Source organism: Cydia fagiglandana, chromosome 19, assembly GCF_963556715.1.
Source record: "Cydia fagiglandana chromosome 19, ilCydFagi1.1, whole genome shotgun sequence".
Lineage (NCBI taxonomy): Eukaryota > Metazoa > Arthropoda > Insecta > Lepidoptera > Tortricidae > Cydia > Cydia fagiglandana.
In genome coordinates, this window is record NC_085950.1 from 7,794,367 (window position 1) to 8,027,380 (window position 233,014).

At 39.2% G+C, this 233,014-nt stretch overlaps 8 protein-coding genes across 9 annotated transcripts; 4 read left to right on the forward strand and 4 right to left on the reverse strand.

Moving 5' to 3' along the window:
- The first annotated feature begins 9,697 nt into the window (after window positions 1–9,697).
- On the forward strand, window positions 9,698–36,998 carry LOC134673784 (exportin-2). Its single transcript, XM_063531811.1, has 19 exons — window positions 9,698–9,889; window positions 13,664–13,809; window positions 14,460–14,652; window positions 16,143–16,288; window positions 16,831–17,034; window positions 17,869–18,036; window positions 19,528–19,657; window positions 20,024–20,187; window positions 22,270–22,459; window positions 23,706–23,806; window positions 24,464–24,650; window positions 28,087–28,243; window positions 29,571–29,662; window positions 30,882–31,099; window positions 32,017–32,114; window positions 32,358–32,525; window positions 33,066–33,228; window positions 35,027–35,171; window positions 36,533–36,998. The coding sequence occupies exons 1-19, from the start codon at window positions 9,805–9,807 to the stop codon at window positions 36,685–36,687; spliced, it is 2,910 nt and encodes a 969-aa protein (XP_063387881.1). The 5' UTR covers window positions 9,698–9,804; the 3' UTR covers window positions 36,688–36,998.
- A 2,825-nt stretch (window positions 36,999–39,823) lies between these two features.
- LOC134673820 (uncharacterized) lies at window positions 39,824–40,835 on the forward strand. The gene has a single exon (XM_063531847.1). The coding sequence runs from the start codon at window positions 40,034–40,036 to the stop codon at window positions 40,787–40,789; it is 756 nt and encodes a 251-aa protein (XP_063387917.1). The 5' UTR covers window positions 39,824–40,033; the 3' UTR covers window positions 40,790–40,835.
- Window positions 40,836–42,070: 1,235 nt separating this feature from the next.
- On the reverse strand, window positions 42,071–43,457 carry LOC134674048 (26S proteasome regulatory subunit 8). The gene has a single exon (XM_063532098.1). The coding sequence runs from the start codon at window positions 43,324–43,326 to the stop codon at window positions 42,118–42,120; it is 1,209 nt and encodes a 402-aa protein (XP_063388168.1). The 5' UTR covers window positions 43,327–43,457; the 3' UTR covers window positions 42,071–42,117.
- Window positions 43,458–46,656: 3,199 nt separating this feature from the next.
- On the reverse strand, window positions 46,657–68,681 carry LOC134674209 (uncharacterized). Its single transcript, XM_063532268.1, has 15 exons — window positions 68,398–68,681; window positions 68,185–68,323; window positions 64,301–64,445; window positions 63,380–63,543; window positions 62,344–62,467; window positions 61,793–61,913; window positions 61,702–61,760; window positions 61,487–61,607; window positions 60,699–60,828; window positions 59,156–59,341; window positions 58,115–58,259; window positions 51,644–51,775; window positions 50,410–50,497; window positions 49,498–49,703; window positions 46,657–46,894 (listed from the first exon to the last, which is right to left on the reverse strand). Exons 1-15 carry the CDS (start codon window positions 68,505–68,507, stop codon window positions 46,662–46,664), a joined length of 2,103 nt encoding a protein of 700 aa, XP_063388338.1. The 5' UTR covers window positions 68,508–68,681; the 3' UTR covers window positions 46,657–46,661.
- A 503-nt stretch (window positions 68,682–69,184) lies between these two features.
- Window positions 69,185–74,604, forward strand: LOC134673828 (dysbindin-like). The gene is made up of 3 exons (XM_063531856.1): window positions 69,185–69,780; window positions 73,300–73,464; window positions 74,409–74,604. Exons 1-3 carry the CDS (start codon window positions 69,276–69,278, stop codon window positions 74,492–74,494), a joined length of 756 nt encoding a protein of 251 aa, XP_063387926.1. The 5' UTR covers window positions 69,185–69,275; the 3' UTR covers window positions 74,495–74,604.
- A 785-nt stretch (window positions 74,605–75,389) lies between these two features.
- On the reverse strand, window positions 75,390–94,534 carry LOC134673821 (serine/arginine repetitive matrix protein 1-like). Of its 2 annotated transcripts, none has more exons than XM_063531849.1 (7): window positions 94,212–94,534; window positions 93,257–93,350; window positions 92,624–92,747; window positions 92,259–92,361; window positions 80,233–80,318; window positions 78,793–79,060; window positions 75,390–76,719 (listed from the first exon to the last, which is right to left on the reverse strand). In XM_063531849.1, exons 1-7 carry the CDS (start codon window positions 94,317–94,319, stop codon window positions 75,718–75,720), a joined length of 1,785 nt encoding a protein of 594 aa, XP_063387919.1. In that variant the 5' UTR covers window positions 94,320–94,534; the 3' UTR covers window positions 75,390–75,717. The 2 variants fall into 2 exon arrangements, with proteins under 2 accessions (XP_063387919.1, XP_063387918.1); XM_063531848.1 differs by having other exon boundaries at window positions 75,390–76,725.
- On the reverse strand, window positions 88,994–91,140 carry LOC134673970 (uncharacterized). Its single transcript, XM_063532013.1, has 2 exons — window positions 89,878–91,140; window positions 88,994–89,795 (listed from the first exon to the last, which is right to left on the reverse strand). The coding sequence occupies exons 1-2, from the start codon at window positions 90,364–90,366 to the stop codon at window positions 89,664–89,666; spliced, it is 621 nt and encodes a 206-aa protein (XP_063388083.1). The 5' UTR covers window positions 90,367–91,140; the 3' UTR covers window positions 88,994–89,663.
- Window positions 94,535–95,311: 777 nt separating the features above from the next.
- Window positions 95,312–224,417, forward strand: LOC134673787 (uncharacterized). Its single transcript, XM_063531814.1, has 21 exons — window positions 95,312–95,745; window positions 200,341–200,461; window positions 201,256–201,376; window positions 201,955–202,112; window positions 203,175–203,358; window positions 205,788–205,875; window positions 206,834–206,962; window positions 210,140–210,211; window positions 210,754–210,909; window positions 211,493–211,628; window positions 212,297–212,407; window positions 213,802–213,897; window positions 214,998–215,081; window positions 215,539–215,664; window positions 216,077–216,221; window positions 217,256–217,392; window positions 220,099–220,198; window positions 220,322–220,440; window positions 222,295–222,520; window positions 223,340–223,487; window positions 223,546–224,417. Exons 2-20 carry the CDS (start codon window positions 200,406–200,408, stop codon window positions 223,466–223,468), a joined length of 2,373 nt encoding a protein of 790 aa, XP_063387884.1. The 5' UTR covers window positions 95,312–95,745; window positions 200,341–200,405; the 3' UTR covers window positions 223,469–223,487; window positions 223,546–224,417.
- Window positions 224,418–233,014: the final 8,597 nt, after the last annotated feature.

A 233,014-nucleotide genomic window follows, 5' to 3' on the forward strand; every position in this document is an offset into this window, starting at 1 on the left:
GTTTCCAAGATATAAGTGAAAAACCGAAAAATGAGACCTTCTTTCCCCCTCTACCCCCCAGCACCGGGGCTACAGTTGTGTTCCTAGCATTTCCCTCTATAACTTCTTATTGCTTGGCCTACTAAGGGAGTTCTACTTTTCGAACATGTATGTTTGGGACTGCTTCTAACTCGACCTAGCAGAGATACTATTTTCTTGCGCATGATTGCCAGAAAACTTCTAGCTTCGCAAAACATGCCAGATGCACTACATCTACGAGGTAAGCCCAACTGCATTCTGAATGCATTGTTATACTGCACTTTTAATGCATTGTAGGCTCGCTTCGTATAGTTAACCCACAGGCCACTCGAGTAAAAGGAATGGCAATATGCTCTAAAGAGCGTTGTACCTTGACATTACTGATATTATTAACATAAAAGGTTTACATTTGCTCCATGTGAAGCTGTTGGAGGAAAGAAAATTATAAAACTCATGAACTTTCCCTTTCAATATTTTACTGACAGGTGAATAGGTTCTAAAAATGTAGTGCAATTTCCTTTACCTTCGTATTTTCACGGATACGTCCGAACGTCTCATATATGCTACTTGTATTTCAGTCAATACAAACAGTACTGAGGCGAGGTTGACTAAAGTAGCTTTTATACCTAACTATTCGTAACTTCCCCTGCAATTGGCGACTCACACGAAGACGTCAGTCGCCCGAGGCGCGCGACGCACGTCCGGCGCCGGCGACTCAGCAGAGACTCATTCTGGCTGCTTGTAAGTATCAGCTCCTGAAATTTGAGAATAATTATATTTAGAATACTTGTTTAAAATGATTTTATCAGTGCAACATGAACTTTAATTCACTTTCATAACTTTCCTGGCTTATTTTATATAGGCCCTACATACATAGATGTCGCTAGAAATAGGTACGTAACTTTTATGAAAACCTAAATGTTAAATGTTTTAAAATTATGCCTGCTTATATGACCTTGTATTATCGACATCGTAGTTTATATAAACTGATATGTCGTTTTTACAAACACTCCCTCAGTGGACTTGTTGTACAAAGTAGCAACAAAAGTCTTTCAAATTCTGAAAGTTTCATTACGGGATTGTACATATGAGTATGACACCAACGAAACGGCCAAGCCTTACTGTTTGACCAAGATGTTGGCTTTATACTGTTAGAGCTTATAAAGTTAGGAATGACAGAGTAAAAGTCTTGGTACCTACTACGGGATCTGATAACTTTTTAGTGTAAAAGCTTTATGCAACTAGTCTTGGCAACACTTTACATTAAATGTTTTGGTGGGTTGTTCTAACCTCAAAAGTAGTAAGGTTGTCTGGAAGAGATCGCTTTTTAGCGATAAGACCGCCTGTTGTTTAACCTCTTCTTCCTGTATTATTTGTATTGTTTTCTGTAATGAGGTGTGCAATAAAGAGTATTTGTATTGTATTGTAGTATACTGTAATTGAGGTAATCTGAAAAAAAAACCGGCCAAGTGCGAGTCGGGCTCGCGTTCCAAGGGTTCCGTATATTACACAATTTTTAACAATCAGTGCCGGATTAAGATATTTTAATATTTGAGCATTTCTAGACCATGGTGCCCCCTCTCCCTAGGGTCATCAAGATTATATTGATTTTTTTTGGTAAATTGAGAGAAGTTCAATGCCGCATTACAGCTGAGAATGGAAATCAGTCACATCATTTTATCACGAAAATTGACAGTGCCGTAGCAGTAATGTTGCAACAGAGTACCTAATACTGCTGCAGTCGCCACCCGAATGTCACCTTTATCATATCTAAGAAAGTGATTGAAACGCGAGCGAAGCGAGCGCGAAAATTCTTCGATATAAAAACGCAATATGATAGACAGTTGTACATTTTTACTTTTAGTATGGAAATCAGTCACATCATTTTATCACGGAAGTTTTAATCATTTTATTTGCGATAAAAAAGGTTATATACAAGTTGTTTCTGTAAAATTATACATTTTTAAGTCCCATCTTTCTTAACTGACTATGCAGCATGCAAATTTTAGTGTAATATATACCTAACTTAACCTACTTAAACTAGTTTAATACAAATTAAATATCAACAGCAATAGAAATAAAAATACACTGTCAATTATGAAATAATAATATATCATGTATCTATCTCAAACAAAACCACTTCAATTAACATAATTTAAAAACTAGATAAAGATCTTGTTAAGGTCGCCGGAAGACGCTGGATGCGGGTCGCTTCCAACCGGCACGTATGGAGGTCCAAGGGGGAGGCCTATGTTCAGCAGTGGACGTCTTATGGCTGAGATGATGATGATGATGAAAAACTAGATTGTTGATTTACAAGGTATTCATTAATAGAATAAAATGTCGAAGACAGCAGCCATTGAAAAAGTGCTCTTTTTAACCGACTTCCATTTCATAGAAAGAGGAGGTTCTGTATTCGGTTGTGGCTATTTTTTTTTTTCTATTTACGTTCACCGATTACTCCGACATCCGTAGTCCGATTTGAGTAATTCTTTTTTTGTTTGATAGGACCTACCTCCGAGTTGGTCCCATTTTAATTTGGTTCTGTTCTGATGATGGGATCCATGAGGAATTGAGGGAACTCCTCAATTTTTAAAGGCACATGCATGGTGATTTGGGTGTTTTCTTAAGCAACTCGAGCATTTTCTCCCGAAAACCACCACTTTGATGAAATAGACCTGATGATGATGATTGTTTTGATGATAATGATGATGATTTTATAAATGAAGTTTGTTCAGCGATTACTTCGGCACCTGTGATCCGATTTGAGTAATTCTTTTTTTGTTTGGAAGGAGTTGCCTCCAAGGTGTTTCCGTATTATTTTTGGTTCTGGTCTGATGATGGAATCCATGAGGAATTGAGGGAACTCCTCAGTTTTTAAAGGCACATGGAAAGTGATTTCGGTGTTTTCTAAAGTAACTTGAGCATTTGCTTCCGAACACCGCCAATTTGATGTAGTGCAAGTGTAGCCTTACCACGAGTTTGACATTGACATATTCGCTAAGTTAGCGACGCTAACGCTTTCGTAACTTACTTTTTATGCATCTCGCTCGCACTAATATGCCAGTACGAGCGAGATGCAAAGAAAGTAGGTAAGTTACACACACGCTAGCGAATAAATCAATGTCAAGCTCTTGGTAAGCTGGTAAGGATAGGTACTGATCGGGGGTTAGGGTTAGGAGTTAAGGGGTCGGGTAATGGTGGTTGAAGGGCTGTTGGTTCAGGGCCGAGGGGTACATGGATCAGGGGTTGATGCGCTGTGAGGTAGAGTGATCGGGGGGGTTGAGGGATTGGGTCAGTGGCGGGGCGGAGGATGGATTTAGTGTAGTGACAGGAATTATAATTTCCCAGACGGACTCGAGAAAATTCCTGATTACATATTGATTAAAGTAGGTCCACGAATTTAGTGTTAATCATGATGTTGTTTTTTATTCATGCGTCGCGCTCTTAAGAACGCGTTAAAACTAAAAATGGAAAAATAAAAACTTTTTACAAAAAAAAGAAAACCGACTTCAAAAAGGATGAAATAAAATATTATCCTTTTTAAGTCTATGCGTTACCAACTGATATGTTTGAAGTCGGTGCCAAGCCAAGTAGTAACAATACCTGTCAAAAATAATCAGCTTTATGACTATAAATCCCATTAGAACTGTACTTAATAACTATTATAAATGTGCAAGTAATTTTGTCTGCCTCTTTGTCGCCTTTTCATGGCTAAACAACTGAACCACTTTAGGTGAAATTTGGCAACAAATCCTTGAATTGTTTTATATTTTGAAATGTAGTCCTCTAAATAAGGGACGGGAAATAACTTCAATCCCAATCCCACGCTTGCGTGCCGACAAACATGGTACGGACTGTGCCAAGAAGGTTTGATCGTGTGTTCTGAGGTGTGTTCTTAGGCACAGTCGACGTCAAAGATATGGTTACACTTTTGCACCTTACTCCTTTGTAATAAGAAGTGTAAACATATAAAAAAAAAAGATAAAAAAAATAAAAGACTTATTCGTGACGATCACAAAACATGTACGAACATGTACAGTTTTTAACGTCGACTGTACCTACAAAAAGTACGTTTATTGTCGTCGTGTAAGGCAATCCAACGTACATCCTTATCGAATCGCACCAAAATCATGGTATGCTTCAAAAGTTGGCTTGGCACCGACTTCAAACATATCAGTTGGTAACGCATAGACTTAAAAAGGATAATATTTTATTTCATCCTTTTTGAAGTCGGTTTTCTTTTTTTTGTAAAAAGTTTTTATAAATTTACTATTAGGCAATTCTCTTATGTTGTTGGGTAACTTATTAAATATATTGACACACATAGCATAACAATTTTTCTTAAAAGTGGCAGTTCTTTGCATTTTATTTATGACCAGCCTGTTAGTGTTCCTAGTATTTCTTAGGAATACTTCGTTGGCTGTTTTAAACAGGTCTATATTTAACTTAACTAAGTTGACAGTACTGCAGCAGTAACGTTGCAACAGAGTAATGTTGCTGCAGTCGTCACCCGAATGTCACCTTTGTCATACCTTAGAAAGTTATTGAAAAGGCGAGCGAAGCGAGCGCGAAAATGTTTCGATATAAAAAACGCAATTTTACTTTTAGTCCGAACCAGGCCCGAATCCTGGCATTTTGGTGCCCCCCCTGAACATGGTGCCCTAAGCACGTGCTTGTTTTGCTTATTGGTTAATCTGGCACTGTTAACAATGTATTTTTTATGTGAAACGTGAGTGAAATCTAAAACTTTAAACTCTCGCGTTTTGTACATATATTTAATTACACAAACGGGTCTACCGCGTTTGGACGCGCGTTTGGTTGGCGTTTGTGGGTTTGTTGGAACGTCAGTCTTTCCGTGACCACAGCTGGTGCAACTCAGCTGAAACGTCGGAATTAAAGGTAAAAACAATGAAATTATATCGCGGTAGGTATTAAATATGCGAGTGAAATCTCTTTAAAAAATCCGTAGGGGTCGGATCTAAAACTGTAATTAAGTCCGACTTACGCTTGACTGTACATTTATAATAGGTTTTCCTGTCATCTATAGGTATAGACCTATTTTATGTTTTTTTTTCAAAATTTTAGACCTAGTAGTTTCGGAGATAAAGGGGGCACGGTCATTTTTTGTCTATTTTCTTGAATAACTTCTAAACTGTTTATTCGAAAATTATAAAAATATATAAATTATAACAATAAGCTCTTTAATTTGATATGTAACATGATATAGTTTGAAAAATTTTTTTTATTAATTTTTTCATTTACCGGAAAAGTGACCCCATGTTTAAAATTAATTTGTTTACGTTACATGTCCATATTTGGGTCACAAACTTACTTATATGTGTTACGGAGAAAATCGGCTGTGACAGACGGACAGACAGACAGACAGACGCACGAGTGATCCTATAAGGGTTCCATTTTTTCCTTTTGAGGTACGGAACCCTAAAAAGGACTATAATTATTAAAATCATTTAAATTAATTAAGGTAAATGTGTGGAAGACTGTCAGATAAGACGACAAGCTCTTTCAATCCTTCAACTCTTGCACTTGTGCATTCTCTATACTTACAGAAGTTTTGTAGAGCAGAATAAGCGAGGCATCCATGTAGATGTAGTGTAGGGACGCTCGGCAGGAAGCAGGTGGGCTGTCGATCACGTGTTGCGTTCATTCAGCCCAATTCCCTAGAGTTGGAGCTGCAGCTAGGTTACTGTCCCGGCGGCATTAAGTGCCACACCATTCTCCTCGAATCTTCTTGTTTTCCTGCAGAACAGAAGAACATCTTTAAGTTCGTTTTCTTTCAGTGTGTCTTTACCGAATGTATTATATCGCGGTGCCGCATACATGAATTACATGATAAGTTCGCCTTTGTACTAATGATGTGTGTTCTTTCATGTTTTATGTTTCTTTTTGTACAAGGACTATACCAAACAAACTTAAGAATATCCACAGATGGCTCAAAAACAAATGAAGGGACCGGATGTGGTGTCTTCTCGGAGGACCTGAACATATACATCTCAAAACCCCTGGGTTACACTGGGAACACAATACGGTATTCCAAGCTGAATGTGTAGGAATAATAGAAGCTTGCAATGCGATAAAAAGACGAGAAGTAAAACAAGAAAATATACTAATACTGTCAGACAGTAAATCAGTACTGCAAGCACTAGGTAGCTACAAACTTACATCGGAACTCATACTTGAATGTCATCGAGGCCTCACTGAAGTGAGCAAAGAAGGCAACAAAGTAACAGTATAATGGATAAAGGGGCATAGTGGATCAAGAGGAAACGATGCAGCGTATGAACTGGCCAGGAAAGGTTCAGAAACCAGCTAGACCAACATCACAAACAGCTTCACAATAAGTACTGGACTAAAATGAACACCTGTAGGCAGACCAAAGAACAAAGCTACAAGCTTACACCAAAATATTACTAAAAACACCCAGACACCAACTACGCAAAATAGTAGGATTAATCACAGAACATAACAGACTAATCCAGCGGTCGGCAACCTTTTAGCAGCCAAGGACCAAATAGTAGTTACCGAAGTTGATGCGGGCCGCACTTTGTTAATATTTATGACTTTATCAGACATTGTCGTTTGTCAATATTACATACAAAATAGCCTAGGAGGCTCGCGGGGTGCAAGTGAGAGGTTCGCGGGCCGCTAGTGAAAGGCTCGCGGGCCGCAAGTGAGAGGTTCGCGGGCCGCTTGTTGCCGACCGCTGCACTAATCAAACACCTACATAATATGGGTAAAACAGACAGCCCCATGTGCAGAGTGTGCATGGAAGAAGAAGAAACAGTAAAGCATATTCTCCTACACTGTAGGTAGAAGGTAGAAGTATACAGGAACCAATACCTAGGGACTCCGTGCACATTGAAGGAGGCAGTTAGCGACCTGAAGACACTGCTAGGTGTCATGGAGGAGCTGGGGTGGCTATAGTTCGTTTTTTTTAGCATTAGAAAGAACTTGGAAGAAGGTAAGCAATCTTGACATGTCTTTTAGTTGAAAAACGCTTTTTAAAAATCAATAACTATTACTTATAAGAATAAGAATAATTTATTTCTAAAAACTGTTACAAACATAGTTACCAGGGGCCCCCACACTAGGTTACACCTGTATCGCGGGGAACCAATTACACTTGTATAACAGAGTTTCGTTATCATGTGCAGGTCATACTATTAATATAATATCACATAATAACATTAAAACTTACATTTAATACTTAAAACTAAAAATTAACAATTAACATAGTCTAAGGTAAAAATTACAGTGAAGTGACACTTTGCAAAATAGCTTCTGTCTCTGTGTAACTCAGTGATTCAAGTAGCTTATAGGTAGTGTTTTTGGCCTCATTTGCAGTGCTATCTTTTAAATCACAGTGCTTGAGAATGGCGTTGTAAGTTGCTGCCTTTATTTAGTCCCCGAAACATTTAGCAAATGCAGATGATACTTTAGGTACCGGTAAATTAAATATGCGCTTTTTAAGGAGCGAATTGTAACAAGTCAAGTGTTTAGATGATTTATGGGTGATCACAACTATTTTATGCAGAAACAGTTGACGAACGGTAAGAAAGCAGAAGAATATAAATGAACATATTTGATTCATAATTGTTACATATTTGCCTGTAACTATCAAGCGGAAACTCTTTGATACCAGCATACTTCCTATACTTACTTACGGCTGCCAAACCTGGGCTCTCACTAAAACACACATTAGAAAGCTAGAAACTTGCCAAAACTCCATGGAAAGAAGTATGCTGGGGAAAAGACTATCGGATAAAATAAGAATAAAATCCATAAAGAAGATCACCAAAACAAAAGATGTCACAAAAACAATAAAAAAGTTAAAATGGAAATGGTCAGGACATACAATTAGAGGCAAAGAAAAATGGTCGAAATCGATAATGAACTGGTTCACAGGCCATAAGAAAAGGAAAAGAGGTAGACCATTTAGAAGATGGGTGGACGACATCAAAGCCACAGCAGGAACCACATGGACGAGAGTTGCCAAGGATAGAGAGGAATGGAGAAGGTTGGAGGAGGCCTTTTGCCAATAAATGGCACACAGACAGAAAAAAAAACGCAAGAACTGTAGAAAATAATGCAATCTACTGTCTGAAATAAAGGATTATTACATTATTACATATTACATATTTGCCGTAACTTATTTTTAGACTGTGTTTTTCAATTAAAAGACATCAAGATTGTTTACCTTATATTTAGTGCTACCTCGTTTTCACGCAAAATAGGCCAATGGTTGTCGACTTGCGGAAAATGCCCAGTATAACTAACTAACTAAGGGGATCCACCAACATAGGTATGTATCCTTTTGTAGTTTTGCTGAACCTATAAACACAATTTTTTTGCTCTTAAGTAGTAGTTTTTGATGGTGTTTGACCCATTGATCAGTGACCCAGTCTCAGTTTTTCTGATAAACAGCTGTCTTAATGGACTCACCGATATGTTTTGCAGAAACCTGCACCTTGTAGCATACACCTTGTTTTCTTAGTCAATCTCAATATAAATAAATATGTTGGAACATTTTTACACAAATTGACCAAGTCCCACAGTAAGCTCAAGAAGGCTTGTGTTGTGGGCACCCAGACAACAATATAATTATTCAATATACAAATATCTGTCTCATCAAACAAATAAATTCCCTAACCAGGATTTGAACCCAGAACCATCAGCTTCACCGGCAGGGTCACTAGGCTAGGCACCCACTAGGCCAGACTGGTAGTCAAATATAACCAAGATATTCTTTTGAACAAACTGCCATGTCACTGCTGGTTTCAATCTGTGCCCTTCATAATCTACATACTTACTGCTGTCTGTCTCTCATGCAGTCTAAAAAAATTAAGTGTGGGGTACACTTTGTGTCGGTCGAAAGTCGAAACCCTCTTGCCTTATCTCCTGATCCACCTTTCAATACTGGTCATCACTCAAGTAATTTTCCAAATTTCTGGGAATACTTCTAGCTCGAGACAGAGGTTAAATATGTGCCATAGCGGCTCCGCCAGCACCATGCTGTACAGTCCATACGCACGAGGGAATACCATGCGGACACGAAGATTTTTTTAGCTTAAGTTGTTGAATTGCGGCACTTACCTCCAACTTCGGCTTCTCCATTAATTAATATTTTTTCAGTACCTCGTACCTCTACTGAGTCTACTGTTTCTTTAAATAGAATTCATTTTATTGTATTTGTAAACCAACAAGTGTCAATACAATACTGTCAATGTCACTGAAAGATGGCACTAGAAAAAACCGATTATTTTTAAATTGTCAAGAGCTAATGTCAGAACGTCCCTACTAATTTTGACAGCTCCCTTAAAAAAAAGAATCTCTCTGGTTTTTGGCTTCCTATTATTGGGTCGTACATTATTGGGTCGGGCTTTCTCGACCTGTACCAATAATGCGCAGCCCAATAATTGAAAGCCAAGGGACTCAAATTATTGGACGCGAATTATGGGGTCGTACATTATTGCCCTGTGAAAAGAGTGGCTTCGTATTATCGCCCCGGACCAATATTGCGCGGACCGAGAATGCTCAACCCAGGAATGTACAGCCCAATAATACGCGTCCACCATGGACGCCTATTATTGGGCTGTACATTCTTGGGTTGAGCATTATTTGGTTGTACATTAGTGGCTCCCGTTGAATGAATCCGTTTATGACAGGAGTGCAGTTTCAGTAAACGTGATTTTAAATTTTATGTTAAAAACAAAAAAAGTATCAAGTGCACAGTGCACCTTAGTTAACGTCTCACATTAAACCAAGATGGAAGTAACCGACGAGAATCTGGCTACCTTAGCAAACTACTTGCATCAAACTCTGAATCCTGACCCTAACGTGCGGCGACCCGGTAAGTAGAAATGTCACTGTTTTACGCGTTATTTCTGCTCTTAATCTAGATTTTTAGCCAAAACTATGACTATAGCCTAACCTACAGGTCATGAACAGTAAAACCAAGGCTAAAACTGGTTGCAGGATGTTGTTTTCTTTTGCAATACAGGCATCTTGTGTTTGTCGTCTTTGTCAAGCAAATTAACCAAACTTATAGTTGTAAAAATCTGTTTTATTCGTATTTACATGTTATTTGTTACATTTCCGTGAAGTAAAATTCATACATGTGATTTCAAATCAAAAACAATGTGAGGCTGGTATAATTATTTTGAGTTTGGCGATAATGACATCATAACATATTATTGTGTAATTATTTACGCTTACAGCATGTGTGGAAACACTGTTTAGACGGAACTAGGTTTAAAATGAGATACATGGATGTTGATCACACATAACATAACCACAGTGTTAAAAGTAATGGTGGTCCGACGGCCTTTGACTTGTACCAAGCTACGAACAATGCAATGCAAGGAATTAGATATATAATATATAGTGTAGTATAAAAGAAACATAGTGCAACTTAATACTTATATTATTATTATGTTACACAGCAATAAAGGCTTATTTTATTTTTATTTATTTTATTACGAACAATGCTATTACAGTGGTGAATGAAAATGAAATGAACTGAGAAATTTTGCAAAATAATTGTAAATTCAATTGTTTTTATCTAGACACGCGGCAGCGTGTCAAGCCAAGTTCAAGCAAAGGAACTGGCTAGCCAGCGCCGAGTGTAATATTACACGAACCACTTGGTGCCACTTTTGACCCTTCTATAACTCAAAACATCTTTGACGTAAACACATAAAACTACGTGTGTTTAATTATATCCATAAGGATATCTAGAAGCCCAAATTTCATGAAGCTAGCTCAAACGGTTATAAAGGTATGAAGGTCAAAAAGTCGTAAATTTTAAGACTGACTTATGACTTATAGTACCTAAACCTAACCTACTTCCAGATGACCTAGAAGGATGAAATTTGGAATCCAGCTTGGTTATTGTGTGTAACCGTAGGAAAAAATCTAAAAATAAAATAAAGTTAAAAAATAGGGGGGGTCCCCATACAAAAAAACCACTTATTATTGGGACTAACATATAAGTACCTAAACCTAACCTACTTCCAGATGACCTAGAAGGATGAAATTTGGAATCCAGCTCGGTTATCGTGTGTAAGCGTAGGAAAAAATCTAAAAATAAAAAAAAGTTAAAAAATAGGGGGGGTCCCCATACAAATAAACCATTTTTTATTGGGACTGACATATAAGTACCTAAACCTAACCTACTTCCAGATGACCTAGAAGGATGAAATTTGGAATCCAGCTTGGTTATTGTGTGTAACCGTAGGAAAAAATCTAAAAATAAAATAAAGTTAAAAAATAGGGGGGGTCCCCATACAAAAAAAACACTTTTTATTGGGACTGACATATAAGTACCTAAACCTAACCTACTTCCAGATGACCTAGAAGGATGAAATTTGGAATCCAGCTCGGTTGTTGTGTGTAACCGTAGGAAAAAATCTAAAAATAAAATAAAGTTTAAAAATAGGGGGGGTCCCCATACAAATAAACCATTTTTTATTGGGACTGACATATAAGTACCTAAACCTAACCTACTTCCAGATGACCTAGAAGGATGAAATTTGGAATCCAGCTTGGTTATTGTGTGTAACCGTAGGAAAAAATCTAAAAATAAAATAAAGTTAAAAAATAGGGGGGGTCCCCATACAAAAAAACCACTTATTATTGGGACTAACATATAAGTACCTAAACCTAACCTACTTCCAGATGACCTAGAAGGATGAAATTTGGAATCCAGCTCGGTTATCGTGTGTAAGCGTAGGAAAAAATCTAAAAATAAAAAAAAGTTAAAAAATAGGGGGGGTCCCCATACAAATAAACCATTTTTTATTGGGACTGACATATAAGTACCTAAACCTAACCTACTTCCAGATGACCTAGAAGGATGAAATTTGGAATCCAGCTTGGTTATTGTGTGTAACCGTAGGAAAAAATCTAAAAATAAAATAAAGTTAAAAAATAGGGGGGGTCCCCATACAAAAAAAACACTTTTTATTGGGACTGACATATAAGTACCTAAACCTAACCTACTTCCAGATGACCTAGAAGGATGAAATTTGGAATCCAGCTCGGTTGTTGTGTGTAACCGTAGGAAAAAATCTAAAAATAAAATAAAGTTTAAAAATAGGGGGGGTCCCCATACAAATAAACCATTTTTTATTGGGACTGACATATAAGTACCTAAACCTAACCTACTTCCAGATGACCTAGAAGGATGAAATTTGGAATCCAGCTCGGTTATCGTGTGTAAGCGTAGGAAAAAATCTAAAAATAAAAAAAAGTTAAAAAATAGGGGGGGTCCCCATACAAATAAACCATTTTTTATTGGGACTGACATATAAGTACCTAAACCTAACCTACTTCCAGATGACCTAGAAGGATGAAATTTGGAATCCAGCTCGGTTATTGTGTGTAAGCGTAGGAAAAAATCTAAAAATAAAAAAAAGTTAAAAAATAGGGGGGGTCCCCATACAAAAAAAATATTTTTTTATTGTAGCGTTGGAACCGTTACAAGCAGATATTTGAAACTACCCCAATATATGTATTATTATATTTGCTATATTAAAATAAAGTTTAGTCAAAAAATAAGTGGTGTCCCCATACAAAAAACTTGTAATACGCTCTAAACAACCGGCCAACGGTGTGTCGTCGGCGGCGCGCGGCACCACATAATTATACAAAGAACAGAAGTAAAAACCATACAGCGGAAACACAAGAAAAAACATTAAATCTCAATACCTGCCTAGTTTTCTTTACAAAAAGTATTGATATCCCACCAAAAACATAAATGTAAAAAAGGAGAGCCAAGTTCAATACAAAAATTATGCTTGGCTGTGGGGCTCGCCGCAAAAAGAATGGAGATCTAAATGAGTGCCACTGCCAAGTTCTATGCAAAATCCAAATATGTATTTATAGGAACAAAATAACATTATAAACAAGTATTAAACTCTATTTCTTTGCTTTATTGGATAACACTAAACACGCTATAACAATTGCTGTTATTAAAAAAAATGTGAGATCTTAAAGTAGGTTAGATTTGGCTTGGCCAGGTTTTATCAGAATTACAATATATATAAAATGATTGATATAATGAAAACTGGCCAAGTCAAATCTAACCTACTTTAAGATCTCACATTTTTTTAAATAACAGCAATTGTTATAGGTATCCAATAAAGCAAAGAAATAGAGTTTAATACTTGTTTATAATGTTATTTTGTTCCTATAAATACATATTTGGATTTTGCATAGAACTTGGCAGTGGCACTCATTTAGATCTCCATTCTTTTTGCGGCGAGCCCCACAGCCAAGCATAATTTTTGTATTGAACTTGGCTCTCCTTTTTTACATTTATGTTTTTGGTGGGATATAAAATTCTTGAATTAGCTACAGAATTTAAAAAGTTAAATCCCATAAAATTGTTGTTGGAATCTTTATTCAGAAGCTTGAGTCCTATTTGCGTTTCGCTTAAAAAAGGTGGTGAGTCTTGAAAAAAAGAGTCTTCAAATTTATACTCAAAAGACTCTTTCCTGCCGCAAACTGCTGTCAAACTTGGGTTTTGTAGAAAGTTACCTTTTTGTATGGCAGTACTATTATTTATTCTGCGGCATAAGTCCTTAACATGGCATGGCATTTAATTAACTTTACTTCTTTCTAGCGGAGAAATTTCTGGAGAGTGTAGAAGTGAACCAGAACTATGCCATCCTGCTGCTACACCTGGTGGACAAGGAAACGGTGGACAGCACCATCCGGGTCGCCGCTGCCATCGCCTTCAAGAACTACATCAAGAGGAACTGGCCTGTGGTATGTTTGAATTGCAAAATGCCTTTGCGAGTATATATTATACTTGAAATTTCTATGAGATTACAATTAAAACAACTTGTTTTGAATAAAATAAAAATTGTTGAAATCAGTTCACATGATAAAGAATTATCCCTGAAAAACCAACATACATATTACCGGCTTTCCATAGTAAATCTGCATTAAACAGACTGTTTTATGGCTAGTGGCTAGTGATGAATATTTATGCTGAGGATCAACTAGCTAATTGTGACAGTTTTCGACTTATAAAATCATTTTTTATTTCAGTTTTTACGCACACAATTGGTTACAAATTTTTTGAAAAAATGTTGTTAAGATGATTGGCATCACCACAAAAAAGAACAATACTGGTTGTCATAAAAAAAAAAGAAAATTAGGATATAATAAAAAGTTCAATATTTTTCTTTGCCTATTGTGCAATAGTGACACCCCTAGATTTTTTATTCAGATTTTAGGTCATATACCGACCTACCATTTGCCAGACTATCAAAATTTTCTGGATAGTACTTCCTGTCAAAAATCAGCAGTATGAATCATCACAAAGAACATTATTTCAAAATTTGGAAACAATCGTTAGAATAAAAACCGAAAAAATTTGACCTTCGCTAACGCTCGGCCAATTAATATTTTAGGAAGAAGACAGCACTGATAAGATTCACGCATCAGACCGAGCCACAATCAAGACCCTGATCGTGTCCCTGATGCTGAAGTCCCCGGAATCCATACAGAGGCAGTTCAGCGATGCCGTCTCCATCATTGGCAAGTGCGACTTCCCGGAGAAGTGGCCCGGGCTCATTCCGGAGATGGTTGAGAAGTTTGCCACAGGTAACATTAGATTATAATACTATAGCCCGTTTTTAGGGTTCCGTACCCAACGGGTAAAACGGGACCCTATTACTAAGACTCTGCTGTCCGTTCGTCCGTCCGTCTGTCCATCCGTCCCTCTGTCACCAGGCTGTATCTCACGAACCGTGATAGCTAGACAGTTGAAATTTTCACAGATGATGTATTTCTGTTGCCGCTATAACAACAAATACTAAAAACAGAATAAAATAAAGATTTAAGTGGGGCTCCCATACAACAAACGTGATTTTTGACTGAAGTTAAGCAACGTCGGGCGGGGTCAGTACTTAGATGAGTAACCGTTTTTTTTTTTGCCTTTTTTTGCATTATGGTACGGAACCCTTCGTGCGCGAGTCCGACTCGCACTTGCCCGGTTTTTATTAAGAATATCTGGGAGACCGAGCTTTGGCTGGAAAACATATACAAACTCAAAAATGTGCATTTTCCCAGAGAGAAGAAAATTTATAACCTCAAAAGTAGTAGTAAACCTAACGATTCCGAATAAATTTGCTATCGGGACGATAAATCGATCTAGCTATAGTTCGTTTTTTTTAGCATTAGAAATAAGGGAAACAATCTTGATGTGTCTTTAATTGAAAAACACATTTTAAAAATAAGTTACGGCAAATATGTAACAATTATGAATCTAATACGATCATTTATATATTGCTTTCATAAGTATGTAATAGTTTTTGATTTTTAAAAAGCGTTTTTCAATTAAAAGGCATGTCAAGATCGCTTACCTTCTTGCAAGTTCTTTCTAATGCTAAAAAAAAACGAACTATAGGTCTTATCTCTGGAAAAACGTCATTTTTGAGTTTTCATATGTTTTCCAAGCAAAGCTCGGTCTCTTCGATATTTAATGGATGACTCCTTACTGACTTAAGTCAGTGGGGAGACACTCCTGACTTCGGTCGAACTCGGCTCCGTTCGGCTCAGCATTGCTTCGAGCAATTATTAGGGCTGGCACCACTTGACTTCCTTGTGCGTGCACGACCACAGATAAGATAATCACTTGAGTTTTGACAACCCTAAATAGTCGAAAGGGATAGTGCCATATATTAGTAAGGGATAGCATGATTCGACCCTAAATCGCTGTCAAACTTCGGGTTTGTAGGAAGTGTCCTTTCCGTACGTTATTACTATTATTTCTTCTGTGCTTAAGTATAATCCCCATTCTACCATCGGACTTTTAGACGCACGGCCGGTTTCCATCCTTACTTGGTAGATATTCCACCAATTCGCACGAAGCGCTTTGCTTCTACTTTCCTTATGCGCACTGCCAAGGAATGGAATTCCTTGCCGGCGTCTATATTTCCGTGTTCTTATAACCCGGCAACCTTCAAATCAAGAGTGAACAGGCACCTTCTGGGCGAGCTCGCTCCATCGTAGGCCACGTCTACGCCTCGGCTAGTCTGTGGCCACGAGTATGCCCGATCATAATAAAAAAAAAAAATTACTTGTGCTTGCAGGCGACTTCCACGTGATAAACGGTATTCTCCGCACGGCGCACTCCCTGTTCCGCCGGTACAGGATCGAGTTCAAGTCCCAGAAGCTGTGGGAGGAAATCAAACATGTGCTGGATAACTTTGCCAAGCCGCTCACTGACTTGTTCGTTGTAAGTATTTACATTATTTAGTAGCTTGTATTTTTGACATTTTGGCCAATAATATGTAAAGTATGTCATTTGAGGACACAGACAAAACATCCTCTAGACTGAGCATAGTCGCGCTACCCCCTCTGCCACGCATACGGTAATTTTACTCCATGTTCGAGTCGAAAGTGTCTTTGTGTGACGTCCGTGTCTTTGAACGGACCAATCATCGGCACGGGACTTCGCTCACCTCGTCCCGCGCACCCCCGCATTTTTGGCATCATCGGTTGCATGAAATAATTGCCCTAAACTCGGTCTAGAGGATTCCTAGTTGAGGATTAAAATGTCTAAATAACAAATGCTACTAGCGCTTCAGTCCTTTATTCCAATTTCCGCCATATGAACTTTTACCAAAAAACTAAACGACTGAAAAATTATAACTATGCGATAATTTCCTGCTTACAAAATTTCACGAGAATCGGTTTAAAAACGCCTGCAAAGGAGAACATTTGTGCCCAAGTTGAAACGGTGGCCTTCGCTAACGCTCGGTTAACTATCTCTTTCAGGCAACCATAGACCTAACGACAAAGCACGCAGACAACCAACAAGCCCTCCGAGTGATCTACGGCTCCCTAGTGCTCATCTGCAAGGTCTTCTACTCCCTCAACTACCAAGACCTGCCGGAGTTCTTCGAAGACAACATGCCTATCTGGATGCCGAATCTGCTGAACCTGCTGCAAGTCAAAGTGCCGTGTTTGGAAGATGACGGTGTAAGTATTTCATATAGACATGTATCCTTGTAATCGTCAGATGCCACTCTGCTGGTGAGTGAGGCAACAACGGCAGCCTCTCAAACGTAGATTTTATTTCTTTCATTTTTATTGCTAACGGGCTGTTCATAAATTACATCATCTATTTTTGACGATTATTGACCCCTCCCCCTAAAATCATCCAAAAATCATGCTTCCATCATCTGATGTCCAGACCCCCATTTTGAAATGACGTAATTTATGAATAGCCCCTAAAGTCATCACCGTAAATACGTAGAAATAAATATTTTCATTACTAATCGTATTTATTTCTACATAATTGGCTGGGTATCATTTCTCAATTAACCAACGGAGCGTTAGCTGACGATCACGAAGCATCATACATCGTTCTTAAGATCTTTACCACTTATCGCATGGAAAGGAGAGATTAAGGTAACTTATACCTGACTATGGGTCTTGTTCATCAATCTTCGGGTCCCTAGTGCTCATCTGCAAGGTCTTCTATTCCCTCAACTACCAAGACCTGCCGGAGTTCTTCGAAGACAACATGCCTATCTGGATGCCGAATCTGCTGAACCTGCTGCAAGTCAAAGTGCCGTGTTTGGAAGATGACGGTGTAAGTATTTCAGGCTAAGCCAATATGTCATGTATCCTTGTAATCGTCAGCTGCCGCTCCGTTGGCGAGTAAGGCAACAATGGCAGCCTCTCAAACGTTGATCTTATTTCTTTTATTTTTATTGTTTAAGTCCTGTGGACCTGCCCGCGTATTTCATATTTCTGTAAAAAAAAAAATATTAAACAACTGTATTCTTAACAAAAAATTATTTCTTCTAGGACGAAGATCGGCCAGGTGTTATGGAAGATCTCCGTTGCGAAGTATGCGAGTGTGCGGCCTTGTACGCTCTGAAATATGAAGAAGAGTTCGCACCGCACGCTCCCGGCTTCGTCACGGCGGTGTGGCACGTTCTGTTAGCTACAGGACCTCAGGCCAAATATGATGCAGTGAGTAGACGATTGTATACCTTATTGCGAAGATATAAGGTCTGTAAGCTCTGAAATACGAAGAAGAGTTCGCACCGCACGCTCCCGGCTTCGTTACGGCGGTGTGGCACGTTCTGTTAGCTACAGGACCTCAGGCCAAATATGATGCGGTGAGTAGACGATTGTATACCTTATTGCGAAGATATAAGGTCTGTACGCTCTGAAATACGAAGAAGAGTTCGCACCGCACGCTCCCGGATTCGTCACGGCGGTGTAGCACGTTCTGTTAGCTACATGACCTCAGGCCAAATATGACGCTGTGAGTAGTCAATTATAGACCTTTTAGTAACGAGTTAAGGTACATTAATCTTCGAATTTACCGCTATAGGGTAAGAAGAGGAATTTGTGTTGTATGCTCCCGGCTTCACTACGGTGGTGTGGCATGTGCTATTGGCTACTGTACCTCAGGCCAAATATGATGCGGTGAGTAGACGATTGTATACCTTATTGCGAGGATATAAGGTCTGTACGCTCTGAAATACGAGGAAGAGTTCGCCCCGCACGCTCCCGGCTTCGTTACGGCGGTGTGGCACGTTCTGTTAGCTACAGGACCTCAGGCCAAATATGACGCTGTGAGTAGACGATTGTATACCTTATTGCGAAGATATAAGGTCTGTACGCTTTGAAATACGAAGAAGAGTTCGCACCGCACGCTCCCGGCTTCGTTACGGCGGTGTGGCACGTTCTGTTAGCTACAGGACCTCAGGCCAAATATGACGCTGTGAGTAGACGATTGTATACCTTATTGCGAAGATATAAGGTCTGTACGCTTTGAAATACGAAGAAGAGTTCGCACCGCACGCTCCCGGCTTCGTTACGGCGGTGTAGCACGTTCTGTTAGCTACATGACCTCAGGCCAAATACGACGCTGTGACTGCTGTGAGTAGTGAACGTGCGAGTGAAGTGACCTTTTAGTAACGAGTTAAGGTACATAGGGTATGAAGAGGAATTTGTGTTGTATGCTCCCGGCTTCATTACGGCGGTGTGGCATGTGCTATTGGCTACAGGACCGCAGGCCAAATATGATGCTGTTATTAGACGATTGTATACCTTATTGCGAAGATATAAGGTCTGTACGCTCTGAAATGAAATATTTCTCAATGAAAGAAATTTTATCTTTATCCTTACCTTTATCTTTAGTGAGTAGGTATAGGTACATAAATTCCGAAAAACTCATTGGTACGAGCCGGGGTTAGAACCCGCGACCTCCAGATTGAAAGTCGCACGCTCTTATCGCTAGGCCATCACGCTCTTCAGCGGCTCACATTATGTTCACATGGAAAATGTTTATAGTTGGTCAAACCAATATGTCAGTCAGTAAGAACCAGGAAAACTATACTCAGCCTTTTCTTTTGGGTGCTAGAACTAGTGTAAGACAAGGATAGTATGATTCTCTCTGTCTATGATTGAAATGAGACAGTCCTTTGACAAACTATAATTTTCTTTTTGCAGCTGGTATCGAACGCCCTCACATTCCTGGCCAAGATAGCAGAGAAGAACAGCTACAAGAGTCTCTTCGAGGACCCGGCGACACTCAGCAGCATCTGCGAGAAGGTGGTCATCCCCAACATGGAGTTCAGAGGTAAGTTTCCTTTACCATTTTAACCGACTTCGAAAATGGAGGTTCTCTGTTCGTTAGAAACCGGTTAAACCTTGAGACCCCATAGTTACCAGTACAATTTGACACTGGGTAAACGGTTTCACCGGTTAAACCCGGGTTAGTGGGATGGTGCAAGTGGCGAATCTTGGTACATTTTACCCACTTCTCAATTTCCGATTGATATGAAAATTTGCATGCAGAGTGACACTTCAATATTATGGTACCTACAGTGAACTATAAAAATACTAAATTTTTCATTATCATGACAATATATATATATATATATATATATATATATACCACCCCCTATCGTCAAAGTAGGCCTTTAAAATTAAATTTTCTGCACAGAATCTGATATGGAGCTCTTCGAAGACAACCCAGAAGAGTATGTAAGAAGGGACATAGAAGGTTCAGACGTGGACACTAGACGTCGAGCCGCGTGCGACCTAGTACGGACGCTGGCTCAGCATTATGAAGAGAAGATGATGAATATCTTCGGACAATACGTGCAGGTAAGAACTCTATACACATAAGAATAAGGGCTAGTTTAGAATATCCCTAAAGAGTGGTTACTAAAACCCAGAAGAGTATGTAAGAAGGGATATAGAAGGTTCAGACGTGGACACTAGACGTCGAGCCGCGTGCGACCTAGTACGGACGCTAGCTCAGCATTATGAAGAGAAGATGATGAATATATTCGGACAATATGTGCAGGTAAGAACTCTATACACATAAGAATAAGGGCTAGTTTAGGATAACCCTAAAGAGTGGTTACTACAACGCAGAAGAGTATGTAAGAAGGGATATAGAAGGTTCAGACGTGGACACTGGACGTCGAGCCGCGTGCGACCTAGTACGGACGCTAGCTCAGCATTATGAGGAAAAGATGATGAATATATTCGGACAATACGTGCAGGTAAGAACTCTATATACATGAGAATAAGGGCTAGTTTAGGATAACTCTGAAGAGTGGTTACTACAACCCAGAAGAGTATGTAAGAAGGGATATAGAAGGTTCAGACGTGGACACTAGACGTCGAGCCGCGTGCGACCTAGTACTGACGCTGGCTCAGCATTATGAAGAGAAGATGATGAATATATTCGGACAATACGTGCAGGTAAGAACTCTATATACATGGGAATAAGGGCTAGTTTGGGATAACCCTAAAGGGTGGTTACTACAACCCAGAAGAGTATGTAAGAAGGGATATAGAAGGTTCAGACGTGGACACCAGACGTCGAGCCGCGTGCGACCTAGTACGGACGCTGGCTCAGCATTATGAAGAGAAGATGATGAATATCTTCGGACAATACGTGCAGGTAAGAACTCTATACACATGAGAATAAGGGCCAGTTTAGGATAACCCTAAAGAGTGGTTACTACAACCCAGAAGAGTATGTAAGAAGGGATATAGAAGGTTCAGACGTGGACACCAGACGTCGAGCCGCGTGCGACCTAGTACGGACGCTGGCTCAGCATTATGAAGAGAAGATGATGAATATATTCGGACAATACGTGCAGGTAAGAACTCTATACACATGAGAATAAGGGCTAGTTTAGAATAACTCTGAAGAGTAAGGCTCAGACATGGACACTAGATGTAGTATCGTGACTGAGCAATGATTTATGTTGTCACTTTCTAATGTATGGAACTATCCCTTTCGGCTAATTAGGGTTGTCAAAATTTAGGTCATCATCTTATCTGTGGTCGTGCACGCAAAGGGACGTCAAGTTTTGCCAACCCTAATAATTGCTCGTAGCAATGCTGAGCCGAACGGAGCCGAGAACGCCCGAACACTAGTGTTCCTCCAGTGGCATTCGGTTAACAGTTTTTTTTTATCTGCGCTGGTCAAAGATTAATCTCTTTTTAGGATAAAGTATGTTTGGAAAGAGAAGAGTCGTAGAATGTCTTGGGCCTCATACATTCCACGACTTTTCCTTTCCGCACAGACTCTAACCTCAAAGACAGACAACTAACACACACACATGGTTTGATGGATGACAGTACAACTATTTATTTGTGAATTATCAGAAAAAAATGTTTTCTCAAAAATGGACGGCAAAGTCGACTTTGCCGTCTAAAAAATAGGTCGCGAAGCGCGTAGTTTATGGTCAGTCAAAAATTAATAACATTGCAGTCTCGATTTTGGGACTGCAATGTTGCATACAAAATCCATTATTTGTCGAGTTCCAAACTTTTTAAAAGTTTAAAATGGCCATATCAAATGAAGGCACAGGCCCATTAAACAGCCAAACAGATGATTAGTACCGCGACTATTTAGGTGTCTCAAATAGGTTGGCGTATTTTCGGCAGAAAAATACACTTCTATTTTATTATTAAAAAAATAAAAAGGCGGCAAGGGTTTTTTTCTGTGAAAATATATACGTAAGAACGTTGCTTTTGTAAAATATTTCTATGATATTTATATTACTTGCACCATTTTTGAGAAAAGTCTATATATGACTCGGCTGGAAGGCTACTTGCAGGCTTCGGATTCAATTAAACGGACTCCTAAGGTCGTCCGTTTAAAACGAATCCTCAGCCTGCAAGTAGCTACTTCCGAGCCTCGACAATAATGTACTATTGTTCCAGCTAATGTTAGCGAAGTACCGCGAGCAGGGCGCCGCCGCGTGGCGCGGCAAGGACGCCGCCATGTACCTGGTGACGTCGCTGGCGTCCCGGGGCTCCACGCAGGCCAGCGGCGTCACGCGCGCCTCGCCGCTCGTCGACCTGGTGCACTTCGCCACCGAGCACGCCGCGCCGGAGCTGGCCAGGCCCGATGGTAATATAAAAACCGCCAAGAGCGAGTCGGACTCGCGCATTAAGGGTTCATTTTAATTCATTTATTTCATGCGAAAAACCATTGATATAAAGGTGTTACAGAGGTTTGGTACATGGTCACCCTGCAAGGTCGTAGCACTGTTTTAAAAACTAGTTAAAGACTAAAAAGTTTATTTATACAAAACAAGATATGTTTAAATTGGTAGTTGTAGTGGAAATATAATAATAATCAATAAATTATTATAGTAAATTAGAATGATAATAATTAAATAGTAAAAATTAGTTAAATGTCAAGTACTTACAGTTAGAATTTGTTAAATTGTCATCAAAATATTCAGTAATGATATAATAACATTTTCCGTTCCGTTCCGTTCCGTACCATTACGCAAAAAACAGCAAAAAAAATCACGTTTGTTGTATGGGAGCCCCGCTTTAATATTTATTTTATTTTGTTTTTAGTATTTGTTGTTATAGCGGCAACAGAAATACATCATCTGTGAAAATTTCAACTGTCTAGCTATCATGGTTCATGAGTTACAGCCTGGTGACAGACAGACAAACAGACGGACGGACAGCGGAGTCTTAGTAATAGGGTCCCGTTTTTACCCTTTGGATATGGGACCCTAAAAACCATTGAAGGTGACATAAACATAAAGTTACCTATCCACTGGAGCGGAGTGACAGTGACACCTATCACAAATACACACAAAACAATTTTATTTTGTTATAGTACGTTTTTTTTAGAAAGAACTTGAAAGAAGGTAAACGATCTTGACATGTCTTTTAATTGAAAAACGCTTTAATAAAATCAGTAAGTATCACTTATGAAAGCAGAAGAATATAAATGATAGTATTAGATTCATAATTGTTACATATGTATTTGCCTTAACATATTTTTAAAATGTGTTTTTCAATTAAAAGACACATCAAGATTGTTTACCTTATTTCTAATGCTATAAAAACGAACTATAGTCTAATGCATTGTTTTTCAACCTTTTTCAAGATGCAATCTGGCATAAAAATAGGTCGCGATCCCCTCTCAAGCATATAAAACAATTACAATGTACAACAATAATTACAATACAGATTGCTAAATCAGAAACCTTCCTTTTTTACCGTAGTCGGATAAACACATACTTAATTAGCGGAAATCAATCAAATTATTTTTTTATTCCTCCGTAAATGCTATGATATGTCATATGACTTTAAGTTAGATTCTCAATTTTTATTTATTTATTTGTTCGCAGTAAACGAATTGCCTGTTCTAAAAGCGGACTCCATCAAATACTTGATGACGTTCCGGTCTCTCCTGCCGAAGGAATTGCTGGTCAACGCCTTCCCTCTACTGGTGAGTCAAGAACTTAGTTGTATTCCCATTGTCCCCGCCAGGCACAGATGGGTACAAGTACAGAATCATCCCCATCTGTCTGTCTCACGTATAGCGGTATAGTTCGTTTTTTAGCATTAGAAAAAACACTAAACTCTCGCGTTTTCTAACGTCGGAATTGAAGGTAAAAACAATGAAATTATATCGCGGTAGACCCGTTTGTGTAATTAAATATGCATGAGAAAGAAGGTAAGCGATCTTGACATGTCTTTTAATTGAAAAACGCATTTTAATAATCAGTAACTATTAGTTATGAAAGCATAATAATATAAATGATCGTATTATAGTTAGTTTTTTTTTAGCATTAGTAAGAACTTGAAAGAAGGTGCGCGATCTTGACATGTCTTTTAATTGAAAAACGCCTTAAAAAAATCAGTAACTATTACTTATGAAATCAGAAGAGTATAAATGATGGTATTAGATTCATAATTGTTACATATTTGCCGTAACTTATTTTTAATATGCGTTTTTAAATTAAAAGACACATCAAGATTTTTTTCCGTTTTTTATAATGCTAAAAAAACGAACTATAACTTCACAAACTCTACACCTTAGTCAAAATATTTTGCTTTGCCGTTATACAAAAAAAAACAACTTCTATGTATATATATTTTACAGATAGAACACATAAAAGCACGCGGCGTCGTATGCACATACTCCGCCTGCTGTATAGAGAAGCTCATCGGAGGTGGAATGATCACAAAACCGGCGTTAGAACCGCACGCCCCTGCGTTACTCACGACGCTGTTCGCAGCGTTAGGCGACCACGCCTCGCCTGAGCATCACAATGAATATGTCATGAAAGGTAATGAATATGTCATGAAAGGTATTGGTGTTGTTATCAGTATACATAGCAGTTTGCACATACTACTGCTGTATAGAGAAGCTTATCGGAGGTGGAATGATCACAAAACCGGCGTTAGAACCGCACGCCCCTGCGTTACTCACGACGCTGTTCGCAGCGTTAGGCGACCAGGCCTCGCCTGAGCATCACAATGAATATGTCATGAAAGGTATTGGTGTTGTTATCAGTATACATAGCAGTTTGCACATACTACTGCTGTATAGAGAAGCTTATCGGAGGTGGAATGATCACAAAACCGGCGTTAGAACCGCACGCCCCTGCGTTACTCACGACGCTGTTCGCAGCGTTAGGCGACCAGGCCTCGCCTGAGCATCACAATGAATATGCCATGAAGGGTGAGCACCAATATTAGTGTCATTATCAGGTTACATGCCAGTTTGCACATACTACTGTATAGAGCTCATCGGAGGTGGAATGATCACAAAACCGGCGTTAGAACCGCACGCCCCTGCGTTACTCACGACGCTGTTCGCAGCGTTAGGCGACCAGGCCTCGCCTGAGCATCACAATGAATATGTCATGAAAGGTATTGGTGTTGTTATCAGTATACATAGCAGTTTGCACATACTACTGCTGTATAGAGAAGCTTATCGGAGGTGGAATGATCACAAAACCGGCGTTAGAACCGCACGCCCCTGCGTTACTCACGACGCTGTTCGCAGCGTTAGGCGACCAGGCCTCGCCTGAGCATCACAATGAATATGTCATGAAAGGTATTGGTGTTGTTATCAGTATACATAGCAGATTGCACATACTACTGCTGTATAGAGCTCACCGGAGGTGGAATGATCACAAAACCGGCGTTAGAACCGCACGCCCCTGCGTTACTCACGACGCTGTTCGCAGCGTTAGGCGACCACGCCTCGCCTGAGCATCACAATGAATATGCCATGAAGGGTGAGCACCAATATTAGTGTCATTATCAGGTTACATGCCAGTTTGCACATACTACTGTATAGAGCTCATCGGAGGTGGAATGATCACAAAACCGGCGTTAGAACCGCACGCCCCTGCGTTACTCACGACGCTGTTCGCAGCGTTAGGCGACCAGGCCTCGCCTGAGCATCACAATGAATATGTCATGAAAGGTATTGGTGTTGTTATCAGTATACATAGCAGTTTGCACATACTACTGCTGTATAGAGAAGCTTATCGGAGGTGGAATGATCACAAAACCGGCGTTAGAACCGCACGCCCCTGCGTTACTCACGACGCTGTTCGCAGCGTTAGGCGACCAGGCCTCGCCTGAGCATCACAATGAATATGTCATGAAAGGTATTGGTGTTGTTATCAGTATACATAGCAGATTGCACATACTACTGCTGTATAGAGCTCACCGGAGGTGGAATGATCACAAAACCGGCGTTAGAACCGCACGCCCCTGCGTTACTCACGACGCTGTTCGCAGCGTTAGGCGACCACGCCTCGCCTGAGCATCACAATGAATATGTCATGAAAGGTATTGGTGTTGTTATCAGTATACATAGCAGTTTGCACATACTACTGCTGTATAGAGAAGCTTATCGGAGGTGGAATGATCACAAAACCGGCGTTAGAACCGCACGCCCCTGCGTTACTCACGACGCTGTTCGCAGCGTTAGGCGACCAGGCCTCGCCTGAGCATCACAATGAATATGTCATGAAAGGTATTGGTGTTGTTATCAGTATACATAGCAGTTTGCACATACTACTGCTGTATAGAGAAGCTTATCGGAGGTGGAATGATCACAAAACCGGCGTTAGAACCGCACGCCCCTGCGTTACTCACGACGCTGTTCGCAGCGTTAGGCGACCAGGCCTCGCCTGAGCATCACAATGAATATGTCATGAAAGGTATTGGTGTTGTTATCAGTATACATAGCAGATTGCACATACTACTGCTGTATAGAGCTCACCGGAGGTGGAATGATCACAAAACCGGCGTTAGAACCGCACGCCCCTGCGTTACTCACGACGCTGTTCGCAGCGTTAGGCGACCAGGCCTCGCCTGAGCATCACAATGAATATGTCATGAAAGGTATTGGTGTTGTTATCAGTATACATAGCAGATTGCACATACTACTGCTGTATAGAGCTCACCGGAGGTGGAATGATCACAAAACCGGCGTTAGAACCGCACGCCCCTGCGTTACTCACGACGCTGTTCGCAGCGTTAGGCGACCAGGCCTCGCCTGAGCATCACAATGAATATGTCATGAAAGGTATTGGTGTTGTTATCAGTATACATAGCAGATTGCACATACTACTGCTGTATAGAGCTCACCGGAGGTGGAATGATCACAAAACCGGCGTTAGAACCGCACGCCCCTGCGTTACTCACGACGCTGTTCGCAGCGTTAGGCGACCACGCCTCGCCTGAGCAACACAATGAATATGTCATGAAAGGTAATGAATATGTCATGAAGGGTAAGCACCAATATTAGTGTCATTATCAGTATACATACCAGTTTGCACATACTACTGCTGTATAGAGCTGATCGGAGGTGGAATAATCACAAAACCGGCGTTAGAACCGCACGCCCCTGCGTTACTCACGACGCTGTTCGCAGCGTTAGACGACCAATTTATAAGCCAACTCATGAAACTTTACCAGACCAAATATCGTTATTTCAGCATTTTCAGAAGTACTAAAATGGAGACAGCATTTGCTGAACGACTTTTACTAAGAAAAGACAATCGCGAAAAAATCTTTCGTTCCATAGGACACATGATTCGGCGAAATGTATGAGACATGCGATTTTTTTTGCGTTTTCGGGGTTGGCCCCATAGTAGGGGTATTCCATGAAATCGTCTACCGTTTGTCCCGTACAAACGCGAATTTTCTGAAGATTTGCAGGTATAAGAGTTTCTTTTTTATGACAAATAGTCAAAAATATGCACAGACAAATAATCGATTGCTTTAAATGCCAAAAACAAAGTCGCAACACAGGAAATAAAATGCGTTTGTACGGGACAGCCCATGGAATGCTCCAGTAAATGTTGTTCAGAATGTCCTACATATTCACTCATCAGAGTATAGTCAGACGTAAAAAAGACCAATCTGTGGGTGAATCAACGTTTTCTTGTCACTAGTTGCCATGGTTACGGTCTCCTGGGTCACTCTTGAAATACTAGTTATTTCGTATTTAAATGAACCAAACTTAAATTTTTTGGTAGTTATAAGGCCTTTCCATAATGAGACATCTAATGCTAAGCACGTTTGTAGAACATGGTACAGCAGCTCTTCTAAGAAAATATGCTACCATTGTCTCCTGGCTGATGGGACAGAATAACAACAAGAAATAGTTGAACGACCCCTGTATACAATTCCGACTAAGAGCATTCACACTTGGTGTTATCTTTTATTATTTATATTTAACAAAACAATATTTTCCAGCGATCCTCCGTACCCTATCGTGCCTGCAAGAGTCCGCGCTACCATTCCTCGGCACGGCGCTGCCGAAACTCGCCCAAATGCTGTCAGTGGTCGCCAAGAACCCTTGCAAGCCTCACTTCAACCACTATCTCTTTGAAACACTGTCATTGGCAGTTTCGTAAGTATATACATACTTTCTGTTCATTAAACTAAGCAAGCATTTGTTAAATTTTGTCGTGTCTTGTTCGTTTTTTAGCATTAGAAAGAACTTGAAAGGGGGTAAGCGATCTTGACATGTATCTTAATTGAAAAACGCTTTTTATAATTCAGTAACTATTACTTATGAAAGCAGAAGAATATAAATAATCGTATTAGATTCATAATTGTTACATATTTGCCGTAACTTATTTTTAAAATGTGTTTTTCAATTAAAAGACACATCAAGATTGTTTACCTTATTTCTAATGAAAATAACTGATTTGCAAGACCGAAGTGATCCCATAAGTGTTCCGTAAACAAAGTTTTGTACGGAACACTAAAAAACGAACTTTAGCTAATGAAATAAATAAGAAAATGTGAATTAACGTTATTTTTGCACTATTAGTCGATGACGCATTTTCCTGAAATACTAGCGCCCCGCCCCGGCTTCGCACGGGTTACACAAAACCATAACAAATTACACACCTAAACATTTCTCAAGAATCACTCTATTGATAGGTGAAAACCGCATGACAATCGGTAGTTTTAGGGTTCCATACCCAAAGGGTAAAACGGGACCCTATTACTAAGACTCCGCTGTCCGTCCGTCTGTCAGCAGGCTATATCTCACGAACCGTGATAGCTAGACAGTTGAAATTTTCACAGATGATGGATTTCTGTTGCCGCTATAACAACAAATACTAAAAAGTACGGAACCCTCGGTGGGCGAGTCCGACTCGCACTTGTCCGGTTTTTTGAGTTTATCGTGAATATACATACACACAAACAGACAGACGCGGCGGGGAACTTTGTTTTATAAGGTGTAGTGATTCCGAGTCCTTTTGTCGTAGAAATGAACTTTTTTGCCAAAAATTGTGAGAAATTCGCGTTATTTATTTTTTATTCTTTTATTTACGTTTATACAGGGTGTTTGGTACATCGTTTGCCAAATTAAAACGGCAGATAGGTTGAGTCATTTGCTATCTTCTCAGGCCTAAAATTTTTTTATTTAGTGCAAAAACTTTTTTTCACTTCTATGACAGTTTTTCGTAAATTTCTAATTTTTACTTGCGTACTAGTAAAAAAAAAACATGGCTAATTTTGTTTTTCTAGGCATGAGAAGACAGCAAATGACTCAAGCTATCTGCCGTTTTAATTTGGCAAAGATGTACGAAACAGCCTGTATAGGACACAGTACATTATTACGTGGAATAAAATTGAAATCTGCATCTCATCTCTCAGCCTTCTATTGTTTTGTGTACAGTTTACACTTGGGTAAGGAATTTTCTATTTTTACCATATTTCAGGCTGGTGACCAAGTCGAATCCTAACGCCATCACCGCGTTCGAAGACGCTCTGTTCCCGATCTTCCAAGAAATCCTGCAGAATGACGTACAAGGTAAAATGTTTGCATGTAATTCAAAGCAAAATTCAGATATTCATTTTGTTTACAACATATTAAATAAAAAATACAATTTAGAAAGAAATGATTTCGTTTCTGCTAGGATTTTTTTGTAGAAAATGTTTGATTTACCAGTCGATTTTCGTTAAAGAAATACATTCGGACACTGGGTTTGAAATTGTTTCGAAATATGACCTCGGTCTCTATAAAATAAGAGTGAATAGGCTATTACTGAACCGGTTAGCGTCATTCTAGGCTCTGTCTTCACTTTCCAATCTTTCCATCAGATGTGACCAAACGGCCAATCGCCAATCAGTTTATAAAAAACTAGAAATATACAAATAATAACAAGTATTGTTTACATGTTTACCTACATTGCGCCCATCAGGGTTTCATATGTCATTTGTGTACCTACCCATATTTTTTCACCACACCAGCTCGGAAAGGCTTACTTTGCACTTCAAAATCGGATAGCAAAGTTGCATTTTATTCACATGTGAGGCAAAGTAATCAAATGCAAATTTCGAGTTGTTTTCTTATGCTTGCTGGTAGAATTGACTTTTAATTGATGATTTTGGATGAAAAATATTTAATAACATTCATTTGGATATGATTTGGTTTGATTTGTTTGAAAAATTTACATTTAATATTTGCTTCGGGTTGGTGTGGTTATTTAGTGTTTCACTCGGGGGCATATTTTGTTTAACCCTTGTGCTTTGAAACCCTCGATTTTGGAATCTTTCGCTTGCTCGGGTATCAATATTAGCACGAGCGGTTAAACAACAACTTTGCCCCCTTATAAAACAAATAACTATTAAGTACTTGTAAAACCTTTAATGTACATGTGAATTGCAATAATTAAATACAATACAAAACGAAACACTAATCGATGTCTATCGCATTAATACGAAAACGTTATAGACAGACAATATCGTTTCGTTTTCTGCAAAAGATTGTCATCTCAGTTAAGCCCCAAGTCCCTTAGCGAGTTCAAAAAGCCGAAACGAAGTTTCTACTTACAAGGAAGGGTTTTCAGTATCCAATTTTCAGTACTTTGAAGGCCATTTTCTCCTAACAGGTTGAGTTTGGGCAGCTAAAAAAAATACGTGTCCGTTATTTTAGACTACTCTATAACATATATCAAAATAAATCAAATCGGAGTCGGACAGTTGGGTACCCTTCCTTTTTAGTACTTACTTAATCGCTTGTTGTACAGAATTCATGCCCTACGTGTTCCAAATGCTGTCCCTCTTGCTGGAGCTACGCGGAGCGATGCCCGTGGCTTCAGGCGACGGGGACGCCTACGGAGCCCTGCTGCCGTGTCTTGTAGCGCCTCCATTGTGGGAGCGAGCGGCCAACGTGCGGCCGCTGGTGCGGCTGCTCTGCGCGTTCGTCACTGCCCGGGCCGAACTTATATTACGAGAGGGGAAACTTGTAAGTACGCAATCACATCTTTCTTTTCACAAACAAGAAGAAGTCAGAAACATGATTGTACGTTTTTACAGCGCATTGAAAATTGTTGTAAATGGTGGTGTTAACGGAATTGGTATAGATAATTCTAACTGAAATGGTAAATTAAGGTTAATATTAACGTAGTTAATGCTAATTAATCGCTCAGGTTTGAATTTTTTTACGCTAATTCCGCTACCACCACTCCGCTGCACCGAAAATGCTATAAAATTTACGATGTCTGGTGACAACTGACTTCAATAACAGATTGTCAACAGTGCTATTAAATTAATATATATTAAATAAAACAATACCTATTTTTTTTAGGGTTCCGTACCCAAAGGGTAAAACGGGACCCTATTACTAAGACTCCGCTGTCCGTCCGTGCGTCCGTCCGTCTATCACCAGGCTGTATCTCGTGATCTGTGATATCTAGAAAGCTGAAATTTTCACAGATGGTGTATTTCTGTTGCCGCTATAACAACAAATAGATAAAAACAGAATAAAATAAAGATTTAAGTGGGGCTCCCATACAACAAACGTGATTTTTGACCGAAGTTAAGCAACGTCGGGCGGGGTCAGTACTTGGACGGGTGACCGTTTTTATAGATAATGGTACGGAACCCTTCGTGTGCGAGTCCGACTCGCACTTGGCCGGTTTTTTTCAAACATAAGAAATGAGACGAGTCCTTATTAACGTTCAACTAACTACAACTATACTTGGTCAAGCAGATCTTGTCAGTAGAAAAAGGCGGCAAATTTGAAAAATGTAGGCTCGATGGGATATCGTCCCATAGAAAATTTGAATTTCGCGCCTTTTTTTACTGACAAGATTTGCTTGACCAGCTATAATTTAATTATAAAATTCTACATTTGTAATGTCCATCACATTTTGTCCACAGAATGCCATGCTGGGTGTGTTCCAGAAGTTAATAGCATCGAAAACGAACGACCACGAAGGCTTCTATTTAATACAGACCATGCTGTTCAAATTCGGAGAGTGAGTGATATTTTGAGTGCCCCATATTCAGAAAATGGATATAAGTTCGACTACGATTTAGATTTTCTTTATTTCATGATATAAACACTACAAATCAAGTAAAACCAAAATATTACTTTTCTAATCCGCGAAAAGATAATGTTATATTATAATATAAAAATAAGTTGTAAAAACACAAAAAAAAAATCTGATTATTAACCCTTTGAGTAGTTTTAATTTTAATATACCTATATATCTTCACAGGTCCACAATGCAGCCATACACGAAGCAGATCATGACACTCCTCTTCCAACGCCTATCGTCATCGAAGACCACTAAATACGTCCGCGGGCTCATCGCTTTCCTTGGCTTTTACGCGGCGCATTTTGGTGCCGACAACCTTATAGATCTAGTAGATTCGGTTCAAAATGGGTAAGGACAATTAATTTAATTAATTTTTCCATATCATTATTTATATCGTTTGAACACCAGAAAAAATAAAAATACTTTTATAAACCTTCCCATTAATTAAAAAATATTTAAGTTGATGAAAAATTTTGAGCGGTTGAAACACTCATAATTTTTGGTGCGAATTCTACAGAACTGATGATCACTGGATGCAACTGACGATTGCTACTTCGTGGCGAGTCAGGCCATCTCTTTCACTCTTGGTTGGTCTTAACAATTTGTTTAAGCGAGTGACGTCACGTGGCGTTTTGACTAATGATGGCGTTGCGTTTCGCTCACTAGCTTTTCGCGGGCAAAATTTTGTACTATTTATTTATTATTTTAAGTAATTAAATGATAACTAATTATATTTATATAACTTGATATTGGACCTAATGTATGTTTTTACGCCAAATAAATATTTTATATTTCTATAATTTAATAACGGAAATGCATTTGTAACATGACATAACGGCAACAAAAAGTGTCGTGGACAGAAGCTAGATTTTTTTTTTTTTTTTGCAGCATGTTCGCGATGTACATGGAGCGCGTACTCATCCCCGACCTGCAGAAGGTGGACGGCGTGCTAGAACGGAAAGCGGCCGCCGTCGGCTGCGTCAAGCTACTCACAGAGGCCAACCATATGAAGCAAGGACGCCTCGCACCGTTATGGCCGCCGCTCATGCAGGTAGGGTTGCCATATGGAAAAATTAAATGTCCTGATAAAAATCCTGACATCACCCTAAAAATCCGGACATTTCTTGTAACAGAGATTTGGCGTAGCTTGAACGACGCCCCGGCGGCGCGCTGCGCTCTGCGGTGTACTGTATCGTGAGGTAGATCCTTTCCCTCCGCCCGCCCCCGCAGCCCCCTCCCCGCGCGCACGACCCGCGCCCGCGCCGCATCGCATTCGTTACGCAGTATATCACGCAAACATTTTTAGGCATCCGTACCCAAAGGGTAAAACGGGACCCTATTACTAAGACTTAGCTGTCCGTCCGTCTGTCACCAGGCTATATCTCACGAACCGTGATAGCTAGACAGTTGAAATTTTCACAGATGATGTATTTCTGTTGCCGCTATAACAACAAATACTAAAAACAGAATAAAATAAAGATTTAAATGGGGCTCCCATACAACAAACGTGATTTTTGACCAAAGTTAAGCAACGTCGGGAGTGGTCAGTACTTGGATGGGTGACCGTTTTTATTTTGGTTTTTTTTTGCATTGTGGTAGGGAACCCTTCGTGCGCGAGTCCGACTCGCACTTGCCCAGTTTTTTTATAAGGTCATTCCTAAAAATCCGGACACTTGCCAAGTCCGGCCGCAATCCGGACAAAGGGTCAAAAATACTGACATGTCCGGACAAATCCGGACGTATGGCAACCTTACATGCAGGTCAGTCACAGCGTGACTGTACGAAAATCTATCCGACCTGCTAGTATGAGTTGCGTTCTCGCGCGCGACTCCATACATCTTGCGCGACTTTAAGTATGGACTCGCGCACGAGAACACAACTCATGCTAGATGGTCTGGAAAACGTCTCCTCTTTAGTGGAATGTGTCATCATCATCATCATCTCAGCCATAAGACGTCCACTGCTGAACATAGGCCTCCCCCTTGGACCTCCATACGTGCCGGTTGGAAGCGACCCGCATCCAGCGTCTTCCGGCGACCTTAACAAGATCGTCTGTCCATCTTGTGGGTGGACGTCCTACGCTGCGCTTGCTAGTCCGTGGTCTCCACTCGAGCACTTTTCGACCCCATCGGCCATCTTGTCTGCGTGCAATGTGGCCTGCCCATTGCCACTTCAGCTTACTAATCCGGTGGGCTATGTGAGCTATGTGTGAGTGGAATGTGTGTTATAAGGCAATGCCTTACTACCTACTGATGATACTGGCATCTTGGGGATTTTGACGACCAGAGGGCTGGCCAATATTTTGCTCAGGGGATCAGCATTGCTACCCAGCGGGGCACAACTGTCACCTTGGTAGCCTACCCAGTGGCCACAACTTAGGCCATATTTTAGTAGTAAAATGTTTTATTTTCCCTAAATTTAGTTGTATGTTGTTGTTATCCTAAGGGCCCCCCCACATCTGGCGTCTTTCGAGCGTCGGCGTCTGTCGGCGTCGGTCCAGCGCTATGGAAAATGACGTCGCTGCGCAGTTGCGTCGACGTCGGCCATAGAATTGTAGACGCCGACGCTCGAAAGACGCCAGATGTGGGGAGGCCCTAAGGCACCCCAGAGGTGTAAAGGGCCTTCACAAGCTCGCGCCACGCCTTCCTACCTTCAGCGACCGCTCTGGCCTCGCTCCAGCTCAACCCGACCGCTCGTAGGTCATTTGTGACGGACCGCTGCCAAGAGTGTACAGGGCGCCCGAGGCTACGGCTTCCGTCCGGCGGTTTCCAACCAAAAGCGATGGTTGCGTTATTAAATTTGGTTATATGAATAAATATAATTCATATTAAATTTCCCATCGGTCACAGGCGCTGATCTCCCTATTCGAGCTACCGACGGACTCCACCTCGCTACCCGACGACCACTTTGTAGAGGTGGACGACACGCCCGGCTACCAGGCGCAGTACTCGCAGCTCACCTGCGCTAAGGGCGCCAACAGCGATCCCCTATCAGGTATTGTCCTTAATTAGACAAAGAGTAATCTGAATAAAACATACATACTTACAACAAAACATAAAACCTTTCTTACAAAATTTCTCTCGTGACGATTTAAAACATACCCTTCGGTCGTGTTTTAATGAATTACTTGCTCGTAAAAGCTGTTATTACCTGTGTAGGTAGTAGGTCTTATGTCGTGCATTTTTGAGTTTTTAAATGATTTCCAAGCAAAGAACGGCCTCGCAGATTGTGTGAAACACGCATAATATCAGGTAGCGCAGTGCAAAACTCGCCTTATCATTTAGTTGGACTACTCTCCACCTTTACATAAACTTATCATTTATCATTTAGTTAGACTACTCTCCACCTTCACTAAATGATAAGGCCAGTTTTGCACTGCGCTACCTGATATTATGCGTGTTTCACACACAGATATTGTACTATTATATCGGGTGTGGCCTGTAATACGAGCAAAAAATTAAACTGTAGGCTGTACTCCTCAATACTGACCAACATTTGTTCAGCAACTTTTAAAAATAACTCGTGGTTTGATTTTTAATACATTTTAAAGTTCATTCTAAGACACAGATTATCTTTAAGGCGTGACAAGCAACGTCAATCACAATGATATGGCGTGGCGATGGCGTCCGTTGAAGATAATATTTATTTTGTATGAAAAATAGGAAGTCTAAATACTTCATTTTTTTTTTCTCAAAAATGGACGGCAAAGTCGACTTTGCCGTCTAAAAACTTGGTCGCGAAGCGCGTAGTTTATGGTCAGACAAAAATTAAAAAGTTAAAAACATTGCAGTCTCGATTTTGGGACTGCAATGTTGCATACAAATTCCATTATTTGTCGAGTTCCAAACTTTTTAAAAGTTGTAATTACCATATCAAATGAAGGCACAGGCCTATTAAACAGCCAAACAGATGAATAGTACCGCGACTATTTAGATGTCTCAAATAGGTTGGCGTATTTTTGGCAGAAAAATACACTTCTATTTTTTTATTTAAAAAAATAAAAAGGCGGCAAGGGTTTTTTTCTGTCAAAATATATATGTAAGAACGTTGCTTTTGTAAAATATTTCTATGATATTTATATTTCTTGCACCATTTTTGAGAAAAGCACTATATATGACTCGGCTGGAAGGCTACTTGCTGGCTTCGGATTCAATTAAACGGACTCCCAAGGTCGTCCGTTTAAAACGAATCCTCAGCCTGCAAGTAGCTACTTCCGAGCCTCGACAATAATGTACTATTAAAGTTGTTTAACAAAAGTGTCACCGTTGGAGGAGTACAATCTATGTTTTAATTATTTGCTCATGTTACAGGCCACACCCTGTATACATAATATATAATAAAGCCATCTGTTCCAGTGATCACGGACCCGCAGCGCTTCCTCGCCGAGAGCCTCGGGGCGCTGTCGCGGGCGTCCCCGGGGCTGCTGCCGGCGCGCGTGGCCGCGCTCGACGAGCCGCACAGGAACGCGCTGCACGGCTACCTGCAGCGGTACAACGTGCAGATATGCTAGATGCATTTACTATTGTACACGTAACTTGACATTAAGTTTCATCTTCCATCTTCCTCACGGTATCCTGGCTCGTGGGATCGTGGGGTCCGCTTGGCAACATAATTATATTAGTTGATTAAAAGCGATCCAACCGGTGTTCCGAAAAATCGCAAATTCGAATCTTGCACTAAGCGGTGAATTTTTGTATTTTTTTATATATATAAAATAAAAACAAGCCCGGTTTCTTAACAAATGAACCATAATGATCTTAGTTTCTTTGCAAGTGCGATAAGTAAGAATGATATGTGTGATAGAAGAATTGCGATGTGATATATGTACAGTGAAACCTGGTTAAGTGGGACCTGGATAAGTGAGAAACCTCTATAGCTGGGACTCATGGTGCGGTCCCGACACTTTAGCACTGAATTACCTCTGTTACTGAGAAAAAACGAACCTCTATAACTGAGATTCGTTATTGTGATTTTATAGTCACATTTACCTCTATAACTGAGACAGAGAGTGTATTTTACCTCTTTTACTGAGACTATATTTATAAGATTACATTTTCCTAATTGTTTTTTGGAATTTTATAGGGAATTGACTTCTATATCTGAGATAACGTCAATCTATGACCTCTCTAACTTGGACTTCATTGAACAATTTCCGTATTCTTACTAACTCTTAGTCAATCCACAAATTCCGCATTTGCCTAATTGTGTCTAAACAACTTCAAGCTTGATTTAGTTAATTTATGTAAGTAGTTAAAACTATCGAAACGAAAGCTGAAATTTTGATAAGTACACGAAAAAATAAATTTTCATTTATTAAATTTCTAATACGCATTGAAGTCCATATCAGATTTAATTTAATTTTGAAATATCTATCCTTTGAAGAATCATTCAAAATTAATTCAAAGAAATATTAAACAGACTAAAAAAATATTTAGGGACAAGGATTATTTTACCTTATTTATTTTTAAAGATAATTACTAAATACCCTATTAACCACCTCTATAACTGAAATATACTCTATTCTCACCTCTATTAATGGGACCCTCTGTAAATGAGACAGAAATTTATTTGTACCTGGCTAACTGGGAGCCTGGGTAAGTGGAAAACCTCTTTAAGTGAGACAAATTTGCTCGCCCATTGAGATCTCACTTATCCAGGTTTCACTGTATATGTAACATAATGAATGAAAATGAAAAGAATAAGAAAAATTCAGTGAATAACGCTGGGCGTTTATGAGCTCATCTAGACGATGCTAGTTTCCTTACATTGCGGGTTTTGGTTGGTCGGTAGAATTGAACGTAACCAACAGTCCGCGATGTATAACTAAAATCGCATGCGAGTTCGCGCAATCTAAATCAGCCCTAACTATTGTAATAACATCTCCGGACTGTTACATTTAAAATTCAGTGTGTATTTATGAAAGTGGCTAAGGCTATGTAAATGTGTAGATAATGTGTGTGTATAAAAGAGATTTTGAATGGTATCAGAGTATGAGTATAAAAATTAAAATAATGATGTCAAAGAAAAAATCACCATTTAATTTTGTAAATTTTTAAATTATCTTTATATAAATATAATGACAGAGTAAATTTGCCCTTTGCCCAGCAGTATGATACAGTGTATGCCACGGAAAGAAAAAAAAATGAAAAAGAAAATCTCCATTGTTTTTTTTTTCTTTGACTACATATACAGGTTGGGCCAAAAATACGACGACAATAAATTTTTAGGAATATTTTTTTACACACGCCTTTTATCATGTCATTAAAAATTAAAACTATAGTCATTCAACTAACGCAAAAAGTATCTTCAAAATATTCTTTTTAACTTTGATACACAGACTTGAACGTTTGTTAAAATTATCAACAAATATCTTGGAGACACATAAAATCTCAAAAATGCGCGTTTACCCTGAAAAAATTAAATGATTGATCTATCGCCCCCGAAAACCCCCACATAACAAATTACATCGAAATCGTTTGAGTCGTTTTCGAGATCCCCAAAATATGTATGTAAAATAACTATACTTATTAAAAATAATTGCTTGTTTAGTTATCAACAATATGTCGTAGTAAAAACGATTGTCAACGTATATTTGGTTCAACCATAAACTCTGATAATATAAAACTTTTGTACTGAGAAGAATAATTGTTAATATTAGGAATTAGTTATTACTTGATGTTTTTGTTTGTGACTTGTGACATGTTATTTAAAAATAAAACTACTTTTCTATTTGAGAAGAGTCGTTTCAAAAAGGGCTTATCTCTCTATGAATACCATACAAAAAGAAGTCCTTTTGTAAAGGCACTCCTCAGTTTCACTCTAAAACATATTCAGCTGTTTAGACGTTTCAATAATTGAATTGTTTTATATGTTATTGTTAATTTAAATGCATGTTCACTATCGGTTACTTTTTGTCCTAGTTTTTATCACTGATTTCAATACAGCACTGATTTTTACAGCGTGTAATCATGTATATTTCATATTAAACATTTTTTATTAATATTTTACATTAATGTACACGCTGTATGATGTTTTCGATGAAGCCATTGAAATAGTGGTCAGGAATGCATATTTTGTACATTTTGCTTTGTGGTGTAATATGTATAATAAATGCTTTTGCGTATTTTTTTTTTATTTCATTTTGTACCTACTCCCGATTTAGATTGTACTTACGTGTCAAGTTATAAAATAAATATCTGGGAGAAAACATATAAAAACTCAAATATGCGCGTTTTTCCAGAGATAAGACCTACCTAAATCCATTTTCCCCCCGAAAACCCCCATATAGCAAATTTCATTGAAATCGTTAGAGCCGTTTCCGAGATCCCCGAAATATATATATATATATAAACAAGAATTGTTCGTTTACAGGTATTACATTAGATAGATACATACTCGTATACTACTCGAGCTTAATTCATTTGCGGGTTCATCAATATTTTCTAGATTATACCTACATTTAGGATACATTTGTAAGACTTCGATGTGGGATAATGATTATCGATTTATCTTGGCTACGCTCCCTCTAAAAGCGTAACAATAGGATTATGCCCCTCCATAGTCAATTTATGCTAAAATCGCTTACTTTAATCACATCCTAATAAAAATATCAACCTATTAAGGGTAGGTAGTTACTAATATCACAAACAACACTTCGCCTTACTAAGAACTACCTACATTAATGATAATGAGCAAACTAGATGCGATAAACACGCTTAACATCAAAACAAAACAACCTTAATCACTCTTATCTCTACTAAAATCTCTCTTAATTAACTTGTGTGAAAAAGACCAAGTGATTATCTAATGACCGTCTACATTTAAAATCAGATCTTTATTTAAACATCAGTCAGTGAATGTCTTTAGCAGACATGACATCATTGATCGATGCTGACGCGATTCTATCAGGAAGCGAGCAGTGGCTCCAACTGGACCAAAAATGGGGGACACCGGTCGATTTGGACACAGAAGATGACGGACCAAGACTCAAAACTGTCTTCAGCACCTTAGACTTGAAGAAATCTACCTTCGACTCATCGTTTCTATTCAAACGGAGGAAACTCGGAAGAAATCCATCTAAAAAGTCCATGGACTACAAGGAATTTCTTCAAGATTTAAACGACGCACCAAGAAATACGCCAGATAAACAGTTTTACTTCGTCAGCGGGCAGATTCTTTCAGCCATTTCCGTCGAAGAGATCTGTGAAGATATAGACGACATTTTCAAGTCAATGGATAAGCTTTGCTCGGCGACTAGCACCGTTAGAATCAACAAAAAACAAAAACCAGGTATGCCTGACATTGTGCAGTGCAGTATATCGACAAACGGTCTCTCATTCGATGATACAGTGGTAAACGCAAGCGAAAAGGAAAAGGCGGATAGTGACGACGTCTCAGGCTATATTGATGAGGTATTTGGACATTTAGATTCATTCAGTGAAAGGTCGTCTAAGGAATCGGTAACAACTTTAGTAAGGAGGTTCACTAGTATGTTAAAGAGTCCGGTCAAGTGTAGTCCGAGGAAGCGAAGGCAGTGCGGTGATAAGTTTAAGGATTTAACTGAGTTTTGGCAAGCTCAGTCTAATGGAGCTGGTACAATGCATGGCTCTTAAGATTTACTTATGTTTTGATTAAAATATTGTTTTATTTAATAAATATTATTTATTTGTTTGGGTATTTTTGTAGGTAAGGGATTCGTAATTAGGAGGTATAAGTACAAGAATGCAGAAGTAAAGATTCCATACACTTGAAGCCCGCACGTGTGCGAAGCCGCGAACGCGAGTGCAAGTCGATTTCGCAGATCTGCGAACGTGACTCTACATTCGCGTTCGCGGTTACGCGCGGGCTTGAGAAAAAAATATATGTTGTTTGGTAGGTAGGTATTTTAATTTTTTCACTGTAAACCTACATTTACATGTTTATATCTAAGTTGTAGATAAATGTTTGTATTGTTAAAACATTTCAGAAATATTAAATTTGATTTTGTAGGTATACAATTGAGATTTGTTTTATGTAGGTACTAGAATACTATAATCCAAGGTATTTTAACTGATTATGTTTTAATTTGTACCTGTGCCTTAAAATAATTTAAACAATGAACCTTAAATTAAAATATTTGATTTGGTAATGTTTTTACGTGTTTTATTGATTAGGTGCCCTAGACGTAATTGATGCGAGTACATACTGAGCTAATATAGGTCAATTCTAAGAGGTAAGTATCAAGCAATATTGCTATCTCATTCCCCCGTATAGCAGCGTCCCGTTGGGTGGTAGTGGTATGCCATCTGAATACAACCCTTAGATAGGGATGTTTCCTGTACTTAAAACTTATTTCAAACCGTGCACGAAATAAAGCACCAGATAATTATTAGTAAAACATAGATAGCAGCTATTTTTAAACACAATTTGTATTTGATAAATCGGATTGAAATATAAAAAGTAGGCGAGTTTACCGTGACGTCACTATATTCGTTTTCATATAAATTCCATATTAGCAAATCGTTTTGACAGTTCTAAAAAAGCTGATTTTACTAGTAACTGTATACTAACCCCCTTATTCATAAACGTTTACTAAAGTTGGCAAGCCGATAATAATCGTTTGTCCCTTTCCATCACACCAATACGTCAAAAAGGGACAAACGATTATTATTGGCTTGTCAACTTTAGTAAACGTTTATGAATAAGGGGGTTAATGCATCATCCTAAAATATTAGTTAGGATGGTATTATTCCACCTGACCAATGTATGTGCATTGCGTCTCACTCTCTCATTAAGCAAAATATGATTACCAGATATCATGAATTTACATAGAAAAAACATTATTTCTAAAGCTCCTTGTTAATTTTTTTTGGGCCACCTGTAGATTAAATAGGATATCATTTAATGAAACAGCATTAATTATAATAAAAGTTTAATTTCTAGCAAGACAAAAATAAGCACATTACTTCCACAATTTCTTAATAGACATATTCTTCTCAGAGTCCTTCTGCATGACTTTAGCCACTGCCATCTCGAAGTCTTCCTGGGTCACATGGACTCGGCGCTCACGGAGCGCGTACATGCCAGCCTCGGTGCACACTCCTTTCACTTCAGCACCCGATGCTCCAGGCATCAGCTCAGCTATCTTGCGAAGATTAATACCTCTTGTCAGATTCATCTTACGGGAGTGGATCTTAAGAATGTCCAAGCGAGCTTCCTCGTTTGGTGGCGGGAACTCAATCTTCCTGTCAATACGTCCAGGTCGGAGCAACGCAGGGTCTAAGATGTCAATTCTATTTGTAGCCATGATGACTTTGATGTTTTTAGTTGCTTCAAATCCGTCAAGCTGGTTTAGCAACTCCAACATAGTACGCTGGACCTCAGAATCACCGCCACTGCCAGACTCTATCCGAGATGAACCAATAGAATCAATTTCATCCATGAAAATAATAGACGGAGCATGCTCTCTAGCCATAACAAACAGTTCTCTCACCATACGGCTTCCTTCTCCAATGAATTTCTGCACCAGCTCAGAACCAGATACACGGATGAATGTACATTCGGTGTGGTGAGCCACGGCACGAGCCAGCAAGGTCTTTCCAGTGCCGGGAGGTCCGTACAAAAGCACACCTTTAGGCTGAGCAATACCTAAGGCATCAAACAGCTCCGGGTGCTTAACGGGCAGCTCAATTACCTCTTTAATCTCCTTAATTTGCTTATCCAGACCTCCCACCATCTCGTAAGTAGAATCGGGAACCTTTTCCACCATCATGAGGGAGACCAGAGGGTCAACTTTGTTGGGTAAGATCTTATGAAGAGTGTAGCTCTCGTTGCGCAGCGCGACGCGGCAATTGGCGGTGACATCATTAATGTCCACATTCTTGTCTAAATCTACCACGAATTTGCCCTCAGGATGGACTTTTACTAGAACTTTCTTCTTGTCCATCGGTTTCACAACTTCACCGACGTACGAACCTTGCTCCTGCAGCAGCTGCAGCTCCTCTCTCAGCATACGCACTTTAGCGTTGAGTTCATTCCTTTGAGCTTGCAAACGCCGTAGATTTTGAGACTTCTCGGCCACGACTAACTGTAACTCTTCGATCTTCGTGATGTAGTATGGGCGGAAACCCTCGCCCTTTGCGGAGTCCACGTCCATTTTCGTGAGCGTCATTTTGTATTTGTTTCACGCGCTCATCAACACAAAGACTTTAGTTAAATCACAAATAACAAGAATGAAAGATCACACGACGAAATACGACAATGCCGACCCCAATATTTTTCAAGTCATGGCACAGATAACACAACACAAGCATACATTTTGACATTAGAAATGTTGCCACTCCAAATTGCAGTATTCTACTCATAGACTTATAATATATAGAGACGGTGTCTCAGCGAGCTGTCACTGTTGCCACTTTTGTTTAGTGTACGATTAACAATGAGGCCCACGTTGCTGTAGCCATGTCGATAAAGTCATATCGATAAACTATCGACATTTCTTGCAATTTTAATTTTACTTCAAAGGCTTAACAATACCTAAAATGACCAAAAACGCTTTTGTTCTTTATTGTGGTTATCAGATCACAATTTTATAGTCACGCTCCAGCAGGGAACTAAGGGAAAGTTCAGATATTTAATTAAAATACATAAATACCTCCTAAAATAGGTGTTCCGCAATAATTGAATTATATTATTATATTATAATATATTCATTATCCATTAGCATTTCAATTATGTTTATGTTTAACGAAGATATTGAAACTTCAATTAATCGCTATTTCGTTCCGCTGTGTAGCGTGTATCGATATATAACATGATTAAAATCGACTTTTAACATCCCTAAAAGAGCACACATATACGCTTTGACGCACATATACACAGCCTGGGCGCATCAAGAAAGGCAACACTTGATTTGAAGTCCACCTTGTCAACAGTATGGTTGTCCTTTTTTGACAAACGGCATTTTTAAAAGAGCGAGTAGAGAGAAATGATACTAGTTGCTGCGCCGTGAAAGAGAACAGAAAACGTTGGGCCCTTGATTCTACTAAAGTTATGTTAAGATATGAAATTGGCGTCAATCTCCAATTTTAGATTTATGGTGATATTAGAGCCCTCTAGAATGAAAAAAGCCCCAGAACGAAATTACTGGCATCACAAATTGGTATTCTTGCGTCCGCACCTCATTTTATCGGTAATATCGGTCATTATCGTCGAGCCAAATTGGTGTTTGCGTCCGAACGTCCTGATTCGATCGGGCAATTTAATCAGATTGGCGGAAAATTGGCTAATCTGGATACGCCTTAAATCAGCTGAATTTAGGCCGACCTCATTCGCACGAGCGCTTTTACAACGCGCCTTAATAAAGCACTTGAATCCGTCCGCACGCTAGAATAAATTCAGGGTGGGGAAGGAACAAGATCAATGTGAGACTGTGACAAGGACAAACAATAATAGCGCTTGCGCTGCTACTCCTACTGAAAGAAACATAAGACTATCCCGTTCTGTCAGTTACCCCCACTACTAATGCCCAATCCAGTTTAATACTAGATTCATGTATATTACACAAAAAAATTGTTTCACTCGGTGGCAATATTTATTTAAGGCATTCACTGCCAGGGGGCGTGGCCTAGGAACAAACTTGTATGACGGTGAACGCACATGTGCGTTGGGGGCAGTGAATGTGTTAAACCCTCGTGCCTTGAAAGGCACACCTCGCAACGCTCGAGTTTCCAATTTTGGAATCTTTCGCTTGCTCTAGTACAGCAACACGAGAGGGTAAACAACTTTGCCCGCTTCAAAAATAAATTATATCATTACTTTAATAAACATAATTCGTGGTAGCTTGAAAAATTTATTCTTCCACTTTTTCTAATCAGAACTCGATACCGAATATGCCCTTAAACAGATCCCACTATTTTTGATACATCCTGTACAGATGATTAGATGTGAATATTGGAATTGTTTATTTTATGCTCAATGAAAACAAAAACAATGATATTTTTTTATCCATTTATTATAAGAATAAACAACATACATATTAGCCCCCATTCGCACAGCGTTTCAACGCGCGTTATAAAAACGCTTGAATCTGTCCACACTCTAAATTCGACTTAACGACCAAGGCTTTAAGTCGAAAATCCAACAACGCTTGATAAAAAGCGCCACCGCTGTCGTGTGAATAAATACACATGTATCCATTTGTGTCACTCCAACGCTTTTTTAACGCGCGTTGTAAAAGCGCCCGTGGGAATGGGGGCTTAAGGTTTCCTTTGTTTGCCACATACAGAATAGATCACAGCTGTCATGCAAAATAAACCCTTATGACAATAAACTTAGAAGCTATTTCAGTTGATACCACAAATATTTGACAGGAAAATGAGGACTAATGGCGCTATTCATTAATACGTTACTGGCCTGAATTAGCTATGAATTATTTGTCTTTATCTGTCATTTTGACTTATGTATATGTAAGACAGGGATAAAACATAATTTAACTAAATCAATGGGGAAGTTTGTATGAAAAAGCGATATCGCGCAGGTTCTGTACTTTCGTCTTAATAGGGAGTATTACTGCAATGTTCTGCCGCCAGAGTGCACCACTATGTTGTTTAGTAATAGTTATTTGTACCACAAGAGATCAAAGTTTGATATTTCTTCGAGTGCTTATTTTGAGTCCCGTGCAAGCGAAAGATTCTATAATAATTTAGAATCTTGAGCGTAGTAAGGGATTCAAAAGCGCACGAGATGTAAATAACTTTGATCTCGTGTAGTACACAAAATTTTTCACCCTAAGTAGTGAGAACATACCGGACAGAGATAATAGAACCCGATTATATCGAACTTGTATTAGACCCCGCATGTTGAAATGACATTTGACTATAAAGGTCACTTAAATGACATTTTATCTCACTCAGTGAGCAAAATGCGATTTTGCTCACTCATTTTGTCTCAATCAGTGAGCAAAATGCGATTTTGCTCACTGAGTGAGACAAAATGACTCAGTGAGCAAAATCGCATTTTGCTCACTGTTTTTAAGAAGCAAAGTACTCTTGTTCGAGCTGCTGAGGTGAAAACTATATAGTAACTTATACATACTAGAGTTAGACTAAGAAAAGTCTGCAGCGATTTTGATAGCCCACGCAGTGCAAGTTTTATTTGCACATCATAATTTCATAGAAGTTTGACGTTTAAAATGACACTTGCACTGCGGGGGCTATCATAATCGCTGCAGACTTTTCTCGGTCTGACTCTACGCCTTAAACAGTTTTTTGACAAGTTTTCACAATGAAATTGCTGCATCATGGCGCTTTGTTTACAGGTGGCCTACCGCGTAAGGCGAAAATCTAAATTTAGTTACCTGCCTCTCTATCGATTGAATAGGCAAGAGTGATAGAGGCAAAAACCGAACTTTCGACTATCGTGTTTCGCGGTAGGCCCTTTGATTGCGTTTGTGACGCCCTCTACGCAGTTTTGCGTGATATTCTCTATTAAACAAACAAACAACGTTCAGAAACTCAACGCCTCCAAATAATAAGCCTCATAAGCTTTATACGGCTTGCCGTCGACCGTCCTCTGCTGCGACATATGGTTCTTGAACTGATTATCCGACCACAGACTAAGGTTCTCTTTCCCCTGCTCCAGGGTCTTGACGGTCTTCTGGAGACTGCGGAGGTTCTCGTCGAGGCGTTTCTTGATCTTGTCTATGATCTGATCTTCTTCGTCAATGTGTTTGTTTATGTCTGGAAGAAGGTGATATTTTGAGTTTTTTGTAAGAATAGCTTCAAAAGTGTACCGTAGAGTTTCGTATCTATGCCTACGCTACCTATTTTCGCCTAGTTTGACATAAGTTGCCATTAACAAAATGTTTCTAATGTAAGCTTTACATAAACCTGCTAAATACAAAGTATTTTTTACGGGTGTCAAGATTCTTCGAACATTCTGCGGCTAACTTCACACAGTTGTCCTTTAGTGAGGTTTTTTCGCAACGTCGACCACACGTTTTTTTAAACCAGTGTTTTAACATCAGTTTTAAACGGTGATACGGACCCGGTAATGGTAAACTTTTGACATGATTATATCCTATAACTATTTCTTTTTCATATGAAACTATTATTTAATGGCCAGCTTACGTTTAGAAGTCACAATTGGATAAAACATTGGTGAGGGCACTTTGCGTCCATCTTGTTGCCAAATTTCGCCTACCCCTTGACAAATTTTTTGTACCACATTCATTGGTGGATGATATTACTTGTTCCCAAATTTAAATATTTTCTTATGTTTGGATATTTTAGTTTACGCTATATGCAAATGCTTATTTCTACTCTTACCGATATTGAATAGGTACCAAATAGGTATTTTTGTGTCTCACTTTGTGTAGATAAGGTTGATTTGATGTCGATTACGATAATAACAACAATTTTGCAACAATAAACAATTTTGTTAAAAATAATTATTTTTTTAACTTATAAACCATTACTCCCCTTTATTTGGCATGTTGGTCAATTTTTGGCAGCCCTAGCTTCATTATAGAAAATGTATGAAAACAACTTCAAACTGTTACCAAACTTCGCCTACTACCCGGTTTTTTAAATATATGCCTAGTCTGGTGTAGTTAAGGTTCATAGCATAATAGCACATTCCAAGGAGATACGACTTAACATGTGTAAGTCACAGAAAAGTAAGTATTAGCGGCAAGGCATGCCATAGGCGAAGATTGGAAAAAATACCCAAACATCGCCTATTGCCTTTGGGGCCATTTATTACCAACTTAACCAATGAAATTCAAAGTTTTAGTGGTGTATACTGATAGTTAGGAATACTAAAAAACGTTTTTTCGCCTTAACGGATTAAAATGCTTTCAAATTTGAGAGATTTTTTGGGAAAAGTGTCAAAACCCAGGCGAAGATACGAAACTCTACGTAGTGTATTTCTACTAACACACCTAATATCTTACTTATTACTAACATAATATGGATGTATTTGTATCCGAAATAAATGCTTTCATTTCATTTTATACAAGCTTTTATTTAGTTTCACCTGACCGTTGTCTGTTTATTGGTCTGTAATAAAATCTTGTAAGTTAAATTTGATCCACTTCCCGTTTTCCGATTGAGCTGAAATTTTGCATACATATGTAAGTTGGGTGACAATACAATATTATGGTACCATCGAGCTGATCTGATGATGGAGACCGGAGGTGGCTATAGGAACTCTGTGATAAAACAACGAAACCTAATTGTGTTTGGGGTTCTTAGAATTGTCTCGATGAGTATTAGTTCCCTGTGGAAAAAAAGTACAGTCGGCGATAAAACTGACGAAATGAAATTTTCGCCAAAAACTTATTGTAAGAATAGCTTCAAAAGTGTAGTCATTGGCTACTAATTTGTTAGTTTTAATTTAGTATTATTTATAGATGTATTTAGTTCATAAGTTATTTATTTGTCTTTCTACTGTCTTTTTCCTATGAAATAAACGTAATATAGTTATTGGTTATCCCTAAATTGAATAAAATGAATTTGACGTTTGTATTTGTAAGGTACACTTACGCCATCCCACTAACGTAATGTGATCGGTACTATAATGGCACAGAATAAAATAATGTAATAGGGTACAGAAGGTACACTCCCTAACAAAACGCGTCTATTACGACAGATATGACCGCAAGGTGGCGCAAGCGCGAGCAGGCGCCCGTTCCGTAGATAGCGGTGCGCGGCAACCACTACTGCTATAGTTAGTTTTTTTACCATTAGAAAGAAGGTAAGCGATCTTGACATGTATTTTAATTGAAAAACGCTTTTTAAAAATCAAAAAGTATTACTTATGAAAGCAGAAGAATATAAATGATCGTATTACATTCATAATTGTTACATATTTGCCGTGACTTATTATTAAAATGTGTTTTTCAATTAAAAGACATGTCAAGATTGTTTACCTTTTTTCTAATGCTAAAAAAAAAAGAACTATAGACACCAAAATTGGTGTGGTCCGCATGTACTTGTAGCGACGCGACGGAATCGCGGAGTGAGCCACGCTTGCCTATTGTGAAATAAGGCATTTGGATTGTGGGTTAGAGTAATATTCCACGTGTCCAATTTGTTTGCCCAATTGTGCATTGCGTCTCACTCTCTCTATAAGCAAAACGTGAGATGCAAATACACATTGGACCAATATATTGGACAGAATTTCAAATTAGGGGGGGGGGGGGTCTGGACATCGGATGATGATAGCATGACGTAGGAGGAAACGGGGTCATTCGATGCATAATTTTAGGGGGGGGGGGGGTGTCAAAAATCGATGACGTAATTTATGGACAGCCCCTAACATGGGTTGTCAGAATACTCACCAACATTGACATTTAAGTCTATCTCACTTTGTCCCACACTCCGTAGCCTAGCTTTAAGACCGACTGCCTTGACGAGGCTCAGTACGTTGTGTGGAAGAGACTGCGACGGGCACGTAAGTCCGCTGGCGATGTCGGCGGTGAGCCAGCGAGCTTGCAGGCGGGATGCGGCGGATCGGAGCGTTTCAAATACCCAGATTTTTTCGCCGCTGTAAAAAAAAACCTTTAAGGCGAGAATGTTTGAGCTGCGCACGCACACGTCACGCAAGCGGTGTGCCGTCTTTCATAAGGATCTGTATATCATAACGCGCACGGGCACGGGCCTTAATATGTATAACAGGGTGTTTGGTACATCGCTTGCCAAATTAAAACGGCAGATAACTTGAGTCATTTGCTATCTTCTCATGCATAGAAAAACAAAAAAGGCCATGGTTTTTTTACTACTACGCAAGTAAAAAATTGAAATTTACGATAAACTGTCATAGAAGTGAAAATTGTTTTTTGTACCAAATTAAAAATTTCTAGGCCTGAGAAGATAGGAAATTACTCAACCTATCTGCCTTTTTAATTTGGCAAACGCTGTACCAAACACCCTGTATATGAAGTGTGAATGTTACAAACTATGACATGCATGCACCTTAGTTTAATATTTCCTGACTAGTCGCACTTGTTAGTAGTATAGGTATTGTGTACAGTCACCATCAGATAAATAGGAGCGGCTAAGGTGCTCACAAATATCTGAACACGCCTCTATTGTCAAGGCGCTAGAGTGCGTGTTCAGATATTTTGAGCACCTCAGCCGCTCCAATATATCTGATGGCGACTGCGCGATGTATATTTTAAATGTAACTATTATCATGAGTGATGAATAAACTATTATCTATCTATCTAAAAATAATTATGCAGTTATGTTACCTTTCTAAAACAAGTTTCCTGTTTTTCTCCAGATTGAATTTCTTCAAGTATATTCTCAGCTCGTCGATGAATCGTGCGTTGCCCAAATCTAATATAAAAGTTAATATAAACATTAATAAACTGATTTAATAACAAATACTTGAATTGAGCATAAAAAAAAACGATTTAGTAGGAAATATTTTACCGTTAATGGAGTACTGAAAAAAAATAGTACATTTCGATGCTAGTGCGGAAGGTATGTCATTACTTACCTTACCTAGAATGACATCTCCGCACGTGTATCGAACGACGTTTGTTAATACTGTTGCGAAAAAATAAGAAAAACATTGTTAATCGTACACTAAACAAAAGTGGTAACAGTGACAGCTCGGTTAGACGTCGTCTTTAAGTATATTGGCTGCGCGTTTGGCAGCTATTCCGTTCCATTCAGTCAACTTATTAAGAACGGAATTTTCAATATTGAATATTAAAAAATAAACGTGTTATAATGATGAAGAGGTAAGTAATTAAATATGAAATATGTAATATTTTTCGTATTCTTACATTAACGGTAGGTTTTTATGCTGATTACGACGTTTAAAGGAAACTAATATTAACACTCATCAATAAGTAGTCGTGAATTGGAACAAGTATAAATTTAAAAAAATTGGAAAAGTAAAAAGCACTAGTTCGAGATAACCAACTTTCCGCACGCTAAACAGCTACGTAAAGTAGCACTTTTTGAGCAACTGTATTAAAAAACAACTTTAACGTTTTAACCACCGTAGCCTGATATATAAGACATACCAAATCGGGCTAATTTCGCCCTCGAACCGATGCAAAATTCTATGGCGGTTAAAAGGTTAATAATGATATAATCGCCAAACTTGACGCAGATGGCGCTGCCATCGTATTCCAGGTTTTAAAATAAGATTTTGCCTAACTTTTTGTTTATGGAGTTTCAAAGCCAAAATGTGTTGTTTCAAGTGATTTTAGTGGATTTGACTATTAGTCAAATCAGTTTCTTTTTATGACCTGTCAAGTGTCAAATCGATTTTGCTACTATGGAATTTATATATTATGAAACACTAGCATGTAACGTCACGATCAAATTACCTACTCTTTATAGTTTTATACGGGGTTTAAATATAAATTGTCTCTAAAAACAACTGCCGTCTACGTGCTTTATTTCATGCATGGTGTAAAATAATTTATTTTAAATACAGTCAAATACCCTATAGCCAAAAAAAAATACCTGATAGGTCATTGAATGAATTATCCGAGACGTCGAATTCCATGCTCAGCTCCATCTTGGCTCGCGAGCGCCGTTTCTCATAGAACTGACGGAGGCTTGCTATGGACTCTGAGGGCAGGTCTAGCTGCAGGCCTGCGGAATAATCCTGTGTAAATGGGTATGGAATATGCCACACGATCTTAAGAGGAATGGGGCGGCCGGTTTTCAATACTACATCCTGATTTTCCTCTCTGGATATAGGGGGTATTACTGCAATGTTCTGCCGCCAGAGTGCAGCACTAAGCTAGCTAGTAAACCATAGAGTAACTTATACACACCGTGCCTTAAACTGTTTTTTGACAAGATTTCACAGACAATAAAATATGACATTGATGCATCAAGGCGGTTTGTTAACAAGGGCCTACCAGGAAACGCGAAAATGGAAATTTAGTTATCTGCCTCTTTATCGCTCGAATGAGAAAGAGTGATAGAGGTTAGATAACGAAATTCCGATTGACTTGTTTCGCGGTAGACCCCCAGATTGTGATGGATAGTGGTAGTGGCGCCCCCTACGCAGAGTTTCGCATAATATTCCCTATTGAAATTATGACCATAGCTATGCCCCTACGTTTGACTTTTTTCGATGGTTACAACTAACCCGGGGTTAAGCGGTTAAACCGTTAAGCTAGTGTCAAATTGTACGTCCCGTTCCGGGTTAGTGGAATGGTGCAAGTGGCCCTATTAAGCATATTGCAAAAAAGATGGCAAAACCTGAAATGTTTACTTGACAGTGACATACGTGACTGACATTTTTGACAGTGACGTATCTGTCGTAGTTTTTAGGGTTCCGTACCCAAAGGGTAAGTAAGTAAGTAAGTAGTAAGTAATATTTTATTTGTGAAACACAGGTTATACAGATGACAGTGAAATGATATAGTACTCTGTGATCTACCATATAGGTGTACAAATATTTAGTCTTATAGCTAACTTATTATCATAACTTATTATTAGATAGCTTAGAACCTATTATATATTTACATTATAGCAAATTAATTTTACATTCGGATACATTGAAATTATGTCACATAAAATAGAATACATTAATAGAAAGGATACTTTTGGTCACGGGCAAAGTTTTTGTCAGATAAAAATTCATTGATGGTATAGTATGTTCCTTTGATGAGCTCTGTCTTTAATATGTTTTTAAACTTTTGGATCTCTAATACTTTGAGGCTTTCAGGTAGTGAATTGTATATTATGGACGCCATGCCTAATATACTTTTCCTTAATAAAGCAGTTTTGCCACTTCTCGTTTGTATTGCATGTCTATATCTGGTATTTCTCACGTTCGGATTCGATCTTAGTGGAAACAGTTCCGGATTAGATTTAACAAAAACTGCCAGTTCGTAAATATATAGGCTTGCAAGTGTCAGTACTTTTAATTCTTTGAAATAAGGTTTGCATGAATCGTCTATTGCTAGGCCACATATGGCGCGAATGCATTTTTTTTGCGCTCTAAATACGAGTAGTTTGTTTGTTGAGTTACCCCAGAATATTATTGCATATCTTAAAATAGATTCGATGTATCCATGATACGCTAGTAAAACAGTATTGCGGTCTGAAGTTTGCGACATTTTTCTAAGAGCAAATACGAAACTGTTTACACGTTTACATAAAGACTCAGTGTGCGGTTTCCAATCGATATGACAGTCTATTTCTAAACCTAAAAATTTTATGACCTTTACATCTTCAATATTTTCATTATTATAATTTATATTAATATTCATTGCATTTGAGAGAGGTTGATAAAACTGCATTATTTTAGTTTTTGTAGTATTGATCTTTAATCTATTATCTTCAAGCCACTGCGCGACAGATGATAGTGCACTATTGATCTCAAACTCATATGTATTAGGATTCGTCATTTCAATTAAGACTGTACAGTCATCCGCAAATAAGACTATTGGATGTTCAACATGATGAGGGAGATCGTTTATATATACTAAAAACAACAACGGCCCTAAGATGCTTCCCTGTGGAACTCCTGACAATATTGGTTTCATCGTGGAGTAGTAAGCCAATTCTTGTTTTGTTATGTTACATATATTTGTTATTTTTGTGCATTGCATTCTATTTGTCAGATATGATTTAAATAAGCTCAAAGCAACACCTCTAACTCCGTACTGCTCCAGTTTATGCAATAGTATATCATGATTGACGAAGTCAAAGGCCTTCGTCATATCCATATATATCGCACAAACTGGGTTTCTTTTATCAATATTAGTAATGATCATGTTAATTAATTTATAGATAGCAGAGGAAGTTGATTTATTTTTCCTAAAACCATTTTGTTCGTTAGCTAAAATGCGTTTGCTTTCCAAGTAATTGTACAATTGTTCGTATATTATTCGTTCTATAATTTTCGAAAATATTGATAACAATGCGATAGGTCTATAGTTTTCTATTTTTTCTTTATCATTTTTTTTAAACAATGGTTTGACTACCGCAATTTTGAGACTGTCCGGGAAGATTCCTGTTTGAAGTATTAGGTTGCAAATGTGAGTAAAAGGTTGCAGTATAATATCAGCGCATTGTTTTACAACATCTGTTGTAATTTCATCATATCCGGTACTGTTTGTATTTTTTAATTGCTTAATTATTTTATATACACCCTGGGGTGTCACCGGACCTAGGAACATGGAATGTAAAGCATTAAAGGAAAGTTTTACTTTATTATTATTGTTGGATTTTACTTGTGTCGTTGTTTGTTCAGTGAAGAAATCATTAAAACAGTCAGCTATATCTACAGGATTTGTTAACAAAGAGTTATTATCTTTGACAATTTTCGTAATGGTTTGCTTGGGACAGTTTTCATTGTGGTTTTTTATGATATTCCACGCAGCTCGACATTTATTATCTGATTTTTTTATGTAATTGTTGTTTTGTGCTTTTTGTGTGAGCTTTATGATTTTTTTTAGTCTGGTAGAATATGATGTTAGTTCGGCTTTGTTCGATTCATTGGGATTTGACCTGTAGCGCCACAGTATTTCACGTTTTTTTTTGCAACAAATTCTAATCCCTTTGGTAACCCAACGCGGTTTTATTCTTTGTGATAATTTTATTAGTTTGAAGGGGAAACATAGTTTGAACAGCAAAATTACGCTGTCAATAAAATTGTTATATGCTTTATTGGGGTCATTGCTCTCATAAACATCGCAAAAACTAAGGCTTGAGAGATTATGTTTGAATTTGTGCATATTTTCTATAGAAAAGTCTCGCTTCTTAATATACCAGTACTTATATTGATAATTGTGCTTGACCGGACATTGTAAGATTATAGCACTATGATCGGATATGCCAAAATCAACTATAACGCTCTTTGAGTCACGAATATTATCAGCAAAATTGTCAATGCAAGCTCCGCTGCATGGTCGGGTTGGATCTTTAATTTTAAGTTTAAGATTGAAGTTTAGTAAAGCATGCTCAAAAGTTGAAGAAAGATAATCGCGTTTTAGCAAATTGATGTTAAAATCACCGCATAGTATAATTTTTTTATTTTTTTTATTGGTTATAATTTTGAGCATTTGTTGCAGCCGATCCATAAAAATATTAAAATCTGAATTTGGAACCCTATATACACAAATTATAATTATATTTAGAGTTGTTAGCTCTATTGCGCAACACTCAAAGCATGTGTCCATGGACAGGTGGTTAATATCTGATATTTCTTTGTATATAGTTCCCCGTTTTACATAAATTGCAGTTCCACCCCTTTTGACCCTTCTCGAATAATTGGAGGCCAAATGAAAATTTTTTAGGTAGAAAAGCTTAGTTTCTTCCTTCAGCATGAAATGTTCCGAAAAACAAGCTACATCAATGGTTATATTGCTATCTTCCAATTGTTCCAAGGAGACCGTGAACGTATCAGATTTGTTAATTAAGCCTGCTATATTTAAATGAAGTATATTGACAAAATTATTGTTATTACAATTATCTAAAAAGCGGAAAATATCATTTTTAGCCACGAAAGGTATGATTTTGTGTACTGTCTGTGTTCGAGTTTTCCGAGTAACGTTCGACGATGGGTGGAGTGCATTGCTGAGGGTGTCCATGTTGTCCAGGCTGCGGAGGTTGACCAGGTTGCGCAGGCAGAACAGGCTGCGGAGGCTGAGCAATCAGCGAGGATTCACGAAAGGACTGGCTTGAACTTGCATCTTTTTGGTTTATAATCGATATTGACCCAGTGTTTGTTAGTGTTTGTGATTGTGATGCATCCTGTGTGTTTGTAGTTGGGGTGGTAGGGGGTTGCGTCTTGTCCTGTTGGGTCGAAAGATCTATTCTTGTGGAAGATTGTTGTGTGGTTTGTGCTTGTTTTGGCGTATTTACTGGTGGGACGTATTGTTTTCCGTCTATAAAAAGTTTATTGTTTCTTATCGCCGCATGTTTTCCTTCTTGGCGCGCTCTCACTAATGTCTCTCTAAGTACTTTTCTTTCTTCCAGGGCCTTTCCATCCAGGTAATGTGACACCGCGAGACCTGTGTTTTTGAAACAGTGAGCGTTTTGTAGTATGTACGTTGCCATCCTTTTATTTAGAAGTTCTATACGAAGCGGTCGACGGTATCCTTTACGACCTATTCGTGAAACCCCTTCGATAAATCCGTTAATGCTTATGTTTAGGATGTCGTAGAATATGTTGTCTAATCTTTGACATAGCTCAGGTTCCTTTTCCGGATGGTATTCATCCAGACCGTATAAAATTATAGATTTTTGGTAGTATTGGTTATCACTATGGCTACGATAAGGGTTTTCCCGGTTTATGGTTTTGATTTGATTTTTTAGCTCATCTAGCTCGGTCTGTAATCTTTGGTTTGCTTGTTGTAAATGTCCTATTTTTGAGTTTGTTATGTCGATTTCTTTTTTTAAAGCTTCCTGTTGTGTTGATATTGTGTTAATGTTCTGCGTAATGTCCTGTCTTAATTCGAACAAAATGTTGTGCGTTTCACTATGTACTATATTTTTCATCTCATCTAGTAGGGCTGCGTTATTTCTTTGTAGCTTTGTATCTAGTAGTTGACTAATTTGGTCCAGTGAGAGTGGCTGGTTAATATTTACAAGTTGGGCTGTGGTGCTGTTTGCGGTGTGCGTGGTGATGTTATAATCTGTCGTGTTAGGTGAGTTTTCGTCCAAATTTAATAGCTCGTCTACTGACATAGTTGTGTCGTTTAAATTTGCCGATATGTGGCTGCGTTTCCCCACTGGTGTGTCATCCCTAATTATCCTGCGCGTAATCAATTGGCAGGGTGGACATATCCAAGAACGCATTAATTCTTGTCCATGTTCTCTATACTCCGCTGAGGTAATATTACCGCACGTATAATGGTAAAAACCCTTGCAGGCCGAACATACTATTAATTCCAAACGGGAGTTTATTTGTAGTTTGCAAGCTAAACAAATCATTTTGTGGTATTTTGAGATGTTAATTGCGAAATCTATTGGTGATGGCCGGCTGTCAACTTGACTTCAATCTTTTAAAGTTTTATGTGAAATTAGAGCTTGACTCACGGTATTTATGGTCCAATTTTGTTCACACTCGCTGTTCAGTTACTGTACGACGTTGTTATCTCCAAGACGCCAGGCCGTGGGGTAAAGGTCGTAAGCGCCGTGCAATTCCTGTCGCTTACGACGTTTGTTTCAAACACTCTGCACTGTGTGAAATAATTGTCATTTTTTGTTTGATATCACTTTAAATTTGTCTTTTGTCATTTATATCTGCACTTTTACTGTATTCCAAGTGCACTGTTCACTAGTATTTAACTTTCCCGAAGATATTAGCGAGAAAGATTACGTAAAACTTCAACTTAAATACTTAAATTCAACAAATATTTACGGAGCAAAATTTAACGATGTTTACTCGCAGACGGCTACCCTCTTCCTCAAAACGGGACCCTATTACTAAGACTCTGCTGTCCGTCCGTCTGTCACAAGGCTGTATCTCACGAACCGTGATAGCTAGACAGTTGAAATTTTCACAAATGATGTATTTCTGTTGCCGCTATAACAACAAATACTAAAAACAGAATAAAATAAAGATTTAAGTGGGGCTCCCATACAACACGTACAACCCATACAACGTGATTTTTGATCGAAGTTAAGCAACGTGGGGAGGGGTCAGTACTTGGATTGGCGACCGTTTTTTTTTGCCTTTTTTTGCATTATGGTACGGAACCCTTCGTGCGCGAGTCCGACTCGCACTTGCCCGGTTTTTTTGGTCTTGAATTCCAGTGGCGAGATTGAGCTCATCATTGAGGCTTAGGCCCACTTGCACCATCCTACTAACCTGGGGTTAAGCGGTTTAACCGTTAACCCAGTGTCATATTGTAATGGTAACCATGGTAACTCCAGGTTTAACCGGTTAACCTTGGGTTAGTGGAATTGTGCAAGTGGCACTTAGTCAGTTTATGTAAAAATGTCTTATAATATCTATTTATTTACCCCTGGCGTGGCTGATATTGGCGTCCGGGGCGTCGTTGCGAAAACCATTAAAAATGGTCGTCAGACACTCTCTCACGTTCTGCATTTTCCTCTCCGTCGAGGCTAGAGACGATGTGACGCTTTTGATTTCCTCTCTCTTGGATTCCTGCAAAATTATTGTCATTAAAAACAACATTACAGATTATACAACGAGCATTATTACTTATGCGTTTGTGGAGCATTCCACGGGCTGTCCCGTACAAATGCATATTATTTTCTGTTTTGCGTCTTTTTTTTTCGGCATTTAAAGCAGGCGATTATTTTTCTGTGCATATTTTTGACCATTTGTCTTAGAAAAGGAAACTCTTATACGTGAAAATCTTCAGAAAATCGCGTTTGTACGGGACAAACGGTAGAAAATTTCATGGAATGCTCCTTGTATGGAATTACCTTTTCTATAGCCTGTATCTTTAGGTATTTAAATAAAAGTAAACAAAATCTATCCTCAAATGGTTCATTAAGTCAACAGATATTTGTTCCTGAGTCATGGATGTTTTCTATGTATTTAAGTATTTGTATATATATCGTTGTGTTGAGTACCCATAAGTTTTCTTGAGCTTACCGTGACGGGACTTAGTCAATTTGTATAAGAATGCTACAACATTTATTTATTTATATTTATTTACGTACAATAGCTTTATCAATCTTATATATCTGGTTGTGCGCAGGCTGCGGCTCAGCCCGGCTGGTGGCAAACAACCCCTCGGCCTCCGTGAAATGTCGCAGCGCGCTCGCACCGAAGCACTAACAGTTCGCATGATTCGCCGGTTAGTCTATTTACCTAATACCACAGAATAAATAATTGCACTAGGTACAGAAGACTCACTTTCTAACAAAACGCGTCTGTTACGATCAGGACAGATATGGCCGCTAGGTGGCGACAGCGCCACGCGCGGCTTATGGCAAACCCCAAAATTGGGGCCGAACGGATGTAATTTTACTTTTAGCTACCTGTAGCAAAGCGACGAAATCGCGGAGTGAGCCACGCCTGGTAATACTTACAATAGCTTTATCAATCTTATATATCTGGTTGTGGGCAGGCTGCGGCTCAGCCCGGCTGGTGGCAAACAACCCCTCGGCCTCCGTGACTTGCCGCAGCGCGTCGCGCAGTGCGAGAACTCGCGCCTCTGTTCGCGCGCGCTCGCACCGAAGAACTAACAGTTCGCAGGATTCGCCTGTTAGTTGGGTCTGTAATATAACAATATAACTGGGGTAGCGATGTACCGTTCTCGAAATTTTCCCGAGAACAGAAGAAATCTATCGAAAATATTCTCGGAAATGTTCTCTGAGAGTTTTACCCTTTCGTCGCAAAAGCGATGAATTTTTTTGTTTAACCGCTTAAGACAAATATCCTGGAAGCTTAAAGGCAAATACTTGGCACCATTCATAGCAATATATAAAATAATACTAATTGATAAAAAAAATCAGGAGAAAAACAACACAAAATTGCCCAAACAATTTATTTGAGGCAAAACGTATAAAAACAAGTAAATATGTTATTCAATTTAAATAAAAACATAGTTTAGAACTTATTTATGCTACAATAAGAGAACGTTCTTGAGAAAGTTGGAAATTTTCCGGAAATTTCTTCAGAAAGGAATTCTCAGAAACGAGAACGTTCTCACCGGCACATCACTAAACTGGGGTAAGGTTTGGGTTAGGTTAGTCGAAGCCATGCGGGTTCACAAGGTCCACAACTACAACAAATTTAGGGGTCCATAGCTGAGTGATTTTTAGGAGTAGAAATAGGCCATTTTATTTAAATTTTCCCCTACACATTTTTTTCAAATTTGGGAAGTTTTATGTTATTTCTACTCAGAATCATGAGCTCTTTTAATCCTAATAGGAGAAAAAAAGTGTCCCAAAACTTCCATACAATTTTAGATCTTTTCATTCCGTGACCGCCATACAAAGTCTATGAAAAATGGTAACGGAATGGAAATAAATTATTAAAAACCCAGAACACTTGTATACGGCGGAATCGTCATTTCATCGGTGTTTGACATCACTACGATAACCGGCAAGGTCACATCACTAGAGGTGGTCGTCCATCTTAGATTGGTTTTGCGCGAGGGCGTCGTGGCATATTATTTTCAGAACTATATTCTAATATTTGTGATTCCCTAATAAATGTTGTTATAAGTGGTGGTTTGGTGTATTTACTCTTACAATTGTTTTCTCCTATTAGGATAGAAAGAGCTCGTGAAGAATCACGAGCACTTTCACGAGCTCAGAAGAGTAGGAATAACATAAAATTTCACAAATATAAAAAAGTGTAGGGGACAACTTTAAATAAAATGTTATATTTTAAACTTTCGCGTTTTGAACACATATTAACTCACATTATAGACGAGTCTAACGCGAATTATATTCAATTACCTTGATTTACCGACGTTTCGACACAGGTTTCACTCACCAAACAGGTTTCAGGTGGTCGTGGTTTATTTTTAAATAAAATGGCCTAAATATGCAATTTGGCATAGGAATCATCCATTGTATTTGTAACCTTGAGCGGTTTTTCTTGTTATTTTTGTTGATAACTTACATTCAATGCGTCAACAGCTTGTGCAAGACGCTGTTGAGCGAATCTCGTCATTTCACGGCACTTGAAGGCTTCTAATGTTAAAGTGCACTGCAGTGCCGCAGTCTCGCTTAGGACCGCTTGAAAACTAGGCCTAGAAAATAACAATTATTTAAACTAACTTATTATTTCAAAACATAATATATCTGTAAAAGAATGGTGCAAAGTTAACTACGAGGTGGATCAAATTAATAAAAGAGCCGGTCAAGTGCAAGTCGGACTCGCGCACGAAGGGTTCCGTACCATTACGCAAAAAACGGCAAATAATCACGTTTGTTGTATGGGAGCCCCACTTAAATATTTTATTTTGTTTATAATATTTGTTGTTATAGTGGCAACAGAAATACATCATTTGTCTAGCTATCATGGTTCATGAGATACAGCCTGGTGACAGGCAGACGGACGGACAGAGCGGAGTCTTAGTAATAAACTACTTTTACTTATTATTTAAGATCACTAATGCGATCTATGCAGTCAAAATGTGATTTTAATTAATTACACGTTTTACAACAGTTACTGCAATCAATTTTAATTTATAAATTGCATTAAATCCTTTACACATATTTCCTATACAAACGTAACCGTTTTAATTTGCCCTTGAGTGTATTACAGATTTGTACTTACATAATTGAATTACACATAGCTTATATTACACACGCGCGTATAGCTCCACCCACAGTGCGTCGCTGCGACACGCCACTAGCTGACTTATGTGCTCCTCTGTAGAGTTCAAAATTGCTTGTTACACATACCGGTTATTGTCCACTGTGGGCTCTCCTCTGCTCAATGCGTTGACAAGAGCTGCTCTACGCGCGTATAGCTCCGCCCACAGTGCGTCGCCGCGACACGCCACTAGCTGACTTATGTGTTCCTCTGTAGAGTTCAAAATTGCTTGTTACACATACCGGTTATTGTCCACTGTGGGCTCTCCTCTGCTCAATGAGTTGACAAGAGCTGCTCTACGCGCGTATAGCTCCGCCCACAGTGCGTCGCTGCGACACACCACTAGCTGACTTATATGCTCCTCTGTAGAGTTCAAAATTGCTTGTCATACATACCGGTTATTGTCCACTGTGGGCTCTCCTCTGCTCAATGAGTTGACAAGAGCTGCTCTACGCGCGTATAGCTCCGCCCACAGTGCGTCGCCGCGACACGCCACTAGCTGACTTATGTGCTCCTCTGTAGAGTTCAAAATTCACTGTAGTATTACATCTCCAATTAAAGTCAAAGGATAACTAACTCTAGCAATCGTCTCAAAACTGAAGGTCAATGTTAAAACACATGTCGTCAAGAATGTCATGGTTAAGTCGCGCTTCAAAGTACAAGTTAAAATGAAATTGCCCATTTATGTCAAATACATTTACATGTAGATGTAGGCGTCAAGACCGCTAAGCTTAAGTGGGACTGGGCCGGACATGTCTGCCGCATGCACCCAGGAAGGTGGGCCAAAATGGTTACTGAGTGGGACCCACGGAATACAGTAGATGGTGCAGGCCGGAGTTTAGGCAGACCGAAAAGGAGATGGCGGGACGACTTGGACGCATTCTTTGCCCAGCAGTGGGACACCAAAGTAGGCTAGGGAAAAAAAATGTCAAATACATGGTGTCACCTTCCAAATCGCCATTGTTGGCTGTGCTTGTGCTGCTATTGCTGATCATGGTGGAGGACGCCACGGTGGCCGCAACGGCGGCTGGCTGACGACGCTGGGACGACAGGCATCTGTCTAGTTTTGGCTGCAACAAATATATTTAGATACTGGATGACCCGGCGACTCCGTACCATACTTGTTAGTATTTTTTGTTAAGCGGCAACAGAAATATATCATCTGTGTAAATTTCAACTGTCTAGGTATCACGAATCAAGAGATACTGTCTGGTGACAGACAGACGGACAGTGGAGTTTTAGTAATAGGGTCCCGTTTTTACCCTTTGGGTTTTTCTTCCTTGTCGTATCTTCATGGCTGAAAGATGTGACAAATGTGGACACTTTTCACCAGTGCTCTCCAAGCTGCTCTGTCTTGGGCCCAGTGAAAGCTAGCCTGCAATGTGGCGTTTGTCTGTGACGTTATTCTGTCCGTCCCACGCGTGGCCAATTGGCCATACGTCCACCCCTACGCTTCCTTGCCATGCGGCCAGTAATAATGAGCTTTTCCAGGCTATTTGACCCTGTCCTGCTCAGACCTTTGGGTATGGAACAGGGATGTTGCGAATATTCGCATCCGCATCCGCATCCTCGGAACATCCGCATCCGCATAAAATCGATGCGGAGCATCCGCATGCTGCGGATGTCGACCAAGTCGGTAACAGAAACGTATTAGGGGCGGCGCCGGCGGCGTAAATGCTAGGTAATTTCGTCATTAATGTATAACGAAATCGTCTAGATCCCGAAAAGTCGGCCAAGTTACTGTTTGTTAAATAAAACGCACCTATATTCTTGTTCAAATACTAAATGTTTCGTTTTTTTAAATAAAAAAAAATGCTAAAAATAGTATATTTGACGTTTTTTAAGTACCAAATCTTGACATCCGCATCCGCATCCGCGGATGTGAGGCTTTAAATATCCGCATCAGCATCTGCGGATGTCAAAAAATCTGCATCCTCAACATCCCTAGTATGGAACCCTAAAAGTGACACAAAATGGCCGACCTGCACATCAGTATGGTCCTGTACAGCGCACATCTCCTCAGCTATAGCGCGTGCCTCAATAAGACTCTGTTTCTTGGTGCGGAGATCCTCTGCAAGGAGTTGGAGGAGCCAGCCTCTTCGCTGCAGGTCTTGGACTCGCTCACGGGCCAGGTTCCGTTGGGATACTGGTGGTAAATTATTCAATGAGTATAAAGTTTATTTTATTTCATTAAGATCAGCTTACATCAAGAAAATGTGACATGTTGTGACTGGGGGGAGGGCGAGTCACAATCTTTTGTGACGTCACTTTAACTTATTTAAATTATTTGATTGGCTGTACAGTTAACATATATTAATAACAAGTTTTTGGAACAATAATCATTTTTATCCATACTAGTACATATTTGGATTTGGGTGGTATTTTAGTAGTGTTGCGGGTGTCCATGAGCGGCGGTAATCGCTTACCGCCAGGTGATCCGTCTGCTCGTTTGCCTCCTATTTCATAAAAAAAAAATACATATTTCTTTTTTCAAAAATAATTTCATAAAATATGAATAATTAGTACAACCTACTTAATTAGAATTGCCGATTTTGTTGAAAACCTGTGGCGTCACACCAGGGGGGGAGGGGTTTGCCAAATGTGACCAAGTGTGACAATGAGGAGGGGAGTGTCAAAAAACCTAGAAATTAGTGTGACGTAATTAATGGATGACCCTTTGCCCATGGTCCTTTAGCCAGAAATACAGCAGCCATAACTCTAAGGCCCCCCCCACATCTAGCGTCTTTCGAGCGTCAGCGTCTGGTCAGCGCTATGGAAAATGACGTCGCTGAGCAGTTGCGTCGACGTTGCGTCGAGCGCGGCCATACAGTTGTAGACGCAGACGCTCGAAAGACGCTAGATGTGGGGGGGCCCTAATAAACCTGTTAACAAAAAATTCTTACTTTTGCTAGACACCTTGTCCATGATCTCAATGAGGTCTCTCTTGGCTTCAGCGACGCGGGCTTCAGCCTCGACCACCTTCTGCCGCACTTCAGTTTGCTGCCGCCACAGTGTCAGCTCTGGCGGCATCAGCACATTTGTGTCATGCTGAAATTGGATAAAATTTATACTAGAAACTTAGGCTAGAACAGCGGTTCTCAAACTTTTTTGGTGATGGAACCCTTTTGGCAAGCGAAATATTTGACGGAACCCCAAATTAAAAATGTACGTTCATCACTGTGGACCAGATATATAAGAGCTGTTTTTTTTCTTTTTTTATTATAGCCTCTTTATTTCCATAACTCTTTTTTTAGTTTCTGTTAAAATATGTTTTTATGCTGTTGTTTCTGTTGTTTTTCCTCCTTTCGTGAGGTATGGATCCCGTTTGGGTAAAGGCCTCCTCCCATTTCTTCCATAAATGTCTGTGTTTGGCATTGTACATCCAGTCTTTTCCTGCAACCTCTACTATGTCATCAGTCCACCGTTTGACTGGTTTGCCAACTTTCCTCTTGGCTGGTAATGGTCCTTTCCATCTTGTTGTTAGTGTTGTCCATCTGTCATCTGTATATCTTGAAATATGTCCTGCCCATTGCCATTTGAGCTTAAGGGCTTGTGTGAGCGCATCTTTGACGTTTGTTTTTATTCTTATAGTGTCGTTTTTAATTTTGTGCATTTTGTTTATTCCCAGTATGCTTCTTTCCATGGCTCGTTGTGTGGTGTTTATTTTTTGTTTGATCTTGTTGGTGTAAGTCCACGTTTGACATCCGTATAATAAACTAGGCAGAAGGCATGTGTCCATTACTATTCTTTTTATCTTCATACTAAATTTTCCTTTCAGAATTTCTTTGAATGACCAAAACTTTCGCCATGTAATATTTTTCCTTCTATCTACCTCTTCCTCGTTATTAGTCCGTGAAAAGGAAATTTGCTTGCCCAGGTATATGTATTTCTTTACATATTCAATTGTATTTCCTTTTACATTGATGGGGGTGTCAAGGCTATTAGTCATTACCTTCGTTTTGCTTCTGTTCATTTGTAAGCCTACTTCATCGCTTTCCTTGTCTAGTGTCTGTAACATATTTTCTAGTTGTTTAGCTCTTTCTGCAAATATGATTATGTCATCTGCAAACCGCAGGTGCGTTAGGCGACATCCATCAATGTTAATACCATATCCAGTCCAGTTTATGTTTTTAAAAATATTTTCTAGTACGGCAATGAAAAGCTTGGGTGACAGAGGGTCGCCTTGCCTTACTCCTCTTTCAATTTTGATATGATCTCCTCTTCTTTCAAGTTTAACTCTGCTTGTGCTATTTGAGTATATGTGTTTGATGATATTTGTGTATTTCTGTTCTACTCCTGACACTTTTAGTGCGTTCCAGATTGAGTTGTGACTGATGCTGTCAAAGGCTTTGCTGTAGTCAACAAAAGCAACATATAGTGGTTTCCTGAATTCATTAAATTTTTCAATTAGTTGTTCCACTACATGTATATGATCGGTTGTGCTAAAGCCTGAGCAGAAGCCTGCCTGTTCTCTTGGTTGTGCGGTGTCGATTTTTATAGCAATTCTTTTCAGTATAATCGATGTGAAGAGCTTGTAGACACTTGTCAGTAGGCTAATGGGTCTGTAATTTCCAATATCTAATGGGTCTCCTTTTTTATATATTAGTACTATATCAGAAGAGCACCATTGTTTTGGTACTATTTCAAATTCTAGTATCATATTAAATAGCTTTTTTAAGTGTTTAAGTAAAATTGGAGCTCCTAGTTTAAGGCAGTCATTTGTTAGCCCATCTAGGCCTGGGCTCTTCTCATTTTTCAGTTTCTTTATGTGAGAGAGTACTTCATCTTCATCAATTGGTTTAACTATGTTGCACCCATTGCTGGTGATATTGTGTTCTTGCTGTAACGGTGTATTTTCTTTCTTGCTGTAGAGTTCTCTATAAAACTTAGTTGCGTGTTCTAATATCTCCTTCCTTGATTTGGTCTCGCCTGAGCTGTTCTCTAATTTTTGTATCCAATTTTTATGTAGAGACATTTCCTTGTAAGCTCTTTTGGTACTTCTGTGTGTATGTATGTTCCTTGTAATTATCTCTTCCCTGTAATTATTGTAGTCCTGTTTTATTGCTTTGTTAGTAATTTTAAACATTTCAGTGAGTTCCTTTTTTTGATCTTTAGTTTTGTTTTTAAGTTGTATTAATTCTGTGCGTTTCTTGATTAGTTGTTTTGTGTGATTGCTAAGTATTGTATGTTGTTTCCTTCTAGTTTCTTCGTTAGTTTGTAAGCTGCGCAATATATTCTCTTCCAGGTAGTTGTAATATGTTTGAACACTTCCCGGCACATTGGTTAATTCATCGCTAAGATTTGTTTTTAAATTTTCTATATATTTTTTAATTTCGTCATCAGTTTTAGGACTTATTATCTGGTTTTTATAATTTTTTCTGTTTTTACTTTTATGACATAGACTGAATGTTGCTCGAAGTAGTCTGTGGTCTGAAGAGAAGTTGACTTTGTTTAAAACTTCCATGTTTTTTACCATATGATGTTTGTTAGTCATAATAAAATCTATCTCATTTTGGATTTTTTGGTTGGGAGATGTCCATGTCCAACGCTTACTGCTTTTTTTCTTGAAGAGTGTATTGATGATTAGTAAGTTGTGTTCGAGAGCATAGTCTATTAGTAGTTGACCCCTCGTATTGCGTTCTCCGTATCCATAATTTCCAAAACATGGGCTTTCTTCTTTCTTAGGCTGTCCAATTTTCGCGTTAAAGTCACCCATTACTATGAGGTTCTCATCCGCTAGACTGTGTGCTTTCTCCAAGTCGTTATAGAATGCTTCAACAACTTCATCTTGTGCTGTATCTGTTGGGGCGTATGTCTGGATAATTGAGATGTTAAAGTCTTCTATTTTCAGTTGTAGCAGGGCAACCCTTTCAGAGATCCCTGTAAAATTATGTATTTTGTGTTTATGTTCCTTCTTAATTAGAAATCCCACGCCATGTAAACCTTTTGTTTCACCAATGTAACACAGAATGTAGTCCTGGTATTCTTCGATTTGGCAGCCATTCCTCTTAACTTCAGATAGTCCTAGCACTCCACGCACCTAGTTTTTTTTCTTATTATTTTTATATATTTTAGAAGATTTTGCTGTCAACTTTAGCCAGTCTTCTCTGAGACCACGGGGACAACACCATCCTCGAAATGTCAGGGGTAAATCTTAAAACTTAAGAGATTAAGTCCCATTGTAGAATTTAATAATAAATTTATACATGTATATTAAATAAGATAAAGGAAAAGTTTTTGAGGAATCTAAAGGTAAACAAAAGGTTGTTGTGCACCAGAATTACACAAAATGGGGTTGGCAACTGTTAAAGGTTTGCATAGATGGCGCCATCGTAGCCTGCCCCTTTTTCTATAAGATTTGTCTTAAAGGGCTGACATCCGGGGCATTAAATTCCATTGCAAAAAAAATTACACAATTCTAAGGATTGACAGGGCAAGCTATGCTTGCGCCATCTGCTAAATACTTCGACCGGCCAAGCCCATTAGACAAAATTGCTGGCCATAATCCACTGGCGATAAGATGGTCAGAATTTTAACTAAAAATCACTTTTGAATGTTAACTGTTGATTGTTAAAGCTTTCCTAGCTTCTAATGAGACTGTTAACACTTCAAGAGTATAACAATACTTAACGAAATTATTGTTATTCAGAGCGCCTACCGCGAACCACGTTCGCCGAGTTGCCTCCTGTCGCACTTGTAAATTCGTACGTAAGTGTGACAGGGATTTATCACGTCGAACGTGGGTCGCGGTAGGTCCTCTGAAAAAATATTGCTAAACTTCACTTACTTCTGTAAATAGATTCTTCTTCTTACACCTCCTCACATCGTCCGCAAAAACTTGCAGTCTCTTCTGTTTTATGATGTCTTTTGATTCTACCTGTTCCATAAGACTGCGCCACACTAAATAGTATGTTCCACGGCACATCCTGCGAACATAATAATCAAATTTAATACCCCAAAACAAGGTTGTAACTTCAAAATCACTTGAGAAGAAACGTACTGCGAAATTTTGTCCACTGTCGGTACTTTTTCAGGGGGACAACCCATTGCCAGCAGCCAGTCCGCAAATTTTGCGGGCACTTCATCACTACTAAGTTTTGTCTCACTCATTATTCTTTAATTCGTGGAAAATTAATTAAAACTCAAATAAATAAAGTAATGCATTCATAACAATACTTGACAGCCCGTCAGCCGTTCGGATTTGAAATTAAATAAAGGGTTGCCCGGAGAAAATATAACTTAGAATTTGGTTTACGAGGATAGCGTCACATATTTATTTGTGAGTTGAATAATAATTTAAAAAATAAATAGCTTATCATAGGTATAATGCTTAGAGGATATAACCAACGGATACGCCACGTCTAAAATTTTCGGTACAAAATAGTCTGCCGTTTTTTGCGGGGGAGGGGCACATCAAATGTATAGGTAAGTACGTCATGTCAGATAAACGTCAGTCCATACATATGGTTGACCATTGGCCGCCTATTTTCGACAGAGGGGAACGCCTATTAATGGCGGCTCCATTGTTAATTACTCCGAGGTATAATGTAATCAATTTAATATCAAATATTATCTTAGGTGCTTATCTTTTTAGCAAATAACCAAGTATGTTTTTCAATAAAATTATATGTAATTTTGCTGTCGCTGGAATATGATTCCTTAACATACTTTATAAACGCTAAATTGAGGTGTTTTTCAGAAAGTTTTTAACGAATACTTGCACCAAGATTTCACTTTTATGAGAAAATCTCACAAACAAGGATTTTATTAACCATACTATAAAAACCCGTTAAAGCTGTCAAAACAAAGCTCTGTTGCATTGCATGTGATGTGGACTGCAAATATTTCAAAACTTGTGTTTTCACTGCTCCCATTGAAATGTTAAGCAATTTGAAAGAGTTTATTTCAGTAGTACAAGATGGATTAACGTCCAACACTAATTTGCGGCAGACATTGCAAGAAGTACAGAAAGTGAAGAATATTTTTAAGGACAAACAAAAGCTGGTGAACGAAAGTCAGGTGAACTGCGGTGCTGGGTCTGTCTTGTTGGACAAGTATCAGTCAGAATGGGTGACGTTACATGAAAATGCTGATATAAATGCTAAAGCAGCAGATGAAGCGGATAAATTGATATTGGAACTGCATGAAACAGCGAAAAAAAAGTTGCAAACTGCAAATGATTTGGCGCAAAACTTGGCCCATTTGCCGATTCTCACGGCTTCCGTGGCACAGTGTATCGACAGTTTGAAGAACTTGGAGGTGTTAATGAAGACTGTGGAGCAGGATCTGGTGGAATTTGAGGATATTGTGGAAAGGAGTAAGATGGAAAGATGGAAATTAGATCATCATTATCATCTCACTTTGTACAAGGAGAAAAAAATGGGTAAATTGACTGTTTATAATTTAAATTCAAAGAATTAGGACCCCGTAAAGTTTTATTCTTCTATTCTTATTAGATATTCAAACTGTATACAGCACATATGCAGTCTTATAAGACTTTTATTGTAACAAAATGAAATAAGTTTCTAATTAGCATGTACCAGTGCAAGTGTAATATAAAGTTACATTAACCTTTTAACCCTTTTGCACCTGGGCAAAAAACGGTGCACTACCCCAGAAACCGGTCGTCTATATCTGCGTACAAAAGAACCCGCTGGGCGGGTTGTCTGGCATCTGAGAAAACATTAGATACGAGTGCCTACCAGGCGGGTTCTCGGTAGTCAAAGTGTTAAGCGCCGTAGAAATTGTCATCGAGCGTGCTCGTGTCACCGGGGGACACGAAGTTATACGATGTCTTGTCTTATATTTATCAGACCGTGGCAAAATTAGCCCAATTTTGTTTGTCTTGTATATCAGACTATGGCTAAAAGGTTAAGGGTACATTCACACTCAGTTGAGTGAGTTCAGAATAAGAAATAATGTGTGAAAAATGTAATGTTTTTATGGCCACCCTTTATCTTCGTCATTAGATCAGCTTGATACCGAATTGCATATTGTCAATGTTACCAAAGAGTGTTTCTTTGATGTTACCAAGAACTAAATTTTAGCCTAATTTGTATTGTGCGTCTAACAAATGATTGTAATTAGATAAAAAGGTATTTAGGTAATCACCAATCTGTAATTACCAATTAGTAGTGAAATATAATCAGTATAATTATGTATTAGTATAAATGTTATTTTATGTTCATACTATGAAATGTTATTTTAGTCTACCGAATAAAAAAATAGACTTTAACCATAGAATAAAATAATAGTACTACTTTACAAAAAGGACGCTTCTACAAAACCGAAATTTGACAGCAATTCAGGGACGAATCATGCTGTCCTTTTCTAATGTATGGCACTATCCCTATTGGTTATTTAGTCAAAATTCAAGTCATGTATATGTTACAGTCAAAAGTGTGAACTGGTCAAAAGAACTTTTAACTGACATAATTTTTAAGAAAAAAAAACCGACTTCCATGGGGGCCGATGAAAGATTATTGCAGATGGTAGGTACAGTCACCTGCCATAATATGTTACTCTTCAAAGGCCTCAAAAATATGTGACACGCTCTTATGGCTCTACAAATAAGATCGTGTCAGATATTTTTGCGGCCTTCGTTGCGTAACATATTATTGCAGGTGACTGTACACTATGTAGAAAAGGAGGTAAAACCACCCACTTTTCTACTAGCATTTCGCTTCTGTATAATGGCTCCTCTACAGGATGGGCCAACGCCGGCCACTCCAAGGGACGCAGCCATGCGGTAGAATGAGATAGCAATATCACTTGCTCCCTCTAACGAATAAATGCGTCCCTTGGAGTGGCCGGCGTTGGCCCATCGTGAAGAGGAGCCATGAGGGTTGTAGTTCTAGCCTAACCTAACCCACTCCTCAGATAGCAGTTCGGTTCTGTGCGGATCGCAGTTCGAACCTAATCAAACCCACTTTTCAAGTAGCATTTCGTTTCTGTAAGGCTCGCAGTTCTAACCTAACCTAATCCTTGTTCGGTTCTGTGAGGATCGCAATTCAAACCTAACCTAACCCACTTAATGGCGCATGCCGTGCGGTGTACGGGGGTTTAAGCGGGAGGGGCTAGTAAGATTGGCATCATCGTACTTTATACCTACATTAATTTTATGGTAGGTAATCGTAGTTGTTTATTTAGTTAAGGTATCATAGTGGTTTTGTGGGTCAAGGTCCGGGTCCGAGTCCGGGTCCGAGTCCGGGTCCGAGACCGGGTCCGAGTCCGGATCCGAGTCCGGGTCCGAGACCGGATCCGAGTCCGGGTCCGAATCCGGATCCGAGTCCAGGTCCGGGTCCGAACCGGATCCGGGTCCGAACCGGATCCGGGTATGAGTTCGAGTCCGGGTCCCAGTCCAAGTCAAAATCGAAATTCGTAATCACCAAACGTGTACCATGCGTCATTGAAGAGTTCTGTTCTGGTCATCATCAGCAGTTCCACTTCATCAAATGCGACAGTTTTTAATGTAAATGCTTGATTTTATGATGAAAATACAAAAAAATCTATACGTATGCCTTTAATATTTGAGGAGTTCCTTCGATTCCTTATGGATCCCATCATCAGAACTCGAGCTTGACAAAAATGTGGTTTAAAAACTTAACTTGCTTAACGAACATAACGAAAAGGAAAAATCGCCAAACGTGAACTATGCGTCGTTTAAGAGTTCTGTTCTGATCATCATCAGCAGTTCCACTTCATCAAATGCAACAGTTTTTAATGAAAATGCTTGATTTTCTGATGTAAATACAAAAATCTCTATACGCATGCCTTTAAGATTTGAGGAGTTCCCTTGATTCCTCATGGGTGCCATCATCAAAACTCGAGCTTGACAAAAATGTGGCTTTAAAACTTAACTTGCTTAACAGATATAACGACGAGGACAAATCGCCAACCGTGAACTAAGCGTCGTTGAAGAGTTCTGTTCTGATCATCATCAGCAGTTCCACTTCATCAAATGCAACAGTTTTTAATGAAAATGCTTGATTTTCTGATGTAAATACAAAAATCTCTATACTCATGCCTTCAAGATTTGAGGAGTTCCCTTAATTCCTCATGGATCCCATCATCAGAACTCGAGCTTGACAAAAATGTGGCTTAAAAACTTAACTTGCTTAACAAACATAACGAAGAGGATAAATCGCCAACCGTGAACTATGCGTCGTTAAAGAGTTCCGTTCTGATCATCATCAGCAGTTCCACTTCATCAAATGTCACTTTTTTGGGTGTATATGCTTGATTTGTTGATAAAAACCCAAAAATCACTATATGTATGCCTTTAAGATTTGAGGAGTTCCCTCGATTCCTCATGGATCCCATCATCAGAACTGGGTTTTGACAAAAACGGGACCAATCTGTATGCATATACATTCAATCAAAAAAAGAATTTTCAAAATCGATCTAGTAATGACGGAGATATGGAGTAACAAACATAAAAAAAAATAAAAAAAATCATACAACCGAATTGATAACCTCCTTCTTAGAGATTTGGAAGTCGGTTAAAAAACAGGCAAAACTGCTTTTGACTGAGCATGTTGGTCAAAAGTAGTTTTACCTGAAAATCATACCTATTTCTGGCAGCAGTTTCGTTTATAGGGCGTAGCAAAAAAAAAATTACCCTAACCTACCTATCTTTGGGAACAGTTTCGTTTTTTGGGCGTAGCAAAAAAAAAAACCCTAACCTACCTATCTCTGTGAGTACAATACAATACAATACTCTTTATGAGTACTTTTGACTGATAGTAACAGTCACAATTACTATTAACCAATGATTTTTAGATAAAACTACTTTTGACCAACATGCTCGGTCAAAAGCAGTTTTACCTGTTTTTGTCGGTTAAAAGTTCTTTTGACCAGTTCACACTTTTGACTGCGACATATATACTATCTGAAATTTCAGCTACCCTGGAAGACACACGGATCAAGCTAGCCAGAGAGAACTCTGTCCACAACCAGGAGCGGGAGAAACAGCAGCTAGCGGAGCTCCAGGCCCGGAGAGACAACAGTGCCTCGGCTTTCCAACAGGATATGGCGAGATATCTGGCCAGCGGCAGTGTGCCATCAGGTTAGACCAGTGGTTCTTAACCTAGGGGTAATTACCCCCGTGGGGGTAAAACTGGTATTTTACGGGGGTAATAAGCTAACCTAATATAACAATACAACAAACGTACACGTTTTAATTTTTATTACCATTGGGAGGAGGGGTAAAATCAGGTTCCCTAGTTAGTCATATAGGGGTGACCGGACTGAAAAGGTTAAGAACCACTGGGTTAGACAATGTTTGATACATGAAAATGTAGCTATAGTCTTAGTTACAAAATGCATGAGGTCCACCAATGTACAGTTAGGGTTACCAGATGTCAGGAATTTTCCTGACATGTCAGAAATTTTGTGCCCGTTTGTCAGGAATGCGGCCGGAATACGAAAATGTCAGGAATTTTAGTAAATTAACAGAGTTTACTAGTAGTTGTACCTAAAAAGGTACATTATTCAAAATTAAACAATGTATCCAGCATACATATATATCGCCTACGGATTAATTATACTATATATTTATTTATTAAGCTTTGTTTCCCGTGTTTTCTCTTGTTTTTTTTTCTCTCTTCAGTAATTTAATTACACAGTCCCTTTTTCTGCCGTGCCAACGCCTCTTTTTCCTAGCGGTCCCTGCCAGTTGGTTACTTGTTTGGTCCACCTTTTGTCATCGTATCTTGCCACATGTCCTGCCCATTTCCTGTCCAAGTCCTGGGCATATACTATATCTTATGATCAGTTAAATACCAGCCAATAATATATGACATTACAAACTGTTTAAGAAGTTGGTTTTTTGCCTTATTTCAAAGGATTAAGGTGAAAAAATGTAAACATATCTTTGGCGTTGACTGCACCTAGTCTGACTCAAATAGCAAGTAAGGCACGTTCGTAAGTTTTCGTGAAAATACACGTGATAGAATGTATGAATGATGATGAATATTTTGACAATAACCTTAAATATTGTTCTCTTTTCAGTGGCAACTAAGCCGCAGGAGGTGACATTGGAGCAAGTGCAGTTAGACGACGACCGGACAGCTTTAGACCAGTTCCTCGAGAGCTGATGTGACAGCGGCAGTCGTAATATGGAACGCGGGTGATATGAAGAGCTTATTTGGTATCGTCTTGGGTCGTCCCATTCGTTTTTCGTCAAGTTCTTAAATTAGTCCTATTCTGCTTTCGTCACTTATTCTACATTCATCACAATCGTCGGTGGCTTTCAATATTAATGAGTGACGAAAGCATAATAGGACTAATTTAAGAACTTGACGAAAAACGAATGGGACGACCCAAGACGATACCGCTTATTTTAATGTACACTTGTAAGTTTTATTCCAAAGTTAATATATTGTTGATACAATGTCGTTTTTCTTAGTGTGTATTATTTAAAGACCGAATGAAGTGAGGCCGAAAGGCCTACTCGGGGCGCAATTTCATTTATCCGGTTAAGAATTTCGTACATTGATTCTATCGAACGCACATATATGTAGTTACTTTTTAGTGTTCCGTACAAAACTTTGTTCATGGAACACTTATTTTATTTTAGCATTAGAATGAAGGTAAGCGATCTTGCCGTCTTCCAATTGGAAAACGCTTTTTAAAAATCAGAAACTACTATTTATGCAGAAGAATATAAATGATCGTATTAGATTCATAATTGTTACATATTTGCTGTGACTTATTTGTAAAACGTGTTTTTCAATTACAAGACACATCAAGATTGTTTACCTTTTTTACTAATGCTAAAAAAAAACGTAAAGTTATATTGCTGTCCCGCCCATCATGCCGGAGGTCAATGCCACTGCGAGCAGGACAGCAACCAAGTCATGCGCGTGCGATAGAGATAGGATAGGTGCGATAGGCGATAGAGGCGGATCAATGTACGGAATTCTTCGCGCTTAGCGTCCTTACTTTAATACCAATTTGTAAAAAGTTTATGATCTGAAATAACAGCCCGAATTTAGAGCAAATCATATAAATTTAATTTTTATATTTTGTTGAATACCTAAAAAGTTTAAGCTTGCACAATTATCGTTTGAAGAACTGAAATTCTTTTTCTTAATATCAATAATAACGTCAAAAATACAAAAAAGTATATACAAAGCATTTATGACTAGTAAAAGCACAAAAGACTAGTCGCCTAGTCGGTACTGTCCGTGAATTGTATAAAAAATCGTGAACTAATAAAAAAAACAAAACAATCACACACAATAACGAGACATCAGAGCTTTATCTCCACAAAAGTGTATAATCAGCTCAGTTCAACATTAAGCGAGTCTAGTCTCTGTCAAGTTTTTCTCATGATGAGATCGCCGCCGCCGTGAGCCGAATGCATTGCTAAATGGTGTTTAATAGGTCCAGCGTCTTTGATAGAACGACTAGAATCATCCATCTCCTCGTCCGAAGAGAAATCCGACACGCACAAAGTCATATGCCTCTTCTTAGGCACCACATGAAGCGTCCAGCGCGAGCTCTTATGACTCTTGGCTTCGCGAGCTTCGTCCGTGTCAGACGCCGCCCTTTGACTATCGTTTTTGACAGTTCTTTTATTAGGTCTGTGGTGATCCTTTTTTTCCCCCCTCGGGGGGGTGTGGAAGTTTTTTAGATTAGTAACACTGGCGGTCTTCGAGTTTAAATCGGGAAAGTTCTGTGAATATATCATGACGCTATCGACTTTTTCTTTGTGAAATTTTGCCGCGCGCTTTGGACTCTCGGGTACAGCTTTCTTTTCGCCGCTACTACAACTAGTATTACTGTTACTGGTACTATACTGTTCCTCTGCTTGTTTCTCCAGTTCATTGAACTTTGTGTCTATGCTTTCGTCGGAGGCTTTATATTGTTCTAGAGCTTCCTTTTCCAGCTCTTCAAATTTATTCTCCCTAATCACGGGTATGATTTTAGGGTTTAACTTCAGCAGTCCCGGAGTGAATTTCTGTAATCTGACACAGTTTTGTAGATTGATAGTCGAGGGTGCGCTCATGCTTAAAACAGTGCTGTACAATCGTTTTTTTCTAAGTCCATCGATAGCCGCAGCGCTCGTAGTCGGCTGTTGGTCCTCGAGGACTTTTTCTTTAATTTCCACTTCGGCTTTAGTCTCTTCGACGTTTTCTTTTTCCTCTTTGACCTCTGGCCGGGCTAGTTTGGGGGTATCTTTTTGTCCGAGGCGGCGGTCCGGGATTCTCCGGTTGGCGGGGGCGTAGCGGCAGACGGTGGTGCCGCGGTAGGGCGCGGCGCGGCACAGCGCGGGCAGGCGGCACGCGCGCTGCAGCGGCGAGGGCGGCGCTTCGAACTGAAACTTTAGAACGTTACAGTTACTACAATTACGGAGTAACAATAGGGAGGTGACAAGATTTGTATAAGTTTCTATGCCTACAAGAACTTTATGTAACATTGGATTTTAAAATACAGTGGTCATTTAATTTTCTAGTCATCACTACACCTTATAAAATAAAGTCCCCCGCCGCGTCTGTCTCTTTGTGTGTTCGTATGTTTGCGATAAACTCGAAACTACTGAACGGATTTTCATGCGGTTTTCACCTATCAACAGAGTGGTTCTTGAAGAAGGTTTGTGTATAATTTGTTAACCCGTGCAAAGCTGAGGCGGGTCGCTAGTTATGATTATAAAATCTAAACCTTATTTAATGTCATCAACGTCACCTCAGGAATCTTGGTATCTGTGTAAAGTTAAAGATACATAAATCTTCTATTAGTACAGTCATTATATCCAAAAAACCGATCCTACCCGTGAATAATTAGTTCTTGGATTTTTTTTTCGTAGGTCCCTCGGGGGGGTCACTGGGAGTGTAAATTCAAAAAGTAGGCTTAATCAGGCTCCTGCGTATATTCGAAAAATGGTTTTTTTCCAAAGAAACGGTTTTTCTTCAATAACTCGGCCATTTTTGATTTTACAGTAAAACCGTAAGGACAAAAACTGTAGGAAATTTGATTCTCTACAAGTTAGTCCAGTCATTATATCCAAAAAACTGACCCTTCCCATGAATAATCAGTTCTTGGATTTTTTTTTCGTACGTCCCTCGGGGGAATCACTGGGAGTGTAAATTCAAAAAGTAGACTGAATCAGGGTCCTGTGTATATTCGAAAAACGGTTTTTCTTGAATAACTCGGTCATTTTTGATTTTACAGTAAAACCGTGAGGACAAAAATTGTTCAGAATTTGATTCTCTACAACTTCGTTTCCCTTCATTTATGCCGTAAAGCGTGGAACATAGGAGATAATGATAATATTTTGAATTTGTCGCGTTTTTCAGGTTTAATTTCTAAAATATCGATTTTGGGGGAAAGAAGGTGGGAACCAAAATTGTTCAGAATTTGATTCTCTACAAGTTTAGTCCTCTTCATTTATGTCGTAAAGTTGAAAATAAACGAGATGTTGAAAATATTTTGAATTTGTCGCTTTTTTCAAATTTTTTTTCCAAACTATCGATCCTAGAAGAAAAATTGTGAGGACCAAACTTGTAGAGAATCAAATTTTCTAAAATTTTAGTCCTCACGGTTTTACTGTAAAATCAAAAATGACCGAGTTATTCAAGAAAAACCGTTTTTGGAATATACACAGGACCCTGATTCAGTCTACTTTTTGAATTTACACTCCCAGTGATTCCCCCGAGGGACGTACAAAAAAAAATCCAAGAACTGATTATTCACGGGAAGGGTCGGTTTTTTGGATATAATGACTGGACTAACTTGTAGAGAATCAAATTTCCTACAGTTTTTGTCCTTACGGTTTAACTGTAAAATCAAAAATGGCCGAGTTATTGAAGAAAAACCGTTTTTTTGGAAAAAAAACATTTTTTGAATATACGCAGGAGCCTGATTAAGCCTACTTTTTGAATTTACACTCCCAGTGACCCCCCCGAGGGACTTACGAAAAAAAAATCCAAGAACTAATTATTCACGGGTCAAAATCTATAATGACTGTACTATATGTGATTCAGTTTAAAATCAATATTTAACTGCACGTATTTAATTTCGGGTCAGAGTCATTTACTGCTCTGCTATGCTCGTAGCTCTCCGTCATTAACCTATAATTTGTCGCGAATTTTCCCGGTATCACAGAATAAATACTAGGTACAGAAGACTCACTCTCTAACAAAACGCGTCTGTTATACGATCAGGACAGATATGGCCGCTAGGTGGCGACAGCGCCACGCGCGGCTTATGGCTAGCCACCAAAATTGGTGTGGAACGGGTGCACTTGTAGCTACCTGAGTGAGCCACGCCTGGTATGAGTCTTTATTGCTCTGCTATTGGTCGTAGCGCTCCGTCATTAAACGATAACATGTCGCGAATTTTCCCGTTATATATCGAAAGTAAGTGGCGACAATAAGTTAGTTTGAAATACCTTGCACTTGGGATCGCACAGAAGCGCCGGCGCCAGACAATACGCCGGCAGCGGCGCCCTGGGCGGCAGGCGCCGCGGCTGCCGCCGGCGCGCGCGCATCTTCCTCGGCGGCGAGGGGGGGCGCGGGCGCGCGGGCGGCGGGGGGGCGGCGGAGGGGGGGCGGGAGGGGGGAGGGGAGGGGCGCGGCGCCCACAGCGCGCGCACGGCCGCGGCCCGCACGCGCGCCGACAGTGCCGCCTCGGCCCCGTCGCAAGGGCCCCAGCGCTCGCTAGCTGCCGATAAACACGTGTAAGTAATTCATGTCATTGGCTCGATCGCTTATTTAGGAACGGCAGGTGGGTACACATGTTACAGGCGAGAATAAGTTTTTGGCAAAAATTTCATTTTTGGTACAAGCTTTTATCGCTGACTGTACTTTTCTTTCCACGGGCAACTAATGCTAATTCTAAATATCCCAAACACAACTAGGTTTCGTTGTTTTATCACAGAGTTCCTATGGCCACCTCCGGTCTCCATCATCAGATCAGCTCGATGACACCATACCTAATATTGCATTGTCACCCGACTTACGTATGTATGCAAAATTTCAGCTCAATCGGAAACCGGAAAGTGGATCAAATTTAACTTACAAGATTTGATTACACACAGACAGACAGACAGACAACGGTCAGGTGAAACTAAATAAAAGCTTGTAAAAATGGAGTAAAATCGTAACATATTGATACCCAAGAGGTTGCACACGGAGCCAGAGGAGACCTCGAACAAAATGAGAAGATGAACTCAAACTCACAGCGGGCCCGAACTGGGGAAGGGTGGCCCATGACCGACCCCAATGGAAAGAGCTGGAGGCCTTTGCCAAGCGGGACACTGAGCTATGAGACATACTCTAACTCAGAATAAAAAGGCTTAATAGATAGGTGGGTACAGTCAGCGCCGCCTCGGCGCACCCGTCGCAAAGGTTGCACACCCGCAACACCAAAGGGTCTGCGGGGTTGCGAGTGCGTTGCCGACCTTTAAGATGAGAGTACGCTCTTTGTTGAAGGTTTGAAGGGGGCTGTGCACAAATCACGCGAGGTGTTTTCGGCTAATTTTTGTGATAGGCTCACAATTTTGAAGTGCAGAGTGAAGATTTATGTTTAACGAAATCGAGAAAAAGTATCTACTCATGTGGTAGGTTTTTTTTTCTTAGTTTCGTTCACTGTAGAAAAATACACGTGAAGTTTTCTTATACCCCCCTCCCCCAACGTGATCTATCGTGATTTTTTCGTGACCCCCCCTCCCCCATCGATAACCTCGCGTGATTTGTGCACAAGCCCAAGGTTGTATCGTAGCGGAAATACCGCGGACTACAGTTCATTATCTGATGATAATGAACTGAAGGGTGATCCCTGCACTATCTCGTACTAGACCGTCTATATAATAAATAAAAAATGTACGCACAAGTCGTCGCTAGGTACGCGGTGGCGGCGGCGCGAGCACGTCCGCTCCGGCGCGTCGTCTAGCAGCTTACGAAACCAGTACTCCACCTGCACAATATTGAAGCTGTTAAGCCACCCCAAGCGTCTCCCGAGCGGCGTCTAGTCAACCTTATTGGCAGCTACTCGACGCCACGTCGGCGCAACTGCGCAGCAACGCCTATATACTCTATCTTTAGATATTTGAATAAAAGTAAACAAAATCTACCTTGAGGGTAGATGAAAACATTAACATGATCAAATAATGCAGGTTAAAATCAGATCGTTCAGTGACAGATCCAGGCGGTTTTGTATTGTATTTGGTTGGTTAACCAATAAATGTTATAACTACCCGAAATTGTACAAATTGTTTGTTTACTTTCTAAAGATATAGCAGTGGTCTCCAAAATAAGGTCACCGGGCCGCTAAATCTCCAGTTTCATACGGCCCGTAAAGAGGAAACGCGGACGCCTAGCTGCAGTCTCAAGTGGAGATTCTTAGGGGACTTACTATTAGGGTATGATTAACTTGACAGCTATAATAACTTAATTAATGTGGTCCAATCCATTCTAACTAATAAAATACAATAAAGGCTTGGCCACATACAGAGCGCGACGCAGCGCCGCGTCCGCGCCGCGTCCACGTCGCGCGACCGCGGCACATGCTAACAGGTTACCGACGTCAAACAGACTGCGTCCCGCCGGTATCACGCCCCGCTTCTGTCGCGCCCCGCGCCGCGCGGCCCCTTGCGTCCGCGCGGCGCGTGCGCAGCGCTGCGCCGAGCGGACGCGGCGGCCCGCCGCGTCGCGCAAGGTCACATCAGTAGGATCGGACGTTAGGCAGCGAGCGGTGCGCCGCGTTCCCGCGCGGCCGCGCCGCGTTCACGCGCGCCTTGAGGGCGTGTTGAGAGCGTGAGGCCGGCGCGATCGGCGCGCGCCCTGTTTGACCAGGCTTCGCGTCGGCATCACGCGGCGCGGACGCGGCGCTGCGTCGCGCTCTGTGTGTGGCCAAGCCTTAATAGTTTTTCGAAAGTTATGTACGAAATATCATTTGATAATATCTACCACTAGCTTTTCGATGAAGGAAAACATCGTGAGGAAACCCGCATACAGATTGGCAAAAAAGAGTAGAAATTAAAAAGTGGCAACACTGTAGTGTCGTCCCTTTCAAACCAATTTATACACCGTGTTTTTATTGAATTCCGTTAACTTCGGGGTATGGTTAAGTACGTTTAAGATAACTAAATGGCATAGTTAATTTTCAAAAAAAAATTTTTTTTTTTAAATTAATATGGAAGGTAGAGATGAGGAAAACAATCTTCATGTATTAAAAAGTGTCCCTCAAAAACATTAAATAGGCCGCGCCGCGGCGCCACTGTGCATCGCGAACCAATTTTTGACGGTCTTTTAGCCTTGTCGGTAGTGACCCCGCTTATGAAGCAGGAGGTCGCGGGTTCGAATCCCGATAAGAGTATTTATTAGCTTTTTATTATTTGTATTTGTAGGTATTTAATACCAATATTTAAATTAATATTGATATACATATGTAAGTTGAAAAAGATAGAGAACAGAAATTGTGATGACCAGCATCACTGGAGGAGGCCTTCACCCTCACAGGAGGGGTTGTTGCAGAATAAATTACAAGAAAAAAATATAATTACTTACTACTTATTACATAACCAAGCATAATAGAACATTGATTTGAGGAATATTAAATATTATTGTAATACTAAACCTAATGTAAATATAAGTTTATAATATTGTGTTTGTTTTACCGGCGAGAAATAAAAGGCTCTTTTTTGTTTTTCGTTTTTAATATTAATATAAAAGTAAAATATAAAAACACAAAACAAAATAAAACACCCGAACACATTTTTATATATGTATAATGTAGTGGCGGATTTGCAGTCTTTGCCGCCCTAGGCCCCAGGCCCTGTAGCCGCCCCTTTCTCAGCACCCATCATATTGACTACATTTTGAGTTATTTCTTGTTAACATCAGCGAATGTTTTGTCACAATTTGCCTGCATCTGACCCTTGATCCAGTCTCTAGGTGTTGGTTGAGACTCTTCGCTATGAGACCGTCCGCTGAGACGACTATCGCAACAATGATCGTCGAGTCAACATCCCACATGGCGGTAATCTCGTATATAAAGTATTACTTACCTAAGTATCACTAGTGAGATTGAGTTGGATATCAAAACCTGAGTGTGCGCGCTGCGCGGTAGTTTTCAGCGAATGCGAGTTCTTAGTTCGGGGCGAACTATTAGTAATTAAGACAATAACTTGGCATTTATCCTATTCATTTTAGTTTTGGTTTTGGCTGCGGCGTAACGTTTATTTTTATATTTTGCCAGAAAGTGGGCTCGCATAACTACGTACATATCGATAACATTTTTTAATATATGTTTGAAATGGTCGACACATCCAACTTTTATCAATGCTCCTTTTAGTCATTCTTGCGTAATTTCACTGATCGTCTCCATATTGGTTAAAGCTTTGCTTATTACTCTTAACATACATTTCTCTATCATTTTGGTCAGATTGAATAGATCGTCACTAGCATAAATTAACCCGCCGTATAAATCCATTTTATCGATTACGTCGTTTCTCACTAACAGTTTTCCCTCATTAGGACTCATTTGTATGAGTTTTAAACAATTATTGCATTTTACGATTTTTCGCAATTTGCGGACGATGTACCCAGCAATGTAAGACTGAACCGCGTCACTGGTTTACAGCCTCGTTGTAATCATGGTCTTCATAACCATGAATCAATGGTTACCAGATCCTTCGCTCCTAGTAAGTTCTTCAGCAAATCCTTGCCGGAAACATTACAACCGGGCGTATTAGGGAAAAACGAGACGCCAATCGGTAAACTTGTGCAAACATTTTGGGATCAGGGTGATCGTTTCCTCCACACGAATATCTCATGACGGAAAAAAAACCGAGACGACTATCGCAACAATGATCGTCGAGTCAACATCCCACGTGGCGGTAATCTCGTATATAAAGTATTAGTAGGTATCACTAGTGAGATTGAGTTGGAAATCAAAACCTGAGTGTGCGCGCTGCGCGGTAGTTTTCAGCGAATACGAGTTCTTAGTTCGGGGCGAACTACTAGTAATTAAGACAATAACTTGGCATTTTTCCTGTTCATTTTAGTTTTGGTTTTGGCTGCGTCGTAACGTTTATTTTCATATTTTGCCAGAAAGTGGGCTCGCATAACTACGTACATATCGATAATTTTTTTTGATACTTGTTTGGAATGGTCGGCACATCCAACTTTTATCAATGTTTCTTTTTGTAATTCTTGCGTAATTTCACTGATCGTCTCCATATTGGTTAAAGCTTTGCTTATTGCTCTTAACACACATTTCTCTATCATTTTGGTCAGATTGAATAGATCGTCACTAGCATAAATTAACCCGCCGTATAAATCCATTTTATCGATTACGTCGTTTCTCATTAACATTTTTCCCTCATTGGGACTCATTTGTATGAGTTTCAAACAATTATTGCATTTTACGATTTTTCGCAATTTGCGGACGATGTACCCAGCAATGTAAGACTGCACCGCGTCACTGGTGACAGCCTCGTTGTAGTCATGGTCTTCATAACCATCAATCAATGGTTCACCATTATCTAGTATATGGTCGAGGCTTTCCAGCCATGCTTGCTTAGCCTCGTTTGAACCAGTTACCATATCCTTTGCTCCTAGTAAGTTCTTCAGCAAATCTTTGCCGGAAACGTTACAACCTTTCGGAGGGCGTATTAGGGAAAAACAAGACGCCAATCGGTAAACTTGTGCAAACATTTTGGGATCAGGGTGATCGTTTCCTCCACACGAATATCTCATGACGGAGAAAAATCTCTGAAAACAAGTCAAAATTATTATTCAATAAAAAATATAGGACCTCGGGTCTCAAACTATCTCCATAATTTTATCTAAATTGGTTCAGCGGTTTAAGCGTGAAGAGGTAACAGACACACTTTTGCATTTATAATAGTACTAATATTTATATGGCTATGTTCGTTTTTTTAGCATTAGAAAGAAGGTAAGCGATAAAAAACGTCCACAGCCCAAAGTTACGCCTCATTTCAAAAGAATTAAACCCAAAAACACCAGGCAGAAATATATTGATGGGTACATTAAGTATATGGACTAGGTAGGAACTGTATCCTAAAAAAATATGTGCCACCTGTCATGCTTAACGGAGCTCTCTTAGACAGAGTACAGAGTTTCAAGTACCTAGGGCATATTGTTACTGCGGACCTCAAGGATGATGTGGATATGGAGCGGGAGCGGAGGGCGTTGTGCGTAAGGGCGAACATGTTGGCTCGCAGGTTTGCTCGTTGTAGTAGTGACGTGAAGATAACGCTTTTCAAAGCGTACTGCACGTCGCTGTACACGTGTGGCCTGTGGGCGGACTACACGCAAAGAGCGTACAACGCGCTCCGCGTCCAGTACAATAACGCATTCAGGGCGGTGTTGGGGCTGCCCCGCTACTGTAGCGCTTCGGGCATGTTCGCGGGGCCCACACGGCCTGTTTCCACGCCATCATGCGCGTGCGCGCAGCTGCGCTGGTGCGGCGCGTGCGGGCCAGCGCCAACACTGTCCTGGCGATGATCGCAGATCGGCTTGACTGTCCTTATATTGTGCACTGTTGCAACAGGCATGTAAGGACAGGTGTAGGTTAGTTTTGTATGTATTGTTGTGTTTTTGTGTATATATTGTATATCATTATTCTTTAATGTGATTTGTAAATTTTTAAATTTTATTGTTAATTTTAGTAAATTATATTTAAATGTAATGCTATTAATGTTGTGTAATCAAAATGTAAATAATGTAAAAATATGAGTACAATTAGCTTGAATTAATGAATTATAATTTATTTTTTATTTTTAAAAAGGCTTTCTGGACTTTCTCCAAAAGTAAGGCAGCATACATGATGCAGATTCCATACAAGCAGATTCATATTCATTGGATTACATAATTAGTAATTATTAATTACCTCCAACGGATCTTGAGATAGGGTTGCTGTCATCAAATACTTGTAATCACATGCAACATTCAGCATATCCAAAATTTCAAGTGTTGCCCGTAAAGTTACTTTTAATCCAGTTAACGTGCTCCTTGACACAGGTATTTTTTTTTCGAGCTTTTCCCAGTCTGCAAGGAATTCTAAAAATTCCTGGATTGCCTGAAAAAAGTATTTCTTCATTAAGTAAACAAGCTTCAAAGCTATACAATGAAATATTAAGAGGAAAGGGGACGGCCGCTTCTCTACACAAAAGTATAGTCAGTAGTAGACATTTACAGATATTAGTAAGGAGCAAAAAATATATTCCATACAAATTTTTAAATGTTCCTAATTTTTATATTAAACTAAAAATTACAGTATAGGCTGTATAGGTGCCAAGGGATATATTCAGGTTGCGAGGCGGCGGCGGTTCCGGCATATTAACATTAACACATAATATTCACTACCAGCAACGCATAATTATATTAATTCTAATTATAATCGGCATAAATTATTCTTCACTATAAGAGGTATCTACTAACAAAAATACATTAAAAGGTTGGCTACTTCTGGTTTAAGGCACCATCCGGCCGGTCTTTCTTTATGACGGTCTTCCCTTAAATGTTATAGTGAGTAGACGGACTTAGCTGATAGACGGTCTTCTCCGCATTGACCTTAATTTTAATCGCCAACTATTTCTTACCTTTCTTCGTCTGCAATTTTCATTCACGTACAGAGCATCTCTTGGTATACGCGAAGACATAGCTTGTATCAAATTGAATACAAGATCAATAAATTTTTGTGTTGCAGTTGAATCCTTCAATTCCTCGCAATAGGGTTGATAGTGAGCCATGGCGACCGAAATTTCGTGACCAAACACCTGTTTTTATAAGATTAATAATATTAGTTTTGATGAGCCGAAAGTCCTACGAAATAAATCCGGACAATCAATGAAAATTATTGATTATATTTATAGGTACATACTTCAGTTGCAAGAGGAACATTCATTACTTGAAAACCTTTCGGTTTCAAATGCGCTGGTGTTAACTTGTAAGCGATTTTTAAGTTAGGCTGACGATAATTCTCTTCCTCTAATACCGCTTCCCAATGTCTTTTTTTCACAGTTCCGTAAGGGGTCTGAAAAAAGAATATTACATTAGTTTGACTTCGTATTATCATTTTATACAAGGCGAAATTGTTATCTCTGACCAAACTCTGAGGGGTGAATATAGGTCATACTTAACAACTTATACTATGGGACCAGCCCCGAAATCGTGAAAAAAAATCTGCTGTCTCATACATATTGCGGTGAATCAGTACAGTCAATGTTTTCTATTAAACAGGCGATTTCTTTTTCGTGATTTCAGGGTTGGCTATAGTAAAAGTTGTTCAGTATGACCTACATATTCACCCCTCAGAGTTTGGTCAGATATAATAATTACACCTTGTATATTTTTAAAATTATCATTACTCATGCATTACTCTTAATTAACCTTGAACTCTTGTAGCTTATCATCCAAAGTAGATGTTCGAAAACATTTCACTAAATGATTAAAATCTGAAATCATCCATAACCGTCGTGAGCAGTCACAAGGGTGTTCACAGCTAACAGTGTCTTCATTTACACCGAATATTTTCCATACTCCTCGGTTCCAAGGTGCACCGTCCATCACGACAGCATCAACACAAATTCCGCTGTTTTCCATTAAAACAATACACTCTAAAACTAGTTTATGTAGCGGTTCGCTTTTGCATGAATTTTTCGATAAAAAGCAACCTAAGGCTTGAACCCATCTACCTCGAAAAGGCACAAACTTGAACACCAAAGCATGGTCCGCTGTTGTATTTTTTAAATTATCTGGAGTGTGTTGCCCCAGGTCAACAAAACCATTAAATTTCATGGTTTGAGAATCAAAATAAACGCCTTCACTTAATTTCATTTCATCCACTAAAATAACTCCTCGTTTCTCCTCCTTCTTCATCGCCTCACATCTTTCTTTTAAACTAAAGAAAGTAGAGGATTGGAATCCATATGCAGAACAGCTGATTTTGCTGAGATACTTATTTAAAGTTTGTACAGAAGGAAGGGGTAAAATATTTCTTTTACGTATAAATTCATACGTATTCCTGCTTTTTATACGTATCAACATGCACTCATAAATCCATTCTAACGTATATCGACGACCTTTTGTATTATTTTTTTTCGCGGCTTCAAAACATGATCTCACGGCATTTTGAAATTCTTCAGGTAGTTTTGAAATAGATGCTTGTACTACGGTATCAGATTTCTTTGCACACTGCGCCTTAGCCAAGGAAATTTTCTCTCTTAATTGGATATTCTGCAATTATATGAACGGTCGATATGAAATTCGTTACTCAAGTAGGTACAATGTATAAAGTTATAAGCCGACAAGATATTGTAGTAATTAAAATGTGGCAACATCGTAGTGTCGTCCCGTTTTCTTAGATTGATTTGAAAGGGACGACACTACGATGTTGCCACTTTTTAATTTCTACAATTTCTTGTTGGTCTATAAGCGGGTGTGCGAATAAAAAACAACAGCTAAGTAAAGTGGTATCCAGACGGGACTGATCAAATCGGTTGATTTTATCAGAAATGAAATTGGCGTCAATCTCTAATTTTAGATTTATGGTGATATTAGAGCCCTCTACATTGAAAAAATCCAGAAATGGTATCCAGACTGGCCTCACAAATTGGTATTCTTGCATCTGCACTTCATTTTATCGGTAATATCGGTCATTATCGGCGGTTGAATTCGGCGAGCCAAATTGGTATTTGCATCCGCACTTCGATCCTGATTCGATCGGGCAATTGAATCAGATTGGCGAAAAATTTACTAATCTGGATACGCCTTAAGGGACTTCGAAATGATTTCGAAAAATATGTATGAAAACTTCTTGCTCAAGTTTCTTTTTGTATTATTTTACGTCTTCAATTATACAAATACAGTATATTATAGCGTCGCCTAGTACCCATAGTACAACTTTTGCTTAGTTTGGGGCTAGGTTGACCTGTGTAAAGGCCAGTACACAATGGGCCAGCGTGGGCCAGTCTGGGGGACGCATTTATGCGTTAGAGGGAGCAAGTGATATTGCTACCTCATTCTACCGCATGGCAGCGTCCCTTGGCCTGGCCGGCGCTGGCCCATTGTGTACAGGGGCCTTTAGATGTTCCCTAATATTTATTTATTTAATATGTTTTTGATAAAAAGCCGTAACAGACTACCGCACCATACCGCGACTTTAGTGCGGTGCGGCGCACGTACCGATAGTCGTAAGGTGGTCGCCGTACGTGCGTTAAGAGCCCCCTCCAGACTATGCGCGTGAATCGCGGGCGAAGCCGCGAACGCGAGTGTGGAGTCCAGAACGCAGACCTGCGAAATCGACTCCACACTCGCGTTCGCGGCTTCGCCCGCGATTCACGCGCATAGTCTGGAGGGGGCTAAGGATGTAGCTATAATTTGGAGCGTGAAAGAGATATTTTAACCGCACCATTAAGGTCGTGGCGCGGTGCGGTAGTCTGTTACGGCTTTAATGCCGGCTACATACGTAACGATAAATCGTTGCGATAAAACTGTGCAGTCCGATTGTCCGATTGTCGATTATCGTAACGATTTGTCATACACACGGTTCGATTTATCTGCACAGTCGGACTGCACAGTTTTATCGCAACGATTTATCGTTACGTATGTAGCCGGCATAAGACTTACCGTCCTCTTGAGACGCTTGCATTTATGTACAAGATTTGAAGCGCGCCGTTTAGCTTCTGCCATTTTTTGTAATAGAGTTGAAGTGGAATTACGGTTCTGCAAACGATTTCGTAATATTCGACAAGATTTACATCTTGGGTACTGTTGATTTCTTTCGTAAGTATCATCACCAATAATCACACCTTTACAAAATCTGAAAATTGATGTAATTATATATTAGATAAATTCGTTTTTATCTTTTATTATTCTCCTGTACCATTGTTTATGTATAAATAGTGCTTTAATCTACAGGTACCTACATAATAAGGGTTCTTAAAATACACATAAAAGTCGAGTTTTAATAGGATAGGTTCAAGAATTAAGACCTATTTAATGTACCGTTACATACAATATTTTTAATGACAAAAATGTTAAATAAAATCAAAGTTATTAGGCTTACGAGTTATCCTTTTATTTTAAATACAACTGTTACATTATGGTATATATATTCATAAGACGACTGCAAACAGTTGTATTATCGCCTACACCCATAGTACAAGCTTTGGGGCTAGGTTCCTCGTATTCGAAATGAAAAGTAGAGTGTTTAACTCGGGTGAATGGCATCATTTTAGCCTCGGACTATACTCTCACTGCGTTCATCCCTTGGTTAACAATCTACCAAAACTTACTTATTGTCGTCAATCTGAGTACCAACGCACAAAGGCCATCTTTCAACCGATTTTAAGTAATCGTAGGTGTTGTCATATGAATTAATTTTCTCCTTTAGTGGCAATTGTTCATTATTGGGAAAAATTACCTGCAATTAAATAGCAATTATGTTTCGTTACAAATTCAAATCATGCCAACCGAATTTTATTGTTACATTAATAAACACTTACAGTGACAGTTAGATCATCGTTTAAACGTATATGATGTTTAATCTTCTGAGTTTTTGGATCCATTCGCATAAATTCCAGCCCATTAGGATTTTCTGCATGTAGCCAAAAAGGCGGCAACAACGAAAATGCCCGAAACTTACTTTTAAAATTCTCTATTGGATTAATTGTTACATTAGTATCCTGATATTGACTAAACAATGGTTCCGCAAAGTCCTGTTGTATCATTTCATAATCCATTAAATTATTAGAATCATTTTGATCTTCTGATAATTCCTGTTGCTCGGCATTGATTTGTTGTTGCTGCTCGTCCTTAGGTTGATTGGGGTATGGTTCGAAAGATTCCTCTATGTGAATAGTATTGGCTTGGAGTTCATGTTCGGGAATGGGAATAAACTGATGCTCAATCGTGGGCACAGCTTCTTCCTTAAGCGTTTTTCTTTGTGTAGGAATATATTTGAGCTCTCCTTTAATAGTTAACTTTTCGTACATATTTATATTTTCTTCTTTAAAATGAAGATGGCAAATATAATCATTTGCTTTTAATGCAATTCCTAACGACTTTTTCCAACTTTCTAACCGTGCCGGAGTCTGAGAATTAATAGAAAAATGAAGAATTGTTGAAGTGAAATTGTGAATTTTATAAGAAAAATATAAAAATCACAATATAATATTTTATTAAATAACTAGCGACCGGCTTCGCACTATAGTTCGTTTTTTTTAGCATTAGAAATTAGGTAAACAATCTTGATGTGTCTTTTAATTGAAAAACACATTTTAAAAATAAGTTACGGCAAATATGTAACAATTATGAATCTAATACGATCATTTATATTCTTCTGCTTTCATCAGTAATAGTTTTTGAATTTTAAAAAGCGTTTTTCAATTAAAAGACATGTCAAAATCGCTTACCTTCTTGCAAGTTCTTTCTAATGCTAAAAAAAACGAACTATAGTCAACAAATTATATACGTAAACCTTCCTCAAGAATCACTCTATTGATACATGAAAATCGAACTGAAACCGTCCTGTAGTTTGTTTATCGCAAAGATACATTCAAACCCACGAACAGACAGTCGCGGCGGGGGACTTTGTTTTATAAGGTGTAGTGAAAATTACATACTTACCGTTGGTTGGAAAAAAGATACGGATTTCGTAACATTTTTCTGTTTTTTCCTCTTACGCCCACTTTGGCAACTGTTTACGATGCAAACTTTTCCCATTTTTACTATAGAAAATATATCCTATAGCGGTGGATTTGCCCTAAAGCCCCACATTCACACTCCTACCTTGTAGGCCGCCTCGTAGTCCACGTCGTTGGGTAGGATTGTGTATGGGGGTTGCGGACTACGAGTCGTCCTACCGTTTAGCCGTTTGTAGGACGGCTCGTAGTCCGCAACCCCCATACACAATCCTACCCAACGAGGCGGACTACGAGGCGGCCTACAAGGTAGGAGTGTGAATGTGGGGCTTAAGGCCTGGTAAGCCCAGGCCCGAGGTGGCTAGATAACAGAGGTGGCAGTCTATATGATGCGTGCTGAGACAGGGGCGGCTAGTTTTACTGCACAAGGAAATCCTAAATTAAATAAATCACTTTATGAAAATTTTTAATAAAATTTCAAAAAACTGACAGCGCACTTCACTCAGTCAATAAGGTCTAAATTCATGTTAGTTCCCGGTGCTACCTACTAGCGCCACCGGAGAGATTTCGAACTATTCTTTATACTGACAGCTGGACACTTTTACAACCGTCTTATCATAAAAGATAGCTCTCCTTTACTTCTACACTCCATATTAAGTTTAAAAAGTAATTAAATGTAGCATATAGCGTTGTTGTAAAACGGGCATTACATTTAACTCAACCAAACAATTGAAATCTGTGACATATCAATGTCATTTCGAACATCGATCGACCGAGATTGTGCTTAAGTTTACTCGCAAATGTATGAACTCATTCTAAACACTAATCAATATGTAAACCGGCCCTAAGGCAAGGGTACACGCTTGTAGAGGCCTTATAGGAAAAAAATAAAATATTGATTATCTCCGAAATTGAGTTAATTAGAATATCGGTGTCTTTGAGAAAGTTACTTGATTTAAGCTCAGGAATACACCCTTGAAATTAACGGAAAACAAAAAAAAACACGGTGTATAAGAAAACGGGACGACACTACAGTGTTGCCACTTTTTAATTTCTACTCTTTTTGCCAAGCTGTACATCTGCGAAGAAATACAAAGGTGTATGTGAATACATAGTTCCGCATTAGGCTAGCGTGGAGTGGAGACTATAACTCAAACCCTCTTGCACATGAGAGGAGACCTGTGCCCAGCAGTGGGACGTACATAGGCTGAATTATTATTAAAATACAGGAAGTAGAACTCAACCTCGGGAAGCATCCAGCATTCTGTGAGGTCGGAGTTTTCGCATCCCTGGCCGTTGTAGCCGCGCCACGGTGACTTCTCGTTGGCATTGGCATATGATTTTTCTCTGCAATACAATTGTATAAAAAATATAATTTACTAAGGTACTTAAATAAAAATGTATAAAGCAGCGTATCGAGTTTGAAAAATACTATAGTTTAACTTTGTTTGCTTTTAAACATGAAGCCCCGCTTTTAAAATTAGGTACCTCGAACAGCGTCAACGTCAAATTTTAGAAGAAAAAAAATCCCGCCTTTGGTGCAGATTTAGACGTACCTAAATGTGTCTAGGAGTTACCTAAAAATAAATCATTATGGACTAAGAAAAACCTTGCTTCGTCGTAATAAAAATTCCCATAGAACTGTGCCAATCTCGATTCAGGTATAACGTCTTTAACACTTTTCCGGCTGCAACCGCCATTTTCTTGACTCTGACTCGACGTCGAACGTTTCTCTGGAATGCAAAGTGTAGATCAGAATAGTTCCTATCGTCGGGATGTTTTTGTTTATATCAATGTAATAGGTACCTTTAAACGAGCAATTCTTGTTTATTCATTTATATATGTATATTTCGGGGATCTCGGAAACGGCTCTAACGATTTCGATGAAATTTGCTATATGGGGGTTTTCGGGGGCGATAAATCGATCTAGCTAGGTCTTATCTCTGGGTAAACGCGCATTTTTGAGTTTTCATATGTTTTCCGAGCAAAGCTCGGTCTCCCAAATATTATCAATAGAGTTAAACCATCAAGATAAGTTGGCAGATATTTGGATAGCATAGACTATATTATGTATAATAATATGCAAGTGTTAAGTAAACGTCATAATCTCATATAAGTTAGAAGTTTTAAAATAACACTTGCACCAGTTTGTGGTATCCAAATATTCAAAATCGGTGCCAACATATCCCGCCGCTGCTCTGCACTGCACCACTCTAGATTTATGTGCTTGGTTTGTACTTGCCTGTTTGTTCACATTGATTGGTAGACTGTGAAGATTGTGAATCTGTAGAGTCCTGCAGCACTTGAGAAACACGACAATGTTGTGCCCAGAGGCGCTGAAATAAAAAAATCATCAGCCTAAAGGCTTCGTCACACAGGCGCGTTTTCCGGGCGGAACGCGAGTGGGGCGCGCCGCGCCGCTTGTACATATAAAACGCTCACTCCCCGCCTGGAAAACCACCTGTGTGACGGAACCTTAACTTATTCTCCTTTTCATCAAACATTTTCTGCCATCTTTCTACTTAAAGGGAAATAAAACACATTTCTCAGTCCTTCTCAACAGAAAGTGTTAGAGAAAAAGGTTGAAGTAATAAAGACTTAAAGGCTCTTGTAGTGGAAAGATCTCCACAGGACCAGTAGTAGGTACTTTGCCCTTATGATTTTTTTTCCTTACGCTCTTGACCAGACCCTATCTCTTTCAATCGGATGTTAAAGTGAATTAAACTACCGCGGCTTACTGCGGCTGGTGCGACTCTCCATCTCCACGTATCATGTCGCGCGACATATGACAAGATATGCTAGATGTGCAAAAAACGTTAGTGGACGGATAGAGACCATATTTTGCGTGATTCCTCATCTTCCTTGGTTGTCCCAGCGTTTTGCCACAGCTCATGGGAGCCTGGGGTCCGCTTGGCAACTAAACTACCATGTTCTGCGTGATTCCTATAGTTTTATTATTAGTGAGTTTAGTGACACCTTTTATTGGATATCTTCGAGAAAAATACCGTGTTTCTCTTATATCTACCAAACAAAAATAGGTAAGAATCCAGCGCAGACAATCAAATCCTGAAAGATGTTCGTCCCTTCCACTACAAAAAAAATCGTTTTGATATAAAACAGCTGTTAAATCAGTTAAATGACATGTGTTTTCAACCGCCATATAACTCAATTTAAGCGTTTAAAGGAGTTATAGGTACCTGATTAGCTATAATAAAGTCATCAGGAGGTTCCGTAGCCCATGTGAGATCCGCACAAAGGGCGATGTGGGCCCACGCAGACGAATACCGATCCACGTCGAAGCTCATTCAATGTGACATCTCATGCAAACAACTATTTAACTCTATAACAAACTAATATAACATACACTAATGGAAAAACTAACGGTAAAATAGGTAATAAAAATGACGACAATTTGAAAGACATTAGTTAAATCTACAATAACAAATTTTCCTCTTTTTTAATTGATACATGATTTTTTCTTCTTTTTAAATCCCTTTTCAAATTTCGTACCAATCATTTATTTTGTCCTCTCGATGGCTAAGCGACGTCCATGAAGGTTTCATTCTCAGCATTCTCTCTGGTTATGAAAACAGCAGTTGTAGTTGTAGATAGGTTCATGTTTCTCCTATGGACATAGCCTGACATAGCCCAACCCAAACATAGCCATATTAAAGGCTATTAAACTTTTATCCGCATAGCAAGGTACTCCGTTTGTATTAAGCTGTGTAATGTATTAAAGTATATGCATACAAACTGTTAACCACAGGACATTATGTAAGGATCATTATTTATTAATAGCTTATATTTTGATCATTCTTACTTTTGGTTATGATTAATTTATAAAAGAGTATCAATTGATTCATACTTGTCACTGGTTCCCGCCATGTTGAATTATTATAAAAGGCGGGTATCTCAATGACAAGTGGCCAGTTCGAGTACGGACAAGTTAGAGTGAAGACGTCTTGAATAATTTATTGTAAATTGATTGTTATTATGTTTGTAACAAATGAATAAAGTTAAAATATTGGTACAAGTAATAGTTTTCATCATCAACCCGGTAATAGTCCAACAACTACTACCAATATTATATACATAATAGCTATTTCTCTTTATCTACTGGCCTCCAGTATCCTTAAAATGTTACGTTTTTATCCTTAAATGGGTAAAATAATTTTTTTCACTGGCAACATTTTTGAGTCAGGGACCTTGATTTGTTGTAGCGGCATCCCCGAGTCCCCGACCGTTAGTTTGTGATTATATGCTCAGTGAGTTTGCGCAGGTGGCGCTCCTAGACGCACGCATGCGTTGCGCTGCGAGCCGTCGGGCATTGACAGAGTCAAATTAACATTAATTTTACAAATATTAATTATAAACCATGAAACAAACTTAAACAAAAACAGTGTGCCCGTGAATTAACAAGGAGTAAAGTGTTCAAGTTCGAAATTAATAAAAATTAAAAAAGTTATACAAAAATCGATTGTAAAAAGCGACTTTTCTTTATTTTCTGGTCGGTTTTCTCGTTGTAAATCGTCTTGGAGGTATCGTGGGTGTTGTAAGTTTTGCAACAAGTGCAGTTGGCTAGTGTCGTGAACAGGTTTTCGGGGACCGTTGGGTTTTTTGTTGTTTATGTACATTTAGGTGTGTTGTTTTGCGAGTGTGTGCGGTGAGCGGTCGCCCGGCGATGCTGCAATCCCGTGCAAGAGGCTCAGGCTAACCTGTCATTTTTGCATGGTAAGTCGCTTGAATGGTAAGCTAGTTTTATTTATAGGTACATATACCTGTACACCGACGCTCGGTAATAGAAAGTGTAGTTGACTTTTTGCGTGTTTTTTAAAATATTTATTTACTCAATAAAAAATACACAGCCATATATTAAACATATTTTTTCGCCAAACTGCTTGACCGTTTGTTGGCGAACAAATTTAATGTTTATGTGTGTAATTAAATTTAAATGTTTATGGACTATGGTACATATTTGCCTACCATAAGAGAACTTACGTTAGCTATCAAAAATCTTTATTAACTTAACAATGGGATACCTAGATGAATTAATGGAGCATAAGTTATAACATCTGCTTCTAGGTACTTATCTAGACTTAATTCGAACATAATTATAGAATATACTATCTATAGTTTGTTTTTTTTAGCATTAGAAATAAGGTAAACAATCTTGACGTGTCTTTTAATTGAAAAACACATTTTAAAAATAAGTTACGGCAAATATGTAACAATTATAAATCTAATACGATCATTTATATTCTTCTGCTTTCATAAGTAATAGTTTTTGATTTATAAAAAGCGTTTTTGAATTAAAAGACATGTCAAGATCGCTTACCTTCTTGCAAGTTTTTTCTAATGCTAAAAAAACGAACTATATCTGACTGTACTAAACGTAGAGCCACTCAGCTGCCGAGATTGTAGACCTATCACCAAACAAACTTCTATGATTTCTTAACTGGTTGGCAGTCCTCAACTGTGCGTTTCTCCAGAAACTTCCTGCCTAGCACAGCTAAACTCTGGAATATACTGTCGCCTGCGGTATTTCCGGACCAATACGACCTCCAAACCTTCAAGAAAAAAGCGTACCTACTCCTATCTTAAAGGCCGGCAACGCATTTATAATCCCTCTGGTGTCCATGGGCGACGGAAATCGCTTACTATCAGGCGATTCGTTTGCTCATTTGCCTCATAAAAAAAAGGGGACACTATCTCTGCAGCTGATTGTACCCATGCAATTTATGTAATTTGTTAGGAGGCAGGTAAATATTTAGATACCTACCTATGGTCCGTACCTTTAGGTATTTAAAAAAATAGTAAACAAAATCTACCCTCAAGTGGCTTAATTTAAGGTTCCGTCACACAGGCGCAGGGTAGATGAAATTAAAAACATTACATTATCAAATAATGTTGGTTAAAGTCAGGTCGTTCAGTGACAGGTCCAGGTTTTGTATTTGGTCGGTTAATCAAGCAATGAAGCAAGGAAAATGTACAAATTGTTTGTTTACTTTTATTTTAGTACCTAAACAGAGTATACATAATGTAGGAATGTAAAATTAAATAATCGCCATATTTCGAACGTATCCAACATACCTATGACAAGCCATTTAAAAAGTTTAGAAGATGTTTGCTTCTGTAGGGTATGTCGTTTGGAACACCTCGCCCGCTTAGTTACTTAAGCTAGTGCCGACTGTACCTAAACCCAAAACCATAGAAGTAGCATCGCAAAACATACGCAAAGCGACAATATTAAAAACACGTTTTAACATTCCTGACAATATACCAAAAACAATACGTAATTCGGTCGGGTTATTTGTTGCCCACCATTGTACGAGGGTGGTCCCAGAAGTGACCGACCTGACACACTTAAAGAGGTTTTTATTTTGAGTAAATACTTTTTTAAAACAGAATACCTCTTTATAAAGTTTAAATTTGAAATTCGAACACATAGCGTCGTTTGTCTTTTGTTTAGTAGCCATCAATAGTGAACGCTGTGAACAAATTTTCCGACATGGAGAAAATTGGCCATCGTTATGTGATACAATACTTTCATTTGAAAGGTTTTAGTCCAACTAGTATTAAAACGGAGCTAGATTCTACTTTGGGGGAGTCTGCTCCATCGTTTACAACAGTAAAATATTGGGTGGCAGAGTTTAAACGAGGAGGTCGCTCTAGTTGTGAAGATGAACATCGATGTGGTCGACCAAATGAAGTGACTACGCCAGAAACTGTAAAAAAAATCCAGAAAATGGTATTAGATGACCGTCGATTGAAAGTACGCGAGCTAGCAGACATGGCAGGTATTTCAAAAAGTGCTGTACATCGCATATTAACTGAAAATTTGGATATGAAAAAGATGTGCGCAAGGTGGGTGCCGCGATTGCTCACAGACGAACAAAAAATACATCGCGAAGATATTTCGACCGAGTGTTTGGCAAAATTTCACAACAATAAAGCGGAGTTTTTGCGGCGTTATATTACTATGGATGAAACGTGGGTGCATTATTTCACACCAGAGACGAAAGAACAGTCGAAGCAATGGACTCGAAGAGGAGAACCGGCCCCAAAGAAGGCTAAAACAGTTCCATCAGCAGGAAAGGTCATGGCCTCCGTTTTTTGGGATTGCCGTGGGATAATCTTCATAGATTATCTTCAGAAAGGAAAGACTATCAATGGCGAGTATTATGCCAACCTTTTGCATCAATTGAGTGAAAAAATCTGTCAAAAACGACCACATCTGGCGAAAAAAAAAATTTTGTTTCACCAAGACAATGCACCAGTACACACGTGTGCCAAGGCCATGACCAAAATCCGCGAGTTAAAGTTCGAATTACTTCCTCATGCACCCTATTCGCCTGATTTGGCCCCTTCCGATTATTTTTTGTTTCCTAATTTAAAAAAATGGCTTGGTGGTAAAAGATTTGCCAGCAATGATGAAGTGGAGGCTGCGGTTGATGGGTATTTTGAAGACCTCGACAAATCTCACTACAAACAAGGTGTTGAAGCTCTCGAACATCGCTGGGCTAAGTGCATGGAACTAAAAGGAGATTATGTAGAAAAATAATAAAAAAAAGTTTAGATTTTCTTTTGTTTTCTTTGTCAGGTCGGTCACTTCTGGGACTTGTATTGTATTGTAGTACGGGCGATTTTCCGCAACTCGACGTCTTGCGCCTATTTTGCGTGATAGGGGGTGGGCTAGTCTTGCCAGCCCAGCTCCTCGAGGAATCCTATCAAACCTTTGATGTTGAGTAGGACCTCGGGGAGGTCTCTCGGGGATCCGAGATGTTTTGCCCTGTATGGGGCCAATCCGCTGCACTCCAGCACCACGTGAGAGGCTGTTTCTTCTTTCTCCATGCACCCACGGCATAGGGGACTGTCTGTGACACCTGTTATAAAAAGATGTTTGTTAAAAAGTCCATGACCTGTTATGACACTGGTTACCATACTCAGTCGAACCTTTCCTAGTTGAAGGAGCGTCCTTGTGAGCTTACCGTTCATGCTAGGCATGGCTTGCTTGGCCTGTCTGCATCCAGCTTGGTTCAGCCAGTGTTCTGTGTGTAGTTTCCCTGTACGTGCCAGCAGCATTGAGCGTACCTTACTAAACGGTATCGGGAGGATCGGTTCCGGGCCAATAGCTCCCGCATGTTGCCCACCATAAACCATACTAAATTTTTGGTGGCGAACAAACAAAAAGTGAGACTGTGACAAGGACAAGCAATAATACCGCTTTCTCTGCTATTCCTACTGAAAGTTCCACAAGTGCATCTCGTTCGGTCATGGCCCTTCCCCCGTGTCATCTCTATATTATTGTATGTACCTCTCAGTGGCGGCGCGTCAAACATATCCATAGGCAAGCCGGGGCTAATTTGGCTTACATATTTCCTTTACAACTCTGCTCAAACGTCCAAAAACAGGCAAGCCGGTGGGAATCGGCTTTTAAGGACGCGCCGCCACTGGTACCTCTATGCCTAAAACGATATGGCCCTAAAATAGGGCCATATCGTGAAATACCGAGGCTATTTCAAAACAAAGCTCGTCACATAAGATATAAAATAAACACGTAAAGTAAACCAGCACACGCATTTATCAAATCTCTGATACTCAGCTGTATATTATCAAATAGGCCAGAGATAGTGCACATAAATTTACATTATAATTGCCTTAGATCGTTCCCTGGGGTGATATTTTTATAGGCGTCGGACTATAGTTCGTTTTTTTAGCATTAGAAAGAACTTCAAAGAAGGTAAGCGATCTTGGCATGTCTTTTAATTGAAAAACGCTTTTTAAAAATCAATAACTATTACTTATGAAAGCAGGAGAATATAAATGATCGTATTAGATTCATAATTGTTACGTATATGTCGTAACTTATTTTTAAAATGTGTTTTTCAATTAAAAGACACATCAAGATTGTTTACCTAATTACTAATGCTAAAAAAAACGAAGTATAAGCATTGGATCTTATCTTTTCTTAAGGCTTATCCAGATTATAGGCTTATCCAATCTGATTCAATTGCCCGATCGAATCAGGAGGTGCGAACGCAAATACCAATTTGGCTCGCCGAATTCAACCGCCGATAATGACCGATATTACCGATAAAATGAGATACGGACGAAAGAATACCAATTTGTGAGGCCAGTAATTTCGTTCTGGGGCATTTTTACAATTTACAGGGCTCTAATATCACCATAAATCTAAAAATTGGAGATTGACGCCAATTTCATTACTGATCAAATCGACCTATTTGATCAGTCCCGTCTGGATACCACTTTACGTCTCTGCCTACTTCCTTTGCCACTTCCCTTGCTACTTCCCATTTCCCATGCTACTCGTGGAGTATTTGCCCGTCGTAGATCGTGTGAAAGCAGGACAATTAAGAATAACCGGGCAAGTGCGAGTCGGACTCGCGCACGAAGGGTTCCGTATCATAATGCAAAAAAGGCAAAAAAAAAAGGTCACCCATCCAAGTACTGACCCCGCCCGACGTTGCTTAACTTCGGTCAAAAATCAAGTTTGTTGTATGGGAGATGGGAGCCCCACTTAAATCTTTATTTTATTCCGTTTTTAGTATTTGTTGTTATAGCGGCAACAGAAATACATCATCTGTGAAAATTTCAACTGTCGGACGGACGGACGGACAGCAGTCTTAGTAATAGAGGGTCCCGTTTTACCGTTTGGGTACGGAACCCTAAAAAGGACAGTTATAGTTTAGCCAAGACTGTCTCATTTCAAACATAGACAGAGAATCATACTGTTTTTGTCTTACGGTAGTACAGTCAGCAGCAGAAGATGTTAAGCGGGCGAGGTTAAAAATGATCTTGCTTGACGCGACTTTATTTTTCCGGCCTTTAACATATTATTGCAGGTGACTGTACAGTGACACAATATTACAGTATCAAGACTGCGGATTTTTTATATACATAGGTATGTACGTATTTCAATAACATGCGAGTCCGACCGAAACAGGATTTTTTTACCGAGGCCGAAGGTTCGGTTTTGCTCTAATTTCGGGCGAAACCGAAATTAATTATCAATTAGGCTGAAACGTGATTTTTATACCGAAACTTCCTTCGGTCATCACCGAAAATAAAATATCAGTTTTTAGCCGAAACCCAACCTTGGGGGCTGTCCATAAATGACGTCGACGATTTTTGACCCCCCCCCCTATAATCATCCAAAAATCATGCTTCAAATGACCCCATTTCCTCCTACTTCATGTTACCGTCATCCGATGTCCAGACCCCCCCCCTCCTAATTTGAAATGACATAATTTATGAATAGCCCCTTGGCCGAAACATTATTTTTATGCCGAAAGCGACACTTCGGCTGGAGTTGTTGTTGTTTTTAATATTAGTATGTAAATACACATTTTAAACTTCATTTTCTACACTCAAGAGCAACAAAGTGACCCTTTTTATTTTTTATTTAGTGTTTTTATTACGTAATCAAAGCACAATGTACCGAACATGACCTTTTGCCTATCATCTGGTCGATACCCCCACGAGATGCCATTTTATATTTAACGCGGCAAATGCCATCCTATTACCGGCTTTAATAAAACGAAAAATTAAACCGTCTAATGGGGTCAGCGCGTACCGTACAGTCGGCCACGTATAAGAACAATAACTTTTTTTAAAGAAAAAAAGTATTTTTTTAGATGTCCGATTTATTAATCGTGATCAGAAGGGCAGCTTATTATCTAGACTTTCAAGTGCATGTTCAGACTTCAGATCAGATAGTTTTGAGCACCCAGGCCGTTCCTATACATATAACTGATGGCGACTACCTCGCCCGGTTAGATGCTTTTGTTGTTGACAGTACATTACAATATACTTTAAATCTTATCACAAAAATGGATACTTAATACACATATCAACTATACTAAGGTTGCTAACTGTGTTACAACAGGTACCATTTTTGCTTTTAGCCCATCTTTAATTAAATCGGCTAAAGGCTAAAATTAAGGATTAGATTTTATACTTTAATTTAGAACCTTATCATTAGGAAAACTGACAAAAATTAGATTGTGACATACTTTTGACGCGAACTGTAGAAATGTAAGTATGTATCTGTTTTTAGGGTTCCGTACCCAAAGGGTAAAACGGGACCCTATTACTAAGACTCTGCTGTCCGCCCGTCCGTCGGTCCGTCCGTCCGTCCGTCCGTCCGTCTGTCACCAAGCTGTATCTCACGAACCGTAATAGCTAGGCAGTTGAAATTTTCACAGATGATGTATTTCTGTCGCCGCTATGACAACAAATACTAAAAACAGAATAAATAAAGATTTAAGTGGGGCTCCCATACAACAAACGTGATTTTTGACCGAAGTTAAGCAACGTCGGGCGGGGTCAGTACTTGGATGGGTGACCGTTTTTTTTTTGCCTTTTTTTTTGCATCATGGTACGGAACCCTTCGTGCGCGAGTCCGACTCGCACTTGCCCGGTTTTCTAGAAATATTCCAGGCTGTGAGATGCTTTTAGTGCGGTGTGTCGTCCTACTAAAATTAACGTCGAGTGGACACGAGAAAATTGCAACAGACACCGGTTTTAGCCCATCGTTACACCGGCTAAAGTTATGGCCGGACGTTTTGCTCGTACGGTTTCAACGTTACTTTGATGATGCCTTTATTTGATAGGTTTGCTCTATAAAACACCCTATCTTCTATACCGAGGCGATGTTTATACACGGTGTAACATGAGTAAACCGAATAATTTTAACAGCGTATTCCTGATCATATTTAGAGACAAAAATGTCCTATAAACTTTTTTAAATTCGCCTAGTTTCAGAGATATTATTAATTAAAAAAAAAGTTTTTATTGTTACATAGTGTAAAAGGCATTTTTGATGGTGATGTTGCTGCTATGCGACGTAGTCTAAATATTCTTATTGAAAGATGTCAAAAAGTGACAAGTAACACTTTGCAAAAAGTAGGTTCTACGAAAAAAAAATGTAAAAATCAATTTTAAGTGACAAGTTTACCAATAACAATTATTTTTTATGTACAAATACATTCAAAAAATTGAAAAAACACAACAAATAAATTTTTTTTTGCGATATTGACCTAAATTCATATTACATTTTTTACTTCTTTTGACCTCAGAAATGCGTGGTTAAAATTATTCGGTTTCCTCATGTTACACCGTGTATAGTCCGTTTTTTTTACGTTAGAAAGAACTTCGCAGAAGTAGCTTGTGGTTCCAAATCCGGCACTTTTAGCGGTAATAATTTGAAGTAAATTATAATTATGTATTGCCCATGCTACATTAGATAATTCAATAATTATTAACAATTAAAGAGCCTGATAAAAACTGCACGCTTGCTTCTGTGGAGTTCTTTCTAATGCTAAAAAGCGACCTATAGAATTAAACGTCGTTAAACATTAATATGACTTATTACTGAAATAGGGATAAAATGCGTTTAAATCGTTAATCCAGTGTCAAATTGTACTGGTAACCATGGTAACTCCAGGTTGAACCGGTTAACCCCGGGTTAGTGGAATGGTGAAAGTGGCGCTTAGAGTCCGTCTAAGCTAACTATGCACTGACTTTGCAGTGTCAACGTGTGAAAGTGTCATTATAAGGGTCATATATTTTGATATAAATACTTTAATTAAATAATGATCCCTGATTCTGCATGGTTTAATTAAAGGTGTTGGCTTAAAGGGCTCGCATCCAAACCATAATTTTCGTTGTTGCTGTTTAATTACTTACACTTAGTTTCTAAGCTTTTTTACTAACCATTATGTGCCGCTGTTGTCCCTTAAATAAATGATTTCAATAAAATTAATTGTGATACTTCCATTCTTTTTCATTACAAAGTCTCTGCAGAGTTAGCTTGTAACTCGTTTTTATTAAAAAGGGACTTCCGCATATTTTATGAGTTAGTTACAAGGTTTCTACAAAAAGTCCCCAACTCCCTAAGCGCTGGACCCTGCTTGTCGTACTTTGAAAAATTCACTTATACTTTGTCCTGAGCAGGTGCCATCTAAAATATAGGCCCCTCAATTATCAAGAATAAAGGGCATATATATTTTTGAGCATCTTGGCCGCTCCTATATTTTTGATTGCGACTGTACAAAATGCCTAGGACCTGTACGGCTACCATCAGTTTGGCATTGACATAAACGCTACCGTGAACCTAATTTACTTTCTATGCATCTCTTTTAATGAGATATGTATATAGAAAGTAAATTACGTTCACGATAGCGTTTATGTCAATGTCAAACTGATGGTAGCCGTACTGATTTTACTTATTAGCTAAACACTATAGTACGTTTCTTTTAAGGGGCCCACTGATTAACAGTCCGCCGGACGGTATCGGCCTGTCAGTTAGAACAAAATTTTGACAGTTCCGAACAACTGACAGGCCGATAGCGTTCGGCGGACTGTTCATCAGTGGGCCCCTTTAGCATTAGAAAGAACTTTCTGAAAGAAGGTAAGCGATCTTGGCAAATCCTTTAATTGAAAAACGCTTTATAAAAATCAATAACTTATGAAAGCAGAAGAATATAAATGATCGTATTAGATTCATAATTGTTACATATTTGCCGTAACTTATTTTTAAAATGTGTTTTTCAATTAATAGACACATCAAGATTGTATACCTAATTTTTAATGCTAAAAAAACGAAGTATAAGGGGTCATCCATTAATTACGTCACACGTTTAGGGGGAGGGAGGGGGTCAAGAAAATGTGACATATTGTGACATGGGGGAGGGGGGAGACACAAACTTTGTGACGTCACTTTAACTTCATCAGTAACCGAAAATTTATTTAAATTATTTAGTTCGCTGTACATTTAAATAAGAAAATTTTCAAACGAAAATAGTTTTTAATCGTTTAATTTTCTTTCCTAAGCAGTTTTAAAAATATTAATAATACTTAGGTACTTACTTAATTCGATTTGGCGATTTCGTAGAAAAAATGTGACGTCACACTAGGGGGGGAGGGGTTTGCCAAATGTGACCAAGTGTGACAAGGGGGGGGGAGGGGTCAAAAAACCTAGAAATTGGTGTGACGTAATTAATGGATGACCCCTAAGTGTTAATTACTTTTACCAAATAGAAATTATGAGGAGCAAAATTGTGTTTCTTTTCCCTTTACCTATCTGTACTTACTTACTATAATATTTACCACAGGTCGTGGGCGTCGCGAATCTCGCCCCACCTTCACAAAGGCCTAAAACCGGCTCTTCCAGTCCAGACCACAAAACTATTCTGTATCGAGCCATCCAAAGTTACGCAATTCAGCCGTAAGGAACAAACAGTTACATATTTCCGTTCGGATTGAGTCGTAAAAATAAATAAAAAACCGGGCAAGTGCGAGTCGGACTCGCGCACGAAGGGTTCTGTACCATAAAGCAAAAAAAAAACGGAAAAAAATGCAAAAAGAAAACGGTCACCCATCCAAGTACTGACCACGCCCGACGTTGCTTAACTTTGGTCAAAAATCACGTTTGTTGTATGGGAGCCCCATTTAAATCTTTATTTTATTTTGTTTTTAGTATTTGTTGTTATAGCGGCAACAGAAATACATCATCTGTGAAAATTTCAACTGTCTAGCTATCACGGTTCGTGAGATACAGCCTGGTGACAGATGGACGGACGGACAGCGAAGTCTTAGTAATAGGGTCCCGTTTTACCCTTTGGGTACGGAACTCTAAAAAATGTTACCAAAAAAGGTTCGCACACACGTCCCGATGTTCCCGCAAAGGTATAATATTTTATCTAAATGATACGCGCAAAAAACCTACGTGGGTTAAGGACATTACCCGAAAACGGGCCAAGGTCGCACCCCAAGCTTCAGGGCTCGTTCCAGTTGCTTATTAAGCGAGGCAAACGCTCAGTTAGCTAGTGGACGAGCCCTCCGATTACGCTTAGCTGTTACGAGTCATAGACTATAGTTCGTTTTTTTAGCATTAGAAAGAACTTGCAAGAAGGTAAGCGATCTTGACATGTCTTTTAATTGAAAAACGCTTTTTAAAAACCAAAAACCATTACTTATGAAAGCAGAAGAATATAAATGATCGTATTAGATTCATAATTGTTACATATTTGCCGTAACTTATTTTTAAAATGAGTTTTTCAATTAAAAGACACATCAAGATCGTTTACCTTTCTTCTAATGCTAAAAGAAACGAGGTATAGGAATCCTCTAGACGGAGTTTAGAGCAATCATTTCATGAAACCGATGCTGCCAAAAATACTGGGGTGCGGGGGACGTGGTGATCGAGTCCCGTGCCGTGATTGGTCCGTTCAAAGACACGGGCATCACACAAAGACACTTTGACTCGAAAATGGAGTAAAACTACCGTATATTCCCCCACGGTCAGGACAGTTCTGCAAGAGAAAGGCATCAGAAAGTAATGTAGGTAAGGATTAAGGATTACTATCTCACTCTAGCAGAGTTTTACAAGACTGCAAGCTTCGTGAGCACTAGGTTATGTTTTATGGCTCCTCTACACGATGGGCCAGCGCCAGCCACTCCAAGGGACGCATTTATGCGTTAGAGGGAGCAAGTGATATTGCTATCTCATTCTATCGCATGGCTGCGTTCCTTGGAGTGGCCGGCGCTGGCCCATAGTGTAGGGGAGCCATTAGATTCGCTCGCGCTTGGCAAGCGTTGGCATTATACGCCCAGGCCTTTGCCCGGGGGCGGCGAAAAACTTAGTTTCAAATGACAAATCGTCTGTTTGTTTAGGCACTGGTCGGATGTGCAATCAGAAAAAGGTCTCTACACACTTTTTTGTTGGGTTGCGATAACCATTTGTCGATACATTTCGGGATCCCTCCATTTTTTTCGTGCTTTTTTCATCTTAAGCACACAAAGGATACCCAGCACTTAAGCGAAATTAGGTCAAGGCCTGACGCCGTATCAAAAGCATTTCGACTGTGGCTCTTAGTGGGTTTTAGCAAATATGTTTGTATCTAAACCTTACAGAATCTCACGACGTAAAACAGAAGTGCGATTTAAGCTTCATTGTTAACATGAAAGGATACAAATGAAATCAATCTGATTAACTTTTTGTGGTGTATTTCGTGGGAATTTTTCTTTACTTCGGTTTTGCGACATTCTAAATCCTTGAATGCGTTTGGTACTGTGTTAAGTCCATTAACTTAGATTTCGGTCTAAATTTAGCCAGTGAGAATAGTGCAACAAAAAACTAAGATAGACATAATGATAATGTGAGTTTAGCCGAATTGTTGGTCGGGATAAAAACAAAAAAAAGTAGCAGATTAATAGACATTCTCGTTTTTCTGAACAGTTCGTGCAAATTGAATTAAGTATTTATTAGGTATTCGTGAAACAGAACGAAGGACTTTTACGCAAACGGGGAATTGTTTAGGCTACGTATGTACTTTATTTTTCACTATTCTTCTTCTTCTTTCCATCCTGTTACCCCCTGCTGGGGTGTAGGGCTCGAATCTTATTCTTCCACTGACTTTTTCACTATTAACCAAGTTAATATTTCTAACCGTTTTTGAGATACAGTTTGTTAAACGTGAGTGCAAAAAATCTGTATGTTTCAACCCTAGCAAGTAGATCCTATTTATAAGCGTAGGTAGTAGCGTACTTAAAGAATACATCACCTAAGGCTTCCACAGACGTTGCGACAAATGGCATGCGATTTTAGATGATTGCTGGCTAAGTAGGGAAGGGACAACGAATTCAATCGACCAATCAAATGCCCCAATTTATTGCAAATCGCATGCGATTGTCGGTGGTATTTGGAAAGGCCTTAAAGATTGTGTCAAATGTATCATGGCTCCTCTACACGATGGGCCACTCCAAGGGACGCAGCCATGCGGTAGAATCAGATAGCAATATCACTTGCTCCCTCTAACGCATATGCGTCCCTTGGAGTGGCCGGCGCTGGCCTATCGTGTAGAGGAGCCATCAGATATTTTTGCCCGTCTCATTATGCAAGATTCGCTCGTGATTTGTACGACTTTGTCCCAATCTAATTTAAGACCCCAAGTATGAACTTATTTACAGTAAGCCCTCCCTGTTGCATGTTTATTTTGCCTTATTACGACTCACTTTATAGACTGGCAGACAGATTGTTTAACAAACCAAACGTAAATAAACAGAGATTAAGTTACTTCAGTTGAATCTGATTCTTGGAAGTGATCTTCTGTACAAAGGTTTCGTAGAATAATGTTCGGCTGAATATTCGTTCCTTGCTAAATCTTTATTAGCTGGTATATAACAGAATTTACTTGATAGCATTCATGTTCGTTTTGATAATGATTGCCTATTGTGGTGCCCAAATTACAAAAATGAAATGAAATGAGTGGTGGTAACAGATATACTGATAACATTGTGATCCGTACCCAAAGGGTAAAAACGGGACCCTATATTTACTAAGACTCTGCTGTCTGTCTGTCACCAGACTGTAACTCATGAACCGTGATAGCTAGACAGTTGAAATTTTCACAGATGATGTATTTCTGTTGCCTGAACCTACAAAATTTTTTTCTACAGCCAAAGTCGTCGCTATAGCGAGTAGGTTAAAGTGGTCGTTATAGGTACCTATACGTATTACGGAATGTTCGGCGTGAACTTAACAGCTCATACTTTTATTAGTTAACTCTTATAACGGTTTAGCTCGAGGCGTTGCCAAAAACGTTCCGCTACTCCAACAATTGCCTATGGTCTGTAATCTATAGTCATTGCCTTTTTATTACTTTACATGTTACGCATGTGGAAAGTATCTATACTATAAGTTCCCCTAATTGCGATTGTTTATATATTTTATTAGTTATATAATAAAAAATTTCTTGTTTGTACGATGGTGTTTCCTAGAAAGGAAATGAAGTGGTTTGGCGTGACTCCGCGATTTCGTCGCGTCGCAACAAGTACATCCGTCGCACACCAATTTTGGTGGCTAGTCATAGGCCGCGCGTGGCGCTTGCGCCACCTAGCGGTCATATCTGTCCTGATCGTAACAGACTCGTTTTGTTAGAGAGTAAATCTTCTGTACCTAGTACTATTATTTATTCTGTGCCTTGGTAGGTGATTCTTTTCCTATACGTGTAATTGTGTAATAAACTTAGCAGTAGTAACCCTTTTTGTTGCTGTTTACCTACATATTAAGATAGACTGATAGAAGAATAAGCTAAGTACTAATGATCTAAATTAAACCATTGATAATTCTTATATGTAGGTACACTTGTTGACTAAGATCTAATATTCCACACTCAAAGAAATGCGATAATAGCAACCATTAGCGAAGCTCACTCGATTTCCACCGGCAATCGAAAAACTTCCACCATTGTTAGCTCATAACTAGGTCTTGATAAAACCCCGTACCGTTGGTCGATATCGCAGACATATGTCTACGTTAGATTACGCAAGTCCACCTGCTTCGCATGCTAATCAATGGCAGATCCCATTGAAAGAAAGAAAGAAAGAAAGAAAGAAAATACATTTATTTAACGCCACAACATATTACATATAGAAAACAAAGACATACAGACATAAAAAGCATTGGACGCTAAAATAGGACCCCACTCAGCATGATGCCGCGGCAATCCGTGGCGCTGGTTTTCAGTGGGGACCTGACTTAAAACTATGAGACGACAACACATACGCCAGCGACACACAAAAAACAGACATAAAAATTTTATACATACTGAACAACAACAAAAGAAAAGAAAAACATACTAATAACATATAAAAAAACCCACACTGAATTTCCGCATTGCCGCTCCATTAACGTTGAATGAATTCTTATGTATCTGAAATATAATTTACCTAATCGATAGGAGAATTTTAAAAAAAAACGGGGGGCCTAGCCTATAATTGCAGTGATAACCAGATAAAGGAAATGTTACTTTCTGGCAACGATTGATAAACGGATATGGATGAATCCCTTTTTTGTCATAACCCTTATCCTCCTAATTACCAGAGTTTTTGCAATATTGTTTTTGGAACTTTGTTTTATTCCATTAATTGTAGTTCAAAATTAAATTTGATTTTGTCCTCATAAAAGGACAAGGATACGTAATAAGTAAATAGTAGGCGATAGATACAAATAATACGCTACCTAGTCCCATAAAATGCTTTAAGTTGGGTATCTTTTGTCTATTTCCATGCTCTGGGGGCTTAGCCAAGATGACAATCGTCCGCAGAAAAACGAAATGCTATCTGTATCTATCGCCCTAAAGTTGTCGTAGGGCAAGCAATTATCACATACGGCGTCTATACACCCGTATGTCTAAGTCCGATATCTAGAAACGTAGAGGTGTGCTATCCCACGATGTTACCGTTGTCTCCTCGCATTCACATAGCCTACTAAATAGTACAATGTGCTATAGATACACTAGTATGCATGCAGGCTCACATTGCTTATACTGCAGTCTAGGATACCTATATCGTAATTAGAACGGGACCCTATTACTAAGACTTCGCTGTCCGTCCATCCGTCCATCCGTCCGTCCGTCCGTCCGTCCGTCCGTCTGTCACCAGGCTGTATCTCACGAACCGTGATAGCTAGACAGTTGAAATTTTCACAGATTATGTATTTCTGTTGCCGCTATAACAACAAATACTAAAAACAGAATAAAATAAAGATTTAAATGGGGCTCCCATACAACAAACATGATTTTTGACCAAAGTTAAGCAACGTCGGGAGTGGTCAGTACTTGGATGGGTGACCGTTATTTTTTTGCTTTTTTTTGTTTTTTTTTTTGCATTGTGGTACGGAACCCTTCGTGCGCGAGTCCGACTCGCACTTGCCCGGTTTTGTCTTAACGGTGTGCTCACATGCCCGCAATGTTCGCGAACTTTTACCAACAAGATCGGCTAAATCAGCCACTTCCGAGCACACCAACGACAGCAAGAGTTGACAGCAGTCGCCGTGGAGAAGTAAGCCGTGGAGTTATTATATTTATTACAAGCTTTTATTTAGTTTCACCCGTTGTCGGTCTGTAATCAAATCTTGCAAGTTAAATTCGATCCACTTCCCGGTTTCCGATTGAGCTGAAATTTTGAATACATACGTAAGTCGGGCGACAATGAAATATTATGGTGTCATCGAGCTGATCTGATGATGGAGACCTGAGGTGGCCATAGGAACTCTGTGATAAAACAACGAAACCTAATTGTGTTTGGGGTTTTTAGAATTGTCTCGATGAGCATTAGTTGCCTGTGGAAAGAAAAGTACAGTCGGCGATAAAAGCTTGTACCAAAATAGTACATTACTACAGAGGCCGGGACGAAAGGGGTTGCCGGCCGAAGACATATAGACGGCCGAGCGAAGCGAGGCCGGATAGGTCTGAGCGCGGGCAACCCCATTTCCCGCCGAGGTATGTATAGTGCTTTTCTCAAACATGCAATGAAATAAATAAAATAAAAAATCCACGAAACCCAAGTTTTATTTATACAAAAAACTAAAAGTAAACTACACCCAAAATATAACCAACACGTACCTATATCATTATCACGCGAATGTTTTACACGAGTCGTGTATTTTTACTACCCGTATATTTTCATGTATCTTTGATTTTTTTGCCTTGTATCCGTCTGACTGTCGTTTTCGTCACATAAGTTTGCAGAGTCTTTCATGTTGATATCATGTTTCACATACATCGTTGCTTTATGCATGGAGTAAATAAGTGTAATTTCCACAGTGTTGACGAATTTGTAGTTACATTCATTTAAAATATGCCACAAAACTGTTTCTAATAAACTGTAAGTCATTTTTCTTAGTTTCTCAAATAATAAAATTGCCATAAGCAACCATATACATACTTCGTCTTTGACTTGGCGGCAGAGGCAGCAAGTTATTTAAAATCAATTCTGCTTACGCTGCTTATTCCAACACCTACGATTACAATTAATATTAATTTCATTATTTCGTCGGAACTCATATTAAAGTAAAAAAATCAACAACGCACCATAAATCTAATAAAACAGAATGAAAGTTTTTCAACTTTACCTCCATAACAATTAAAAAAAAATAACTACGCGTGTTTGAGTAGACCTTTTTACCGCTAACGTTTAGATGAAATATTTTAAATGTTTTTATTTGTGTAGTTAAATTTATAATTTAAAATTATAGAATTTGGTTAATAATGTATTATTTATTAAGTTCATGTTGATTTTATACAAATAAAACTGCAAATTATAGCAAACATTGCTTTTTGTTTTTTTTTATAGGCGTATTGGCAGAGTGTCATTACGAACCATAAAGCAAATACTGCCTCTAGTTTTTTTTAATGGATGAATGTCAAGATGCTGTGTCACAAATATCTGTGAAATGAAAATTAAAAAAGAGGACTTTGCCGGCCTAGGCCTGCAAGATTTCTATGAAATTCCATTAACTACCTTTTGTCCTAGCCGCACCTGAAACGTCATACTTCGCAGCCTATTATAAGGAACATAACATCAATATTTCATTGCATGTTTGAGAAAATGAAATTTTTGCCAAAAACTTATTTATTATTTTATCGTAATGTCTATACATCGTGTGCACGACAAGTCTATACTTCGTCACATCCGTAACTTTACCCAAGTGAAAGTCAATTATTATTGGTTTATTTTGTTATTTACTCACCTCATTTTCCCATTACCCGTAATTTTATAAAATTTGCGAGATTCTTATACCGGCGCGGCGGCACCTACCATGGTTGTTTTCTTAGGTATTTTAATGGGAAACAATAGGTACTTAACTTACTATACTATGAATAATTTTACGGTTTAGACTGACTTGTTTTAAGTCACTCGCGCGACATGTTTCGGAGAGCCTAGGTCTCCTTTCTCAAGCACTAACAGTGCGAGCAGCGTTCACGACGGCCGTGTAACGCGTGTTTAAATTCGATTAGGTACTTACTATAGTTACTAAACTAAATCCATATACTTAATAAATGCGAAGGTGTGTCTGTCTGTCTGTTTGTTACCTCTTCACGCTTAAACCGCTGAACCGATTTAGTTGAAATTTGGTATGGAGATAGTTTGAGTCCCGAGGAAGGAAGGACAGTTTTTATCAAAGAAATCACCCTTTAAGGGTGTGAAAAGGGGGGTGGAAGTTTGTATGGGGAATCGATAAATAACAGATTGGATAAAAAATAAGCTACCCAAATTACTAACTCAACGCAGACGAAGTTGGCAAAAGCCAGTAAAGAATACACTCCTAAAAAGACAGTAAACAATAAAAGAATTCGCCCTTCAAAGCCTAAAAATCACTGCCCCCCAGTCTAACCCTTCAGTTAACCGTCCGTCCAAGAGTCTATTGTTCTATAGTGGGACAATAGCAAATGTCACTGTGTCAGGTGTCAAGGTGGGAAGGGATGCAACCATGGCATTGTCATGGGACGTTGCATAGAATAGAATAATAGTATTGTAGTTCCCTTTTATACTTGCATTGTTGTAGTAAGAGAGAAAAAGGTAGTAACAGTCATCAGCTTGGTTTGCGGATAGTGAATTTCGTGTCCGAATTGTCCAATATGTATGTGTCCAATGTCCAATGTAATTAAAGTTGAATAGGCGGAAACATCTAGTAAGTATATATTTCGTTTATAATAATTATCTAATTCGTTTTTGGCAAGCTTTCAAGTCAAAGGTGGTAAACTTTACATTGTGCAACATCAATGTAATCTAATCATAGTTATAGATTATATAAGCTGTGGTTACAGCTTAAAAAAGAAATAAATAAATTTTTAGGCATCAGAAAAGGCAAATTAGAACATCTAAAGTAGTGAAGTAAAGATCTAAAATCCGTTCTTACAGAAAGTGCTCCAAATACGGGCAACAATCAATCTAATCTAATATACATAATAATTATAATCGTAAGCAACGTTTGAATAACATAACAATTAATTCATGATTAAATATGCATTAGTAATCACGTCTTATCTTAATTAAAATGCGTTGTCAGTGCTTTTTCCAAATCTTAATTGCTTTTCTATAACGGCACGGATCCAGACACAAAAAGTCTAATGATGACTCTTTAAAAATCACGAAGAAAAACTTGTTAAATTGTCGGTGTTTTTCAAGTTCACAAAGAAATCGTTTTGTAGAGTCACTTAACGCCATGATTGATTAAGGGCCCCCCCACATCTGGCGTCTTTCGAGCGTCGGCGTCTACAATTCTATGGCCGACGTCGACGCAACGTCGACGCAGCGTCGACGCAACTGCGCAGCGACGTCATTTTCCATAGCGCTGGACCGACGCCGACAGACGCCGACGCTCGAAAGACGCCAGATGTGGGGGGGCCCTAATAGTTTCAGTAAAACCCGCTTAAAAGAGATTCTGAAAGGCCCACGTCAAACGCGGAAAAGCGTATTAACCGTGATATACATATATACATCGTTACTCGCTATCCGCTCATCGTCGCTAGCTAATAGACTCAGTAGTCGGATAGTTGACTAACTAGGAAACCCCTAAAGCTGGAAATGGCTTCTATGTGTAACCCAAAAGCTATCAAATATAATATATATCCTTCGGAGTTCGGATCAAGTTTAACTTCAGAAGTGGGATTGGAGTTGAAATATTGACGTCGATTAAGTTTAGCCTTTGAATGGGTTCTTGTAATGATCGTATTTGTAATTAATAGGTATAATTAAGTTTGTGAGAATGGATGGATGGAAGTTATATTTTCACGCAAAAAACTCTTGGGTTTGGTAAATTATTGAACTTGATAACTTCAGTGGGATTTTAAACATGTATTAACAGATTAACACAGAATGGCGGGCAATTAAAATAGTTTAAAGAGTATGTTGAAAAACAATAACAGAAACGTTGCGACCGCGTATCTTGATATTTGCGATAGCAGCTTCTTTGGGTCCGGAAGGAGCAAGTGGTTAACGGTTCCGTCACACAGGCGCGTTTTCCGGGCGGGGAGTGAGCGCGGCGTGAGCGTTTTATATGTAAAAGCGGCGCACCCCGCTCACGCGCCGCTCGCAAAACGCGCCTGTGTGACGGAGCCTTAAGTCAGTTTAAGGGGCCCACTGATTAACAGTCTGCCTGACGGTATCGGCCTGTCAGTTCTTCGGAACTGTCAAAATTTTGTTCTAACTGACAGGCCGATACCGTCCGGCGGACTGTTAATCAGTGGGCCCCTTTACGATTTCTTCTACTTAAACAGTATACGATAAGAGCATCGCGGTATTAGCCACACGACGTCGTATGCAAAGACTAGTCGATATAGTTAATAAGTCCTATTCTGAGCGCGGTCAATTTACATATTTCGTAAATTGACCGCGCACAGAGTAGGTCACGTGTGTAAAAACTGCACGCGTTGCACCCGCGGCGCGAAACGCAGCTGACACGGCAGATAACGATATCGCATGTTGAAAATGGAGCGGATTAATGATTTGTAGCGTACACTACATAGATACATCGCCGGCTCGTTTCATTATGTGACATTATCGATGCCCGCATAGTAACTACCTACTCTAAAGCACAGAATAAATAATAGTACAAGACTACAAGGTACAGAAGACTCACTCTAACAAAACGCGTCTGTTACTGTTACTATCAGGACAGATATGGCCGCTAGGTGGCGACAGCGCCACGCGCGGCTTATGGCTAGCCACCAAAATTGGTGTGGAACGGATGTATTTGTAGCTACCTGTTGCAAAGCGACGAAATCGCGGAGTGAGCCACGCCTGTCTAAAGTTTAAATTTGAAGGTGCGCTAATAATTATTTGACATCCAAAATAAAATTAAGTAGGTTCGAAAAACACAAATAATTATTTAATATTACTAAACTAGTCACAATTGCAAACCGACCCTGAATTTGCACACGACTCCATATTGTGCAACTGTGTGCAAAACCCAGGTGCTAAATAATCTAAATATTGCATTACATTGTTACACAAAGTCAACAAAAACAAAATGTTAACGCACGAATATCCTAGATTCTTACTTGAATTTTTATTTATTTCTCTGCTAATAAACACATTACATCTTCTTCTTCTTTCCCTTTTCCCACTTTAGGTGGGGTCGGCTCTCCTAATTAATTTACGCCAGGCACTTCTGTCCTGGATTGTCGTTATGTCTAGCTTGGCATGCTTTATTGTTCGGGTCATGTTTGTCCACCAGGTGCCGGGCGGGCGCCCTCTACCGCGTTTTATTTCGGGCAATTCCAGCGCCTTACGAACCACATTGTCATCGTCTCTTCGCATAACGTGTCCGTACCATCTTAGTCGACTTTCTGTTAATTTTCCAGGTATTGGAGCTACCTTGAAACTACCTCTTACAAGTTCGTTTCTAATTTTATCTAGTCTAGTAACACCCCCCGACCATCTCAACATTTTCATTTCATTTACATGTATTTTCTGTTCATGACTTTGTTTGACAGTCCAACATTCGGCGCCGTATAGTAACACATTACATGAATCTTGCAAATAAATAAACTAAAGCTCCCGACATCGCAAGCCCTCAAAGCTCCGCCATTTTGTCAAAAATGCAAACACTGATCGATCAGAAAACTTTGCCAGTCTGTTACCTCTTCACACTTGAACCGCTGAACCAATTTAGATGAAATTTCGTATGCAGATATTCTGAGTCTCTGTGAAGGACATAGGATAGCTTTCATCCCGGAAACCATCCCTTAAGGGAGTTAAATTCACTATTGGAAGTGGTACATACACATGCACATATGCGCGGGCTGGATCTAGAATAGAATAGAAAAGTTTATTTTCTCAAACATGCAATGGAATATTGAGGTTATGTTCCTTATAATAGGCTGCGAAGTATGACGTTTCAGGTGCGGCTAGGACAAGAGGTAGATAATGGAATTTCATACAAATCTTGCAGGCCTAGGCCGGCAAAGCCCTCTTTTTTAATTTCCATTTCACAGATATTTGTGCCACAGCATCGTGGCATTCAGCCATTAAAAAAAACTAGAGGCAGTATTTGCTTTATGGTTCGTAATGACACTCTGCCACTACGCCTATAAAAAAAAAAAACAAAAAACAATGTTTGCTATAATTTGCAGTTTTATTTGTATAAAATCAACATGAACATAATAAAATATAATACATTATTAGCCAAATTCTATAATTTTAAATTATAAACTACACAAATAAAAACATTTAAAATATTTCATATAAATTTTAGCGGTAAAAGGGTCTACTCAAACACGCTTAGTTATTTTTTTTAAATTGTTATGGAGGCAAAGTTGAAAAATTTTCATTCTGTATTTCTGTTTTATTGGATTTATGGTGCGTTGTAGATTTTTTTTACTTTAATATGAGTTCCGACAAAATAATGAAATTAATATTAATTGTAATCGTAGGAGTTGGAATTGGCAGCGTAAGCAGAATTGATTTTAAATAACTTATTGCCTCTGCCGCCAAGACAAAGACGAAGTAGGTATGTATATGGCTGCTTATGGCAATTTTATTATTTGAGAAACTAAGAAAAATGGCTTAAAGTTTATTAGAAACAGTTTTGTGGCATATTTTAAAGAAATGAAAGTAACTACAAAATCGTCAACACTGTGGAAATTATACTTATTTACTCCATACATAAAGCAACGATGTATATGAAACATGATATCAACATGAAAGACTATGTAAACTTATGTGACGAAAACGACAATCAGACGGATACAAGGCGAAAAAATCACAGATACATGAAAATATACGGGTAGTAAAAATCCACGACTCGTGTAAAACATACGCGTGTTAAGTGTTAGTTATATTTTGGGTGTAGTTTACTTTTAGTTTTTCTATAATTAAAACTTGGGTTTTGAGGTTTTTTTTTTTTATTTATTTCATTACATGTTTGAGAAAAGCACTATACATACCTCGGCGGGAAATGGGGTTGCCCGCGCTCAGACCAATCCGGCCTCGCTTCGCTCGGCCGTCTATATGTCTTCGGCCGGCAACCCCTTTCGTCCCGGCCTCTGTAGTAATGTACTATTGTGTAAAAAACTGTTTTTTACACAATAGTACATTACTACAGAGGCCGGGACGAAAGGGGTTGCCGGCCGGTTGGAATCAATGGATTCCAATCCTTAATTTACCATAATACATATCTAGCGTACAAATATCACGCGTATATATGTATTTGGCGTATATAACTAGTATTACAAATTATCAAAAGTATTATTGCCTAAGCCGAACATCTTCGTGATGTATCATACCAGTCTGCACCACTTTTTCAATTTCCTACAAATAAGGCATCAACTTGTTTCATTTGGCAATACGACTTCAACGCCAATCGCCAACCCAGTCCAAATCGTCGCTGTCCCTACGAATCGTAAAACACGACCAGAGGGGCTACCGCAAAAACCGAAATTCGCAAAATGCGGGGATCTTTCTCTTTTACTCTAATGAAGGCGTAATGATAGTGACAGAGAAAGATGCCCGTAATTTACAAACTTCGATTTTAGCGGTTATAGCCCAGGGTTGCCGAGATCGAGTCAGTTATAGGGGTCAAAATTATCGTATCTATGAAGAAATATCGCACACCTGTCAAATAAGGCAGAACCGCTAAAATTAATTAAAACAGTCTTTATGTGAATTACATATTTTAAGAAAACATAATTTTATGCAACATTTTGCAATAATCTGTTTTAAAGCAGGTATACAGTGCGGAAAGATAAGTCAGGCCCTGGAGGGAAACTACCTTAAATCCTTAAGCTGGCTCATTTTACTTAAAGGAGACATTCCTTTATTTTTAAAAAGAAACAAAACTGCATTTAAAGATTTTTCTTTTTTTTCTTCAATTTGGCTTGTCTAAAAAATCTTGAGTACTAAATATTACATTTTTTGGATATTTTATATGACAGACGAGTGTAAGACCTAATGTTTCTTGGAGAAATTTTATCATTAACATTAACTGCATCGACTAGTAGAATAATATTGCAAGTGTTTATTTTTTGGAATTTTTTGTCGGTTCGAGTCCCGGGCGAGGTAAGCGAGTTTTAGAAAATCTTTGAATGCAGTTTTGTTTCTTTTAAAAAATAAAGGAATGTCTCCTTTAAGTAAAATGAGCTAACTTAAGGATTTAAGGTAGTTTCCCTCCAGGGCCCGACTTATCTTTCCACACTGTATATTTGGACATTTTGCGCTTGGCTCCTGAAGGTCTGGCTAGGAAATATTGGCCTTTACGACGCCATTGCATTTCCAAGACGCCTAACACCCAAATAGTGCCTATTTTGACTTACCAATCCGATTGAAACTTTATTTGACTTCAAATAAGTAGACTTTTTGGTTGCCATTGCATCCCTCTGAATTTGGTCAGTGCACCGTGCACTATAGTTTGGTAAGTCATTTACGTCAGTAGAAAAAGGCGGCAAATTTAAAAATGTAGGCGCGAAGGCTTATTCTCACATAAAAAAACCGGCCAAGTGCGAGTCTGACTCGCGTTCGAAGGGTTCCGTACATTACTAAATTTTTAACAATGTATTTTATACGTGAAACGCGCCGCGAGTGAATTGCCCGTAATTAAAAACCCGTAGTCGTAGGATCAAAAAATAAGTAATTAGTCCGACTTACGCTTGACTGCATATTTCTAATAGGTTTTCCTGTCATCTATAGGTAAAGACCTATTTTATCTATTTTTTTCAAAATTTTAGGGCCAGTAGTAGTAGTAGTTAATTCCGCGCAAAGTGCCAGCGAATTTATTATCGTGTATGTACGATATAATTATCGTACGCCTGGCAACCCTACACGACAGTTAAAAGTTTATTGACTCGAAGAGAAAACAAACTGTACCACATTATAGATTTCTTACACTACGTAATGGTACCATTAATGTGGTATTGGTACCAATTTGTACATTATTGTTCTGCTCTAATAGACGCGGAAAGTTGAAAGCGGACATGGCGGAGATATGTGGATTATCTAACGTTTAAAGTGACATTCCATTTCCAACTGCAGCTGCAATACTGTTCATTTTACTATGGAAACGCGTCGCTGTCACTGTCAATTTCCATAGTAAAATGAACAGTATTGCAGCTGCAGTTGGAAATGGAATGTCACTCTTAATTAGAACAAATCGGAATTGGAATATGTTGTGTTGTTGTTATTGTAATAGCAGCAACACACTTTAACGCATTCACTGCCAGGGGGCGTGGCCTAGGAACAAACTTGTATGACGGTGAACGCACATGTGCGTTGGGGGCAGTGAATATGTTAACTGATTTCACACGAATATGCCAATGAAATATAAATTAGTAATTTCACGTCAGAATCACAAGTAAGTAAAGTAACTCTGCGTCCATTTTGAATACAAGACATATTACAAACAACTGTAAAGGTGCTATGTAAGAAATCATAGCCATTCTAACCTTCAAATTACCCGTCATAGATTTATTTGGCTACTCTCTTCAAACAATGACTAAAATAAGTCGGTTCTGGTTTCAAAAATTGCTCCATTGTAGACCACATATACAAAACCATAAGTTCTTACTCAATACTTATTATTTATGCCCGTCTGTGCATCAGAGTTACAGATATAATCCTCCACCGTGTAGACCACACATTAATAGCCGAATCCAATTATATTTTTCCCGAAGTTGAATGTAAATATTTTTGGAAACTTACCCAAATTTCTGTATACTGCGAATAATACTGGTCAAAATTTGTGACGTTCCACGGCAAAAGGTACCTTTACCCGTGGGACGGCACATTTAATCGTCAAGTAATCGTATAACAGCTGATGACTAGAATCATTTACACGTCCGCAGTACGGAAATTATGGTCGTCTTTGTCTATGTGACAGCGTGATAAAACGGTGTCCGTCACTTTCTATCCCGCGGAGTTAAAGTGACAGTTACTTTATCACGTGGGTAAAGCGATCCATAATGGATGGGTTGGAGTTGAAGTCCTATCACTACAAAAAGAAAAACGGGAACGCAACTAGTGGAATTATATATTACTTATTGGACTTTTAGTCGATCATCCACGAACATCTCGTCTCAACAGTTACGCATTTCTATCCACCTGATGACAATCCAGAGATATAGACACGCTTGGCATACACAAGCAAGACGCACATGCAACGTCTATATACTAAGATACGTATATGTCTGTGCATCAGAGCGTCAGTGGCATATGTCTTTACCAGGTGTGTGACCACACGCACGCAACCAACTGTGGACCATGTAAGGTGACCACAATTACTGTTTTTGTGGGACAATCGCCTTTGTTATGAATATGGATTGTATGATAATCTCGATTATGCACCGTATTTGGTTTAAGTGATATGGTTGAATAAGTGCTAGTTTTTATGTAATGAGTAATGTATAGTTAGTTAAGTATGTAACGTACCTAGGGGCTGTCCATAAATTACGTCATTTTTGACTCCCCTCCCCCCCTAAAATAATCCAAAAATCATGCTTCGAATGACCCCGTTTCCTCCTACGTCGTGCTACCATCATCCATGTTCAGACACCCCCCCTCCCCGTTGTAATGGACGTAATCTATGAATAGCCCCCTACAAGCTACACCTTTTAAAATTGCGTTTTATTTAAATAGGGATACAATTCTAAAGTGAGGTATTTACTCGTAGTCTCGTTCTGACAGTATCGTCCTTACATAACGTACAATGTTAGGTATAGATAATATGTTTAAAGTAAATAGTGGATAATATACCTAGCAGTGGCGGCGCGTCCATAAAAGCCGATTCCCACCGGCTTGCCTGTTTTTGGACGTTTGACCAGAGCTGTAAAGGAAATATGTAAGCCAAATTAGCCCCGGCTTGCTTATGGATATGTTAGACGCGCCGCCACTGATACCTAGAGTCCTTTCTCTATTTACAAATCGGCGTCTGTCTCTCGCGTGTTTATTTATAGTAAATAATAGAGTTAGTTATCAATGCTTTATTTGTGTTTACATTTGTCTGTCTAGTTTTAGTTAACAATGTACGAACTGTCGTAGGTTTATGTCGTTAGTCACGTATACTGTACTAGCTGTTGCCCGCGACTTCGTCCGCGTGGAATCTTATCTTCAACATTTTACATCTTTAGTACCTATAATTTTCATATCCAAGCAATGTTAAAATTAAGTACTTTTCTTTTTTAGCAAGGTGTATGAAGTTTTAAGTCAAGTGGATTTTGATGTTGGTTGCTGAAATTACTTTTTTTGTATTTGTATTCTCATATTATACAAAGATTCAAGTTCGGCACTCACAAAATATCTGATCTCCATACAAACTTTCAACCCCTTTCTCACCACCTTGGGGGTTGATTTTCAAAAATGCTTGAATTAGTTTTCATGTTTTTTAATTTAATACCTTTTTTTGCAAAAAGTTCAAGTTCCTAGCTTAAAATTAAATTTACACCCCAAGACCCCTTCATTTCATCCCCTTTTTAACCCCCTTAGGGCTTGAATTGCCAAACACGTTGCAATTACTTTTTTTGTAATCGGCTAATATGTCTTTCTAAGAAGTTTCAAAGCATTTGTAATGGATTCAAACTTTGAACCCCATTTTAACCCTGCTAGGGGATGAATTTTACAAATCGCTGAAATCACTTTTATTGTCATCTAATAATATCCCCAAATACAAAGATTCAAATCCCGCGCTAGAAAAAATGAATGATATTCATACAAACTTTCAATCCCGTTTTCACCATGTTAGGGGATGAAATTTACAAAACGCTGAAATTACTTTTCCTGTCTTCTAATAATATCCCTAAATACAAAGATTCAAGTCCCACACTCGAAAAAATTTTTGATATCCATACAAACTTTCAACCCCTTTTTCACCACCTTAGGGGATGAATTTTCAAAAACGCTGAAATTAGTATTCTTGTATTTTAATAATATATCTTTTAACGAAGTTTCAATTTCCTAGCTCAAAAGAAAACTTTAACCCCATACAAACTTTCATCCCCTTTTTAACCCTGTTAGGGGATGAATATTACTAAACGCTGAAATTACTTTTATTGTCATCTAATAATATCCCCAAATACAAAGATTCAAATCCCGAGCTCGAAAAATGAATGATATCCATACAAACTTTCAACCCTGTTTTCACCATGTTAGGGGATGAAATTTACAAAACGCTGAAATTGCTTTTCCTGTCTTCTAATAATATCCCTAAATACAAAGATTCAAGTCCCACACTCGAAAAAATTTTTGATATATATACAAACTTTCAACCCCTTTTTCACCACCTTAGGGGATGAATTTTCAAAAACGCTGAAATTAGTTTTCTTGTATTTTAATAATATATCTTTTAACGAAGTTTCAAATTCCTAGCTCAAAAGAAAACTTTAACCCCATACAAACTTTCATCCCCTTTTTAACCCTGTGAGGGGATGAATTTTACAAAACGCTGAAATTACTTTTATTGTCTTGAAAGTGAAAAGACTCAAGTCCCGCGCTCGAAAAAATTTTTGATATCCATACAAACTTTCAACCCCTTATTCACCACCTTGGGGGATGAATTTTCTAAAACGCTGAAATTAGTTTTCTTGTTTTTGAATTTAATACGTTCTTACAAAGTTTCAAGTTCCTAGCTTAAAATAAAATTTGCACCCGAAGACGAACTTTCGTCTCCTTTTTAACCCCCTTAGGGGTTGAATTTCCAAAAACGTTGCAATCACTTTTTTTTCTTATCGGCTATTATGCCTTTCTAAGAAGTTTCAAAGCATTTGTAATGGATTAAAATTTTCAACCCCTTTTTAACCCTGTTAAGGGATGAATTTTACAAAACGCTGAAATTACTTTTCCTGTCTTCTAATAATATCCCTAAATACAAAGATTCAAGTCCACCACTCGGAAAAAATTTTGATATCCATACAAACTTTCAACCCCTTTTTCACCACCTCAGGGGATGAATTTTCAAAAACGCTGAAATTAGTTTTCTTGTATTTTAATAATATATCTTTTTACGAAGTTTCAAATTCCTAGCTTAAAAGAAAACTTTAACCCCATACTAACTTTCATCCCCTTTTTAACCCCCTTAGGGGTTGAATTTCTCAAAATCGCTTCTTATCTCTTGTACACTTTATAAATGCAATCTGGTGTGCAAATTTCAACTTTCTGGCTTTTGTAGTTTCGGCTCTGCGTTGATGAATCAGTCAGATTTATATATATAGATGAGTTAAAAAATCATTACATTATGACGGCGCGATTCGGGAAATGAACTAGAGATCCACTAGATATGAAATAGTAAAGATATGTGACGTTCCACAGTAAAAGGTACCATTTCCCCGGCTGAATATTGGAGCGGCGTTAACAATAGCGTAAGCGCCAGCTGCCATAAGGTACCTTTTGCCGTGGAACGTCACATATCTTTACTATTTCATATCTAGTGCATCTCTAATTTATTTTCCGAATTGCGCCGCGACTTTCGCGTCCATTATTAAGAACACGAGATCGAGCTTTGCTCGGAAAATATATAAAAACTCAAGAATGCGCGTTTTCCCAGAGGTAAGACTTAGCTAGATCGATTTATCGTTCCCGAATACCCCCATATTTTTCATCGAAATCGTTAGAGGCGTAGCGAAAAACCCCTTATAAGTTGCTCCCAGAATCCTTTCAAGAATCTAAAGTGGTTCCGTAAAGTCAACTAATGAGGTTAAGATGGTCCGGGACATGTATACTGCTAATCAGTTTCGCCTGGCGTTCTGCCAGGATGCTTCTCGGTTAAGCTGACGTAACTGGCTTGGTTAAACAGACATAGGTAGCTTTGCCACAGTTAAGTAAACGATTTTGATAAAATAATCATCTATGTACAGGTTTATTGTTGAACTGAGGCGGTCGGTAAGAAGTTATTATTCTTATTATGATTAGCTATGGACTGGCTGAAGTCTTGGCTGCATGTAGTTATGAAAGTGAAACATTAATATTCACGGTGTAACATGAGCAAACCGAATAATTTTAACAGCGTACTCCTGATCATATTTAGAGACAAAAATGTCCTATAAACTTTTTTGAAATACGCGTAGTTTCAGAGATATTATCAGTTTAAAAAAAAACAAGTTTTTATTGTTACGTGGTGTAAAAGGCCTTTTTGATGGTGATGTTGCTGCTATGGGACATAGTCTAAATATCCTTATTGATAGATGTCAAAAAGTGACAAGTAACACTTTGCAAAAAGTAGGTTTTAAAATTGAAAAAATAAAACAAAAAAAAATTTTTTTTTTGCCGAAATTGAGCTAAACTCATATTACATTTTTTTACTTCTTTTGACCTCAGAAATGCGTGGTTAAAATTATTCGGTTTCCTCATGTTACACCGTGTATAGGTACTTGTTTTTTAATACAGTTGCTCAAAAAGTGCTACTTTACGTAGCTGTTTAGCGTGCGGAAAGTTGGTTATCTCGAACTAGTGCTTTTTACTTTTCCAATTTTTTTAAATTTATACTTGTTCCAATTCACGACTACTTATTGATGAGTGTTAATATTAGTTTCCTTTAAACGTCGTAATCAGCATAAAAACCTACCGTTAATGTAAGAATACGAAAAATATTACATATTTCACATTTAATTAGTTACCTCTTCATCATTATAACACGTTTATTTTTTAATATTCAATATTGAAAATTCCGTTCTTAATAAGTTGACTGAATGGAACGGAATAGCTGCCAAACGCCCATAGATATAATATACTTAAAGACGACGTCTAACCGAGCTGTCACTGTTACCACTTTTGTTTAGTGTACGATTAACAATGTTTTTCTTATTTTTTCACAACTGTATTAAAAAACGTCGTTCGATACACGTGCGGAAATGTCATTCTTCACTCGTCCCGAGTCTTGCCACTCGCCTGCGGCTCGTGGCAAGATATCTCGGTACTCGTGAAGTAATGACATACCTTCCGCACTAGCATCGAAATGTACTATTATTGGTCTATGGAATTATAACATAAGCACAATGATGTCAATTCTGATTAACATTATAAACAAGTATTAAACTCTATTTCTTTGCTTTATTGGATACCTAAGTATAACAATTGCTGTTATTTAAAAAAAATGTGAGATCTTAAAGTAGGTTAGATTTGGCTTGGCCAGTTTTTATCAGAATTACAAAATATATATGTTGAATCAGGGTGTGTAATGCTTAATATAATTATAACAAAACTATCATACATTTGTTATAACGCCATTTGATATATTATTTTATGTTATGACGTAATTTTTATTATACGTTTCCTTTATTATATTGTGATTTCATCTAAACTGTCATTGATATAATGCCTAATGTAATATAATTTTCAAATAGTATAAAGACATGTTTTATAATAACATTTGTTATATTATATTTTTGTATAACGTAATACTTCATACAATCTTATCAAGAATAAATACATATATTGTATAACATTTTGTGTCATATCACATTTACTAATAACGTAAAGTTTAAACATACTTTTTATAAGTAGTACGCAGGCCTACTGCTTTTGCTAGCTATTTTATTCTAGGGAGGTCACAGTTCTAACCTAACCTAACCAATTTTTTCACGTTTTGGTCCTGCGGGGGCCGCAGTTCAAACCTAACCTAAACCACTTTTTTGTTAGAGTATTTTATTCTACGGAGGGTCAAAGTTCTAACCTAACCTAACCCTCCTTTTGTTAGGTAGTTATTCGTTTGTACGGAGGCGCAGTTCCAACCTAACCTAACCCATTTATGTCATGCAACTATTATGCCACACAAATAATTATGTGATGTCACTTGTTATAACAAATAATATGCTTTAGAGCATGTAATAATTATGACAATGTAGATTAAACGAAGTGTAAATATACCATATGACCATTATATCAATAATAACATTATGTATACCGTAAATTAGGTATTACGGTAGTATGCCATGTATTACGTTATTCAAAATAACGATATATCAAACTATAATATATGAAAAGTAATTATAACAATTGTAATGCACCCGTTGAATAACTTTATAAAATGACTGATGTAATGAAAACTGGCCAAGTCAAATCTAATCTGCTTTAAGATCTCGCATTTTTGGTATCCAATAAAGCAAAGAAATAGAGTTTAATACTTGTTTATAATGTTATTTTGTTCCTATAAATACATATTTGGATTTTGCATAGAACTTGGCACTCATTTAGATCTCCATTCTTTTTGCGGCGAACCCCACAGCCAAGCATAATTTTTGTATTGAACTTGGCTCTCCTTTTTTACATTTATGTTTTTGATGGGATAGAAATTACAAGAATGTTTGTACAAACAAGCTCGGTACACCGCATTATAGGTCGTTGTAAAGACTCTTGGGGAAAGTTCTTTCTGCTGAAATAATGAAAATTAATTGATTTGTCCTGCACAGAGGATATGGTCACCACATCAACATACCTACTGTACCTAACCTATAATAACCAGTGCGGGTTGCCGACTTGCCGCTACGCTCCGCTGCCGCCGACGGCGCTAGATTGCCTACCGCGAACCACATTCGACGTGTTGCCTCCCTGTCACACTTATGTACGAATTTATAAGTGGAACAGAGAGGCAACACGTCGAATGTGGTTCGCGGTAGACCCTCAGACGATCAAACGCAACGTGTATTGTATTTCTTCTTACTTTACCATATAGTTTCTTTGAATGGGTAAGTAATATCCATTCATAGTTTCTTTGAATGAATTGTCCAGGGCCGGATTTTCGCCTAGATCCATAAGGCCCGTGGTCCGGGCCGCAGGGCTCAAGAGGCAAAGGCCGACCACGTGGCAGATGGTCAGACGAGCTATAGTTCGTTTTTTTTAGCATTAGAAAGAACTCCGCAGAAGCAAGCGTGCAGTTTTTCAGGCTCGTTAATTATTAATAATTATTGAATTATCTAATGTAGCATGGTCAATACATAAAAATTAATTCAAATTGTTACCGCTAAAAGTGCCAGATTTAGAACCACAAGCGAACTTCTGCGAAGTTCTTTCTAATGCTAAAAAATACGGACTATAGTCGATAACGATATAGAAACGGCGGGTCCAAAATGGCTAGAGACAGCCCAAAATAGAGAGGAGTGGAATTCCTCGGGGGAGACTTTTACCCGAAAGGGGCCCACATATCTTTTAATAGTACATTTCGATGCTAGTGCGGAAGGTATGTCATTACTTCACGAGTACCGAGATATCTTGCCACGAGCCGCAGGCGAGTGGCAAGACTCGGGACGAGTGAAGAATAACATTTCCGCACGTGTATCGAACGACGTTTTTTAATACAGTTGCGAAAAAATAAGAAAAACATTGTTAATCGTACACTAAACAAAAGTGGTAACAGTGACAGCTCGGTTAGACGTCGTCTTTAAGTATATTATATCTATGGGCGTTTGACAGCTATTCCGTTCCATTCAGTCAACTTATTAAGAACGGAATTTTCAATATTGAATATTAAAAATTAAACGTGTTATAATGATGAAGAGGTAAGTAATTAAATATGAAATATGTAATATTTTTCGTATTCTTACATTAACGGTAGGTTTTTATGCTGATTACGACGTTTAAAGGAAACTAATATTAACACTCATCAATAAGTAGTCGTGAATTGGAACAAGTATAAATTTAAAAAAATTGGAAAAGTAAAAAGCACTAGTTCGAGATAACCAACTTTCCGCACGCTAAACAGCTACGTAAAGTAGCACTTTTTGAGCAACTGTATTAAAAATTAATTTTTAAAAATTAATTAATTTTTTTTAAATTATTTTTTAAAAATTAATTTTTAATACATTTCATATTTAATTACTTACCTCTTCATCATTATAACACGTTTAATTTTTAATATTCAATATTGAAAATTCCGTTCTTAATAAGTTGACTGAATGGAACGGAATAGCTGTCAAACGCCCATAGATATAATATACTTAAAGACGACGTCTAACCGAGCTGTCACTGTTACCACTTTTGTTTAGTGTACGATTAACAATGTTTTTCTTATTTTTTCGCAACTGTATTAAAAAACGTCGTTCGATACACGTGCGGAAATGTCATTCTTCACTCGTCCCGAGTCTTGCCACTCGCCTGCGGCTCGTGGCAAGATATCTCGGTACTCGTGAAGTAATGACATACCTTCCGCCCTAGCATCGAAATGTACTATTTTAAGTTATCTTTTACTTTAATGTTATATATTTATTTTATTTGAAGTATGTGTGGAAGAAATAAAGCTTTTTGATTTATTAATTATTATTTATTTATTATAGGGGCCCAGGCAACCTAGCAATGGTTTTGAGATTGAGAAGGGCCCCCCTAAATTACAAATCCCATACCAAGAGTCTTAAACAGGCCACTGACGAGCCTTCCAAACCAAATGGATGCCGTTATAATGGATTCATCCAAATGGACGGCATACTAATATTAAACATTGTACGTTTTTGACATTCACGGACCGATTTTGGTTTGCAGCCACGCTATTTGGACTGTTGGAAGGCTCGTCAGTGGCCACCTTTTTTCCAATAAAATAAAAACCATCCTAAAGCTGGTCCTATTGAGACACCCTCCTATTATATATTGCTCATCAATGCCCAACACAATCTCGGAACTTTTCTCATTTCTCCCATAAGGAATATTCAGACAGGCATTATCGCGAAACCATCAATTTTGATATCGGCCGACGGGATTTGTTTTCGCAACTGACACTGGAACACTTGGAGCTGATCCAAAGTGTTTAAACACTGAAGCCAAGTGTTACAATGGTAATCAGCGCTTTTTAACCGGCTTCCAAATAAGGAGAGTTGCCGTTTCCACTGTATACTTTGTTTGTTACGATTTAGCAATGGGGAATTGGGGATATACCTACAGGGTGGCTAAGAAATAAGTGCATTCCTGTTGCCAGGGAGGTTTTGGTATAATACTATGCTATTTTTACCATGGGACCAACCCCGACATCCTGACATAAAAGGTTATATAGCAAAAATTGCATTATTTCCCGAGGAATCTACAGAAATATGCCCTTACTTTTAAGAGTATAAAAAATAAAGTAAAACAAACCTAATGTAGACACATAACAGTAATTTGTGATATCTCAACGAACCCACGCCAGCCATATAAGACAATCGGACAGAGTGAGACAAACGACCGTAACCTGAGACGAATAACTCCATATTAAGTTAACAAATGACTTGACCCCAGGGACGCCGACTCAATTTAGGTTATTTCGGTACATTATAATACAGTCGCCATCAGATATATCGGAGCGGCCAGGGTGTTCACAATATCTGAACACGCGCTCTAACGCCTTGACAATAGAGGCGTGTTCAGATATTTGTGAGCACCTCGGCCGCTCCGATATATCTGATGGCGACTGTACAAGGAGAGGTTATTATTCTTTTAGACATTTTTGTATTCATTCTGTACCTAATCATGTTATCCCATTAAAAACATAAATGTGAAATGAGAGTCAAATTCAATAAGTTGTTGTTAACTTGACCCCAGTGACGCCGACTCAATTTAGGTTCATCATCATCGTCTCAGCCATAAGACGTCCACTGCTGAACATAGGCCTCCCCCTTTTTTGGGGGGCGAATGCCATAATCGCCACGCTTGGCAGGCGGGTTGGCGATCGCAGTCGAGTACACCGAAGTTGAGGGACGCTGCTGCCCGTTCACCGGTGGTCTTGGACGTGGTTTAAGGACATACCCGGGTCCTGGACGTAGTTTAAGGAGATACCCGGGTCCGGGTCAATTTAGGTTATTTCGGTACATTATAATACAAGGAGAGGTATATTCTTTTAGAAATTTTTGTATTCATTCTGTACATAATCAAGTTATACCATAAAAAACATAAATGTGGAATGAGAGTCAAATTCAATAAGTTGCTGTTGACTTCGCCGACGAAAGAATTGGAATAATGGGTGCCAAGTTCCGTACATAAAATCTTTAATAAAATGCATTTATTAAACTTGGGATGTCATTCAAATTCAGGATTTGACTTGGCTAGAATATTTTTGATTCATCATTTCTAGGTCATCTGGAAGCAACTGTCTTTAGCAATAATGTCACACCAGAAAAGCGCAAGAAATTAGGTTTTATAATATCAGTTAGTCATCTACGTTTTGAAAACACGACCATCTTAGATATTATTAAAAATACGTAATACAAATAAGTATATCAGCAAAGAAAGAGCAATGGCCATGTCAATCACTCTAGAAAATATCGAAATGAACATACCTACTTTACCTAACAATTTCTAGTTAAACTTGAGCATCATGGTCGGATTTAACTTTTCCGTGACATTGCAAATTTGTTGCCTAGCCTTCAATTACTTAACGCACTGGACAGTTTAGTGCCTTGTCATATTTTGAATTAAAGTGCATTGGGATAACTTCGTAGGTTAAGTAGAATGTGCTTCGGAATTCGTAAATACATATAATTAGTACTTAATTCACAACATTATCCTGCATTTGAAGTAACATTTTCAAACTGTCTTAGGCCTACTTGCACCGTACTTGTACTGGTAACCATGGCAACTTCAAGTTTAACCGATTATCCCCGGGATAGTGGAATGGTGCAAGTGGAGCATTCCACGGGCTGTCCCGTACAAACGCATTTTATTTACTGTGTTGCGACTTTTTTCTCGGCATTTAAAGTAGGCGATTATTTTTCTGTGCATATTTTTGACCATTTGTCATAGAAAAGGAAACTCTTATACCTGCATATCTTCAGAAACTTCGCGTTTGTACGGGACAACGGTAGACAATTTCATGGAATGCTCCAAGTGGGCCTTAATCATTTTACGCGTACTGTGACAGTAACTTCTGAGGTGTAAGTAATAGTACATTATTGTCGAGGCTCGGAAGTAGCTACTTGCAGGCTGAGGATTCGTTTTAAACGGACGACCTTGGGAGTCCGTTTAATTGAATCCGAAGCCAGCAAGTAGCCTTCCAGCCGAGTCATATATAGTGCTTTTCTCAAAAATGGTGCAAGAAATATAAATATCATAGAAATATTTTACAAAAGCAACGTTCTTACGTATATATTTTCACAGAAAAAAGCCCTTGCCGCCTTTTTATTTTTTAATAAAAAAATAGAAGTGTATTTTTCTGCCGAAAATACGCCAACCTATTTGAGACACCTAAATAGTCGCGGTACTAATCATCTGTTTGGCTGTTTAATGGGCCTGTGCCTTCATTTGATATGGCCATTTCAACTTTTAAAAAGTTTGGAACTCGACAAATAATGGAATTTGTATGCAACATTGCAGTCCCAAAATCAAGACTGCAATGTTATTAACTTTTTAATTTTTGAGTGACCATAAACTACGCGCTTCGCGACCTATTTTTTAGACGGCAAAGTCGACTTTGCCGTCCATTTTTGAGAAAAATAACATTAAGTACCTAACTCAACACATGTGTATATGTTATGTAATTGTTGAAATGTTCACACTCAACTTGTCATACCTTTCGCTTGCTTGTTAGATTCTTATACTATTGACTTATCATTCTGATATTACATGATGATGATTTGTTGATTTTTACATCGGTGTCTTCGTTGTCTACTTTATGGATCATTAAAGATGTGACATAACGACACGTAGGAATAAAAACTGTGTGATTGTTCCAACACTTTCACTTTACTAACTACAAGATGACTTGTAAAAATTGTTTTTTTGTATGATAAAAGCAATATTATCATTATCAATGTGTATTTTGCATTTATTTACTCTTCAGTATTCATGCGTGCAACATTTATTGATCAGAGACTTGTTACAATATGGATGGAGTAATACCGTAATAGTACATTATTGTCGAGGCTCGGAAGTAGCTACTTGCAGGCTGAGGATTCGTTTTAAACGGACGACCTTGGGAGTCCGTTTAATTGAATCCGAAGCCAGCAAGGAGCCTTCCAGCCGAGTCATATATAGTGCTTTTCTCAAAAATGGTGCAAGAAATATAAATATCATAGAAATATTTTACAAAACCAATGTTCTTGCGTATATATTTTCACAGAAGAAAGCCCTTGCCGCCTTTTTATTTTTTTTAATAAAAAAATAGAAGTGTATTCTGCCGAAAATACGCTAACCTATTTGAGACAACTAAATAGTCGCGGTACTAATCATCTGTTTGGCTGTTTAATGGGCCTGTGCCTTCATTTAATATGGCCAATTTAACTTTTAAAAAGTTTGGAACTCGACAATTAATGGAATTTGTATGCAACATTGCAGTCCTAAAATCGAGACTGCAATGTTTTTAATTTTTGACTGACCATAAACTCCGCGCTTCGCGACCTATTTTTCAGACGGCAAAGTCAAGTTTGCCGTCCATTTTTGAGAAAAAGTAAAAAACTTGCCCTTTAACATAACTTTGCCCACCGCGTCACAGTCACAGTTCAGTAAATGCGGAATAACTCAACAGTACATAGTTACAGATACACTTTCTGAAGAAATACATGTAGTAATACATAATTCGTCATTAAGTAAAGGTTTATTTGCCTGTATGTGTATAATTCGTCATTAAGTAAGGTTTATTTGCTTGTATGTGTTATAATTAGTCTTACCATTTTCTTGTTACAGGTACGTTTTCGTTGTCGATCGTACAGCTACCGAAAGGTGTTACGTCAGGATTTGACCAGTTTTGAATCAGGGCGATGTAACGAGTATGGCACAGTCAATAAATTCTACGGATAACATAATCTACGACGTCCATAACCATAATACTAACCCTTTCGTCGCCCATACTATTCACGGAACACATTTTTGACAAGTTTATTTTACAAAACACAAGTGTCCCCATTTAGAGCACATGTTTTGACTTAAAATGATAAATGTGTCTCCTCATTTAAGCGACCACATGTTGGACATAAACACAGAGATGGGATGGCATTTGGTTTAAATGGAGCGGATCTTAAGGGTCATTTTACTAAATTATAAACTGAGAACGGTTCTAAATGGGATCTTTTCAGACTCCGGTATTTTATATGATGTTGGTAAACATCGTGAGGAAACCGGACTAATAGGCAATAAGGCTTAGTTTCCCCCCAGGTTTGGAAGGTCAGATGGCCGTCGCTTCCGTAAGACTAGTGTCTACTTCAAATAATGGGATTAGTTGTCAAGCGGACAGCGGACCCTGCGGACCCCATGCTCCCACGAGCCGTGGCAAAATGCCGGGATAACGCGAGGATTCGAGGAAGAAGGAAGGTGGTTAACGAGTGTAAGGCTGGCTGTAAGGTCATCTACGAGTAGATGCTATTGATGCTAAGCAGTCTTGACAATATTGACACTATTGACTATAGACGATGTCGAGTTGTCTATACATCAATGATCTAATACGCCTTTAGAGGAGCCCTAAGAAGAATTGTAGGCAGAATTTATTAGTAGAATCCAAAGGAGGCAGTTAACAACCTGAAGAATTTGTTAGGTTTCTTGGATGAGCTGGTATGGTAAGATCGAATTCACTTAGATTATTGAGTTTATTCTGTACCTAGATAGGGAGAAAATAAAGCAACATATTGTGAGTATCCAACGAACTTGTCATAAATAAATACTACAGACTCCGTTAACTGTATAAATGTATTTTCACCACACCAGCTCAGAAAGACTTACTTTGCACTTCAAAAACTGATAGCAAAGTTGCATTTTATTCACATGCGTGAGGCAAAATAATCAAATGCAAATTTTGAGTTGTTTTTATGTTTGCTGGTAGAATTGACTTTTAAATGATGATTTTGGATGATACATATTTAATAACTTTCATTTGGATTTGATTTGGTTTAATTTTGTTTTATATTCTACATTTAATCTTTGCTTCGGGTTGGTGTGGTGAAAATTGTTGTGTTTCGCTCGGGGGCAAATTTTGTTTAACCTTCGTGTTTTGAAACCCTCCCAACGCTCAAGATTCCATTTTTCGAACCACTCGCTACGCTCGTGGTTCAATTTTGGAATCTTTCGCTTGCTCGAGTGTCAATATTAGCGGTTAAACAACAACTTTGCCCCCTTGTAAAACAAATAACTATTATTAGTAAACATTCAATTCAGCTGTCAACACAAGTTAGTCATCAGTATCGTAACCATAACATTGGTGTATTCCTAAATAGCACTATTATAAATAGGAGTCCGCCATGTTTGTTCAGGACTTGTGTATTCAACCACGAGATTCCGTAAATAGACAGATAGCGAGAACACCCACTTTAAGAATTTAGAAAACACTAGGACAACTTTATGTTACATACATGATTATTACCGAAATTAGTGTCCGATCGAAATTTCAGTTTTGGTAGGTTTGCGGCGTAAAAATCATGTTTCAGCCAAAAAAACTGCTGAACAGAACGTGTAGGCCTTGCCTAAGCTGTATTTCCAGTAGGTATAGTCCGTTTTTTTTAGCATTAGAAAGAACTTCGCAGAAGTTAGCTTGTGGTTCTAAATCTGGCACTTTTAGCGGTAACAATTTGAAGTATTAAATTATATGTATTGACCATGCTACATTAGATAATTCAATAATTATTAACAATTAACGAGCCTGATAAAAACTGCACGCTTGCTTCTGCGGAGTTCTTTCTAATGCTAAAAAAAACGAACTATAGTGTCCGGCCGAAATTTCGGTTTCGGCAAAAATCCGCTTTCGGACGGACACATTCGTTTTTGTATTTATCATAGGAGGGACGCACATAATTAATGTAATTATAGTCTTAAATGTTATTTCCTATTAAACTTTAAAACCCGTTTTAGTTACAATACCTACACGTTAAACGGAAATTGTATCACATTTCCTGCCACTTGAATGTCAAACTCAAAGTAAAACGAAACCATTCCTCAAAATGTGACTTTAATGTTATTTTATTAAGTTTATGCCAGCGAGCGGCTTTTAAATCCAACTCTACGTTGTTTTTAGGGTTCCGTGCCCAGAGGGTAAAAACGGGACCCTATTACTAATACTCCGCTGTCCGTCTGTCTGTCACCAGGGTGTAACTCATGAACCGCGATAGATGTTCACAGAAATATTATATTTTTCTTTCTATTCAAATATTATATATAGGGTAATTTGCCAGTAACTGGCAACCTGTTAGTAACTGGCCAGTGGCCACCCTAAATTCTGAATTCTGTTTATAGGTGAATATAATTAATTTTTAGTTTAGAGTGGTCAGTTATTCGCAATCTGTGTTTTCTTTGCTATATACACAGACTCGCATGTGCTCTGTAAGCAATGTGAACACACGGCCATTACTGTGTTACACACAGACAAGACATCCTCCAGACTTAGCATAGTCGCGCTACCTCCTCTGCCACGCATACGGTAATTTTACTCCATGTTCGAGTCGAAAGAGTCTTTGTGTGACGTCCGTGTCTTTGAACGGGCCAATCACGGCACGGGACTTCGCTCACCTCGTCCCGCGCACCCCCGCATTTCTGGCATTGATGCCATGAAATAATTGCTCTAAACTCTGTCTAGAGGATTCCTAGTCTATGCTGTGTTAATACTAGGAATGTACGTAAACACAGTTTTCCTGTCGATTAAGAGAGTTCAATGCACTTTGATTTGCTTTTCCATTTGGTCAACCTCAATTAGAAACATTGATAGACACATTTTTTGAAGTGCTTAGATTAGTAATTAGATATTTGGGATTTTTATTTATTTTTGCGGGTAAGGAGAAACTTTCAGAGATTCATTATATACAGGGTTGGCCAAAAAATTAATGCATTCCCGTTGCCAGGGAGGTTTTGGGCTTATACTGAGCAACTTTTACTATGGGACTAACCAACCCGAAAAAAAAATTGACTCTTTCATACATTTTGGCCGGTCCATTTTCTATGGGAGGGTAATTTTTTTTTGCGATCTCGGGGTTGGTCCCATAATAAACTGGCTCCAGAGTCGAGGGACTATACTCATAAATGTTAGTTGACCAATTGTAAGCTATTATGTTTTATATCCCAAATACTAAAATATTCGTCCGTTTAGCCTTTAACCAATTTACTATCCAATCATCCTGCTTTTGTACTAAAATTGGGGCAACTGTGTTATAATTAATAAAAAACCGGGCAAGTGCGAGTCGGACTCGCGCACGAAGGGTTCCGTACCATAATGCAAAAAAACACAAAAATAAAGCAAAAAAAAAACGGTCACCCATCCAAGTACCGACCACTCCCGACGTTGCTTAACTTTGGTCAAAAATCACGTTTGTTGTATGGGAGCCCCATTTAAATCTATATTTTATTCTGTTTTTAGTATTTCTTGTTATAGCGGCAACAGAAATACATCATCTGTGAAAATTTCAACTGTCTACCTATCACGGTTCATGAGATACAGCCTGGTGACAGACGGACGGACGGACGGACGGACAGCGAAGTCTTAGTAATAGGGTCCCGTTTTACCCTTTGGGTACGGAACCCTAAAAACAGACAAACTGGGGCAACTGTGAAATAAAAACAGCGTTTAAAACGTTGTATTATGTAATGCTTTCTTTCTAAAGAGCTTGAATACCCAATATGCCACCCAGCGGTCATTGCCAGCCAATAACTTTTTGTCCACTTTAATCGTCTGGTCTAACACGCCATTTCCAACCATTGTGAGTTGTGAGTCAGTGATTTTTTGCTCTCCGGTCGTTAGGATCGTTTCGTCTTGTAGCGTCAATAACGCTCAATAAGTTTGTCCTTGTTACCAATTGATGACAGAACGATTTTCTTGAAGCATTAGGGTTATCGGAAGTCAGTTTTTTTTTTGTTTTTAAGAAATTTTGGTGCTATGACAGAATCAGAATGGCGGCTAAATTGTGGGGTCTTTTTGATAACGTTTTTGTTATCGCTGAAGGATTACTGTACCTATTACTTTTAAAATTATGTAATAGCTCATTGTGCAATAAGCGCAATACGGCTAAAATTTGAAATCCAACTCCAGACTCACCTAAGGTTTTCACTAGGTACCTATTAAAGTTGGTTTACAATTATCATCTCTTGTGATAGTTGTGATGATTTAGCCAAAATACAGCTCACATAGCCAGTTGTAGTTTTCAGTGTAAAGCAAGGTTTAGCTTAGCAAGAACATGCATGCAATTTTCATTACATTGCGGTATCCGATCAAACTTGAATGCAGTTTACCTTAGTTAGTCGGCAATGTAACGGAAATTGCAAGCAAGTACATTACATTTAAATTAAAACGTCAACTTTTATATCTCCTCTTCAATTTAAGAGTACCCTGTTGTGGGTGGAGTATTTTCCATTTCTCCCTCTCATGGGCCATATCCTTAACCTCTTGATACGACACGACACCAGCTTTTTCTTTTATTTGATCTACATAGCTACGTCTTGGTCTGCCCCCGCCTCTCTTGCCTTCTATAATGATGGTTCAATTTTTATATATTTGATGTCCAAGATTGTGATGTACACGTAATCAAAAATGTCATAAATATTAACTGATAACCCTGCACGTAGCAGCCATATTGTCGAACAAGATGGCTCCCTATTTGTTTAACTGCATGCTCTTCGGTTTATTTGTGTTATTTATGCGAGGTTGTGTAATCTATGTCAATGTAGCGTTATTTGAGTCTGCACTTTTGTGTTACTCGTGTATATGTTATGACGTTTACTTTTAAATGCCTAGCTAAAATAAGCATTGTATTTTATATGAACTAGCTGTGCCCTCGGCTCCGCTCTTCGGTATTCGATTTGCATCCTCTCCCGCTAGGCATTCCCAAAGGCTTTTAGTTTTCAACTTTCAATATGCCAAATCGGTTCTGTATTTTAAGTAAGAATATGTAACAGACAGGTGTTACTTTCGCTTTATTTATTAATGTGTGTAGTACGGACAGATACTAGGGATGTAGCGTAGGTAAATCCTTGAAAGTAACATATTTTATGACATGAATATTAATATTGTCATACCTTCCTACCTTTGCATTTTCACATCATATTCATTTGAATCACCACTAAACTATCATATTATATCGTTGAAGTAAGTTACGTTATCGTATCGTTGAAGTTTTGTAAGGCTTCTGTCCAAATTGTAATTTAGTACGGCAAACGAATCTCAAATGTAGGCACTGGATTTTACTAAAACGACTGCCATCTGACCATCTAACCCAGAGGGGAAACTAATTATATTATACATCTAGATTAGTCCGATTTCCTCACGATGTTTTTCTTCACCGAAAAGCTACTGGCTGACTAGCAGACTTCAAATTATGTTCCGTACGAGTACATAAGTTCCGAAAACTGATTGGTACGAGCCCTGGATTTGAATTGAACTCGCAACTTTTGGCTTGAAAGTCACTTTACTGCTAAGCTATGAAACTTACTTACTGCTGTGGCGTAACGACCCGAAGTGGATCATGGCCTCCGACACCAAAGACCGCCGCTACTCTGTCCAAAGCCGTTTGTGTCCAGTCGACGGCGCCGAGTTTGCTAAGGTCTTTCTGTATAAGTGCAGAAAGCTACGAAAGCTTTAGAGAAATCAATCATACCTCTCGCTTCGCTCAAATTTTATGCCCAGCATCTGCATCTCCCAAAGCCTTTTACCGAAACACTTTCCAAACTACCAATGGATATTCGATATCGTTAAAGGCGTTACGATTTACGATAATTCGTGCATAAAAAGGAACGATAGGTCCGTTCACTTCTCAACGGTTTTCGAAAGAGCCTCTATTATTATGACCTTAAAGTTTAAATTAGCTTTATTAGCTAGGTAGCAAAAAATTCACGCGAAGGGGCGCGGTCAACGGGCCCAATAAGTTGGTTTAAATTGGATCCAATTTTTGAGGTGACTACGAATATACTCTCAGTAGTTGAACAGCCCAAAAGGCTATCACTAGACTCGTGAAGAGGAAAAATCTAAAAATTATTAAAAGCTATTTTGTGGCGATTTAAATGGAATTAATAAATAGAAAGATATCAACGTATTCAACGTCATATACTCCTTAAGATTGCTATCGTAGAAAGAAAATGTATGCTAAAAAGATTTGATATTTAATTTCAATTTGAGATTCAGAAATTAATTGTTTTATAGCATATAAGTAAGCCAACCAGGTAAGGCGAAGATAATGCTTGCCTGAACGTAATTATGTGTTACTAGTCAAAACATAAAAACATACGATACTACTTTAAGTAGTAATTATATCCCTTGCCTAATAATTTATTATATCCAATCGAAACATTATGAAAATATACTTCCCGCCTCGCTAATTAAGTCTTCATAATACCTAATTCAAAAGGCGTGGGAGTACTAAAACCACTGACAAATACGGCAAGGATTACTAAGACGGCAAATTTTGGGCGATAACCGTAAAGATATCGGGTGTCTTCAAAGAGAGTGTGGGCGGCTCGGGAACGGACGAAGCCTGCTGAATTTTTATGGCTGTATACCTAAAATTGGGTTAGATAGATACTTACTTTAGGTAAGAATTATAAAGAACATTACTTGTAGCACAGAACAAATAGTACTCTTGTTTATTTAAAAGCTGAAAGATTTCCACAACAAGAGAAGGAAAATGAAAAAGATGAAGTAAAAAAATCAGGTATGGCTTGTAGTCGTGAAATACAAAGGTGTATTTGTATTTCATAACGATTATAACAAATTGAATAAATATCGTTGTGTGGGCGATGTAACTTGTAAGTCCTACAGAATATTAACTGCCTAAAGGCATAGGCGCCATAGGTTAAATATTTGAAAGATACCTACTACACATTAGATGAGACGACCAACGTAGAGAAAACATAAAACTTTTGCTATGCGGCAAGTGCGTTCTATTTTTCCTTCGCATGCTGATGCAGAGTATCTATAGTTCGTCTTTTTTAGCATTTGAAAGAACTCCAGCGTGCAGTTTTTATCAGGCTCTTTAATTGTTAATAATTATTGAATTATCTAATGTAGCATGGTCAATACATATAATTTACTTCAAATTGTTACCGCTATGAGTGCCAGATTTGGAACCACAAACTTACCTCCACGAAATTCTTTCTAATGCTAAAAAAAAAAAAAAACTATACTCTGACTTTGACAGTAAATCGTCAGCTCATCACGCCTTATAAGTAACTTATAAGTTATGATTCAAACTAAAAGCAACTGTGAATGGAAACATGACTACATCTCTCGTCAGCTGTTCAGTAACTTGTTATCAAAGGGGTCGGGTGAATCTCAGTCGACCATTAACATGTTTACTGCAGTTAATCTAAGTGCACTCAATGTAAGATGGCGGACTAATAGTTATGTAGCTTGGATTGAATGTTTACCGCTTTGTTTTAATAAATATTGTATCTTATGAAAGTTATGAAACATTGCAAGCTGAAGTAAAACTAAAGATTTTCCCGTGAGGTATTATTATATGTAGATAAAACTTGTCTAAGTTGTTTCACTTTAATGCCAAATACTGCGCATGTTTCTACCTCCGTTACTGCAAGATACCTAGATTTCTAGCAAAAACACGATCTTTGTTTGATTTAGATATGTATAAGACGCCTAATTCTAAGAAAGAGCTCTATCCTTCTCGCACAGTCAGTTCAACAGATAGCTCTATCCTTCCCGCACAGCTAATATGTATTATGTATGTCCTATTAAGCAATATGCAATCACAAAGCATCACTCTTTTCTAATCTGGTGTAGTGACATTCAACCGGAATAATACCCATCTGTTCTTGTCTGGTCGTCATTGGAATTTGAACTTTAAGCCTGTATAATAAGATTTGAAACGTCGTAATAGTTATATGTCATAAAAAATCATATGCACCACTTAGTAACGCTTCTGTTTTCAATCGCCGGGTTTATGTTCGAGCGTTAAAGAGGATTAAACTCGGTAGTAAAGAGGCTTAAGGGGAACTACAGTCGCCATCATATATATCGGAGCGGCCAAGGTGCTCACAAATATCTTGAGCACGCCTGTATTGTCAAGGCGTTAGAGTGCGTGTTCAGATATTGTGAACACCTTGGCCGCACCGATATAACTGATGGCGACTGTACATAGTTGGTATTCTGTGCATTCGTACAAAACCTTTCATAGAGCTTTGATTTTGGATATTGTCCGTTCGAAACTGGATTTTTACCTGAAAACCAAAGTTACTTATTTTATTTTATTTCTAGTATTTGTTGCATAGCAGCAACAGAAATACATCATCTATGATCATTTCAACTGCCTAGCTATCACGGTTCATGAGATAAGCCTGGTGACAGACAGACGGACAAACAGACAGACGAACAGTGGAATCTTAGTAATAGGGTCCCGTTTTTACCCTTTGCGTCATCATCATCATTAACTTAAGAGCTCTTGTCGGTGGAGTATCGTCCAGGCTTTCCCTATCTTGCGCCAGCTCTTTGACTTTTTGATACAACACGAACACGACCCCTAATTTTTCTTTCACTTCCTCCAAAACCTGCGTCTGGGTTTTCCTCTTCCCCGCTTACGTCCTACCCGCCCCTTCAGTCCCTTACCCTTTGGGTACGGAACCCTAAAAATGAGCGCCGTCTCCGACGCGCGCGCATAAGACGTTCCGATCCTGCGCAGAGTTCATCGACCCCACGTTTGTCAATCATTGTATAGTATAACTTTGACAACGTTACGAGCGCTTTGAGTTATGGGGGGATATTTTAGGGGATAACCTTTTATGGGTGGGCTTGGAGTTCTGTTACACTATGATTTAGTGTTTGGACGTTTTAGTTTTATAATGCTTGATTTTAAAGAGAAATTATTTATCTACTAGCTGTTGCCCGCGACTTCGTCCGCGTGGAATCTTATCTTCAACATTTTACATCTTTAGTACCTATAATTTTCATATCCAAGCAATGTTGAAATTAAGTAGGTAGGTACTTTTGTTTTTTAGCAAGTTGTATGAAGTTTTAAGTCAAGTGGATTTTGATGTTGGTTGCTGAAATTACTTTTCTTGTATTCTCATTCAAGATTCAAGTTCCGCATTCCGCACTCACAAAATATCTGATCTCCATACAAACTTTCAACCCCTTTCTCACCACCTTGGGGGAAGATTTTCAAAAATGCTTGAATTAGTTTTCATGTTTTTTAATTTATTACCTTTTTTTCCAAAAAGTTAAAGTTCCTAGCTTAAAATTAAATTTACACCCCAAGACGAATTTTCATCCCCTTTTTAGCCCCCTTAGGGGTTGAATTTCCAAGAACGTTGCAATTACTTTCTTTTGTAATCGGCTATTATGCCTTTCTAAGAATTTTCAAAGCATTTGTAATGGATTTTAACTTTGAAACCCATTTTAACCCTGTTAGGGGATGAATTTTAGAAAACGCTGAAATCACTTTTATCTAGACACGCGGCAGCGTGTCAAGCCAAGTTCAAGCAAAGGAACTGGCTAGCCAGCGCCAAGTGTAATATTACACGAACCACTTGGTGCCACTTTTGACCCTTCTATAACTCAAAACATCTTTAACGTAAACACATAAAACTACGTGTGTTTAATTATATCCATAAGGACATCTAGAAGCCCAAATTTCATGAAGCTAGCTCAAACGGTTATAAAGATATGAAGGTCAAAAAGTCGTAAATTTTAAGACTGACTGACATACCTATAGTACCTAAACCTAACCTACTTCCAGATGACCTAGAAGGATGAAATTTGGAATCCAGCTCAGTTATTGTGTGAAAGTGTAGGAAAAAATCTAAAAATTTAAAAAAAGTTATAAAATAGGGGGGGTCCCCATACAAAAAAACCATTTTTTATTGTGACTGACATATAAGTACCTAAACCTAACCTACTTCCAGATTACCTAGAAGGATGAAATTTGGAATCCAGCTCGGTTATTGTGTGTAAGCGTAGGAAAAAATCTAAAAACAAAAAAAAGTTAATAAATAGGGGGGGTTCCCATACAAATTTCTTTTTTATTGTGACTGACATATAGTACCTAAACCTAACCTACTTCCAGATGACCTAGAAGGATGAAATTTGGAATCCAGCTCGGTAATTGTGTGTAAGCGTAGGAAAAAAACTAAAAATAAAAAAAGTTAAAAAATAGGGGGGGTCCCCATACAAAAAACCTGTAATACGCGCTAAACAACCGGCCAACGGTGTGTCGTTGGCGGCGCGCGGCACCACATAATTAATACAAAGAACAGAAGTAAAAAACATGCAGCGGAAACACAAGAAAAAACATTAAATCTCAATACCTGCCTAGTTTTCTTTACAGAAAGTATTGATATCCCATCAAAAACATAAATGTAAAAAAGGAGAGCCAAGTTCAATACAAAAATTATGCTTGGCTGTGGGGTTCGCCGCAAAAAGAATGGAGATTTAAATGAGTGCCAAGTTCTATGCAAAATCCAAATATGTATTTATAGGAACAAAATAACATTATAAACAAGTATTAAACTCTATTTCTTTGCTTTATTGGATACCTATAACAATTGCTGTTATTTAAAAAAAATGTGAGATCTTAAAGTAGGTTAGATTTGGCTTGGCCAGTTTTTATCAGAATTACAAAATATATATGTTGAATAACTTTATAAAATGACTGATGTAATGAAAACTGGCCAAGTCAAATCTAACCTGCTTTAAGATCTCGCATTTTTTTTAAATAACAGCAATTGTTATAGGTATCCAATAAAGCAAAGAAATAGAGTTTAATACTTGTTTATAATGTTATTTTGTTCCTATAAATACATATTTGGATTTTGCATAGAACTTGGCACTCATTTAAATCTCCATTCTTTTTGCGGCGAACCCCACAGCCAAGCATAATTTTTGTATTGAACTTGGCTCTCCTTTTTTACATTTATGTTTTTGATGGGATTGTCTTCTAATAGTATTCCCAAATACAAAGACTCAAGTCCCGCGCTCGAAAAAATGTTTGATATCCATACAAACTTACAACCCCGTTTTCACCACCACAGGGATGAATTTTCAAACGCTGTAATTAGTTTTCTTGTATTTTAATATAATACCTTTTTACATAGTTTCAAGTTCCTTGCTTAAAATAAAATTTGCACCCGCAGACGAACTTCCATCCCCTTTTTAATCCCCTTAGGGGTTGAAATTCCATAAACGTTGCAATTTATTTTTTTGTAATCGGCTATTATGCCTTTCTAAGAAGTTTCAAAACCATTTGTAATGGATTCAAACTTTCAACCCCTTTTTAACCCTGTTAGGGGATGAATTTTACAAAACGCTGAAATTACTGTTCCTGTCTTCTAATAATATCCCTAAATACAAAGATTCAAGTCCCACACTCGAAAAAATGTTTGATATCCATACAAACTTTCAACCCCTTTTTCACCCTGTTAGGGGATGAATTTTACAAAACGCTGAAATTACTTTTATTGTCTTCTAATAATATCCCTAAATACAAAGATTCAGTCCCGCGCTCGAAAAATTTTTTGATATCCATACAAACTTTCAACCCCTTTTTCACCACCTTGGGGGATGAATTTTCTAAAACGCTGAAATGAGTTTTCTAGTATTTGAATTTGATACTTTTTTACAAAGTTCCTAGCTTAAAATAAAATTTGCACCCGAACTTTTTTACAAAGTTCCTAGCTTAAAATAAAATTTGCACCCGAAGACGAACTTTCATCCCCTTTTTAACCCCCTTAGGGGTTGAATTTCCAAAAACGTTGCAATCACTTTTTTTTGTAATCGTCTATTATGCCTTTCTAAGAAGTTTCAAAGCATTTGTAATGGATTAAAATTTTCAACCCCTTTTTAACCCTGTTAGGGGATGAATTTTACAAAACGCTGAAATTACTTTTCCTGTCTTCTAATAATATCCCTAAATACAAAGATTCAAGTCCCCCGCTCGAAAAATTTTTTGATATCCATACAAACTTTCAACCCCTTTTTCACCACCTTGGGGGATGAATTTTCAAAAACGCTGAAATAAGTTTTCTTGTATTTTAATAATATATCTTTTTACGAAGTTTCAAATTCCTAGCTCAAAAGAAAACTTTAACCCCATACAAACTTTCATCCCCTTTTTAACCCCCTTAGGGGTTGAATTTCTCAAAATCGCTTCTTATCTCTTGTACAATTTATAAATGCAATCTGGTGAGCAAATTTCAACTTTCTGGCTTTTGTAGTTTCGGCTCTGCGTTGATGAATCAGTCAGTCAGTCAGTCAGTCAGGACACTTGCATTTATACAGGGTGATTCATGAGACGTGAGCAGGACTAATCCTGCACACTCAGTAACTGATAATTGATCGATCACCATCTAAATACGATGAAACAACCACACTTTTTCCTATTTTTTAACTTTTTTGTGAGGGCAAATTTAATTCTCTACAATCATGGCCACCCTACAAGACCTAATTAATAAACATAAAACCTCTTTAACCGTAATGACAGCATTTTGATTATGAAGAAAATAAACTGTCAACTTGAGTGAGATACGAGTTTTCAAAAGTAACCAGACCGTGATGACATTTAATTAGACACAGAATATCGGTATTTTAGTATTCTAAATTTAGGGTGACCATGCATGTCGTAAATAAATTAATAACTTTTTTTTTCAACACGACTAGAAAATTAACGTTAACCTCACTAATACTGATACGAAACAGTTGCTTATAATTTAAAAATGCGCAGTGTTAATCCTGCTCACGTCTCCTGAATCACCCTGTATATATAGATTAAACATTTTAAATCAGGCCACAAGGCCTATATAACAAATACAGACTAACATATATATATGCATTGTTATAAACTAAACACTATTTAGTCTGGTCTTGTCTTGTGTCGGATTCGGCAGTTTACCCCGGAACCTCCGAAACACGACACCCTTCGGCCAGAAGTCGGCGCACTCGATGGTCCCCTGCAGCGAATTTAGTTTGGTAAAACTAATAAGACCATCAGCAGACATCGCCGGTCGTCGGCTATTTTGAGAGGCCAGATATAACAGAGATGAGTGGGAAAAGAGGGGGGAGGCCTTTTCCCAGCAGTGGGACACAGTGGGCTCTGAATAGTAAATAATATGATTGGGGTATGCAAAACGCTGGAGACACCTTACATTGTGACAATGTTTTACTGAAGTCCATAATTCAATCGGTTTAAGGCGGTTATTACACTGGCGTCTAAACTAAACAGCTTCAGTGATTCAGTGTCACAATTCTGCCTAACACATTAATCAGAGAGTTAAAATTGATTACCGAAAACTTCTACGTATCAATCTTATATGTAATTCTGCATAAACAAATTATTTGAACATTTCAGTAGAACGTTGGGCGAGATTCGTCGCACCAGACACTCTATGAATTAAATTATAACGGTCGCAGTACACTGTCTAGTCACAGTAAGGTAACATTTTTTATTTAGTTTTAATTTATTTCATTATCAGTATCTGGCGTTACCTCTTAGAACATTTAATAACTGGAGACGTCATAATGGCTATCATTTTCTGTACAAAACAGTCTGCCGATTTTTGCGGGGGAGGGGACGTCAAATGTATTGCTATTTCTACATGATTTGTACGTAACGTACAAATAGCAATGTCAGTCCATACAAAAGTTTGCACAATTGTACGTTTTCGGCAGTGGGGTAAGCTCTTAAAAGCGACTCCAGTTATCAAATGCTGCTTTCATCCGAAAGCGGCCACCAATCCGTCAACATTTTGGTCCACCTGCCATCACTCTGCCTTCACATGTCCTTGCACTTTGCTGGCTTTAAGTCAACCAACTGTCTTACTCATATTTAATGACACAAACGGGTCTACCGCGATATTATTTCATTGTTTTCACCTTAAATTCCGACGTTTCATCTGAGTTGCACCAGCTGTGTTGTGAAATTATATCGCGGTAGACCCGTTTGTGTAATTAAATATGTATACGCGAGAGTTTAAAGTGTTATATTGTCAACTGTCTTACTGTTATAGTGTGAGTGCTATCCGTAGGCATATTATACTCGTCATTTATTATAACGCGGTTGCCTATAGCGACAGCCTCGAAATACGAATCGATACTCGATACGCGTGTATAGCAAATACCTACTGTAAGGATTCATCTCTTTACATGCTTTTATTCAGCTTCACCAGGCGTGGCTCACCCTGCGATTTCGTCGCGTCGCTACAAGTACACTCGACCCACACCAATTTTGGTGTCTAGCAGTAGTGGTTGCCGCGCGCCGCTACGGAACGGACACCTGCTCGCGCTTGCGCCACCTTGCGGTCATATCTGTCGTAATAGAGGCGTTTTGTTAGAGAGAGTGAAACTTCTGTACTTATTAGTACTAGTATATTTTGTGGCTTCACAGACTCGTACTCCAATCAAAGAGGCAAATCGAATATTGTTCCGTTTAATATCAAAATTTGTTTTCACAATAGAGTTGGTCCAAGGCCATTGTGGCCGAGTGTCCTAGTGGTCAAGGCGTTGCTAAAGACTCCAGTTCGATTCCGGCCTCAGCCACTAAAGGGCTTGGACACCTTTTCTTTAGTTTATGACATTAATTTCACTTTATAAACTCCTGAGTGTAGTTTGGTTCTCAAGGTACTCACTTGCAGTAATGGATATCAGAAAACAAGATTAACCTGATCATGGATATAATCAGCAATTACTTTACAAAATTCTAGCAACACTTTTAACTAACCACCGATGGACCTTAACGCTTAACAATGAGGTGTATTTTCAGTCAACACTGTGGTTTACTCATAATTCGCAAAACACTTTCTCCAAGTCCACCGATATACGTTTCCTAAACTCATAAATGTGTAATTGAGTAAAAGTTACTGGTGCGAAATATTACACCGAATTGTAATTACATTATGACGTTTGATTACACGATTTGATTACTTACGTAAGCTTGTTTAATGACACATAGGTATAAACTGAAATGAATGTCATATACTAAGAAAAAGTGACCAAGGCATCCAGTGTCCCAGGCTGGAAACGAACCAGCGTCCTCTGCTATCGCGGCAGGTGCCTGTGCCATTCGGCCACCGGGCCACATCGGCATAGGTTGAAATTTTCCAAGTATCTCTGGCCATCCCTAAGGTTGAACTGTAAATGTGGTGTTGTGGTATCATAAATGAGTATAAAAATATAAAATACAACACAAATCACACAAACTAGATGCTAAACAGGATCCCCATTTAGCATAATGCCACGGCAAGCCATTATGACGCTGATTTTCAGTGGGTACTTGAATTAAAATTAAGCTACATCTAAACCTAATACTGAACGGGTGACAACATACCTACACACTTAGGGTTACCAGATGACAGGAATTTTCCTGACATGTCAGGAATTTTGGCCTTTGTCAGGAATGGGGAATTTTTTAAATTGATAGACTTTTTAATAAAGTACTGTTTTTTTACTAAAATTAATACAAATAATAAATTAATACAAGTAAAAAAGTAATAAAACGCCGTCGTCGTCGTCAAAAATATGAATGTAATGAAAAATATTCTGAAATCAGGAATTTTGTCAGGAAATTCTAAATTTGTATCTGGTAACCCTACATACTCGTACACTGCACCCTTACAAACGCCTAAATACTCGTATCCCTATAAAGCAGGCACATAAATCCAGCCCACTAGCACACGGGCTACCGGCAGCCCACGCCCGCCCACGCGCTGACGAAACGCGGTAATTATGTTTGGGTAGTCAAGGCTGATTTTGGATTTTGCAATTATTTAAGTTATACATATAATTCTTTAATTTGTTAAGCAGAAATGTTGGCTCGTTGGGTGGACGACATCCGGAAAATTGCGGGTCACTTCTGGATGAGATTAGCTCAGGACCGGGACAAGTGGCGTACTAGAAGAGAGGCCTATGCTCAGCAGTGGGCGATAAAGGGCTGATATGATGATGAAACAGAAATGGCGGCATGTTGTGAAGCTTGTCACTAACTAAACTGCAAAACGTAATTCAAGACCAAAAAAAGTAAGAAATGTTGCCACTTTTTTACTAGCGCGTCTTGTATTTATGTACAAATAAATAAATAAAAGTACTTTTTTAAATAGTAGGAGTAAAATTACTAATGAATAAATTATCTTAGCGTGATTATTTATCAAAAGGAATTTACAATTTTAGAAACAAATTATTGCAATGGCAACATTGTCTCACTTTTTTTGGTCTTGAATTACGTTTTGCAGTATAATCGCTGATAATTATGACTACAGCGGGCCACTCACACACCTGCCGCAGGGGCAATATTGGAATTGGACCCTTAATTGCCTCCTTAATTGTGATGTGTGTAGAGAAGCAGGGGCAATATTTAGATTGGGCCTGCAGCAGGGCGGCAGGGGCGCAAGACCTTCCTAGCTCCCTAGATTGTATCTACCGCCACAAAATAGATAAGTACAGAAGTCAATCACATGTATGTACTTTACTTTTCATACCTACGCTCGGCGGTCGCTCTAGGGTTGCGATTGTTGCGAACTATGACTTATGCACAAAAACTATCGTGGTAGTGGCACTCGTATCTATCATATCGTATCTAGTATTTAGTTGTTTGATTTATTGTTGAGGATGAAACGGGAAGAATGGAAATATAAATTAATAATAACATTAATAACTCAAATAGGTATTTTAAATTTAATGTCATTGTTATATTACAAATTTGCCACAGAAAATATCTTGCGATGATTCCGAGATTGGCGAAATACACGATTATTATATTTTTAAGTGTAATAAATTCGCATTCTCATGTACAATGTAATAAATTCGCATACGCATTCTCTCTGAAACCACTGGTAGCTTAAAAAACGACAATTCACCGTTTAATGTTGAATTTGAACAACCGTCCACTGTACAGTTATAATAACTTTTTGTTTTGTTTCTCCATTATTGCACAAAAAAGTTCACAGACGCGTGTCTCAAGCGGATGGCACTCGCGCTCGCACTGGTCCCAACTGTAGCTCTACTATGAGTTCCGTGAATGACAGTCGATAGTGAGAAAGTTAAGGAAAATGTATGGAGTAATTGTACAGTGCCTCTACCGGTCACGTAAAGAACTAAAAATTTCAATTTGTACCATGAGTTACAAACGTTTTTACGCGAGTTTTCCATACTTGCCTAACTTCACACCTAAAACGCTCTCTTTCTAATTATATAATGAAAACTGAGCCAGAATTATTCTGCGTAAATACTTTACGCGAGTAAACGTGACAGATGTTATGGAAAAATACGTGCGTTTCCAACGTGACATTTCTGTCAACTTGTAAACACAACAAATACGCAGATTTTTCACGAATATTAATGCAATTTTCAACGTAATATGTATAAATTTATAACAGTATGTGAACTTCAAGCTAAACTTTAAGGGATAAATCAGTTAATAGTTCGATAAAAGGCTGATTTAGTACAAAGGTAATGTTTAAAAAAAGTTATACTTGACATCATATTTTCCTATTTCTAGAGTCTGTGCGGAAAGAGAAGAGTTGTGGAATGTATTGGGCCCCATACATTCCACGACTCTTCTCTTTCCGCACAGACTCTAACTGCTACATTTGCGAAAATCACATTGCTTACGAGCAGTTTTTGGTTTTAGGCAAGAAGCTGATTGAAAACAACATTTCCATGAAAACCCGGATTGCATCATGTATGCATGCGTATGCATGTAGAAGTTACATATGTATTAAGAATTAAGGCTCAATACAAGGAGCGGTACATAGGCATGTTGCTGTTTTTGTTGCTGGGTGCACATAACACATAGTAAGAACATACCGCAAGACCTATTAAAATATTTACTTACACAATTGCTACGTATTTTATTAAGCATTATTATCTTAAATAAAATAAAACATACAAATGTTCTGTGAGTTATTTATTTTTCTTTGCTGAGTAAGTATTATTTTATTTTCCGTTGTTCAAATTATTGTGTTTGGTACCTAGGTAATCGTTTTTCATGTCAACTTGGTAACAGGAAATATAAAACTTTCTTCAAAAACTTTTGCTGGTGGTTCAGAATCTGAAAATTTAAATAAGATTTAGACACATTTATTGCCAAAAACCCGCTGCGTGGGTTCATTTTGTATTGGAAATGGGGCGCTTGGCACTGAAATATACTCGAGATCATATAGGTACTATAAAATTAAGATCGCTATTAAGGTCATACGTAGGGTCTGTGCGGAAAGAGAAGAGTCGTAGGTATAATGTATGGGCTCCCCTAAATTTCACGACTCTTCTCTTTCCGCACACTCTATTAGATAATGTTACTTAGCAGTAGGAGACGGCCGCTGTCATGATGCGGACTGAAGCGGACCATTATAATACATACCTATTTTAATATTTTAAGATTTCTTCTCATGTGTGTACTATTTTCATCATAGGTAATAAATATGTAGCCAAAGTAGCCTGTATAATCGCGCCGTATACTTTGCATCCTATTTTTTAACACGCAAAGTTATAATTTTAACCCAATTATTAATGATGTTTACGTAATTATCATATTTTGCAATTTTTGTCTTGAATACAATATATTTTAATTTATACATTGTTTACTAACATTGATGTGTTTATTATTTTCGTAACTATGGCAACGTCAAATCTTTAAAAAATTGTAGAATGAAGGTTGAGTCAGTAACAAAGTGACAAAATTGGTCTTAGAGCATTTAATAACTGGAGTGGCCATTGAGTGCTTACTGTTAGGATTTAGGATTAGGGTTCCAAGCAGGAAAGAAAAGCTTGTTTTAACACCATATAGGTAATGTTTATTAATCTCAAGCAAGACTACATAGTAATGGCGTCTCATACGAGAAGAAAGAACACCTACATTTGTTTTATATTGACAACCGAATAAATCAAATATCATAGTCGTAGTAGTCTCGTAGCTATACTCTTTATTTTTTTGTTGACATTATTACTTAATACCCCTCTGCCGAAAAACTTGCACAATTGTGCGAACTTTTGTATGGACTGACATGGCTATTTGTACGTTACGTACAAATCATGTAGAAATAGCAATACATTTGACGTCCCCTCCCCCGAAAAAACCGGCAGACTGTTTGAAAAGAAAATGACAGCGATGACATCTCCCTTCTAAATGCTCTTAGTGGATGGTAGAGGTAAGGAATACAATCTTCATGTAATTAATAATGAAAAAGTGTCCGTCAAAAACCTTAAGAGGGAAGTATACTACGTAATCGTCCATACAAAAAGAGAAAACGTTTTTCCACTTGTAAATACGAGTAACTTCCATTCTCCATGATTTTTAGAACGGTATTGATACAATGAAAAACTAGGTTTATGGCTTTTCTTTTTTTCGCTACTCTGGAGAGATTTAGAAAAATTATAATAGCTGACAGCGTGCCCAGTTTTTGCAAATATTCTCCCATAAAGGAGTTTTCTCATAAAGTCATAAAGGATTCTCCTTACCTCTACCCTCCATATTCACGGCTACCATCAGTATATGTAACATTACTTTCTGTGCACCTCACTTGCACTAATATGCGAGAGCGAGATGCATAGATAGTAAATTACGTAGACGTGAGAAAATGTGTCAATTTTGTTATTTAGTTCTTTTGGTGAATCCTAGAGGCGCTGTATAAAACTCCGATATAACTCTTGCTCTGTTTTTTAGTATACTTAGAAAGGGACAGCATCGTTTGGAGTGGAAAGAAGTTAGGTACATAAGACCGTAAAGAAACGTAAAACGTGACTCACGGCACGTTTATTCACTGAAAGTAAGTGAAAAATACTCTGCCAACTGATGGTAGAGGCACTGGTCCGAGATATCGTGTCCGTGAGCAGTGTCTATATGTGCGTTGCTCGAGCGCGCTTTGTATGTAGGTTGATTTCTGTACCTATCTGTTTTGTGCTACCGCCCTGCTAGGTTGTTACATGTGTAGTACGATTGGGGCAATTCCAGTCAGTTCATTGGCGACTACCGAACCAAACGGAGGTCACTTGTCACAATGAATAAAGAACGTGAAATTTGGACACGGATAATAGATGTATATAAAGGCCGGCTCCACATGTGGGATAAAAAGGAGCCATTCTCGTCGACGTGCGTTTAGCGGGACTATCACTTACACACTGAGTGGCAGGCTAGTGTGTAGAAAACTGCCTAAAATTGCTCCGACCGCCGTGCGACCGGTATTGCCCCTGCGGCAGGTGTGTGAGTGGCCCGCTTACGACTACGACCACTCTGTCCTGATAGAAAAGACAAGAATATAATACTTCTTCTATCCAGGCGTATTTTTCTATATCCATACGTTCAGTCACTTGCAATAATATGAATCTTCGAAGGCCGCAAAAATATGTGACACGCTCTTATAGATAGCTCTAAGATCGATCAGACATTTTGGCGGCCTTCGTTGTGATTATGGTCAATTCTATTAGTTGATAATGATATTCATTATTTCGCATATTTATGTCTTGGCTTTTTGAGCGTCGGATCTGCTTTGTAACCTAATCCTAATAATTGGCGCAGTCGCTAGTTTTCACAACAGTGACTAGTCTGATTTTCCAAACCGAAGGCGAAGGGAAGACTATACAGGGCTTATTAATAACTTAGTCAGAAGGCCTACCTCAGTAGTGCCTCAGGTTCCCTGCCAATATTTTCGGTCACCGACTGGTAAATACCAAATGACGTGCGAATAACTTTAGAAACATTCAGTAGGTACCATGGTATAATAATATACTCCGCCTGGTACTCTCTTCCCGTCTTTTCTAGGTCACCTGACTGACACAAGCCTACGTCATCATGCGACAGCGCTATATGATAATATGCGATAGCGCTATATATAGCGGCCATGTTATTGTGACGTAGGCTTGTGTCACTCTGGGAAGAGAAGACCATGTTTTATTAGACTATGGTAGGTACCTACAGATGCTATATATGTATGATGATTTTCATATATTCTGTCAGATCACATAGGTAGTTAGGTATTAGTCACAATATCACAAATATGCCAGTTTTTAAACGTATATATTTATCAGTACACTGTTTGAGCTAGGTTTAAGAAATTTTGTATTCTAGACAGGCTAAGGAGCTTTAATAAATGTGCCAAATATCATTAGGTTTCAATTTGTGAAGGGGTCAAAAGTAGCTCGAAATGGTTCGCGTAATATTACTATTACACACGGTTGCTGCGTCGCCAGTTCATTTTTCTTTGTGTTGAAAATGATATTAAGATAAAGGATCATACTACAGAAAAGAATGATATTGAAATCGGTGGGTATAACATTTTATTGCACACCCACTCACCCACCCTAAGACGACCTTTCGTAGGCTTTCGCCCCGAAGATTTATTATTCTATTTTCTTGCCAATATGGCGGAAAAACCAAGACGTGCCTCCAACAGTCTTAGGGATTCACTTTAGGTATTGTTTACTTGCTGTTCTGATTTTTGATTTATAGTGTAAAGTAGGATGGAGTGGAAAGATAACATCAAAACAAAGGAATATTAAGTAAAATATAAACTGACATAGTTGTCATATACGAAAGAAAAAGTGACCAAGGCCTCCAGTGCCCAGGGCTGGGATCGAACCAGGGTCCTCTGCATCAACCACTCGGCTACCCAAATTACGGCGGTGTCGCTCTAATTTTCTCGAATATAAAGGCCTGTGCATACCGGGTGCGTGTGCGTACTTGCGTAGACGTGCGCGTTGTGATATACAGTTCCTTATGAGAGACGACACATCGCTTGCGTGACGTGTGCGTACGCGGCTCCAACATTTTAGCACACGTGCACGTCTACGCACACGCAACCGGTGTGGCTTGGCCTTAAGGCTTACCCCTGCAGACCAACCTGTTATATTCCCAGTTCAGTTCGTTATGTTATTCTAAAATATTTCCTACTCAACTATAGATCAAGCAAATCTTGTCAGTAGAAAAAGGCGCGAAATTCAAATTTTCTATGAGACGCTATCCCTTCGGGCCTACATTTTTCAAATGTGCCTTTCTCTAACTGACAAGATCTGCTTGAAGTATACTTTTACTATGTCACATAAATCTAACAATCGATTCCTATTGTTGCAGGTACTACTCAAACTACTGTAGACATTTGACGTAAGAGTGCGTGCCGTAACATCCGTATCCACCAAGCACGACCGGTTCCCACGGATTTATTACTGGTACTAAGCGAGCATTCGCCTCGAGCCGCCAGTGTCATCTTGAGCTCTAAAACTCTTCTTCATTCAAACTAATGTGTCATTCTATAGAACTTGTTAACTATGTAAACAGGCCGCCATATTCTAATCATCATTCAGTGACAGTTTCAATATTGCGGTTTGTTTACATAGTTAGCAAGTTCTATAGAATGACACTTTAGGAAGTACAACCCGAAAGGAAGCGGCCGCAAATCGAAAGGCTGCAAGTAACGTTGGACGAATTCTATCAGTTCCAAAATTTGTCGTAACTTACGACTCGTAAGCGTTGTTATTATGAAAACAACTGCCTTTCAACCCAGAGAAATTGTAGACCAAAGGAACTCTCGAAAAATTATAAGTTGAAATAGATGTCCTTTTGGTCCTCTAGTGGCCGCAGGGTAGCATAGCTAGGGCGTTAGCCGCGTTTAGCTGAAGAGGCCGGTTTGAATCCGAGGGCTCTCCGGCCCTCCGCCACTTGAGGGCTTGGTCACTGTTTCTTTAGTATAAGACATCTATTTCAGTTTATAATTTATACATAGGTAAAAAACACATCAAAATATTTAATAATTTGACTTGTTCCTTAAATTGAACTCTCCAAGAATCAATAGTCAAGACACTTGGCTCACCTGACGCGATCATTCGTTAAGCTTGTGGAATAACACTCTTTACTCTGGCTGAATGCTTACGCCTTGGTCTGATCAAATAAGAAAAGAAACTCGTTTGGCGGGAGCGCAATTAAAAAGTTTCGGGGTTGTTCCTGGACTTCCGCTCTATGCTTTTTAATTTTGTTTTTGAAATATGCATGCCAGTGCGAATTTGTTTTTGAGTTTGCAATTTTATTTGGTTCTTTGAGCTGCCATTTTTAGTACAGTAAGCAGAAGTGGCTTCACTCTTCAAAGTCACACTGTAAAAAGTATCAGTGGACCGACGCCTTTGATGTTTGCGTGAATGCTGACACCGCACAAAAACACAGTAGTGTTGTCACAAACTTTAAGGCCACGTAATAATTTATTAAGACACTTTAGCCCTGTAAGTAGTACCGAGCTACTAACAATGGCGATGTATGTAGCTCGGGTGGCGATGTATGGTCTAGACGGCTTCGTCGAATGACTGTATTGTTTTATAGAATGTGGTAAAGTAGAGGTTTCTAGTGAAAATGGGTTTTACCCGAGCAACATTGCGGAAAAAATCAATAAGTGAAAAAAAAAGGAAATCCATCCATGAAGGTTAGGGCGATACTGCGAAATAGTTATTGTGAGAGATTAAGCAATTCTACAACAATCTTATTGAATTTTCATTCAATTTAAAGTGAACGAATGAAGAATTTATTTTTATTTTTTGGTACCACGTCACAACCGAGCAATTTTGCTCGACCACAAGATGCTCTTGAAATTGTGCGACCAACATGTGGTGGTCACATCTGAAGAGTTGCAAATGGCGCTGTTTTGTTTATTTTTATAACTTTGCACCTCTTTATCTATACCTGTTGAAGAATGAAGTTTGTATACATAGCAACATTAAAAAGTTGATTAGATCTATGGCACAGGGCGGACACGCCATACATCGAAAATCATTTGCGTTTATATGTGTGCACGGCACGTCTGTACACGCGTCATTGTGTGAGTAAGTGGCTTAGGGCTGACTCGTGCGGCGCGCGGCGGGGAAGGCGAAGCCGAGGCTTGCCGAGGCCGGCCGAAGGACACGACGAGCGGCCCGCTGCGTTGCATAATTCGACCGAAATACGTAAAAAAACAAAATATAGGTTTATGTTTTATTTCGCTCCAATTGTTGAATTGGCTTTGTCAGTTTATAGTCCTGCACCTGCACGTACTTTGACTTTCAACACGCCATTATTAAATTTAATGTACCTTATTGTTGATGCCTATTGATTATTTTATATAACATACATAATTAATTCTTAAATTCTTAAAATTAAATTAAAAATCAAACGCGAATGTCCCGCGACCAACAAGTTCTTTTTTGTGAAAAGAGTGTTAAACTAAAAATAAAACATTTACGAGGAATATCTGTGTAGAAGGTCTAGTTACCTTAGGTACTTTAAATATTAAATGTTGGCTTAACATTCACAAATAGGGTTTCTGCTCGAGAATTCTCGAGGCGAGAAATCTCGAGAAATTTGTCCTTTGTCGAGACGGGAAATAAAAACTCAATGCCTCGAGAACTCGAGAAATAAATATCTTGTTATAGGTAAGTAAAAACACAGGCATATAACACGTGATGTGTCTATAGTGTATTTCTTTAGGTAGGTAGTCAATATAAAAGTAAAGAAGGTTTTTTTTGACATTTTCAGGTACTTAAATCATTTATTAGAGAACCAACCAAATAGAAAACTGCCCCGATCCGTCCTCTATCGTTCTGGCTTCAACCGATTTTCATATGTTGAAATTAAAAAAAAAATATCTAAATTAGGTACTATTGATAAATCAAATCTATATATACATTCCTATGCAAAATAGCACAATTTTAGCAGCTTCATTGTTACATTGACTAAGTATTAATATTACGTAGTAAAAGTGTAAGTTACATATTCAATTACACAAACGGGTCTACCGCGATAGAATTTCATTGTTTCATTGTGTTGTTTTATTTTTTATAAACTAATTTCGGGTAGTTTAGTGTTGTTTTATTAATATCTCCGTTGACATTTGTTGGGACGTCAGTCTTTCCGTGACCACAGCTGGTGCAACTCAGCTGAAACGTCGGAATTAAAGGTAAAAACAATGAAATTATATCGCGGTAGACCCGTTTGTGTAATTGAATATGTGTACAAAACGCGAGAGTTTAAAGTGTTATAAAGTGTAAAGTTCGTCACATCGATTAAAATTAATTGACTTTAATATTCTTGCCTAATAAAATACCATATTGTGGTTTGTTTAAATTTTGTTAAATTTTTTAAGAAATACACTATAGAATGTCACCGTTGGCACGTGCGAATGCTGCGCCTATAGTTTTTTTTGTCGAATTTTTGATTATTTAGTGCAATTTATGGTAACAAAAAATGTATCATTTGTACATAATGAATTATACATATTGAAGCAACGAAATAAAGCACTAAATTTAAAATAACAGTGTTTTTTGAAACTTTCAAAATTTCTCGAGGTAGGTACTCGAGAAACTCGAGAAATTCTGGTCGAGAATTCCCGTGCCTCGAGAAATAAAAAAGGTCGAGAAACCAGAAATCCTATTCACAAATTCAACGAACGGGTTTTAATTCATATGATATTATTATTTTTACGCAAAAGTATAGCTTTATTTACTGATACATATTTCGTCTCTTTGGAAAACTATATTATTATTCATTTCTACAATAAGTAGGTGCCGCATTTTGAACGTTGCGTCATCGCGTCGCGGCGTCGCTAGTCGAACTGAGCGTATGTCAGGAGTCCGTCAGAACTCAGTCGCGGGGCGAGGTAATCCGAGTCGGGGCGGGGCGGTGCGTGTCCGTTCTGTATGATAATTATTACTTATTCTGTGTCTATGGTAATGTCAACGTTCTTCTTGGATCTAAACGATCTTGCCCCTAAACGATCGCAATATTCATAATTTGTATGTATGTAAACACTTTATTGTACATAAGAGAGGTTAAGAAAGTATAAAATGTACAAAGGCGAACTTATCCCTATACAGTGTACAGGTTTTAAGACTGAAACCAGTGCTGCTGTTCACAACACTCCCACTACTTTGACCTCCGGCTACTTATAATTAAAACTATGTGTGTATTTAAAACCAGCGGGTTATTAAAACCGTATTAAAAGTGAACGTAAAGGGGCCCACTGTTTAACAGTCCGCTGGACGGTATCGGCCTGTCAGTTGGTCGGAACTATCAAAATTTTGTTCTAACTTTATTTTATTTATTCGTATGGCATTTACAGAGTCGCTAATTATCGATTATCAGCACAGATATGGCCGCTAGGTGGCGACAGCGCCACGCGCGGCTTATGGCAAACCCCAAAATTGGGGCCGAACGGATGTACTTTTAGGTACCTGTAGCAAAGCGACGAAATCGCGGAGTGAGACACGCCTGCCTTTAACATTTCCTTAACTTCATTGCAAAAACATTAAGGTCCACCAACGGTCAGTTAAGCGAGTCAAGATTGCTTGGTGAATAGCTTTGCAGCTCGATCGCAGTGGCGGTACTTCCATACAAGCCCAAAAGCCGGGCTTGCCTTAGTTGCCTTACCAAAATTACGTAGTCATAAGATCAATAATCATTATAATCAATATAGATTATTTTTAAACCGCGCGCTAAATGAACCCGTATTATTAAATTCAAGCCACAGCGCGCGGACCGCGGCGCCAGCGTGTTGCAAAATTTTGCCGTGGCGCCTCCTCCGCGCGAAAGAAATCAGGCGTAGGATGAATATCTGCTGAGAATTCAGCTATCCTGCTCGCACTCGTCGGATTGCGGTTGCAAGCCGACGAGTGCGAGCTTGCTTTTTCGTCCCGCTCTAGGCGGTCTAAGCCTACAAACGCCATAGAACGATGTAATTATTTGTTGGTATGTATAGCAATTTTATAAGGCGTTTTAAGCCGAGCTTTTGGTGTGAAGTTAGCTGCATAAGTTCACACGGGCACGCGTTTACTTCAAGTGTATTATTATTTAGTCGAGTGGAAAGTAACGAAAGGTCAATTTTTTTTTAAGTGAATTTGAATTAAGTAGTGAATGTGGATTTGTTCGTTTGTTGTGACGTTTATAAGTGTTAACAATGGATGAAGTTGTTCCATGTGACGGTATGAGATGCGTCCACGTATTACTCAACGAAAGCAAGGTAAAATCGTTAAACTTTGTAGAAAAACGGGATATATATAATTTCCGCGCCAAAACCAACACCCGACTTGTGTATTCTCAGATGTCAGTCGCATTAAGAGAAAATTTTGTACGGCCGTTTACAAAACACAAGGATTGTTGGTTTACTCCAATTAAGGCGTAATTAGAGTGACAGAGAAAGAAGCATGCAATTTGCAAATTTCAGTGTACGCGGTAGGCCCTCTGATCATCATCATCATATCAGCCAGAGGACGTCCACTGCTGGACATAGGCCTCCCCCAAAGAGTACCACAATGTCCGGTCGTACGCCACCCGCATCCAGCGGACTCCCGCGACCTTCACCAGGTCATCAGTCCACCTTGTGGGCCCTCTGATATGTTTGTAAAATTCTATCTAGTAGTTATGGTAGTACCTAGTATGCCCTGTGCTGTGCGCTATGATAGCTCGCCGCGGTACGCTAGCAAATTCATTTGAGTCCAAAGAGTGAGATTGGACATTTATTACGAAAACATATCTTTCGGCTTGCCTCACTCCGAAACCCTAGGCACACCACTGCTCGATCGGGATTATCCATGGTTTCTGACAAGCTGACAACGGATTTTAGTAAATCTCTGTAAGTTAATTTAGTCGTTATTAATGGTAGACTAGGTAGTGGAATAGTGTGTGTCATGGCTCCTCTACACGATGGGCCAACGCCGGCCACTCCAAGGGACGCATTTATGCGTTAGAGGGAGCAAGTGATATCGCTATCTCATTCTACCGCATGGCTGCCTCCCTTGGAGAGGCCGGCGTTGGCCCATCATGTAGAGGAGCCATAATAGTGGATCTTGGCCTCCGACACTGGATTTCGCCATTCGTTCCTGTCGTGTGCGATCTGACGCCATTCATATTTGAGGTTCATATAGTCTGACCAACCCAATTCTGCACTGACTTTGCAATGACGGATTGTGAACGTTTCGGCATAAACGTTAAATTTCTACGAAAATATGTCATTTATTAACAGTACAACCTACTACACTCAGTCACATTAGTTAAAAACCTTACTCAGCTAATTTAGATAAATGTGACGTTCGACGAAAAAAGGTACCATATGGCGGCTGGCGCTTTCGTAGCATAGCGCCGCAATAATATTGGAGCGACGTTAATAATAGCGTAAGCGCCAACCGCCATAAGGTACCTTTACTCGTGGGACATCACAAATGAATAAGTTATTACTAAAAATCCGTAGATAGTTTTCCAAACGTTTCACTTGAGTAGGTACCTATACGTAACCTACTTAACCATATCTGTATTTAAATAGGCGTTTGCGTCACTCGCCATAAAGTGCTACTTTCAGTCAGTATTGTTCTATACCGGATGCTCTGTCTGTCTGTCTGTACTGTCTGTAGCCTGTGGGGAATGGCCATGGCCATAGACTACCATCACCAGACTCCGCTTCATTATGACACCAAGAGGTTAGTTAATACTTAACACTTACTCGCTCTTTTAATCTTACGCCGTGAACCGCATTATTAAATTTTAGACGTATTTATTTACCCCTAGCAGCTAAAAAGCGGTTACGCTTCCATACTAAATCCGCTTGAGAGAATCTGGGACAGCTTATTACGCTCCATCTGTTAATATAAGTAAGGCAGAGGCGTGGTTTACTCCGCGATTTCGTCGCGCCGCGACAAGTAGTTACATGCGACCATATGTGACGTTATCTATGAAAAGGGACCCTATGAGGTAAGCGCCATCGACAATAAGGTCCCTTTTCATAGACAATACCCCATTTAAGTACCCTTAACGGCTAGAAATATGCGGTTTCGTTCTCATTATAAATGCGCTTGATAGAGTTTGAGTCAGCTTATTATGCTTCGTCTATTAACTTATCTATGGGAATTGCGAATGCTATAATTGCTGGCTTCATAACGTTATTATACTATCGATAATGATCAATATTCGGTCATGGACCAATCTCAATTATGGCTACATTGGCCTTTAACAATTCATGTTTTTTGCTGAATTTGTCGAATTGAAACTGGTCGAATTATTGACGTGACGACGTGGTTGAGATCCCAATGACCTATGACCAGTTAGTTTACATACACTTGAGATGCTTCAAAGTCTTCAAACCGTTGAGAGCAATTATAATGGTCCACTTTGTACCTATCTCAATAAAATCTATATCATACATCTATTTTTTACGCGACTATATTTTATCCTGACTCGCTGGTCAAACTCTAAAGTAAATGAAAGAAAACCAACTAAGTATAACAAATTCACTCACTTGAATTTTTAGTCGCTATTGGCGACATGTTTCGGGCCCGTCGGGGGTCCTTCCTCAGGCTCGAGTGCTCGCGGTGGCTGCACTTCGTGCCGAAACCGTGTGTGAGTGAACTGAGTGATACCGTTGTCGTCTTAAACAGTTGAAAATATGTCTCACGAAAGTTTAATTTCGATAAATAACAGTGGCGGCGCGTCAAACATATCCGTAGGCAAGCCAGGGATAATTAGGCTTGCATATTTCCTTTATGGCCACGATGGGCCAACGCCGGCCACTCCAAGGGACGCAGCCATGCGGTAGAATGAGATAGCAATATCACTTGCTCCCTCTAACGCATAAATGCGTCCCTTTGAGTGGCCGGCGTTGGCCCATCGTGTAGAGAAGCCATTACAACTCTGCTCAAACGTCCAAAAACAGGCAAGCCGGTGGGAATCTGCTTTCATGGACGCGCCGCCACTGATAAATAAATTCATTCAAGATGCGAAGTCCAGCAATATCACATTGCGGTCATTTTCCATTAAGATCCTAATCCAAACAGAAGATTAACCCTCCTACCGGCTACCCCTATTAGTTTAAGGATGTTATGCACGGCTTTACACACTTGATCGACTCCTTTGGCTACGGGTCGTCATGCCTCGATGAGCAAAGGACATTACGTATATTACGACGTTACGTATAAGGACGATGTACTACGCCGGACGTCCGGTACGACGGACGTCCAGTATGACGGACGTGCTTCGCCACTTATGGATGAGCAAAGAACATGTGTATTACGACGGACGTGCTTACTTGGATCGCCACAACAAAATTACTAAGCGCCACTTCCACTAACCCGGGGTTAACCGGTTAAACCGTTAACCCCGTGTCAAATTGTACTAGTAACCATGGGAACTCCAGGTTTAACCGGTTAACCCCGGGCTATCGGGACGGTGCAAGTGGCACTTAGACGGGTAATCTATCTTGAGTTAAAAGTCATGCATGATTAAAGTCATTCGGATATGGACAAGTGCGAGTCGGACTTGCCCACCGAGGGTTCCGTACTTTTTAGTATTTGTTGTTATAGCGGCATACATAATCTGTGAAAACTTCAACTGTCTAGCTATCACGGTTCATGAAATACAGTCTGGTGACAAAGAGACAGACGGATGGACGGACAGACAGACAGTGGGAAAAGGGTCCCGTTTTTACCCTTTGGGTACGGAACCCTAAAAAACGAATTAGGCTGCTGTTTCAGAAATACTAGTTTCTATATACCAGTAGAACTGCCTAATGGCTCCTCTACACGATGGGCCAACGCCGGACACTCCAAGGGACACATTTATGCGTTAGTGGGAGCAAGTGATATTGCTATCTCATTCTACCGCATGGCTGCGTCCCTTGGAGTGGCCGGCAATGGCCCATCGTGTAGAGGAGCCATAATAAAAACAGGTAAATTACACACTTGGGTCGTCATGCCTCGATGAGCAAAGGACGTTATGAGCTTGCGACGGACGTCCGGTATTGACGGACGTGCTTAGATCGATTATCAACGAGTCATGAGGTACAGTCAGCATCGAATAGTGACGGCCAAAGCGGTCAAATATAGTACAGTCAGCAGCAGAAGTTGCTAAGCGGGCGAGGTGTTCAAAATGATATTGATGCGACTTTATTGCGTGTCAAGGTAATTGTGAACACCTCGCCCGCTTAGCAATTTCTGCTGCTGACTGTACCACATACTTATTTGTATGGTAACAAAGGTGATTTACGATATATTCAGCCACATTAGCCGTCACTATCTATTTGATGGGGTCTGACTTGAGGCAGGCGTGGCTCACTCCGCGATTTCGTCGCATTGCAACAGGTAGCTACAAGTACATCCGTTCCACACCAATTTTGGTGGCTAGCAATAAGCCGCGCGTGGCGCTGTGCCACCTAGCAGTCATATCTGTCCTAATCGTAACAGACGCGTTTTGTTAGAGTGAATCTTTTGTACCTAGTACTATTATTTATTGTGTGCTTGAGGAAGATACATGATTGACAGGCATTAGAAGTTAATAAGCTAACGAAGTGTTCAAAATTATCTGACCACGTTCTTGCTATTTAGAATAATAAAATACAATTTTCACCTCTTAACTTTTTAGTGTTCCGTACAAAACTTTGTTCACGGAACACTTAGGGGATCAATTCGGTCTTGCAAATCAGTTATTTTAAATACTAGCGGCCCGCCCCGGCTTCGCACGGGTTAACAAACTATATACAAACCTTCCTCAAGAATCACTCTATCGATAGGTGAAAACCGCATGACAATCCGTTCAGTAGTTTTTGAGTTAATCGCGAACATACAAACACAAACAGACAGACGCGGCGGGGGACTTTGTTTTATAAGGTGTAGTGATTTTTTTAGACGCACTGCCACTGTTATGGCTCCTCTACACGATGGACCAACGCCGGCCACTCCAAGGGACGCAGCCATGCGGTAGAATGAGATAGCAATATCACTTGCTCCCTCTAACGCATAAATGCGTCCCTTGGAGTGGCCGGCGTTGGCCCATCGTGTAGAGGAGCCATTATGTATGCTAACGTATGTGATTCTAGATGCAGTGACCCGACTATGCATATGCAGCATATGCTATGTTTTAAACGCAGATAAGTGAGCTTCGCGGTGGGTAGTATAGTTGTGCACTTAAGTGTTATACGCAGTATGCCTCGTTGATTAGCTGTTCATTTACGTCTATAAAATTTAAAAACCGGCCGCACGAAGGATTCTGTACCATTACGCAAAAACCGGGCAAGTGCGAGTCGTGCTCGCGCACGAAGGGTTCCGTACCATAATGCAAAAAAAACGGTCACCCATCCAAGTACTGACCCCGCCCGACGTTGCTTAACTTCGGTCAAAAATCACGTTTGTTGTATGGGAGCCCCACTTAAATATTTATGTTATTTTGTTTTTAGTATTGTTATAGCGGCAACAGAAATACATCATCTGTGAAAACTTCAACTGTCTAGCTATCACGGTTCATGAGTTACAGCCTGGTGACAGACAGACAGCAGAGTCTTAGTAAATAGCGTCCCGTGTTTACCCTCTGGATACGAACCCTAAAAATTTGCCAAGAAATAAACTATGAAATCAGTGTATGTTGCTCATATTTTTATACATATTCCTTACATTTACTTCTTATCTTACTAAAATTAAAGTAATCGCCAGATGAATCAGTAAATATGTCCGCGTCCCGCGAGAAAGATATTGTTCCATGAACTATTCACAAGCTTCTCCTGTCATTTCCCCAGAGTAACTATAAACAGCGTCCGTCAGCCATCTTTAAAATAGAACGTTTAAGTGCTATTTATCTCTGTCGTTCCTAGAATGGCTGAGATTCTTTAGAGGCGTTTAAAATTTAATCTGTTGCATTTTGCATAGAAAAGAGCTAGTGCAAGAGTTATCTTAGCTTTATACGAAGTGACACCTAAGTTTTTTTTATAAGTAATAAGTTTTATTTTAAACAAACGATCTGGAAAGCTGATTAAACATAAATTGTTTTGAAATAAGATGCGTGATAAAAATCGATCCAATTGAGTCCTTCGTTTTGATAATTCGTTGAATACAGTGAAATTGCACTGTGATAATAGTCTAAAAAAACAGCGATTGTGATAGCCCAGCCATACTGTGCAAGTGTTATTTTAAACCAAAATCGCCGCCAACTTGGCTTGGTCTTACTCTACCACTCCCTTTGCCTCTACTATCAGTTGGCAGAGTATTTTTCACTTACTTTCAGTGAATAAACGTGCCGTGTGTCACGTTTTACGTTTCTTTACGGTCTTATGTACCTAACTTCACTCCACTCCAAACGATGTTGTCCCTTTCTAAGTATACTATAAAACAGAGCAAGAGTTATATCGGAGTTTTATACAGCGCCTCTAGGATTCACCTATAGAACTAAATAACAAAATTGACACATTTTCTCACGTCTACGTAATTTACTATCTATGCATCTCGCTCTCGCAAATTAGTGCAAGTGAGATGCACAGAAAGTAATGTTACATATACTGATGGTAGCCGTGAATATGGAGGGTAGAGGTAAGGAGAATCCTTTATGACTTTATGAGAAAACTCCTTTATGGGAGAATATTTGCAAAAAGTGGGCACGCTGTCAGCTATTATAATTTTTTCTCTCCAGAGTAGCGAAAAAAAGAAAACCCATAAACCTAGTTTTTCATTGTATCAATACCGTACTAAAAATCATGGAGAATGGAAGATACTCGTATTTACAAGTGGAAAAACGTTTTCTCTTTTTGTATGGACGATTACGTAGTATACTTCCCTCTTAAGGTTTTTGACGGACACTTTTTCATTATTAATTACATGGAGATTGTATTCCTTACCTCTACCATCCACTAAGAGCATTTAGAAGGGACATGTCATCGCTGTCATTTTCTTTACAAAACAGTCTGCCGATTTTTGCGGGGGAGGGGACGTCAAATGTATTGCTATTTCTACATGATTTGTACGTAACGTACAAATAGCCATGTCAGTCCATACAAAAGTTTGCACAATTGTGTTTTTCGGCAGAGGGGTAAGTAATAATGTCAACAAAAAAATAAAGAGTATACCTACGAGACTACTACGACTATGATATTTGATTTATTCGGTTGTCAATATAAAACAAATGTAGGTGTTAATTCTTTCTTCCCGTATGAGACGCCATTACTATGTAGTTTTGCTTGAGATTAATAAACATTACCTATATGGTGTTAAAACAAGCTTTTCTTTCCTGCTTGGAACCCTAATCCTAAATCCTAACAGTAAGCACTCAATGGCCACTCCAGTTATTGAATGCTCTAAGACCAATTTTGTCACTTTGTTACTGACTCAACCTTCATTCTACAATTTTTTAAAGATTTGACGTTGCCATAGTTACGAAAATAATAAACACATCAATGTTAGTAAACAATGTATAAATTAAAATATATTGTATTCAAGACAAAAATTGCAAAATATGATAATTACGTAAACATCATTAATAATCGAGTTAAAATTATGACTTTGCGTGTTAAAAAATAGGAAGCAAAGTATACGGCGCGATTATACAGGCTACTTTTGGCTACATATTTATTACGTTTGATGAAAATAGTACACACATGAGAAGAAATCTTAAAATATTAAAATAGGTATGTATTATAATGTTCCGCTTCAGTCCGCACCGCCTACTGCTAAGTAACATTATCTAATAGAGTGTGCGGAAAGAGAAGAGTTGTGAAATTTAGGGGAGCCCATACATTATACCTACAACTCTTCTCTTTCCGCATCCGCACAGACCCTACGACCTACGTATGACCTTAATAGCGATCTTAATTTTATAGTACCTATATGATCTCGAGTATATTTCAGTGCCAAGCGCCCCATTTCCAATACAAAATGAACCCACGCAGCGGGTTTTTGGCAATAAATATGTTTTAAATTTTCAGATTCTGAACCACCAGCAAAAGTTTTTGAAGAAAGTTTTATATTTCCTGTTACCAAGTTGACATGAAAAACGAGTACCTACCAAACACAATAATTTGAACAACGGAAAAGAAAATAATACTTACTTAGTAAAGAAAAATAAATAAACTCACAGAACATTTGTATGTTTTATTTTATTTAAGATAATAATGCTTAATAAAATACATAGCAATTCTTGTGTAAATATTCTTACTATGTGTTATGTGCACCAGCAACAAAAACAGCAACATGTCTATGTACCGCTCCTTGTATTGAGCCTTAATTCTTAATACATATGTAACTTCTACATGCATACGCATGCATACATGATGCAATCCGGGTTTTCAGGGAAATGTTGTTTTCAATCAGCTTCTTGCCTAAAACCAAAAACTGCTCGTAAGCAATGTGATTTTCGCAAATGTAGCAGTAGAAATAGGAAAATATGATGTCAAGTATAACTCATTACCTTTGTACTAAATCAGCCTTTTATCGAACTATTAATTGATTTATCCCTTAAAGTTTTGCTTGAAGTTCACATACTGTTATAAATTTATACATATTACGTTGAAAATTGCATTAATATTCGTGAAAAATCTGCGTATTTGTTGTGTTTACAAGTTGACAGAAATGTCACGTTGGAAACGCACGTATTTTTCCATAACATCTGTCACGTTTACTCGCGTAAAGTATTTACGCAGAATAATTCTGGCTCAGTTTTCATTATATAATTAGAAAGAGAGCGTTTTAGGTGTGAAGTTAGGCAAGTATGGAAAACTCGCGTAAAAACGTTTGTAACTCATGGTACAAATTGAAATTTTTAGTTCTTTACGTGACCGGTAGAGGCACTGTACAATTACTCCATACATTTTCCTTAACTTTCTCACTATCTTCACTTCTCACTGTCATTCACGGAACTCATAGTAGAGCTACTTATAGCTTCACATATATCTCTACGGTTCGCAAACGTATCGTCCACTCATCCTAGTGCTCGACATGCCAATGCCTTTTTTCCGTAAATCTAAATAAAAACAGAAACACTTCCGTGCACGACAGTACAGTGTTAAACATTCGACGCACGCGCCGGTTCGTTCACATCATATGTATTTACACTCGTTGACCCCAAAAGTAAAATAGCGTAACTCTGTACTGCCTCTATACATTTTTATTGCCTTTCGACTTGCACCCGCCATGAGAGCGACATAAGTAAGAATGCATTGTTTTGAGCACTGGTACAGTCGCCATCAGATACATCGGAGCGGCCGAGGCGCTCACAAATATCTGAACACGCCCCTATTGTCAAAGCGTTAGAGTGCGGGTTCAGATATATTTGAGAACCACGGCCGCTTCAATATATCTGATGGTGACTGTTCTGTAGGTATCCCTATTGAATGTCGCGCGCGGTAGTCAAAACCACTGTTACTTGATCTTAAAATTCATAATTTCTATAAGTAATCAGAGTTCAGACTTATAATGGTAATTTGGGATTAATAAGGCAAGCGTTAGTAACCGCTGGCCAGTTTTTAAAATATGCGGGTTTTAAGTGAAGAATGCGTAGAAAGATGATTTTTTTATGCATCTGCTGTACTCGTCTGGAGGTTTTTTTGTGTAAGTCTTTTTTTACTTGGCTGCTACAAAAGGAGGGTTATGTTTTCTGTGTTTTTGGGTATTTTCATTTAACTTGTACAAGTTAAGCGCGACTTAAGTCGTGTTTCAGTAACGTCTAACCGTTACACTCCTGACAAAATGTATGGGATTTGAAATTGACCGTCAGTTTTGTAACGATTGCTAACCGGCCGTTAAAGGTGTTCAATTAAGTGAAAATGCCCTTTTAGGCCAAGCGCGCACCACGACTTTTTGTCGCGCGATAATTTAGTCGCAGAAATGTAACGTATGTGTTTATATGGCAGTGCGCGCATAAGCGACAAAAAAATCACAGCGATTTTATTTATTTATTTATTTATTTAAACTTTATTGCACAAAGTATATACAAAAATGTACAAATGGCGGACTTAATGCCAAATGGCATTTTAAAATTGTGATTTGTCACATTTTTCCGCGACTGCTCGCGACGCGATTGTCGCAAAGTGAATTGCAGCATACGGAGTTGTATGGCCCCGCGCGCACTGCGATAATAAAATCGCACCCCGGACCTCAGTCGGTATTTCGCTCTCCAAGCGTCAACATATCGGAACCTGCTTCTCCAATGGAGTCACATGATGAGACGCTAGATGTTGACCGTTTAATTATAGAAATAGAAGGAGATCACCTTTGTGGTATAAATACTCAAAGTCATACAGCGTTTGCATATTGTTTCACGACAAGCGACTGGTACGAAATCCATGTCGAGAATGAACAAATCGTCGACTTTTCATCGCAGTGCGCGCAGTGAATTTTCTGCGATAAATTACAGCGCGATTCTAAAATCCTGTCGCAAAAATTAAAATTGTGGTGCGCGCTTAGGCTTAGAGCTAATAAAAACAGGGCGTACCCAAAGGGTAAAAACCGGCCAAGTGCGAGTCAACTCGCGCATGAAGGGTTCCGTGCCATTACGCTAAAAACGGCAAAAAAACCACGTTAGCTGTATGGGAGCCTCACTTAAATAGATATGCGGTCTATCACGGTTCATGAGATACAGCCTGGTGGTAAGGCCCGTCCTTAGATATAATTTGCTTTCTGTACTGTACCAAGAATACACTTAATATTTCCCGTATGTACGAACCACGAACCGCGACATATGCGACCCTCATGCGCCCGCAATATCGGGGTTATTAAAATAACTTGGCCGTTATTGCTTCCGCGACCGCGATCATACCGCTTACGAACTAACTTATTTAATATCAACTTAAAATAGATACAAGTATAAACTGGATATACACTGAAAAGCATTGAAAATGGGTATTTGGCCGTTGAGGCCGCAGATTAAAAGCTTCCCTAGTTTTATTCCCAGTTATTATTCTCAGGTAGCATTGTAAAGACCTTGATATGTCAAGTGTTGAAATGCGACACGATACGACTGTACACTGATATCGAACGCATGGCAATGCATATGCTGACCTGACCTTTGATCTTCTAGTATCTATGCTATGCATGACCCGATTGCGGTATTACTAATAAATTGCCCTAGGGTGTTAAACACGTACATTAAGCATAAATATTCGATAGCGGTGAATTAGAATACGAGTGAAAAGAATCCATTTTTATGAAATTTGACAAGCTTAAGCTGGAAACAAATTATCGGACGCGGCTGACGGACGCGGCTCACAGCCGCGACTTATAGGTATCTAGATAATGAATATACACTGAACTGTGCAAACTATCGGAGGTAAGCCGTGGACGTAACCTTGAGCCTTCGGACATCCGACAGAAATCTGGCGCGCTGGATGTTCAACAATTTGTTTCCTATAATTTGTTTCCAGCTTTAGCGTATGTATTTCTCATGCTCTGAAAGAGTGTCATTGTTGTTCTAAAAGGAGTGCGGAAAATGATACGTTTCTGCACCAGAGCATTTTTTTACGATAATCAATTGGAATTTGGGTATAAATTTGTTATACAATTTCCATTCTAATATTTAACTCCCCATTCCATAACTAACAATATATACTTTTGCCTAAATTGTTACTTGAAAGTACCCTCAAAAATACTATAAAAATACTTTTTAAAAAAACACAGGCATTTTACTTTCCTCATCATTTCATCCCTTGGTTAACAATCTACAGTTGTACGAATAATAATGTACAGGGTACAGTCAGCCAAGAAAGTGGTTTACCAATTTTCGACTCTATCATCTGGTGGATAGAGTCGAAAAGTCGTAGACCACTTTCTTGGCTGTGACCGTACAAGGCAGGGCTCGGAAACCGGTATTTGCTCCATACAAAAATACCGGTATTATTACGTTCTTTTTCGTTCTTTGATTTATTATTTCTTTTTTAATTGGACAATCTGATAACACAAATTAGTTACCTAATACATGATCCAGACTTACGTAAAGAGCATAGAATAATTCTAAATATTGGTCTATGTCGGGGTTTTCTAAAAATACCGGTTCCGAGCCCTGGTACAAGGTACAAATGAGTCGCTTAACTTCAAACTTGGCTAAATCCATCTGTCAGATTATGCGATTTTAGTATTAAGAAAAGTTAATAGGGTGGATAATTGGATTTTTCTAAGAGGGTCGAATGGGATTTACCCGAGTTTGAAGTTAAGCGACACAAATAACGATGTTAATAAATAGAGTTCATATTCAGTCAAACAACATCAGTTCCTTTAACTACCGGGTGTATATACCCAACTATCAGTGCAGCTGTTCCCGATAGCCATATAGTTTCATTACAACAATTAATAGCCTGTTTGATAGCTCCATATGCCCCGATGGCCCGTGAGAAACGCAAACATACACTGTTTATACATTATGTACTATAAACGAGCAATTCTTGTATATATGTCGGCGGCCGATCGTAAGATCAGGCAGATCGTAATGTTAAGCGGGCTCTTAGAATAATATCTGGTAAGGCCTACGATCACCCAGCTCAAGCATTATTTAAGGAGCATAAAATCCTCACTCTGCCTTGTATCCTCATCTTAATGGCCTGCCAGCATGTGAGGTCAAATTTGGACCAGTACACAACGCGCGGTCAGTGTCATGGTAGAAATACCCGGGGTGCACACCTGCTACTTGTCCCGCACCGCAGACTCGCTAAAGCCCGAAAGTCACTCGCTGTCCTAGGTGTTAAGATCTATAATACCCTACCTACTGAAATAATTACCTCAGCGAGCGATATTATATTCCATAATAAACTTAAAAAAATGTTGGTTGACCTGTGTTGCTACAGTGTGAATGAATTTATTTTAAGGAAGTGTGAATGAGCCTGAAAGAATAATATTATATAAAAAAACGGAGATATTAAATGAGTAAATATAAATAATAATTGTAGTTCATGATAATAAAAACTGTATTTATTTAATAAACTACAGAGACAAATCTAACATTGTAATTTATATTCAACCGACGTGTAAAATTTGTAAAATTTTATCAATAAATGTATCTTATCTTATCTTATCTTATCTTATCTAACGTTCAAAATCGTTTATAGAAATTCTTTAATTCTTTTGTTGCAGTACATCTTGTATTGTATTTTTGATATGTTTATATAACTGTTTGGATTTCTCAATAAAAAAAAAATACATGCCTGGATTGCCAGGTTGGCGATAACTTTCAAACTGACTATTTATAGGTAAATTTCATACTATTCATATGTATTTGAATCAAATTTTAACGAACTGTGATGTCAGGCGAGCTAAATACCACATACACACTTACCACAGATTTTAGAAGTAACCGGCGTTGCGGATTATTTAGGAAGCTGATAACTTTGCATATGCCAAAAGATCCACTCTGACCCACTTCCGCGATATTTTCAAAACAAACCCACCAGTACGTGTCTTTCATTACATAACTAACCAGGTCAAGTGTCAGGTCAATAGCAATGAAGCATGTAATTAGCGAAAAAAATCATTAATTTTGAATAACTTAAAACAACGCAAATTGACTGACGAGCGTCGCGAATTCTGAAGCGATTTGAAAACGATTGACCTTGGTATTTGTCATAGACACGGTTATGGTTTATGTCATAATGGGGTTAAAATGTAATGCCTAATTTTCTTTATAACTATATATTACTAGCTTTTGCCCGCGACTTCGTCTGCGTGGAATTAGTGACAGCAGCTAAAGTAGGTATAGCGCCTGGATAATACTAAAATTCGCGCATTGCTTATTTCAATTATTAGGCAATTCATTAACTTTTTCAATTCCACCCCCCTCTGCACCCTCTTCAGGGATGATTTCTAACATAACAACTATCCTATCCCCTTCCCCGGGACTCAAACTACATATCTCTATTTCAACTAAATTGGTTCTGCGGCTTAAGCGTGAAGAGGTAACAGACAGACAGATACACTTTCGCTTTTATAATGTAAAGCCAAATATTCTTTATAACTATTATTAAAAACAGGCCAAGAGCATGTCGGGCCTTGCTCAGTGTATTATAGGGTTGCGTTGCCCCCCGTCCTACGTCACAATAGTGAACAGATATATACAGCGTGGCTAAAAAATAAGTGCATTCCCGTTGCCAGGGAGGTTTCGGGATTATACTGAGCAACTTTTACTATGGGACCAACCTCGAAATCGCGAAAAAGAGTAACTGATGAGATGAGCTGCAAATCTTATTGTGAAACACCTCTATTTCGTTACTATTATATTCTATTCCACTAACCCAGGGTTAACCGGTTAAACCTGGAGTTTTACCATGGTTACCAGTACAATTTGACACTGAGTTAACGATTTAACCGGTTAACCCCGGGTTAGTGGGATGGTGCAACCCAAGTAGCACAGATTAGCTGTATAGCAGCCGCATAATGAAGTACGAATACGCTTGAAGCTGGAATAAAAAAGCTACATAAGAGCTGTATAAGCCTCTTTTCAGCTTTTATAACTCTTAAATGGGCACAAATTATGCAGCCTTAAGTTCACATAGCTGTTTAAGAGCATTGTAGCAGCAATTTAATGGAATTATAAGGGGTAACAGGAGTTATAAGAGGTGTATATTGACTGGGTAAGAGACCACCAGTTACCCTTTATTCAGTTAATATGTCACATGTGCGCCCTAATACCGGGAAAGATTGACGTTGGGCTGAATAAAAGATAATTATTAACATACTTTTACACCTCTGCCTTAAAAAACATATTTATATTGAAGCAAAAACCTTTAGCGCAACAACACCATAAGTCATTTTGTTAAAGTGTTTAGTTAAATGTTAGTACATGATCTTTTATATATTCATGTGAGAAAGATGTTTGGGAATGCAAGTTTATTGACATTATATATATACATTATCTAAGAAAATTTCAATGCGCCACGAGAATAATCAGGATTTATTTAAATTAATGATATAAATAAGCTATTGTGTAAAAACTACTTTAGTGGTTTGGACGGAATTATGAGATAAAAAGTTAATAATACGTTATAGGAAGTGCTAAACTAGTGATTTAGGTTAAGAACTCATGCACAAAACGTTATTGTTGCCCTTAAAAGTTGGAAAAGTAATTTAAATTTTGTAGGTTATATACAATAAAATGGCGGTCAATGTTAAAAAGCAACGTGAACCGTTAAAATTCTAATATGCAGCATACGACTGTTATATATCTGATTAAGATACTTAAGTGAACCACTATAAAGTCCAAGTCGTTCTTTCGATACACTAGTGAACCTCTAAACAGTTATAAGGCATCTTGTGAACGTTTAAATAGCCGCTATACACACAGTCTCAATGGTAGTATAATAGGCTGCTTAGCGGTAAACATGTTCAGCGCTAAGCCGTATTATGCGCCACATGTGTTCGATTATACGTCTATTGGTTTCATAACAGTTCACTCGTTCTCCCTTATAATAAGTCAGCAAAATAAAAGCTGCTTTAGCGGTAAACATCTTCAGTGATAAGCAGTATTATGCGCCACATGTGTTTCATTTATAGGTCTATTGGCTTCATATTAGTTCACTCGTGCTCCCTTAAAAGTCAGCGTAATAAAAGCTGCTCAGCGGTAAACATGTTCAGCGATAAGCTGTATTATGCGCCACGTATGTTCCATTATACGTCTATTGGCTTCATAATAGTTCATTCGTGCTTCCTTAAAAAGTCAGCGTAATAAAAGCTGCTTAGCGGTAAACACGTTCAGCGATAAGCTGTATTATGCGCCACAGGTGTTCCATTATGCGTCTATTGGCTTCATATTAGTTCACTCGTGGTCCCTTAAAAGTCAGCGTAATAAAAGCTGCTTAGCGGTAAACATGTTAAGCGAAAAGCTGTATAATGTGCCACATGTTTTCCATTATACATCTATTAGCTTCATAATAGTTCACTTGTGCTCCCTTAATAAGTCAACGTAATAAAAGTCCACAATTACCTCCTTATACAGCACATGGCGTAATTTTATCCACTAAACAGACCTTATAACGGTTAAAGCATTTGATAACCCTTAAAGCTGTATAGGTTTGTAGCAAATATACCTTTATATCACTCTTTGCGTATTAATGGTAGTTTTCAGAGCCGTAATGCAGCTTTTAATCAGCCCTAAACTATATAAATATCACTGAAATCTATTATACAGCTGTAGGACCACGAGTGTGCTGTTATAAGTGTCTTAATATGCACAGAGCGTTAGATAGAACTAAAAGTGAGTAGTTATAGAGCTATCTGTGCTACTTGGGAAGTGGCGCTAATCGTAATAATAGCCTAGTAAAGTTGCTTACAGAAAATAATTGAAATTGAAATTATTTATATCAGGCATAGAACCCATAGTGTTAGTAAATAGTACATTTCGATGCTAGTGCGGAAGGTATGTCATTACTTCACGAGTACCGAGATATCTTGCCACGAGCCGCAGGCGAGTGGCAAGACTCGGGACGAGTGAAGAATGACATTTCCGCACGTATATCGAACGACGTTTTTTAATACAGTTGCGAAAAAATAAGAAAAACATTGTTAATCGTACACTAAACAAAAGTGGTAACAGTGACAGCTCGGTTAGACGTCGTCTTTAAGTATATTATATCTATGGGCGTTTGGCAGCTATTCCGTTCCATTCAGTCAACTTATTAAGAACGGAATTTTCAATATTGAATATTAAAAAATAAACGTGTTATAATGATGAAGAGGTATAGTACATTGTAGGAGAGGACGGAAAACCGCTAAAAGATGGACGAGTGAGTTCGAGGGCCGACACGTTAGTGGAGGCCCTCGAATAATACGAGTCCATCTTTAGCGTTTCCGGCCGAGGCATTACATAGTGCTTTTCACGACTACTGCGAGGAAATAAGAAAACATTTGCATAACTATAAGTACTAGCCCGCGATTTCTCTGGTAGCAAATTACTAGCCACTGCCTGTACTGTCTCTTGAATTTCGGTAGGCGTCAGCTTAAGAATATCATTTTCTTCACTAGAAGAACTCATTTTTATAGCGAGCGTAGATACGCGTTTCTTATATTTTTTAGTCAAACACAATATACACTATCCAATTCAGTAAGTATTTTCAGATCCCGCCTTTTTTACTTTTTTTAACCACTTTTAAGAGGCGTTTTTCTGTTATTTGCTTCAAACCGACTCTAAAATTAGAAGCGTTTTTGCTAAAAAAACCAAAAACAGCTACAAAAGTCAAAAACGCCTTAAGCGTGAACTGAATGGATAATTGTTAAAAAAAAATGAAGTGAATGGTTTCGTCATTTCTTTTTTTTTTAAACAAGAAATTGGTTCTATAAATAACCTAATTTTATTTTTGAAGGAAAAAGTTGCGCAAAAAAAGACCTTTTATTATTTTTTTATGTTTTAAATGATACTCATTGCTGTAGCGAACTGTCACCAATGACAGATGATGATAACAATGAAACATTGTAGGGTAAACCCTCCAGTGAATGAACACCCCCCAGTGAATGAACAAAATCACGTTTTTTGTCTAAAATAAGAAATATAGCAATTTCTTCCACTTCTCTTATTTTTTTTCTTATTAACAACTCTATTTCCTATGCAATGACAACCCGTAATACATTTATTTTCGACCAGTTAGGATGTGACTGGCGTTTGAAGTTTACGTATTTCTGGATTTGAAGTTTTGTATGGAAATCTTAGATCCCAGATAAGAACAGTGTACGTTTGGAGCAACATATGCAGTGCTTATCCAGTCTTTACCAGTACAAAGTTTAGTTATTTGGTTAGATTAAGAGTTGAACCTTCTATTTATGTACACTTTGTCGGCGTATTATGCGATTAAGTCTTTATTTTTTATAGTTCCATTACTGGCTCATCAAATGTTCTGAAACCAGTAAATGAACAGTGTGTTCATTTACTGGTGTCGCGTAGATTTCATTTTTTTCCCAAATGTATATGTAAACGCAATCGTATTGAGCTTGTTTTTTGTGATTCTGCACAGAAAACGATTCTGATTCATTTAGCCAGTATTGGAACAAACCAAATTTCTATAGTCCATTTACTAGATTAGTCATGCCTATGTATGAACAATACAAAATTTGGCATGTTCATTTATTGGATTTCTACTAATTCTATGTATGAACAGTGTAACCACGAACAATGCAGTGACAAGTTTATTATTTTAAGCATTATTTGGTGAGCATGACCCCTTTTCATCAAAATATGCACGTTAGTTCTTGTTTTAATGGTTGATTTTATTTTTTCCTTTTAATATGTAACGGGTTTCTATGTTATTGGTGAATATCCATCATTTTATTACATTCTAATCGATTCGAAGTCAATATGGAGGGATAAAAAGATATAAACGCTATCGCTATATCTATAAAAATAGAGCCGGAAACGGTGTTTGTGATAAAAATGATTTTATTAAATGCTAATTAAAAAGAGTTAAATAATGTTCATTCACTGGGTTTTTCGGTGTTCATTCACTAGTTTTTATGTTCATTCATTAGGTTTTTGGGTAGTTTTTGGTAAATTCTGGTATAACTCAAAAACTATGAAAGTAATTAAAAATCGCAGAAATTACTTTCTTATTTATTAAACGAGGATTGATTCAATTGCAGTTAATTATTCCAATTATTAATTAATGCTGAGCAATGATTTTTCAAACTTGCATAATTGCTTAAGTGTTCATTCACTGGTAGTCTTACCCTAGTAGTGGTGGTTCAGGTGCTACAGCTATTGCCTTTAGACCATCTATTGCTACATTTCCGAACAGTGGCGTGAAAAGTGATTAAATATGAAATATGTAATATTTTTCGTATTCTTACATTAACGGTAGGTTTTTATGCTGATTACGACGTTTAAAGGAAACTAATATTAACACTCATCAATAAGTAGTCGTGAATTGGAACAAGTATAAATTTAAAAAAATTGGAAAAGTAAAAAGCACTAGTTCGAGATAACCAACTTTCCGCACGCTAAACAGCTACGTAAAGTAGCACTTTTTGAGCAACTGTATTAAAATAGTACATTTCGATGCTAGTGCGGAAGGTATGTCATTACTTCACGAGTACCGAGATATCTTGCCACGAGCCGCAGGCGAGTGGCAAGACTCGGGACGAGTGAAGAATGACATTTCCGCACGTGTATCGAACGACGTTTTTTAATACAGTTGCGAAAAAATAAGAAAAACATTGTTAATCGTACACTTAACAAAAGTGGTAACAGTGACAGCTCGGTTAGACGACGTCTTTAAGTATATTATATCTATGGGCGTTTGGCAGCTATTCCGTTCCATTCAGTCAACTTATTAAGAACGGAATTTCCAATATTGAATATTAAAAAATAAACGTGTTATAATGATGAAGAGGTAAGTAATTAAATATGAAATATGTAATATTTTTCGTATTCTTACATTAACGGTAGGTTTTTATGATGATTACGACGTTTAAAGGAAACTAATATTAACACTCATCAATAAGTAGTCGTGAATTGGAACAAGTACAAATTTAAAAAAATTGGAAAAGTAAAAAGCACTAGTTCGAGATAGCCAACTTTCCGCACGCTAAACAGCTACGTAAAGTAGCACTTTTTGAGCAACTGTATTAAAAAATATAATTTTCTCAAACATGCAATGAAATATTGATGTTATGTTCCTTATAATAGGCTGCGAAGTATGACGTTTCAGGTGCGGCTAGGACAAAAGGTCGTTAATGGAATTTCATACACATCTTGCAGGCCTAGGCCGGCAAAGTCCTCTTTTTTAATTTTCATTTCACAGATATTTGTGACACAGCATCGTGGCATTCATCCATTAAAAAAAACTAGAGGCAGTATTTGCTTTATGGTTCGTAATGATGTGACGTCACGGACGGTAACACACACTGTCACACTCGCGGTACTTTATTTGATTAAAATAGTAATAGTGATATTTACTTGCATCCGCAGTCACCGGTGTGTGTATCTGTGTTGGCCTTAACTGTGTGAATGTGCGCGATCCGCGCGCGCTTGTGATAGTTCAATAAAATAGATAGCGACTGTTTACTGTGTACCAATAAGTGACTTTTTGCGTGTGGTGGGTAGGTACTAATTAGGAAAATACAACAGTAATTAACTTTGAAACTTTATCTCTTTTTTTTTAATAAATACAATTTGGTACTACGACGGCATACACTTAGAAACTTTTAATAACACCACCGCAATCCAAACATTACATTTTATATAAATTATATAAACACTGCGTTAAGCGCCATCTAGTGGCTCCCGTAGGAACTTCTCAGTTATAATCAATAGCGAGCAAAATGGTTGTCTGCGCCGCGGCTTGTGGTAAACCCCTTGGTGCGACAGGTGTCGCTAAGTGCGGCTGCGGCCAATCTTACCATAAAGCTTGTGTAGGCATGGGACAAAATGCGCGTGTCGCGAGTACATGGGCGTGCCCGGCGTGCAAAGCCACGACCCCTCGGCGTGACAACTCCGACAATACGCCGGTGAAGCCGAGTGGGGCCGGCGAGGAGGATGCGTCGTTGGATCTGCAGCCCGATGTCGCTGAGCAGCTGCGCTTGCTTCGTGGGGACTTCGGCGCTGTGCGTGATGAAGTTGCGGGCCTGCGCCAAGAGGTGGCGCGCTTCAATGAGCTCCTTGGTGGTCTCACTGGCCGTCTGGATGTCCTGGAGGAGAAGGTCAGGCGCCTGGAGGAGCGGCCCGTGGAGCCCGTTGACGGTGAGCCAGGAGACAGATCGCCGTCAGGAGCAACGGTGGAGCTGCAGCAGACAGTGGCGCGCCTTCAGCTGGAGCTGAATGACCGCGACCAGGACGCGTTGCTCTCGGACCTCGACATCGGCCACGTTCCGGAGACGAGGGGCGAGAACGTTGTCCACACGGTCACCGTCCTCGCGGCCAGGTTGGGTGTCGCCTTGGAGCAGCGCGACGTGGTGTTCGCCGAGCGAGTCGGGGCGGTGGGCCGGGCCGGGGAAGGGGATGACAGTGAGGCCGGAGGCCGGCCGCGTCGCGTCGTTGTTAGGCTGGCGCGGCGGCAGCTGCGGGACGAACTGCTGCAGGCCGCCCGCGTTCGGCGAAATTTCACCTTCTCTGTTGACAACCTGCCGGGCCCCCCGCGTCGCGTTTTCGTCAACGAGCGCCTCACACGCACGAACCGCCTCTTGTTCCACAAAGTTCGTGAGTTGTGTAGGCAACACCAGTGGAGGTTCTCGTGGACAAGGCGAGGAAGAATCTATGCCCGAGAAGGAGAAGGAAAGTCGGCTTTTCCTATTCGCTCAGAAGCTGACTTAGCGCGTGTTTTTGGAGCCAGCTCCGTTTGAGGTCCGGGCGGCCGTGTGTAGTTTAGCTTTTATTAGTTTAATGTTTTCTTGTTTCGTATCTCCACTGTGGCACTCCAATGCATGTTTAGTCATCTCAGATAATTATTGTCGGTATATGAATATGATACATAAGTCGTTTATAATTTGCAGCATATGTTATCAATGTCAGTCTGGTACTGTTATTATTAGGTCTGTCAGCGTGGTGTCAACTGTCGGGTGGTCTGGTACATACATCTGTTGCTATAGTAAATAAAACACTTAGAATTGGTTTGTACAATGCGGGTTCTCTTGGCACAAATCATGACAATTTCATAGCGGCTGCTACTCGACAAGATGTTGATGTGCTGGCGATTAACGAATCATGGTTAAGGGCGGGCGAAGAAGGGCGGGCACCGACACTTCCTGGATACAGCTTCCGGCATATTCCTAGGCCGCAGGGCGACCGGTCCCGTGGTGGGGGCGTAGGATTTTATATTAAGCGACATCTCAGGGCTCGGACCTGGCCTCATCCAGTTGACCCGCTGCATAAACTGGTGGAGCAGATGTGGATCACTTTTGCTCTCAACGGAAGGAAGCTAGCAATTGGTACGGCATACCGTCCACCTTGGATGGATCTCCAACTGTTTTTAGATGCTGTAAGTGATTCAATTAGTTCAATGCGTAGCTACGACAACTTAGTTTTACTAGGTGATTTTAATATAAATTTATTGAATGGCACCGACACAAAAACTACTCAATTTAATAATTTTATAACTTGCTTTGGTTTAACACAATTAGTGTCGCAGCCAACACATTTCACTGACACCAGCCAGACCCTGATCGATGTTGTCTGTACGGACATGCAGGCCAATACTACAGCAATTGATCATGTGGGCTCCCTGTATGGTCATTGCCTTGTTGTCTGTAATTTCAATGTTAAGCGTGAGAAACACAAGCCTTACCGCGTTACCTATAGGCCTCTTAAAAACATCTGCGAAAAAGATCTAGATGTGGACTTGCAAAGCGTGAGGTGGGACTTGATAACAAACCTTGGAAATGTCAATGACATGGTAACAGCCTTTAATCAACAAGTTCTTAATCTATTTGATTTGCATGCTCCTCTTAAGACATCCTTGATTAAAGCCCAATCATACCCCTGGATTACGGACACCGTCAAATTGATGATGAGGTTGCGTGACAGTGCTGCGGCAGATTTTCACAAAAGCCAGAGCGAAGTCAAAAAGATATACTACAAAGACCTTAAGTCTATTGTAAATAAAGCTCTGTATTTTGAAAAGGTAGCATATTTCAAACATAGTATTAATAATAAAATTAATGAACCCAAAACTTTATGGAAAAATTTAAAAAATACAGTGTTGCCTAAAAAGAATAATGAATTACCTAATATATTTAATAATCCTGATACCTTGAACAAACACTTCCTAGATCTACCTGGAACTTCAAGTGTCACTATATCACAGCTGACCTATTTTGAATTTCATAAGTTCAATGACTCTGTTTTCCATCTAGATACTGTTAGTTCTTATCAAATAATTAAAGTAATTAAATGTTTAAAATCGAATGCTGAGGGTATTGACGGGATAAATCTAAACATGCTTACTATGACTTTTCCACACACAATTGATTTCATTACGAGCCTAATAAATACCTCCATTCTTACATCCACTTTTCCAGATATCTGGAAGTTAGCAGTTGTGACTCCCTTGCCTAAAGTATCGAACCCATCTGTGCTTACAGACCTTAGGCCTATAAGTATACTACCTTGTCTGTCCAAAATAATGGAAAAAGTAGTATGCTTACAGCTAACCGCCTACTTAGAAAACAATAATATCCTACCAGATGTCCAATCAGGTTTTCGGAAGGGACGTAGCACTGTGACCGCATTACTCGATGTCTCTGATAACATTTTGGATGCTCAAGACAAAGGAATGTGCACTATTTTAGTCCTCCTCGATTTCTCAAGAGCATTTGATTGTCTCAATATAAATCTGCTTCTTTCCAAATTGAGTTTTTACGGATTCGATCACAAAACTGTAAAGTGGTTTGAAAGCTATTTACATAATCGATCACAAATTGTGAAAGTATGTTGCAGTGACGGATCTTCATTTTTATCCGAAAAAGCTGATATAACAAGAGGAGTTCCACAGGGATCGGTGATCGGCCCACTCCTGTTCATATTATACTCCGCAGATATAGGGTCCCACATCGCGCATTGCAAATACCATATATATGCAGACGACATACAAGTGTATATATCATGTAAGCCAGCTGACATTGACAGTGCTATAGAAAAATTAAACCAAGATCTCACCTCAATAGCATCATGGGCCACAGAAAACTGCCTGTTGCTTAATCCAAATAAAACTAAATACCTAGTATTTGGCAGCAGGCAACAACTGGCTGGTGTCAGTATATCAACCGATGTTATGCTAATGAATACACCGGTTGAGAGGGTGTATGAAGCGCGTAATTTAGGTCTCATAATGGATTGTGGACTACGTTATGAGAAGCATGTCTCCGAGGCCATTAGGAGTTGTTTTTACAAGCTTAAAGTTTTATATAAAATTCGGCCATATTTAAGCGAAAACCTACGCTGTCAACTAGTTGAATCACTTGTCCTATCAAAATTAAACTATGTGGATGTAGTGTTTGGGCCTAGACTTCTTGCAAAGACAAAGAGACTCATTCAACGTGTTCAAAATGCCTGTGCTCGCTTCTGTTTCAATATTCCGTTGAGAGCTCACGTGACACCATTTCTGAACAGCCATAAGATCCTCAAGATGCAACACCGTCGTAAACTTCATTTGGCTTGTCTGCTCTTTGGTGTGCTTAAATATGGTACTCCGCCTTATCTCTTCAATAAGCTTTCTTGTATTAAGCTCCGCGAACGCCGTAACTGTGGAATTCAATTGTTAATGCCACGCCATGCCACAGCAGCGTTTCGGGGAAGTTTTCGCTATGCCGCGTCGAAAGTCTGGAACAATATACCTCCGCCTTTGAGAAACCTGCAAAGTATTCATAGCTTTAAGTCAAAGATTAAACTGTATTTACTTAATCACCAACTTAGCCAAGAAACCTACAGACTTGATACCAGCTGCCTGTAGTTTGTTATTTTACTTATGCTTACCTCAAGTGTTTTGTTCCTTTGGCCTGACAAGGGTTCATCATTCCTTATACGCCATACTTAGTAGAGTGCTGTTATGTTAGTATTTCGTACATTTTCGTAAATTCGTCATCCTACAATGCTGTTTTGCTAATAAGCTAATCTTACAAGATTTTTTAACGTAGATTTAATGAACGCTCGATATTGATTTGGTCTGACATTGCTTTTTAGTTAGTGTAGCCACCGTTGGCGCTAGTAGTATATACAGCTGTAATGCTCAGCCAAGATATGGTCGGACCGGATCGATACAGCGATTTAGAGCACGATGCTTGTTTTATGTATTAATTAATCTTAATTGTAAATAGTCATTATGTTGTATCTTCTTGCTGTGTAACTTTTTTTTTCTTATTTAATTAACTGTTGACTGTATGTTATTTCTGTCTTTTTTCTTCTTGTTTGTTACCTTCCGTGATTCTTCTCACTTGATGGTCTCATCGGAAGATCAGCGCTGGAAGCCACCAGCAACATGCTGAGATGGGGCCATTTCGTGGCACTTTAATCTTATTTTGTGTTTTCTTTTATACTATGTACTGTTCCGATTGTTTGTGCTTACGAATAAATCTATTCTATTCTATTCTATTCTATAATGACACTCTGCCACTGTGCCTATAAAAAAAAAAACAAAAAACAATGTTTGCTGTAATTTGCAGTTTTATTTGTATAAAATCAACATGAACTTAATAAATAATACTTACATTCTATAATTTTATAATTTTAAATTATAAATTTAACTACACAAATAAAAACATTTAAAATATTTCATCTAAACGTTAGCGGTAAAAAGGTCTACTCAAACACGCGTAGTTATATTTTTTAAATTGTTATGGAGGAAAGTTGAAAAATATTCATTCTGTTTTATTGGATTTATGGTGCGTTGTTGATTTTTTTACTTTAATATGAGTTCCGACGAAATAATGAAATTAATATTAATTGTAATCGTAGGTGTTGGAATTGGCAGCGTAAGCAGAATTGATTTTAAATAACTTGCTGCCTCTGCCGCCAAGTCAAAGACGAAGTATGTATATGGTTGCTTATGGCAATTTTATTATTTAAGAAACTAAGAAAAATGGCTTACCGTTTATTAAAAACAGTTTTGTGGCATATTTTAAACGAATGTAACTACAAATTCGTCAACACTGTGGATATTATACTTATTTACTCCATGCATAAAGCAACGATGTATGTGAAACATGATATCAACATGAAAGACTATGTAAACTTATGTGACGAAAACGACAGTCAGACGGCTACAAGGCGAAAAAATCAAAGATACATGAAAATATACGGGTAGTAAAAATACACGACTCGTGTAAAACATACGCGTGATAATGATATAGGTACGTATTGGTTATATTTTGGGTGTAGTTTACTTTTAGTTTTTTCTATAAATAAAACTTGGGTTTCGTGGATTTTTTATTTTATTTATTTCATTGCATGTTTGAGAAAAGCACTATACATACCTCGGCGGGAAATGGGGTTGCCCGCGCTCAGACCTATCCGGCCTCGCTTCGCTCGGCCGTCTATATGTCTTCGGCCGGCAACCCCTTTCGTCCCGGCCTCTGTAGTAATGTACTATTAACTACCTATACCTATGTTAGTGAACAATATGTAAAATAATAAATACCTAAAAGCTACTTAATACTATTTATTTTGATGATGCGTTGGGTTCGTGCAACTGATTCCAACGCTTCATAAATAATGATGGCACGTTTGACGGTCAGCAAAAAACCGTTCTCTGTTACACGTTCTGACCTTACGAATAATAAGCATAGCTTATTATGGCCGCACTAATGTAGCAACGATGCGCCCGCGTCGATTTCGCAACTCTTACAGTTATCCGCCTTCTTTCCAAAACGGTTTAACTTTCCTAATTACAAATGGCACTTACGTCGTTTTAAAAAGTGTTTAAAGTTAGCGGACCATAACTTTATTAGCATATTCGCATATAGTTTTAAATATTTTGGTGTTTTTAGGGTTCCGTACCCAAAGGGTAAAACGGGAGCCTATTACTAAGACTTCGCTGTCCGTCCGTCCGTCCGTCCGTCCGTCCGTCCGTCCGTCTGTCACCAGGCTGTATCTCACGAACCGTGATAGCTAGACAGTTGAAATTTTCACAGATGATGTATTTCTGTTGCCGCTATAACAACAAATACTAAAAACAGAATAAAATAAAGATTTAAATGGGGCTCCCATACAACAAACGTGATTTTTGACCAAAGTTAAGGCACGTCGGGCGTGGTCAGTACTTGGATGGGTGACCGTTTTTTTTTGCATATTTTTCCGTTTTTTTTTGCATTATGGTACGGAACCCTTCGTGCGCGAGTCCGACTCGCACTTGCCCGGTTGTTATATTAAATTTTGACCGTTTTATAGGATAACGTTACTTTGTCTTCTTTATTGAGACCAACATAGCCATTTGAGATAATTAAATGTTAAGTACTTATAAATTAGAGAAGAAAAGAGAGCATGACCGTAACATTCACATACAGTCTGGTGCATCTGCATATCTATATTTATAATATACCGGGTGTGGCCTGTAATATGAACAAAAAATTTAACTAGGCTGTACTCCTGATACTGACCAACATTTGTTCAGCAACTTTTAAAAATAACTTGTGGTTTGATTTTTAATACACTTTAAAATTTATTCTAAGCCGCAATGTATTGCGAATTTTGTTGTGTTTAAGGCATGACAAGCAACGTCAATCATAAATGATATGGCATGGCGATGGCGTCCATTGAAGATAATATGTATTTTGTATGAAAAATAGGAAGTCTTAATACTTCATAAGTTTTAAAAGTTGTTGAACAAAAGTGTCACCGTTTGAGGAGTACAATCCATGTTTTAATTATTTGCTCGAGTTACAGGCCACACCCGGTATAAGTTTTAATATATATATTCTAAAATATAACATTGAGGTCTAACAATTGACGCGAATTATGGTTGACTTTTTGACTGATTAATTTTACCTCCTGAGACTAAATGTACATTACAATGTACTTATTCATGCAATCTAATTTGAACCTTCCATGAACCAAATAAAGTTGCATTTCTTTTGTTCCATTGCTTTTTAAAACAAACTAAATTCATTCTAATGTACTTAAAGAATAAGGTCCAAATTAAAAATTTGAAAACTTTATATGGTGGGTCTTATGAGGTTATCACCCAGAACACCCAGTGGTGTATCCAGGGCCGTCTTAAACTATGCTGGGGCCCCTGGGCACATAAGAATTTGGGGCCCTTTTGGCAAGTAAAGAAAGCTAATTCAATAAAAAAAATTCTACTATGATCTTCTATTTATTATTGTGCTGTCTGTCCTTTGGGGCCCCCTGAGAATGGGGGCCCTGGGCACGGGCCCCGTGTGCCCTTATGGTAAAGACGGTACTGGGTGTATCAGGGTTTCCTTTCTTAAAACGGCCGCCCTAGAAAGACAGCTGTTTAGTCAAAAGTGAAACCGACGAAGAGATATTGATATGATCATCCTTAAATAGAAGTTCATTTATGAAAGAATCGTCCAAACGATCTATTTTGTGTCTCACTATTCACCGTAACAACACAATTTACCACTTTATTCAATTGAGTTAAAGTTGAAAACCGTTTACATTACCTATGCCGTCGACTGGTACTAAAGATAACGCTTTTAAATGACCTTTGGTGGATCGTATTCGTTTGCAATAAGGTTGAAGTTCAGTTAACATTATTTTATATTAACTGCAGCACATTTGACTAACCTTTATTAGACCTTATTCAGTCGCAATTAGGTTCAAGTTCAGTTAACTGTGTCGATGTATTGTGTCTGTAGGCATTGTCATGAATGTGTGTGTGTGTAATCAAAATCGGCGTTGTTTGAACTGCGGCCGTGGCGTGGGTTACGGAGCGGCATATTAGATTAACGTGTGGGTCAACGCATGAGATGTAGCGTTTTTAGTAACTAAACCACCGGGAAGACACTCCTGACTTCGGTCAAACTTGGCTCCGTTTGGCTCAACATTGATCCGACCAATTATTAGGGTTGGCACCACTTGACTTCCTTTTGCGTGCACGACCACAGATAAGGTAATCACTTGAATTTTGACAACCCTAAATAGCCGAAAGGGATAGTGTCATATATTAGAAAGGGATAGCATGATTCGACCCTGAACTGCTGTCATACTTTGGGTTTGTAGGAAGTGTCCTTTCTGTACGGTATAGTACTATTAGGTATTTCTTCTGTGGCTAAACGCACACTTTGTTACTCTAACTAGAGTATGGATTTGATACCATGCACGAACGGTGTAAATCGGGTAGATCTTCCTTAAAAACTCGAAGAAATGTGACGAGTTTCCAATTATATCCATTGTTGCGAACCTCGATCCACCTGAGACTAGCTAGCTAAAGAGGCCCACTGATTACCAGTCTGTCGGACGATATCAGCTTGTCAGTTGATCGAAACTGTCACCTTTTGCGCTTAACAGATAGGCTGATATCGTCCGGCGAACTGGTAATCTGTGGGCCCCTTAATAGCTAGCCTAACCTAACCCGAACGAGCCTGTCACATCGGGAATACGTATTGGTAAACTAATCAGCGATATCACCAATTGCCGTAACACTATCCACATTTCCCAAGAGAAGTCTGCAACGAATTTGATAGCACCCGAAGTGCAAGTGTTATTTTAAACGTCAAACTTGTATGAAATTATGACGTATAAACACTTGCACTGCGTGTGCTATCAAATTCGTTGCAGACTTTTCTTGGTCTAACACTAAACGCATCGTTGAATAAGTTTTCGTTGTCAATTGTCATATTCATATGAGTTTCTACAAGCATGTCTATGGCGTTTTTCACAACATAAACATGTGTGAAGTCTAACAAGCCGTTGATAATTGGTTTATCTGCACCTAATATAAGATTACATTTTACATGTAAAATTTTAAATCAGTAAAAAGGAATAATATTGTAAACTACGTGTATGTGAGGTGTGCAATAAAGAGTATTGTATTGTATTGTATTGTATTGTATTGTAATATTACTAGGTAACAACAACAACAGATGAAGAATTTATAAAAAAGTCAACAGGGTCAGGGTCAGTCCCCTATCCGTCGTTTTACTTTTTTTGTTAGAAACAGACAACTTTTTACAAAGGTGTTCCAAGTTTTATTATTGAGATTGTTAATCGCTACAGCTCATGCCCTGGACCTCTCAAACTCCAGCGCTTCATTGATATCGATCTTCGGCCATTCATTTTTCAACATCGCTTCTCCGTTACTCCGTAGGGCTGTCAGCTGTTCCGATTTAAGTACAGTTGGCATCGGATATATCGGAGCGGCTAAGGTGCTCACAAATATCTAACACGCCTCTATTGTTAAGGCGTTAGCAGAGATATATATAACTCCTTATAAGATAAATAAAGTCTAAGAAAAAACGTGCCTCGGAAATCAAGAAAAAGTCATTCTCGAATAGATGGCGCACACATCTTTGGCCTATTCTCGGCTAGATGGCAACTGACAATTTTAACACATATCAGTGAAAGAACATGCTGGGTCAGTATGGAACAATAAAAATTAAGAATATCCGTAAACAAATTTTGATTATTTTATACATTTTCAATTTTATTTTAAGTTTTAATCGTGTGTCGATAGATGGCAGTAAATGTACCGTGACTACAAAATTTACTTTGGCAATAGCCCTCTATATTAATGGCCTCCTAGCCTAGTTGGTAATGACCCTGCTTACAAATCAGGAGGTCCCAGGTTCAAATCCTGGTAAGGGCATTTATTTGTGTGCTCATCAAAAATGTTCCTGAGTTATTAACGACGAATTAAAAAATAAAATAATAAATGAAAAGAAATAGGGATGACAGATGCTATGAAAAGTTAATTTACTATTTCCATATATTATTTAAGTGTCGATTAGCGTTTTCTACTACCAACAATTGTCATCCCAGTATATATTTTAAAATAATGCCGATTTTCTGTACTTATTTCCTTTACACTCGCACTCTTACCGGTAAGAATATTAACTAAGTAAAGCCAATCTATGACGAGCTGAATGGTTTTGTGATACAATCTGAGCACAAAAGCGTAACAGTTAGTTCGCCAGCATTCAGTCCAGAACCGAACAGACGTAACTATATTACCACAGAGTCGATTACATAGTTAACTGTGCTCCGAGCCACCTAACAAAAACTGCCAAATACGGGACCCGCGGGCCTCCTAAGTCCCACAGGGTACTACTACAGGTATACATACAATTTTTAGTACATATTCCATAATCTATTTTGAACTTTTATTGTGTAAGTACTCGTAATGGTTCCAATTTCAAAAACAAATAATTGCTTCTGGGTCTCAGGAGGTATAAAGGGTGCATAACATATTATTCGTGGTAAAAAAGCGCTGGTGGCCTAGCGGTAAGAGCGTATGACTTGCAATCCAGAGGTGTCAGGTTCAAACACCGGCTTGCACCAATTAGTTTTCTGGAACTTATATACAAAATATCATTTGATATAATTACCATTCGCTTTTCGGTGAAGGAAAACATTGTGAGGAAACCGGACTAATCCCAATAAGGCCTAGTCTATCCTCTGGGTTGGAAGGTCAGATGGCAGTCGCTTTTGTAAAAACTAGTGCTTACGCGTCTTGGGATTAGTTGTCAAGCGGACCCCAGGCTCTCTTGAGCCATGGCAAAATGCCGAGACAACGCGCGGAAGATGAAGATGAACATATTATTAGTACCTAACACTCAGATGCCCTAGTAGTTTCAGGGTCCACTCAATACTCGCACGCGACCCACAGTTAGGAAAATGCTGGCCTACCCTGTATAATAATACAGTATACCTACTGCTTATAAAGTTACCCTAAGAACGAAGAATTTGGGATTTCAGTTATATCCCCCTGTCTCCACGGTGTGTTGCGGTATACTCGTAAAAATGACGAAAAAGTCATACATTTTTGGGAGAATCATGGCAAAAGGTTAAAAGTTACTGGGGCCAGAAATTCAATATGCATTGAACAAGCACAGGTGTAATTAGGGTCACAGCCAGTTGGCCAGGCGCCAATATGGCTGCTATTCCAATTGCATTAATCAAGCGTGAGTCCACTGAGGTGGGCCAAAATAACCACGGTATGGGTGCCGCAAGACGGGCGAGGATGTGGTAGGCCCAGACGGAGATGGCGGGACGACCTGGACGCATACCTTAACGACTGGCCGGAGATTGCTCAAAATCGAGACGAATGGAAATCGAGGGGGGAGGCCTTTGCCCAGCAGTGGGACATCGTATAGGCTTATAATAATAATGAAGAGTCCACTGTAATCGGGACCCCTATAAAGCGTCGTCGTATCGTGTTGATCTCCCGTCGATGTTGGGAAAATCATGTTCTCGAATACGTACTGTCAGCTCTCAGCAGCAGAAGTTGCGAAGCGGGCGAGGTGCTCAAAATTGACTTGACACGCTCTAAGTTGCGTCAAGATCATTTTGAACATCAGGCCCGCTTACCAACTTCTGCTGCTGACTGTACAATGTCAAAATTTGACATTAGCAATCCACAAGGCCCGCGGGAACAATATGGGCCTTAGCCCTTCAGTACACCCTGCATGCAATAAGGTATTTTTCGGCAAGTGTGATGAAAAAATCGTATCTCCCTTTTTTACATGTGTGAAATAGTTAATATTTACGATACAAGTGCAGAAAAGAGGAAATTCGAAACGAGTGGCGATAAATTAAAACACAATCGAAGGGAGTGCTTTAAATCGACACCAGTTGCGAATTACCTATTCGCACGTGTATCGTACAACGTTTTACAGTAGGTACATATGACCCTTTAAACTTTTGACATAAGCACGAAAAGTGCTATTTTACGCACTATTTATTTATTTATTTTATTTATTTGGGGTATCAACATAGTGCTATAGTGCGGCAAAATAGGACCATATGTACTGTAAATTAAATTTTCATTATTATTTTATGCGAGGCCTATATATTAGGTGGACTGAATCTGAATAGCCTGTGGTCTAAGCGAAGGGAATGCAGTTCAGGCTCCGAGCCTGTTGGAGTTAATTAAAACATTAGCTAAGCCGCTATTTTACATTTGGAAGCTAATGCAGCTAATTACAGAAACGAAGCGTCACATATGCTCCTATATGTACTGTAGCAGGCTGCAAAATGGCTCGGACATGTTTTGAATAGATTAATTTAGTATACGTCGAGAACAATAGATTGGTTACTGCTGGGGCCCGTTTTTGAATAGCTTGTAACTTCTCAGATCGGGGAAATTCTGAAGAAAGGCCAGGTCAAGAGCACCCTAAATCGGCGAGCGTGTATGAGGAATGTTATGAATGTGAAGGAAGCGAAAGAGGTACGTATGACAGGATCGTAGCAAGTGGAAATCCGTTGTCTCTGCCTACCCCTCCGGGAAATAGGCGTGATTATATGTATGTATGTAACTTGTAATCACCTTGTAATACAAGTGCATTAGATATATATCTAATGAACCTTTTAAGACTTTTAGGGCTGATTTAGACGGCGCGCGAACTCGCATGCGATTTTAGTTACATTGCGGACTGTTGGTTACGTCCAATTTAACTGACCGAACAAAATCGGCAGTGTTATGAAACTAGCATGCGAGTTCTCGCATCGTCTAAATGTGCCCTTATCTTATAAGAAGGAAGGCTTTTAAGTATTATTGCCAATATGATTTTTTTTTATTTGTTCAATAATTTTCTAACGTGAACGAATACCGACTTCTACGCGTGGCCCCCCGTAAAACCTACTTAGCGTGAGCCGCCTCCCGCAAATAAACATCATTTTACTCCAATCCAGCCAGAATCGAGTTCCCCGGCTGAAAGGTATACAAATACAAACATACGTAACGCGATCCGACCCGAGTGAGTTAACACACAGTATATGTATACTGTTTAGAACAGTAACTCAACTGGAGCATTTACCATTTGTGGCCATTTTTAACCCTTCTAAAATATTTGCGACCACTCACAATTTTATGTAACCTGTAATAGATGCGAAAAAATAGCCGTACTTTTTGAAATCACCTATTTACGGTTCACTACGAATTCAGCCTTTTAAATTCCGTTAAATTATATTAAATGTGAATTTTTCACATTACAATACAAGAACCATACTGTGGTGCCGATGGGGCGATTTCGCCAGACCAGAGATGGCGCCAGCATAGCTGTCACCCTGTCAATCCCTAGAATTGTGTCAAAACATTTTAAACGGAATTGAATTTTATGCCCTGAATGCCCGCCATTTGAGCCAAATCTAATAAAACTAAACTACTGAAAGGGGCAAGCTATGATGGCGCCAGCTACGCAAACCTTTGACAGTTGCGTTCTTATGTCATTCGCTTAAAAGTTCATAAAATAGACTAACATTTTCAATAACTTTGTGGTGGACTGTAGACTGGCTACTGCTACAGGTACACATACTGTGCCTGCTCTCGTCCATTACTTGTTTACTACTGACATAAGCCGCAACGTGCGGGGTTTAGCCGAACGTACGAGTTTTCCGATACATCGTAACAACATACATGCTCGTGACTCCTGAGGCCGTGGGGAGACACTCCCGACTTCGGGCAAACTCGGCTCCGTTCGTCTCAGCATTGCTCCGAGCAATTATTGAGTTCAAACTGCCGGCATAGCCAAGGTTATAATCGCTATCGCTTCGACAACGAAAAGCATTATGTCTCTCTATCACTCTTCCGTATTAGCGCGACAGTGACAGTTGCGTTTCGATCGCTACGAAACGTAAGCGATTGGCATCTTGGATACGCGCGGCCTGTCTGGAAAGTTCGCAAAATCGATGACCAATTTGAAAATTGATTTCACCGCTTGTTTAACTCTCGTCTATTTTAAAACGGCGTAAGAGTCAAAGATATGTAACGAACACAAATCGTTGTTAAAGCGCCGTTTGCGCAATCTATACTTCAATGCTATAGTGAGTCATAACGTTTTTGCTAAACTTGACCGTTGAATTATGAATGTTGTTATTATGTTGGTACTTGTGGCTTATTATAGGCGGTGATGACTATTTTACAAGCCTTTATTTGGTTTCACCTGACCGTTGTCTGTAATAAAATCTTGCAAGTTAAATTTGATCCACTTCCCGATTTCCGATTGAGCTGAAATTTTGCATTCATGTATAAATCAGATGACAATACAATATTATGGTACCATCGAGCTGGTCTGATGATGGAGACAGGAGGTGGCCATAGGAACTCTTTGATGAAACAACGCAACCTAATTGTGTTAGTAGTTTTTAGAATTGTCTCGATGAGTATTATCTGTCGTAAGAAAAGTACAGTCAACGATAAAAGCTTGTACCAAAAATGAAATTTTTGCCAAAAACTTATTTAACGGCTAATTTAACTGCTACTATTATAAAACCATATCAAGAGCTGTTACCATGATGAGATGGTAATATAATACCTATTTTACTTACTTCTTTTACTATTACTACTTTCTCACTCCCAGATAGCAATGAAATGATTGAAATGTTGAAATTAATAATTAAATAATTATTCTACAACTGTTCTTAAGAGCCAACAGAATTCTAGGAGGTCATTTCTTCATACAAACGTACTCCTCGTTTTCCTCCGTGGTTTTTGAAGCTAGAGCAATGATTTTTTCAACACAGATTAATATTGTCAATATCTGTGTCAGACCGTTTTGATATTTTTGTCTTTTAAGGCGCTAGAGCCCTTCAAAAATGGCCAAAATGGCCTAATAGACTATGCCGCAATGAGAGGCGTGGCATTCAAAACTGATATCAATTAGCCAAAAAAGCAAAACGGTCCGACACAGACAATTTCATAATCATAATCATTTAGATTTTCAAATTTGGTTACGATTGGTTAAGTTTTGGAGGAGGAAACAGAGGAGTACGAAACCTCGATTTTTGAGATTTTTACGCAGGATTTTTCGCCTTGTCCTTATCGCACTACTTTTAGGTGCCGCTTCCGTTAGCGAGACGGGTATCTTACCTAAAATATTTAAAACTCAGCTCCTGTTTCGTCTTAAGCTCCACTCTCATTTCTAAGTCAGTCCCTCGCTGCTGAGGATCGTGACTCCGCTTGCTATTTTTTCCTATGGCAGCTTTCCACTTCTACCTGTCGGTTGCTTTGTGGAAAGCGTTGCTTAGTGTGATGTCCACCTGGGCGGATATTTGGTCACACCATCTCGTTGGACTTGGTCCTCTAGGCCGTCTGCCGTCCTTTCCCATCACCACAAGTCTCTCCAAGTTGTCAGGGTCTCTGCGAGCTATGTTACCGAAGTATCTCAGCACTCGTTGAAGACAGATGGTGGATAGTCTGTAGGTTCCTTTTCCAATTAAGCTCCACTAAGACTTTCTCCACTAAGAATTTTTTGAAATTCAAGGAGGTGACAGTGTTTACCACTTATACTGGCGGAGGCTAATATAACATCCTTTTGTTGAAATACATTTGTCCACCATCCTGATGGTCACCCTAATTTTGCATAGCTGATGTAATGTATTTGTAAATGAACATTTTATATTAGACCTATTCGCATAGGTAAGTATACCTACTCTAGTAAGGCCAGTCAAATTAGATCAAAATAAAAGCGTTTTGAGGTGGTGTTGAGGAATTCATTCCCAGCAAGCTGGAAATCAATTTAAATACCTTCATTTGGTCCTAAATGTTGACTACAAAATTATATTAAGGTTTTTTTTCTGATCCTCAGATGTCAAATTTTAGTAGTCATGATTAGTAGAAATTTTCCGTCGGATGTATCGTTTTTGAACTACAAGCAAGAAACTGAAAAAGAGCAAATTTCACACCTCCTGGAATGGAGCAAACTCGGATTACACTAATTTAGAACCAAATGAAAGTATTAAGAGGATTTCTAGCTTGCTGGGAATTCATTCCTGGAAAACATCTAATTTGATTGGCCTAAGTGTCCAAGCAAGCACTAGATAATCTAGATGTGAGCGCGATACGTTAAACTAGAAAGTTAAGATTCGCGGGAAAACGAAAGTACGTCAAGTCTAGTTTTACCATGACGCGATTAACTGGCAATTATGTATGAGAAACTATGACAATGGTGGAAAACATACGGAAGTTATGTTTTAACTTATTGAGTTAATCTGGTGGAAGATTGAGAGGTGTTATTAAAAAAAATAATTGGCAGTGTTTCATATGACGGTTCTTGGGATAGGATTTTCTTTACGAAGCGGTGGTAATTTCATGATTATAAAAGTAATTAGTTTAAATTTTATTGTAGAAGTACTCTACATTATCGATTTTACTAACTCAATAGGTATCTACTTAATATTAACTATTTAGCAAAGATAAACATACTGACAGTCTGTGCTACTGACTCTTTAACAGGGAACAAAATTTTGCTCTCATTTCCCTTCAGGGATAAACTGATCACTTGAAAGTTCATATCCCCCCCCTCTCCCGAAATCAGCATTTGCGGCTCTTTGAGCATCATAAGACTGGTGGTTTTTACTGTTGTTGGCATTTTTTTTTTTAAGTTTGCCTACCCTTGAGAGTACTATAAAAATATAATTATATCATCTGTCTACCTATGACGATAGGTCGTCAAGATCTTTTTGATATACCATTACAAGCGCAGATATACCTGACTGTATACAAAATAAAAAAAATAATCTAGCGCTAGCGTCAGCCATGCAAAAGAAATGGCAGCGCACAACGCCTCGCAATTACGAATGTCCGCCGGCCAGACGTTCGACACCTTTTGTCCGAAACATTCGGGTCGCTTTATTGTTGCAACAATGGGCCAGTAACGAATGCGCGGATGAGCAATTATAATATAATGTGGTGCTTTACTGTCGTTTGGACGTATGTTAGTCTATGTCCGAAGTGCGTGGAGGCATTGAAAAGCGATGCGATCGATGTGTCAAAAACGTATGATTTCGTAAGACCAAATTCATTATGATATTAGTCAGTTGTCAAATAACTCGTCAAATAACGAATACCCCAGGCGCTAGACAAACGCCACTGTCGCCCACATAGCTAATATACAGCGTGTTTTAGTTTTTTAGAGACATGATTTTATTTCTGTTCTGACCGATTGTGATTCCAAAAAGTGTTCATTCGGCGCTGCCTTGCCTATAAATAATAAATAAATATTATAGGACATTCTTACACAGATTGACTAAGCCCCACGGTAAGCTCAAGAAGGCTTGTGTTGTGGGTACTCAGACAACGATATATATAATATACAAATACTTAAATACATAGAATACCTATAATGGCTATAATACTTACTTAGGCGAAAATCTGTTATATAACTTACGTAACAAATTTTTGGTTGCCACATTGTCATTTATAATTAATTACATAGAGTAGATACGAGCAAAGAGATAAGTCCAAGGTTCCCTGAAGGTACCTGTCTGGGGGAACAAACTCAAATTTCATGGAATATTTCGTTATTAGTAAAATATTTGTCACTATGTGTGCAAATGCTAATACATATCGAATTTATCTTACTAATTTCAAATGAAAATTAAACTTTCTTTGGATCACTTTGTAAATAAATAGGTTTTTAACATCCGTCTTTTTGTTTCTGAGTACAATAATAACCGTCCAAATAATAAAATACTCGTACTTTTTTGTAACTGGGACGCACTTTTGTTTTAATAATGCATTAATTATAGCAAATTATACGGTAGGCGCGTTCGCACCTGGCTTTCAGTCTTTTGTTGTCGTGTGATGTGATTTTAGAACGCAATTTTTATCACTTTAGAAAGTGAATTAGAAATATTTTGACGTGGGATTGTGTTTATCAAACATTTACCGTGTTGCATTGCCTGAAGGAACGAAAATTAACCTTTTCTTAAGAGCCCATCAACTTGCCCACTAGCGCCACTGCTAAATAATAGGGATTATTATTAAATTTAACAGGTATTTAAAAAGGGTCCGCTACGTACTGTATTGTGTATTTAAGTACCTTTTGAACACATCAAACTAGTTTTTATGTTCCTGGATTCGTCGAACAAGGACCTCAAAACAAAAACGGCCGTTGTAACTTTGGACGCATAGATTGACGAATCCAGCAGGCAGCAACATAAAAACTTAGCAGTGAAGCTAGTGTGCACGTTGATGGGCTCTTAATTAACAGTTGCCTTTTCATTTTTGTTTTATAAAAGAATTTAAAATTACGTACTTGATGTAAAAACTTCGATTACGATATATGAGTATATTTGGCACGACTTAAAGACCGCAGATGGACGAAAATTGTCACTCTATGGAAAGGCCCCCCCAGGCAAGCGACGCAGTGGAAGACCACACTCACGCTGGGACGAGGACATTATAAAAATAGCTGGACCAAACTGGCACCAAACAGCATTAGACCGAACAAAATGGCAAACTTTGGAAGAGGCCTTCACCTGAGAGGGGTTCCTGTTACGTAAAAAATATTTAGTAAATATTTATAAGTAAACTAACAATCCTAAACTAGTACCTATTTATTAAGCATAAAACAAAAATTGATTACTAACCATAAAGTAAGAAATATTTAACACTATAAACCTGTAACAATTTAGCGGGAAATAAAAGGCTTTTTTTTTATTATATGAGTATATTTACGTGTTTGTAATCCAATCGGTGGCACTAATTGCATCTAACATATTATTTATATCAGTGCCAAAATTGAGACATAAATATCGATGAGATTCGCATATAGTTTGCACCGTTTTCGTTACAAAGACTCTAACACGTATAGTTCAAATGTAATCCATCATTTTTTTTTCACGTGTCATCTTTTCTATTTAATTTTTGCTCCATTGACCCCTACAACTCTCTATTTTTATTGACCCATTGTACGGACACACCAGTGAATGTACAGTTGAACAATAATCGCAAAGAAGTGTCAATCTGTCTGTCTGTTTCTAAAAACCATAATGGACTGAGCTCTCTTTGTTTTACACGGGCAGGACTTTGTCTGAGTCTGGTTTTATATACAATACAATTATACAATGACAATACACGACAAAAACTAAACCTCTATTCAACACATCATTCCATGTATTTCTAGGAACTGTTACTAATGTTACTATGTTACTAAGTACAGAAGTAGTGGATAATTGTTTTCCATCGTATTTTCACGGAAACGTACGAATGTGTCTTGCTATTTCAGTCACTCTAGGTACAAAAAGTACTGAGGTTGACTGAAGTGGCATGACAAATACGAACGAAGGAAAACAATTACTACTACTACAGATATATTGAATTAATGTACGGTCTTAGTGACGAGCGTCCAGCGGAGCTTACAGCGTGGCGTCGAGCGTCTAGCCACGACCAGCGTGCATTGAGAGTATTATACCGCTCGCATTAAATTGTTTAAATTCGGACCAAGCTTACTCTGCATGGTATTTGCAATGACAAACTGTAATGTCATATTTCTATGAACCATTGCCTACTTCGACTTTCCATTCACCTTTAGCTCTAGTAAATGTTGAAAATAGTTCACGCTGGCGACATATATGCTCACCCGCCCCGGAATCAACCATAAAAAGATTCTTATTAACTGTACAAAGGTACAGTTTGTACTACTTATTCAGGCGATGAATGCCGCGCCGGACGGCCTGCTTGCACAGTCAAAGCAAATGGAATAACATGCCGTTTCTTCTTTTTCAGTTATCAGACTCGGCGGTGGTGTACGGGCTGGTTTGCCGAATGATGTGTGGATCGAGGCACCCGACATGGCTGCGCTCTCCTGCTACCAGCCGTGCCGGTCGCACCTCGCGCAGCCCGCTAGGTCAGTCCATACGATTACCAAAGGTCGCTGTTACGAATCGGCCACAGTGGCGAGCGTCCAGCGGCGAGGTTATGGATTGAATAAGGAATGAGTAATATATAAGAGGAAGCCTGAAAGTTGCACCCATAACAGAAATAGTAAGGGAAAACCGCCTAGCGTAGGGTTGCCATATTATTATTATTATTATGAATTAAATGTCCTGATAAAAATCCCCCTAAAAATCCGGACATTTTTTGTAGCAGAGATTTGCCGTAGCTTGAACGACGCCCCGGCGGCGCGCTGCACTCTGTAGTGTACTGGATCGCGGATCTACTTTTCCTTTCCCTTCGCCCGATCCCGTAGCCCCCTCCCCGGGCGCGCATTTTATTTTTATAAGGTCATTCCTATAAATCCGGACACATGCCAAGTCCGGCCGCAATCCGGACAAAGGGTAAAAAATCCGGAAAAATCCGGACGTATGGCAACCCTAGCCTAGCGTGATACGGGCATGTGAAGCGGAAGGATGAAAGTCATGTGACGAGAAAGGTATTACGAATTAATGTGGAGGGAAGTACGAGGAAAAAGTGGATGGACTGTGTGAGAGATGTTATGAAACGAACGCAAGTGAATGATGAGATGACGGGCGACAGAGAGGTATGGAAGAGGAAGACACGCTGCGCCGACCTCAAGTGAATGGGACATGAGCAAGAGAATGATGAGATCTTGACGTGTATCGGGCATAGTGGTTATTTAATGCTCCTATTTTGGTAATTATCAGTTAAATCAGCATCTAAATCTCTTCCTCCCACTTCCAGGTGCCTAGACGAAGAGGAGGAGCGTTTGGCGTCGGCGACGCTCTCCCTGCGGCGCCGGCAGTTCGTGGAGAGATGCCGCGAGCCGCGCCCGCGCCCCGCCATACCTGAAGTCTCCGTCAAGGTATCTTTCTTTACTATTGTCAGCCCTTTGGACGCATTTTTATAAAAACATCAAATTCCTTTGACGCTTGACGCTCCGTTTGGCGTCGGCGACCCTCACCCTGCGGCGTCGGCAGTTCGTGGAGAGATGCCCTTTGGACATGCGTCCAAAATGTGCGGACAAAATGTGTCCTTTGGACGCATTTTTATTCCCATAAACGGGGTATAGTTTGGATTCAGCTAGACGTCCCGATATGCATATATCGGTGTCGTTTTCAAAATATGACACTGTTGTATGATATTTTAGAGTTAGACCAAGAAAAGCCTGCAACGATTTTGATATCACACGCAGTGCAATGTATATGTATATTTGTATATATATATACGTCATAATTTCATAGAAGTTTGACGTATAAAATATCACTTGCACTGCGTGTGCTATCAAAATCGTTGCAGACTTTTTTTGGTCTAACTCTAACTGCATTATATATAGCTTATCTAAAACGGGAAATCCCTCATTTTAATTCACCGTTGAATTTCTTATCTTAGTTTAAGGTTCTTAATAAAACAAGTCAATAAAGTATTCAGTTTGACTTGCAGCGGACGCGCGAAGAGCTAGCGAAGCATGCGGCACAAAACCCGGTGAACCGCCGGCTCAATGTGGAGTCGGGCTGGTCCAAGGTCGAGGAAGTGAGGAAGAAGTTCGAGAGGGCAGCGGCTGAACCCTCGTACTCCAGGTCCTTCGAGTCGCCGCCCAGGTGAGACGGCTATAGTAGAGAGAGACAACACCCGGTGAACCGCCGGCTCAATGTGGAGTCAGGCTGGTCCAAGGTCGAGGAAGTGAGGAAGAAGTTCGAGAGGGCAGCGGCTGAACCCTCGTACTCCAGGTCCTTCGAGTCGCCGCCCAGGTGAGACGGCTATAGTAGAGAGAGACAACACCCGGTGAACCGCCGGCTCAATGTGGAGTCAGGCTGGTCCAAGGTCGAGGAAGTGAGGAAGAAGTTCGAGAGGGCAGCGGCTGAACCCTCGTACTCCAGGTCCTTCGAGTCGCCGCCCAGGTGAGACGGCTATAGTAGACAGAGACAACACCCGGTGAACCGCCGGCTCAATGTGGAGTCGGGCTGGTCCAAGGTCGAGGAAGTGAGGAAGAAGTTCGAGAGGGCAGCGGCTGAACCCTCGTACTCCAGGTCCTTCGAGTCGCCGCCCAGGTGAGACGGCTATAGTAGAGAGAGACAACACCCGGTGAACCGCCGGCTCAATGTGGAGTCAGGCTGGTCCAAGGTCGAGGAAGTGAGGAAGAAGTTCGAGAGGGCAGCGGCTGAACCCTCGTACTCCAGGTCCTTCGAGTCGCCGCCCAGGTGAGACGGCTATAGTAGACAGAGACAACACCCGGTGAACCGCCGGCTCAATGTGGAGTCGGGCTGGACCAAGGTCGAGGAAGTGGACCCAGGTGAGAATATTATAATTTCTGTAGGTGATCCATCAATAAGTGACACTCCTGTCTCTTAAGACAATAAAGTTAGGTCAGAGAAGACGCTTGGCACTATCAATTAAGAGCGTGCACATGCACAGTGGCTTTGCCACGTCGACCTAGCAGTGATCTATTGTGACGGCCCTTTAAAGTTCACTACTAATGTCCGTTGAATCCAGGAAATTCCAGATTCTTTGGGCCGTAATGCTCTGTACCTCATACAGTCCACAGGAACAGATAATGTTCATACCAATCTCCTCTGACTCCTGGCAAAACCTGCAAATGTCGCAACTTGTTTTTTTAGAAATTGTATATATTTCTAATAGCACTATTTCCGGCTTATTTACAGACGGCGCCTAGCGGATTCCCTGTTCGCGAGCTTCAAGCTGCCCCGCAAGAAGGACGCCATGCTGACGCCGCGCGCCCCCGCGCAGCAGAAGCGCAAAAGCGCTGTCGAGATGTTGGCAGAATCTAAGGCGTTCTACGTCAAGTCTGAAACTGTTCTGGATAGAAAACAGGAACTGCCTCTTAGGGTGAGTTCCTAAAGCTATTTACAAGACTTAAACAGCAAAAGGCCGAGCTAAAACTACAAGAAGGATGCCAGGCTAACGCCGCGCAGCAGAAGCGCAAGAGCGCCGTCGAGATGTTGGCAGAATCTAAGGCGTTCTACGTCAAGTCTGAAACTGTTCTAGATAGAAAACAGGAGTTGCCTCTTAGGGTGAGTTCCTCGTTATACAGATTGTCGCGTTACGTGCTCTGCCAATGAATTGGTAGAGCACGCAACTGAGCAGCTGGAAGGATGAAGGGTGAAGAAATGAAAAGTAAAGACTCAGGGGTAGGTAACGTTTATTTTCCAGGTATAAGTGGTGGGTCAATATGGCACGGCTGGGAACTTAAATTGTCCAACAACACCGGGAAATTGTAGTAGCGTGGTAGGTAGCACGGTGCCCCGGGGTGCGGCGCCTGGGAAACGCGTTCCCACGCACAGGCGCGCGGCGTCAAGGAGGGCGCGATCAGGCGCGCGGCGTCAAGGAGGGCGCGCACAGGCGCGCGGCGTCGAAGAGGGCGCGAACAGGCGCGCGGCGTCAAGGAGGGCGCGCACAGGCGCGCGGCGTCGAAGAGGGCGCGAACAGGCGCGCGGCGTCAAGGAGGGCGCGCACAGGCGCGCGGCGTGAAGGAGGGCGCGCACAGGCGCGCGGAATCAAGAAGGGCGCGCACAGGCGCGCAGCCACGAAGAGGGCACGAACGGGCGCGCGACGTGAAGGTGGGTGCGCACAGGCGTTCAGCGAGGGTCACCAAATCAGAGGCTTGTATAGTAGATTTGCGTTTATAATTTATAGTGAAAGTAAAGTATTTATATAGTAAGTTACGCCAGGAAGAGGAGGGTTTCTTGAAGGTGCGGGGCCTCACTTGGCCCCGCACGGACCCTTAATTTAGAAAATGCTCAGATGAGTGCTGGCGATAAACTAAAATCAGAATGACGGTTGTACCGCTTTTATACCTGATTCTTTGGAACATCTAAAGAATCAGATTTACAAGATTTCAAATTTAAAAATAGTCGAGTACCAGTTATGATTTTACCAAAATTTTGAATAACCTTTGCCGAAAGTATACATACTAGTCTTTTTAGTAGTGAAGTCCGAACAGTTGAAAGCCGATTGACGGGTTACGTCAATCATCTTACAAAATGTAAACAATGAAAGAATCCCGGAAAATATTAATAAAATTCACCTCAAATTACATAAAATAATTGGAAAAACCTAAAGGTATGTATTGAGGTGGCTTAGGGCATATGGAAAGTTATAAAAATAATAGCCCAAAGTAAGCACGTCTGTGAATTTCAGATATAGTACAAGGAGTATTTTGATCAGAGCCATAATAAGCAAATCAGAATGATCGGACTTGGAAAGCTAAATGCTAGAATTGGAATAAAGGAACAGAAAAAGGAAGGAGGTAATTCCAAGGTAAATGCTACAAGATAAGCTAAGTCATGATTCTTAGGACAGCAGAGAAACGAGCTAGATAAGCTAATGATTGAGGTAAGACTGCAAAAAGGACGCCATGCAGACGCCGCGCGCCCCCGCGCAGTAGAAGCGCAAGAGCGCCGTCGAGATGTTGGCAGAATCTAAGGCGTTCTACGTCAAGTCTGAAACTGTTCTGGATAGAAAACAGGAGCTGCCTCTTAGGGTGAGTTACTTAAGCTATTTACAAGACTTAAACAGAAAAAGGCCGAGCTAAAACTGCAAGAGGGACGCCATGCTGACGCCGCGCGCCCCCGCGCAGCAGAAGCACAAGAGCGCCGTCGAGATGTTGGCAGAATGTAAGGCGTTCTACGTCAAGTCTGAAACGGTTCTAGATAGAAAACAGGAGTTGCCTCTTAAGGTGAGTTCTGCGTAACACAGATGAACTATGTCAAGATTCTTAGGACAGCAGAGAAAGATAAGGATCGAGGTAAGACTGCAAGAAGGACGCCATGCTGACGCCGCGCGCCCTCGCGCAGCAGAAGCGCAAGAGCGCCGTCGAGATGTTGGTAGAATCTAAGGCGTTCTACGTCAAGTCTGAAACTGTTCTGGATAGAAAACAGAAGCTGCCTCTTAGGGTGAGTTCCTAAAGCTATTTACAAGACTAAAACAGCAAAAAGCCGAGCTAAAACTGCAAGAAGGACGCCAGGCTAACGCCGCGTAGCAGAAGCGCAAGAGCGCCTTCGAGATGTTGGCAGAATCTAAGGCGTTCTACGTCAAGTCTGAAACGGTTCTAGATAGAAAACAGGAGCTGCCTCTTAGGGTGAGTTTATTCTTACAAATATTGAAGCCAAGAGACTCCAGACAGAATAATTTCTTCGGTTTGTACAATGTACAGTTCTGCAGAGTTAGTACTTGACCGCCATGCGTCAGTCTCTTTGATCACAACTGTAAACATAATTATATATTGGCTGTACTTTACTATAGAATATAATTTACAGGTAAGCAGCGGTTTGGGCCAAGCTATAGCTGCCGGCGGTTGCCATCTGGTCAGCTCCAGTACGCTCAACAACGACTGCTGCAATCCCTGTAAGTGTAAAATGATAAATTAAATATGTATAAGGCCTTCCATTGCAAATCATATCAAAATCGTACTATGAATTACATGCAACCCAACTTCTAACATGTACCTACAATGAATACGCTAGATGACTAATTTTCAATTATGGTATCAAACTCCTCGCGCCTACATTTTTCTAAATTTACCGCTCTTCTCTACTGACGGAAATAGCTTGACAAATTATAAATAGTTATTTAATGTATGAATGTTTAAATATCTTACTTTTTTTACGTATAATATGATATATGATGCCACGCCCTTGTAGGGTCCATGCTGTACTTAATGAAACTTAAACACCTGTATAAACACCATGGATTGCCTCGAATAAATGATTATGATTATGATTATCAATCGATCAGGTTTGGGTTTGGGATCAAAAGTCTATATACTCCATTGCATTAAAGTAATACAAAAGTCAGAAACGATAGTTAAAGCCCGACAGTCAGTCGTACTTCACTCGCGAAACGCCCCTAACGCAACGATAAGTGAACGTGACGTCAAGGTCACTGATAGTCCATCTTGAAGTATGGACATTGTGTTATTGTCGGTGAAATATTGCGTTTATGTATAGATTATCCTATAATGTTTCTACAATAACACTTGTAAACTTCGGCATTGTTTGTCTTCTCTGTAATCCGTCCTTTGTATCTTTTGATGTAATGACTGTTTGTTGCCATAATAAAAAAAAAAAAAAAATTAGTTGCCATACAATCTTTTTTTGAACAAAATGTAAAAAATCTAATGGCATCCTTACATATTTCCTTCTTGGAAGTTAAAGAAAACTTAAATATTGAAACTTTCAGGTCCTATATTTTTATATATACCTACCTATTATTTTAATATCCACATAACTGTGATAAAGTGCTCATTTGCTATCTATTTTATTAGATTTTGTTATAAATTTCAACGTGTGTCATCATATTCCAGACGCCACGACTGGTCGCGCTACAAGTACGCGGCGAGCCGTGAGCGCGGGGGAAGGGCTCCAGAGCACATTACGGAGGCTGCTGGGACATGCAGACAGTAGGGAGAATATGTATCCTCCGCATTATACACGTAAGTTATACATTTCTGTTTAAATAAAACCGAGCAAGTGCGAGTCGGACTCGCGCACGAAGGGTTCCGTGCCATAATCATACATCGTTATCGCGGGAGCAAATATAAATTTATTAAAGAAGTGGTAAAACAGACTGCCCGTTTAGTAAAAACAGACCTTTCTGCCTACACATTATAAGCCTCCAAGAAGTTCATCATACATAGCACGAAGTTTTTGTTGCATAATGTTCATAAATCTTGCTTTACACTCTGTTAGTAAATAATGACCCGGAATCGACATATCAAATAAATATTCATGATTTATTTTGTACAACATTATTTAATTTTTGTTGATCTTAAGTGATTTTCGTAATATACGACATAAATTTTCTCTATGTTTTCTACTCTTAATCTGCGGCGTCGTGCAGTAAATATCCATTTTAATTGGCTAAATGATCTTTCGACTGCTACTGTTGTAATGGGTGCGTTTTTAAAACGACGGAAGTAATCAAATGTAGAACGATATATCGTTGAATCTAGTACTATCTCCTTCTCCGATATCAGTTCACACATTTTTTTCATAACTTCATATCCGGCATTTTTCTGCAAAACCACTTTGAACTTTTTTAAAATCTGTTTTCCATCTTTATTCAAAATTAATTTGGATATATGTTTGTATGTATTTTGTACTATGGTCAAACTTTCACTAAGAGATAGATTTTGGCACTGCAGTTTATTTATAGCATCTGGTATTACTTGCAGATACTTTGCTATGAAATTTACATCTTTTCGAACTTTTGCACTGACTAAGATTTTTTTGCTTTGACGATGCACTGTGCGTCTGAATTACGAAATGTGTCTATAACGCTTTTTATTTCATCAAAATACTTGTTGTAGTAAGTGGTAGCCTCGATCCATGTTCCCCAGCGAATAATTGTTGGGTTTGGAGGCAAAGGAATTCCATTAAACATTTCTCTTAATGCTTTTACTCTTTTCGGAGATTTGCGAAATACTTTCTTTACATTTGAAATTAATAGGTTAACTTCTGGAAAAAGAACACGAACTTGATCGGCAACTCTGTTAAGAGCATGGGCTAAACATGTAACATGGACAATGTTCGGAAAAAGTGTTTTCAAATTTCTGCCAGCTTTCAACATATACCCCACACCATCAGTCAATAACAACAACACCTTGTCATGCTTATTGTGACCAGGGCCCCACAAATCATCCAGGGCATTTTTTACAGTATTAGTTATACTGATATTGTTCGTTTCATTTAAACATTTGCTTGACAGCACGTGTGGAGTTCCAACATCATCTTCAAGCATAGCACCTACTATAACGTTAGCGATTTGACGACCTATAGCATCTGTGGTTTCATCAACACTTACATATATATACGCGTCTTTTAATTCGTCTCTAATTATATCCATCTCTTTGTCGTATAATTCATTCACGCAAGTCTGCCTCAGCAAACATCCTGAAGGGACCTGAACAGTTTTTTCAAATTTTCCAGATACACAATCTTCAATGAAATTTTTAAATACAGGGTTCTCTATTTGAGACCACGGTATGTTACAGCTTACTAGAAATTTTGTCAGTTCCAACCTAAAATCTTTTTTGAGAGAAGTGTGTCTTTCAGAGTTAAAATGACGTTTCACGGAAGATTTAGTTTTACAAAAACTAATATTGCACTTCGAGCAAAATAGATTTGTATCGCGAGCCTCTAGCTCAGGATAATCCTGTATAAACAACCCCACAAATTCATCACATGTTATTTTCCTTCGAGGCATTTTAAAGGCAACTTCTATTTGATTATGTTGTTACAAATAAAGATCAGTCAAGATTGACAAATGTCTAAATTGACTGATAAGGTTGCGTACCTAATAGGTAATCTTTTTAAGTACCAATCAAGTCAAGTATGGAGGTAAGATAGCATTGATATTCAATAAAATAATTATACATTTTAAGGTCGTAGGTATAAACGTTTCTCTATACGAATGTCATTTCTGTTTTTGACTGTTTTTTATAATCTTTCAGTATTGTCAAATCGTATTTGCTCCCGCGATAACGATGTATGGCCATAATGCAAAAAAAGGAAAAAAAACGGTCACCCATCCAAGTACTGACCCTGCCCGACGTTGCTTAACTTCGGTCAAAAATCACGTTTGTTGTATGGGAGCCCCACTTAAATCTTTATTTTATTCTGTTTTTAGTATTTGTTGTTATAGCGGCAACAGAAATACATCATCTGAAATTTCAACTGTCTAGCTGTCACGGTTCGTGAGATACAGTCTGGTGACAGACGGACGGACGGACAGCAGAGTCTTAGTAATAGGGTCCCGTTTTACCCTTTAGGTACGGAACCCTAAAAACATAACGTTTTCAGTCAGAAGGAATAACGAACAATCAGCAGGATGTCATGGCTTGCTGACAGTAGGGAAAATACGTATCCTGCACATTGTACAACGTAAGTTTAATTTTTTTGCGTAAAAATCATAGAAACGATTTCTGACGGTTCAGGCCGTGTAGCCAAGATAACGATCGCTTACGCTCCGTAGCGATCGAAACGCAACTGTCACTGTCGCACTAATATGGAAGAGTGATAGAGAGACATAATGGTTTTCGTTGTCGAAGCGATGACGATTGTAACCTTGGCTAGCCACGCAGAGTACTCCCAGGAGGATGTTAGGCCGTGATGACAATAGGGAGAATACGTACCTTCCACATTATACAAGTTGTTGGCACACTTAGTAGTAGTATTAATATTAACAATATTTACTTGAACAAAGATTTAAAAAAATACTTATTTATAAAACTCTTTATTTTTACAAGCTTTTATTTAGTTTCACCTGTCCCGTTGTCGGGTGTCGGTCTGTAATCAAATCTTGCAAGTTAAATTTGATCCACTTCCCGGTTTCCGATTGAGCTGAAATTTTGCATGCATGTATAAATCGGATGACAATGCAATATTATGGTACCATCGAGCTGATCTGATGATGGACACAGGAGGTGGCCATAGGAACTCTGTGATGAAACAACGCAACCTAATTGTGTTTGGGGTTTTTAAAATAGTCTCGCTAAGTACCTACTAGTTGCCTATGTAAAGAAAAGTACAGTCAGCGATAAAAACTTGCACCAAAAATGAATTGTATACTAACAACTTATTATAATTTCTAATTATTGTCCCCTTTTCAGCGCACAAAATCTACGCAGAGCCCAGACGCCTGAAAGACTACCCCGGAGACAGGCCCCCCGGGACCCTGTCCGGTACCTCCTCGTCCGGGTCGGGCTCCAAGCCCAACGACAAGAGGCCCCTCAGCTTCGACGCGAGGGTCTTCTTCCCGGAGTCGTTCGTTATACCGCGGCAACAGGTGCGCGTCAAGAGCACCTACTCTATACGTGAGTATTACGTACCTAATGTTCTTACACACACCAGACAGCTCTAAAATACTACCCCGAGGCAGGCCCCCTGGGAGCCTGTCCGGCACCTCCTCGTCCGGGTCCGGGTCCAAGCCCAACGACAAGAGGCCCCTCAGCTTCGACGCGAGGGTCTTCTTCCCGGAGTCGTTCGTTATACCGCGGCAACAGGTGCGCGTCAAGAGCACCTACTCTATACGTGAGTATTACGTACCTAATGTTCTTACACACACCAGACAGCTCTAAAATACTACCCCGAGGCAGGCCCCCTGGGAGCCTGTCCGGCACCTCCTCGTCCGGGTCCAGGTCCAAGCCCAACGACAAGAGACCTCTAGTATCATGTACCAAAAGTTTTTAAACACACCAGACAGCTCTAAAAGACTACCCCGGAGACAGGCCCCCCGGGACCCTGTCCGGCACCTCCTCGTCCGGGTCCGGGTCCAAGCCCAACGACAAGAGACCCCTCAGCTTCGACGCGAGGGTCTTCTTCCCGGAGTCGTTCGTTATACCGCGGCAGCAGGTGCGCGTCAAGAGCACCTACTCTATACGTGAGTATTATTTATTTATTTTAAACTTTATTGCACATCAAAAAAAAGTACAAAAGACAGACTTAATGCCTTGTGGCATTCTCTACCAATCAACCATAGGGCCCAACAGAAAAATGTCAAGGTGTGTGCAGTGAGAGCCGTTTACAAGCAAACATGTATTACAGAATACATAATAATGAGTATCCTGTACCTTAGGTTCTCATTACACCAGACAGCTCGCCAAAGCGAACATCACACAACTACACTGGTCTGAGTTCTGACGTCGACTGACTGGTTAACTTGACTGTCGATAACGTCACTACGACACCAATACTACTACTACTACATCTCACTTCTGTTATCACCTTATAATATCACTACACCTTATAAAACAAAGTCCCCCGCGGCGTCTGTCTCTTAGTGTGTATGTATGTTCTCGATAAATTCAAAAACTACTGAACGGATTTTCAATAGAGTGATTCTCGAGGAAGGTTTAGGAGTATAATTTGTCAAGGTTTTGTGTAACCCGTGCGAAGTCGGGGCGGGTCTCTAGTATGTTAATAACCTGATAATGTATTAATGATATATTAATTTGTTTTAACAGCCAGCTCCGCGTCCAGCCCTGAGAACATCGAGTTACCTGAGCCGATGTTAAGCGCCGAAGGTTCACCAGCAGCCGAGCCCATCGACGCCATAAGTCCCCCGGCGCAGTACGCCCATTCTGCTCCTAGATACATCAGGTATGTTATAGAGAAACAACTTAGGGAAGTATCACCGGAAGTATCCATAAATTACGTCGTCTATTTTTGACGATTTTTGACATTCCCCCCCCCCCCTAAAGTCATCCAAAAGTCATGCTTCGAATGATCCCGTTTCTTCCTACATCATGCTACCATCATCCGATGTCCGGACCCCCCCTCCCTAATTTGAAATAACGTAATTTATGAATAGCCCCAAATGTACGAACGCTACAAAAATACAAAAAGTTCTGAGGTTGACTGAAGTAGCATTCCAAATACGAACGTTTCCGAGAAAATATAATAGAAAAATATATTTTCTCGGAAATTATGCACTCCATCTGAGCGTGTGTGAGTGTTTGAGGTAGGATATAATGGGCACCAAAAGAGACAACGATAGGTAAGCAGGCTAGTAGAAACAGATGCCTTCTGTAAATATAGAATTACTCCAGCCGAGCTGGAAACCAGTCCTTTGGCGCAATACCCTCATACAATACATACTAGCTAGAGTACTTACCGAAAAAATAAATTGGATTACGACAAAGTTGGCTATGCCGTTAAAACTGCTGTGCCCATACATTACATGACATAGGCCGCGGTCGGTTTATCAACCGCGAATAAATGCAGGATATCGCAAAAATAATATTTTTAACAAGATTTTTTTATTACAGGTCGAATTCGCACTCGCAACCGAGCATGCGCGAAGAAGATGGCTGCACAAATATCAACAGCCACAAGTCATTGCCGGATCTCCATACACAAGCGAGGGGCTACCACGAACAGTAAGTTATAGTATGCGGAAAAAACGATAGAAATAGGCGCCAAATTCAAAATGTCTACGGGAGATCGTCCCTTTGTGCTTACATTTGGCTAAAGGTGACCGTCCATTTCCAACGACAGCTGCATTACTGTTCATTTTAGTATGGAAATTGACAATGACAGCGACGCGTTCAGTACCGGGAGTGCAGCTGCGGTTAGAAATGGAATATTACCATAAAAGTGCCAACCACCAAACTTTCCACTCACTTGCGCGCGCACTCATTTCGAACCTATACTCTGTATCTTTAGGTACTTAAATAAAACTAAACAAATAATTTGTACATTTTCGGGTAGTTATAAAATTTATTGATTAACCAACCAAATAAAATACCACCTGGATCTGTCACTGAACGACCTGACTTTAACCTCCATTATTTGATCATGTAATGTTTTCATCTACCCTCAACTAGCCTAAGTAGCCATCTGGGGGTAAATTTTGTTTACTATTTTTAGGGTTCCGTACCCAAAGGGTAAAACGGGACCCTATTACTAAGGCTTCGCTGTCCGTCCGTCCGTCCGTCCATCGGTCCGTCCGTCCGTCCGCCCGTCCGTCCGTCCGTCCGTCTGTCACCAGGCTGTATCTCACGAACCGTGATAGCTAGACAGTTGAATTTTCACAGATGATGTATATCTGTTGCCGCTATAACAACAAATACTGAAAACAGAATAAAATAAAGATTTAAGTGGGGCTCCCATACAACAAACGTGATTTTTGACCAAAGTTAACGTCGGGCGTGGTCAGTACATACTTGGATGGGTGACCGTTTTTTTTGCATTTTTTTCCGTTTTTTTTTTGCATTATGGTACGGAACCCTTCGTGCGCGGGTCCGACTCGCACTTGCCCGGTTTTTTTTAATACCTAAAGATACAGACTATAGAAATGAGTCCGCGCGAACGTTCACTACGAACCAGGTCAAAACCTGCACAATGCGCACATGAAAAACCGAAATGTAAGTATAGTTCCGCCCGCCATATATTCGGCGGCCGGATACCGAATATTCGGCCGATGGTCAGGCCGAATGTCCTGTATCCGGCGAATAGTTCGTTGCATCTCTACAAATAAGGACGTCCATAACAAATATACAGTATGTGTCTGACTATGGGGCTTTAATTCCAGGGCTTGATTTTACTCGCTAAACTGAGCTACTTTTACTATGGGACCAACCCTAAAATCGGGGAAAAATTTTTGGCTTTTCCAGAGAAAACGTTGACATCTGATCAGCCAAAATGTATGAAAAAGTAAAAAAAAAATTGGGATTTCGGGGTTGGTGCCATAATAAAAGTAGCTCAGTTTAGCGAGTAGAATCGAGTCCTGGATTTAAAGCCCGATGGTCAGTAACACCCTGTATAATTGCAGTGCGGTAAGCGGCACGGACACCATCGGCCGCTCGCCGCGCCGGCGCCGCCACTCCACGCACCAGCGGACTGCGTCCTGCTCTTCCAAAGGCACGAGGTACGTTTACCATCTCTTTCATTTTAATCGCAGTCACAGTCATATTAAATCATTGAACTATTATTATTATAGTTCGTTTTTTTTAGCATTACAAAAAAGGTAAACAATCTTGATGTGTCTTTTAATTGAAGAATACGTTTTAAAAATTAGTCACGCCAAATATGTAACAATTATGAATCTAATTCGATCATTTATATTCTTCTGCTTTCATAAGTAATAGTTACTGATTTTTAAAAAGCGATTTTCAATTAAATGACATGTCAAGACCGCTTATCTTCTTACAAGTTCTTTCTAATGCTAAAAAAACGAACTACAACGTATAGAACTAGTATTTTGCGTCATGAGTTGATGTTGTTTTGACAACAAAGCATAGAAGCGGAGCGTGAGTCTCGCGACCTAAACGCGTAAGCACCATGAAGTCTTACGGCGCTTACGAGGTTTTGGTCGCGTGATACAGTTGTGCGACAATTTCATTGTTATGGCTTCTCTATAGTAATAATAACTCAATGCATTAGATCAGCGGTCGGCAACCTTTCAGCAGGCAAGGGCCACATAGTAGTTAACGAAGATGACGCGTGCCGCACTTTGTTAATATTTATGACTTTATCAGACATTGTCGTTATTGTATATTGACAAATATTACATACAAAATAGCCAGGGAGGCTCGCGGGCCACAAGCGAGAGGTTGGCGGGTCGCATGCGGCCCGCGGGCCGCTGGTTACCGACCGCTGCATTAGATCAAGTGAATCTGGTATGGTCTGGTTGATTTATGAGGGAGATTTTAGGTGTTAGTTACTATCTTGTTAATTCTTGTTGTTTGAAAATATTTTTCTTCACCGAAAAGCAACCGTATGAAATTACTGTACGAATTTTGAATTTCCGATTCTAAAGACGTTCGTCGTACTATTTTAACGGAATCACATGAACATATGTGACGTTCCACGGCAAAGATACCTTATGACGGTCGGTGCTTACGTCACGTAGCACCGCATTAGTGTTGGAGCGTCGTTAATAATAGCGTAAGAGCCAACCGCCATAAGGTACCTTTGCCCGTGGAACGTCACATTATTTATAAACTTATTGAACAATTCTTGTCTCAGGTCTAACCATTCTTCGCTAATGTCGAGCGAGGCATTTTCGGAACATCCCTCGCCCGGTGAAGAAAACTATCAGTCTTACAATAGGTATGATTATTGGCTTAATCTTATGATCAGAGCTCGGATAGGGTGAGCTATTTGCCTTATATATGACATAAGACATGTCAAATTATAAGGCAAATAGCTCACCCTATCCGAGCTCTGCTTATGATGGACCTGAAGAATAGTTATTTGTTTTACAAGGCGGTAAAGTTGTCGTTTAACCGCTCGTGCTAACATTGATACTCGAAATATTTAAAAGAAATAAATAACAATCTTAAGGCCCGTCTCCATATCGCGCGGCAAGCTATCGAACATTGGCTCGCCCGGCAGCCGCGCGCAATGGGTTCCGGGCCGCCGCGCGAGCCAACTCGAACATTGGCGCACGAGCCAAGATACAGGTTTGCCGCGGTCGAACATTGCTCGCGCGGCCGCCGCGCGATATCGAGACGCGCCTTTACATTAACAACTTACCTATATTTAGTAAAATATTAATTTCCCTCAGCCGCTGCGGGTCGTCGTTCGCGCGCGACTCGGGCGGCTCGTCGGGCCACTACACGCAGCACAGCGCGCCCCCCGCGCCGCGCCCCGCGCCCCGCGACCCCCGCGACTCCGGCTGCTCCACCACCGAGTGAGTCACGGAAACAACACTATTAGTTGGTCAAACCAATTGGCCAGTCGGAACAGGAAAACTATACTCATCCTTTTCTCGAGACTCGCAACAATAGATAGTACAGGTTCTCAACTCCCTCAAACTAGGTAACCCGTTAGAATCAATTTCTATAGATGCACCGACACTGCAGACTACTAATATCCCAATGGAAATATTCAAAATTTTTTACACGGAAACATATATTTAGAACTTTAGATAATTATTCTTTTCGAGTAAATTTTCAAACCGGAAACTTAGTTCATTCCAAAACCTCTTCAAATCTTTTGAAAATTTTCTACAACGTTAACCAATCACTAGGATACTACCGGGAAATTTCTCAAATGTTTATTTAGCATTGTATAATTTACTAACAAATAATTTTCTATTACAGCCGCTACGGCGGTTACTACGGCTCCTGGGCGGGACTAGAAGAGTGCTACGTGTCCGCGCCGCCGCAGTTCCAAGACGGCGCGCCGTCGCCGCCGCACGCGCCGCCGCCGCCGCTATATCCTCCACGGGTGGGCATACACTTCCAGGTGCGTAGCTCTTGTGGCTAGGTGCTACGACACGTAGCCGATAGTTGCAGTGCTACGATACTCGTAGCCGATAGTTGCAGTGCTACGATACTCGTAGCCGATAGCCGCAGTTCCGAAACGGCGCGCCGTCTCTGCTGTATACTCTATGGGAGGAGATACACTTTTAAGTAAGTAGTTAAAGTAGAGCGTAGTCGTAGGCGATTAGCACAGTGCTACGGCAGTGAGAGTAGAAGAGTGCTACGTGTCCCCGCCGCCGCAGTTCCAGGACGGCGCGCCGTCGCCGCCGCACGCGCCGCCGCCGCCGCTATATCCTCCACGGGTGGGCATACACTTCCAGGTGCGTAGCTCTTGTGGCTAAGTGCTACGACTTGTAGCCGATAGTTGCAGTGCTACGATACTCGTAGCCGATACCCGCAGTTCCGTAACGGCGCACCATCGCTGCCGCACGCGCCGTCGCTACTGTATACTCCACGGGAGGAGATACACTTTTAAGTAAGTAGTTACAGTAGAGTGTAGTCGTAGCCGATTAGCACAGTGCTACGGTACTAAAAGGAGAAGACTCTTAGAAGAGTGGTCCATCTCGACGCCGCAATAGTTCAGAAACCGTGACCGCCAAATTCATCCTGCATACCGTTATCCCTATATCCTATATTAACATTCAATTGTGTCATTACCCCCACCACGAGAACCACAAGGTAGGTACTAGTGCTTACTGCTTAGTAATAAATGAATGATCGCGAGTTTGCATTTACCTCTAAATTTAATATGTGACCTTAACTATGAAAAGGGACCGCATTGTCGATGGCGCTTACGCCATTATTAACGAAGCTCCGATATAAATACAAAGCCGCGCGACGCTGTGCGGCGTAAGCGCCATCGACAATAAGGTCCAATTTCATAGTTAATGTCCCATGCAGTGCAGTTAATTTAGAGCTAAATGAAGTATTTTACAATACATGATACATTGTAAAGTCAATTCCTAAGTATGGCAAATGATTCAAATGGAAAATAATATATCTCTTGTTCATTTTCAGGCTAGCGCGCCACCCCCTCAGTTCCAAGACGAGCCTCCTCTATACGACTACAATGACTACGAGTGCGGCACTTACAAACCGCCCGCCAAGTGCCACGGGCGGAAGGAGTACGCCTCTAGAGAACGAGACTACAACATGTGAGAGACATCTTTCTAACTTCTTACACAATTAGTACCCCCTCAGTTCCAAGACGAACCTCCTTTATACGACTACAATGACTACGAGTGCGGCACTTACAAACCGCCCGCCAAGTGCCACGGGCGGAAGGAGTACGCCTCTAGAGAACGAGACTACAACAGGTGAGAGACATCTTTCTAACTTCTTACACAATTAGTACCCCCTCAGTTCCAAGACGAGCCTCCTTTATACGACTACAATGACTACGAGTGCGGCACTTACAAACCGCCCGCCAAGTGCCACGGGCGGAAGGAGTACGCCTCTAGAGAACGAGACTACAACAGGTGATAGACACCTTTCTAACTTCTTACACAATTACTACCCCCTCAGTTCCAAGACGAGCCTCCTTTATACGACTACAATGACTACGAGTGCGGCACTTACAAACCGCCCGCCAAGTGCCACGGGCGGAAGGAGTACGCCTCTAGAGAACGAGACTACAACAGGTGAGAGACATCTAACTAACTTCTTACACAATTACTACCCCCTCAGTTCCAAGACGAACCTCCTCTATACGACTACAATGACTACAAGTGCGGCACTTACAAACCGCCCGCCAAGTGCCACGAGCGGAAGGAGTACGCCTCTAGAGAACGAGACTACAACAGGTGAGAGCCATCTTTCTAACTAACTCCTTACACAATTAGTACCCCCTCAGTTCCAAGACGAGCCTCCTTTATACGACTACAATGACTACGAGTGCGGCACTTACAAACCGCCCGCCAAGTGCCACGGGCGGAAGGAGTACGCCTCTAGAGAACAAGACTACAACAGGTGAGAGACATCTAACTAACTTCTTACACAATTAGCACCCCCTCAGTTCCAAGACGAACCTCCTCTATACGACTACAATGACTACGAGTGCGGCACTTACAAACCGCCCGCCAAGTGCCACGAGCGGAAGGAGTACGCCTCTAGAGAACGAGACTACAACAGGTGAGAGCCATCTTTCTAACTAACTCCTTACACAATTACTACCCCCTCAGTTCCAAGACGAGCCTCCTTTATACGACTACAATGACTACGAGTGCGGCACTTACAAACCGCCCGCCAAGTGCCACGGGCGGAAGGAGTACGCCTCTAGAGAACGAGACTACAACAGGTGAGAGACATCTAACTAACTTCTTACACAATTACTACCCCCTCAGTTCCAAGACGAGCCTCCTTTATACGACTACAATGACTACGAGTGCGGCACTTACAAACCGCCCGCCAAGTGCCACGGGCGGAAGGAGTACGCCTCTAGAGAACGAGACTACAACAGGTGAGAGACATCTAACTAACTTCTTACACAATTACTACCCCCTCAGTTCCAAGACGAGCCTCCTTTATACGACTACAATGACTACGAGTGCGGCACTTACAAACCGCCCGCCAAGTGCCACGGGCGGAAGGAGTACGCCTCTAGAGAACGAGACTACAACAGGTGAGAGACATCTAACTAACTTCTTACACAATTACTACCCCCTCAGTTCCAAGACGAGCCTCCTTTATACGACTACAATGACTACGAGTGCGGCACTTACAAACCGCCCGCCAAGTGCCACGAGCGGAAGGAGTACGCCTCTAGAGAACGAGACTACAACAGGTGAGAGACATCTAACTAACTTCTTACACAATTACTACCCCCTCAGTTCCAAGACGAGCCTCCTTTATACGACTACAATGACTACGAGTGCGGCACTTACAAACCGCCCGCCAAGTGCCACGGGCGGAAGGAGTACGCCTCTAGAGAACGAGACTACTACAGGTGAGAGACATCTTTCTAACTAACTCCTTACACAATTAGTACCCCCTCAGTTCCAAGACGAGCCTCCTCTATACGACTACAATGACTACGAGTGCGGCACTTACAAACCGCCCGCCAAGTGCCACGGGCGGAAGGAGTACGCCTCTAGAGAACGAGACTACAACAGGTGAGAGACATCTTTCTAACTCCTTACACAATTAGTACCCCCTCAGTTCCAAGACGAGCCTCCTCTATACGACTACAATGACTACGAGTGCGGCACTTACAAACCGCCCGCCAAGTGCCACGGGCGGAAGGAGTACGCCTCTAGAGAACGAGACTACAATAGGTGAGAGAACTCTTTCATTGCTCGTCTTGGCGGGGGCACTACCCTGCTCCCAAATTTGAAACTAACTTTTTACACAATTAGTTGAAACTCGCGAACATTCTTGTGATATGAAGTTTTTAGAAGATATGCCGTCTCTTTGGTCGACATTACACTTTTTTTAGTGGCATACATGTAGGTAAAAGAATAAATAAATGGCATTTTTGGAATAAACCGTATGGGTCATCCGCATTCGAGGGAAGCCGGTGCTGTCAAACTGGTTTAACTTGACATACATTCAGACGTACTCTATGAGAGTAACTACTGATGAAACTCACCGTAATAAACCGTATGCGCTTATTATGTCCAAATTTGAGAAATGTAATTTTGCCTATTAGAAGAAAAATGGGTTCTTTTATTTGAATAGGTTATTTTACGCACAAACAAAGATCTGAGGCTTTTTAGAGTTCCGTACCTTAAAAGAAAAAACGGAACCCTTATAGGATGACTCGTGCGTCTGTCTGTCTTTCACAGTACATTTTCTCCAAAAGTACTGGACCAATTAAGTTGTTTTTAAAGGTGCATATTTTAACTGTATTCGTCATTTCGTAGGTACCACGAGAGCGGCGCGGAACCTATCAACAAGCAACCGCAGTACGCAGAGCGACGCGCGCGCATCGACGACTCACAGGAATATGTTAATACCAGCCAGGTACGTAATATTACCCTCCTAGCAAGTCGTTTCATTCAACGTCCCACCTCACATGGCGACCCTGCCAGGATTCACACATTGCTACTGACAAGATTTGCTTGACCAAGTATATATTATTTATAGATGTGTCCGGCCGAGGAAGTAACATCTCCACTGGGAACGTTCAAACGTCAGCGCTGTTTGCGGTACAAGCAGCGGCGCCCGAGGCCTATACTACGGTCCAAATCAGACATCTCGGACAGGTAAAATGATTTCATTAATAAGTTTTTGGCAAAAATTTCATTTTTGGTACAAGCTTTTATCGCTAACTGTACTTTTCTTTCCACAGGCAACTAATACTCATCGAGACAATTCTAAAAACCTCTAACACAATTAGGTTTCGTTGTTTTATCACATAGTTCCTATGGCCACCTCCGGTCTCCATCATCAAATCAGCTTTATGACACCATAATATTGCATTGTCACCCGAGTTACGTATGTATGCAAAATTTCAGCTCAATCGGAAACCGGGAAGTGGATCAAATTTAACTTGCAAGATTTGATTACAGACAGACAACGGCCAGGTGAAAATAAATAAAAGCTTGTAAAATACAGGGAAAACGAAGAATTTTAACCCCTTTTCAGGCCCCAATCTGACACTTATAAAACATACCAACAATTCATATTCTGAACGAGACGACTTACTTTTTACTAATAAGTATTAAATTTGGGCTTTCGTGTTATCAGTTATCTGCTGTGCCCGAAGGTTGACTGGTAGAGAATGCCTTGTAATATTAAGTCCGCCTTTTGTACTTTTGCATTTTCCTTGTGCAATAAAGATTGAATAATAAAATAAATAATAAGTTGTAATCATATTTATAGTTATTTTTTTTAGCATTAGAAAGAACTTGGAAGAAGGTAAGCGATCTTGACATGTCTCTTAATTGAAAAACGCTTTTTAAAAATCAGTGTCTATTACTTATGAAAGCAGAAGAATATAAATGATCGTAATAGATTCATAATTGTTACATATTTGCCGTGACTTATTTTAAAAATGTGCTTTTCAATTAAAAGACACATCAAGATTGTTTACCTTATTTCTAATGCTAAAAAAACGAACTATAGAGACTAGATGACGTGTGAAGTTCAGAGGATTCGGTCTAGCTAGCTTAATTTATGACTAAAGTCGGATGCATTATTAGGTCGAAATGTACAGTGAGGTGCGAGATTTCTGTTTAAAGATTAGATTAGGTTTAGAGATTACATTTGGTTTCGGATTGAGAGATTTCATGGAAAAATTATGAATGAATTAATTGATAGCCATGAAGTCGCCATATGCTTTTGCGGCTTATGGTACGACTGAAGACAGGTTGAAGACATTTTTATAAACTATAATCATAGTCTAATAAAACATGCTATTTACATCATTACGAATAATGACATTACCATCGCAGTACATTTTCAACATCGCGAAGTTCGTAAGAACCAACATTGACGCATTTCCCCTCAGGGCGGGTAACCTAAGAAGCCTAAGGTACAGGAACAGAGGTATACTTGAAACATCTAGATTCAGACTAACTAAATCTACCAAAACGACGTATGCTATGGGCCCCAAAATCTATAACGCTATTCCTGAAGATATAGCCAGTATATCAAATGATAATTCATTTTATAATTAGTTAAAAAAATGGCTAATTGACAATGCCTTTTACGACATTAATGAAATATTGTAGAACACAGTAAAATAGAATAATTTTCATGAGTAATTTTATTACATAGGTAATTTGTGTACGTACAATAATTAATTTTATTGTACACATTTGTGCATAATTTTCATATCATTATTTTGATGCTTTGCTTAGTTATTATTTCACCGTTTGTATATTTGACGTGTAATGTATGTGTACATTATTAATAATAAATATGAATATGAATATGAACATGATCTTCTCTTCCCAGAGTGACACAAGCCTACGTCACAATGGCCGCTATATATAATTATATAGCGCTGTCGCATGATGACGTAGGCTTGTGTCAGTAACGTGACCACGAAAAGACGGGAAGAGAGTACCACGCGGAGTATATTATTATACCATGAACTGTAATGTTTCCCTTAGGTACCGGCGCAGCGATGGGCGGAGCCCCGCCTCGGCGCCGTGCGAGGACGACTCGCCCGACAGCCCCTCCGAGGGCTCCGCGCTGCAACACTTCTTCGAGAGGCTCGGCTTGGAGCCCCGGCAATATGACGCGCTGCTGAGAGACGCTCTGCCTGACAGTCCCGTGTTCTTCTCGTCTGCGTCGACTGTGGATTCTAATCAGATAGCGAATGCTGCGGATTATACTGTAAGTATCCCAAAATATCTATTATAAGGCTCAGCGTTAGAACAGTTCTTCGGGAGGCTCGGCCTGGAGCCCCGGCAATGTGACGCGCTGCTGAGAGACGCTCTGCCTGACAGTCCCGTGTTCTTCTCGTCTGCGTCGACTGTGGATTCTAATCAGATAGCGAATGCTGCGGATTATACTGTAAGTGCCCCAAAATATGTATTATAAGGCTCAGCGTTAGAACAGTTCTTCGAGAGGCTCGGCTTGGAGCCCCGGCAATATGACGCGCTGCTGAGAGACGCACTGCCTGACAGTCCCGTGTTCTTCTCGTCTGCGTCGACTGTGGATTCTAATCAGATAGCGAATGCTGCGGATTATACTGTAAGTACCCCAAAATATGTATTATAAGGCTCAGCGTTACAACAGTTCTTCGAGAGGCTCGGCTTGGAGCCCCGGCAATATGACGCGCTGCTGAGGGACGCTCTCCCTGACAGTCCCGTGTTCTTCTCGTCTGCCTTGACTGTGGATTCTAATTAGGGAATGCTAATCGGTTATTTTTTGTATGGAAATAATCGGTTTTTAACCGAAACCGCGGTTATTTCCATACAAAAAATAACCGATTTGCATTCCTTAATTCTAATCAACTGACACAATATGAAATACACCTATTCCAAAAACCTCGAAGGGAACACCGGACCGGTCCCTGAGTCTGTCTGTCTGTCTGTCAGCCAAATTGATCCATCGTTTTTGTGCGATGAAGGAACAAACATGAACTTTCATATTTATACGAATTTGTCAGTGAAAACATAACATACCCATTAAACCCAAATTTCCCTTCAGGTCCAAGGCCCCGGTGTCCAAAAGCCGATCTACCGGAACACCGAACCGCCAAGTGTGGTGGAGCGGAACGCGCGCATCATCAAATGGTTGTGTCAGTGCCGCAAGACGCAGATGCAGACGCCGCAGTGAACACGCGACCTTAACGCAAGTGAGGACACAGCTGAACTTAAACGCAGTGCAGACATAGCTTAACAAATATAACGCAGTGAGGACACAGCTTAACAAATATGACGCAGTGTGGACACATCTTAAACGCAGTGAGGACACAGCTTAACCAATATAACGCAGTGTGGACACGACTTAAGCGCAGTGAAGACCGAGCCTAACAAATATAGTCTGGCAAACCAATTCGTCAGTAGAATAAAGCTGTATGAGAATTCCATGATGTTATCTACCGTTTTCCCGTACAAATGCGATTTTTCTGATGGTTTTCAGGTAGGATATGCAGGCATGACAGGAGTTTGTCTGTGACACATACTCAACAATATGTCCAGAAAAAGGTGCCATTTTCAACCAAAAAGGCACTTATTGTTGATTGTTAATAAGACGCTGTTTCCATACAGCTTAAATTTGAAATCGACCTTATCGACAATCGACAATGTGGTACTTTTGTTTGAAAACATTACAAAAATTTTTCGACCTTAAACACCGATAAAAAAACGAATACACGAAACAAAATGTGTTTGTATGTGACACCCCGTGGACTTCATGTAACGTTGACCATTGCTTTATTTTTCAAATTCGCCTTTGACTAAATTGGTTTGCCAGACTATTAAACACAGACGCAGTCGCAGTGTAGTCACGGCATAACGGCAGTTAGCGTGGCAGTGGCGACATAGCTTATCAGATAAAACACAGACGTCGCAGTGGAGATGGAGACACAGCTTAACAATAATTAAATGCAGTCACAATGAGGACCTAGTTTAATGTATAAATCTTAACAGTGGCAGTGATAGCATATAACTTAATAATAATATTACGTCAGTGGTATATCACTCAAACGTTCGGACGTGCTCAACAATAGCCTTAGAGTTAGAGTTAGACCAAGAAAAGTCTGTAACGATTTTAATAGCCCACGCAGTGCATGTGTTATTTATACGCCTTTCATAGAAGTTTGACGTTTAAAATTACACTTGCACTGCGTGGGCTATCAAAATCGCTGCAGACTTTTCTCGGTCTGACTCTAAAGCTGTTACAGACGGGCGGGCCAAACAGCAAACTTGGTCCGGTCCGGTCAGCATATCTCTTTGACCTCTTTGCCGCTCTCACTTAGGGCCAGTTGTACCAATCACAGTTAACAGACTGATCAACGTCACGCAGCAGAGATCTATAAAACTTCCCATTCAATAAAATTTTGCGAACGCTTTTACGGTCACAGCGGTTTGGTGCAACCGACCCTTATTATAGTGTCAAACTATTTCCATTACCAATATAGAAATGTAGGCGCGAAGGGTAATCGTCCCATAGAAAATTTGAATTTCGTGCCTTCTACTGACGAAGTTGTTTGACCGGCTATAGCTGTGTCCTTAATGGACGTACGGCGGCCCTTCCACACGATCGAACGTGCCTCGGACCGGACCAAGGTCGCAGTCCGGTACGCCCGTCTGTTACAGCTTTTAAACTCAGCATATAGCGATAACTGGCCGTAGAGGCTTCGATCAATATGTGAATCTAAATGAAACTAGTTATAAGCACAGTGTGCAGAGTGATATATTAAAATATACAGAGAGTAGTCAGTAGTAACAACGACTGATTCTCATTAAAATTAAACAACTGTATTCATTATTGAGACGATAAAAAACTCAAGTCAGAGTCATTTGTAAATGAATTAGTTGAATTACTAAATTATCTCGAAATTTCGGATATTAGTAAGTTAATGTAAGAAGTCGAACCTAAGATAGATAGATCATAATAAATATCATAATATACCGACGTATAATGGTGTGATTACAGTTTTAATGTGGTTTACTACCGAAGTGACAAAATGGATGAAAAATATGACTTCTTAACATTACATTGCGATTTGTTTCGTGGAAAACACCGTGAGGAAACCTGACTAAGCCCAATAAGACCTAGTTTACCCTCTGGGTTGGAAGGTCGGACGGCGGTCGCTTTCGTAAAAACTAGTGCCTACGCCAATTCTCGGGATTAGTTGCCAAGCGGACCCCAGGCTCCCATGAGCCGTGGCGAAATGCCGGGATATCGCAAGGAAGATTATGATAAATTGCTCAGGGCTATAACCGCGAAAATCGAAGTTCGCAAATTGCGGGCCGTTTTCTCTGTCACACTTATTACGCCTTCATTGGAGTAAAAGAGAAAGATCCCCGCAATTTGCGAATTTCGGTTTTCGCGGTAGCCCCCCAGAGCACCACAAGGGTTGTCGGTATCGTCTTGGGTCGGCCCATTCGTTTTTCGTCAAGTTCTTAAATTAGTCCTAATCTGCTTTCGTCACTCATTCTACATTGAAAGCCACCGACAATTGTGACGAATGTAGAATGAGTGACGAAAGCAGAAAAGGACTAATTTAAGAACTTGACGAAAAACGAATGGGACGACCCAAGACGATACCGGGTTGTCATTCGCTGTAATGGCTGCATTCGTGGTACGCTTAGCTTACCACAAGGAATTTATACATCTACCCGCCTGTTGCTATCACTATCGTAATTATATTGCTGTCCCGCTCCACCTTATCTATTATGATGTCACTTAGAACTATTATATAACCTGTGCTGTCACCTCGGAAGTAACTAGACTTTCTTAATAATACCTGAAGTCTTCACTAATATTACAAATGTATTCTTCTTTCATTTTCAATGCCGAAATGACTAATTATTAAATTGTATAAAAACTACAATTTTAATAAATAATCATATATACCGAACTTCGTATGGCAATTACCTACAGGACTGATTTAACCTCCTAAGACCCAAGGTCCTACCTATAGTACTTCTCCAGTTCAATGAAATTTCAATCATATTCTATTGGAACAGAGTCGCTATTTCATTGTTTCGTTCAATCTTCCAACAACGCAAAATCAACTCTGTTTCTTACACTGTAGGTTCAAATTTCAGTGGCAAATTTAGAATTTACAATTTGTATGGCTGGCCACGGGCCTTAGGAGGTTAAATCAGTCCTGTAGTTAATTGCTAACCGTGCTGTATAGTACGGTAATATATTTATTTGAAATAAATTTAAAATATTTGGTACTTAGTGAAAATTTCGGCGTTTAAAATGAAGCATTGTAAATAAATGTAAAAACGTAATATCGGATAGTGTTTTTGATCGCATTAACTCAAGTTTGGAAAATATCAAAAAGTATTTTTGTCTCTAACAACGTACAAGTCGCGAGCTTAGTGAATGTGTTGTACAAATTGTACAATCTAAATTGAGATAGTGTGACTATCTTACTTTATTTAACTTTTTTGTCGAACCCATTCAATGCTATGGCGGCGAAAGGGTTAAGCATTGATAACGGTCCAAAATGGTCTATAAATAAACGCCTAACTACGATGTATACTTACTTAAAGTTTGGCTATCCTAAAAGTACAACTTAAAGAGTACATTTTAACGATTTAAAAAATGATACCTAGTTATTTTTGAAATGTGGTCAAAATTCGAATTGAATTTTATTAAAAATGTGTTTAATTATGTCTCGACGTTGACAAAAAAATTGTCTTTTCTTACATCAGTGTGAATATAATTGAGGTTTCTATTGTTTCCCATAAAGTTTTAAGTCATAATGTATTGTTTGTCCGCATTTTCGTTAGTCATAATTTGGTTTTTCTCAGAAACGCGTAACTTTTCAGGATTGCCATACAACAAACCTAACCTATCTATAGGATATCCTTACGAAAATCCTAAAAAGTTAACGGTGTCAGAATTATAACTGATGATAATCTGACAATCATTACATTGTGATTTTCAATAATTATGTCAAATAAAGGGATCCGATATAATTGACGTACATACCTAAGTTTTAAAATTGTTGCATTTACGTTATATTTTCATAGTCTATTATGATTTGTAATTATCTAAAATTACATTTCAATATTTTCAATCAACAAAATTATGTGAGATATTTAATAATGTTCCTACTATGGATTTGTCATTTCTATGTATATGTATCTCTATTCTAGTTATATATTTAAATTATAGAAATGAAATAAATGAGACCTATTAGTTGTAAGTATTTGTGATTTGGGAGCACAAAATGGAACAATTTAGCTGATTACTGTATCTAACTGTGCCAAATTATTTTAAGAATCTGATTCAAATAATAGGATAATCATAGGGGGTGCGTAAACGAATTCTGTAAAGGGGTTTGGTCGGTCGAAGTATTTTGTAGATGGCGCCAGCATCGGTTTTACCTGTAGGAATACTAGGAATAGTGTCAAATTTTTTTTTTGGCCTAGCCTATAAGGCCTTTGCGTTTGCGTAGACGTGCACGTGCGCGTTGTAATATAGAGATCCTTATGAGAGACGGCACACCGCTTGCGTGACGTGTGCGTGCGAATATATGGAAAAAAACTAGACAGGTTATACCTATGCTGGCACTAGAGTTAGACCAAGAAAACTCTGCAGTGATTTTGATAGCCCATGCAGTGCAAGTGTTACTTTAAACGTCAAACTTCTATGAAATTATGACTAAATTACACCTGCACTCCGTGGGTTATCAAAATCGCTGCACACTTTACTTGGTTTAACTACCTTTAAAAACCTTTGACAGTCGCCAACCCCATTTAAATGAGGTGTGTTATAGAAGTTTGAAAAATGACCGCCTCATAAATATCGCTACGGCCATTTTCAGAACTTTTCAAATAATCAACTCATTATCTGAAGTACATAGAACCATAATAACATGAACGACAATATCATGAATCGATCTATAACATATATTTAATTATTAAAATAGTTAATAAACAATAACGCAACAACCAAGTAACTGTGTTAAGTGAATACATGTAAATAAGATAATAGATTTTAAAGTGTGTTTGAATTTAATTTTTATGGAAAACCGCTGTGTAATAATTACTGCTGTGTAAAGATTACATTAACTTGGGCATGATAATTAAATAATACTGGTCCTTAACTAGCACTTCGCTAGCATATAATATCTGAAGTGGGAGCACCATAATTGCACTATATTTATTGGGTAATTCTGGCTTATGTGTGGTGAAAAATACACAGCCCGAAATTAAGTTTCAGAATTCTTAGAAGGTTAAGAAAAAGAAGAACGGAAGAGGCTTTGATTTGATCCGTATCACCTAAAAACGTATTTTAACTTAAAAAACTTTTTTCAGAAAAATTGTATACTCTGGCATGTCACCTTTGTCAGTAGAAAAAGGCGGCTAATTTTTTAAATGTGAATATGAGCGAATATAACCCCCAAAAATATTTTGAGTTTCGCGCATTTTTCTACTGACAAAGTTTGCTTGCAAAATTCTTATTTATAGTCCGTCTAAGCTAACTTTGCACCGACTTAATTGAACAGAAGTGTAGTGTGTCAATATAAACGTCATATTTTCATAGAAATTAATTATGACCCTAACACACTGTCATTGCAAATGCCATGCAGAGTTAGCTTGGTTTGACTTCACTAAATCCTCAGCTCAACTAAAACTGCCAACCGTTAGTGTCTATTTAAACTCAAATATAGTGCAGTGATTTATCATCATACCAAAGAATTATTAATTGTACTACAGTCTGTATCTTTAGGTGTTTAACTAAAAGTAAACAAAATCTGCCCTCAAATAGCTCCTTAAGCCAGTTGAAGTTAAATGAAAACATTACATGATCAAATAATGTAGGTTAAAGTTAAGACGTTCAGTGACTGATCCAGGTGGTAAATGGTTAACCAATAAATGTCATAACTACTCGAAAATGTACAAATTGTTTGTTTACTTTTATTTAAATACCTAAAGATACAGACTATAGAGGGTGAAGTCTAAAATTAATCATGCGCCCATGTTTTGTGCTCACATAATTTGTCGAATGTCAACTTTTGACAACCAGAATTACCGCAATAATATACGGAGCCGTACAATGCCATCTACATCACCTGACGAATTGGAGGCCACGTTGTCTTAGACTTCACATATCTTACACAATTAATGTATCCTTGATCATATTCAGTAGTTCTCGTTTTGAAAGACTGTTATTTTATCTCACACATCGTGTTCTGTGATATAAATAGATTTGATTCTCCGTGCTGTAAAGGCCTGTGCACACCAGCGCGCGTAGACGTACATATGCCCGAGATAAGGTTGCCAGATCGAAAGGCGCTATTATCGGGAAACAATATCAATTTTCGGGATTTTGGGACTTAAGTCGGGAAAAAAATACATTCAAATTAAAGTCATTGTACTAAAAACAACGATATTTTACATTATTGGCACTACGTCAGCTCGCTCGCTCGATGACAGTTCGGAACTTGAAATTATTGTTTTATAACGTGAAGCTGGTTTTCGGGACAATTTTCATTTTGTCGGGAATCGGGAACACATGCTAAAAATCGGGAGAATCCCGCCAAATCCCTACCATCTTGCAACCCTGTGTGCACACCAGCGCGCATAGACGTACATATGCCCGAGATGGCACACCGCCTGCGTGCCGCGTGCGTGCACTGCTCCAACATTTTAGTGCATGCGCACGTGCACTTCTACGCACACGCTGCCAGTGTGTACTGGCCTTAAATCGTGTATGTGGTAAATCAAAATTCAATGAACTCTTGTATGGACTATTAAGAAATTGATATTTAAACGATGCTGTTTTCTCTTTTTTTTGTATCATTTTACTTTCAATCCACCGTTTCTTCCTTAACTTTCCTTAGGATGTTAAAAAAAGATTTCACTGCTATAAAAAGATTTTGTCACTGTGAATTATTTTGAAAACTAGTAGGTATTTTTGTATACTTGAACGATAATTTCGGGAAACGTTTTTATTGCTATCGACTGTATTTATATCTTGTTGACTTTTTCCTTATTACTATAATTATGTTTCGGCTTGTGATATAAATCAACCCACGGCCTAATGATATTACTAATTTATAATATTTCTGCAGTTACTTTTTGTTGTATTCGTCATGGTTCATAATGTCTAGCCAGCCAACTATGTTACAGTGCATAATTGTTTTCCATCGTATTTTCTCGGCAACGATCGTATTTGTCATGCTACTTCAGTCAACCTCTGCACTTTGTACCGAGACTGAGTGAAATAGCAAGACACGTTCGTACGTTTCCATGAAAATACGATGATCTTATTAAGGCCGAATCCGTAGTGCTAGTTACTTACTTACTTCAATGTAATTTATACCATATTCAATTGGAATAGAGTTGCATTTCTTTTGTTTCGTTGGATTTAAAACAAAATAAACTCAACCATATTTCCTTCACTATTGATTTCAAATGTTTATTTTTTGTTTGGTGGGATAAGAAGATACACTCATCTCATTCTTAAGAATGGTAGTCCTAGTGTAAGAAAGAGATAAAACTCCCTCCCAAGTTGCCGTGACATGATTGGCTGGCTCAACTATTGGCCTCTACAAACGTCACGACAATCGCATGCAATTTGTAATACATTGCAGCATTTTGGTCGATCGATTGAATCGGCTACTCCTATGTAGCCGGCAATGGTTAGTTTCCGATTCGCTGGATTCTTGTTTCGTCGGAACCAAGAAGATTCTAGGTTTGAATCCTGGCAGGGTCGCCATGTGGAGCGGGTAGTAGGGCAGCCAGTAAACAACACGAGTATTGCGTAAATACAATTATTCAGAAAATCGTTACCTATTTATACTTACATTATTAGAAACATCTCGTATATTCGGATTGAGATTTACTAAAGTAAATCCGGCGAATCGGGAACTAACCGCAGTTGTCTAAAATCGCATTTCATTTGTTGCAACGCTCAGACAAAACATCCTCAACGTCTGTAGAAGCCTTACAGTAGAAATAACGCCATTTTGTTTTGGTATTAGAGGGTCTACTTCGAAGTCTTGCCTCTCTGTCGCACTTGTAAATTCGTACGTAAGTGTGACAGGAAGGCAACACGTCGAACGTAGTTCGCGGTAGGCTCTGTATATTTTGGTACATACATCGGTTAGACAGTATTAGGTGGTTTTGCATTCGATGCTTCCAATGTGTGTAAATATGTTTTAACTAAATCGTTAGATGATTAACGTGATGAAGAAATTATATTGTGGTCTAATTATAATGTTGTTTCATTTTTATACTGTTGAATTTGGAATTAAATCCCACGGAGCCTAGCCAAGATTATTCCAGAGGATCGACCGCCAGCATACCAGCATATCTTTAGTTGTTTAGATCAGCGGTCGGCAACCTTTTTGCAGCCAAGGGCCACATAGCAGTTAACACATTCACTGCCCCCAACGCACATTTGCGTTCACCGGCATACAAGTTTGTTCCTAGGCCACGCCCCCTGGCAGTGAATGCCTTAACGTAGTGGAGTGGATTGTCATTTGTCAATATTACATACAAACTAGCCGGGGAGGCTCGCGGGCCGTAAGTGCGACGTTCGCGGGCCGCGGGTTGCCGACCGCTGGTTTAGATCAAAGCTCATTCATACTTCATTATTGACTAAAAATAAATAGGTAAATGGTTATACAGTAAAAAAACAGGTGATCGATGTAGTGTTTATTGGTGTAAACAAAGACTCAAGGCGTCGAACCTCACCCATACAATGTATACTCGGCATACACTCGACTAAATACACGTTCGACAGCTACCTTTACTAATATTCACAAGGTTATCGCTATAGGTTATGGGCCTACGAGACCACTCACAAAAGTAATCAAGCATGTCGACAGAAATAGATATGGATACCCTCCTAAGGCCCTATAGTCTGTATCTTTAGGTATTTAAATAAAAGTAAACAAAATCTACCCTCAAATGGCTCTTTAAGCCAGCTGAGGTTAGATGAAAAGATTACATGATCAAATAATGTAGGTTAAAGTCAGGTTCAGTGACTGATTCATGCGGTTTTGTTTTTGGTTGGTTAATCAATAAATGTTATAACTACCCGTAAATGTGTAATTGTTTTTCATTTATTTAAATAGCTAAAGATACAGACTATAGCCATACAAATGAAAAATTCTAAATTTGCCACTGAAATTTTAACCTAAAGATTAGGAAATAGAGTTGATTTTGCGTTGTTTGAAAGTAGAACGAAACAAAGTAAAACTAAAAACGCCTCTGTTCCAATTGAATAAGATTTAAATTTCATCGAACTGGCCTTAGGAGGATAAGTGTCAATTGTTGCGAACCGCTTCACTAAGGTACAATTTTACAGGTCCGAAACCTAGTAAGTTTAAACTTTTCGACGCCAATGACGGATATATACGCACCGTAGCTCCACGGCCGACGACGGATTAATCCGTCACAGACCATAGAGCAACATAGACCTACGTGCATTATAAATAGGGTTCAACTTTCGTTTTGACACTTGTGAGGTGGCGTCCGAGTGACAGCTTTTTGACATGGCGTCGAAAACGTTAAATGAATGTAAATTATTGGCATAAATAATTAACCAAGATTATGGTGTAAATAATTTAATGTTGGTATAAATAAAACGTAAGCGATAATGTTGTAAGTGGTCTAAATTTTAATTTACACTACATGCCATAAAAATTGACAAATTAGTATTACTGTCGATTTTATACAA

What these genes read in the sequence shown, in the direction of transcription:
- LOC134673828 (XM_063531856.1), top strand. Translation starts at nt 69,276, where the DNA reads ATGTTAAGCAATTTGAAAGAGTTTATTTCAGTAGTACAAGATGGATTA. An exon ending in GTACAAGGAGAAAAAAATGG is followed by an intron (nt 69,781 to 73,299) that starts GTAAATTGACTG and finishes CTGAAATTTCAG; the next exon opens with CTACCCTGGAAGACACACGG. An exon ending in CAGCGGCAGTGTGCCATCAG is followed by an intron (nt 73,465 to 74,408) that starts GTTAGACCAGTG and finishes TTCTCTTTTCAG; the next exon opens with TGGCAACTAAGCCGCAGGAG.
- LOC134673821 (XM_063531848.1), bottom strand. Translation starts at nt 94,319, where the DNA reads ATGAGCTTCGACGTGGATCGGTATTCGTCTGCGTGGGCCCACATCGCC. An exon ending in ACTTTATTATAGCTAATCAG is followed by an intron (nt 93,351 to 94,211) that starts GTACCTATAACT and finishes TTTTTATTTCAG; the next exon opens with CGCCTCTGGGCACAACATTG. An exon ending in TTTTATTACGACGAAGCAAG is followed by an intron (nt 92,362 to 92,623) that starts GTTTTTCTTAGT and finishes ATTGTATTGCAG; the next exon opens with AGAAAAATCATATGCCAATG.
- LOC134674209 (XM_063532268.1), bottom strand. Translation starts at nt 68,507, where the DNA reads ATGAGTGAGACAAAACTTAGTAGTGATGAAGTGCCCGCAAAATTTGCG. An exon ending in TTCATTCAATGACCTATCAG is followed by an intron (nt 50,498 to 51,643) that starts GTATTTTTTTTT and finishes CTTTTATATTAG; the next exon opens with ATTTGGGCAACGCACGATTC. An exon ending in AGACTTAAATGTCAATGTTG is followed by an intron (nt 46,895 to 49,497) that starts GTGAGTATTCTG and finishes ACCTTCTTCCAG; the next exon opens with ACATAAACAAACACATTGAC.
- LOC134673970 (XM_063532013.1), bottom strand. Translation starts at nt 90,366, where the DNA reads ATGTACGAAAAGTTAACTATTAAAGGAGAGCTCAAATATATTCCTACA. An exon ending in ACGATGATCTAACTGTCACT is followed by an intron (nt 89,796 to 89,877) that starts GTAAGTGTTTAT and finishes ATTTAATTGCAG; the next exon opens with GTAATTTTTCCCAATAATGA.
- LOC134673787 (XM_063531814.1), top strand. Translation starts at nt 200,406, where the DNA reads ATGGCTGCGCTCTCCTGCTACCAGCCGTGCCGGTCGCACCTCGCGCAG. An exon ending in TCTGCTCCTAGATACATCAG is followed by an intron (nt 211,629 to 212,296) that starts GTATGTTATAGA and finishes TTTTTATTACAG; the next exon opens with GTCGAATTCGCACTCGCAAC. An exon ending in GGGTGGGCATACACTTCCAG is followed by an intron (nt 216,222 to 217,255) that starts GTGCGTAGCTCT and finishes GTTCATTTTCAG; the next exon opens with GCTAGCGCGCCACCCCCTCA.
- LOC134673820 (XM_063531847.1), top strand. Translation starts at nt 40,034, where the DNA reads ATGTCTTTAGCAGACATGACATCATTGATCGATGCTGACGCGATTCTA.
- LOC134673784 (XM_063531811.1), top strand. Translation starts at nt 9,805, where the DNA reads ATGGAAGTAACCGACGAGAATCTGGCTACCTTAGCAAACTACTTGCAT. An exon ending in CCCTAACGTGCGGCGACCCG is followed by an intron (nt 9,890 to 13,663) that starts GTAAGTAGAAAT and finishes ACTTCTTTCTAG; the next exon opens with CGGAGAAATTTCTGGAGAGT. An exon ending in GTAGATTCGGTTCAAAATGG is followed by an intron (nt 32,526 to 33,065) that starts GTAAGGACAATT and finishes TTTTTTTTGCAG; the next exon opens with CATGTTCGCGATGTACATGG.
- LOC134674048 (XM_063532098.1), bottom strand. Translation starts at nt 43,326, where the DNA reads ATGACGCTCACGAAAATGGACGTGGACTCCGCAAAGGGCGAGGGTTTC.